The following is a 288,358-nucleotide window of genomic DNA, read 5'->3' as shown; positions in this document are numbered from 1 at the left end:
GGTCTGCTGGAGCCAATCCCAGCCAACGCAGGGCACAAGGCAGGAAACAAACTCTGAGCAGGGCGTGCACACACACACACCCACCAATCACCAATGCACCTAACCTGCATCTTTTTGGACTGTGGGAGGAAACCGGAGCACCCAGAGGAAACCCACGCAGACACGGGGAGAACATGCAAACTCCACGCAGGGAGGACCCGAGAAGCAAACCCAGGTCTGCTAACTGCGAAGCAGCAGCGCTACCCACTGCGCCACCATGCCACCCTATGTTGATGAAATCTCCTTAGAAATTTTGATTTATTAGTAACAGAACGCAGCATGTGCACTAAACCGACCAAACATTTACTGAAAGTGGAAATGTTCAACACGCCTTTAGCGGAATTTACTACCAGCTCATAAAAAACTGAGACCCCACTAAAGCAAGAATACCACTTGATGTAACCCACCGGCCACCTCAGAGCGGAGACTTAATGACAGCACTGAATGGCAGCAAAAGGCAGAGCAAGTAGCTATATGTGCGCACAGTACCAACGGGCATAATGGCACCTGGCACATTAAATCAAAAGCCAAAGTGGCTGGTAAAGGTGAATGAACTCAAAGAGATCAATCAAGCTTTACTGCACCTGCACAAAATCAAAAAGGGGTACCACTTTTTTTATGAGCCCTCCAACCCCCCCCCCCCCCCCCCCCCCAATGCACGTGGGAGGTACACCATGCTTGCATTTTCTAACTTGCCCAAAGTGACATTTTAACTTGGGTTAGAACTTTGGTGCGGTGAAGTGGGACAAATACTAGGAATGTTTTATTTGGTTTCCATGCATGCAAGAGTGGGTGACACAGCCAACCTTACAGGCCGCTATGACAACGTAAAGCTGTCAGGTAAATATGAAAGCAAACAGCATTGTCATTCACGGATTGAAAGCTGTTTTTATGAAGTGTGTGGCTATCTTTTTTTGTGCAGTAAGTGGACCCAAACAGGCCAGTTCTAGCGCCACATCTTTTAGATAATTGAAGGTAACTTTTTGCCAGTAGAACAGAAATTTGAGTGTGTATAAATGACTGGGTGAACATAAAACTTAATGCCAAAGTGTGTGACGACACTTGTTCTTTATTCTAAGAAATAAGTGCATGCAGCTTGGAGATGCTCAAACTCTGTAAATGTGACAATATTGACTCTATACATTTTTAAGGCAGTGCTAAAATTGAGCAGCAGCAGCTGAAAAATAGAGGGGGCTATGGGCAGAGGTTGTTTGGATTTTGGCATGGAAGTCAATTTCTACCTCCTAAAAAATAAAACTCTGGCCTTGAACTAGATAAATAGGACATAAAATGGAGACATGGACAGATAAAAAATAATTTAACATTCATCTTAACCTAATTGTAATAATAGTTTCAGCCTGTTACCCATAATCGTGGTAGTGGACATATACAGTATGTGCTTTTATCATCCATCTTCCAATCCCAATTATCCAGAACAGAGTCACTCACAAGGGAAGCTGGAGCCTGTGCCAGCAACCAGAGACTACCATAAGCTGTTGGCCTACTGATGCAGTTAAGAACTGAACTACTGGTAATTGTTGACGACACAGCCACAACTAAAACCCTAGCATTGTTTTATATAGTGCCTTTATTGACAGCTGAATACCTGTTCATCTTATTCTATTGAAATGAGGCTAATCATTCTGAGGAGTTGGATGAAGGAGAACATGCAAATTCTACACAGAATCCCCTGAAATTGAACCATGAAATTGCATTAAAATGGCAGTACTATCCACTGAGCCATCCCGCTGCTGCTGCAGTTACTCCCTAGCTAATTATAAATCTGCTTGTGATTGTCCTCTGTGCATCAATGAACAGCACAATTATTCAGCTAACAGACTCCCCTACTCAGCCCCACACGAATAGAACTGAAGTCCTAAAACGCATAACACTACACTTGGTAGGAAAACGTCAAGGATGGAATAAAAAGTGGCTGGACATCATTTTTAGCTTGTAGTAATCTGTTTAAAGTATACTGGTTATTTTTGTTCCAGAATGATCTGTAGGGATTAACTTCAATTTGCTTTGAGCTCAGCTCATTTAAATAAATAGAGAAAAAAAATAACAACGAAAGCATAAATTGTAGCCTTAGGGTGATTGATCTTATTGTCCATGTATGAAGAAGTCAAAGTTACACACTCAGGAGGGTTGATTTTCACTTTCAGAAGAATTTGATGATTTTGTCGAGATGAGATGATGCTCTTCACAGAGACAGCATCAGCACTAAAGCTGCTAGCACAAATCAGCTCATGTCCTCAACACCCGATTTCAGCATTGTTCTTCAGCACTGCAAGGCTGACGTGAACAGGACGGTGGCCTTATTGGACAAACTGACAATAATCTTGAAAAGGAAAGACTGGAAAGATTTGGACTTTTACTCTTTAGTTTTTGTTCTGCATATCTGCTATGGCAAGCCGTAAATATTTAAGGTTGTGGGAAGTGTACAAAGAGGAGACACCAGTCTCTGTGTTATGGTAAGCACTGTCTTTTGAGTTTGCCGTCTTCACTCTGGTGGGCACCCACATAGCATTATTTTATTTCCCTCTCACCACTGTCTGCTTCTGTCACTTTAACAGCTGCTTTATTTCACTGTTTCATTTGCTCCTAAACAGTCAACCCAGACTGATGCTTATTCGATAATGCTGATTGTTTTTGTAAGTCGCTTTGGATAAAAGTGTCTGCTAATTAAGAAGATGTGTGCGGTTTTTTGCACTTTCCTCATCTGTGAGGGACACAGTGGTTAGCACTGCTGCCTAACAGATCCAGCGTTCTGGGATCGATCGCTCCGCCTGGTTATTATCTGTCTGGAGATTTCAAGTTCTCCCTGTGTCTATCTGGATGTTCTTCCTAAATCCTAAAGTTATTCAGCATTCCAAATGTGCCCTGTTACCATGAGTTTGATAAGGTTATGTTCTTAAACCGAGGGAGTGCCTTGTTTTTAAAATGATTACAGCATGCAGGGATCTTAAACTGTTCTGACATTTGTTTTTTTTTCCCATTTGCTCCAGCCGTGCTCATTTAAGTATATTGTCATGGGGTTTGCCTTCCTCAGGTGGAGGTCATGGAGTGTAGTTTGTCTTGAAGACAAAGTGTTGCTGGTTCAAATTCTGCCTCTGTCTGTTATAACCTGAGCAAGTTGCTTTACCTGCCACTGCTATAAACTATAGAAGTGAGTATCTGTAGTCTAGCTCTGTGGTACACGGACTAAGGCATTGGACCTTCAAGCCTTCACTGCTCACCCTGAGCAGGACATGTAACTCAACTACAAACAAACTAAAGGAAACAATTATCCTGTATGCTAATTTTGTAAGTTGGTAAAGATAAAGGCTTCAACCAGATTCATTATAATAAATAGTAAAAGCGCTGTATCTGTAATGCATTTTGGGATGGTCCACACTTTAGAAAGGAAATACATAAAATAAAGCTTGTTTCTGGGATTAAAGAGTGCAAGGTGTCAGACCAAGGAAAGGACAATGTGAATATTTCATGGCTAGGTGAAATAATTAGGACCCCAGAATGGCATGCATATGGGTAACCTACAAAGGATACAACACAATTCACGGGCCTCAAGTTGACAGTTCAAAGAAGCAGACGATAATAAAGTGCAATCTAAAAGACCTAAAATGCACCATAAATAAAGCAGAGTCTACAAAGCACTGGCTGGGGAGTAACGTCAAATGAATGCCTACAGTGGAGGTGCAAGGAGGTTGAGGTGCTGACCATACGTAGGCTGGCACATAAAATGGAAAACTGGGAAAAAACTGATTATGACAACTAAGTTGAGTTGCTATAAACATTTTAACAATATGCTTAATTATACTGACGAGGGTCTACTACTTATTTAATATTTGCAAACAGTTGGATAAGCGGGATAAGAAGGTGGATGGATAACAGCTGACACCACGATTACAATGGTTGCCATGGGCATCCTTTATTCCATAGATCCGAGGAAGACCTGCCAGATGAGTAGCCTGAGTTCACTACTACAGATGCTAACAAGTGCTTGAACTTAGAAAGGGGGAGATCATTTGCATAACATGGATAAAACACATCATTCTGCAGTCCATTTTTACATCCTATACCTTGTATGGATAGGAAATACACCAAAAAATCTGGATTGCCAAAGGTTTTTGCAGTTTCCTACCCCTTGAAGGGCATTTATGTGTATTTTGGGACATTAAAGGTCAGTCCCCATTTTGGGCTTGTGCAGGCCAGAGCCTGCCTGTTTATTTTGTGGCCAGGCTGCCTGGGGTGAGGTCTGTCACTAGGTAGGTCAGTGAAGGTCCTGGCCTGGTCTGTAGGTCTTTTGCAGGACTATTGCCCTTTTTGATATTTTGTGTGTGGGGCCAACATAAAATCTCCAGATAATCTAACATGCACATCTTAGAAATGAAGGAAGGAAACAAGCTTGGGAACCTCACAAAGACACAATAAAAACATGCAAATCCCAAAGATGGTTGAACTGAGATTCTTGGGCACTAGTACTTAACCACAATGTCACCCTGTCCAGTATTATGAAAGAGAAACATTTCAGAGTCTGACTTCACTTGCTGCAGGTTTGACCAGGAGCAGAATGTCCGTCTGGAGGAGGAGCTGCAGCTCAGTCATCTGCGTCGGCTTGAAGAAGTCTTCTCTAGTTATGTACCTTTGGGGGACAAGGCCATGGATGAGAATGGGGGAAGAACAAACGGCAGAAAACCAGGACCACCACGCCAGCCTGGCTGCATGACGCTGGCAGAGTTCCAGGAAACCCTCACCAGCCTGGTGGGCTCAGAAAAGTGGGCTGACCAGATGGAGCTGCTTTTTAACAAGGTGGGCAAACCTGAGGTGAGGAGGTATCAGTGAGTGTTCAGACGAGCCTGTCTCTCAGCTTCCCTTTTCTTCATCCTTCACCCAGTGTGGTGTACATGCCTAAGATATTCAAAATTATCAACATAGCTCATCTGGCTGTGACAATTCCTTTAATTTCCAGGTGGACACTTCATGTGATGGCTATGTGGACTGGGATGAATTCTGCACTTACATGCTGATGCGGTACAAGGAGAAAGACTACGTGAATAACGGACAGGACACCACTTTTACATCACAGCCGCTGATTAAACACTGCCTGCACAACAAGGTACCAGATGGTTATTGGCCATTAGGCCTTTTAGGAACGTGGCTGGCATCTTTTTAGTTACCAACTGGCTAAACTAAAAACTCCTGCTCTATTTAGCATGGCCTACAGTGCCTTCCATCCTTGGCATTTCAGTATAGAGGTTTGCAGTTCATATGAACTTCACCATTTCTGCCTGTTTTAGTGAATGTCATGCAGTATACGCTTATTTAGCATGTCAGATGGGGTGAGCAGATCTTAACACTGCTGCGTCTAGAGATCTGTGTTTAAATCCTGGCTCAAACATTACCTGTGAGAAACTTGCATGTTCTCACTTTGCCTAGGTGGGGTTTTCCTCCCACATCTAAATGAATGCCTGATAGGTTAGTTTCTAATGTTTAAATTGCCCCCATTTTGATTGACTGCGGCTGTGTGTGTGTGTGTGTGTGTGTGTGTGTGTGTGTGTGTGTGTGTGTGTGTGTGGGTGTGTATGCTGTGAGAGAGACTGGGAGCAGGTCCAGGGTTAGTTTCTGCCTTGCAACCAGTGCTGCCAGGGTAGGCTCCTGCGCCCACAACTGTGGACTACATTGTGGCTCTGAAAATGAAAATGAAGTGGGACTGATCAGCAGGAAAATGTGCTTTATAAAATAATTTTTTATGAAATGTTTTAAAATATAATTAATTAAATATATATTCGGACATCACTCTTCTGTTACTGTCAAAATGCCTGCTGTTAAGCTAATGGCTGAGTCTAAATAAAGTTGTGTGGGCATGTGTGCAAATATGCCCAATGATAGAGTGGCACCCTCTACAGGCATAATGTGTAAAATATATGACAAAATAGATCCTAGTGTAACTTAATATAATCGAACTTGAGACTCATCAGGGCAGCATCTGGCACAAGGCAAGAATCAATCCTGGGCAGAATGCCCGTTTATCAGAAGGCTAACTTACAGACACTATTACAATTTAGAGGGTAATGGGGAGTAAAACTGGAGTACTCTGAGAAAACCCAAGAGAGAACATGCAGACTTCACAGAGACTGTGACTAGGCATAGGATTTGGGCCCAGAACTCTGCATTTATGAAGCACTGGTGCTCTGCCCCAAATGAATCACCAAGGCAATGCTTACTTTATATAGGACCCTTCACACAGCACAATGGCCTGTGCAAAGCCAATTGCAATACAAGATTTGTCAAACATGAAGTTAAAAAAGTAAATCTTTATCCATCCATCCATTATCCAACCTGCTATATCCTAACTACAGGGTCACGGGGGTCTGCTGGAGCCAATCCCAGCCAACACAGGGCGCAAGGCAGGAAACAAACCCCGGGCAGGGCCCCAGCCCACCGCAGGGCACACACACACACACACACACCAAGCACACACTAGGGACAATTTAGGATCACCAATGCACCTAACCTGCATGTGTTTGGACTGTGGGAGGAAACCGGAGTACCCGGAGGAAACCCACCCAGACACGGGGAGAACATGTAAACTCCACGCAGGGAGGACCCGGGAAGCAAACCCGGGTCTCCTAACTGCGAGGCAGCAGCACTACCCACCGCGCCACTATGCCGCCCAGTAAATCTTTATTTTAAAATTTATTTTGTAAGGTGATATGGAGGTATCAGAGGTTACTATTACTATTTCACAGTTGCAGGGCACTACATTCAGTGTCTGGCTTGCTCGCTGCTACATTTCCATTTTCCCTGTTCACATGTTGGTTCACTCTGAGAAGTTTACTTTCACGCCACATACCAAAGACGTGTGTGTGACACTTCTTGCCAAGAGGAAATTCAATCAGTGCCATCATTAGTTTACAGCAGGGGCATCAAATACAATTTTACTGAGGGCCAAAAATAACACTTTGTATACCCAATGCTGACGGTAAAATATCAACATACAACTACCGCCACTTTACCAGCGTTGTTCTTGGACACTGCAGCAGGTTATGAACTCTACAGGCAGCCACAGGACAGGAAATCAGTACTGAGAAATACTGTAGAATTACATTAGGGCATAAAGCAGACTGAGAATGGCAGCCTGAACACAATTCAAGAATCTTTATCTAAAGCAAAGTATATCTGTGTGTCACAATCGGTTGTAAATGCGCTGGAGATGTTTTAAGCCATTCAGAAATAGTCAAATTGTAGATTACACTGCAAAAAAATGCACACAAGAAAAGTAGACAAAAAAAAAACTTTAAATGGGAGTTGTTTTGCTTTTATCTAGCAAAATAACAATCTGCCAATAGAGTATGCAAAATTTACTTGACAAAATTTCTTAAAGCAAGCTAAATAATCATACATACAATTTTTTTGATAAGTCACTAATTCCTAAAATAAGGAAAAGAAGATGTAATATCATGATATAAATACTTTTCACTTGCTTAGATTTCATTTTTTGCAGTATAGCAGTCACATTTAACACCAGTGGAAATGCTAATTCAGTTTCTACCCACATAGAATAATCAAGCTGCCAAAAAGGACAAAAGAATCGTGTAGGGCAGTGGAAGCAGTTGGGTAAACTGCGGAAGGTGGCCTGCCCTGACACCTGTGCAGCTTTAAACAAGTGAGTGGAGTGACAGCAGCCAGGGTACTAAAGATCTGCTATTCATCTGCAGCCATTTCCCAATTTTTAACCCTAAGTGTTCTCTACAGGCTGCTATTTTCTGTGCAACCAAATTATCTAATAATATAATATGTTAGTTTGTAACAAATCTGCCCGCCACACCAAAACGGGTTGATCATTACCACTAACCTGTCCTATTTTAAGGCAGATGATAAAAAGGCTAGGCCAATATCGCACCATGCAGTGCACCACCGTACACACCTTTTTAAAATGTCCAGTTCAAACCTGATGACTGAGCATTTACACTACAAGAGAGAAAAAAAAATAGCTAGTGGTCAATACCTATAAATACTGAGAAATATATCACAGAAAAAACAGGAGGATAAAAGAACAATAACAATCCCTTTCATCCGACACCCCCCAACCCAAAAATAACCCTTATACATGCCGATACAAAAAATATATATACAGCAAGAATATCCCTCCCCCACAGTTCCCCTTCCGAAGCTCACATGTAAGTCCAAAGGTCCAGCCCCTGTTGGCAGCAGGTGAAAGGAAGACAATAACTAGATATCGACACCAAGCGGTGAAAGTCTTAACTGTAAAAAGCTATACAGCCCTTCTGTGCCATGATAAAGAACAACAAAGTCTTCGTGAAGCTTACCCGAGTCTGTGGGACATAGCGGAACACCCAATTCACAAATCAAAATAGAATCACAGACTTCCACCTAGCAGTCAGGTCTTTAGAAGCTCCAGGACCTCTTCTCATGGCCCAGGCAGATGCTGATCTGCTTCATTCGATTGTCCCCGTCTTCTTCTTGTCTGTTCTCTCTCCTTTTAAAATGGCGCACTTTATGCAAATTGCTCCCAGAAAACAAAAAAGGGAACCCGATGTCCCACCTTCTGGGGCACTGCTGTCAATCCCAGTCTGTAAGACAATCTACACAAAACCCGAAAGACAGCAGAAAAACACACGACTTTTGCTTATGTGGCAGCGCTACAAGTTTCCCCAGGTCCTGAAGACATTGGCATAAGCAACTCTGCCCACCACTAGAGTTGAGGTTCACCCTAAAACAGTACCATCAACCAGGTGTGGCGAAAACAGCAGATTCATTGTGGTGCCCGTCTGGCAGAATTTCATTCTGTTGTTTATCCTTAAGCATTCCTGTAGACTTTTCAAACAGCTTATACATAAATTATACATGGAAATAATCTACCTATGAAATGCACACTAAAGGGGTTCTTTGAGATAACTAATGGTCATCACAGTCCATATGTAACATGTTTTAAAAATGCCCCCTTCAATTTGACACTCCTGCTTTACTGTATCATGTTAAATATGAAAACTAATCAGTACAATAAATACAAAACAAAAAATGGAGAACTTTTTGGAGTATAATCTGGAGAACAGATTATACAAGGAGTTTGCGCCTTGATATATCCTATGATGGACTGGCATTCCGTCTAGGTGGATGGGGCAGAATATGAAGAAAAAAGTAACAGTGTGAGGAGAAGGGTAAGAGAACAGCAGTCTGTACAGCTAGATAGCACTCTGCCTGTTTAGTTATTTCCCTTTGCTTATTTTGTATGGTATGCACTTCATACTTATCCTTCTTTCTTGCTGTTTTCCAAAAATCCCAATGTTTTTGGTATTTGGGGTTGAGAAAAGGCTCAAGGGCGCCCTCTTTTGCCCACAACAAATAGATGCTACATACGTCACATAATTATTTCTCTCCACTTTGTAGCAAGAAGTGACAACACGGATGCTCGCAGTTCCCTCTCCTTCTCCACTTCGGTTTGTGAGTGTCAGTAAAGAAGGCATCCTCACCATTTGGGACTGCAACCTGCAAATTCAGAAGTCGTGTGATGTAAGCAGCTTCTCATTTTTGATTATTTTTTTTTATTTCATTCTGTGTTGCCCTCCTTAAATGCTCTTAAATCTTTTATGGCAGGTTTGCTCCAAGGCCGCTGATTCACAAACAGGCAGAAGAAGGTTTAAAACGTGGGCCACCGATGCTGTCTACATGGCCAACGTTCACAAAATTGCAGTGGCAACGACAAGCCGGGATATTCATTTCTTCGACATTTCCACCTCCAACTGTTTTGAAGAGTTCCACTTATTTGGTAGGAGTCGGAGCAGGCATTGCTTTCTGAACCTGGGGCGTCCAAGTCAATGGCTAGTTTATCTGAGGCTGTGGAGTGGACGCCAGCGTTCAAAATCAAAGGGAGGCAGGTTTTTGGGAAATGTTAACAGATACAAAATAATTTAAACTTTAAGTTTGGTCCAATGCTCCAGTTTCCAATGATGAATGGATACATAGAGTGCAAGGAGCTATACTGAGATATCAGGATAGTGGTAGCGATTTTTATGAACTTTCTGCCATACAGAATGTAAAACACAAAACTCTAGAAAGATAGAAAAAAAAGAGGAGGCAGTCTGTCATGGATAGTCCAGATCAATGGATACTTTAAATCACACACGGATAAACAGAATATATAGAGATACTGTATGTTAAGCTGTCGTAGCTGTGGTAGAAATGTTTATGAAATCATTGTTGCACAATGTATAAAACAAAATAGAGTGAGAAAGAAGGAGATCACCAATCATTTCGAGATCAATGGCTACTTAAACTGAAATACGGATTCACTGATATGCAGAATGCAAAGAGCTACATATAATACAATGCCATAGCAGTGGGAGAGGGCTTTGTGACTATGCAGTAAAGTAGGTTGGCGTTTGTCACAGACGGTCCAGGTCAATGGCTATTCTAACTGACACATAGACTTACAATGCAAAGAGCTATATTAAGATGTCACAATGGTGGTAGACTTTTATAAAGAGTTCACTGGTGTACAGTGTATTAAACATAAGAGACTGAGGAAGGAGGAGGCCATCCATCTTGGACAGTCCACATCAGTGGTTAATGTGACTGATATACAGGCATATTGATGCATAAAATGCAAGGTGCTATACTGAAATGTCATTAAAGTTGTAGAAAGTTTTGTCAATTTACTATTGTGTAGTGTTAAAACATAAGACATTGAGGAAGTACGAAGCCATCCATAATGAAGTGTCCAGATCAATGGCTACTTTTAAAACTCAAACTGATATACAGAATATAAGAAGCTACATTGAGATGTCATGACTATGTGAGAAATCTTTATGAATTAATTGCTGTACTGCGTATAATACAAAAGACACTGAGAAAATAGGAGGCTATCTGCCATGGAGAGTCCAGATCAATGGTACAAATCAATTGGACAGTGGGGGTTGAAAAACCTATTCAGAGATCCTTTTTGTGAATTTTCATTTAAGGTTAACAAAATGGTTGAAACTGGCAATTAAGTCCAGCGTTCTTCTTACCAGTGTGTACTGAGAATGCCAGCCTGGTCACCGTCTGTTTGGACTCAGCATGTTCTCCCAGTATCCAAATGGGTTTTCATGCCAAATTGCAAACGTATTTAATTTAGGCTAATTGGTTATTCCAAATTTGGGTCTGGGTCTGGATGTGTGCACAAGTGGGCACTGCGATGGATTGGCCTGCTGTCCTGGGTTAGCTCCTGCCTAGTTTCTTGTGTTTTTTACTTCTAAAGATGGGGCACTGGCAGCTGACATTTAGGCTGACCGTTTTCATTATATATAGCATCTTTTCACCTTGAACACTATTCAAGTCACTATGTTTACATTATTGCCATTTCTATAGTTAGAAGTGCCAGGTGACATGACTTAAGTCAATGATGGGGACCAAACTGGCAATTTAGGCTCTGATGTAGCCACTAGGAGGCAGGCTTCTTACAACACTCTTTATTTATATAGTGTTTTTCCATTTTTATAAAGCACAATTGTTCCCATTTAGCTAGGGCACCTGCACCTAGGGTGACTCCCTGAGCAGTCATTGCTGGAAACTGATCCTTGTTGTTTTTGTACAGCACCTTTCCATGCTGATCACTATCTTAAATCATATGAAAAGTAAAGTTGGGTTTATTTTCTTGTCTCTAGAATGTGAGCACCGGGAGGTAAGATGATTCATTTCATGTCACCAGTTGGAGCTGAACTGACATGAATTTAGCCACTAGGGGGCCATATTTGGCAGATGTAGACTGCCATTCCACTTAAGCTCACCTTGCAGATTGAGAGAGAAAAACTGGAGCGCCTGAAGAAAATTCCATCGAGCACACAGAGAGCATGTAAACTGCAGGATTTAAACCCAGGACTCTGCAAACATTAAGCACTATGCCATCTGGTGTTGTCACACAGTATGCAATTAATTTTATTTTAATAGTACCTTTCTTTTGAGCACACCATTCCCAAAATTATTTACAGCTACAGTACAACTCCATCCATATTTGTTTGACTACAGCGTGGACAGGTAAAATGACTCCCAAAGAAGGATGAAGATGGATTTAATATAGCATCCTTCTGTGAACACTTTTCATGTCACTTTAAAATACAGTATTACTATTTCGACTTTTGCTGTCTGCCTGGGTGGCAAACTGACTTACTCAGAGCCATGTATGGAGTCAGTGGTGAGGGTTTAACTGGCAATCTCAGGATTTAAACTCCAGTGCCTAAATCATTAATCTGCAGTCAAAAAACTTTACTTTATATATTGCCTTTTTGGTAAGCATGAAATTAATTTACAAATACAGTACACCTGCCTCCATATTTCTTCAGGTGGAGCACTGGCAGGTAATGTGACTCACCCAGGCCCACGCAGAGAGTCAGTAGTGATCTTCATTTTTATTCAGCCACATTATGGGGGCAGAGCGCTTTTTTCTGATTTCCAGATCAATGACTTCATTCCTAAGATATTGCTGTAACTATAACAAATGTGCTTTAATATAGTGCCTTTGCAATGTGCACATCGCCCTAGAGTGATTGACAGGAACAGCACAGTAATTTCTGTATTTGTAACGGAAGATGTGAAGTGACTTGCTTGGTGTTACACAGTGATTCACTTGTGGGTATTGACTCATCACCTGAAGTACTGATGGATTACATTATCTATGACAAAGTTTACTTTATATAGTGCCTTTACATTGCATAAATTATTCCAAAGTGCTTTATGGGTGAGGCTCAATTATTTTAATATTTCTAAACTAAAAAAAATCTTGATTCAACAGTCCAAAGCCTTAGCCTGTATATGATTGCTTTTGTTTAATATTGTGCCTTAACATAGAGTGTTCCATTCTAAAGTCCTATACAAGTATTTTTATATTATTAACGTTGGAGAACTGGCAGCTGAAGTGACCCTTTGTGAGACAATGGAGAGAAAAGCCAAGCAAAATGACACCTTTTATTGGGTAACTAAAAAGATTACAATATGCAAGCTTTTGAGGCAACTCAGGCCCCTTCTTGCCTGAAGAAGGGGCCTGAGGCAAGAAGGGGCCTGAGTTGCCTCAAAAGCTTGCATATTGTAATCTTTTTAGTTAGCCAATAAAAGGTGTCATTTTGCTTGGCTTTTCTCTACATTCATAATGGCTAACACGGTACAACACCCTAGTACTACTGAGACAATGGAGGAAAACTGAACTGGCAATGAGCCACTAGAGGGCGACCTTGTTACAAAGGCTGACCAGTTAGACGCTAGGCGCTCTTTGGAACTTAAACCCCACCATGGAACCTCTTTTAAAGCTCAGCTCAGGAGTGCAATTTCAGGGACAGTATGTTTTGTTTTAGACTTGGAAGGTTAGTTGGAAAATTCAGACACAAAATATCAAATATGAGAGACTGCTCTTGATCCCAAAAGCCAGCGTGAAGTAGATGAAGTTTAAAAGTAGACATAAATAAGATCCAGTTCTTTAAAACACAACTGGGAAACAAAGCAAGGGTCACTCACTAATTGACATGGAGCTCGAAGGGATGGACCATTAAAGGTCTTGGTTGATGGTTTAGGAGGCCAGTTTTCTGATTTAGAGCTCATAAAAGGGGACTGTTAAGCTACCATATAATTCAGGGATTGGCCACAGGTAAATGTTATCTAATACAGTAATCCCTCCTCCATCGCGGGGGTTGCGTTCCAGAGCCACCCGCGAAATAAGAAAATCCGCGAAGTAGAAACCATATGTTTATATGGTTATTTTTATATTGTCATGCTTGGGTCACAGATTTGCGCAGAAACACAGGAGGTTGTAGAGAGACAGGAACGTTATTCAAACACTGCAAACAAACATTTGTCTCTTTTTCAAAAGTTTAAACTGTGCTCCATGACAAGACAGAGATCACAGTTCCGTCTCACAATTAAAAGAATGCAAACATATCTTCCTCTTCAAAGGAGTGTGTCAGGAGCAGATCATGTCACAGAGATAGAGAAAAGCAAACAAATCAATGTTTGGCTTTTAAGTATGTGAAGCACCGCGGCACAAAACTGTTGAAGGCGGCAGCTCACACCCCCTCCGTCAGGAGCAGACAGAGAGAGAGAGAGAGAGAGATAGAGAGATAGATAGAGAGATAGATAGATAGAGAGATAGATAGAGAGATAGATAGATAGATAGATAGATAGATAGATAGATAGATAGATAGGATAGATAGATAGATAGGATAGATAGGATAGATAGGATAGATAGGATAGATAGAGAGACAGAGTTTGTTTTTCAAGCAAAAATCAATACGTGCCCTTTGAGCTTTTAAGTATGCGAAGCACTGTGCAGCATGTCGTTTCAGGAAGCAGCTGCACAAAAGATAGCAACGTGAAGATAATCTTTCAGCATTTTTAGACGAGCGTCCATATCGTCTAGGTGTGCGAACAGCCCCCCTGCTCAATCCCCCTACGTCAGGATCAGAGAAAGTCAGCACGAGAGAGAGAGAGAAGAGTAAGCAATCTAGCTTCTCAGCCATCTGCCAATAGCGTCCCTTGTATGAAATCAACTGGGCAAACCAACTGAGGAAGCATGTACCAGAAATTAAAAGACCCATTGTCCGCAGAAATCCGCGAACCAGCAAAAAATCTGCGATATATATTTAAATATGCTTACATATAAAATCCGAGATGGAGTGAAGCCGCGAAAGGCGAAGCGCGATATAGCGAGGGATTACTGTAGTAGTTGGAGTTTGCTGCCAACTACTAAAATAATTTTGAAAGTCAGAAAATGTAAAATTTGGTAAGCTTGTCAAGGTTAACGGATCAGTTACATTGCGAATTTTGTTTATGCAGAATTCACCTAGCAAATTGATAACTTCCCCCAAATAAATTAGAATCATGGCATACCACTGTTACAGTTGAGATCATGCTTGAAACTGGATTGGGACCCCCTCTCTGCTCTTTGCTTGAATATTATTGTACTGCAGGACTCTAGATCTGAGTCTCCGATTGAAATGTTACTGTATCACTGCACTTGAAGTTTCATGGAGGAGTCATCTAGAAGAACCTTTTCTTAAGTGTATCATGGTGCCCAAAGTTTCATGGTGGAAGCCAGCTAGCCCCCTCCTCCCACTATTGAATCAAACATTATTATGCTATAGTTCCACCAGTAATTTGGTTCCACTTCAAGCACTCAGTTGAGGGTCATAGAGGCAGTATCCAGAGCAAAGATGGAGTGCCTGACCAACACAGGGTATACACAACTCATGACCACCATCATATGGGACTCACTCAGCAGCTAGAGCATCAAAGAAAAACACACAGAAATGGGGAGAACATGCAGTCTCCACACAAGCTTGAACTTGAAAACAGGACGCTCGATCAACAGGGCAACAGCACTAACGAGTGCATCGCCCATGATATAATGCAGTATAACACAACAAACTTCAGCCCTCCTAATCTATTTCAAGGCAGGTGTTATATTATTTTTTTTTTTGGTTTTAAGCAAGGTTCATGATTATTTAATAGTTTTGGCACTCAACGACTACAAAAATAGTATTTACATTTGTTTACGAGACATTTTGAGAAAACTGGAAAAAAATGCTGCCATTTCAGAACATTGGGGTGGGAGTTTCCATGATGATGTTGCTCAGAATGATCCAGGAAGTGCCGCAAATGTGGTGTCTCCGGAATGACCATATAAATGTTTGTGCAGACATTTCTGGATCACCCGAGTTTGTAAATCCTTGTTTTTGCATGCAAATCCTTTGGTGATATGCTTCCTGACTTTAGAACTTCGCTCGTGTTATTAGGTACCTCAAATTTTGGTTAGTGATTTAAACTTGTTGATGAATTGGCCCGACTTTTGGTTTTGATTTTGACTCATTCTCGGACTATGTTTCAGCACCTGGTGTTTATCATTAAGAAACCTCCTTGTCTTGTTCCGAGTTAGTACAGCAGGTGTGCCAGTCCATTGTTGGGCCCACTCACTCACGCACACACACCGTATCTGTAATCAGCAGTCAGTTTAACATGCATTTGCTTGGAGTGTGATAGGAAAACCAGAGCACATAGAGACATGAAAAGAACTTGCAAACCCCACACAGATTATGAGCACGAACTGAAATCATGAAGATCATAGACATTAGCAGATACGGAATCCTGTGCCATTTTCCTGGAAAAATATGAATATTGCTTTCCCTATTATTATATAAAATATTCTGGTTTGCCCTATAAAAGGGTTCAATATAATTAGTGCTGGGAGGTATACCGGTTCATATCGAAAACCATTCTTTATTTTTGTTATGATATGTATTTTTCTTATACTGCAATACCGGTTTAAATAGCCTAAACAACGTTCAGAACGTGGCGCAGCAGGAAACTGTTTAAGGGGGGACTTTTTTCACTGCTACACCGCTAAACACGCATGCAACGGAGTACATGCATTAATGGAGGTATTGAGCGGTGAAAATTGACAGAGAACATTCTGAAACTGTATCTGTAACAGACGATAAAGTTGAACATGATGACACACAACTACTTTTGGCGTAAAAAGGAGCCATGTCTGTTGTCTGGAGATTTTGGTTTTAATAGGTCGGATGTGGGCCAAACAACTATTTACTGCAAATGCTGTTGAGCTAAAGTTGTCGCTGGAGTTGGTAACACGAGCAATTTGCTGCACCACCTTAGCCGCAAACATGCTTTGGAGTACCATGAATGTATGGAACTAAGGTTGGCACCCTCCACGTCCTCAGGTAAAGCTGAAAATGCTAGAGGACACTCGAGTCAGACATCACTTGTAGACACATTTGCTAGAGGACTGCCTACGACAAAAAAAAGCAAGCGGAGGATCAAGATAACCAACGCCATTACAATCCATATAGCTAACGTGTCAGTGGACAGAGATTGTTAACATTAACAGAAAGTGTAGTTGGTTTACAAAAAATACTTACTCTTTATTCCTTTTCTAAGACATGTACAGTGCAATACAACTTTTGACAAGCACCTCTGAATATTTTACTAAGTCTAAATGCCTCTTTGGATGGTTGAAAATATGTTGTCAAAATTATAGTTTTAAGTTGTCTGCAAAATTTGTTCAATAAAATGGTTCTATATTTTGACTGCAACTGTTATGCAATGTGATTCCTTCTCTTCATTAGTGCCACCCCCTTGAAAACTGTCACTTTATGGGGCCTTGCAAACCTGTATTAATACTTATGTGCACATTAAATTGTTTTTTTGTACAATGTACAATTCTCATGACAGTGGAATAGGTTATTCTTAGCCAGTCTACTGCAGTAATTGCAGTGGAAAATGTGGTTAACATCCACTCATGCATGGGGAAAAAAATACCGTTGAATACCGTGAAACTGGTATAATTTTGAAAAATACCGTGATATAGAATTTGGGTCATACCGCCCAGCCCTAAATATAATAATTTTTTTCTAATAATGAGCAAAAACTAATTCTGTCCTATTTTTTCACAGCTCTTACTAATGTGCCAACCTGCTTGTTTTACTGGTGCAAGCCAAAGGTAAGCATCAAATTTAATATTCTTTTAAATATCAAAAACTTGGACCTGCTCCCTGTTTAAATAAATCCATCCACCAGACAGGAGGAAATTCAGACACATTCTGTCAGCAGCACACCTTTCTAGGCCAGTGGCTCTCAGGGTCAGTCCTGGGCCACTTTCATGCCAGTGAACATCTTCTTTTGGATGGTCTTCTACCCTAACAACAGAAAATTGGGTATATTAAATATTTACAGCAAACAGCAGGAATTTGTGTGTCTTAGACGGGTAAGAATTATTATTATTATTCTTGCTTTTTAGAATTCTTTGTTCTCTTTTAATGCCCCGAGTCTCTGGTTATTTATGCCATTACTTAGTTATAACCACACAAGGGGCTAACACTGAAGTAGCTGCTTCCCGTCATTTGTGCCACTCATCATTAATTGCCAGCATTCAGACACAAGAATGACAACAAACTCCACAGAGAAACGAATTAAAAATGTAAAATAAAATGTACTACTATACTTTCCCAAATACAGAATAAGAGAAACAAGAAAGGTCAGCTAATTAAACAATGAGGTCAATTTGATGTAAAAATTACTGACTGATTGCATTTTTGTTGATTTTATATGCATTTATATGGATTTTTATTTATGTCTGCCTTTTTACTTTTGGATTTTTAAACAGTGAGGAACTTTTCTTTTTTTGACCAGGCCCCAGAAAGTTGTTCCTTACTTCTATGGGGAGATGATGCTGGCAATGTGAACCTGATGTGGTTTCTGCGCCCACTTGTCGGCATGTTTGAAAAGCCCTTTACAGAAGAGGAAGGACCTCAGAAGGTCTTCATGCAGGTAAAGGCTGCCAGTATCGCCTTCTTTCCAGGCTCTCTCAAAACCCAGTACATTCCCAGTGTGTCAAAGTTGCTTCTGAACAGCACAGGTCTGGCTCAGTACGGCTCCAGCCTGTGCTGGATGAATGTTCCTTTGGCTCCACAGGGGAAATCCACAGATCCACACTGGTGCTACACCTCGTACCCTTGCACAGAAGATAATAAACCCACACAGCTCAGTGATTTGAGCCCGTGTCCAGGGAGAGCAGATCTTTTGTCCTACTAACTGTGTAACTGTCTTGTGTAAATTATTTGCATCTTTTTAATGTTTTTAGGCTTTGGAGATTTCCAGCTTAAATTTCTCTAAGTAGTTTGTGACACCTGGTATAAAACCAGGTTCGTGAGGACCTTCTCTTTGACCTTTATTATAATTATTATTTTTGAGAACACTACTCTATTGTCCTTCCTTGATTTTTAAATGATGCCATGTTGAATTTTGTAAAACTGTTATGCCCATCATGTAGAATATGTAAAAACAACAAAAACAAAAGGAATAGATGCTTTTAAAAAGATAATATATTGAATTTGGGAAGGACATTGACATTTGGCTTTGTTATAGAGGTATGAAAAGGAGGAAGGAAGGAAAGACGTTATAGGGAGCTGAATTTCCAAATATGTTGTCGTTACACTGTTATCAAGCATCAGCACTGTAATGCTGTCACAAGGAGGCAGAGTTGTTTAACGTTCGTGACCAGGGAAAGACGTCACCCTGCCATAGTTTGATACTGAGAACAGAGTCCTGCTTGTGTCTGAAAGCAAAATATTAACCACAAATTTTAACATTAACTAAAAAGTTGAGAAATAAAGCAAGAGGCCTAATATTAGAATACTGGAAGGCAGTCACACACTGATGAATAGCGTTCTGTTTAGAAATCCACAATATCAGATGACCAGGAATTATACGGCACGGACCTTTATGTCGACACACAACTGACATCACCTGCTACGCACCTCCTCCTAATCTACCATTGCAACACTACAGCAACACTGATAATTTGGTGATGTTCATAGTTTAAACAATAGGAATCCGAGAAAGACGACACCATAACAAGTTCACCCGTGTTGTTAAGATCTCAGTTATGTCTGCCTATTTTTTCTGTTTTCACACATTCCATTTTTGTCTTTTTTGCCATTTTTCTCTAGCCTCTTTCAATCAGTTATGTCTTTATTTGTAGATGTGAGTACTAATTGTCAATTTGGGTTTTTAATGTTCTGTGGAGCAAATGGAATTATAAAAGGACCAAAAGAAGAAATGTCAGTCAATTAATAAGCCGAGTTCATAGCCATATAATTTTAAGTTGATCTTTTGCCGAACCAAAAACAAAACTCTGATTCGTAGTTCAACTGACAGTCTTCACACCAGGAAACCAAAAACAAAACACATTCTCTTAATTCACTGTCTTTCTCCAATATCGGATAACTTGGCAATGCCCAGGGTTTACTTTTTATATCATTGTGACATCACAAGTCTTACATTACAATACTAAGTCCAAGTTGGCTTAAGGAAAACATGTGAATAGTTTAAGAACTACTTGAAAACAAAAACAAATCCAACAAATAACATTGGGAATGGATTCAGCAACCCCAAAAATCATCATAACTAAAATTTTAATTGCAGGAATTTCTCTAGAAAACCAGATAAACATTAGGAACAAAACATAATCATAGCAGTAAAATGCTGTGGTCAACTGAGCCAAGCTAAACCTGCTACATTACATCCTGGCTTAGGGTGGTCTTTTTTCATTCACTATTATTGTTCTTTGTGTATTTTTTGTGGATTATGTTTCTAAAAATGTTTTGTCCTCCTCCTTGTTTCTTCTTTAAGTATCTGGTGAGGATGCAAGGAGTAGAGTTGGCGAAGGTGGATGAGTTTAAATACTTGGGATCAACAGTACAGAGTAATGGGGATTGTGGAAGAGAGGTGACGAAGAGAGTGCAGGCAGGGTGGAATGGGTGGAGATGAGTGTCAGGAGTGATTTGTGACAGATGGATATCAGCAAGAGTGAAAGGGAAGGTCTACAGGACGGTAGTGAGACCAGCTATGTTATATGAGCTGGAGACGGTGGCACTGACCAGAAAGCAGGAGACAGAGCTGGAGGTGGTAAAGTTAAAGATGCTAAGATTTGCATTGGGTGTAACAAGGATGGATAGGATTAGAAATGAGTACATTAGAGGGTCAGCTCAAGTGGGACGGTTGGGAGACAAAGTCAGAGAGGCGAGACTGCATTGGTTTGGACATGTGCAGAGGAGAGATGCTGGGTATACTGGGAGAAGGGTGCTAAGGATAGAGCTGCCAGGGAAGAGGAAAAGAGGAAGGTCTAAGAGGAGGCTTATGGATGTGGTGAGAGAGGACATGCAGGTGATGGGTGTGACAGAGCAAGATGGAGAGGACAGAAAGATATGGAAAAAGATGATCCGCTGTGGCAACCCCTAATGGCCTAATTTTTAGGCCATTTTTGGACCATATATTGTGCAGGAACTTACACCCTTATGGTGAAGAGTAAACCAAGATGTGTCTTCAGCAAAACTGATCAGGACTTGAAGTTATATATGCTACATCAACTGACCACAAGGGGTCACTCCTTAATGGGATCACAAAAATGGGTATCGGTAATGTAGGCATGTGAAGTGTTGTTTTATGATATTTAGATGGTAACTTTGCTGATAATGAATATAATATTTTTGCTATTTGATTCTTAAGTGTGCTCCTAGCTCTCCAGTTACCACTCATAGAAGGTTAATGTTTCAAACATAGGCATGTGGGGTATCCTTTTAGATTATTTCAAGGTCACTGATTATGAATATGATGTTATTTTTGATTTTTGTTCTTCTACGGACTTCTATCAGAGGGTGAAAATTACAAATTTCTATAAAAATCAAGAATACTTGGCCTTTAAACATTTAAACTGAAGCAGACATTTTAATATTTCAAATATATGAAACAACTATTCTTGTGTATTACGTACTTCTACCTCATGAAGTAAATCATGACATTTTTTATGAACACCCCAAATGAGGGAGGCTAATACTAATTCAGACTTACTTTTATATTTCCATTTGGTTGATATTTATCGCAGTCCTTGTCCTTTGTGCACTGAGCCAGAGAGTGTCATGAAATGGTTATATTTTTATTTTTTTCTACACTTCTTACGTTTAGCCACAATGTTTGCACCCTCTAGGGGTTTTGACACACATGTATTTTAAAATTTTCTTAATTAAAAACATGTTTCAGATGGTGACAATTACTTTGAATTGTTTTCATGGCTGATGCCATCTACCGATGGTTTAGCAGAGAGTCAAAGTTGGTGTCACTTCCCAATTTAAGACTTTGCATGAAACCTTGACTGTGTGTGATTGTTCATTAAAATACGCACTTTAAAAAGACTTCTAGTTCTGTTTTTCTTGATTATGATTTCTGTTTATGACTTTGGTTTGGTAATAGTACTTTTGTTCTTCTGGTTTTGACCGTTTTTGTTTTCTGACATTGTATCGTCTTCTGGTCACTGCTTTTTGTGTTAGTTCTTTTACTTAGAGCAGCAAGGGGGAGCAGGCCAGCCCGATATAAGATGGGGTTTTACAAGCCATTAGTGCTGTGGTATTAGTTTCTTCTTCCTGTTTTTTGGTGGCGGTCTATTTTGGATTTTGTATTACAGGTACTTTTTTGGTGGCTCTGTTAGAATGATATGTTTTTGGCATTATGGACAGGTTTTACTACCTCGAGGTCTGCCTTTTAGGAATAATCTGTTTTGCTTCCTTTTAGCTTTTGCTTTGTTCTTGTTTTTTGGATATGTTGCACAATAAATTCTTTAAATACATAAAATAATTATTTTTAATAATGAGGACAATGGGTTTTCCATGGCCTCCCATTTTCTTTCTAAGATTTTGACCATTACATTGGGCCAGGGTAGGCTAAAAGCCTGCTTAATGATTTTGGGAAAGAGCGGAACAGATGGAAGATGAAGGGAGATACTTGGAGGGAAGACCTAAGTGGAGAACTTTAATGTTACATGCTGTGCTCCTTGGATCCTTCAGTCTGGCAACAATCATTTTTTGAATCCTGGGATGTTGCTTTGCCAATTTTTACTGCTTCTATGGTGCCTTCTCCTTTGTGTGACAGATTAGGACTATGTGTGTATCCCTTTGCTTACTGTGTGTAGCCTGGAATTGAGTTTAGAGCTCTAGTATATAAAATATGTGGGAGTTGGCATTCATTATTGATCATGGAGGTGATATATATGAGAAGCCACCAGACGGTCTCTAAATCTTTCTGCCCTTGTATCATTCTAACTGACCAGGTGGTCAGCTTTTCCATATGCCATGTAGGCTTTGGTCAAACAGATGCTATTCCCAGCTAAAGTGCCAAGCCACAAACTGCATTTCCTCTTCCTGTGGCCAAGATTATTACTTGTGTGGCGGGGGCTGTTTTGAACTTGATGATCTCTGCCTCTCAAAATTTTTAGAATGTGTTCAAAATAGGCAGTCACTAGCCCCCCCACCCGTAACCCCCCCACTGCATGCTGCCCATTGTTCACTGAACTGAAAACGTTATTCTTCATGCGGTTTGCAACAAAGCCAGCAGCATAACATGGCTGGCTAGCTCTGGTGGTTTGAAAACAACTTCCAGCAGCAGAGGAAGTGGAATTTAAGTCATTTTGCAACAGCCATATTTAACTCACCACTTTCTAAACAAACCATGACCAGGCTCAAAAAGCCCACGGGTGCTGCTTTTCCCAGACATTTCAAGCTGTATGAATATTTTTTAGACATCTACAAAACAATGCAGCTCATCAAATATGGTGACTTTTTGTGTCTACTGACTACTAAACAAAAGTAATCAAAGGCCACTTCCAAAAGTGGCTCCCAGTTAACCTGCCAGACCTAAGCTGAAATCTAACATGAGTGTCCCCTCTAAAGCCAATTTCGCATTACACAACTCGGATTGGATGTCAAACTTGGCGACTGCCCTTGAGGATCTCCTCGTTGACGCATGTCAATTTACGTGACTAGGAATTGCTGGACATGTCAAGTCACATGACTGAGTGACGACTTTCCAGTACAATTTCACATTTTCCAAACAATTACGAGCTCGGAGGCAGTGCTGAGTATACAAGTATAGCGGGTTCAGCTACATTTTAGGCTGCCGCTGTATTTTTTTTCTTTAGTCCATTCTACCATGGTACATAAAATTTGAGCCATCAGACTGACGAGTCAGTTCTCATAACTGCATTATATGCATTGTACTTATGGTTGACGGCTCACTTCACCCCATTAACTAATGACAAAATCAAACCTGTTTGTTGCCGTGAGTTGCGGACTAGCTGGACTGAGTCGCTGGGGATGTCACACTATGTCACAGGAACCATTTGTGACTGCTCCATTACTCATTAGGCTTATATAAATGAAGGTCAAAACTGAAAATTGCTGGAAAAATTGTGTAATGTGACTTGACCTTAAGAAGGCGATCCCCCTTTATGCTACACTCTTTGATTTGAGTGTGCTTTATTGATTACACTGGAGTGGCTTACAGAGCAACGTGAGAAAAGCACAGAAATGACATTAGGACACCGTGACTCGTCTATTCACTCAGTGCCCTTCTAAGGCCATCGAGAGTGTCCTTCCATGAAAAGACGGTATATGGTCATTACACCAGGCCAGCAGCCATCATCATAAAACAAAAAGTGTCCAAAAATCCTTGATGGGAGTGCTTAATCAGAAACTTGAAATTCTTAAGAAATCCAAATTTTTAATATCCTTTTGCAAAGGTGGTTTTCTTTTATTTCTGAAATAAATTATTTGGAACCTTTTGTGCTTAAATAACATGGCACCCTACACACTGTCAATTGGTACATGCAACAATAACAGTGCAATGGGAAATCATCTTAGAGTATAGTGGCCTTAACAAAAAGGCAGCAATAAATAATGTTAAACTAAACAGGAAAAAAAAGAAATATACCTAATAAGCAAAATTAAAATAAATGATTAAAAATGGGAAATGTACTCAAAAACAACAACAAAAAAATCATAATCAATGAAATTAAAAGGGGGAGGGTTTAAGTTAGCATTGTTAATCATTTAGGTTTTATGTGTATAATCTGTGTTTTGCGGGTGGTCCCACAAGAGTCAGGGTCACCTGCTCATCCCTGTCAAATAACTGCCTTCAGACCTATAAAGGCTAATGAAAACCTACAGTCCTTTGCAGTTCATTGAATGCAATCATGGTGTTCACAAGCTCGTGTGTCTTTGTTATTACTTCTGATTTATTGTTGGATTTCAACTATTTTTGCTGTGTTTTTTTCTACTGTTCTTTTGATTTGTATATTGGGACAGCTTCCTTTATGATTGACTATCTGATGCAACTCCTTCTCTGTCTTTAGTGTTCTTTGGAATTTTACTGTTTTCAGTGCATTTTCCATGTGCTTCAGAATGGTAAAGTTCACTTGCATTCATCATCTCCAGGACTGACAACATACAATCCTCATCAGGCTCTACCTGGGATGCTATTGCATAATGGTGTGGTGAATGTTGCTGCAGTGTTCAGTATGTTTGTTCATATGTTCGTTCTTTGTTTCTTCATCTCTCTCATTATCACTTTGTATCTCCTTTGTTAGCTGAGGTGCTCTCAGTGCTCTGGCTTTAGTGGAACACACTAAATGTACCGTCTTCTTTGAATATCTTTATAATGAGAAATGTATTTTCCTTGTAGGAGATCAAAGAACACCATCGCCTGGTATCACATCAGTGTCTCACTGGGATTCATCCACAGCCTATCTCCAAAATTATGTATGTGCCCGATGGGGACCTTGTGATAACCTCCTCTGGCAGCCCCTCAATGGCTGTTCACATCATGGACATTCAGAGGAAGAAGAAGACATACACATGGAAGATCAGCAAGGTGTGTGATCTGAGGGGAAAACAAGTGCATGTTGGAGGGCTGCTGAAGAATTAAAGAGTTCATTAAGATGACTGCAACCAAGTAGTACCTCCTACTTCTATCCATCCATTATCTAGCCTCTCTAATCCATCTAGGTTGCAAGGGTCTGGTGTCTGTCCAGTGAGAGGCAGAAACCAATTGCGACTGGAATGTCAGTCCACTGCAGGGCACACTCACGCACACACCCACACAGACTTGCATTTGGTCAGTTTGGTGTTGCTGTAGGAAATGCGAAGATCACATTCAAGTATGGTTGCACTGTTTTGGACTGCTTTTTTCTGTTAATATTTTCATTGTTTTGTTGAGGGTTATTGCCTTCACATGCCCAAAACTGGGGCTAAGGCTTCTAAATATTAAAAAGTGTCCCAAATAGCTCTTAAAAGATGAGTCGGTAAAGCATGAAACCATTGGTTAGCACATTCCTTAATTGTTAGAAGCAGAAACCCAACAAGGACAACAGAATGACTGAACCTTCAACTTCAATACTATCCTCCTTTGGCTCAGCATAGAAGAGGTGGAGCACATAACACAGGAAGCTAATATAATATGAATAAAAAAAGCAATTGCTAAATAGCACAACATAACTAAATTTCATAATATTGAATAAATACAACAAAGACAAAAAGAACAAACTAGGATTCATAATATAAAATACAGAGCTATATTAAAAAAACAACAAAGTGATTAAATAAACAAACAGTAAATTTAAGCCAGAACAGCAACATTAGCTGAAACAAAATGGTAACAAAGACACTCTGTTGTCAATCATGAAGTCCTTGGCATTGTAACATGTAACATCATTATTTGAACCATTAATAAGTTAGCAGATAAATTTGATTCCTTTTTTCATCTCTCAACATATTGCTCAGTATTAATAAAATCCAGGGCCGGCTCTACCATACAGACAAACTAAGTAGTCGCCTAGGCCAGCCAGGCTTGTTGGGGGTGACCTTTTTTCAACTATCATAGACGTATCCAGTGGTAACAGGAGGACGGTAATGACATTCATGTATGACTCGCGGGGAACTCCAAGGGAGAGCCAAGCCACTCTTCAATCTGACACCAATGCATGACTCATGTGAAACTCCAAGGGGAACCCAAACCACCCCTTTCCCCAACTCTTCCATGAAATAATATGATTTAGGGATTTGGGCGTAATATGCAAAAAAGCTGAAGGCAGCAGTGGTGGATTCTAAAAGACTTTTAGATGTAGCATACATTTGCTCTGTCATTTCTGACTTTGACTCTGGTTAAACGTTTTTGGTTTTGACAAAAAAATTCTTTGTCTGCCTCTGGGATTGTGACCTTTGCTTGTTTTTTGGCTGCACCACTACCTATCCTTACAAGTAGTTTACATTTTCAGATCATTTGCTCCTGTTCCTGCCTTCTGCCAATACATGATATTTGTTATTATTCTGCTGCATTTCACAAGATCAAGGCCCAGGTTTACCCAAACACTAGGCTGCAGGGTTCCAAATACAGCCTAGTAGCAAAAATCAGTCTTGCCCTCGAGCTTAAACAACAGTCTTCTCTGCCTGCATGGCTAAATAGCACCACACTGGGGGCAGTTCCTGAATGGGTCTTGAGGTGGTCATTAGTCCAGGGTTGGTTCCCTTTTTGCACCAATGCTGCCAGCATAAAATAGTCTCTAATCACTGCACTGGAGAGTAGCATTGTGTTACATGTTCATTAGCATATGCAAGTAAGAATTTCACTAGATTCTGCACACATTGAACAAACATTGACCCTATAAACCTATAAGTTCCATCCCCTGTGATCCAGTGTTTGGGGGCTGGGCTTGAGTTAGGACTAAAGGGTTAAAGTCCCCAGAAGTGACGCAATGCTGACATCTTGAACCTTTGTGCCAGCTACACTCGTTTAGCTGCATAAGAAAATTATTTTTGCTCCTCAAGCACCATGAGTCATACTTTTGGATGTAAACACCACTGAACATTTAATTCAAACAAATGCATTTTGAAAGAATTTAATTATGGGTTGGGTGGAACAAGCGATTTGATACAGCCAAAAAGTCAGAATCAGTTATCTTGAATGACTTTATAAGACTTTTATGTAGGCAAACTGAAGTCAGGTTAATGCAGCTTTACATAAGAGTCTGGAAACAGATGTAGAGAAGCAAGTTGGAATAAAAATAGGCAGAATAAAAATAAGGAAAATAAATATGCAGGAATGCTTGGCAAATAACTTAGGCAGGAAAACCGTCTAAAAATAACCTATACAGTATAGATCAACCTTCAGATTACTAGCGGTGAGATATTCAAATTAAATTCCTAATGTTCTACCCATCCATTATGATATCTGTTAAATCCACTTCAGGGTCATGGGGGGCAAGACTTTCCCTAGCAGCACTGGGCACAAGGCAGGAACCAAATCAAGATGGCATACCAGTTGTAATATATCATCTATATGCTTTTATCAAGAGTTGCTGCCTCACAGTCCTAGAGAGCTGCGTTTGACTCATCGCTGTCTCTGCATGGAGCTGTCTTGTTATACAGTTAGGTCCATAAATATTTGGACAGAGACAACTTTTTCTAATTTTGGTTCTGTACATTACCACAATGAATTTTAAATGAAACAACTCAGATGCAGTTGAAGTGCAGACTTTCAGCTTTAATTCAGTGGGGTGAACAAAACCATTGCATAAAAATGTGAGGCAACTAAAGCATTTTTTGAACACAATCCCTTCATTTCAGGGGCTCAAAAGTAATTGGACAAATCAAATAACTGGAAATAAAATGTTCATTTCTAATACTTGGTTGAAAACCCTTTGCTGGCAATGACAGCCTGAAGTCTTGAACTCCTGGACATCACCAGATGTTGGGTTTCCTCCTTTTTAATGCTCTGCCAGGCCTTTACTGCAGCGGCTTTCAATTGCTGTTTGTTTGTGGGCCTTTCTGTCTGAAGTTTAGTCTTCAACAAGTGAAATGCCTGCTCAATTGGGTTAAGATCAGGTGACTAACTTGGCCATTCAAGAATTTTCCACTTCTTTGCTTTAATAAACTCCTGGGTTGCTTTGGCTGTATGTTTTGGGTCATTGTCCACCTGTATCAAACGCCGCCCAATCAATTTGACTGTATTTAGCTGGATTTGAGCAGACAGTATGTCTCTGAACACCTCAGAATTAATTCGGCTGCTTCTGTCCTGTGTCACATCATCAATAAACACTAGTGTCCCAGTGCCACTGGCAGCCATGCACACCCAAGCCATCACACTGCCTCCATCGTGTTTTGCAGATGATGTGGTTTGCTTTGGATAATGAGCTGTTCCACGCCTCCTCCATACTTTTTTCTTGCCATCATTCTGGTAGAGGTTGATCTTGGTTTCATCTGTCCAAACAATGTTTTTCCAGAACTGTGCTGGCTTTTTTAGATGTTCTTTAGCAAAGTCCAATCTAGCCTTTCAATTCTTGAGGCTTATGAGTGGCTTGCACCTTGCAGTGCACCCTCTGTATTTACTTTCATGCAGTCTTCTCTTTATGGTAGACTTGGATATCGATACGCCTACCCCCTGGAGAGTGTTGGCCATTTGGTTGGCTGTTGTGAAGGGGTTTCTCTTCACCATGGAAATGATTCTGCGATCATCCACCACTGTTGTCTTCCGTGGATGTCCGGGTCTTTTTGTGTTGCTGAGTTCACCAGTGCTTGCTTTCTTTCTCAGGATGTACCAAACTGTAGATTTTGCCCCTCGTAATATTGTAGCAATTTCTCAGATGGGTTTTTTCTGTTTTCGCAGCTTAAGGATGGCTTCTTTCATCTGCATGGACAGCTCCTTTGACCGCATGTTGTCTGTTCACAGCAAAATCTTCCACATGCAAGCACCACACCTCAAATCAACTCCAAGCCTTTTATCTGCTTAATTGATAAGTACATAACGACGGACTTGCACACACCTGCCCATGAAATAACCTTTGAGTCAATTGTCCAATTACCTTTGAGCCCCTGAAATGAAGGGATTGTGTTCAAAAAATGCTTTAGTTGCCTCACATTTTTATGCAATCGTTTTGTTCACCCCACTGAATTAAAGCTGAAAGTCTGCACTTCAACTGCATCTGAGTGGTTTTATTTAAAATTCATTGTAGTAATGTACAGAACCAAAATTAGAAAAAAGTTGTCTCTGTCCAAATATTTATGGACCTAACTGTATGTAAGCAGTTCCATTGATTTCCGATAGTCACTGAGGGGCATATTTTGGACTTGTTTCTGGGTTTTCCAGACTCTGAAACCTCTGGGGCTTTAAACCCCATGTCATCTCAATGGGCTGTCATAGGTTCTGTAGACGCAAGACATAGTAATGGTGACACAGGTCCCTCCCTTTTATCTTGAATCAGGTATTTACTTATATTTTACTCTTTTATTAGTTCAATAGATAGTTCTTTTTGTTGTCCCAAGGGGAACTTTAGCTTTTTTGCAAGCTCAGGTTATAAATACCATATTATAACAAACAACAACAACCTCCCTCAAACACACACAAGAATTGCAAAAGAACAAAAACGAAAATAGTTCTGACTTGGCTAAAGATAAAAGAGTATGTCACAATGAGACATTATAAAGGCAAATTACCAAAGGAATGAGGAAGCCCCAGCAGCATTTCTTGACACACTTTTACTTAATAGTTTATTTGGTACAAGTCTTCAGTGCTAGTTTGTCAGAGAGCAGATGTGTTGCATAATGGCAAGCAACAAAAATATTGCATTTTATCATATATACTGATCAGCCACAACATTAAAAATCACCATTTTAGTGAAAAACATTGATTATCTCATTACAACTACACCTGTCAAAGGGTGGCATATATTAGGCAGAAAGTGAACTGTCAGTTATTGAAAATGATGTGCTGGAGGCAGGAAAAATAGACAAGTTAAGGATATCAACAACTTTGACAACCACAACTTATGATGGCTAGACTACCGGTGAGAGCATTTCCAAAACTGCAGGTCTTTATGGGGTGCTGGGATGCAGTGGTTAGTGCCAACCTAAAGTGATCCAAGGACAACTGGTGAACCAGCAGCAAGGTATTGAGAGCCCAAGGCTCACTGATGTGTGTGGGGAGTGAAGGCTAGCTTGTCTGGTCCAAACCCACAGAACAGTCCACTGCAGTACACACTGCTGAAAAATGTAATGCTGGCCATGAAAGAAAAATGTCAGAACACAAGAACACACAGTGCATCGAAAACTACTGGGTATGCGGCTGTGTAACCACAGAATGGTCACAGTTCTCCCTGTCCACTGCTAAAAGTGCCTGCAATGGGCACATGAGTATCAGAACTGGATCATGGAGCAATGGAAGAAGGTGGCCTAGTCTGATGAATTGCATATTCTTTTAAATCATATGGACGGCTGGGTGAGTAAGCGTTGTTTTCTTGGGGAAGAGATGCCAGCAGGATGCATTATGGGCAATGTTCTGCTGGAAAATCTTGTGTCCTGGCATTCATGTGGATGTTACTTTGACACATACCACCTACCTAAAGATTATTGCACACCATGTACACCCTTTCATGGCAGTGGTATTGTCCGATGACAGTGGCCTCTTTCTGCAGGATAATACGCCCTGTCGCACTGCAAACAATTATTCAGGAATGGGTTTAGTGGCATGATAAAGAATTCGAGTTGTGGACTTGGTTTTCACATCTTCCAACTGAGTATCTGTGGTACGTACAAGACAAAAAAAGTCTGATCCAAGGAGGAGCCACCAGGCAACTTCCAGGATTTAAATTATTTGGTACTAACATTTTGGTCCCAGATTCCACAGAACACCTACAGAGGTCTTATGGAGTCCATGCCTTAATAGGTCAGAACTATTTTGGCCACGCCGGGGGACCTACACGATATAAGGCAGGCAGTTTTAATGTTGTGGCTGATCGGAGTATGTTTATTTTGATTGAATCATCCTGTAGTGTGTGCATACATTGACAATGAGCTGGTATGTTTTATCCTCTAGGGTGTCACATGCTTCGACTTCAGCAAACCGCTGAACTTGCTGGTGACTGGAGGCATGGATCATATGGTTCGCTTATGGAATCAGTATGTGACAAGTGGGCCAGTGGCCATTCTTCAAGGCCACTGCGTTACCCTACTGGATGTGGCAATTTATGAGCCTTTGAGCCAGATATTCAGCTATTCAAAAGATGCGGTAAGTAGTTTGTATATGGGACACAGTCTTGTAAGTTAAATCTGTCTTGGAGATCCTGATGGTGATGGCTAAGGTGTTCTCAGTTGTGGAACATCATTCAGATGAGCCTTTGTCTGTTTCAGAATGTATTGCATGCAACTGTAATATATATATTAGGCCTGGGAAAGTAAACATGTTAATTTTTATGATTAATGTGTCCTGTTTAATGCATGTTTCTTCATTTCATACTACTGTAAGAGGATTGAATCAACGTAATATCACATAAGTGCTGAATAAGTTATCTTTGACTAGCACTAAAACCAAAATAAGTCTCTAGTATAGGCATCACTAAATGGTGGACCCGGACCAAGTGAGAATGAATGATAACATTCATGCAATATTTGTGCATGTCTATTCATGTGACTCGACGGAGAGCGAATCAATGTGATTGTTATGCTGCATGAGTAAAATATGAAGATGCTGCAGAAATAAATAAGAGAAATGAAAGAGCAACAGGGAGCATGGCTTGTTCCAAAAAAAGGAAAGTATATGCAGAAAACAAAGCTTTCAAAGATGAATGTAGGTAGGTAGGTAGGTAGGTAGGTAGATAGGTAGATAGGTAGATAGGTAGATAGATAGATAGATAGATAGATAGATAGATAGATAGATAGATAGATAGATAGATAGATAGATAGATAGATAGATACTTTATTAATCCCGATGGGAAATTCACATTCTTCAGCAGCAGCATACTGATACAATAAATAATATTAAATTAAAGAATGATAATAATACAGGTGAAAAAAACAGACAATAACTATGTATAATGTTAAATATTAACGTTTACCCCCCCTGGTGGAATTAAAGAGTCGCATAGTTTGGGGGAGGAACGATCTCCTCAATCTGTCTGTGGAGCAGGACAGTGACAGCAGTCTGTCGCTGAAGCTGCTTTTCTGTCTGGAGATGACATTATTTAGTGGATGCAGTGGATTCTCCATTATTGATAGGAGCCTGCTGAGCGCCCTTCGCTCTGCCACAGATGTTAAACTGTCCAGCTCCATGCCAACAATAGAGCCTGCCTTCCTCAACAGTTTGTCCAGGCGTGAGGCGTCTTTCCTCTTAATGCTGCCTCCCCAGCACACCACTGCGTAGAAGAGGGCGCTCGCCACAACTGTTTGATAGAACATCTGCAGCATCTTATTGCAGATGTTGAAGGAAGCCAGCCTTCTAAGGAAGTATAACCGGCTTTGTCCTTTCTTGCACAGCGCATCAGTATTGGCAGTCCAGTCTAATTTATCATCCAGCTGCACTCCCAGATATTTATAGGTCTGCACCATCTGCACACAGTCACCTTTGATGATCACTGGGTCTATGAGGGGTCTGGGCCTCCTAAAATCCACCACCACCTCCTTGGTTTTGCTGGTGTTCAGGTGTAGGTGGTTTGAGTCGGACCATTTAACAAAGTCATTGATTAGGTCCCTATACTCCTCCTCCAGCCCATTCCTGATACAGCCCACGATAGCAGTGTCATCAGCGAACTTTTGCACATGGCAGGACTCCGAGTTGTATTGGAAGTCCGATGTATATAGGCTGAACAGGACCGGAGAAAGTACAGTCCCTTGTGGCGCTCCTGTGTTGCTGACCACAATGTCAGACGTGCAGTTCCCAAGACGCACATACTGAGGTCTGTCTTTAAGATAGTCCACGATCCATGCCACTAGGTATGAATCTAATCCCATCTCTGTCAGCTTGTCCCTAAGGAGCAGAGGTTGGATTGTGTTGAAGGCGCTAGAGAAGTCTAGAAACATAATTCTTACAGCACCACTGCCTCTGTCCAAGTGAGAGAGGGATCGGTGTAGCATATAGATGATGGCATCTTCCGCTCCCACCTTCTCCTGATATGCAAACTGCAGAGGGTCAAGGGCGTGTTGAACCTGTGGCCTAAGATACATGTATGAACCAATGTATGTTCATTCTTCCTGGAGGTAGTTCAAAACCAGTTTGTATCATGTGTTCTGAAACCATGACTTTAGGATAAAATAGCAATGTGAAGCGCCACTATGACAGAACACATGGATCGCTTGTGCAAACATATCCACCGCAGTCCAAAGTGAGGACACAGAGTCCTCTCACATTCATTTACATTCCAGCTGTGTGCAAATGAGTGTTCAATTAAAGTAGCGTGGATTTACGGGCAACAAAAAAAAAATTTCTGATGAGGCCGTTGTAATGGAGTACACTTTTTAGTTTTATTCACATGGAATTATTTGTTTTAGATGTTATGTTAAAGATAGTTATTTATATTCTATCCAAATATAAGGCCTACTAAATTCAAAGGGTTCCACATCTTTAGCAGCGCATTCAAAGTCAGCTGTCATTTCGATCATTTTTTTTTACTTTGACACGTCTGTGTCTTGTATGCTATGCTATATGCTATAATATGCTGCATAATATGCTGTATGCTATTTGAGGATTAATACATTAGCCTCATTTTCTTATTGTCTTCTTTTCAATTTGCCTTTAAGGAAGGTATTCATATTCAATTTGTACTTGCTCAATTAGTATTTTGGTAAAAGTTTAGATTTAAGGTCATCGTTTAAGTTTAAATTATGCCATTATTTTTATAAAATTCCTTTGTGTTGAGTTTGCATTATATTTGTGATTCAGTGTGAATTTATTTCATGATTTATTTATTAATTTTATATGTTTTAATGTGGGTGGCACGGTGGTGCAGTGGGTAGCGCTGCGGCCTCACAGTAAGGAGACCTGGGTTCGCTTCCCGGGTCCTCCCTGCATGGAGTTTGCATGTTCTCCCCGTGTCTGCATGGGTTTCCTCCGGGTGCTCCGGTTTTCTCCCACAGTCCAAAGACATGCAGGTTAGGTGTATTGGTGATTCTAAATTGTCCCTAGTGTGTGCCCTACGGTAGGCTGGCACCCTGCCCGGGGATTTGTTCCTGCCTTGTGCTCTGTGTTGGCTGGGATTGGCTCCAGCAGACCCCCCCATGACCCTGTGTTAGGATATAGCAGGTTGGATAATGGATGGATGGACGGATGGATGTTTTAATGTTAGATGTGATTATTAGCATACATTTATGCAATTAATTAATGATTTTTTTCAGATATCCAGCCCTAATATATATATATATATATATATATATATATATATATATATATATATATATATATACAGTACTGTGCAAAAGTTTTAGGCAGGTGTGAAAAAATGCTGTAAACAAAAAATGCTTTCAGAAATATAAATAAATGATTGTTTATTGTTATCAGTTTACAAAATGTAAAGTGAGCGAACAAAAGAAAAATCTAAATCAAATCAATATTTGGTGTTACTACCTTTTGCCTTCAAACCAGCATCAATTCTTATAGGTCCACTTGCACAAAGTCAGGGATTTTGTAGGATTCTAGTCAGGTGTCTGATCAACCAATTCTACCAAACAGGTGCTAATGATCATCAATGTCGCACGTAGGTTGAAATACAGTCATTAACTGAAATGGAAACAGCTGTGTAGGAAGCTTAAAACTGGGTGATGAACAGCCAAACTCTGCTTCCAAGGTGAGGTTGTGGAAGACAGGTTCATGTCACGGCAAGATTCAGCACAGCAACAAGACACAAGGTAGTTCTACTGCATCAGCAAGGTCTCTCCTAGACAAAGATTTCAAAGCAGACTGGGGTTTCAAGATGTGCTGTTCAAGCTCTTTTGAAGAAGCACAAAGAAACGGGCAACGTTGAGGATCGTAGACTCAGTGGTCAGCCAAGGAAACTTAGTGCAGCAGATGAAAGACACGTCAAACTTATTACCCTTTGAAATCAGAAGATGTCCAGCAGTGCCATCAGCTCAGAACTGGCAGAAACCAGTGGGACCCAGGTACACCCATCTACTGTCCGGAGAAGTCTGGCCAGAAGTGGTCTTCATGGAAGAGTTGCAGCCAAAAAGCCATACCTCCGACGTGGAAACAAGGCCAAGCGACTCAAGTATGCACGAAAACATAGGAACTGGGGTGTACAAAAATGGCAGCAGATGCTCTGGACTGATGAGTCAAAATTTGAAATATTTGGCTATAGCAGAAGGCAGTTTGTTTGTCGAAGGGCTGGAGAGTAGTACAATAATGAGTGCTTGCAGGCAACAGTGAAGCATGGTGGAGGTTCCTTGAACGTTTGGGGCTGCATTTCTGCAGATGGAGTTGGAGATTTGGTCAGGATTAATGGTGTTCTCAATGCTGAGAAATACAGGCAGATACTTATCCATCATGCAATACCATCAGGGAGGCGTATGATTGGCCCCAAATTTATTCTGCAGCAGGACAACGACCCCAAACATACAGCTAAAGTCATTAAGAACTATCTTCAGCGTAAAGAAGAACAAGAAGTTCTGGAAGTGATGGTATGGCCCCCACAGAGCCCTGATCTCAACATCATCAAGTGTGTCTGGGATTACATGAAGAGACAGAAGGATGTGAGGAAGCCGACATCCACAGAAGATCTGGGGTTAGTTCTCCAAGATGTTTGGAACAACCTACCAGCCGAGTTCCTTCAAAAACTGTGTGCAAGTGTACCTAGAAGAATTGATGCTGTTTTGAAGGCAAAGGGTGGTCACACCAAATATTGATTTGATTTAGATTTCTCTTTTGTTCATTCACTGCATTTTGTTGATTGATGAAAATAAATGATTAACACTTCCATTGTTGAAAGCATTCTTTGTTTACAGCATTTTTTCACACCTGCCTAAAACTTTTGCACAGTACTGTATATATATATATATATATCACATACAGACAGAGAGAGAAAGACAAGAGCCCATGCTGTCTGTATGCCAGTATAAGCAAATGACAACTGCCAAATAGCTGTAGAAACGGAGGCCTTCAAAGTAAAGCTTACAGTGTAGAAAAGAAGATGACTTGGGGAGTTGGCAGGAGGTGCATTCAGTTCCTCCAGGCATCACACAGTCCTAGAATTGGATTTTGGGTGGCCTGTCAAGCACACTACAGCCAAGCAGGATAGCACATAATATACAGCACAACCTCCTAAAAGTAAAAATGCATAGCAATACTGTAATGCGAGACTTAAAACTATGAAGTCCTAAGAATATGAAGGGTCATACACATATATTCATAGATGGTTGGATGTGAAAATCATTATTTTTTTATGTGAAAAATTTCCTGACAGGTACTAAAGGTTTGGAGCATAACATCCCAGCGGTGCTTGAAGACACTAGTGCTGAAGTTCCCGAGTGTGCTGGCAGGTCACATTCTTGAACATGGAGAGTTCCCTTTCCTGCTGGTAAAGTCAACCCCCAGTGCCCTACTGGTCTCCTGTGGTGACTACATTGGCCTGTTGCAGCTGCAGAAGGCTGACTCAGAGGACAGAGTGCCGGCCACTCACAATGGCAGAGTCTCAGCAGCAGCATACAATTTTTTCTTCCATCAGGTGTGTGCCCTCCAAAAAGTCACATTTATGCACTTTCATGAACAGCTGCAATGTTGGGCAGTCTCAGATCAGTTTGAATGGCCCTAAAACTTACTATTTGTTTGATTTTGTCTGCTGACTGTTGTCATGCACTTTTCCATAAATATTTCAATATTGGGTGGGAAATTATCTATCAATAAATCTATCTATCTAGAACACACCCTCAACAACTTGTGATTCTCCATAGCAAGGGGATCCACAAAATGGTGGTGCCTGAGAGATACAAAATGTCATTGTAATAAAACACAAATAAATTTTAAACTTTGTCAAAGAGAGTTACATGTCAGATTCAGAATCCTTGAGTCTCAAAACCCTACAAAAAACATGTACCTTTCAAGGAATTTACACAACACATTTTTAAAATTCACAGATTATAACACACTAGAGATATCTCAAGTAAAGCACGCTGTATACATTTTTAAAATTTAAAAAACTCTCAAAAGAGAAAAACATGCTTTGTGACCTCAGTTACTAAATCACTTATTTCTTCAAACTCACCTTAAGGAAGGCACACTTCCAATAGCTGATCCTGATGGTGAAACATATCCTCATTGAAATGACAGCAGAGTCACACACAGCTGAGAGCTCGCCGCCATGTCAGTGGCTTCTGTGCATGCAGGCAGACTACAGCCAACTACACATTTTAACTCTCCATCGGCAGGTCTTTCAAAAATGTAATGTTTAAGAAATGTGAACTAAAATTAGTGATAAACCCTTCACAAACAACAACTAACAACAGCACATCAGTTGATGTAATGTTGACATTACTTCAATTGGGCTCTGCAGTCTTTGAAAGCTACTGTGACATCACAAGCCTATTAAGGTACAATTTTAAGTAGCTGATACTGTAAAGTGCTATAAAATATGTTTTATGTATGTAACTATTACATGTAATTACATTCTATTCTCTCAATTATTTTTAATATAACTTATTGTTGGGTGGAGTGCTGGCTCTAAGGCTAGGGATCTGCACTGGCAATAGGAAGGTTGCTGGTTCGAATCCCATAAACACCAAAAGAGACTCCACTCCATTGGGCCCTTGAGCAAGGCTCTTAACCTGCAATTGCTCCATCCTGGGTGTGACATTAATCTACATCCAGTCCTGCATAAAGGCCCTCCAACCTGCAGGGAAAATCTGGGGATTGTTGGCCGAATTGGCACTCCAGGCACCATAAAAAACCTCCCACTGGTTCCATTCCATGGCTGCACTCGGGTGCTAATCTGGGATTCTGAGTTGGTTTGCCATGTGGTGGGTGCGGCAATGCACTGTATCAGCACGTGATCCTAACCTTATTGTTAACATGTTTTTCTTAATTTTTTAAATGTCTTTGATGAACTAAATGCTCCAACTTTCGAAGCAGTTAACTAAATGCCAACGTTTACACCAGGAGTACACATTCTGTTTTAATATCCTATTATTAACATACACATAAAGACAGAGAAAGCAGGTATACGCAGGTAGAGGTCTCAAATGTTTCACTGTCGTTATAAAACACCCACATTTTACCACTGAGTTCAACTGTAATAGAATCTTATGGCATTGCAGAATGAGTTTCTAATTATAACAGAGGCTGAAAACATGTAAAAAAAAGTGAAACAGCAGTGTAAATAAAACAAAAGTAGTTATTAAGTGTAGGAAGACAGGAACTCAGCAGCTGAGCTTTACTCTTGAGGGCAGTAGACTGCGGTCCACTCGGAAAACGGAGGCTGTGGTTTTATTTTCCCCCGCATAGCCTGAATACATATTTGCAATCAGAGATGGTGAGAAAAGAACAAATCTTCCTGACCGGAGCAGAGCGCATGCTGGGTAGAGAGGGCCTTCATTTGCAGTCTATTAAAGACATCCTTACAAAGAGGAGAAAAGGAGTGGAACATGAGAGCGGAGGAGTGACATTCAAAGGTGTGCATGGGTGTCGGGTTTGTGTCTGTGTGTTTATGCGATTGTTGGGTGTGTGCCTCTACTTGTATGTCAGGTGTGTATTAATATATGCACCCAGGAGGCTCTGTGTATGTGTGCGAGAGTGTGTGTATGTATATATCTATCTGTTGTGGCCATAAGCAGCTGTCCTTGGAGACCCTGAACTGACAGAACACAAAGCTGACCAAATATTAAAGATAAGGAAGGGGTTTATTATAACAAAAAAAAATTATATGGGTGAAGGACTTTGAAAGTAAAGAAGAAAAAGAAGTGAAAATGTAAGAATAAGCCTTTCATATTGCCTCTGTCTACTCCTTCCACTTTTCTTTTTTCTCATGCAAGCTGAACTCTAGTCCACTATCCTTCTGATTTCAGTCTTGTCAGGGAGACATGGATCTAAATGTGAAGTGAGGAAAGAGCTGACACAAGGCCCCAATTGTAACCTCGGCCCTGGATCGCAATCTACCATTAAAAGGTTCAGGTAACCCCACAGTCTAGCTTGTACACGGGCTAACCGGAGCTGTAGCCCACATCCCCTCAGCCTTTTGTGGCCCCAACATCAGTATAATCAGTATAATGGTAACAGTTATTAAGAAATGGCCAGCAGGCACAGAAGCTTCTGGCTCTAGCCATAGTGAAACATAAAGAGGCGATGAATTTTTGTGACACCCCTTCTGAATATGTGTGTGGTGTCACAAGAGGGTTGAGCAACTTTCAAAGCTACCATTTATTGGATTTCTAGGGCACAAGGCAGAAGTACAGATGATCCCGTCCTGTCTGTTTATAAGTGGAGGTATGTTAGACGTAACTGTGATGAAGCCCAACACAAGTGCACAGAAGTGGATTCAGCAGCACACACTAAAACCCAATTCTTGATGTCAGTTATGAGGAGCAGCTGGCTCTCTTTGCATTTTGTGTGCATCAAGGTATAAATCAAAAGTATGAAGTTGAAATGTGCTGGTCAACAACACCTTTATGTGAAATGTTTTAGGGAGAGCAGATCATGAGTAAAAAACATTTCAGCTTATTTCTCAGGTGTCTGCATTTTGTTGCAGTAATTATGAGAAATCCTTCTGTAAAATAAAACCATTCTTTAATGCAATAATAGGGAGATTCAGCAGAAACTATTTGCGACCCAATTTTTCCCATGTGTCTTCGGGACCCACCAAGGCGATTGGCATGCCCCTTAATGAATTGTGCACAATCATCAGATCAGGGGATGAAACAAGCGCAATCATTGGAGTGGTGACCCACTCATGACCCACTGTGCTAGGCTGTTGATGATGGCCTACTGTCACTGTCAATGACCCTTTTGGCAGAGTACCTGCCACCTGAGCATGTTACAGCCCGATTCCTGTCCTGCACTATAGCAGTAAGAGGGCAGTGACAGTCCTTGCTGGACTCCCCTGTCAATCTGTACATGAGGTTTTGTATGTTGAGTGCATGTCACGATAATCACATATATGTGCATTTGTGTCAGAGTAGGCACATAGCCTGTGTGTGTAAATTGTCTACACGCTAGTGTGTGTGTTGGGTTTGTGTCCCTGAGTGTTTTGTGTCATGCTTGTGTATGCTAAAAGAAGCATGTGTCGGAAGAAGAATATGTGTGCCTGCATATGTGTGTTTCAGATTTGTGTCATCGTGCGAAAACGTCTGTGCACAGGTGTATGTCTATAAGTGTGTATATGTTTTCCAGGTGCTTGTTGTTGTCATTACTTTTGACTCTGTACACACTCACATACATATCTATATTTGTATACGTTTCTTAGCCAAATTTTCCAGTGTATGCATATATGCTTATCAAGGGTGTGTCTCTACACACACGCATTAGGTGTGTGACATTGCAAAGCATACTGCATGTTTGTGAGTAATCTGAAGGCAAGTGTGAGGGTCAGTCTCACTACATTTGCTCTTTGTCACAGGTTGTTACCACTTGTGAAGATTCATCTCTGGCTGTCTGGGATGTCGAGACGGGGGCAAAGTTTCTCCAGCTAAACAATGTCCATGGCAAGGAGGAAATAACATGTGTGAGCTTTGACGTTTCCCAAAGACACCTTATAACAGGGGCCTGGAATGGCACAATCAAGGTGAGAATTGTACTGTCATTGTTGTATTAGCTATCTTTGGGTTTTCCAGATCAGATGAAGGAGGACAATGGCTGAGCACCTCTGACATGGGAGCTCTGTCATAAGGGGACAGTGAATATGGACCCTTAAAAGGTTAAATGGAGAAATTCTACATTAGTTCGGTGTGCTGAATGTGCTAGTGTGTCACAAGAACTGTGCAATTAGAGGTCAAGATCTGGATGTTTCCTCCAAGGTGCATCAATAAAATCCAAATGAAGTATTCAGGACTAAATGCATTACAATAGTGAGGAAAACAGAACAAAGTAACAGGGTAGTGAATGCAAAAATATCAGCCGAGTCATTTGACTCAGTAGTCACTAAGTTGCTTTGTCATGTCACCCCGTTACATCTTAAATATATAAGCAAATCAACCAGTCAATCTTTCTTTGGTTTACAGAGTGTTTTTCACAAAGGGCACTTTAAAACATTTATTCAACCACATGGCCGTGCAATTCATTTTGGGCTGACGCTTCCATTTTATCCCAAGTTGTTAAGGAGGTCTTTGTTTTGACAAAGGTTGATTGTCATTAATGTTAATTTTGTGAATCATAGATTCAGCTTTGTCTATTTTTAGTCATCAAATATGTCACTTGCTTTATTGTGTAGTCCTTGACATCATGTGGTCTTGATGACGTTGGCAACAGTGTCATTGCTAGGCATGTGTTTTTGTGGCACTGTTATGTTTGACGTCACTATATATAATTTGTGAATTTCCCCTTGGGATTAATAAAGTATCTATCCATCTATCTATCTATTATAGTATCCCTATTTAAGATTGCAGTCTGGTACTCTTTGACTATTAGAGGAAATTCTCAGAAATCTCAAAACTTTGTTCAAAATAATTATATAGGGAAACCCAATGATATCCTTTTATGTGACCTGTAGCCTAGTACAGGGCAATGAATGCTTCTAGCACTCTAATCGAATATTGACCTTTCAGATCTGGAACATACAAAATGGCCACAGTTTGCACAAGCTGCAACCACTGGGTGAAGCAGAGGTAACAGGGCTCATCAGTTTTCAAGAGCATCGTTTGTTGGCCATAGGCTGGAACAAAAAGCTGGCACTATACAATATGGCCAACCCTGAGGTGAGTGAGTGTGACTGAAGCTTAAGAGGCTGGTTGACTTGGGGGTTGGCGAGGATGGCATCCTAGGCTTTCACCTGTGAAAACACGTGGCTCCTACTTTGAATTTAGATCTCCAGCAGTTTGACTGCAACTTTCAATCAGTTGGCAGAGGTATCTTAAAGCAGGTAGAGCAGTAGAGCAAAGTGGCCGACCAGAATGTTTCTTTGTGTTTGCTCTCATCCTTCAAGGTTGTGTAACAGCTAAATTACTAAAAATAACTTATTTTGCAGTCTTGACACATATTACAAGTAAACAGCTTCAAGCAGGGGATTCTGAAGTTCCCAGAAGTTTAGAAAATTGATTCCTGACCCAACTACCCATCCATCATCTTCTTTGCTCATTTTGGTGTCAGTTGCAGTCCAATTAGTCACAGTCCCTCCACAACCAATGACAGCAAACAATAGCACATCAGTTGATGCCAGTGTGGCATCACATGAGTTGGGACTGTGCTGTCTGTGAAAGCTGTTTGAGCCACCACAAGCCTATTAGGGCCATATTTATAACTTCATGACAGAATAAAGTGCTGTTAAAAAGTGAGTGTTTCATATAGTCTACTATCACATGTAGTTGCATTCTATTATCACTGTTATTTAATACTGCGGTGGGTTGGCACCCTGCCCGGGATTGCTTTCTGCCTTGTGCCCTGTGTTGGCTGGGATTGGCTCAAGCAGACCCCCGTGACCCTGTGTTCGGATTCAGCGGGTTGGAAAATGGATGGATGGATGGATGTTATTTAATATGACTCACTGATGCAAAAATATTTAATAAACAAAAATGTGATATCTGACTCTATGATGAAATAACATTAAATGCTCTAACATTCAAATCAGTTAACTAAGTCATCATAAGCACCCGAATGTTACACCATGAGGACACTTTCTAGCTATTTTTCACTTTTTTGTAATTTCTGGCCTTTGTATTTTTTGGCCTTTTGCAAACCCCTGCCATTTTTGCACTTTATAATAAATGTTTTTTTGTTATTTGTCCATTTGTAATTTCTAGCCGCATACCATTTTGGACTTTTGTAACTATTTTAGAATTCATTTAGAATTATAGTCATACTTGAGACATTGTATCCCTCCCAGTAACTATGGCAGAGATATTAAAGGCAAAAAAATAATGGTACAATAGAAAGGATAGATTTAACTTGCTCTTAAAGCTGTATTTGCTCCTACAACCAACAACTGAGGAAGTCTTTAGAACAGTGCAACTGTGGGATCTTTGACAATCACATGTCCAACTTCAGAGAAGCTGGAGGCATTGTCCTAGGTATGGACAGAAGATGTCTTCCATCCGTCCACAGGAAAATCTTCACTAAGTGACCCGAGTTGTATGCTATTTTATACCCTTAGAACAGTTTCTTTGTTCAAATTTAATCAATCAAATGAGAACACGTGCTGACCTTTCATCAATTTCCATTAAGGCATTATCTGTTAGTTTTTATGAACTCCTTACAGAGGATGCCTGCTTTATCTGTTAGCTTTTATGAACTCCTTACAGACAATGCCTGCTGACCAATCAGTACATCAGTATTAGCTTTCTCCATTAACCTTTATTAACTATTTAGAGTATATTTTCAGTTGACAACCTTACTTAAGCCTCCATTTACAATCTCCAGGTTACTGCCTTTGGCCATAATTAGTAAGTTATTATGTAATATGTAACCAGTCATATGTAAGCTAAACCTGTTTGCATTAAAATCAATTAGGCTCACAGAAAACAGGGACATCTGGTTACTTTAACCTTTGGGCACACTTAAGTTTCTTGAAAGTAAAGGTACTCCTGCTTGTGGTCTAGCAAGCATATTGCTAAAATATAATTACGTATGTGAAAAATCATGCTCAATGATCATAAAAACACATTCATTTTAAGTTAATTTTATGTATATGACCACCCATCTCATCCCAGATTGTCTTTAAGTCACTTGTAAGTTTTGGGATGGTGACTAGATTCCCTGTAGCACTTTGCTCAATGCAGGAACAAACCCAGTCCAATACAGGGCTCACTCACATGGGGTCAGTTTACAAGTGCCAATAAACTTAACTTGGGCATCTTTGGGAAATGGAAGGAAAACCCCACCAAGGCAGAGACAGAATTTCCGCCTGGTTTGTCTTATTGTGCACTACAGTGTCTACGTGTGGAGCCCAGGTCAGAGTGACACAGGGTATTAGTGGAGCTGACTAAATCTACAACCCAGGGCTTTACAGTCTAATCTCACAGCCACTAAAAAACCACGCTACCTGACAAATCCTAACTTAATATAGTACCTTTTATAGTAATAACGTCACATTCGCAAATCTGCCCAATGGTTCTCTTTTACAGTAATTTATTACCACATTATTTTCCACATCCAGTACTCTTGTTCACATAAATCTTTAATTTGTGCTCAGATAGCTGAAGTGATTTATTGAGGAGCTACAGATGGTGTCTGCTGGAAAGGTGCTATATAAAGTGTACACGGGACATCATTCCAAACACATAATGGTGGTTTATTTCATGTCCAGGGTGCTCCTCACTAATGAAGTGGCCCAATGACAAATGTGCGACTGGCAGCTCTCTCTTATAGCATTCATAAATTACTTGTCTAAAATCCAATCAATGCTAATAATATTGGTTCCCTTTACAGGATGTGCACATCATGGCAGACATTTCTTGGCTCGATGGTCAGCTTCACAAGGAGGACATCCTGGCAGTAGACTATTGCCCTTCATTAGGTCTTGTAGCAACAGGCAGCTTTGATGGGGAGATTATTGTGTGGAACTTGGAGAGACAGAGAGTGGTCTTTTACCTGAGAAAGAGTCCCAGCAGAAGGTGGGTGATATATGTGATATGTCAAAAGCGAGAAATCATGCCAGTTCAGACTTTCCTGTTTAACGTCCTCACATGGGCAGGCTGACTGCATTCCTGACAGCTTATCTAGCAACAAGGAATTCCGCCTGAAGTGAATAGGTGGGCTTCTGACATCTGAACTGCAATTGATGGGTTTCGTATTATATAGTGACAGACATGGCCCTGGCAAAGCCACCAAAGGTCACAGCAAAAAGTAATTCAAGGCATCACCCTGCTTTGACAGCATTTCCTTACCTCTTTGAGCTATAAAGAATACCCCTTGCTAAAATGAGAAAGTGGGCTCATATTAAAGAGTGTCGGGATCTCATTTTTTGCCTTGTGACATTATGAAAAAAAAAAAAATGCATTGTAGGAATGTTGGGTGTGAACTGTGGGAATCGCTTGAATAATTAGAACTCACCATGTCCTTCTCTCTTAATCCACATTATACTGTACTGGATATGCTGGTCCTTCATACCATTAGGTGACAGACATTATTTCTTCAAACTGTTCTTGATAAACAAATATTTCTCCTGAAGCATAATCTGAAAATCTATACTTCCATTTTTGTAAAGAAATCTATAGGTAAATATTGTGATTATATTTTGCCCTCAAGTTTAACTATGTAAAGCACTTGATGAGTTTCTTCATGAGAAATTCAAAATCAATTGCAGTGATTCAGAATGTCTAAACTTTTAAACAAGATTATAAATTACTCCATATAATCATATAGTGATAATAACTGGATAGGGCTGCACCTAGGACACTTGCTGGAATGTTTGTTTACAGCTAAGCAGTGATTTAAGATGGCATTTACTGATATTTCAGTGAGTCAATTGGCCAGATTGTACTTTAATTAAACATCAGTCTGCCTGCTAGCTAGTCAAACAACTAATCAACCAATCAGAATTCATAAGGAAGCTGTCAATCAGCCAGTCAGTGATTTAATTAAATATCAGTCTGCCAGCCAGCCAGCCAGCCAATCAAACAGATAATCAACCAATTAGAATTCAGAAGGCAGCTGCCAATCACCCAGGTAGTGATTTATTTAAATATCAGTCTGCCAGCCAACCAAACAACTAATCATCCAATTAGAATTCAGGAGGCTGTAAATCAATCACTCAGATTTGACGCATCATTCAGTCACGCAATCATTTATCAAATAATCAGTCTGTAGTTTAGATTGTCTTTTGACAATCAAATAATCAATCAGTCCATCAATCAAAGAATGAGCCTCTTAATCAATTCATTAATCAGTAACAATTGTATTTGAAAGTGTAAATTAGATTTTGTTGTTTTTTTATACTTGTATGACTAGCAACTAGTGAATCTACCTTGGGCCCCCAAGTGCACACGCTGTGCTCAGTTCATTTTATGCATTTTAAATGGGCTCAGCCTTTCTGTGCTTCCTACTCACTGGCCTGGTTTGATGACTGCTGATGAAGCAATGCAGGTCTGCTCCAGTTTCTTCATTCTGACCTCGCTGCCGCCACTCTGAGTCTTTACGTCTAATTGAGGGATGCAATGGCCTTTGGTTATAACAGTGTTTAGTCGTGTGAGGACTGCTTACAGTGCACTTCTGTAGACAAAAACACACTAATGCCTATAATCAAAATGCAAGAGCAGTTCAGCTTGATTGGGCTTCTAATTGCATGTTTGTTATCTGAGCATTCTGCTGGAGCTGTCTCTTCTTGACATTTTGTTACAAAAGGTGAGCTTTAATTTCACCACTGTTATCTCTCAAAATAGTGTTGGACAAGTCATACAATACCCGAGCAGTCAATTTATTTTTATGTATGTAGTACTTTTCACAAATAGCAATTCACTGACACAGTGCTTAAGTGTTGTTGCCTTACACCCATTATGGACCTGGGTTTGATTGCTGGCCTAGCCCCTGCCTATGCAGACTTTGCACCTGTGGCTGTGTGGGTTTGCACTGGTTATTCCAGACATGTGCATGTAGTTTAATTGAAGACTTGGCTATGTGTGGGTGCAAGTGTGGTTGTGGGCAGTTGTCCCTTTCAGGGTTGGCTTGCTTTTCAAACATTGCTCCTGGCATGGTTTTCTGGCAACCCATAACCTGTTCAGAGTTTGTGTCATCACAAGGCTCTTACTCTACTAGCTTGAAAATCAAGGGATGGGGATATTGTGTATGTAGCCTCACTCTAAGGCAATATCATTGATACATTACAAACCTTACGTTCACTGAGCCATCTTTGTGTTCGTGGATAAGAAAGAAAGAAAGAAAGAAAGAAAGAAAGAAAGAAAGAAAGAAAGAAAGAAAGAAAGAAAGAAAGAAAGAAAGAAAGGATTTGACCTGAAGAGAGAAAGTCAATTAATATCCATTCACCTTTGTGCATAAATTAAAGTGGCAAATTTATTGGATTCCTCATTGATTGAGAAAACTAATAGCATGCGGGGTTACATGGTGCTCATGCGGTGTTTAGTATAAACCAAGGGAGGTTTTTATAAGCTATAAGGCAAATAGATGATGCTTCATCTAAAATATTACATGTAGTTGTGGTATCTGTATTGTAAAAAGATACAAAAACACTAGCAAAGGTCCGGAGAAGAGGAACTGGACTGAATTCTGGATTGTGAGCTATAAGTAAAATTGTTTGCTTAGACTGATAGATTCAACTGCTTCCAGAGGACTAAATAGATACAGTAGATAGACCTGAAAGGCACTATATAATAGATATAGCAGATAACTAGATATGAAAGATAATGTACAATAGATGCAGTAACAAAAAGTTATTTCCAGGATTTTCTTCACTCACAAAATACTAGATGTGTGATTTACATTAGTAAGGAGGGAATCAAATCATAGCAAGTTTTTCAGTTGCCAAAACCGCTCATACACATTAGCTGTAGCCTCTTTTTATGTATGGTGTACAAACTATTGTTGGAATTTACTGGTTGTTCAGGATATATGATAAATTTATTTTCAGATTTTTTAGGTCAGGTAAATCAAACCAGAGGGTGGTGACATGTTGCACGTTGATTAGTACATGCAAGTAAGAACTGCACCCAACTCTAATCACCCTATCTACTCTCTATATAAAAAATCCTAATCCTAAAAGTGCAACAATTTTCTGCAACGATTTTATGTCACGCTTTAAATCGGGCTTATTTTAAAACCTACATATATACAGTATGTTTGGTATCACTCTTTTTATAATTTATCAAACTTTAATGTGATATTGTTAGATTTTGAGATTCTTATTCTGTTTTTAAATTATAAACTAAAAAATATCAAGAACTCATATCCCGCGAGACGAGACTTTGTGCAGAAAGATTTAACCATGCCCAGGGCCGAAAACAAAAGACAAAAGAGTAGGACAGTTGCTGTAGAGGCTTTTAAATGTTCGAAGCACCGTGCAAGATGCAGATCACGCAGCACAGCAGCAGTAGCAATCCAGCAGCTGATCGAGCAAAGAGGAGGGTAAAAAAAAAAAAAAAATCTGTATTTGTTTCCCATTGTATCACCGTTTAAGAGGGGGTTTCAGAGGAGTGTCTGCGTCTTCTTGCGGCAGAGACGCAAAGTGGCTGGCGTGTAGCAGGGGGGAACCACCTTGTAATCCTATAAGGCACCTAGCTCTATCCTCAGAACCTCTTAATCGAGTTGGAGTTACAAGGCAGAGGGGGCTACAGAAAATAATAACCACACACTGACAAAAGCATATTACTCCGTCAAGAAATACGGGGGCAAACTGAACCTGGAGAAAAAAACCCATGCAGACTCAGGGAGAACATCCAGACTCCACACAGTGAGTGACTGGATCAAGATTTAATCCCGTGGGTCTGAAGGTGTTAGAGAGCTTGTTGAACCTCTGCACCATCCTGATACCAACAAACTGTGTAAAGATAAACTTTCACTCCCAATTGTTGACTAATTGGCCTAAGTCCATTCTGCAGTGCCAAAATGCTGACTCTGGCAACATGCTGTGTACCAGCACATTTATTATCAAGTGATTATGCCAAAATTCAAATTTAGGACATATTTTTAACAAATCCTTTTTTTAGCAATTTTAAATTTTAACACAGGATATAAGGCAGCTTCACATAGCTGTGTCCCATTGCCATAAAAGGGGAGCACCCTCCTGGCAGCTCTCCATTCCCCAGAAAAAGCCACAAAGTGGAGGACATCCAAACAGAGAATGTTTATTCTCTTTTGAATATTTAAGGGCAGGTCACATACAAGTGTCGCTCGAAGTGCAGGCAGCCAAACATAGAAATGAAGCCCATTTGTCCTCACAGGCCTGCTTTCAGAAGTCATTGCCCTGTCTGTTGAGTTACCCACACTGAAGCCCTCTTTTCACATTTACCGACTCTGTTCAACTTTTTCCTCACACTCTACTTCCCACCAGTTTTATAGCATTTCATGGTGGTGTCATCTAGTAGCGACAGAAACAAATAAGGTGATGAAGATCTTGAAAATAACAGCAAATAAAATTGTGGTTAGGGGACAGGCAGGTTTCAAAGAAACCAGAAGATAGAAAAAGGCATGACTGACAAAACAGAAATGAGATTCAAAAACTTAGGTCTTTTTACAAAGATTTCGTACCCTAACTGTAGCACATGTGAACACCAATAGAAGCCCAAGGCCAAGCCATATGACCAGGAAACAAGAGAAATAGAATTACCAAAGAGGAGGGGCTTCATGATCAAAGATAGGCAAAAGGTCAAAAAAGAAAAGAAAAAACAAAATGTCAGGGCCAAAGCTCAGAAGACCAAATTTACTCAAAATTTAATTTCAAAAGTTGTAAAGTTACCTAGAATCTGTCCTCCCTAAGTAGCACTATTTTGTTTTTTATTTCATGTTTTATCAAATGTTCAGATAAAGTAACTCAGCATGCCACCATCTTACATAGGCAGGGAAGAATGATTCACTATGTCAAATGGCTCTCCAAATCGCTTGACTGGCAATGGGCATAGCAACAGTACATGACATGGCCACTGCTGTGCAAAACGTCAAAAAATGTAAAAGCTGCAGTCACAAAGCAATTTCACCAGCAAGACATTAAAAAAAATAAACAAATATTCAAAGAATGGAATACATACATTTCTTAGTTACATTTACAAAGATTCATAATAGTAACTATTAAAAAACTCTTTATCCAAACTAACTATTTTCAGGACAGATTTGAGATGAAAATAAGAATTGTCCAAATTTGGATACCTTCATTAATGCTTTACCATCATTTATAATGATCATTCAATCATGTCACCCATCACAAAACTAGTGATCACGTTGGTGGCAACACACATACTCGTTATAAGCAACATGAGCACAAAATTGTGGTGCCAAGCTAAGGATCTGTTCCAAAATGTTTGTGTATTCAGCACCTCAACTCTGTTCAGTTTGGTTCATTATCGCTGACCCCTGTCAAGTCAGCATACAACCTTGGGGTGGTGATCGATGTACAGCTGTCCTTCAAAGACAGTTGCTACAGGTTCTCGGTCCTGCAGATTCACTCTATACAATATCTGCATAGATCTGACCGAGTATGTAGCACAACTTCTCATTCAGGCTTTGGTCTTATAATGTATGGACTATTGCAACTCTCCTGGCAGGAGTACCGGCATGTGTCACCAAGCCACTACAGATGACTCAAAATGCAGAGGCGTGTCTGGTGTTCAAGTACAGAATCCAGTGAAATTCTTATTTGCTTGTGTTAATCAACACGTTTCCACATTTGGCATCATCATTAGTGAGTATAACCACTTTACACAGAAATTTTTGTTATCCTTAACTGAAAGATCTCAGAACATATTTTTCATTTGCAGACAAACAGAACAATAAACAATATAATTATAACCAGTGTGTGAAATTCTCCATGGTAATTAGGAGATCCCATTAACATGTCATTGTTGGATGAATGACGTTTCGTGGCATCTTCCATTGTGAAAGGCACTGAGCTAAAATAATTTGATTTGAAAGGAATTTCCTTACCCATAAAGCGAAGATCTATTTTTAAACACCCTTCTGCTGTTTCATCCTAGCTGTGTGGTAGCTAACATTTTGGCATGGTAGTCACTGTGCCTTCTTGCTGATATAAAAAGAATTGTGAATTAATTGGCATTACATTAATAATAAGAAGCAGCTGTGGGATGAAGGAAAATAATTAATTTAAAGGAATGCCTTTCGGTCCATTGGCCTAATAATTTGCTTTCATTTGTTTTACAGGCCTACCACCGCCCGCTCAGCAAAAAAAGGACAATCTGCTTGCAGATCAAGATGCAGCTCCAAGGCCAACAGCACACATTCTGGACACAATGAGTAAGTAAGGCTCGTCTGGTTGGGTCAGACTAAATCCTAAGTGTTAATAATAGCCACCGTTCTACTTTAGTCAAACTGAGATCAGCCTTGTAATAATTGTGGTAATCATTTAATCAATCAATCACATAAAGTAACAGTGCAGTACTTCTATTCATTCAGGGCACCTCTAGGCGAGCCCACATCCTGGACAGCATGCCAACACATTGCTCTCTTCCCCTTAGTTTATGCATTGCACCAGATTGCTCTAGATGCAGCCATTTTTGGAACATATTTTGCAAAGCCTGTACTTTTTATAGTGTCTTTCATTCCTCACCACTTCAGACTTGCTACTCAATTGGCAGTTGGGGAATTTGCGTTGCTGGACTTTGTGAACTTTCCTGACAGCCACAGATTTTGAAGTCTTGTGTGTTGGGAGCTCACATTCCTTGATTCAATAGGGAGAGCTTTTCCCCCCCAAGTCTATGAGCAGAATCAATCACTCCATCAGTCAATCAATCACAGGAGTTAATAGGCCTTGAGTTTTTGTTAAGTTCAATGTTAAAATATTTTCAAAATAATAGTGGTACTAAAGTGGGTAATCTATGCATATTATCCACTCATGCAAAGTGCCACAAGACAAGCTCACGTCCTGGGCAGGATGCCACCATATTGCTATATTCCCTTTGGTTTGTCAGCTGTGACGGTGTTACAATGAGCCGTTAATCTGAATGTCAAAAAGGCTAAAGAAATGATCTTTGACTTTGAGGGGCAGAAATCTGAAAGTTCACACATCACTGTTCTAGGCAGAAGTAGTGACTGAACATAAATACTTAGGAACTATCCTAGATAATAATCTTAACTGGAATAGTTATATAAAAATATACACTCTAAATGCAATTAGTGCATATTTCTCCTCTGTAAACTCTAGACTATTTAAATTGGATATGGACCTCATGTTGTCCTTTATTGCAGTATGATCCAGTCTGTCATCACTTTCAGCTGCATTGCCTCGTAATATTAAAAATGCTCCAGCAGATTACCTAACATGCAGCTAAAGCTCTTGGGGATGATGTAGATGATTTGGTAAGTGTGTGTCTTAGGGAAGCGTTAAAACAACTGATGACAGACACCCATTACATGCACAACTTAACCTCAGCAAATCAGCGAGGACGGTCTCCCACAAATTGTTCTTGAAGTCCCTTTCTTGTCAGTGCCATGTAGTTTTGTAATAAGGAATATAGGAGATGATAAAATTCTAGGACTGAAGAGTTTTTCATATGCATCATGTAAGTGTTTTGGGGAAAAACATACTATCAAACTGCTAGAAGCACTTGACAAAAAATTTGTTTTAAAATGATGTAAATACATTTGATATTTTGATCTGTCATTGGATGCAACTGAGAAGGCAAATGTAATGTTTTTGCGTGTAAACATGAGTAAATGAAAACCTTTCTTCCTCAGCTCTCCAGCTCCTGTAGATAAGCTCCTCTTTCTCCAGCACCGTGCCACCAGTAAGACCTGGATCAGCAAATCCATTCTTGTCAGCTCTGAGGCTGGTGAACTTCACTGGTGGAGCTTGTCAGGATCAAGACACAGCAACAGTAAGGCTGTACAATTAAGCCTAATTCACAGACAGCAGTAAACCAGATAACACACTTCACTGCATATTGGGCATTTCTATACTGAATTGCCAGTTTCTTAGGCTCACCTGTCTAGCAGCCTCCTTTGGCTTTCAGAACAGCATAAATTCATCTGACCGTGAGCTCTCCATGATGTTGTTGTATTGAAAAGTTGCTGCGAAAAACTCTCCCCACCTCATCCCAAAGATGCATGACACACTTAAGATCCAGGAAGAAGGGAAAGCAAACTCGGACACGTCTAGCATCAACTGTCCTGTCCTGTTCAAAGTCACCTAAGGTCACTTCTTTTGCGCCCGTTACAAAACTCAATTAAATCTGAATCATGGAATGTAGGATGTGTACCTAATAAACTGGCAACTCTGTGTATATAGTGCCTTTAAAAGCTTGCACCATCACATGGCACTTCACAATGTAAATATGTTGAAAACATTAAACATCAATGCTCAATTGATTCTGTTTTTTGGGTTTGTTTTGTGTCTCCCAATTATTTTAGGCTACTTCTATGCACCAGCAGAGCCTGAGGAGTCGGTCCTCACTCTCTCGACTGATGAGCTGAACAGATATCTTGTATCAGGGGATACAGCCGGCACAATAAGAGTGTGGAATATTACAGATTATGGACTCCAGATAATCGACCAGGTGAGAGTCATGATGTTGCAGCAGGTACCATGGTTACTTTGCTGCCCCTGGACCAGAGGTTGATTCCTAGATGCTGTGACTTCCATGTGGGATCTGAACGTTCTACCCAAGAACAGCTGTAAGCTTAACTACTGCTCCTTAAATTGGTGTGGGTGATTTGTTTTGGACTGGCACCTAGCACTGCTATGTCTTTTTTGTAATTCAGAGGCCAAAAATGTGCAGAGTACTCCAAGTGAGGCCTCACTAGTGCATTATTAACTTAAGCATAACCTCTCTCGTCTTGTATTCTATACATTGTGCTATATAACCCACCCTTTCTGTTAGCCGTTTCAATGGCTTCTGAACACTGTCCTAATGTTGATACTTCATAAAAACTGCCGGTGTATATGTTTTCAGCTGCAAAGCCCAGTCCTGGACTAAAGATGTACTCTTGCACAATGTACATATTGTTTGGTCTCCATTAGGTTTCATCAAGTACATGATACGGTATACTTTATAATTATTGGGTAAACCTTCAGAAACTCTGTGAATCTTTATTTCCCATGTAGTTCTGAGGAGAGAAGACTCCCTTATCCTATGAGACCTGAAATCCTTCCTTTCCAGGCTCCACTTCCTCATAAGAGGTTTCATTTCCTTAACCAATCAGGGCAGCACATCCTCTTCAATCCAGGCTCCATTTCCCCATGTTTTCCCAGCACATTACTTGGTCACTTATTCCATGCGTCTCTGGTTCTCCATTTGAAAAAAAACATTCTAGCGTTTCTGTGAATCTAGTTCAGTTTATCCTGAACTAGTTACAAGTGCTACTGAAAATGAATTCATGGGTGGATACCAGAATACATACTACCAGTAATGTTAACTCTGGTTTTTATGTTGCCATCATCAACAGAAATCTTCTCTGGACCCCCCACTGCTGTTCAGCTGGAAGGCTCATTTGGGCACCATCGTCAGTGCACAGCACTTCTCCCTTCATTCACAGTCTTTTATTATGAGTGCATCAGCTGACCAAACAGCAAGAATCTGGACTTTGGGTGGCAAGTTTGTGGGGACCTTTGGACAGGAGAAGAGGTGGAATCTCGAAAACCCTTCAACGTACCAACACCCCCGGTAACTAGTGATAAAAGCTGTATTTGGGCAGCAACGCATGGTGCACTAAAAAGAATGGTTTACAGGTTTCTCCCTTTCTGTATGGTCACTCAGACAGGAATGTTGCCTATTAAAGTTGTGTGTGTGACTTTAGATGGCTAAGCAATCTATTCCTTTAGCCACACATCTTGGGAACTTGGGAAAGGATTAACCAACAGTCTGGGTTGTTCTTCCTCTTGCTCCATTGCCAGCTTTTTTCTTGTTATCAGAGAGGCACTCATTCCCAAAATATAGTGCTTCCTGATGAATCTCCTGGCATACGCAGGGAAATTCTGTAGTTACTGTCTCCCAGCTAATGATGTATTCAAATCCTTCAACTGCTTACTCTGCTCACCTTAGATTCTCTGACCTCAGGTTAACTGAAAACAGAGAACTTATCTGGGGAATTGGGCATCCTGGTATCTATTCAGTGGAGTTCATTCTCTACGCTTATGGCTTCAATTCTGCTTGCCTTTGCTTTGGTGAAGATGCTAGAATTGTTGAAGCGAACACCCAAAAGTCCATTTGTACATCATCTTTCTGAACCGCCTCTTTAATTTCTCCATATAGAGTATAGCAGTAAATATAATATATATAATTCCCAGCTTTGAGCTTCTGACAGATTTAACAGTTTTTTGGTATGATGCCTGTGTGTCCGTCATTCCATTAGTAACTCAAGAAATTCTAATGTCTGGTGCATTTGGAGGTGTCACAGAGCACAGCTTACTTTGAGACACTGAACTAAGGGCATTCAGAATCTTGTGATGTTTACAGAACCATCTTACTGAAGCCGCAGACAACTTTCCAGCAGATTTATTTATAAAGAGCTGCTGAAGGGCCATAAACCCGTTAAATTAAAACAGCTGAAGTTCAGTGATGCTGGCAGCCATGGCCTGTCTGTCTGTTGCTAGTGGCCACTTGTCTAGAAATGCATTGCGCTTGGGGCCAAATAGGATCAGCAGATTCCAAAGGCGGTCCCTAACCGTTTGAGGACGCTTGATCCACAGCACCTTCTTTTGTACTTTTGGCTGCCCTTTGACTTTCTGGTTTAATCCCAACGTTCCCGGGAGGCATCCATCTCGGTTTTCTTTAATTACATGCTGGAGCCCATCCTAGCAGCATGAGGCACATTGATGGAACTAAATTTAAGCAGGATACCTGTCTGGCATAGGTGGCACACTCTTGCACTCATCCACACTGAGCCAAATTTTGAGCTACTTATTAATGGGATGTGGAGGAAGACTGATGTACCCGGAGGTAACACAAGCAAACATGGGGTGAAAACAAACAGGGGCGAGGTTGGTAATGGAACTCAGGTCTCTAGATATGTGCTCACTAGGCAATCCATTATGAAACATGATTAGTCAGGTTTAGGGTCATAGAAGCTAGACACTGTTTCAGAAACAAGGCATGAGCCAACCCTGAACAGGCCACCAGCCCTGAGAGTTGGTATTTTCAAATTGTACAGCAAGGGATTTATGAACCTTAACTCAAAGCAAAGAAATACAAATGGTGACCAAACCTTTTCACTATTTCTGTTGTGCTTAGGAACCCTTGGGGACAGGTGAACAAAGTGGAAACAAAGCAGAATGGGGCCCCAGTGCAAACAGACCTGGGTACTGAAGAATCACCAGCCCAAAGCAGCAAGGACAAAAGCCATAGGTATGACGCTGCCAGCTTAGGTCAAGAATTCACGATTAAAGGTAAGAGAGCATCTCCAACTGAATAAGTGTGTCATCCCGGGCAGCAGAAACCAAAAAAGGTGCACGACTAAAAACAGTGTCCGAGTCCAGATTGACACAGTTGGCGACGTGGCAGCATAAACACCCCCCGCCCCCTAATCACAATGTTGTGGCGTCTCCTAAAGAAAATATCACTAAGGGTACACAGTCAGCCAGCGCCCTCAGCATTGTTAGCTCTTACAATAGATGAAATCCAAGAAGGCGCATGACTGCTAGTTCCTTATTGACAGCAGGTGTAACTTTTCACTCTTCCGTATGAACTTGAATAAATGGGAATAGAATTGCAAGTCCTGAATACATTTAGATTTGATTCATCTGTCAGGTGTGCATGGCAGATGGTAAGGTAGGTTGGACTCACAACTCTTGAACCTCAGGAGTGTTGATTCAGCATGATCCCCAAACCCCCTTTTAGGATGAATTCCTCCCACAGACTCAAAGTCATGCCATCACATTGGCATCTAAAAATTTTAGATTTGAAATGGATTAGCATCCTTTTTAGGTGTGTTTCTGCTCTGTGCTCTTAACTGCTGGGGCAGTCTCAGATTATGTTATTGGAGAGATGGTTCTGATCCTTTTGCCACATTCCTATCAGTAAATAGCATCTCAGGATTATAATTAGCAGTAGGACAGCAGTAGTGGACAGTACTGTTGCCTCAAGCTTCCAGTTCAGATTTGATCTTAATCACTTCTTACACTATATGGAGTGTGCACATCTTTCCAGTACCCATGAGGGTGTTCTCTGGGTACTCTGGTCTTCTTCCCACATCTAAAGATGTATGTTACTGTCAAGTAGTGAGTGCATAAGCATGTGTGAGTGGACCCTGCTATCAACTGGCACCCAGTATAGGTCTTGAAATTTGTTTGCCAGATGGGGAGGCTCACCCATCAGAGCTCCTATCTAGTACCACAAATAAGCACATAAACCACCAACCCCATTTCCAGTTTCTCTCACTCTTTTTCCTGGATGCTTCACTGCCAAACTCAAACTGCTGGCACATTGTCACGAAGTGGCTTTCAAATTTCACTCTGGTTATGTCCCGGACAATCCCTGGAATCATTTCAGAGGTCAGAAATGCACTTTGAAAACCTTAGGGTCTTCTCTCCAGAGTTCACTCTGGTGGCCTGCTTCTCTGAATCTCAATATATGGTTTAATACCAGGCACTCTTGGTAGTTCCCTGACTGCCTGTCCTCCATAATATAGACCAGTGGCATGTGTATTGCCTCCAGGATACTGCCACCAATCAGACTGGAGGAAATGTTGTATCCTATTGGTCACTCCCCATGACATTACCTTTCAAAATAACCACTTAATGAGGGCACTGGATGTGAATATATCACAATGCTCCTTTTCTTTTGGTATGACTAATCCTTTTCAAGGCATTGCCACCAAGAGCACCTTGAGATGCCCTGAGGTATCTTCTGCTTGTGATTTGTTTAGCTGCCTGGCACCCTGTTACATTGAATGTCTTTGCAGAACTGCCACCAGGTTGGTTTTGGAATCCGCAGTCCTTTAATGATGAAAGCCAGTTCACAAAATGTCTTTCATTTCTTTATTTATGATGGTAGAAGCTGTATTTGGAACTATATAAATGATAAACTAATTGTAAATATGCTTTAAGATTGCTTGTTTTAAAATGAATGATATAAAATGAAACCTAATTTTAACTCACGGTGATAAGGAGGCGCAGAAGTGATGCTGCTATCTCTCTGTTCTGTGAACTTGTGTTCAGTTCTTAACACTGTTTGATTCATGGTTGTAAGTTCTCTCTGAGAAGTGTTTTTCTCCCACAACAACAAAACAATCATATCAGTTAATGTGGCAACTCTAAATGAACACTTATACCCTGTGTTGGCCTAGTTTCTCATATAGGATTCATCTCTACCTTGTGGCTGACCCTGTTGGGATAGGCCATGACTACCTGTGTGACTTAGTTCAGGTACAGTAGGTGCTATGAGGTGTTATCAGCTCACTGCTACTCACTAGTCACAAATTCATGACCTTAGGTTTACAAAGAAGTACTTGCATCCCCCCCCCCCCCCCCCCCCCCCCAAACCAAAAGAGAACTCCTTTCACTGTATCGATGGTACAGCTTCTCAGCTGCAAGCAGGGCACTTCCATGTGTGCAACATCAAGGTGAGCTTTCTCTCTTCACCCCATGAAATGTTTTTGTCTTTCTTTTTTTAATATATGTGAACATATCAAGATTTGATCTTTATTTAAACTGTATCTTTAGCTAAATGTCATTAATTGTAAAAAATAAATAAATAAATAAATTAAAATTTGACTTGGCAATCGTTCATTCCATGAAAAATGAACAGATAAGCCATTTTCCTCTGCGGAAAATTAAGTACACCCTTGCCTCTAATAGCTAGTATTTTCCCCTCAAGTAGGATTTCCTACAACTGCCTAGTTGTCTCTGAGATGAGCAGGGAGAAAGTGTTTCCCACTACCCCATACAGAATTCTTGCAGCTGTGCGACATTTCAAGGATGTCCTGCATGCAAAGCCCATGTCAAATCCAGCCACAGTATCTCGATGAGATTTAAATTCAGGCTTTGACTTTGCCATTCTAGAAGCCTCTATTTCCTTCTGTTCAGTTTACTGGTAAATTTAGGGTCATTATCATGTTGCAAAGTCTTCTGACAGATGGTCTCACATTATCAGGTACAATGAAGAATCCTTAGTAGATTATGTGGTGGTAAGCTGTCTAGGCCCTAATATAGCCAAGTAACTCCAAAATAAAGCCACCATGCTTTACAGCCTTTATCGGGTTCCTCTAGTCAAATGGTGTCTTTCGTTTTTGCCATCCATGTCATCTTGTGCTATGGCCAAATACTATAACTGTCTGACTTTTCTGACCAGAGTACACTATTGTTTTGACGTTCTTTCTGGACTACAAAGATTTCTTCTTGGCACATCTCCCATGTACATTTAATTTGTGCAGCCTCTTTTTAATTTTACATCAACAGTAGCAAGAGCCACCTGTAGACCCCATAATGAAATTCTGGGGAACAAAGACTTCTTTCAGCACCCTGCATTCTGATCTCAGGCTGAACCTGCTGGGTTGGATGGGGCTGGATAAGTTGTTTGAAATGTTCTCCACTTGAAGATGATCTCACAGACAATTGAATTGTTCATTTCCAATTGCTTGGAGAACTTTTTAAATCCCTTCCCAGACTCATAGTCATCTATAACCTTCTTTCTGAAGGCCTCAGGGTGCTCTTGGCACTGTAATAACACACACTTCAACAACAAACAATAAACCAAATTACGGTAAATATCTCAGGTTTATATGACAGAGGTTCAGAAAAATCCTCTCTAATTATATTGTAATCTTTTGCTCCTGATACTAATTTGAATTATTTGAGGTAATAATAAAAGTAGGGGTGCACTTAATCTTTCCACATATCAAATTTGTATTAATGTTTTATATTATGTAATGGACTACAAAATGTAAATGTAGCATGATGTACATTATATTTAGTCATCTTTATCTATAGATACTATTTAAATGAAGATGGATGAAATGGATGGTTAGATTTTCACATTTGTATGCCCAAGACTGATGCCCCATCCTGATTTGATTCCTGCCTTATTGTCCAGTGCTGCATTTAGACTCCTGTCTACCATAACAATATAATTGGATACAGGTTCTTAAAATAGATGAGTATATTAAATGAACTGATAGATACCACCTACAATGTGTTCAGTTGGAAATGAGCTATATAACCATCCATTGTCTATACCTGTGTTATCTAATTCACAGTTGCAGGGACCAGAGCGTATTTATCATGCTGTTGTAGAGTGGCAACATGTTGTATGTTTAAGAGATATTCATCTAACCATTTCACTACACTCTGCACACATATTAATAGCAGCTTGACGTTCAGGACAGGTACCAGGTCTTGCTTGGAAATCTATATAAAAGTAAATTGATTTCATGACACTCTTTAGCATTGTCCTGGTACTTAACCCTTAGCGTTAGAGTCTTAGTCTTAGTGTACTAAATGGTTTATTTTTGCAGACACTTCTTCCAAAAGATGATTGGATATAATTAAAAATGAGCAAGCAAATCATAAATATGTGAGAAACAGTAGGCATCTAGGAAGATGCTGTGTGATTCATAAAGCATAATATTCTGGTTTACGTTTGTTGGGAAGCCCCTCCCGTTCTCCCACATCCATAATTGCACAAAGCTTCCTTTTGTTTTGCAACTTTGGCGTCTCCCTCACCGAGTTCTTACCATGAGGATGAAGGCTTACCATGCAATGCTTTCAGGCTCAGACATGCTATTTCAGTAAGCCGAGGTCCACTCACGCACCTTTGTTGGTAGGAGCTTGTGAAAATTTGTTTTATTACTTTTCCTTTTCCCTCCACTTTCTTTAATACACTTTCAAAATTTTTGGACAGCTCCCATTTGTTTTCCAGAGCTAAGGGATGCAAGCTGTTATGTGTCAACATCCAGATCATTGTCGGAGCACGGCTGCAAGGCAATACCCAGTCAAACCCTTCCCAGTGTGAGCATTCATCAATGTAAGGTGAGCATAAGGTGGTTAGGAGCTGTTTGAAGTATTGTGAGGGGCAGAGGGGATCGGAAACCTTTTTATTTTAAGAAACCCTTAACAATTGTAAAGTATTGGCAATGCTACTGAGTCACAGATGACCAACAATCAAGGCATCCTGTTTATGGATGTACAGGAAGGCTTTGATGGTTCACATTAGCTGAAAACTTTACTGAGTTCTTTGAGGGTTGCACTTATACTCCTTCAAGAGCTGGAATTAAGCAGCAGCCTGACACAGCAATCATGAGCTCTTAGTCATGGACAGCTGCTACTGCTCCTGGACTGCATTCTGGAGATATTACCGTCAGCCTTATATTGTGCTAACGGCTACTCCAAGAAAGAACATGACTGTGTTTCAGATCACTTAGTAGGGCCTTATGCACAGAGACAACTAGAAAACGTGTTGCTCCATGTGAAGGGTGCCCTGCTGAACCTTTGCAGTCTGCAAACCACTTCTCCATTAGGCCAACTGATACAATAAATATCTAGTTTGCCATAGAGAGAAGCATGTTCATTGAAGACAGCTGCTATATACATTAAAGGCACACAAGTTAAAACACCAGGGATAAGCGAAGCAGGGACTTTCCAGAAGCATAACAGCTGGAATTTTCCAGTAAGCTGACTTACTCTTTAACATACTTAGGAGGGGTTATGACTACTTGAGAAACCAATGTGGCCGCCTGTCTACTCACGACCAATAGACAGATAATAAACAAGTGTTTAGTCAGATTTGTGTGTGGTTTCTAGAAAATGTATTCTACTTTGCTTGGTGGACTTTCAAAACAAAGAATTATTGCAGTAGGCATTTCCTATAAAACTCAAAGCTCTTCTATGGATTGAGAAGCCATTCCTTATAATTGTGGCTTTAGGAAAGTGCTTTCTCTGAGAAACAAGACACAGATAGATGTAAGAGATTCCACTTTAACATCACACTGTTCCATGGGATTCCTTCATTTTTTTTTTATTTTTTTTTTTTAATTTTTTGAAATGAAAGCCAGGATTAATAATCATATCCTTTCTTTGCTGCTATACTTTCTATGTCTTAAAAGCCGCCGCTCTTAAATAACACTTTCACAAGGGTTGTATGTAGTTTTCTGGATATCTATATGATTATCAATTCCTTTATCCCTCTATTAGACCCACTTATTCCAGTTTAGGGTTGCTGGAGCATTTTTATGCAAGGCATAGTTCACGATAAGTAGTGGCACCAGTTTGAATATGCTAAGCTACTGAAAACAAAGCCATGTCGTAAGACATGTGCTTACTGATACATTTTAGCATTAATTTATCAGGCCGAAAACAAGGCTCTCCCTTTGACCTGTTATTGTCCTGCAGAGCTCTTTTGATGCATTGTTTGAAGAAGACCCGATGAAGAAAATATGTAATCGCCAGGCAAGACGGAGTATGTTTGGGAGAATTAATGCTCAGAAACTTTGCCGATTTGGAGGAGTGTGTACCCCTTTTCAAGTTCTGGCAACTCCGGTGAGTAAAGACTGAAGAATGTTTTTGTAACATTGCCACACTGGTGAAGAGAGCAAGTGGCTGATTATGCTGAAAAGACAGTAATAGCAGTAGGGTGAAAAGTGATACAGTGGAACCTCGGTTTGCGAGTAACTTGGTTTACGAGTGTTTTGCAAGACGAGCAAAAATTTTTAATAAATTTTCACTTGATAAACGAGCGAGGTCTTGCAGTACGAGTAGTTTGTCTGCTGAGCGTCATGTGATCAAAACTGAGCTGATGGTTCTTCTCTCTCTCTCTCTCACTGCGGGATTGTGGGCAATCATCTCCTATTCTTAGTCTGAGTCGGCGTGCCTCACTCATATAGTCAACATCCGTATGAGCATATAGTGTTTACTACAGCATTAGCATTGTGACTGTGTGCGCGCGCGTGTGTATGTGTGCTCGCGCTTGTGTGTGCTGTGACGTGCGAGTCCCCGTCTTGCACCCTAAAACACGAAGCTGAGTCTCAGTACTTTAGCAACACAAGCTTTATTCAGCTTGAAACAGCAACAGCGCGGTTATTTATAAACAGACACAGCAGTCAGGCAGGGCACTACACATTTATAATGTTCCTTGTATCACCCATTGACGGCAGGCGCTTATAACATGTCCATGATCTTTTCGGATTCACTTTTACGGAGAACTGCTACAGCGCTGGGAGACTGCGATTGCTTTGGGACGCGTGTCATCCCGTTGGGTGCAATCCCATAAGAGTTTAGAAACTCACTCACACCAGCCATGATTCTTTTCAAAGGTAAAGTGCAAGTTAATTTGTTTTATGTATTTTTACTTTATATTTTCTATTAATCATTTTTATATGAATAGTTTTGGGTTGTGGAACAAATCATCTGAGTTTCCATTATTTCTTATGGGGAAATTCACTTTGATATACGAGTGCTTTGGACTACGAGCACGTTTCCGGAACGAATTATGCTCGCAAACCGAGGTTCCATTGTATTTGTAATGAATGAGAACTGCACCTTTGGACTTTGAGAAACTAATTGGATACTCTAACTTGGCCCTTCTGAGTAAAAGAGGGTATGTTTATGGGTGCTCCCTGGGAAGAACCAGCATCCTTCCAAATGGACTCTAAGCTCGTAAACCTGAACTAGATTAGACTGGAAATCCATACTAATGAAATGTAATGCATTACACTAAAGAACGAACGCAGAAAACTTAACACTTGTGTCTTTCTGGGTGAAGTTCACATCAGAAGGTAGTATGGCACAAGGTTGATGGCTGAATGCCCACCACTGGATTTCTCAAGTCACTCCACTAATCAGTGCTCACATTAAACACAACTTCCCACATACAGTTTGAAGGTCATTTTGGATTGAAGTATAACAAATTAAAACATAATAGTCAAAGATTAGGTTGTCAGGAGCATGGCGGCTGCTGCACTCTGAATATGAAGAACTCTGTCTTTTGTCTGTCAGCCCTCACTCACCACGACGTAATATATAATAAAAGACGTATTTTGTTTTTTTGGCCAACTTGTCATCATTGTGTCTAACTTCACACCGCCTGATTCATTAACCATGAGTTACATCCCCAAACTGTGAATTAGCCTTTCCTCCTGGCATTTTGTGGGTTTCAAAGGCTTCATGCAGGATAACCACACACAGCAAAGCTAGTCTAGAAGCAATACCTGCTTATTGAACAAAGGCACAGCAAGCATGTCAGACCTTGTTTCTGAAAGAATCAGTCCTCATCAGTTAATGACCAGTCTCTGCACAGATAAGGGATTTGGAAAGGGGCATTTACTTACTGTCTATCAAATCCTTTAAATATGGAGGCACTTCAGCACCTGGTCTACTGTCTTCTGTGTTTCCCCTCCTGTTAATTTTTAGTTGCTTACTCTCTATGTTACCTTTCAATGTCTCGTATCTCTGTAATAAGCAGATTCAGAAAATTAATCAATAGATGGACGGTATAGTGAACAAATGAGACCATGATCAATTAAACAATCAGCCCTTATTTATTAAAGCATGTTTAACAGTCGGCCATATCAAAAAGTAAAAGCTGTACCTTATTTGGTAGCACTGAGCATAAAGTAAGAGCTAACCCTGGATGGGACACCAGTAACATCACAGGGTACACACCACACTCACTGTACAGGCCTAATATTGAGATGCCAGTTAATAGAACCTGTACTTCTCTGGACGGTAAAATGGAAAGAAGAGCACCTGGACAGGACCCACAAAGGCAAGGAGAGGCTGCGATGAAAACCTGGGATTAGTGCACGTTTTGAACTTCTAACACCAGCTCCTCATTTTTAGGCCTGTATAGGCTACAGCCTGTGGGTAGTAGTTGGGTACTGGCTGATTTGGGGTGAGAATCTTTTGGCAGGTCAGTGTAGGCCCTATCCTACTTTATTGTCTTCTGCAGGTCTCACACATCTGTTTCTCCATGTTTGTGAATCCCACACAAAACACAAATCATTCAGAACAGTTTTTACAGTTTTCATACTTTAATTAATCGAGTTACATGCCTTCATGCTATATACTAACTTCTTATACATTATAGTTAAAATCTATGCATCCATATTTAAACCCACTTATCCAGTTCAGTGTCTGGGGAGCGAGTGTCTAAAACAGAAGCAATCCCTAACCAAAATGCCAGTATCACAGAGAACACTTCCATACATGCTCATAATTCACACACAGAGGCCATGCTACAGATCCCAATTCTCTTAATCTGCATGTCTTTAGAATATGGGAGAAAATACAGAGAACTTGAAGAAAAAGAAAACACACAGATACGGTGAGAATGTGCAGACACACTAGTGGAAGAATATGTGTAACTTTAGCCCATTATTCATAAGTCTGGTCATAGTGTAAATCTTTGTGAGCAAGACTGTTCACATTCTGTAACTTTCCTCTTTTATTAATAACATTATTTACTGTCAATCTCAAGACACAACCTGTAGGGTTCTTAAAAAACTCAATTTTTACAGCTGTGGGGCATTCCCGGGTCCTCCCTGCGTGGAGTTTGCATGTTCTCCCCGTGTCTGCGTGGGTTTCCTCCGGGCGCTCCGGTTTCCTCCCACAGTCCAAAGACATGCAGGTTAGGTGGATTGGCGATTCTAAATTGGCCCTAGTGTGTGCTTGGTGTGTGGGTGTGTTTGTGTGTGTCCTGCGGTGGGTTGGCACCCTGCCCAGGATTGTTTCCTGCCTTGTACCCTGTGTTGGCTGGGATTGGCTCCGGCAGACCCCCGTGACCCTGTGTTCGGATTCAGCGGGTTGGAAAATGGATGGATGGATGGATAATTAAAGGTATGAAAGTGTAATACTGATGTTTTGCCTGAGGGCTATACATGCAGAACCTGTCATGGGCTAATGTGGCTTGAACTATAAAAAACACCCGTAACAATCATAAATTGAAATTCACTCATTCAGGGTTTGAATCAAGGTTTGCATAATTAAAATATAAATTACAAAAATTTAAGTGCTTAACAAACTGGTTGATAATTTTGCACCTCTCTCTGTGTTCCAGGATATGGAGGAATTTATCCTGCCCAATGACCTACCCGGAAGCAATTGGATGTCAAGCCATGAATTCAAACAACTTCTAGAACCCCATACTCCAGAAGCCCAATCTTTGGAACGTGATGAGCAAAGTGAAATGAAAAGCTGGCATATAGCCTCAGGAAAGGACTGTTTCCTTCCACCCATTGGGCTGAAGACTGATCCTTAGCATTGAACTTTGGATCCTCACAACAGCTCTGGATTACCAAATCATATGGGTGTGTGCGTGACAGAAGTAAAAGACATGCAAAGGGTAAAAGTGAGTCTCCCTCTGAAAAAAGGAAAAGTGAACCAAGGCCCACAAGGCAATGCTAATAAAAGAAGCCATTATGACAGCATTCCTTTACTAGTTTGATTTGAGAGCTTGACCACAAAAGGGACTTCAGCTCAGATGCTCACGAACTGGCATGAAGGAGACAATTGCTTGTAAAAAAAATTAAAATTCAGTTACATTAATTAAAAGGGGGCTGCAAATGTCAAGAAGATGATGAAAATACAAAGTGATTTTGGACCACGGTGAGCCTTAAATAGCAATACAAATGGAAATACAAATCTTCTCTGCTAAGTAATTTGAAAAAAAAAATCCTAAACTCATCATCTGTTCTCTGTATAGCACATTTCAGAGCTTTCATGTGATACCAATATAAAATGAAACAACTCAATAAAATAATGTGAAAATTTCAACAAAATGATGGCAGAATTTGGTGTAGACTGCATGAATCCACAGATTCGTTTTGCCTTGTGTCAGCAGTATGGTTTAGCATAATTCATTAATTTATACTGTAACAGATTCAATAATAATAGATTTCTTGATTAATTGATCTTTAACCCAGTATGGAGCAGTATATTTAGGCTCGATACATTTGTGTGTTTTATATGTTGGAAGCAGATTAATAAATGAAACATTCGAAGTTATACTTTTAATTCCCCTTAGCACTCATTTCAATTTATTTTAGTGGGCTGAGGTTTAGTAAGGCTAAAGCCCTCCTTAGGAGCAGAGACTAGATGAGGCTGAATGAATGCATGTTAACAAAAAGGCTCAACACTTTGCACAATCACCTGCTTTGAACTTTTAGCTTGCTTCATTTCTTGTTTATTTTTTAATGTTTGTTTAATAGCAGAGTGCTCTATGGACTCTGGTGTTTGCTGGGTTTGTGAGGTGGGGGATTTCACTTTTGATCCTTTGTAAACTGAGGGAATTCAGGCAGTAGCTTTATCAGACTGATTGTCTCCTTTGGTATAGTTTGATAAATATTCTAACCCTTGGACATGCTTGCTGATGGCTCATTTTCTGCAGTCTGTTTGAAGAACACGTGACTTGTCATCAAAAGACTAACCCATTTGAATTTTCCCAATAAAAACATTGGTGTTATTGTTTGAAAAATGAACCAAAACTTAGCAACACCACATGACAAACTAAGTGATCAAGTTTAATCAATCAACTAAACCTTATTTTATACAGCAACTTTAACTGGGTGCATTAGATACAAAAAAATAAGGAATTACAATCAATTTATTTTATTTATATGCTCTCCTTTCTTGTAAGCATCACCACTTAGCCCAGCCAACAAGGAGATCTCAATCAGTCACACACTCATTATTTTATAGAGAAATCTTCAAAGCGCCTTTAAACATCAGGCAAATAAGACCATCAAATCCAGTTAGCAATCAGTCAGTCTTTTCTCTTTCATTATGCATTCGGCTTGATCCCATGCTTTTCTCTGCATGTTCTCCCTGTGTTCTTGTACAATTTCTTCCACATGCTCAATATTCTGCTCCTGCTATCCATAGTTTACAAAGTTTGATTTACAGCTAAACAAGGTGACAAGAATGGAAGGGTCAAGTGCTGATGTAAAATGAAAAAAACTGTACTTAAATGCCTTGAACCAACATTGTGCAAAATAAATGTTTTCTGTGGTTCAGTGGAGGCTCAGAATTACGATTGTGCTGTTGCAGAAGGCACTGCAATGCTATGACACTCTAGCTTTCCTCCCATATATTTAGAAAAATACTGGTTAGTTTGATTTGCCCTGTGTGAATGAGCCATCCAGGGCCGGCTCCACCTAGGACTTTCGGGATAGGCTCTGGCCCCTTGTGACCTCATATTCAGTTACATGGATTTGAAAATGTGATGTTACAAATGTTTGGACAATTAATATTGTTTAAGTCAACTTTCATAGCCTCACAGCTCTATAATGAACAAAGCTGGTTGGTTGGAAAATGAATGGACCTTACAGAGTGAGCACCAACCCAAAGCAAAAAACAGATTGTGACCAATCAATCAATCTATATAGGTAGCACCACTGTGAAGCAGGGGCTAAAGCTTATTCAGCAGCATTGAGCATAAAGCAGAAATCAATTACCAGGACACCATGGCACATATCCATATTCCATACATACTCATACATTTTCACAGGATTCATCACATCCCGGTCATTGCCTCTTCCAGCTTTTGCCATCGGGCAAGAGATACAGAGCAATAAAAACCGGGACAAACTGCCTTAAAACAGCTTTTATCCAAAAGCAATCATGGCCCTGAACTCAGAATAAAACTGCGCCATATCATTCTCCCAATGTGCAATATAGACCTTAAGTCAACCAGTGCAATTTGTATATATAACAAGTGCAATTTGTATATTTTATAAAGTACTTGTATTACTATTCAGTTTGTTATTATTTTCTCTCTTCTTGTCTTTTTAACTCTTATGCCTCACACTGAGTCGACTGCACCTTCAGTTTCGTTGTTCCTTTGTTAAAGTGACAATGACAATAAAGATCTATTTATCTACAGTATACTGGGCCGTATTAGAGATTAGATAGTTAGTTTGACTGGGAAACTGAACCACCAAGAAAAAAAACACACAGGTATTGAGGCAACATGTACTTGCCAGATAGGGATAGTGACCAGGCCTGGATTGAAATCCAGTCACCTGGAGCTGTAAGGCAGCAATTCTGACCATTGTACCACCAAATCACAATAAATAAAACACTTTTATATGGTGCCTTTCATGAGAAGAATTCAAGTAAGAAGACTGTGGAAGATTGTGGGTTCGCTTCCCAGGTCCTCCCTGTGTGGAGAGTGCTTTGAGTAGTGAGAAAAGCGCTACATAAATGTAATGAATTATTATTATTATTATTAAAATGAAAACATTCTAAAATCTGCTTAATCAAATTCAAGGTCAGAGCTAATCATGTAAATGTATAAGATGAAATACAGTGATGCTGGTTAGAGTCTGGAGTAAATAATGTACTGCACGCACCCATTAAATCAAGGACTGCTGCTCAGTGAATGTCTCAGTGTGACATTTTGTACCAGATGTCCTGTTTGAAGGGTCATGACCCCCCCAGTTGGATCACACAACTTTGTACTAAAAGGTCACATTCACCGCAGTCAGCCTTTAGTAAATAATTCTGCTGATAAGCAAGTTACTGAGGGGCTAAAGGAGAGGACTCCAAAAAAAAAAAAAAAAAAAACGGAGTCTGATTCCATTCCCCTTCCCTTGCTATCCTTTGTTTTTGCAGTTAGGCCTATGGGAATGAAAAAATCTCTTTCACAAAAGTGACACCTGATCTAACTAAATGGCAATTCACAAACATATGACCTATAAAAACTGTTCACAATATTACTTTCAAGATGTGTGAGTGCCACGCTGGCAGTGATTAGTGTTCACACCTTTTGAATTCAGGTCCAGTGCCTATCTGTGTGAATTTTGCATGTTCCCCCACATCTTATATTCATGTTGGTTTGGTTAATTGACTCTAAATGTATACGAGTAGGGTGACTGGCACCCACCTAGGGTTTGTTCCAGGATAGGTTCTGGCTACCATCACACTAAACTACATTAAACAGAACTCATAAAAATTAATGGATAATTTATGTAGTTCGTGAAGCCAGTCTTGGAGAGGGCGCACATGAACTTTATGTAAAGACACTAGTTGTTTCCTGCTTTGAGTCCCTTGCTGCACACACAAATTTTAGCAAAATCCTACACAGTAAGCCATAGATGAAACTGGAGCTAAAATAGGAAAGGAGTAATTTAGTACAGATTTGTAAAATGAAATTAAAGAGGGGCAAGCAGAAACTGCTGCCAGGCAAATGTAAAAAATTTACAAGGTGGCTGGGTGCCAGAGGGCAGAGTTTTGGGGTTGTGATTTCATTATTTAATGGTGTTAGCAGCATGGCACCATGCCAGGGGAGCTTTAGGGCCAATGTTTGGCAGAGTTCCAGCCCAAGGGGGTAAGAAAGTGTAAGGGATTATTATCCTGCTCAGTTTTGATGGATAAGAGAACAAAATTAAGGGCGGTTGTTTTGAGGATTAATGCTTATTACAAGCACAACTGCAAAGCAAATGCGCAGATCCAAATCACCTTTCACTGCTAATGCTATCATAAAGATAAAAAGAACATTATACTAATCCTTGCATCTGTTTTCCAAACCCACTTTTTTTATCCTAGCTGTCTGGAGCTAGGGCAAACTCTAGTATCATCAGGTGGAAGAGTCCAACAATGAACAGGACACAGGTCCATCACAGAAATATACAAATGTCATACTGATGGCAAACAAATACAGGCAGTAGCACTGGCCATCATCTTGCTGCCACAGAGCAAAGCCAGTTTTTATTTTATTCAAACAGAACTCAAAAAGGACGGCATTTCAGTTCAGTGGTTAACACTGCTGCATCATAAATCCAGTGTTCTGTTCAATTCCACACCTGGTTACCCTGGGCGTGTATTGTAATGTTTCCAGTGGTCTACGTGGATTTTTCTCCTCGTGTTAGGTTAATGATTCTTAGTTGACCCATTGTGTATATGTGCATGAGTGTGCCCCAGTGCATGAGCTGGCAACCAGTCCAGTGTTGTCATACTATCCCTGTGACCTTGAATGGGATTAAGAAGGATTCATAATTTCAGTATAACTTTGTTACATTGGCTGACATCTAAGCAGTAGCACATTCAATCAATCTTCTTGAATATAGTACTTTCATACATACCAACTCGAGCCATTTTACACAGTAAGCAAGCATTTTTAAAAGCCCTCTTCTGAGTGCAGCCACCAGCTAGTGCTCACTATCTCACATGGTATTTTTTGACTGATAGACTTCAGAGAGTCTTTCAGCTGTGTGTATTTGGGTGGAGGCCAGGGAGTCCTTCATATGATGGGCAGGCCAGGGTATGAATATGCAAAGGGTAGTCTTTGACTTGCTGGTATGGTATCAGTATGGCTTGGCACAGAAATTCCCATTAGGCACTTCTACTTGATATCCACTGATGAAAGAGAGCTCCAGCTCATTTCTAAAGTTTTTCTCCCCCTTGTAGGACGCTTACATGACATCACAGTGTTTTAAGTTGAGTTAAGTGATATCTTAGATGAACGGGTGCCGAGACTTTTTTCTTGGGATTTATGTTTCACGCATAATTACCCACATAAGGATTGCCACCTGAATGTGCGAAATTGCCACTTCTGAAGTTGTACAATGCTAAATATACAAACAGCCTGCAAGGTCACTATATTTAACCTTCTTGAGGCCCACCCACATGGTGGTAAATAAGACTTCTAATTGTAAGTTATAAAGTGAAGCAGCCAGGATAACAAGCACATCATTTCACTGTACATCCAGGGTGGAGTTTTTCTCACTATGGCCCTCAAAACGTGATGAAAAAATGATTCTGTAATTGGTATCATTGGCAAAGTAAAACATGCAACTCTTTCTCCTTTTCCTCCAGAAATGCCCACTGCCCCTATAAACTTGTAAAGTATCATAGCCCAGGTCATACGATATGTTGCCTTGGCATCACTCCTGCTAGTGGTCAGGCTCCTGCAAATCCAGTCAAGGTCATTCATGAAAGGCTAACTAACACATAAATGTGCTTTTTCAAGGATCTGTGGGTTACAGATTCAAGGCTGTGGTCTAATACCATCTGTTTGTGGAAGATGCTGATGGATCTTTTTTCTTGCCCAAAAACTAGCTACACTCTGCTCTAAGAGAGAACACACAGAGCTGCACTAGATTCATGGGGGTGTCCAGAGATTGACTGCTTACTGGCCATCAAACAGTGGATTTAACACATTTTTAAAATGTAATGCCCAAGGAGTTTATTCAGGCAACATAAGGGGCAAAAGGAATCATGAGCAGAATGCCAGTTCATACACATACTGCACACATTTACAACAACCTAAGAGGCAAAATGTTGGAGTATCAGAGGAATAGGATATCTTAAAAACCCAGGGAAGTTGAGGGTGATGTGCGAATGTCACAATGGAGGAAATCGGATGAGTAATTAAACCAGGTGCCTTAAGTCATAAGGCACCGCAGAGCCACAGAATTGTAAAACCTTGTAAAATCAAGATAAGAACAGAAGAAGACACAAAGATAGCTGTGGGTCCATTTTTGCCAAAATGAGGAGTCCCTGTGTCTGCACTACACAGGCTATGGAAGTTTTACAATGTACACTATCTGAAACGTCAAAGGGAACACTTGAGCTCTTTACTATTGTGTACTTATTGTTGATACTGCTTACTGATTTTAAATGATTCTGCTCATTACGCTAAAAGCAGGTTACAGTTGTTTTACCTATTTCCTGTTATGAACATTGATGTGTTGAAAATTATGGGCGTAGCACTGATCACCGAGAAGATCCAAGAGGTAGGACTACAATGGTATGGCCACATCATTGGCAGCGAAGGCTCAATGGTGGTGAAAACTGCCAACAACCTTATCCTACTGGGGAAGAACACCTGTGGTCGGCCAAAGAAGCGGTGGCTTGACAAACTCAAGGAAGACATTGAACATTAAAACCGAGGATGCATTGGACCAAAACAAGTGGAAAGTGACATGCAAGATCCTGCAACAATGTGGGACAAATACTGGAGAAGAAGTACTAAAACAAGTTATTGGGGACCTTAAGACCCCAAATCCACAGTGTAATGGTATACAACCTAATTGATCTGATAAAGAATTTATGTAGTCCCTTAAGGGTTGACTGATAAACCTAAGGCATTATTAGAGCTTTGAAAATATCCATCCATCTTTCTAAACTTCTTATCTAGTTCAGAGTCCCAGCAGCATTAACTTAATCACTGGGAAGAAACTAGGGTGTGAAATGCAGGCGGGGACTGAGGCCACTGATTAACTTTTTAGACTGTATATCTGAAAACCAAAGTTGTGGGAGAGTCCCTGAAAATAAATTTTAAAAACATGTTGTGGTGCTATTCACAGGCTGGGTAGGTGAGACAGCTGACTGCAAGCGCTTCACAGGCTGGGTGAGGTTTAACTAGCAGCAGCCGGGAATGAAAATTTGTACTTTGACAAGTCTGGGGAGATTTCGAGAAAGAAAGTGGGGACTTTCAAGGAAAAACATAAACAGGGGTCCCATGAGCACTGTCTTAATGATGCTGAAGAGTGTGATGGTGTGTAACAGAAACTGATTGAGACTGCCGACAGCAACAATATTCATGTTGCAGAGAAACACCGCAATACCATCAAAATGACTGGTTTGTGTCTTCCATGCTCTTAACTAAACTGGAGCTGCAGTGTGGTCTTTGGAGAGGTGGTACCTAGAAAATTACAATGCAATTATCTTAACCTGCATGAAGTGGACATTTTAGCAATGCACGCACAACATCTAAGTTTGTACATGTCATGAAAAGTGTGTGGAGGTCAGAAGTATGAGGTGATACAGGCTTTTATTAGTAGATCTATGTGAGATGTGAATTATTAACTTATATATGTCCTAATTGATAGTGCTCTCCTTAGACATAGAAATAACTGCATATTCCTCGGTGCCAGTGTATGATTTTAGTATTCAGCCAACACTGGAGAACAACTGCGATCCCCATTAATTCCAATGAGGTACTCTGCATAATGGAACAAACCCTGGCTGTGTTGCCAGTCAGTTGCAGAGCACACTCTCTTACAGGCACACATTCAGTTCATTTATGATTTCTAATTAACCTAAACTTGGGATCTGGAAGAAATGCTTAAACAGGCTTGGAGAAAACATGAATAGTCTAAGCAGAGGGGCGAGTATTCTAACTTTAATAATATCAATTCATATCAAGCCTGACAGTTCAGAATCAACAGTGGACCTCCTCTAAATGTTGCACTAATGATTAATGACAACACAAGGAGTCAATGAGGTCACAGAAGGCAACCACCACAATTTGGAGCCATCCATTTACTGGACTGCAATTAATTCAAATTTGTATTGGACAATTTACAAGAGTTCAACATCATTTTATAAAGAATTATTCTGATTGACGTGCATTACAATGAACACCTGGAAAGACCACCTGATGCCTGAGTTGGTGGGATTAGGGTGGGCATTGTCTTCAATGGTGATTATATAGGAATACACCAATATAGGATAAGAAGAAAAAAAGGGTTACTTTTGCCCTAAATTATAATTGCTTTTACAAAAAAAACCCACAAAATTTCATCCAGCCATCCATCCATTTTGTAACTGGCTTATTCAGTTCAAAGTCACAGGGCCAACAATGAGTGTGCCTCTAATTTTTCTGTCATCACTTTGAACAAGGGCAGCATTCAGATGTGTTCCATTATTAACAGAAGAGCTCCAAACTCAGAAAATCAAGAAGACCCTGTGACCCCAGCATCCAAATCATAACAGTCACCTTCAGTTGGTAGGGGCTGTCATTTCTAAATTAAAAGCGAGTTAAGCTCCCAGCTTTTCGAGGCACTTTGTTTTAAAAGTACAGTTTCAGATTTCACAGATAGCCATCTAGAAATATCTTAAAAAAAGAAACTACTTGTCTCCTATTGATATGCTATTGGGCTTTTAGACATACATTTAAGATTTTTTTTTGTCTTCTAAAAAAGATCCTTCTGCAAAAAAAAAAAAATTCTCAGACCGCAAGATGAACTATAATTTCTAGCTCCAGCGTATGCTCATGGCCCTTTTTATTCTTCTAGTGTTTGGGAATTTTTAGAAAAAAATGAGAGAAAGCATTTCCTGCAATGAAAGGTAAAAATACTGTATAATGAAATATCACTTAAGCAAACGAGCTATGGATTAAGCCTCAGTATTGTCTTCTTGTGTACACTGCAAAGTGAAGGATGCTATATAGAATAATGGTTGATGGGTTTGGCTTTAAAAGCTCCCAAGTGGCACTTTTGTGTTATTATTTGTTCTTTGGGAATTCCTGTGATCTGTATAAGGACAATATTATTCCTTCATGTTGTATTAGAAGACTCAAGGAGGTTGGCATCAGGAGCAGTTAAAGTTTCTGCTCCACACCACTGCCCTTTCGGAGAGGAGGCAACTGGCCAACTTAGGTGAACCAAGAAAATGGCCACTTAAACTGACAGACAGAAAGAGAAAGAGGGGGATGATGTTGGGACTTTTTTATCAATCCATCTGCCCACTCATCCATCCATCTATATTCTAACCTGCTTATCCAGTTCAGGGTCATATGGAGCTGGAGTCTTTATCAGCAGCATCAGGGCATGATACAGAAACCAGGTTAAACAGGAAATTTAAGTCAGTTAAAGAGCATTGGGGCAAAGTTACAAACTTTTTTAAACATATGATTTATGTTTATGAGAATGTATGTGAATTTCCCCTTGGGATTAATAATCTATCTATCTTTATGAGACTAGCAGGAGAAACTTGGTAAAGAAAGGCAGACAAGAGGTCTTATCTGGTTTGTCCCGTTTCTCTGTCCCTTCTGCTCAGCAGCACAGGCGTACTTCATGTGGCTGCCTGCCTGTGGTTTCCTTTACTATAGCGCAGCAAGTCTTTTCCAGATTTTTGTTGTTATTCCTTTGACGAGTCTCTCTCTGATGTCACCATTGGGAAGGGGGGTGGGTGGGGGAGGAGGGTGCTGCCTCGACATGGAAAAGGGAAGGTGCAGTTGGAATGCTGCCGAGGAGAAGTTAAACAGAGCTGCTTCTGCCTGTCAGGGCACACAAGCTGGATGGCAGCACAGGAGTCCTGACACGAGGGATAGCGGTGAGGATCCAGCTGGCACTCTCAAGCATGTGGATGAGACGGGACCGGCTGCTGGTGACTGGTGTCCTAGCTGCCATCTTCACTGCTGACCTGTACTTCAACATCATGCCCAAAGTTCAGGAGATGTACTTCCGAGACGCGTGCGCCTGTCCCAACTCCAGTGCTGCTGGCACATTCCTGAGCCACCGTCCTCCTCCTCCTTCTACTCCACTGGCTCCCTGGCAGCCCTCCTCAGTGGGCTCCCGCATCTCAAATCTGAACCAAAGTACAGGCAGTCCAGCAGAGAATGGATCCAAACTGGAGCATCTTTTTGCTCATCCTCTGTACAACATTGGCACCCCGCAGCTGAGCCCAGAGGAATTCCTTCTACAGAAAGAGGACGCTGAGAGCTACTACAAGAAAAAGCTGTCAAGGTGGAACAGGTAAGGATAAGTTAGGGGCATGCAGGTCAGATGGGACTCTGACTTCTTCTCCACCCTTCTAATTGGCCTTTCTTTTATAGGCAATGCAGGCCTCAGCTAAAAAAAGTAAATGCACAGACATGGTTGAATTATATTAAAATAAAAAAGAAATGAAGTTCATTTGGAAAAATGTTATAAATCAACCTCTGAATACCTAGAGGGAATTTAATATGTAAGTGCGTGGGAATGGAGAGTACCGGCATTGCCAAGCTAAAGGAAAAGTTGGCGGCTTTGCTTAGTGCGGCCTGATCACTAGCCAGTGGTACCTAAGGGGATTCTGCAATGAGGAATAGCGTCCTTCATGAAAATTAAATATGCCCAGGGCAAATACAAGAAATGCAGACAAGAGAGTCACATTTGTCTCCGTTTAGAATTTGACTGCGGGTGATATTAATTACTTACTTACTTTAATGGGCTTAGCAGTACAAACGCTTTCCTCCCACATTGCAAAGTCGTGCGTATTATGTTATTTGGCAAATCTTAATTGGCACTGTGCTGTGCCATGGACCAACATCCCATTAAAGACTGGCACTTGCTTTGGGTGTGATGCTTTGGGGGCGGGGATAGGCTCTGCCCCCTCTAAACTGGATTAAGCATCCCATGTTAGGAAATGGATAGACGGTTGGATGGATAAATAGATACACAAAATCCTTTAATTCATATTTTGCCATTCAATTTCTGTTGAACAAAGCTCGATTTTGTGAAGTTTAAAAACATAAAAGCTAGATGCAACATTAAGCTGGATGAGATTGTCAGACGATGGGTGGATGGATGAGTGGAAAGAAAAATGGATATAAGTATGGTATACAAATCAAACATCAATGTAAGCCAACAACTTGGCATGCGACAATAACAAAAAGCAGGGCCAGAAAGTACACAAAGTACAATTAAAACAACTGGGGAGAAGAGTCAGGCAGACTACTCGATAGGGTTATTAAACCCTTTCATTCAGTTTTGTCCTATGTTCTGTCTACTTCCCGCACATTAACCTGTCTATTTTCTGAAACCTGTTGCTTTTGCTTCAGGATCATAGGGAGTCGTCCCACCAAAAAAAAACTAGAGCCATCCTTGAATGGAATGCCAATGCATTGCAGGGTCACTGCGGCACATACCTACACTTCAATGCCTGCAGGCAGCTCTCAGCCAGGTTATACATTGTAGGAATGTGCCAGTTACAGTACTGGCCCTGTAATGTAAATTAGGATGCTGTTTGCTATAGAAAGCTAATTTATTATAAAAAAAAAAAAAAAAAAAAAAAGCAAGCTTTCACTATAAAACACAATTTTGCTGGTTCAGCTCCCCAACTGACTCCCCCTGTGATTCAACTCCTGTCACAGGAAAATGGAAATGTCTGTATTGCAATTAGATTCGTATTCAGTATTAAAAGGTGCTATATAAAATAAAGTATGGTGGTGGCTGGTCCGCCCCATCATTAACACCCAGGCGTAAACACAAACAAGTCACTGTCAGCGCACATGCTGAAGAATGGAAACTTTTGTACTAAAGATTAGGAATTGGTCAATTGATTTGTCTTTAAGCATTTGTTAAATAAATAACTGTAATGGATATCTACAAGAAGGGGTAAGGCTGTCGGTCCTTTCTGTAGAACATGCTTTTTAAATCATAGAGTAGATTCCAGATCCAGATTCACAAGGATTTACCATACTGTACAAAACATTTTAAAGTAGGGATAATTAAAAGAAGACACCACATTACCTGGAAAGTAAATACTATTTCAACACGCAAGGCTTAGTTACTGATCTACCAACCTAATTAATCTTGGGAGTTGTAAACGAAAAAATCACAGAATATCCCTTAAACCCTAAAAATATGTTTAATTCCTTTGCAGCTCTCATTGGGTCTTCATCAACAGTCAGCCAAGCTTTGCTTGCATTTTGCACATACAGAAGAATAACAGCACCCCCTAGCAGACAACACCTGTCATAGCAGAAAGGAGTGCTTTCTGAAAGTAGAAAGGCAGCTTTTGCATTTCAGAGTTGGCATCTAAAACAGTGGCTTAAATATCTGCCTCTCCTATATAGACTTATCTGTATCTGTGAACCAATCTTAAGTGAAATGCCAGTCTTCTCCAGGTTTATGGGCAGTTACATTATAGTGAACATATCGTAATATTCTCAAACCCACTTAATCCAAAATTTGCTTAACCTCTGCACTCACGGGTCTCATTCTCTTGGTCACTTTAGAGATCTCAGGATTGTAGGTGAAGATAAGGATTAAACTGATCAGCAAATAGACAGTCAATCCAAACACGTCCACTTCAACAAAATTGTACTTTGTAACAGTACACAAAACAACACATATTAATATTGAAACTAGTCGTAATAGTATTTCTTGCCGTCCACGAAATGAAATCTTATACTGGACAGGTGCACAGTGCCAAAGAAAGATGAGAAAAATGGATAAATAATATGTACACTTACATGCTTTTATGTATACATATAACTTGTATGCTTGAATGCTTGTTGTATATATACTTTAATACTCATGTAACTCCATATTGAAGTAAATAACATATTTAAATGCAAAATACTTCCTTACATACAATACTTTGAGTTAAAAATCTATTTTCATTGGGAATTACTTGTCTTTCTGTATGAAGAACCTTTACATTAATTTTTGCTCTCATGGTTGCACAAGACCAAGTAACATATGTTCTGGCATGTGCAAAAACAATAAATTCCAAAATTATCTAAAGATTACCAACCAATGTAGATAGAGGAAATGGCACGTGTGCCTACATGTCAAATTATATTATGAAAATGAATGCAGCAATAAGGTAATTTAACACTCATACTGTATCCGCTTCAGCATCAACATCTGTATTCTGTACGTGGGTTGTCCAAACAGTGATACAAGGATGTTAAGAAAATATATGGAAAGGCTTATAAAACAAGTAAATACAGAGAGTAACATCACTATGTGGTGATAAGTACAAATCATGCTGTGAATGAGGATGGCAGTTTTGAAGACAACAGGAAACCCATGGGTCTTGGAAATTAAAGGAACGTCACAAAGAATTACTGGCTTAAGGTTCTTGAGTACTCACTGGGTGCTCCTCAAAAAAAATGTTCTGAGGCTTTGACTAACTGGGTAGAGGTGTAAGGTTTATAGGCTGTGTAGTGGGCTATGTGCTTTAAAGACTCCCTAGAGAGATTTTGTTTAATGAGATGACAAGAAATAAAAAATTACTTTCCACCATGAATATACTTTACTTTTCAATACCATTATCTACTCATTTTAAAATTTAATGACAAAGGAAATGACAGTCTTTCTCAGTAGTGATGAAGTCCACTTAAACAACAAAAAAAAAAGTGACCGAAAACTTGTCACCCACAAAGTACGTCATTCTTGTTTCTGAAGACAGGGATTGTATCACCTCCTTCTGCTGGGACACAAGTTAAAATCTGAAATCCTTAAAGAAAAAGACCCATAGGCAAGAAACATGAACCTGCTTGATATGTTCTTTATATGAATAAAAGTACTGAATTCACTGCAATGACAAATGAAATGGGAGGCCTCACAATTCATAGGAACATAATCTGTTTGGCATTTAAATATGAATGCCTTCCAGTGACATTTTAAAGTATTGTCACCCTTATGATGAGAAGTGATGTAATGAGATGTAATGAGTATATTACCCTCAGATGGACATGCCCCTGCTGGCCAGACATTTAATTAAAATGTTGTCATTGTCAGTTGTGTCTTAGTTTTAAATAAATGTATTCATGACATTTTGTTTCTCCTTTACAAATCTGTTGGACGTTTAAGCTTAATCCCAAAGGTGCTGTGTAAAAAAATCAGGAGCTAACCCCAGGATGGGATGAAAGTCATAAACAGGGCAAGCTTGCATCTATAATGCATCTATCAGCCATCTATTGCCATGTAATATAAAGAGCTTTTTAAGAAAAGTCATGTTACTTAGCAATAATTGTTTAACAGATAATCTATAGATACTCCCTGTTGTATAACATTACGTTTATTTATTAAGACAGGAAAGCCTTTCTAAAGTCTTATTACATAGCAGGACGTCATTAACAGATCATTTGTAGGCAGTGTCTGTTTTAAAGTAATAAAGTGCTCTATACACATTATTAACATAATAAAAAGTCTTCTTAAGATCTTATTATAGAATATAGTTGTACTGTAACTAGTGACTAATGAATATTTTATAGGTAGCTGTTATTCATAGCGTCATTTGTGTTTTTTAAAGTCTTATTAAGACCAAACAAAGTGTTTATTAAGGTTTTATTACATAGCAGTAATTTACTAACAGATGCACTATTGGTAGCTCCTATTCTAATGCCATTGGTGTTTTATAACTATTAAGACCAAAGAAAGCCTTTGTTAAGATCTTGTTACATAGCAGTAACTAACTAATATAAGCACCTAGTCAGCCTCTCTACTAAAGCGATACCAGTGTTTACTGTCCTATTTAGAGTTAAGTGGGTCCTGTTCAGGGCTGCCTTGTGCCTTGTGCCTCTGGTATAGACTCCAGTGCTTCACAACACTCTATTAGATTAATAGGTGGGGAGAACATTATGCTATGTTATATCATGATTAAGCAGCAACATGTTGGAAGCTTTTAAAACTATGAAAGGAATTAGTACAGTGGATTAGGGTTGTTACTTTAAAATTAGTTCAATAAAAATCATGGGGAAACAGATTGTCAAAAGCTTGTCAAGGTCAAATTTCACACAAATTTTAGAATGTTTTTCTTCACACAGAGAACTGCAGACACATGGAACAAACTACCATGTAGTAGGTTAGAGAACAGGATTTTAGGGGCCTTCAAATCTCAACTTCATGTTCTTTTGGAGAAATCAGGTGCACAGGATTGAGAAGCTTTGTTGGGCTGAATGACTTGTTCTTATTAAAAAAGTGTTCTGATATCTAGTGAATTCAAAAAGTATTCAGAGAACTTTCTACACATTTTACTGTGTTGCAGATTTAATTTCAAATGGAAAAATCTGCCATGTCTCCACATTAATCTACAATCAATAAAGTAAAATCAACAAAATAAAAAGCATGTTTTCAGAAAGGTTTGCAAATTTATTAAAACTCAAACCTAAAATCTCTCACTCAAGTATGTATTCAGTCCTGTAACTCGTTTCCTGAAGAGGTGCCTTTGGCAGCAATTGCAGTTTCAAGTATTCTTGGTAAATCTCTACAAGCTTTGCACACCTGGATTTGGAAATTGCATCCCATTCTTTTTGGTAACATCCTCTCATGCTCCATTAGATTGGACAAGAAGTGTCTCTAAACGTCTCTCCACAAATGCTCTATAGGATTTAAGTCTGGGACAATCAAGGAAAATAAGAGACTTGTCTCAAAGCCACTCCAGCGTTGTCTTGGCTGTATGCTTTGGGTCATTTCTGTGCTAAAATATGAACCGTTGCCCCAGTCGGAAGTGGCATGCCCTCTGGAGCAGATTTTCTTCAAGTACTTTAGCTGCATTCATCTTTTCATCAATTCCGATAGGCCTCTCTGTCTCTGTCTCACCCTTTAGCATCCCCTTGCTTCACTGTAGGGATGGTATTAGGCAGGTGATAACCAGTGCCTGGTTTTGTCAAAATTTTTCTAAGTTCTACTAACAATAAGAGGCAGGAGACATAGATAAAGTCATGCACTTCAGCAGAAGATGTCAACCTGTAATTCTTTCACACTCTGACTCATACTGCTGTCTTGAATAACCACAAGCTGAGCATTCACACACTAACTGCCACTTTTTGTCTATAAACCCTTCTCACGCTTATGGTGACTCCCACTCTCAGTGGCTGAAATTCTATTTTTATGTTGGGGTCCCACAGGACTGGCTTCCATATCGATAATTGCCTCCTCCATGGAGAGTTAAGGAGTGGCTTTTCCTCCAGGCATTAGGGGGACAGATTTTCACTTTCACATGCACTATAAAGGTCTCGTCTTGTAAGATGGATATTTAGTGCCAACGCTAATTACACGGAAAGCCAGCGGTTTATAAGGTATCATTACTGAGTTAGTGGAGGGTAATTACTGTATCATACACAGATCTTTCCCTTGTTGCGTACTACTTTTTCATAAAGGCCTGTGAGCCACCTTCTCGGCTCTCAGTACAGAATGTTAATCGCCTTTGCATACAAAACAACTAAAGCCACAACTTAATTTAAAACAGGAGAGGAAATATTCCAGTATCTCCAGATGGACGTAAGTGGGTAGCATAAGGAAGTGAATAAACAGTAACCTTATTTTGCTCAAGACAGAACTTTGCGTTTCCAGGCTGGACCAAACAACAGCTTGAGATTTTAAATAAGTCGAGTTTTCCTTTTTCATTTAAGATCCCCTGATCTGTCCGCTACACTTGCAAGATCATAAGCATGTTTGTACTAGATAAATCCTTAACGCTGAAGAACATTGAGTCTCCACTTATTTATATTACCCCCCCACTGCTCTAGCAGAGAACAACTTGGGTTCTCCACCTGCCACCTGAGGCAGTTACTTTTGCTACACAGAAGCCTTCACTGCTTCTGTTTCTGCAGTGCATGGTAATTTGCAAATCTAATTTAATAATGATACAGGTCAGGAACATAACTCCCTTTCACTCCTTTTGACTGTCCTTGTGAACAAAAGGAGGAAGATGCTTCATTTTATACATTTAGCACATTACATGGAAAGCACTATGTTTCCATGTAGCACCAAATGGACTTACTGTGCTGAAAATTCATGTCAGCATATTGCAAAAAGAAGAAAAAACAATTCACACACAATGGCCTCTTCAGGTATATGAAGCGTCATACTGAAGTTTCAAAGCAGTATAAAAATGCCGAAAGTGCTGCGAAATACCTGTGCTCACCTTTAGGAGTCCCTTTCATTTCCTAAACTGGGGAAACTCACTAACTGGTGTGAAATACCCATGGAGAAAGGTTCTGATAGCTGGAGATTGTAAAAGTGTGGTTGAAAACACTTAAACAGCTGAACAAAAGGCAGTTTCACTGACAAATTATAACTTGGAGTTACTCCTCACTTCACTATTAAACTAAACAGTTTGAGTCTGAATTCCAGCTATTTCATAATGACTGCTTGTAGTCTTGGAGGTGACCATAGCTCAATGTTTCTAAATTATGTACACTTATAATCTACTAGAGGCCATTTTGGCTTCCTCAAACATGCTCATATACAGTCAAAGTAAAAAGTATGTGAACCCTTTGGGATTATCTGGTTTACTGCATGAATTGGTCATAAAAAGTGATCTGATCTTCATCTAAGTCACAGGTACTGATATACACAATGAGCTTAAGCCAATGACACACAAAAAAAGTCTACTCTTTCATGTCTTTATTTCACAAACGCATTCAACGTTCACAGTGGTAGTGGAAAAAGTAAGTGAACCTTGGGATTTAATAACTGGTTGACCCTCCTCTGGCAGCAATGACCTCAACCAGGCGCTTCCTGTAACTGCAGATCAGACCTGCACATCGTGCGGGTGGAATTTGAGCCCATTCTTCCCTGCAGAGCTGCCTTAACTCTTGCATATTCTTTGGTCGTCTTCTGTGTATGGCTCTCTTCAAGTCATTCCACAGCATCTCAATAGGATTGAGATCTGGGCTCTGACTGGGTCACTCCAAAAGGCAGAGTTTGTTCTTCTGAAGACATTGTGCTGTGGATTTGCTGCGATGTTTGGGGTCATTGTCCTGTTGCATCACCCAGCATCTTCTGAGCTTAAGCTGACAGACACCCTCACATTATCCTGGAGAATTTGTTGATAAACTTGTTAATTTATTTTCCGCTCAATGATGGCAAGCTGTCCAGGCGCTGATGCAGCAAAGCAGGCCCAAATCATGATGTTCCCTCCACCATACTTTACTGTAGGGATGATGTTTTGATGTTGATATGAAGTGGCCTTTTTACGCCAAATGAAGTTCTGCTTGTTCCTCCCAAATAGTTCAATTTTGGTTTCATCACTCCACAAAACATTTTCTCAGTACCGTTGTGGAGTGTCCAAGTGCTCTTTCACAAACTTCAGGCATTCAGCAATGTTCTTTTTTGATAGTAGTGGCTTCCTTCTTGGTGTCCTGCCATGGACTCCTTTCTTGTTCAAAGTTTTGCGCATAGTTGACTCATGAACAGAGATGTTTGCCAGTTCTAATGACTTCTTCAAGTCCTTTGCTGTCACTCTAGGGTTCTTCTTTACCTCATTGCTGACTTTGCATTGTGCTCTTGGGGGTCATCTTGGCAGGGCACCCACTTCTAGGCAGAGTAGCCACAATACCAAATTGTCTCCATTTATAGACAACTTGCCTAACAGCAGACTGATGAATAGCTAAAATCTTTGAGATGACTTTGTAACCCTTTCCAGCCTTATGTCGATTAGCAATTCTCGATCGTAGCTCTGCAGACAGCTCTTTTGTGCAAGGCATGATTCCCATCTGGATATGCTGCTTGTCAAAAGCTCAAACTCAGACTTTATAGTGTTTTTTATAAATCAAAGTAATTATGGGCCACACCTCTGAACTCGTTTCATTACATGAACTCCAGGTGTGCGAAATTCTGACTGCAATAAGCTTTTTAAAAAGTCATTAGTTTAGGGTTCACTTACTTTTTCCAACCTTTAGTTTCACAGTTTGAATGATTTATTCAATATGGTCAAAAATTCTCTGAAAATCTGTGTATCTTTAGTTATAGGAGACTGTGTTTGTTCATTATTGTGACTGACATGAAGATACAACCATGTTTTATATGGGAATTAGACATAAACATAGATCATTCCTAGGGGTTCACATACTTTTTACTTTGACTGTAAGCTCAGGTTTTCAGCTCTTTGGTTGGGGGAAAAGGCTAGCTGGAGCACCTGCAAGAGTAATGCACAAATTGTCTGACTTGGGGGTTCAAGGTAACCCCCATCAACCAGTACATAAAAGGCAAAATTCTCGTGTGTTTTTCTAAATGCTCTGAGATTCTGCTCACTGGTATGGCACTCTATAAAATTCGGATTGCTTGACTTGATACTTAAGTCAACGCTCTTCGCTTTGAGAAATATTCATGCCACTGAAAATGACAAGAGGATGGCCCAATAGCACCAGAGGTTGGATAGCTTCCTATATGCACTAAATATTTTGGTGTGATTTTTAATCTGTACTACATTCATTCACGTTTATTGATAAGACAAGCTGTTATGTTGACTGGCAACACTACTTACATACTTCTTTACAAACAGTATATTATCAATCCTGCTTACTCCAATTTCAAGATATTGGGCAATATCGGATGCACGTTTGAAATAGCACTGGGCAGGATGCCACTATGTCGCACAAATGCACATCCACACTGTGCCAGTTTAAGAACACTAACTCATCTAATCTGCACATCTTTTGAAATATGGAAGGAAAACTACGGTTCCTGAACAACAAACCACACAGATAAGAAGTACATACAGACGGTGACTGGGCAAGGGGATCTTACCCAGGATGTTAGATTCACAAGACAGCAGGAGAGAACTGAAGTCATTGAAACAAGTCACAATGGAGGTCTGGCAAAGTATTTTTGCATATGTGTGAGGCCACTTGGCAAGGACAGTTTCAAGCATGGATTAAAGACACGATGGCACAGTCAGCAGGACATAAGATTCAATAAAATAAAGGCTAGCATTTAGAGCTTTGCCAAGAACCATTACCCATTGGTGTTTATTGATAGAAACTAGGCCAACATCTTTGAGTTAATAATCTTGGTTTGAGCAAAGGCTTGTTCAGGACAGTGTGCAGCAGGCAATGATCATTTTACATTTGACACTATGAACTTCTCACAACCCAAAGAGCTGCTGGATTCTTTGCTAATTCACATTATTGATTGCCTGCCTGTAAGCATTATTGATGCTTGTTGGAGATTAAACATTTCAAAGTCCCTGGTAGTTGGTACAGGGTTAAAGCATTGTGTGTTCAAAGCCCTCCAGTGACTCCTAATTACATCAAGTAGTAAGTAGGTAAAAATATCTGTTTACGGCCCCTGATATGATTATGTCAATTATAAGAAGCCGCAGCCTCAGCAAAGCTTTGCTGAGGGCTGCCCGCATTAGAAAGAAGTTGGCAGTAATTGGCACATGCTTTGCTCTCTCTGCTGCCACGTATTCCTATTGGTATCCTGTTTTGTCTCTTATTTCTGTCTAAAATGTATAATGTTGCAAACCCAGACAATGTCCCATCATGTGATAACCTGCACAAGTGGGAGAACCTACTTATTTCAGAAAGACAGTGTTACAAGTAATTACATGACATAATGAATGTATTGTAACACTGAGTGCTATTACTGTAGTTAGGTCTCTGGAGAATCTAGTGGATTGCAGGAATAAAACTCTGTAGTCATGGGTGTGTCCAAGTATGCCAAAGCTGTATAAAAATGTCCCATGAATTACCCCAAGTACAGTGGAACCTCGGTTCATGAACGTCTCGGTACACGTACAAATCGGTTTACGACCAAAAAGTTCGCCACACTTTTGCCTTGGTTCACGCCCACACACTCGGTACACAAACAAGCCAGTTTCCCTTTTGGTTTGTTTCCGCACGTGTTGCATTGTTCTCGGTCAGACATGCGTGCTTGTACGTGCGTGCTTTCGCTGTGAACTCTTTGTGCTCTATTTCATTTCCCTTCCGGTTCGTACGCGTCGATTACTGTATTTAAGCACATGTTCAGCCTCTCCGTTCATTGTTCTCCGTCAGACGTGCGTGCTTTACCTGTGAACTCTTTATGCTCCCTGTGAACTCTTTATGCTCTACAGTATTTCGTGTGCTTTTGCAGTTAACCATGGCTTATAAGCAAGTGAAGAGTGGTGAGAAGAAAGTTTTGCAGAAAATTTAAATCGAAGTAAAGAAATTATTGAAAAGTATGAGCGTGGCATTCGTGTTACTGATCTTGTTGCCGAGTACAAGAAGTTAAAATCTATGATTTCGACTATTCTAAAGCAGAAAGAATCTGTTAAAGCAGCTGATGTTGCAAAAGGAGTTACAGCGTTAACCAGACAGAGGCTTCACGTGCTGGAAGAGGTGGAAAAACTGTTGCTAGTGTGGCTGAACGAGAAGCAACTTGCAGGGGATAGCGTAAGCGAGGCGATGTTATGCGAGAAACCCAGGAAGATTCATGGCAATTTGCTGCAAAACCATCCTTCTACGAGTGGCGAAAGTGAGGAATTTAAAGCCAGTAGAGGATGGTTTGAAAAGTTTCACAAGAGAAGTGGCATTCATAGTGTGGTAAGGCATGGAGAGGCTGCTAGTTCCAACGCTGAAGCTGCGAAAGAATTTGTGAAAAATTGCACAAAATTAGTGGAAGACGAAGGCTACATCCCACAACAAGTCTTCAACTGCGACAAGACCGGATTGTTCTCCACCCAGTTCTTCCTCACTTCATGCCAGAACTCGACTCATGCAAGGTTACTTTTCTTGGTGGTTTATGGTTAGTTTTTGTATTACGGATTTTTCAAATGTTCATTTTTCGGTTCGTAGCGTGAATTGTTGCAATGTTACTTTTCTCTTTTTTCAAATGTTCATTTTTTTCCCTGTGCTTAAAACTCATTAAAAAATTTACACAGCGATCAGGTTGTAAGGCAATTAGCGTGAACTCCTGCAATGTTACTTTCTTGGTTGCTTATGGTTGGCTTTTAAATAAACTTCGGATTTGTTCAAATGTTCCTTTTTTTCCCTGTGCTTAAAACTCAAAAAAAAAAAAAAAAAAGTTTACAGCGATCGGGTCATAAGGCTACAGTATAGTGCGAACTCTTGCAATGTTAGTGTTCTCTGTTGTTCAAGGTTCTCTCAGTGTTATTCAATGTTTTTACATTAATTTACTATTACGCTGTGCATTCTATGGTTTAATTAACTATATTTGTGCTTACAAACTTAAAAAAATATATATATTTACATACGGTTCGTATGGTCTGGAACGGATTAATTGTATTTACATACAATCCTATGGGGGAAATTGCTTCGGTTCACGACCAAATCGGTTTACGACCAGACTTTTGGAACGAATTATGGTCGTGAACCGAGGTTCCACTGTATAATAATTGTGTTTCATGCCAGGGTCTTGTCGAGTTCTCCAATGTTAAGCTTGATGCATGTGGAACAACCAGGGGTGGTAACACCATTTAATAAAAGGACCAAAAAGTTCACAAAGGATCAGAAGAGCAAGCCTAACCTGCCAATGATTCAGATACATTTACATCAGATAGACTTGGACCCTGTCCAGGATTGGTTCCTACTTTGATGGACTATGGCCCCTCAGGACCCTTAACTGATTTTGAGAATGTTACATATCTAATTCATTAAATTTTAAATGCAAGTACTATTGGACCATGGGGCACCCATACACAGGTTTCTTGTACAAAACTATAATATTCTGCTCTTTATCAGCTGTTATTACGAAGATGATGCTACAGTTGGTTGGTGTAAGCATAAGTTTCCATGCAATGTTACATGGCTTTTGCCATCCAAATATTAGAAAAGTACAATAGAACAATTGTGATGAGAACAGGCCATTTATTCTAACAACCTCATCCATCCTGTTTACTAAGATTTTCAAAAATAACATCAAGTTGAGACTTGAAGGTCCCTACAGTCCTACGTCCAACCACACTACTTGGTCACTAAGGAACTGCAGTTGTGGGGTCTGAGTGAGAGAGAGAGAGAGACAGAGAGAGAGTGGGGGGGGGGGGGGGGGGGGTCAGCTAATATCATCAGGAAGCTTTCCACTTGTAGTGCTCAGAGGAAGTCCTTCCAATATGCACGAGTGTAGGAGATCACCTATTAGCTCACACTCTAAAGAAGCTGCTTCTGAGGGCCTTTGTAATCCAGAGATCACAGGTTTGGGGCTGGCCAATGCCAGTTCCCATACTGCAAATGCCTGACCTAGAGAGAGTGTGGTGCAATACCCCAACAAAAGAGGGGCAGTCTTAAGTGTTTTTGTTTTCAGCTGCTTACATTTGCATATTTAAAGAATATAAATTTGCATATGGTTGATTGATTTGGGTGGTAGCAACCTCCCTAAAGGTGTAACTCGGGCCTCTATGCGCAAAACAGTATCAAGCACACCATATTACAAATGTGAAAGAAGAAAGTTAGAAGAAAAACAGTGTTCTGGCAGTAAATCAACCAAAACTTATTATTCCTGTACTTTAGCATGTTTGGCGAAACAAGAAGTAAATGCATTCACCAGCAGCAGCATCCTGACTGAACCTTTAGGCAATGTTTGTGTTTTGCACAACCTTCATTATCAAGTCAGAAGATGAGGGTAGTTATGGCTTTCCAGGTGACCTCATTCCCATTTTGGTATTGCACTGTTAATTTATCTTTTTTATCCACTCTTTAGTACTAGGGTGTTGTACCGTGTTAGCCATTATGAATGCAGAGAAAAGTCACGCAAAATGACACCTTTTATTGGCTAACTAAAAAGATTACAATATGCAAGCATTCGAGGCAACTCAGGCCCCTTCTTCAGGCAAGATGTAATCTTGTAATCTATCCACTCTTTAAAATTTACAATAATCTGAGTTAACTGTAAAAAAGCCAAAAAAAAACTTTAATTCTCCCAATTTTAAGAAACTGTGTTCAGACAGAAGTGAGGAGTGCACCAGATATGCAGCTCAGGGTCCAATCCTTTCACCTGAACTGGAGTGTCATTTTTAATTTCATTTTGCTGTTAAGGTGTAGGATCCTTCTGAGGTCCACATTACCATTGTAAACTTAAAAATAAATGGTTTCTTTACTCGATTTCAGCCAACTATACATTACTCAGAATTTTCTTCCAAAGATTTGCAAGCCTGCTGTCTGTATAGCATTATCACGTGGTAGCACTTGGTCTTCTAACAATGAAAATTACTAAAAGCAAAACTATAGACACAAGCATCAATACCAGAATCATATTTTTATAATAAGTAAATTGCTGAGAAGACTAGCATCTCATTTGATATTAACAGGTGCAGAAGCAAGCAAAATTTATTTCTATAGCACATTTTCATATAGAGGATGTAGCTCAAAGTGCTTTACAAGAGGTCAAAGAAATAGTTACAAGAAAATAAAAACAAAGTAAATAAGGTAAGCCGTTTCATATTCATGACAAGAGCAATGTCAAAGAAAAACCTACTTTAAAAATTGATTTTTTTAGTGATGTTTCAGCATTTATCTTAACAGTTTATAATTAAAAAGTTTTATGATTAAACCATTTCATGGAGAAACTATTTTTGAATATAACGTTTGTCCTTAACAAGTGCTTGATTATGCGGTGGGCTGGCACCCTGCCCGGGTTTTGTTTCCTGCCTTACGCCCTGTGTTGGCTGGGATTGGCTCCAGCAGACCCCCATGACCCTGTAGTTAGGATATAGCGGATTGGGTGATGGATGGATGGATGGAAGTGCTTGATTACTAGGCTTCATAGTTATATCTAGATTTTATACACTGTAGGGACAATCTATGAATCATTATTGCAACCAGAAAAGTTTGCCCACCACCGAGTCCGTATGGATAAAGTTTACTTATATTTTCCAAACTAAAACTTCCACTTGGCTGTCCTAAACACTATAAATGAGGATGACAGTGAAGCTTAGGGATATCATGCTCTGGATGTGCCTAAAAGACTAAACCCTGAAGATTTATGAGGATGGAGTGAAAAGGGCTCCCCGGAGTGAACCCTATCTTCTGTTCACTGTAAGTTAGAAACGACTGCAGAGCTCTCCAGTCTGTAGCTTGCATGAAAGGGATGTAAAATGTGTAATTTGCAGATTTTAGATTTTTTTTTGGTTGTATTAGTTTAAGTTGTTTCAGTAGCCTACTGCTACTCAACAGAGCAGTGCCTTAAAAACACACTGAGCCTAGTGACCTCCGTTATGAGGCGACATAAAGCAGTAAAGTCCATCTTTGGAGGTCCATTTTCATCTCGTGAAAGTGGATTACTTTTCACTCTTTACATTTAAAAGCTGATGTTGCCCCTGAGATAATCTGGCGTCCCAGCCTTACCCTTATCTCTCTCTGTTTTTTGTTTTTAAATACCAACAGGCACCAGAAATATTACAACACAGCCACCAATGTATCAGAAGCTACAAATATCTTATCCTTTGAACCCGAGTCCAGCTGGGTAAAATTTCATTTGGGAATCAACCGTTATGCTTTGTACTCGCGGGAAGATCCCCATATTCGCCAGCTGCTAAAGGACATGAACGATTTTGACATCATAAATTCAGGTAAGAAGCCCTTATGACGGGTGGGCTTATATAAGTGAAGAGGTGCTCACTTACACTCAAGTTCATGTAAATGGAAGACCTGCCATTCCAAGTACTACTTTTGCTGCTTCATGTGTCTGCTTGATAAACTTTAGTTTAATGTATTTGTAAAACACATTTAAAACAACCAATGCTGATCAAAGTGAGTGCTGTACATTAGAATAAATAAGGTAAGAATAACTACATTCTGAGAAAGTGGGCGATGTCAACAGTCTGTCAGGGTTAGAATAGGAAGGAAGAGATACTGGGGGGGGGGGGGGGGGGGGAGCATTGCTACTTTGTCTCTTGGTAAGCAACCATTAAAGAAAATGAAGTATAATTTCACATTTTATAGAATTTCAAATGTTGTTGGCAAAGACATTTTCATGGGTGCCCTCATCATCTATTAAATCATACAGTACATCCTCAAATTATACAAAAAGAAAACAGCTGACCACTCTGCCATTATGCCTCTTTTCCATCTTATGGGGTGATTTAAGACAAAACAGTCCAAGTGTACAAGCGGTATGGTCTGTTAGGAAAGGAACTGAACTGTAAACCATGTCTGTCAGTTCTGCCTTAACCAGTGACTCACTGGGTGTTCCTAAATTAGACATGCAATCTATCTGTCTTCCAAATATAAAAAAATTATCTAAAAATAAAATTGTAGCATATTTCTAAACTAACAAAGCATCATGAGATGGAATTTTCTACAGAGAGGCATTATACATAATAAAGGCCTGATGCCGATGCCATTGGACTGTTAACCAAAAAGATGCTTGTCCAGTTCCCATTAGTGTCCCACTGAATGAGTTACTTAAACTACCCATGCAACTATTATAAAACAATTAATCCAAAGTTCTGTACTTCTAAAACACAACAGAACAGAAATCATGTAAGAAAGACCTGATATAGGATAAAAGTACAGTATGTTTGTAGTTAAGGCATTGGATTGTAGATGTAAAGGCTCCCAGCTCAGACTCAAGCACATATACAGTCTTTGGTGCACAGACAGGTTACCAAATTGAGATGATCCATAGTTCTGAATGTCTACAGTACCTTGGGATGACAATAAAAGCAGAAAGGCTCTATTTAAAATAGATGTTGTTAAAGTGTGAGGAATCCTGATGCAATACAACTTTTTTGTCCCCTACAGATTACACTCAAGACGAGAAAATTCTCAAAGGGTTGTGTGACTGCAGTCAAGGTAATGAGATAAATTTGGATGTATAGGTTCATAGATTTCACATCTAACATGTCAGCTCCATATAGGTAGTGTTGTAGATTTAAACTCAGGACAATGCTTCCCTAAGGCAGAAGTGCTACCACTGTACTGCCAATACAAAGGCGGACTGAAATATCAAGTGAAGACCATTTAAATATTCTAACATCATGAATAAATGGCCTGATGTGAGTACTGTACAGCGAAATTAATAGTATAGACAGCAGCAGTGACAATTATCAATTGTGAGTGTGGTTGAGCATAAAACACCAAATTATTAAGAGGTCATTATTGTCAAGTATACAGAGTGGAAGTCTCACTTGCATGTGCTAATCAACATGCAATACGTCGCCACTCTCCTGCACAATGATTAGGGAGCAGAAATACCTTAACTCGAAACTTCTGTCTTCCTTACCTGAAAAATCTCAGAAACTACTTATCATCTATATCACTTTTTGCAAAAGTGTGAAACATACACTGTATTTCCAGTTATAATAGAATCATTGGAACTTTTATGATTCTGTAGTAACATGCTCAAAACGTCTTATAACACTGAATGCTGTGATAGTACCTGTAACAGTAGCAGGGCATCTGCGCATAATAATAAATGTGGAGAAGCCTAAAGATGGTTCTCCATGGCCACCCTATTTACAAAAAGATACAAGCAAACTAGCAAATGAATTTTCCTGTAATACAAGAAACTGATTTTAAAAGTAAAACATTTTCTGAAACCTCTTCAGGGACTTAGGCATCATATCTGTTTAAGGAAACACTGGGTGTGAGGTATGGGATGATTCTAGACAGAGTGTCATTCCATTCTAGGACACACACACTCACATTCACTCAAACCAGGCCCATTTAATGCCTTTTAGGCTAATATGTTAACATACGGAATAAAGTGAAAAAAGCATATAGTTAAAAAAAAAAATAAAATGTCCTTCAGTATTTGTGCTACAAAAAAACATCTTCGTCGAAAAAAATCTACTGGAACCATTATACACAAAATCAATATAATTTTTCTAAATTTTCTGCTTGTTATTGTGTAAAGTTCCATTTCAGTTCACTGATTTCTCCATGGGTTACGTATAAGACCTCTCATCTTGATAAACTGACATCATTTTGAAAGTGGTCAGTCAGATTGTGCTCAGGAATGGCTTCTGTTGAAAACTCTAACCCAAAATGTTGACCCAATTCATCTCAATAACTTCCCTATATTTATACCTATTGTATACGTGGGGAACGTAAAACAACAAACAAACCCAAGCAGACATGAGGAGAACAAGAAAACTCCACACAAGGAGAACCCGGGATATGAACTCTGGACTTCATGCTACGAGGCAGCAGTGCTACCACTGCACCACCACTCCACACGTAGCTAATTATATGACTTCTATAAACCAATGAGCTTCACCAGTGATGATTTAGGTGTGTCATATTAAAGGGTGTGAATACTTAGTGCATGTGATCATTCATTCAGTGTTCCACATTTGCAATCAATTCAGATCATTTTACAGAGGTCAGTCCCCACAGTACCACCAAAGAGTCAATCCCCAATCAGATCATTTTACAGAGGTCAGTCCCCACAGTACCACCAAAGAGTCAATCCCCAACAATCAATGTCAAATTCACTGTGATTCGATGCTACACATAAAATAAATGCTGGAACTGGTTTCCTTGGGTATCAAAACCATTGAACATGTGCATAAAAGGTTAACAATGACACCAATCATAACAGGTGGGATTCACTTAAGCCCCCCAGATCCTCTGCAAAGGGTAAGAGGGCCTTCCTGGAATACCTTTTTCTTACCCCAGGTTGTCCATCCAGCTTCAAGATTCACTCAGTTCTTATTCCCACTGACAAAAACATGGCTAAGACTGTCTTTTCCAGAGGTTACATGATCAGACTTATCTTCTTATATGAGGCCCTCCAGTGGTTGCTTTGATAATAACAGACACAGAAGACAAATTATATGAACAATTGACCACACTGATTTTCTGTCTGGTTTTCATTTTATTGCACTGCTCCTGCTGGATGGGTTTGGCATAGTCATTAATTTGTTTATAGTGCTACCTCTCAACTCTATGAATCTGGATTGAAGTCGCAGGCCAGGTCATGGTCTGTGTAGAGTTTGCACATTCTCCACGTTTCCACATTTATTTTTGACCTGTAATGGACTGGCATCCAGCAGTGATTACTCCTGATGATCTCCAGAAAGGCTGCTTGCAACCCTGAATCTGTTTAAGTTAGTACAGGAATTGTGTAAATGGGTGGATCTTACTGCACCTGACTTTTTGGCTTAGAGTGTGTGGATATTGTATAATTTCCTTTAGTAACCATAGGTGCTTGACAATGGGTGGACATGGATTTATTTTTTTAAATGTTGCCTGCCTATCCTAGACAGCATTTCCTCTTTGACTCCTTGGTAGAATTCAGTGACTGCAGCAATTCCGGGTTCAGTGGTTTTGGACAACATGAACATATCCTGTGGTTCTTGAAAGAGACCAGTATGTTAGCTTTAGGATTAAAAGTTGCCAAGTGCGGCTAAAAGGACCTCCCAAAAAGATTTTGCATGGCCAGCTTTTAACTCTTAACCAGACTCTACCATCATACCACCTCCAGAGGAATAAAAATCAATGCATGTGTTTTATCACTCAGTTCCACACGTCGCCTTCAATTGCCAAGTATAAATTTTGTATTTAATCACTGCCTTTAGGTGTGTATCAGACGCCAGGGCTAGAGGGAGGGTCCCAAGTTTAACTCAGATGTCCTTAAAAAAAAAAAAAAAAAAAAAACTGCCCCTTTATTACACACTTACTGACTGAAAAGCCATATTCCATTTGCAATGATCATAAGACACCCAATCTAAAAAATCCCCTCTCATTTTTCACATCAGAATCTTAGGTGTCTCACCTTTTAGTAAAATTTTGAAAATACAACACACTGTCTATTTATGTTAAACTCTTTTTAGGCATAGAAGATAACATTTTCAGTGGACAAAACAACAGTTTAGTTCATTGGTATTTTTATTAGGTCACAGAAATCCATATGCCAAGAATAAAACAGAAATCCATTTTCAAACCTGCTTTGTCCACTTGTGGTGCCAGAGCTAATTTCAAACCAGTCCAATATATGTGATAGTGAACCCTGCAAGGGACTGGCATATTTCTAGTCCAGGGTTATATGCTACCATGCAAACAGTGCTGCTAGGATAAACTCTGCACAGTTCTGTGGGTTTGAGAAGATTATGTTAGGTTAGTGAATGTTAGGTTAGTGAATGCAGTTGCATTCACTCATGTTAATAATAATAATAATAATAATAATTCTTTCCATTTATATAGCGCTTTTCTCACTACTCAAAGCGCTCATCAATTGCAGGTTAAGGGCCTTGCTCAAGGGCCCAACAGAGCAGAGTCCCTATTGGCATTTACGGGATTCGAACCAGGAACCTTCCGATTGCCAGTGCATATTCCTAGCCTCAGAGCCACCACTACCAGTAAGGGCTCCAGTGACACAGATATGAAAAGATTTGTACTTTACCTGTAAAACATTTTGGACGATAGTCTTTGGAAAGGAACCCACTAAAGAGTTCTTGTGTGATCCTGGGGTAGTCATTTCAGTTGTCAGTACTCCCATTGCTGACATATGGAAACAATGTAATGTTACCTGTAAATCTCCACAAGAAGGTGGTCACTGAGTAAAAATACAAAATAAAATAAATAATATGCAAGAGCCCTAGCCCCATAGTGACTATTTAAGCCAAATTGTCCCCAGTATGTGTGCTTGGTGTGTGGGTGTGTGTGTCCTGAGGTGGGTTGGCACCCTGCCCAGGGATTTGTTCCTGCCTTGCGTCCTGTGTTGGCTGGGATTGGCTCCAGCAGACCCCCCGTGACCCTGTGTTAGGATATAGCGGTTTGGAGAATGACTGACTGACTGACTGACATGACTACTGATGCTCTAGAAACAATCTCACTTTACCTATAAAGTATAGTTTGGATCGTGAACTCTTTCGAAAGGTGTAATATAAAACTGGGAACATTGATCACCAACACACATAAAATATCTGCCCCCACTGTAAAAATACTGTGTATTACACCACAGCTGTAAATCACTATGGGATAGTGTTCACCTTGGAAAAGGGCTTTTTAAAATAAATATCATGCAAGAAGCAAGCCCCCCCCCACCCCCCAGTATTTTTTAATGCACATTACATTGCTGATGGGTCACAGCATAGTACCTTTGCATTGTGTGACTCACTTTGCTTGACAGGGCTCCCATTATACAAACATGGAGATAAATTGTACTTAACCAGAAGTAGGCTTTGGGTAGTGCTCCCTATAGAAAGATGCTATATGAAACAAATATTATGCAAAACGTTTTCATAGTTTACTGCAACTACAAATTCTGGCCAGACTGCAAGTGCACTCTGTGGAACAGACTAGCTCACTCTCCCAGCAATGACTTCACAATGGAGACAATATGGAGACAAACTGAATTTTATCTGTAAAGCTGCCTGGGATGGTGACCATTTTGGCATGATGCTGTATAAAAGTGGATGAATTGACTTCTTATGTGAACCCCAGTAATTCACTTCACCAGCCACTGCTCTGTTGTAAAAATATGCAAAGACCTGTACTTACATTTATCATTCATAAGTTGCTTTAGAAAAAACACCAGCTGTATTTATTGAAGTCGCATAATGCATAGGTGCTGTATGAGGGCTGTTAAAATCTGGCAGCATGTATGTATGTAACGTGCATATCATATGCTTTTCTCCAGTTGTGAAACCCAGTGGACATCATCTGAAGCTTTCCCTGAAGCTAAAGGATTTTGGGAAGGTCATGTTCAAACCCATGAGGTAAGGGGCAACTACTATAGATTTACTCCCACATCCCAAACATTTTAGGTTGATGGGCAACTTGAAATTGGACTCTGTTTGTGTGTGTGTGTGTGTGTGCGCGCGAGTGCTCTTGTGATGAACCATGCATTGTTGGTTCCCACCTTGCGGCCAATGCTACCAGGATACGCACTTGGCTCCCTATAATCCAAAAATTGAAGCAGATTAGAAAAAAGATATTTCTGTACAATTTTGATTTTTTTTTCATCCTTTTGGCAATTGCTGACATTTTACACTGACTGCATGGACAAGCATTATTATTAGCAGGGATTGAACTCTGCCAACAGGCTGGAAGGAGCTTGAAAACTCATTCTGAAAGCAACTCACTCATGAAGTTCACATCCTTCAATCAATCCCACCAAACATGCCCATGCATTTATTTTCAGCACCTTTCTGAAATATTTGTTAACTCAGTAGCTTCCATCAATTTGAATAAGTATGATGATGCTGCCTACTACTTTATCTGAGCTTTCTTTTCTACACTTGTCTGTAATTTGCCAACGTCTGTGATAATTTTGTCTCGATGCATCTGGGTGGGGTTGCTCTGCCTGGTTAATATCCTCATTAAGGCTTTGCTTGATGGTCTAGCTTTCGCAATTTACCACAACAGCCCTGTTATAAGCTTTACTATAAATGTCACCACCCTACATGAATTAGGCATTCCAGTGTCCCATTTTCCCAATCTGGTTGGTGTTTTTTTAAAGCTCCTTCCCCACTTCAATACTTCTTTCTCCTAAAATGTAATTTACTATAACAACTTGCAGCTCCTTGAATGGAGCTAACTACATATGCAACATAAGGAGTTTTGAGGTAAGGGTGTTATATTTACTAGAAGAGTGGTGACGCTGGTCAGCACACACAAGTAAGAACTTCACTGTACTCTTTGCATATGACAGTAATGACCCTACAAACCTATAAATATTTTGGTGTTATTGTGCTTTATGCTTGACCATGATCCTGGCTAAAATTGCACAATATGAATTGCTCTGTACTCAGCTGAGGCCATTTAATCTTGATGGCTGCCTATTTAATAGGACTTCACTTGTTAGTTCCTTCTGCAGTTGTGGTTCAGTTCTTAGCATTGCTGCTCTACGAGATGCATGGTCATGGTCTGTGTGGGAAGACACACCCATGAGCATTTCAATTTTTAGGGAGATTATAACTAAATGTCTGAACATATTCGGTGATTTTGAATAATCTGTCCTTACACCATTCAAATAGTGGGCTTAAACATTTTGCTCTTTTAGTGAATGCTACTCACCATAAAAAAAAAAGGCTGAAAGGCTGCAGCTACTTCAATGTCAGACCCACTGACATGCGCATTAGTATATAATCAACTAACCAGAACATCTCAAAAAGCAGAATGAAAATTATGAAAAAAAATCTTAAAGCCCTAAGTAAAAAAAACAGTAAGTAATCCACATATAACATGCATAAATGCTTTATACATTCAAAATTAAAATGACCAAATTTAGTTTTGTAATTTCTACATTGGTCCCAAAACTGGGAAATAACTGTTATTGGGAAATAAAAGATTGCATTATTAAGGTAGGAGTCCAGTTAAGAACAAAACCTGAAGACACATGTGATCTCCAGGACTGAGTTTGAGAACCACTAGATTACACATATTTTTTTTATGGGTAAAAATCCAAATCTCTCTATTATAAAAAAAATCTTGGGAGGGAGACTAGGGAGATGAGATGTGATCTTCTTGGAAGACAATCTGACGTCCCGCGAGACACACTTTAAAGTCACTCAAGACAAGGCAGTGAGACAACATTTAAAACAAGTTCATGGACATCTAACCTAGCAGTTGTTGGAATGCTTTTGGCAGACACACTTCATGTGCTCCCAGCTCTTAAAACAACGACAAGCAACAAGCAGAACATGCAGCTCGCCAGCAGATGAACTGACCACTTCTCCTTAGCGTGCGTTGAGGGCCCCCCCCCCCCCTTCACAATGTGAGCGGCAGAGACACGAAATGGCAAAAGGACAGCTGCTGTACAGGCTTTTAAATGATCGACATGCAGTACAACAAACAGAACATGCAGCAGCAGCAAGACAACATAATCCAACGGTATCTGCTTAGCATGCGTTCAGCCGCCCCCCCCCTTCACAACGTGACCAGCGTTATACATCCTGCGAGAAAGAGATTAAACCATGCCTGGGGATGGAAATAAAGGACAAATATTGTTTTACAAAAGTAAAAATGAAAACAATGCATATGTAACAATTCTCATGAAAATAACAATCTCTTTAAATTGTATATCAGGTAAAACAAACCCGGGGGGTGGGCGAGCAAAGTGAGCAGGGGGCAGAGCCCCCTAGTATTTATAAAAAAAAAAAAAAAAAAAAAAAAAAAAAGAGAGAGAGAGAAAATCCATCCATCCATTTTCCAACCCGCTGAATCCGAACACAGGGTCACGGGGGTCTGCTGGAGCCAATCCCGGCCAACATAGGGCACAAGGCAGGAACCAATCCCGGGCAGGGTGCCAACCCACCGCAGGACACACACACACACACACACCAAGCACACACTAAGGCCAATTTAGAATCGTCAATCCACCTAACCTGCATGTCTTTGGACTGTGGGAGGAAACCGGAACACCCGGAGGAAACCCACACAGACACGGGGAGAACATGCAAACTCCATGCAGGAAGGACCTGGGAAGCAAACCCAGGTCCCCAGGTCTCCCAACTGCGAGGCAGCAGCGCTACCCACTGCGCCACCGTGCCACCCGGAACTGTGAAAATATAAAATGGAATTTCTAACAAAATGAAACAAATTTCATAAGCCCTATGAACCCCAATGTCACCTTAGCAATTGTTAGGAACTATCAAAACACTGTGGCTTTCTATATGGCACCTTTGATGCTGGTCATCTCTACTGTATATAAGGTACACTTACTGTAAAAACAGAGTGGGGAATCATCTGTCCATTCATCTATTGGTTCAATTTTTTTAACCTGCTTATCCATTTAAGGATGATGGAGAGATGGTTCCTATACTGGCTGCACTGGGCACAGAGTGGAGCCCAACACCTGTCCTTCATAGTTAACACTTAATTAAATGTCTCCGGTCAACCCAAAGGATGCCAATTTAGTGCTGCAGATTCACACACACACATCTTTGAATGTGAGGAAAGCAGGAGTACCCTGTAAAGAACTGACATGAGCTGAGGCAGCAGACACTCTAAAGGATGAAATACGAATGCCCTACAAAGCAGGATATGAAACTATTGCTAACTCCTTTTGTTAATGTTGCACTTCTGTACATGACATGACAAGAGTTTCTCCATTTTTTAAACAATTTGTTTCCTTTACATTCGCAGACAAGAGAGAGATGAGGAAACGCCAGAGGATTTCTTCTACTTTGTAGATTTCCAAAGGCACAATGCTGAAATTTCTGCTTTCCATCTAGACCGGTAAGGAGATGCACAATTCTCAAAATGTCAAAAAACAATTTTAAACCTGATGAGTTTGCATGAAAGCCAGCTGCTTCACAAGTGCTTGCTGTTCCAGAAGTATATACCATCTGACAGCTTAGGCGTTCAATGGACAGTTTGAGACCACTTGGTCTGTCTGCTCCACTGGTGGAGTTGAGTTGGCATGTAGATAGATAGTATGAGCGCAATTATTTTAATGCTCCATGGTGTCAAGGATGCAGGATGTCACCTGCTGTCAAGGCATCTGTCAGAAAAAAGAAGGGGAAAATGGGACGAACTTCCTACACAAAAATTTCTTATCTTTTCTCATTATGCAGGATTCTAGATTTCCGGAGGGTGCCCCCGGTGGTGGGGAGGTTTATTAACATCACCAAAGAAGTTTTGGAAACCACTCGGAATGAGGATCTGAAGAGTGTATTTTTCACATCACCAGGTAAAGAAACCAAAGTGATGAGAGGAGTCTCATGTTTCTGAAGGTGTATCAGATAAAAGGAAACATTGGTTTGTAAGGAGCAACATGATTGTGTTGACCTTCAGGGAAGCGTGTTGCTCCTCAGACACAGCTTTGCCACAGACATCAGTTTAATTATGACTGATGTGGGGCAGCATGGTGGCCCAGAGTTTAATCCTACTGCTTCACAGCTCCAGGGACCTGGGTTCAGTTTCTTGCCTAGTGTGAAGTTTGCAAATATTTTCCATGTCCATGTATGTCATCTCTAGGAACAGTGGATTCCTCCCACAATCCATGTTAAACTGACTGGTGACTTTAGACTTTGGACCTTGTTGCATTTCCCTGCTCAGTACCAATTTGTAGATATTCCCATTCGGGCCATACCCAAGTATGTTTACTCTCACTTCTGTGATTTCCTCCCACATTGTAAGTTAAGCTGCATGTTGAATGTAAACTGGCCTGCTGTGAATGAGTTTCTCTGCCATGGAGTGGTGTCCCTGCCAGAGCCAGTTCTTGCACAGCACCTAATTTTGATAGCATAGTCTTCTGGCTCCATGTGACCCTGCAAGGTTCATAAAATAAATGGATGAAAACATTGCACACAAAAGTGGCCTATTAGTTGAATCTTATTTAGCTGCCTCACAGTGTCAGGAGCCTAAGTTTATTTCCAAAACTTGGTACTGTCTCTGAAGTTAACACTGTCAAACTATGTTTTTGTTGGGCACTCTTCTTTCTTCCTATTAGACAAGACATTCATCCCAGGATAGTAGGCAATTTTTAAATTAGCCCACGGTGAGTGGGAAGTGTGCCTCCTGTTTACAGCTGGTTCTTGCCTGGTGACTAATATTGTTGGACAATATTAATTAATACTTAATGCAGCCAAGCTTTGCAAAAAACACAATTTAACAAAATGGACAAATTTACTAGCGCGATGTGGCATGATGGTGAATTGTGTCACAGGGCCCAATTCTTGGGTAATTTCAGGACTTCAGTCCCTTGTTTTTCCCTATCGCCTTTTGGTAAATACATCGTTCTACCACAATTAAAAACAGCTCAGATAGTGACATGGATTGCATCAGTAGTTACAGATATTTGTCCATGTTCTGCAATGAATGGAACCAAAACACTTGTAGTTTTCTCTGGTCCCTTTTGATCCTAAACATTACAGTTTAAGGCACTTGCCACTAGGAGGCCACACTGTACAAGATAAACAGACCTGCTCAATTAACACTGCGAAGCAGGTTCAGCCATTTAAGTGTTGCTCCAGGCAATGGACTGACAAATATAATTTGATGGAACCCCCTTGGAAGGCTTTATTTTATTCAGATTATGCTGAACATCTACAGGCAGAAGGGTACCAAAATGGTGTTTAAAAAAAAAAAAAAAAAAAAAAATAAAACAGTGATCATTAAACACAAGTCTCCAGCTGAGGGAAATTTATTATCACGAGACTGCAAACAAGCCTTCTTAAACATATTTTAACTTAAACTTAAATTCAATTTAACTTAAAATCACATTGTCAAGCTCAAGTTTGAGGGACTGGGGCCTTTTCTAGCAGCATCTGCCAAAAGACAGGAACCAGCCCTACACAGGGAGCTAGTTCTGCTCACATTGTTGCCAATTAACCTAACACACATCTCTATGATGTGCAAGGATGCCAGGGAACATGCAAACACCAGCCGGGCAAACACCGGGAGCAGCATTTGAACCCAGGATGCTGGATCAGTGAGGCAGCAGCAGTAAACACAATACAGCCATGCCTCCTGGTCAGATTTTGTAAAATTTTAATTGCAATGTATTCTCTTGTTGTCTCATTTGTATTCCCACTCCTGACAGCAAACAACATGTGTTTCTTTGCAAAGTGCCTGTATGTGTGCAAGACCGAATATGCAGTGTGTGGTAACCCAGACATAGTTGAGGGGTCGCTGTCTGCCTATCTGCCAGGACTCACCATGGCACCTCGCTTCTCCATCCCTAACCCGTGGATCAGATCCTACACCTTTACTGGGAAACAAGAGTAAGCCCTTCTCAATTTTTTTTTTATTATATTCATTAAAAGGTGCTATACAATGGCAGACTTTGCACTCTGACTTCCAAATGTCATGCAAAAAGGCAATGTGTCCTCGGGGATTAATAAAAGTATATAAAAAAAATATTTGAGCTAAACCATGCAGGCCTAAGACTATGAGCACATATGACATAATTCATTACTAACTTTCCCCCATTAAATATACCATTCACTACTCAGGGTACAAGAACTTGGGTTTCCACTCAGGGTCCATAAACTTGCAGGCTTTTTGATGAAGACAAGTTGTACGGGACATCTAGGGGATGACCGGCAATTTGAAAAAGTGGCAACTCTACCGATGAACGGATGTGTACCTAGGTAGATATTACGAACTCTCCGTCTCCCTTAGAACCTTCTCACGGCTCTGTGCACTTCTGCAGAAATCAGTCACAGAGCTAACAATGCTTCTTCTACACGGAGTAGGATAATTACCAAATGACTCAGCATTACCCCTTACACCCCAAACACACAATATTTGTCTCAAATGCAGAGTTAAAAAAGTGTTTACAAGTGCTCCCAATGGATATTCACTTAGTACTGTGACTTGCCAGAAGGCGCAATGACCAGGTGTCTGACATCTGAAGAAGATGTCTGAACATTATTTTCATATAAGTAAAACATACAGTATGCACACGTCCTAACTGTGTTTCCAGATATCTCAAAATAGTTAACTGTGTAGGATAGGTAGGCCAAATTGATATTTGTAATGCATGTAAAATACTGTTCAAATATTCAACTGTTAAAAAGTCCATTTTTTCATTGCCATCACTCATCATTGTCTCTGCAGGTGGGAGGTAAACCCATTCTACTGTGACACAGTCAAGCAGCTCTACCCATACAATTCTGGAAACAGGCTGCTGAATATCATAGACATGGCAATATTCGACTTTTTAATTGGTAAGTGGAAATCGCTTCTGTTTAAGATTAATTTCTTTAACATTTTCCGCTAATGCAGTTCAGCATTTTTAATACAGTTTTTGGAAGAAACACAACATTTATGTTGACTTGCTATTCAGTCTGCATAAAAAACAATTCATGATAGGCCGTAGTTTTATTGTGAAAATAGACAGCAATCTAAATAAATTTAAAGTGTTATCATCTATCCGTCCATTTTCTTAACCTGCTTATCCAGGGTGGGGTTGTAAGGAAGCTGGCAACTATCCCAGCAATCATCAGCAGTAACATCACCAGGACAGGCCGCCAGCCTATCACAGGGTGAACACACACACACACACACACACACACAGGACAATTTAACAGCATCACCAGTTCACCTAACCTGCATGTTTTTCGACTACTGAAACTATAGCACCCAAAAGTGTATCCTATTGCTTCAAACACTAATTTGACTGCAAAAATGCCAAATTTGACTGAGCATTTTTTTTTTTTTTTATTCTGTATTATTGAGGGTGGCACGGTGGCACAGTGGGTAGCACTGCTGCCTCTCAGTTAGGAGACCTGGGTTCGTTTGCCGCGTCCTTCCTGCGTGGAGTTTGCATGTTCTCCCCGTGTCTGCGTGGGTTTCCTCCCACAGTCCAAAGACATGCAGGTTAGGTGTATTGGCGATTCTAAATTGTCTCGTGTGTGTGTGTGTGTGTGTGCCCTGCGGTGGGCTGGCGCCCTGCCCGGGGTTTGTTTCCTGCCTTGCGCCCTGTTTTGGCTGGGATTGGCTCCAGCAGACCCCCGTGACCCTGTAGTTAGGATATAGCAGGTTGGATAATGGATGGTTGGATGGATGTATTATTGATTTAGGTGAATGGCCAGTGTTACATCACAACTCCAGAAATTAAGGTAGATTGTTTTTTTTTAAACATCAACAAAAGAAGAAAAACAAAAAATGATTGTACAAGCAGCAGTAAATATCAAAGGTTAAATTAAAACAAAACATTGGTCAAGAGTAGATGCTGTTGTGTTTTAGGCATGAAAATTCCGGTAGGGTCACAGAATTTTCCCTTCTGTGTGCAATTATATTTTGATAAAGTCTGAGTGTTATCTTGCAAAACATTTAACTGAATACTGTAATGAGAAAATCTGGTGTATGTTAACATTCTTTTTCTTCTTTCGGCTGCTCCCATTTGGGGTTGCCACAGCAGATCATCTTCTTCCATATCTTTCTGTCCTCGTCATCTTGCTCGGTTACCCCCATCACCTGCATGTCCTCTCTCACCACATCCATAAACCTTCTCTTAGGCCTTCCTCTTTTCCTCTTCTCTAGCAGCTCTATCCTTAGCACCCTTCTCCCAATATACTCAGCATCTCTCCTCTGCACATGTCCAAACCAACGCAAAACCAATCTCGCCTCTCTGACTTTGTTTCCCAACCGTCTCACTTGAGCTGATCCTCTAATGTCCTCATTTCTAATCCTGTCCATCCTCGTCACACCCATTGCAAATCTTAGCATCTTTAACTCTGCCACCTCCAGCTCTGACTGTATGTTAACATTATTTTTATTAAATTTGCGCATAAATTTATACAGTCCACACATACCGGTAATAGCGTTTGACGTAACCGGCCCCGCGTGGGGTTGGTCAGCCCTAGGCCCTGCACACCCCTAAGGCTGCCTCTGGCTGATAGGGAATGTCCTCTTACTGTAAATTTTCTTTATTAATATCAATTGTGTAGACTATGCTATGCTTGTCAACCTCTTGCAGTATACAATTTATACTTTATTCATGTATTTTTCCATAAAACAATATTTTAATATGCAGAAAATTCAATTCTGGGTATTAAATAGGTTAGGTATGGGAGTCTTGGGGGCATGGAACGGATTAATTCTATTTTCATTATTTCTTATGGGATAAATTACCCCGGTCCAAGACCAACTCAGTCCACAACCAGTTTTCCAGGATGAATGAAATTCGTGCTGCGGGGTTTTACTGTAGTTTAGATTCTTCTTCTCCCATTGACTTCAATTGATTTCACCTGAACACTTCTGGACTTTCACCAGATCTGAAGCAAAGTAAATTCATTGGTGTTGGCTCAACACTACTTACGCTTTGCTAGCATGTGCTGCATGGCCTTGATTCGGACCACCAGCACAACAATTTAAAAAAAAAAAAACACACACAACACAGTAGCAGCCGGTCCTCATTTTAATAAGGGGAATGACCATCAAGACCCAACGCTAAACCGGACAGTTCAGTTCAGGCCGCACAGGCGCACACACACCTAAGGGCACTGCAAGCACAAAGACAACTTCACGTGCTGCAAGAAGTCTTTTCTAGATAAATGATCAGATTAAGCATATGAAAGCTGGGAAAGTTGTGTAACAAGACAAAGCTGAAGTCTGTTATAAATGTTTTAATAATAAGTTAAATTGTATGCCTTATTTTGCACAACATCTGGTTAGGCTGTGGCTCAACAACCCCTAATGCCGAAACGTTACAGTGCATCTTATAAAACAAGTAAAATATACAACAAACGTTTGAACAATTTAAATAAGATCCAATTGCTTTCATATTTTTACATTCTAAAAGTCTACAGAAACCCATTTACATCCATTTTTAAATATTTTCTTAGATAGATAGATACTTTATTAATCCCATACCAGCTAATTGCATTTTGCCAGACCAGGAGTTCCTACATCTAAAGTAATTCACATCAAATTTGCAACGTCTTAAACTGGCATTTCTTGTCTGCAAGTTAACACAGCACACAATTCATAACGGTGACGGTTGAATTAAAATAAATATTTCTTTTAAAGTTGGAAGAGCCTACTACTTTACACACTGAGAAAGTGGGCCTCATGAGATACTAAGCTGATGCCGGTTTATCAGTAAATTAAAAAATGACCACTACATAAACAGGCAATGCTTAATGCCATGAAACATCAAACAATTGACAAGAATTGTAGAGAAATAAGGACTTACATATTTGTACGAATGTCCACAACGAACTGAAACCAAACACATTCGCAGTGGGGTTTGCAGGTGACAGCTGATCAGCGACGTCACGCGTCAGAGTCCCGCTCACTCAGCGCGGGCTGCTTCTCCCGCCCACCCCATAATCCTCTGCGGGAAGACTGCTTACGCTCATCGGCGCTAAACCCCCCCATTGAAAAAAATGAGCCTACTTTATTGAATTAAGTGAAGTGAATCTATTTCAGAAATTGGAATTTCTCTACTACAAACCAGATTCGGTAATAAACGCCACTTTGGGGAACAAACAAACTTTTTAACGTTTATTTTATGGCATAGGTATTTTTTGACGCTCAGAGCATTATTTGAAGTATATGTTGAACCAGAAAATGGTAGTCTTCCCCATTCTTAAGCCGATGTCACATTACGCGACTTTCTGTCGTGGGTTATGTCAGATTTGCCGATCGCAGCCGCTGCACCGTGTCACATTACACGGTCGCTTATCGCAGCCCATGTCACATTCACTGACTGAGTTCCGATCTTCCAAAGGACTCGTGCTCGCCACGCCCATTTTTCTGACAGCCAATAGCATGCGGCCTGACAAAAGGTCGTTTTTCGAAATGTTAACAGCTGCGGCGAGTTCAGCAGTAGTTACTGACTTGACTTATTTTTCCATTCTATTATTATATATAAAAAACAATCCATCAGACAGCCGAGCTCCTTTTCTATCTGTGAAGTTCAAAGGAAGCGTCTTCCTTATTTATCGTCCCAATAATTTACATATTGCACTTCCGGATGAACATTCATTGGTTCATTTACTTGTCAAACACTCCAGTATAAAGCCCGCCCATCCAACCAACGTGAAATCCCAATCTGAGAAATCGCAGATATTGTAAATCGCCTTGGATAAAGGCGTCAGACAAATAACAAGTAAGAATAAATAGGTTAGATAGACAGTAAATTATAGGTGCGGCCAAGATATGGTCTTTTACTGCACAAAGACCTATACATTTTAAAATATGAAAAGAGTAAAACACAGATTGAAAACGCATTTGCATGTTTTTAATCCGAAAGACGTTTTTAGATGAGGTATTTCAGATTTTTAGTGAACGTGCTTTAAAGACATAGCAGGACCCAAATGTACAGCTCAAACGGACTGAGTAAAGCTTAGTAAAAAACTGATGGATGAACAAACCGTCTTACAAATATATTATATTATGTGTGTTTCGCGTGAATAAAGAGGCTCTCTCTCTATCTAGCATTTCATCTATTAACCAATCTTTTATATAGTGCCTATCTATCTATCTATCTATCTATCTATCTATCTATCTATCTATCTATCATGGCTATTTATGGAGCCCGTTACGGATCCAAGTATAACCGTCACATGGATAGTTCTTTTGAGAACCAAAACCAGTTCCATTATGACGTGGCTCTGAAATAACGCGTTGGCGCCTTTATTTTTAAGAGAGCAGATAATTTTAAAGTATCTGAAATGCATTTCGAGATATCTTAAAATGAAAATAAGTTATATTGATTACGGTGGCAATTCTACATCAAATCTTTTTCAGATATAGCGTCTTGAGTTGCATATCAGATATCTCAGAATGCACACAAAGTACTTTCAAGGTATGCATTTCAAATATCTCGAAGTAACCTGCGTTATCATTTGACGATAACTTGAAATGCTTTGGAAATATCTAACAATACATAGTAAAAGCGTCTGGGTTAAAGTGAACACGTTAAGTGTGTGTGTATGGGAAGAGTTAAATTAAATCTGGCGAATTTTACAGCCTATATATAATGTATCTTTCTTTGAATGCGACGCGTGGTCGGATATCTATAATTCATTTTAAGATGTCTTATAGTGCATATTGAGGGCATCTCGAAATGCTGATTCGGATCGACGTACACGTGCTGCCCTCTGCTGGTGACTTGATAGTGCAGCGTTTAGACAGGCTCTGCGCTCAAAGCGCGCAAGCTCTTTCAGTAAGACTCCTTTTACTTTCATTAGGGAACATGGATCGCCACCACTACGAGATCTTTAAAAAGTTTGGAGACGACGGCTTTCTAATCCACTTTGACAACGCCCGAGGGTAAGCAGCTTCTTGTCTCTGCCACACAATAGACCGCTGCCTGCATGTGCGTGACTTCTTGTAAAATTTGTGTTTCAGATTCGGAAAGCACTCCCAAGACGAAATTTCCATCTTGGCGCCTTTGTCCCAGTGTTGTATGTAAGTATGAATAAGGAAGAGTATAGTATAGTATGGAGGGCGCTTGGGGGACGAGAGAAAGAGAGAAAGAGAGAGAAAGAGAGAGGGGGAGGGGAGAGAGAGCGAGCTTGGACGGATTTATTATTATTATTATTATTATTATTATTATTATTATTATTATTATTATTATTATTCGATGTAAAGGTGATTGTGGCCACTTTTTTCCTTCTGGGTGATGCTGCATTTCGCCTACTGCCCTACCTTATGAAGGAATCCCCAAGCGGACGGGTTACCCCACAGGAACTATATTTTGAATTGTTAACCTTGTATGACATGTAACACTTGTAAGACCCCTTTAATACAAATTGGGTAAAGCCATTTTTTTGCCTTCTCGGCACTATCTCCTGAACATTTCCCCTGTGCAATGATCACCTTAATTTTCCTACCTTGCAGAGTCAAGCGATCCACGTTGCTTCGTCTTAGGCTGCTGTCTCTGCCCCAGTTCAGGCTGAGCGATGTGATGCGAGAGTCACTTCTGGACGACCCTCTCCAGCCTGTCTTAACGGAGCCCCACCTTCAAGCGCTGGACCGCCGCCTCCTGCGCATCCTTAAAATGGTGCAGAAATGCGTCAAGAAGTATGGGGAGGCCCACGTGGTCGCAGAAGACATAATTGAAACGCAGAAGTCCACCAATACGACCAAAAGATAGCGCTCCAGCGGGCATAATGGCAAGAGCGAGCAAATCTTACGTGCAAAACGAATCTACCATAATTCCTACGGAAAGGCAAAAACTGATTGTGCCAACTATAAAGAAGGAGCGAGATTAAGATCCATTTATTCTTTTCCTGAATCCTTTTCCAAGCATACCAGGACCATTCCCAAGCAGTGTCAGAAGACCCCCCTCAAGCAGGGCACGCTCTGCCACACAAGGGGTCACTCAGAGTGACCTGAGGTCCTGGAGGAAACCCTCACAAAAAGTCTGGAAGGAATTCAGGGTCAGCTGATTTGCTGTCATGCAGCTCGCGCTGCTTTTTATTCAATCTTTTTTTTCTCAATTTTACGCCCCACTGTGCAGCTAAAAATTCTTTACTCAAAAAAAAAGTATTGAAACAAGACAGTGACATTGGCAACTGCAGCCTACAGAATATTCCTTTACCTTAAGAAGTTGGGGAAAAAAGAATGGAGATTGAGGGCTGATGCCTGCTACACTGGTGTTTGCAGTGGGATTGCCATTCACCACAAATGGACCAGATTAACGTTCCTTTAATTCAGCTGACTAGAAAATATATTTTCAACACCAGGATACAATTGAATGGTTTGTGGCAACTGCCAGCTGAAGACTGTTATACTGGTGTCAGAAGTCACCATCAAAGGCTCAGTGTGAGCTTGCCACTATATACATGGCCAACAGAATAAACAGCCTAATGGGCCAGAGGAATGATTCTTAAACTCAGCAGGCTATAATTTTCGAATACTATAGGATAAAGGTAAACTGCTTGTTATAAGCGGCATCTTTTCACTTTGGCGACTGCACTGGCATTTGTTAGAAAAGGCTCAGCATATCTATGGTCATCTGAGCTGGCAGCTTCAGCTCATTGATTTGTTTGCTTAGATGACGTTGTGTGATTTATTGTGGTTACATTGGTGGCAGAAGTGGGATACCCTTTCATCACAGGAGTCTCGCAGTGATACAGCCGCCATCTTCAAAAACGGAGAATGCATTTTGAGTCAGAGGAGTGGTCTTTAGTTCAGAAACACAGTCATTCATTTTTAGAACTGATAATGTTTCATAGTGACCCTGCTTACACTGAAACAGAAACCGTTTACACCAGTGACGTGCGGTGAGCTTCACGGCTGGTGACTCCTTCAGAGTCAGATTTACAAATATATGAACCCAAAAGAGTAGCTTCTTCACTATTCAATTGGCAGCATGCACACTGACTACGGGTTATGTTTCATATCTCATCAGCATTCTTTACACACTCATATATAAGGTTCATAATTAATAAGAAAGAACATTACATTTACAGCAGCGAGAGCGCTCGGAGAGAGCGCATTTGCTTCTCGCCCTCCATGTGCTCTAAATTTGCAGTTGCAATTCCACAATTCACACTCATTCAATACAAATGAAAGTATGGTGTGGTGTACAAAAAAAAACGGATTTCAATTTTGAACTTAATTGAAATGTTTCTCCAGCCATCCATCCATTATCCAACCCGCTATATCCTAACTACAGGGTCACGGGGGTCTGCTGGAGCCAATCCCAGCCAGCACAGGGCGCAAGGCAGGAAACAAACCCCGGGCAGGGTGCCAGCCCACCACAGGGCACACACACACCAAGCGCACACACACATTAGGGACAATTTAGGATCGCCAATGCACCTAACCTGCATGTCTGTGGACTGTGGGAGGAAACCCACGCAGACACGGGAAGAACATGCAAACTCCACGCAGGGAGGATGCGGGAAGCGACACTCGGGTCTCCTAACTGCGAGGCAGCAGCGCTTGAAATGTTTAGTTGTTTTTAAAAGCTTTTAATTCTGATACTTTAATCAATTTTAATACAGACTTTTCAACAAAAGGATAACAAGAAAGAATATTTTATTTAAGGTCAAAATTTCGTTTTTAAATATTGGATTGGTTTTTTTTTTCCTAGTCTGATCCCATTATTTATAAAAGTGAAAAACATTTATGGTCTTATCGTTATTTGTAAATGAAGTCAATGCACCAATCCTTCTCCACGAAAATCACTTTCTTGTAAAAGTCCTCCTTATTTTCCTTTCGCTTTAAAAGTCTTTTTGGCAGTCATTTGGAACAAAAAATAAAAATAAATGGACCGGACCGCTGCAGTGCACTTGACTTTCTAATTTATCGGCGCCCAGAGCCTCTGCGTAGAAGAGCAGCAGAAACGAGCCCCTGTTGGACTCACATGCGCCCCCTTCAGGGCTCCACGGTACTGTCGGCCTCACCTTGTGGCTTTTCACGGCGGTTTTATGTCCGATCAGCAAGACTAAATATGTCACACACATTCATTAAAGATATAAGCCAGACTGTGGAAAGTCAGGGTGTATAATAAACGTGTCTGCAAACATTATATTGGCGACATACAGAGAGACAGCAACAGGCAGCGCCAATCAACCCCCTCAGTGTGTGAGGGAGCGCGCTGTCCGAGGTGAGGGGAGGCTCGTTGCTGCCGCACCTCCCGTTTCTCCCCTGTATTTGAACAGAAAATGCGTAAATTCCGCGATTTTGACTAAAAAAAATGATAAAAATTATTGGAATCATACAGAAAACAAATTTCTAGCACAGGCCAATGGACACGTTTATTTTATGTTATCATTATTAGCTTTTTTTACTTTTCATGATGACTGCCTCCCCTGACCGCACGTCCGTGGTTTACATAGCTTGGGCAGGGGCAATTGTTTCACTAGGATCAGTATGATCTGCCCACAAGAGGACCAGAAGTGCAAAGACACCATTGCTCATAGTCAAAAAGAAGTGCCAGACCAGAGGGGTACTCCTTTACCGTCGCCGGTAAATAATTTGATACCCTGGATTGAGATCGCGGGTGGATGGGCATCATCTCTACCAACTGTGGGTGGCACCCTTTCTTCAGTGATGGCATCTTCTTGAGCTACAGTAGCTTGTAAAAGAGCTCGATGTGAGCGGGCTCTCAGTGACGTGATGAGGTCACCACGCCCACCATCCACAGTAAAAGAAGCCCCCTGAAATCCGTCGACAGTGTTTTGAGTGAAAAAAAACAGGCCTGTCCAGCGCTAAACATGAGTGACACCACACAGTCTGTGAAGAAAAGGCTCTGCGAAGCCGCTTTTACTCGGCCATCTCCTCGATTGCTCGCTGTAAATAAATGGATTGTCGCAATGCAGAATGTTCTCCTGCTGTTAATTTATTTTGTGATTTTGCTGTATTGGAAGAAAATAAAATGGAAGTCTTCACTCACTGACCAGCGTGTTTTTTTTTTTGGTTTTATGCGTTCTTTCATTAATTTCCCAAAATTCTGCTTCACTTGTCTATGACCCCTCGTGTCCAATGCAGAACAACCAGGCACAGAAGCAAAGCCTGTCCATGGCTGGAGCGACTCACTCTCACGTGTTGTGGCAGTGTGTGCTGTTAATGGCACCATATAAAGAAAACCTTCATCAGCCAGTATGGCGTATAGTGAGAAGGCTGTGATAGACTGACACCCTGGCTTGGGCTGGCTCCGGCATTGAGCCAAGTGCTGTCAGGGATAGGCTGTGCCCCCTGCAGTACTGAGCCGAATTAACTGTTACTGAATATACATGTGTTGGGCAGGACTAAGTGCATAAATGTTCCTTATGATGGACTGGTCTTTGGTCCTTTGTTGCCAGATGGTACTGAAACAAGGCGCCATGAAGTGGATTAAGTGGGATGGAGAATGTTAAGTACTGGGAGTGAGTAAGTGTGCCAATACAAAAAAACTGGCATCCCATCCTGAATGGAGTCACACCATGAGCCTGATGGTGCCGTTGTAAGCCTTACATCAATAAAAACATAATGACACGCAAATAGAAATAGTTACATATATCATGAAGAGCTGAAAAAGCTGGAGAAAAGTCCATGTGTACTTGGAAAGAACATGCAGACTCCACACAGGTGGTGCTTGCCCTTCAGATGTCGGAGACGAAACAAAAATCCTGAAGAACATCTCATGGGGACACGGGACGAATGTGCAAACTACATGCCGTCATCGACTGTCACCATGCACAATATCTACAATTTCACCTTTGTTTTCTGCAGGGTAAAAAGAGATTTGGCACTCTCTAAAATAAATGGTGTAGTGTCCAAAAATGTCAAAATTCATGTCAACTTAAGGAGCCCACTTCTAGTGATTACTAAAACAGTAGAGCAGGCAGGGCGAAGGAAACACAGTTTGAGTGAAAGGTGGTATATAATAAGATAGATAGATAGATAGATAGATAGATAGATAGATAGATAGATAGATAGATAGATAGATAGATAGATAGATAGATAGATAGATAGATAGATAGAAAGGCGCTATATAATAGATAGATAGATAGATAGATAGATAGATAGATAGATAGATAGATAGATAGATAGATAGATAGATAGATAGATAGATAGACACACATACACACACATATGGTCTGAACACACACCAGAATGATTAAAAATGAACAGATATTAAGATTTTAAATTTAAGAGAGGCCCACTGAATTAACAGACTAATTAAAGGGTCAGGTTCATTTATTGGATGCGCTCTGGACCCCCAGGAGGTAGAAGAGGAGGATTGTGAACAATGCCTCACACCCTCTCTCTGACACACCAACACTGAGGACTTCAAGCCAACAAATCATTCAGCAGAAGTGTGTCAAGTAACACGACTCGGGGTCCTTGGCACGGACAGCAATACGCCTGTATAGCGCCTCACTGCAACTGGGGCTGCAAGAGCAGAGTTTTCTTTCTTTTTAGGCTGTCTGGTGTGTGTTCAGAGCAGAATGTGCACGTACTGTAGATATTTATTTATCTATCTATAATGTATTTCATTATTTAAAGAGCATCTGTAAAAGGTTCCCCCTGGAACAAATACATTTCCATCTTTCTATCCTTATGATTGCATTTCAAGGACCCCGTTTTTTTGTTATGACACGTCATCTACTGTTTGCATATACAGACGCTATTTTATTACCTTTTCGTTTTCACTATATTTATTGTAGTGTTATAGGGTTAGTATATTTTAAGGTTTTATAGGATTATTTGCATAAATAAAAACTGCCATTTACAATTCACACAAGCCATGAAATATGCTTTCATTTTTTTCAATTATGGCTATAGCCTAAGATAAATACTTTTACATACAAATTTTGGCAGAGTTTTGAATTAATTATAATTATTTTATATGAGATATATTTAAAAGGAAACATCCTTAATTTGAACGTTTTTAGCCTACGTGATATTTTGATAACTTTTTAATTGATATTTTAACCGTTGTTTTGTTTTGAATTACACTAAACTATTATTATTGTTATTTAAATAAAAAACTCGTTTCATGCATTAGACACCCAAGTTTTTCAAGCAATGTCGATTAAAGTCTCTTCTGGGCGCCCTCCAGGATTAGGGGCTCTGAGTATTAAGCTTCATTAGTTTCCTAGCAGACCAGCCCCCTGCTCCAGAACTGAACCTGGAATCAGGGGTCGTGGAGCGGGAGCGCTTATTACTTGAACAACGTGATGGCAGAGGCTTCCCAGCTTTATTTTCACTTTTCACATTCCAGCAAGACGTTAAGGCAATCCGGCCTTTGTTACTATAGTGGAGGTCTGGAGAGCTGCAGCACTGAATGGGGGGTCGGGGGGCTTAGTTTTAATATTTAGAGTTTAATCCTCGCCACGTCTCATGCTGTGAACGGCGACCATGGGGTGCATATCACATACAGAAAAAAGGGAGGTGAACTGGAAGAAGGCCCTAAAGAAAAGCGGCCGTTTGAGGACCAGAGCTGGGCCAGGCCCTGGGCCGAACGGACCTCTTTTGTCTGCTCGTGCTTTGCGGGGCTCTAAGTTCTAATATGGGGGCGGATGGGGAGGTGACTCGTGGGCTTTAAATAGTTGAATAATTTTAAATTGGAGACGCATTTTTTGAACGCAAGAAGGTCAGCTGTAAACACGCTATTGAGGAGTATTTGGCTCGTGGATGTTAATAAGCGACTTAATAAGATCCCCAAAAAGTAAAATGTTGGCAGAAATGTGAAGAAGGTCTCAAAAAAACACATCAGTTCATCACCGATTGCTTAGTAATCACCTTTCTGAAAAGAGCGTCTGTTAATTCAAAAGGCTGAGTAAAATCATTGTAATGGCGATTTCTGATTAATTCAGTTCTTCACGCCACCTGAATGTAAGACGGTTAGCGCGCAGATATGTAAGATGTTATATGTGCAGTGTATCCCATGCTTGGTGCTTTTGATCTCCGTAGATATCTGTTTCCAGGACGACGCTTAATATTATTATTAGTATTTAGTTCAGTTAGTTCAGATAGAGAAAATATACAGTAGATGATCCTAATTTTTGATAGGCGCCCCTATAACGGAAACTGTGTGTCAAGAAAAAAGACGGGCGTATGGATTTTGAAGAATTAGAAAACGACTGGCCACCCGTCTGGGATTTGTTCCTCTCTTCATTTGCTATATGGGCTCCTACCTTAAATAACCATGAAAAGAAAAAGCGAGTGGGTGGATATTAAAAAAAGGTGGATCGCTATGGTCCTGCGTTGAGATGCGACTTCAGAGAGCATTATCGCTGGATGTATCGAACCTGGAACCAGGAGCGTTGGGCAGGAGCAATCAAAAGAATCAGGTAAGAAACGTGTTATTAATAATAATAATAATACGCGTAGTAACAATAAAAATAATAATACGCGTAATAATAATAATAATTAAATTAATACGCTTAGTAACAATAAAAATAATAATACGCGTAATAATAATAATAATAATAATACATTTTATTCATATAGCGCCTTGCTATGATAAAAATAACCACCCAGAGTCGAGTAGTTTTGCAGCTTGTTCTTTTGGCCCCCGATGTAGTTCATCCAGCGGTGTACATTTGTGCACTATGGCGCGGGTTTGTGGGGGTTTTTTTGGGGGGGGGTTATACTTTCTCTAAGAAGCCATAGCGACGTGCTGTTTAGGCCGTATTGACAAATGCATCAAACGAGGCTGATTATGGACTCACGATGCAACGCACATCCTTTGTAGAACCTGCGCCCCTGAATGCGGTTTAAAATGCATTGACAGATACATAAATCCCGATTAAACATTTACTGCTGAATTACCAGTGGAAAGACAGATGGGAATTCCGGTGTCAGGCGGAGAAAGGACTGGCGCGTTATTTATGGGAAGTGCACGGACGAGTTAAACTCGGAGAGAGGCAGGAAGAGTCCTTCTTTATGGAAATGCTCGACTAGTTAATAATTTCATTAAACTTAAACTGTATACCCGCGTTAAATTGAACAGAAATCATAACAATCCACCGTTGTGAAGAGCACTAATTAAAAAGTTATTAGAGACACGCCCAGACATTCCTTGGAAAATTAGAAATACGCAGATTAAAAGTGTCCATTTAGAGGATGTAAGACATTGTGTGAAACAGCCGCCCAGCACACACATTCTGAAGCAAGTGGGAAACACGACAACGGCTCAGGAAACAGAAGTGATGGATGTGCTGCCTGGTGGGAAGTCTAAAAATATAAAAAGGGCGGATTTCAACGGTGTACGGAGACAGAGAGGAGCTGCCGTGGCAGGTGAAGAAGGCACCACCAGGTAGGCACTGCCGACCGCCTGTTCGTGGAAACCGTCAGCTTTACGAGCGACTGACGTCCGTCCTTAGTGCTGTCTGTCCGCAGGGTCTCCTGGTCCGAAGCGGGTCAATGACCTGCCCCTCGTTCTTTCAAATCGATAGCCAAGTGCACGCTTGGTTAAACTGCTTTTACTTGTCCAGAACATCTCCAGCAACTTTCTTAAATCGTAATATTTGCTGTCAATTACCTATAATGGGTGTGCGGCAGAAATTCTTTTGGAGTCGCAAGCGGCGCCCTTTAAAAATAATAGATAAAGAGAATTGAAAGGCACTATATAATAGATAGATAGATGTGAAAGGCACTATATAATAAATAGATAGATGGATAGAGTTGAAAGGCACTATATTATATATAGATAGATTTGAAAGGCACTATATAATATATAGATAGATGTGAAACGCGCTATATAATAGATAGATAGATAGATAGATAGATAGATAGATAGATAGATAGATAGATAGATAGATAGATAGATAGATAGATAGATAGATTTGAAAGGCACTAAGATAGATAGATAGATAGATAGATAGACAGATAGATAGATAGATAGATAGATAGATAGATAGATAGATAGATAGATAGATAGATAGATAGATAGATAGATAGATAGATAGATAGATAGGCACTATATAACAGATTGATCAATGCATATTTATATGCTAAATAAACGAATCGTCTTCACACTTACACACTTTATAAATAAATAAATTATAATTATATATATATATATATATATATATATATATATATATATATATATATATATATATATATATTGGACGATTTCTCCATCCATCAGTCTTTTTAATCAACTTTATTCAGTTTGAGCTGTACTTTTGGTTGCTGCTATTTCTCACTAAAAATCTCAAGTACCTAATTTAAAAACGTCTTTCAGATGAAAAACATGCAAGTGCATTTTAAATTTTTGTTTTTACCGTATTCGTAAGTCCGCATAAAGTAAATGACATATCGTTGACTGTAACTTAGCCGTACCATAAAATAATGTACTGTTTATTACGAACATGTCTATTATTACCTGATATTTGGCTGACGCCTTTAGGTGACTTAATATTTCATTTGAGTTACGATCGCATTACATTTCTTTATCCAATCTGAATACAGGCAGGTGAAGTGATTTGCTCATGGTCACTCACATATGGTCAGTAGCGGTATTTAAAGCCATAACTTTAGGTTTGAGCGGTACGGTGGCGCAGTGGTAGAGCAGCTGCCTCGCAGTAAGGAGACCAGGGTTTACGTTGGCCCCGACTGTGTGGAGTTTGCATGTTCTCCTCGTGTTTCTGTGTGTTTCCACGGGGAGCTCCAGGTTCCTCCCACTGTCCAAAGACATGCAAGTTATGTGTATTGGCGATGCTAAATTGGGCCGTGTGTGTGTGTGGCGTCATGTCCAGGGTTTGTTTCTGCCTTGCGCTCTGTGCTCGCTGACACGTCTCCAGCCAAGCGGGAACCCAGGTCTAAGAATGACTTGACAACTACAGTAGGGTTTGAAGTCCACATATATAGTGCCATACCTATCAATTTATCATCATGATTTTAATACGTTGCAGATTGTTTATTGAATTATACGTTTATATTTAACTACATTTAAAAGGTTTACAGGAATATGAAAGGTCAAGAGCGCTGTGTAAATGTACAAACAGAACTGAATACAATCCCTTCATCAGATACTTTCAAGGTATTAATACAATGGGCAGTCATTTCTAAGCGATGAATGACCGATGCTGCCACCCCCCCCCCCCCCCCCCCTTTGTAATTGTCCCCAAATTAATGAGTCCTAAGCCAGACTGCAGTTCCTTTTTTGACAGTCGTCCGGGCGCAGGTTGATTCGACGTTGCCAAAAATTGTTCTTTCAAGGAATTCGAAAGCAAACAGACGGGCTTGAGCTGCCCGCTCCTCCGCCGCTTCACGACGGGACATCCCAGGCCCGGTCTTAGGTATTATGGGGCCCTAGGCGAAAGGGGGGTCCAGGGGCCCCCTAAGGGGGGCTCCGCCCCCCTGGAAGCTCTGCGAAATACGTGAAAATTAGACCAAGGAGACGTTTTCTTGTAACGTTACGAGGTCATCACCCTGCGTCCCTTTTTCGCCCGGAGTAGTTACTGGGCACCACATGGCGGTATGTAGCTAAGCCCAGCTTAGTTTTTTTGTATTTTTTCTTTTTTTAGTTTTTTTGTCCTTTTTTATTTTTTGGGATATTTGAAACTTTTGGAATGCATTGCGAGGGGAGGGGCGGGCCGGGGGCCTGGCCGCCGTCGATCCGGGGCCCTAGGTGGTCGCCTACTTCGCCTATGCCTAAGGCCGGGCCTGGACATCCGAAGATAAAGGGGCCGGCGTTCGATGTGAGGTGAATTGCTGAGCAGGTGTAAGGGGGACAGGTATACGGGAGAGAAATATACAAGCTCCTCTGTGCAGAGATTCGGATCGACCACCTTTCCAAATTTTCGATGTTGTTTTCCAATTGAGTCTTTTATTGGAAGCGTATAGCGCGCCAGCTTGTGTCGTCATCAGTGATCGTGGGATTCCGGCTCGGCTGTTGTAGCATTTTGGCTTTCATTGTTAATAATAACAATAACAAAAACAACTACAACAACAACAACAATAATAATAATAATAATACATTTTATTTAAAAGCGCCTTTCCATGTACCCAAGGACACTGTACAACAATACATACCATCAGACAGTCCAATATACAAACATAATTAACAAGAACAACAATAAGCGATATTAAAAAGATTTTTTAAGGTTGCACGAATGATGGAATCGGGGGTCGTTTTCAAGAGACGCTCTCACCTTGCGGCGCCGTGCTCTGGAGAAGCTGGAATGTCCACTCCGTAGCAGCGGGGAGTCCGTTGTTGTTCATCTGTCTATCACCCTGCAAGTCAGTTCAGTTTTGGTGTCTGTCACTCTTTCATTCCGTTGCTCCGATTTCTTTCACTTTCAGCCTCGAAGTCTGTCTGTCCATCGCTCTTCCCGTCGTGCCAGTCCGAGTTTGTGCTGCTGTGCCCCCCCATCGCTCTGCCCGTCACCTTTTTTCGTCTGTAATTCTGTCCGCGTCCATCCATCTCTCACGCAATTTGCCTTTCAGTCAGTCAGTCCGTCCGTCGGTCTTTCGGTGTATCAGTTAGCCGCTCTGTCTGTCTGCCTTATTTGGGTGGCTGAGCAGGGGCGTGGCTACGAGTGGGCGGGCCACCTTCTCACACACATAAGAATAACATGTTAGCTTAATTGACATTTATTTGCCCCCTCTGCATATCCAAATGCCCACCTGGGAGTTACATGGTATAACACCATTGCTGCCCTGTCTTTTTGCTCACCAGTCTGTCTGTCTGTAATGCTGCAGTCTCTCCTTCTGTCTTTTATCAAGCTGGTCTTTTCCTCCCTCACTTCATTTCTCTGCCAGTTTGTCTGTTTTTCTGGACAATTGTATCCCACTCGTTTGATGTTTGCATGTCAGTCTTAGTCCATCAGTATCTCAGCCTGTTGTACTAACATTTTCTTTTCCTTCTTTTCAGCCTTTATAGGACCATTAAAATATTCAGTGATGGGAGGCTTCACTTCAGGGTTCGCCATTGGATACTGGATTGCCTCTTGCAAGTTGCATTTGTACAAAATGTCCCACCCTCTGTGAAGACACTTCATTTTAGAGTTTGTTAACTCATGAACCACACTAAAGATGGTGGTGTCACTGTTTTGTTTTTTCTTGATTGATCCTTCTTCTTGCAAACCACGCATTAGAAACCAGGTGGACCTCACCCCACCATTAGGATGTTCTGGCTATTCCTCCTGGGTTTGTCATCACGTGGCCATGTTGCTGATGGTTGTTGCTATTAACTGTAGTCAGGGCCATCCACCTGAAACTGATCCACCCAAACTCATGGATCAGGTCGCACACTTGAAATATTTAAACGAAAGTATTCTCCAGACTCTGACAGAGTTTGATGAGCAGAGAGAGTCAGAGATCCAGCAGAACTCAGGACAGAAGGGCAGCTGGAAACATGAAATCACTGGTCATCGCAAGAAGCTGCTTGAAGAAGCCGGGCCCACTGCCATCTCACCTTGGCAGCCCCATTTTGTGCATCGAAGACCCCGTGAGACAATGAGCCTCATGGAGAAGCTCTGGCAGAAGAGCAAGCCATTTGCATCTTGGAGAGACCAGAGACCAGATGGTGCCCATTCTCCACATGTGCCATGTCCTCATGGCTGCATCTGCAATAGCACTGCTGTCAACTGCTCAGGGGTGGACCTCCGTGAAGTGCCCCCAGCCTCCAGCTGCCCCAGCTCCATCCTGCTGCTGTAAGTCTCTCGGGGGTTTCTTCCCCAATTTTGTAATGTTTTGTTCTGGCAGTTACTACAAGGAATATCACCTTTTTTCTTGATAGCTTCATTCATTTTTGCACCTTCTCTCTTTAGTCTGTGTATCCTGTAGGGATAACTGTCAAAAAAAGATACTTCTAGGAACCATTCAGTCAAGTCCAGTCATTTTTTTATATAGCACATTTAAAAACAGCAGGAGTTGACCCAAAGTGCTTTCCAGTTAAAAAGAATTAAGTAACAATTACTACATACATAGTAAAAATGTATAAATAAAATCACATAGTAGAATAAAATAAATAAAACAGCCTGAAAACATACATACAAAAATTAAGAAAATTAAAATTAAAATTAAAATGAAACTAAATGTAATGGAAATGGGCAGCACAGTGGCGCAGTGGTAGCGCTGCTGCCTCACAGTTAGGAGACCTGGGTTCTCTTCCCGGGTCCTCACTGCATGGAGTTTGCATGTTCTCCCCATGTCTGCGTGGGTTTCCTCCCACAGTCCAGAGATATGCAGGTTAGGTGCATTGACGATCCTAAATTGTCTCTAGTGTGTGCTTTGTGTGTGCTTGGTGTGTGTGTGTGCCCTACGGTGGGCTGGTGCCAGGATTTGTTCCTGCCTTGCGCCCTGTGCTGGCTGCGATTGGCTCCAGCAGACCCCCGTGACCCTGTGTTAGGATATACTGTAGCGGGTTGGACAGTGACTTACAGACTGACTAAATGTAATACAATGAACAACAGATTAAGAAAAAGAGGGTACTAAAATGAGATTAAAAGTAACATATTAGTGGACTAACAAAGACCCTTGGAAAACCTCAAACTGAAATGAAATGAAAGCAAGAGTAAAAAGGTGTGTCTTTAATTTAAATTTAAACTCGTCAGTCGTATGGCAGGACTTAATGTTGAGCAGAAGACCATTCCAAAGTCTGGGGGCAGCTACAGAGAAAGCCCACTCGGTCACATGAATGAGGAGCTGTTGTGAGAATCACCTAAGTGAAGACGAAAATAGCAGACCTGAACTGTTACTCAGGGGCCATTCCATTAAGTGCATTAAAAACAAATAGCAAAAGTTTAAATTTAACTCTATATTTCACCGGCAACCAGTGCAAGTGAGCCAGAACAGGAGTGACATGCTGTCTTTTCTTTGTTCCACTTAAAAAGTCTAGCAGCTGCATTCTGAATCAAATGGAAATCTAGAAAGTGTGGAACGGGACAGCCCCCATATACAGGGAATTACAGCAGTCCAGCCGAGAGGTGATACAAGCTTGGTAACAATTTCCAGGTCCTTATGAGATAAAATCGACTTTAACTGAGCTATAGTTCTAAGATGATAAAAGCTGTCCTTTACAACACGGAGCGGAGTGGTGGCTCTGATAATAGATAGATAGATAGATAGATAGATAGTGTGATAAGCTGCCCGGACACAGACAGCACACAAACCTTGTCCACTCCTCACCCGACTCCAGTCCCACAAGCACTTAATATATCACACACAATACTTCTTCTCTCCACCTTGGCACCACCACTCCTCCCAGGCAACCTCGTCCTCTTTCTCCAGATTCTGGCTCCTGAGTGGTGGATGCTGGCCCTTTTTATAGCCCACCCGGAAGTGCTCCAAGTGCTTGATCACCTGCGGCTAATTGTACTTCCGGGTGGGGCTGCAGAGATGTCCAGGTGGGTTCCTGGCTCCATGCAGCCCCCCCTGGTGGCCACCCCAGCTCCCCACAGGGTTGTGGAGAACTCCATCTCCCAGGAAACCCTGCAGGAAACTGAGGCACCATCATCAGCCAGGGAGGCTGCCACCAAGTGTCTCGGGGGAGTTAGTGAGATGTCCATAGCTGCTCCCCCGGAACATATACAGAAGGGGCATCCCGGCTGTGCACAGAACCCAGCCGCCTGTCACAATAGATAGATAGATAGATAGATAGATAGATAGATAGATAGATAGATAGATAGATAGATAGATAGATAGAAGGAAAATTTTTTATATTAACATAAAAATAACAAATTAACATAAAGAGCCATAAAAAGTAATTAAAAGCTTCTAAAACATTAGATTAAGCATAAATTAGAATGTTAAGAAAATAAGATAGGTCAAGTAAATAGTTAAGTAAAAAATCAATAATTTTACATTATTTTTAAGCTTACAGCAGAATTGCTAGTGTGGGAAAGAACAGAAAAAAGAACAAAAATGACGTGTAGAAACCAGCTTAGAACAGGATAAGAAGATTGAGAACACCTGTGTCCAAGGATAGGAAGCTAAAGGAACGATACCACAGAGAAAAGGTGGCTCTGGTAGGCACGTAAAGAAACCAGCTGGATTGATGAATCAGCAGAAACGCATCAAAAAGCTTTTGCTGTAAGCAAGGTCACACTGATCTAATGTATGAAAGAAACATTAGTAAATTCAGACATTAGCAATAAATATAGAAGAATATATTAGAAATTAACTTCAGCATAGAAATGAAGGCAAACCAAGCATGCCAAGCAGATGATTAAATAAAGGCACATGCCATAGTTCACTTTAAATTAAAGCTTAAGCTTCAGGCCACCATTATAAAAAAGTTTGGAAGGCTTAGGGAAGGAAATGACATAAGAAAAGCCCAAAGATGGCAAGAGGAAGCCATCTGCCCAGCCTTAGACCAATGAAAAATGAGCAAAACAGAAACTGGAGAGAAACAACTGACAGTAAAAACAGGTGCAGAATGAGCTAATTGAGCAAGGACAAAGTGATAAATGATATAAAAGTTTTGGGTTTTGAACTGTTCGGGGCTCAGCACAATTTGTCCGTATTGGGTTGAGTTCGTGTTATTATTATGGTTATTTTATTGCAATAAAACTATAGACTCTGTATGCCTATCCTGAGTCTCCTAATGGCCTTTATTTCAGGTAAAAAGCCTTCTGGTGACAAATTTTTCGCCACGACAATAAATAAATAGATAGACAGATGCCAGGAAGTGATTCTACTTTGTTGTCCCCTTGACCTGCAATTGCTCTGTACTGGGTATGATGTTAATCTGCATCCAGCCCTGCAATTAGGCCCTCCAACCAGCAAGGAAAACGTGGGGGTTGGTGGTGGGACTGGCACTCCAGCCACCATAAAAAAACCTTCACATTTTTCCATTCCATCTGAACTAGTGTGGTGCTGAGATGTCACCCGTTGCGTGGCTGCACTCGGGTCCTACTCTGGGATGCTGAGGTTGTTTGACATGTGTTGGTTGTGGCAACATGCTGTATCAGTTGTAAATGGAACGCTATATAGCGCCCGACCCGGCACAGACTCCTTCCAGAGGCACGTGTAAAATGGCACAAGACTTTTATTTTCTTCACCTCTGGGGCACTTCTTCCCTGTGAACCCCACAGGCAATACACAGTCCCATAAGCACTTAAAGATAAGCACTAAACACACAAAAGCACTCTCTTCTCAAACCACCACTCCTCCCTGGCAACCTCGTCCTCTTCCTCCCGATTCTGGCACCTGACTGGTGGATGCTGGCCCTTTTTACAACCCACCCAGAAGTGCTCCAGGTGCTTGATCACCTGTTGCAAATTGCACTTCCAGGTGGGGCAGTAGAGGTGTCCAGGCTGGCTCTGGGATCCATGCAGCACCCCCTGGCGGCCACCCCAGATCCCCACAGGGTTGTGGAGAACTCCATCTCCCATGGAGCCCTGCGGGAAAGTGAGGCACCATCATCACCCAGGGTGGCTGCCACCAAGTGTCCCGGGGGAGGTACTCAGGAGTTCATGGCTGCTCCCCCGGAACATATGCAGCAGGGGCATCCCGGCCAGGTATGGGACCTGGCCGCCCGTCACACAGTGCATGAAGCCATGTTGTTACCTCCTCAGGGTCTTTCAGATTCCTCCTCTACGGTATCCTGACAATCACGTCCTTGTGTGATGGAGTGAGCAGCACAGCTCCTGGACCAGACGTTGGTCTTGTCACGTCCGGACTACTGCAGCTCTCTTCTGGCACATGTCACCAAGCCACTGCAGATGATTCTAAATGCAGGGGCATGTCTGGGGTTCAACCAGCCGAGGTGGGCACATGTCCCTCCTTTTTTCAGACATTGGCTCCCTGTAGCAGCACATGTTATGTTCAGATCTTTGATGCTTGCCTACAGAGTAGTTAATGGCTCAGCGCTGGTATGGACAGAGACGCTTGTGAAGTCCTCCGCTCCCTCTCGACCACTCAGGTCTGCTGATGAGTGGTGTCTGGTGATGCCACCTCTCTGTGTCATCAAATCTCAGTCCTGTGTAGCTCTTGCCTGGTGGAATGAGGTGCCTGCCCATCTCAATTTTGAATTTTGACTCCGTCAATGCGGTAAAGAAGCGTCTGAAGCCTCTCGATTTCAGTCTAACCAAGGAAGTGTAACTCAGAGCTCTTCACTTGTCATGATCAATCCTGTACCCTTGCCCTGTCCCATCACACTATATTTTTAAATCAATTAAATAGAATATTGATTAAAAAAAAAAAATCTATCAACTTCTATCCAAAATGTGACCCTCTCTGAGTGTGTCCAGACTTTTAACCTTCCAGGGGTGGACAGAATCTCAGGGCCTTCAAGTTCTGTTAAAACGTCCGAGGAAAACGAACGGAGGCACATCAAGAAAGATTTACAAAACACGATACAACTGGCACCAGTAGACACCCAGCACTGCCGAGTCTTTATCGGGCACATGACCTCGGAATCTGGAGCTCCATGAGACACCTGCAGCTGGGAGCCGAGAGCTGGAATGTGAGATACCACGTACGGGAGGAGGCCGGCGGGAATGTCGGAAGACGTCCAAGTCAGAAGCCGTCCAGCCCGAGCGCCCCTTCAGTGAACCGAGTCAGACAAATATTCAGGCTTTCTGCTTTATTTTTTATTTTTTGTGTGTTTTCCAAGACAGAGGTCGGTGCCAAGATCTTCTCGTTCAGATAGAGTGTTTTATTATGAAAGATGCACAAATGTTTATTCATTTTCACAAATCCTTTCTCTTACTCAGTTCACCAAAAAGTCACAACGTAAGAGAATTTGTTATCCTTCAGACACCTCACGTCGAACAAATTGGCACAATGGATTTGAAAGATCCATTTAAGTATTCATTATTAATGTTAGTTTAGGTTGGAGGGTTAGATGTTAGTCCTGCTGCCTCACAGGATCCTGGGTCTCATCACCTTCGCTGTGTCTCCATGGATTTGATTCTGCATCTTCCCAAATTCCAAAGACTTGTGTGTTGGCCCAGCATGAGCGACCATCTGAGTGTGCCATGTGAGGGGCTGACCGATAGTCAGGAGCTCAGTCCAGGGTTGGTTATTGGTCAGCATACCTGTAGACCTTGAAATGAACCAACATGATTCAAAAATACATTGGATTAATGCATTGAAAGTCAGTTAGGGTCCCTTGCTCTGTGCTCCTGCTGGCACTGACTGCTGGAAGTTTACCAGCAATCCAGTGGTTCACCATTTACAATGTGGGGCACATCATCAGTTCCAGTCTGCTGCCCCTTTGCATGATAACCACCTTCTTCAGTCTCCTTATACCTATGCCATATTTGATGTGTGGAAGTCCATGGGATTTAGAGATCCTTATATTGGCAGATAGATAGATAGATAGATAGATAGATAGATAGATAGATAGATAGATAGATAGATAGATAGATAGATAGATAGATAGATAGATTTTAATTTCAGCATAGTCGGCAGGATTAGATAGATAGATAGATAGATAGATAGATAGATAGATAGATAGATAGATAGATAGATAGATAGATAGATAGATAGATAGATAGATAGATAGATAGATAGATAGATAGATAAAATTGATTTAAAAATCAGCCATCGCTTATCACCAGTGCAGACGTCTGGCTACATAACAATCAGTGCGTGAAGTGAACTTGTGGCTGCTCCTGCATTTAAGGCACTCTGTCAGTCACCAGATGGATTTTGGCAGACCATCAAATCACAACGCCACCCCCGTCAATACGACATTCCTGCTTTCAGATGTGGATTTTCAGAAATAATCTCCGGTGTTGCTTGGCAGACCCTCTTGCTGTAAAGCGTTGGAAGAGGACGGCCTCCCCTCACCTGGTTTTTATATCTGTCGGGCTGCCGTGGTTGTGTTTACTCAGTGAAGATAATCGGTGCACCCGTGGACAACACCAAAGTGCTATGGATTAGTGTGCCCCGCTCCTGGCACTTTAATTGCTTCCGTTTCTTGCCCGTATGGTGTCAGTCAGAGGGGGTGAATCCCACTGGTCTGGTCTCACGCATGTGTCTGAAACAAGACCACCTGCTGCACTGGATGATGGGGGGCTCACACATCCATACAGTTAAGTTGTTATATCTAAGCCGGGGTCCTTCCCCTGGCCGAGGTCCAAGTTCATGTCTTGTGTTTCTTTTGTTTGTTCTGGTTTCTTTAATCTATGTTGATGATGTGCATCGTTCTTTACTTTTGATTTGGTCCACGTGTGTAAGCTGCCTTGTGTTTTGTGAGTCAGACGATTGTAAATGCAGCGGCATGTCTGGTGTTCAGTCAGCTGAGGTGGGCACATGTCACTCCACTTTTGAGACCACTACATTGGCCCCCTGTAGCAGCACATGTTAAGTTCACATACTTGATGTCTTGCCTATAGAGTAGTCAGTGGCTCAGCACCTACAATATATGCATATATATGTTGTGGTGGGTGGCTGGAATTCTTGCCTGGCCAAGACGCCCAGTGTGTGGAAGGACCGGAGTAGAGAATATTTTTGTGATAGTTTCTGCCTCTGGCTGACAGAGGGCAGCCCCCTGGTTTCCAGCAGGGCCACGGGTCATGAGCATGGAAGCTCAACCCTAGTGGAACCCATGGCCACTGCCGGGGGGCACATGGACCTTTCCGGGGCCTTAAGGGTGGCCGGAAGAAGCTCATTAGGCACCTGGAGTCCTTCTGGGAGCCCTATAAAAAGGGGCCAGTCCCACCATTCGAAGGCCAGAGTCACTCCCCAATTGTAAATAAACAGGAGTTCTGTGTCTTCACAATGTATATATAGAGTAAGAAAAGCACAAAAGACAGAGAGAGGTTTGAGGGTCCCACCCCGTATATTGTAAACACTGTTGAGCAAGTCTTAAAGGACTGTGTCCAAAGTGGGACTGACTAGGAAAGGTAAGTGTCTGGTTTTATAGGTGGAGAGGAGGAAGAGGAGGGTCCAACAGGGAACAGGAGGAAGTGAGGTCAGTAAGAGGGCGTGGTCTGGAACCTAATTGAAGTAAAGGTGGTCTTTCCTTCTAGTGATCTGCAGAGGAGGGAGAAGAGACATTTGTGCACTTCGTCAACCCTGAGCCAGCGTAATTACCCTCATTTTAGCGCACTGACTGCCTCCCATGCACACGTGCGTGACATTATATATATATATATATATATATATATATATATATATATATATATATATATATATATGGAGATGCTTGTGAGGTCCTAAGCTCCTTCTTGACCACTCAAGATGGCCATTCACCTCTAGGAACTGCCCTCCGCCCTATGAATCCGGAATGCCTCCCACACTTCCTGGCAGTTTATTTCAAATGCGCTTATCAGGAGTGAGTTCTCGTGGCTTTTGTGAATTTAATGTGCTTAGTGAATTACAGGATTTTTGACACTTGGCTCTGTAATTTCGAATGTTCTTGTGATTTCGAATTGGGGATTTTTGTTCTACTGGATCGTCTAATTGCTTTGGGCAAATCCTACTGACTTTGTGCTCCCTGGAGCATCATTGCTACCGAAGAGCATTTTTTTGTGAAGACTAAATCTCATTTTTTAAAGATTCCACATGACCCTTTATCTGTGTAGCCGGGGTTTTTGATAGGACTTTCCCCCTCTAGTGGACATTTTTGGAAGTACTTTTGTGACTTAGGCGTTTCGGGACTCCTAGTTCATGACATAATCGTCATAGATGACTTGCCAGAGAGTGTTCAGAAAGCCATTAACAGAATGCCAGGTTATATAGCGCCTTGACGTGTGGAGTGCGAGTCCATGGAGATTCTGCTCAAGCTTTATAACGCAGTGGTGAGGCCTCATCTGGAGTACTGTGGGCAGTTTTGGTCGCCAGACTACAAAAAGGACATAGCAGCGCCAGGCCTGTCTTTAGTCTTCCTGGTTCTGACATTTTCCACACATTTCTCCCCTTCCTTATTTCTTACTCTTTGAGGATCTGCCATTTTTGCCTTTGTGACAGTACAGAGATGTTGTGATGTGACATAATATGCCATTAGGTATCACTCTGTAACACGGCATGATGTGATGTGACATAACATAGCATGCCATGATGGGATGTCATTTATTGTGACATAACATGATATGACATGACGTGATGTGATGTCACGTAATGTGACACAACAGCATTCTCAGCCCCCGTTAATCCCATTCAGAATTACGCGGGTCAGAGCCAATCGTGAATCATCTTTTTCTACATCAACTCGTGTGTTGGCACTTCCAGGTAACAAGCCCAGAATTCACCCTGTCCTCCGCTAATTAATCTATTCACTCCTAAGACTGGCATCTGTGAAATGTTGGCCCACCCAGACTCTGCCATTCTTTCCCCAGCATCTGGGCAAAGTCAGAGTTTTAACAAATGCCTTTTGACCTCTTGGCTGCGCCGGTTACCTTTCAAAGACTTGTATTAACATAGCATTCCAGCTTTGCAGAACATTCAATAAGCTTTTACCCCCCCTTTGTTGTCCTAATACCCTGGCATGTCAAAATGAAAGAAACTGCACCATTACCTTGTGGGAAAAGTTTGTTTCTTTTATCTCCGTCTTATTAGAAACACCAAGTTAATGATTTGCCAGTGTGGAGGAGGAAGGCGCCGCCAGGAATCTGTCTCCATATTCATTAAGAGTGGAGTCCTGCACAATACTGAGCACAGAATAGCAATAGTGCGTCTGCGAGGGAGAGGATCAAGGGGCTCACGAGAGACTGGAAACTAGGAGACTGCCTATTTAAATCCCACTCCTGTAAACCAGTTCCCATCAAGCGTCACCCTGCGGGAGATGGCGGGAGGACAGAACTCCCAGCTCCAGTCTCGCCCTCTTGGTTCGCCTGTGAGGTTCATCCACCTCCCTTCGGGCCTTCCCACCTTCCATTTCAGAGACACCGCCTACCTGGTGGCATTCTTTTGTGCTTACATCGGCGGTTCCTTCCCTGCTGATGCCCCCCCACTGTTGGTGCTCTCTACTATAAATTGGTCTCATTTCGTTTTTTATGTTCGGACTTAATGACGTCTCGGCAGGGAGACTCGCCGTTTCCCAGGGGATGCGTGTGGGATCTGATGGGTCTTGTATTCCTCTTTCGCCTCTTGCGGTGCTTCCTTTTGTCATCTTGCTTTGTGTTTTCAAGCACCTGGTGAGTGTCCCACTTCTGAATGGAGCTATAGGAAGTAAAGATCGCTTTAAGACCCTCTGGGCAGATCACCTGCCTGTATGCTAGCTGTCTGAATGTTTGCTGTATGGTCAAAGGTATGTGGACAACCCTCCAGATGTTTCATTGTTAGCAGGGCACCTGGCCATGCAGTCTCCATTGGCAGTAGAACAGGTTCAGTGACTTTCAAACGTGGCATTGTCACAGGATGCCACCTTTGCCGCAAGTCACTATGTGGAATGTCTGCCCTGCTAGATCTGACCCAGTCAACCCCAAGTGCTATGATTGTAAAGGAGAAGCATCGAGGAGCAACGACAGCTCAGCTACAAATTGGTAGTCTAAGCAAACTGTCACAGAGCGTGGACACCCGAGTGTGTAAAACAGGCCTCTCCTCTGTGGCGTCACTCACAATGGAGTTCCAAACTGCCTCTGGAAGCAAAATCAGCACAAGAACTGTGAGCTTCATGAAATGGGTTTCCATGGCTGAGGAGCTGCACACAAGCCTAAGATCACTATGGGCAATGCCAGGCGTCGACTGGAGTGGCGCAAAGCAGGCCGCCACTGGAGTGATGAATCACGCTTTACCATCTGGTGGTCTGATTGGACCCATCTGAGTCTGGCACACTGCACAGTCCCTGCTGTAAAGCTGGGTGGAGGAGCGATAATGGCAGGGTTTGGGCTCGGCCCCTTGGTTTCAGTTAAGGGTGCCATTAATGCTACAGCAGACAAAGACATTTTAGACAACTTTGTGGCCATAGGTAGATGAATGTCCTTTTGTGTTCCACCATGCCCCTGCCCCTGTGGTCCATAAAGACATGGAAGAACTCGAGTGGCCTGCACAGAGCCCTGAGTACTGAACACCTTTGGGAGGAACTGGCACGCCAATTGGCAGCCATCAGAAGTACCTGACTTCACAAATGCTCTTCTGAGTGAATGGGCACACAGTGGGGAACCAACAAGTGGAGGCTATTATGGGGGGGAGAGGGGTCACCTCCATATTAACGCCCGTGGTTTTGGAATGGGATGTTCAACAAGCTCATATGGGTGTGATGGTCACAAACCTGAGTGCTCACCAAGCGTAATATTCACAAACAGAAAAAGATTTGGAGGTAGCCAGCCCGTGTACAGACAGAAGTGACAAACAGGATGAAACTGGTCTATGACTCTGGTGGAACAGAGGAAGAGGAGGAGCCGGGGAAGCTGGAACAGGAACTGCCGTAGCAGGAAGGTGGGTTCTGGGTGCCCGAAGTGACATCATCACGGGGTGGTGGAAGTGACGTCATCAGAGTGTGCTGGGAGTGACGTCACCGGTGGGTGGGTCTGTAAACCGTCTCCCATATGGCAGTAGTTAATCCTTTCATTTAGGTTTATATTTCATTGGCTGGTCGTGATATATTTGATTTCAGTTTGACATATATTTGCTTTTTTTATATATATGTTTTTCTTTATTTATAGCGTTTCCTTCCTTTTTTGTTTCTTTCAGTGTTTACATGAGAATTTCACAATTTCTTATTCCCGGCTAGTACAGTTATGTGCAGCATGTATAATAGTCCTGACTCAACAGGAAAACAGATAACGCGTTTCTCGAGTTAAAACGGGAGAGCCGTGCAAAAGGCAACACAAATGAAAACAAATTTACCGAAGTGACCGAAAACCCAAACGAGTGGCAAACGTCAAAATTCAAGCCAGACACGAAAATCGATCACAACGAGGATTCAGTAACGGTTTAGAAGGCTTACGGCCCAGTGCAGATGCTGATGAACTCCAGGTCACGACCCAGGAGACCACGCCCATAGAAACACAGGACGTGACCCTAACAACGGTACGCAAAATGGCTTCCATAACAGGAAAAGGCTATAAGACCTCAAAATTCCACCCTGATCATGACAATATTTTCCTTGTGTTGATTGCCATCTCTCTGTCTAGAAAATCCAGCGTCTGTCTGTCTGTCCGCTTTTCGCGAGAGAACTACTTCATGGATTTAGATCGGGTTTTTTTTCTATAATTTGCTAGAACATTCCAGTTGATTTTGCAACTTCTCTCATTGCGTTACGTGTCATAGTTCACTTGCAGTACCGATTTATTTGTGCGAATCTGAGAGGCACAGTGGGCCGCGGGGAGGGAGGCGGGACCCTCCTCACTCACGCGCCAACCTCGGGGTGTATCTTACATCTGCTTAGCTAGCGAATGGGAGAACTACTTAACAGATTTAGATCAAGCTTTTTTCTAGAATTTGCTTGAACATTCCAGGTGATTTTGCGACTTCTCTCATTGCGTTAAGTATTATAGTTCACTTGCAGTACTGATTTATTTGTGCGAATCCGAGAGTGACGCAGCAGGCCGAGGGGGGCGGGACCCTCCTCACTCACATGGCAACCTCAGGGGGGTATCTTACCTCTGCTTAGCTAGCAAATGAGAGAACTACTTAACAGATTTTTTCTAGAATTTGCTTGAACATTCCTGTTGATTTTGCGTCTTCTATCATCGCGCTAAGAATCATAGTTTGCTTGTAGGAGTGATATATTCACACTAATCCGAGAGAGTGGCGACGGGCCAAGGGGCGAGGGAAGCGTGACATCGGGAGTGGGGAGTCGGTCTACCTCTGTGTTTTGGAGCACACCTGACCTCCGCTTAGCTAGCAATACCTTTTTGTTTATTGATTATTAATGTTTTGTCCTGTTTCATTACTACAGGGCCAAAGCCGCGGGAGATGGCTAGTTATTAATATTATACACTGCTGTGTGAGACGGTAACTACACTCTTATGTATTTTTCACGTATAGTTACAAAGACATCTATTTTTCTAAATCTGTAAGTATTACTGTTTGCTATACATAACAGTGTTTTCTACTAGACTAGACAAAGAGCCCGTTTCAACAACGTAAGATGAAACGGGCACGAGTGGAATAGTATAATATATAATAAGTGTAATTGCGTAATTAGGCCTCAAGCTGTAGTCGAAATCGCCTTTCAGGCCTCTAGAGTTTTAATCGAAGTTGCCTTTCTCTTTGAATTTTCGCGGCCGTAAATCCGCCGCCTGCCGTGATGTTGGTCTCGTAAGATTTGTCGGGCAGCTGTGCAGAAGGCGACTGTGCATTCGGCTTCGGACGGACGTGAGTGAGTGAGTGAGTGAGTGAGGAGACTGGCGAATTATGTACTAAGATATGAGTTTATTTTATAGTCTTCTAACTGCTGTGCCCGGGTGTACAAATGACAGGAAATTTGGGGTGCCCACCAGGTCGTCCCTTTTAATAAGTAAGCAAAAATAAAACCAATAGCAACGTTCCTAAGGGCGGCAGCTCCCCTGTCTCTGGGATGCAAATCACCAAAGAAAGACTTGGGTTGGGATCAGTTTGCTTGGGAGCTCACACTTGCCAAAATGACCCCGGGGTCTTTATAAGTGGGCTACTGGGCAGGGGCAGAGTCAGGTGCCCTCAACTGGGCAGAGAAGGTGAAGACCATGTTAGCGATTGCGCCCTCACCCCTTTGTTCTGGCGGGTTATTACATACTTCAAAAGAGCCATCTGACGTGACGCTGCATACTGGTTACTGGCTGCTGCTGGTCAGTATCCCATTACTCTTAAGATCCCCCCCCCCTTATTTTTACTAATAATATAAACAACTTTAACTATTACAGTATATATTGGCCTCCTGCTCTTCTGTATTCCTTCATTGATTGACTGGCAGCCAGGATTCCTTTCCTCCTTAATGACTTGAAAAACTTACTGGCAGTTCCATTTTGGACCACTAGAGGGAGCCATTTGCAAAGAGAACTAGAAGTCCAAGCGCTCTCCCCGGTGAAATAGGCTGGCTTGGTTCTTGTAAGGGAATTCTTTATTAGAAGAAAGTACAGAAGGGATTGAGTTGTAATTTTTTGATGAACTGGACTGAATTTATCTCAAAAACTTGCAATTGTGTGAATGGAGATGAACTACAGAATTAGGGAAAGCAAACAGAAATGACCCAGGACTCTCAAAACGTTCAGGGTCACACGAACAGCATTAGTCCATCACACGACGCATCTAAATATCAAACCCAGTGGGCCGATTTACAAACTTTTAGGATGTAAAAGCAAAGCCAGAGTTCGTAAATAAGGCATGGGGAGCTCCACACAGACAGACAGCAAGATTTGAACCATGAATGGCACAGCCACAAGGCCACAGGGCTAACCCGTAACACAAACGATTCAAGTGCCAATAGCTCTGGAATGGAATGGCACCTGGCTTTTGCCCAGTGCTGCCACCGTGTGGCCCTGAACTGCAATAACCGAGTGCGTAAGTACAAGCTGGACAAGAGCGGGCCAACAAAGCTCGCCAGTCCGATCCGCTTAATTCTTCTACAATAACATCAAGTCGAGTTCTGAAAGTCCCTAAAGTCCACCTGAGTTAGGGTATGAACTTTCCAGCCACAGACTTATTTATCTTCTCACTTTTGTACCTTTTCTTTTCTGATGCCCTGTGTTAACCAGCTGGCACCATTTTCGAGTCAACAAGTGGGCCAAATCTCTGCGTCTCCCCCAAAGAAAAAGCAACACAAAAGCCGTCCATGTTTTGCGAGCCAAGCCCATCGTCACCGCCGCCATGGAAGAGGCATGTGGAGCCCCTCAAAGGCGGCCAGAGTGTTTTATTACTTTATAGGTGGTAGGGTGTTACCGTGACGACCGCCATCCCTTTTACTTTGTCAGCTGTTTATTTGTCATTTGCCAACACTTTGGGCTCAGATGACATTTAAAGATCCCAGAGGATCATGGGTAGGCTCATTGAATGCTAGTTAAACTTTAAAGTTTAATGACCCGGCTGTCCCTTCTGATGTTGGCTTTACTGAACAATAAGGAATAAAAAAGAAGAAATGAAAGGGGGGCCTGTCAGGGCCATAACGTCAGCAGTTTTCTTTCAAGAGATGATTAAAAGTTGGAGTTTCAGGAAAGATATTGAATAAAAATGGCTCCAGTGATGGGAAAAAAAGCTGCCCAGGCCGTCCACCCAGAATGTCACGCCACCCTGGGGGGCTAAACTTGTAATCTTCTCGGGTTGTTCTTTTCTACTCTTGGGCTTGGTAATGGTGTTTGCTCTGAAAGGCTCAGAAGTGAAGCTTGTTGTGACCATCTTGCAGCTGAGGGTCTCTTCACTTATAGGCCAGAAAACATGAAAAGAAACCTGCAATGGTTCAGACCAGTCGGGAGCAGCAGGGAGCCACGAGTTAAACATGAGGACTGTCACTAGGGGTGGGACTGGTGACAGCATTACATGTGGGGTGACACCCAAATGACTGTCTATACAAATTTAATGTGCAGCAATTTGGGCTGAAATTACCAAGGGGGACCCAAGGCCCGATTAAACGATCATACAGGCTGAAGTCACCAAGGGAGACCACCACACAGCCGAGACCCGATTAAATGATTGTCTTGTCATAGACATCAAAAAAGGTTTGGGGCAGCCACCCGTATATTATGCCCTGGCTGCAAATGGGTAAAGTTGTGATGTTCACAAATCAGAGTCCAAAACAGAACTGATTGAGAGGTGTAAAGATAGCGGCTTTAAAGGACAAGACCAGAAGTGATGTCGTCGGAACCGGAAGTGACATCCTCACTGGCACAGGAACCGGAAGTGACGTCATCACTGGCACAGGAACCGGAAGTGACGTCATCACTGGCACCGAGCGTAACATCATCGGAACTGGAAGTGTTGTTATCATTGGCACCAGAAATGGAAAGTGACATCATCGCTGGCGACCCCCCCAAACACAAATCACCCCCCACCCAACAACACCCCCCCCCCCTTCCAGAATGGAGTTGACGTCATTGGGGACCGGAAGTGATGTCGTTGTGGGTGCTGGAACCTTTAGCTGCCTCCCATGCGCACGTGTGTGACAGTCTGTATGCTGAAACCAAAAAAAGAACCCACCACACACCAAGGCCTGAGATAACGATTGTGTGTCCACAGGCTGAAAGCAACGAGGGAGCCCACCACTCATTTGAGGCCTGATTAAATGATTGTGTGTCTGCGGGCCGAAATCACCAATGTTCAATCAAACTATTGGGTATTCACGGACTGAAACAAGATAGCCCCCCACACACCCAAGGCCCGATTAAACGATTGTGTGTCTGAGGGCTGAAAAGAAATGAAACGAGCGAGGGTCCACACACCAGTATCTTTACCCCCGGAAAAGATGCACTTCTTTCAAATAAGGAGAATGTTATTACGTGTACCAGACACATGCAATGACCAAAATGACAGCATAAATATGGAAGGAAAGAGGACGTCGATTGTCCACTGCTGCAGATTTTGTACACGTCCCTCATGTGACTTCTTTTGAAATGGCCCATAAACAGGACAATAGAAGTGAGTTTCTTTGCACGCTTTTCTTTAATTTTTTTCTGTTGCTTGTACATGAGAGGGTAGAATGTGGCCATTCATCCTGATCATCTTCTCGACTTGCCTCACCTTTAGGTTGTACACTGCAAGCCTGTTCAACACAACGGTGTACATCTGCCCAGTGTATGTGAATGCTTTCTGATTGTCGATGATCCAGGAGTAGACGACTGAAGAGCCACCGGAAACGTGAGCTGCAAACGTCTAATGAAGAAGGATGGATCTCAGACATGTGGACCACATTAGAAGATAGATAGATAGATAGATAGATAGATAGATAGATAGATAGATAGATAGATAGATAGATAGATAGATAGATAGATAGATAGATAGATAGATAGATAGATAGATAGATAGATAGATAGATAGATAGATAGATAGATAGATAGATAGATACTTTATTAATCCCAAGGGGAAATTCACATACTCCAGCAGCAGCATACTGATAAAAAAGAATATTAATTAAAGAGTGATAACAATGCAGGTATACAGACAGACAATAACTTTATATAATGTTACCGTTTACCCCCCCTGGTGGAATTGAAAAGTCGCATAGTGTGGGGGAGGAACGATCTCCTCAGTCTGTCAGTGGAGCAGGACGGTGACAGCAGTCTGTCGCTGAAGCTGCTCCTCTGTCTGGAGATGATCCTGTTCAGTGGATGCAGTGGATTCTCTATGATTGACAGGAGTCTGCTCAGCGCCCGTCGCTCTGCCACGGATGTCAAACTGTCCAGCTCCGTGCCAACAATAGAGCCTGCCTTCCTCACCAGTTTGTCCAGGCGTGAGGCGTCCTTCTTCTTAATGCTGCCTCCCCAGCACACCACCGTGTAGAAGAGGGCACTCAACACAACCGTCTGATTGCAGATGTTGAAGGATGCCAGCCTTTTAAGGAAGTATAGTCGGCTCTGTCCTTTCTTGCACAGAGCATCAGTATTGGCAGTGCAATCCAGTTTATCATCCAGCTGCACTCCCAGGTATTTATAGGTCTGCACCATCTGCACACAGTCACCTCTGATGATCACGGGGTCCATGAGGGGTCTGGGCCTCCTAAAATCCACCACCAGCTCCTTGGTTTTGCTGGTGTTCAGGTGTAGGTGGTTTGAGTCGCACCATTTAACAAAGTCCTTGATGAGGTTCCTATACTCCTCTTCCTGTCCACTCCTGATGCAGCCCACAATAGCAGTGTCGTCAGCGAACTTTTGCAAGTGGCAGGACTCCGAGTTATATTGGAGGTCCGATGTATATAGGCTGAACAGGACAGTACAGTACAGTCCTGTTCCCTGCGGCGCTCCTGTGCTGCTGACCACAATGTCAGACCTGCAGTTCCCGAGACGCACATACTGAGGTCTGTCTGTAAGATAGTCCACAATCCATGCCACCTTCTGTGTCAATCTCTGATGACCAATTGACGCCACCATCCTTATCGCTCAATTCTCATTCTACACCTGCCTTGACAACTTTTCGTTTGCCATTGTGTCTTTGGTTGGAAGCTCCGCCCCACTCATGAATATTAATGAGTTACTGTAGACGGGCAAAACACATAGAAATGTTCATGATTTTTCTCAGAGTGATGTTATTTCATCCACTAGATGGCAACAGAATACTGTCCAGAGAGTTATTCAGGCTTAAAAATATAAAGCAGATCATTACACGTCACCCCAAGTCGGACTTGTGTGTGGATAACCGTAATTGTGTAGAATTCCGAGCCCACATCACATTCTGGGGTAAGGATGTTAATAATTAGAATTACCTCAGCTTCATTAAAGAGCCAAGTGTCCACACGTTGCCCTGTTTATTTTTAGCTCTCATTAAAGAGCTCCGTTCATCAGGTCACCCAGGGGCCTGTGGAGGTCTTAATCCAGCCTTGGTTGATAAAAACCCTGGTGGCCCCATACGGTGGATTCAGAAAGTCGTCAGACCCTTTCACTTTTTTACACTTTGTGTCACACGTGTGTGCCTAGGAGGCCACTTCCAAACTTGTCGACTTGTAATTCCACCCCTAACCACAGGTTGGCGTTGCCTTATAATGTTTCCCCTCTCCTTGAGGGCATATGAGATCACTTCTGGTGCCGGGGATCCTGGACCCGTCCCTTCTTCTTACCGCCTTCACACACCACTGCCATCTTTCTCCAGTCTGATCGGAGAGTCGCACCTGGAAAAACATCACATTCGTGACACCTTAAGTCACATTTATTCTTCTGGCTTCATAATATATACGAGGTTGGTCACAGGGTCCCCCCAACTCTTTATCTGTTGCTTCTGTGCTTAATTTACATTTGTTACATTCACCCCTTGTGCTAAAATATTCAAGTTTTTTCCCTAATCAAACAACACTCAGTACCGCAGAATGACAAAATGGAAACAGGAGGTTAAAAAACTAAAATGTCCCATTGACACGGGCATGCAGACCCTTTGCTTTGGCTCGAGTGCCAAAGTGTTGATCACCATTGAGATGTTTGGAGCCCACCTGTGGTCAGGTGGTCCAACATCTCCTCAACACTGGCACCCAGGGCACTCTTTTGTAATGAACAATCGTTTTCTGTGTAGGCTGGCACGGCTATTAAAAATCCACTTTCACGGGATCATCTGGGCATTGTCTGGTAGGAAAGTGTGAAGCATGGCATCTGCAATGGCACACACTTACCCTGCCCTGCTGTCTTCTCCATTTTCAGAGACCTCTCCAGGAATCGAATTACAGATCTGAAGGCTGAACAGCTGGAGGCTTTCAAGAACCTCACGATGCTGTGAGTACTGGGAATCACTTTTCCAGCTCGAGTTGTGTCATCCCTTTGTGTCCTAAAGAACAAATCGGAGCAGGTCTGGTCTCCAAAGTCTTAATGTTTTCATGGAGTTCCTCCACACTGCCGCTCTCCTCCCCATTTCCTGAGTTGAAAGACAGCATTCTTTGTGCAACCATTTTATTGTGATAGGGTCTCAGGGGGACTCCATTCTCATTAGTAGACCTGAATAGAGGGTCCCAAATCTCTGCTACGGCCCTTCTGTTTTTACACTCACCAGCCTGCAATCTTCCACTTGACTGCCACTATGGGCACCACCAGGGTTGTCTGCTGCTGTGGCTGAATACATCCCCTCTTTCTCTAATATCTAAGACCCCCGGTGACAAGATAGAGCACCAAAACACACGCGAGCGAAAGTTTACTGAGTACACCCCAATCAATCACACTAAAATATTAAGCAATTACAATTACAAGCCTGTCCACTTAATATACAGTCACATGAAAAAGTTTGGGAGCCCCTCTTAATTCTTTGGATTTTTGTTTCTCATTGGCTGAACTTCCTTTTAATAGATGACATGCCTTATGGAGACAGTAGTATTTCAGCAGTGACATTAAGTTTATTGGATTAACAGAAAATATGCAATATGCATCATAACAAAATTAGACAGGTGCATAAATGTGGGCACCCCAACAGAGATATGACATCAATACTTAGTTGAGCCTCCTTTTGCTCCTTTGAGCCTCTAGACGCTGTCCTCCTATAGCCTTTGACGAGTGTCTGGATTCTGGATGGAGGTATTTCTGACCATTCTTCATACAAAATCTCTCCAGTTCAGTTCAATTTGATGGACAGCCTGCTTCAAATCATCCCATAGATTTTCGATGATATTCAAGTCAGGGGACTGTGACGGCCATTCCAGAACATTGTACTTCTCCCTCTGCATCAATGCATTTGTAGATTTCAAACTGTGTTTTGGGTCATTGTCTTGTTGGAATATCCAACCCCTGCGTAACTTCAACTTTGTGACTGATGCTTGAACATTATCCTGAAGAATTTGTTGATATTGGGTTGAATTCATCTGACCCTCGACTTTAACAAGGGCCCCAGTCCCTGAACTAGCCACACAGCCCCACTGCATGATGGAACCTCCACCAAATTTGACAGTAGGTAGCAGGTGTTTTTCTTGGAATGCCGTGTTCTTCTTCTGCCATGCAAAGGGCTTTTTGTTCTGACCAAATAACTCAATTTGTGTCTCATCAGTCCAAAGCACTTTGTTCCAAAATGAATCTGGCTTGTCTAAATGAGCATTGGCATACAACAAGCGACTCTGTTTGTGATGTGAGTGCAGAAAGGGCTTCTTTCTCATCACCCTGCCATACAGATGTTCTTTGTGCAAATTGCACTGAACTGTAGAACGATGTACAGATACACCATCTGCAGCAAGATGTTCTTGCAGGTCTTTGGAGGTGATCTGTGGGTTGTCTGTCACCATTCTCACAATCCTGCACATATGCCGCTCCTGTATTTTTCTTGGCCTGCCAGACCTGTTGGGTTTAACAGCAACTGTGCCTGTGGCCTTCCATTCTCTGATTCCATTCCTTACAGTTGAAACTGACAGTTTAAACCTCTGAGATTACTTTTTGTAGCCTTCCCCTAAACCAGCGTTTCTCAACCTTTAAGTATTCGTGACCCGAGTTTTCATAACAGTTTTAATTGCACCCCCTAACGTTTTTTTGAAACCCTAATAAAATTTATTCCTATATTTTTTGCTGCCCGATACACCGCTACAAGTTTAAAATTTCCCTATGAATAGCGTAATTACGCCACATATGGCAACATTCGTGCCCCCTTTTTTGTTACTTACCCCACAGTTTGAGAACCGCTGCCCTAAACCAGGAGACTGAACAATCTTTGTTTTCAGATCTTTGGAGAGTTGCTTTGAGGATCCCATGCTGTCACTCTTCAGAGGAGAGTCAAAAGGAAGGAAGCACAACTTGTAATTGACCACCTTAAATACCTTTATATCTCATGATTGGACACACCGGTCTATGAAGGCTTAACGAGTTAATCCCACTAATTTGGTGTTGCAAGTAATCAGGACTGAGCAGTGACAGGCATTCAAATCAGCACAATGACAAGGGGACCAAATTTTTGCACAGCTTGTTTTTCACATTTAATTTAATTTCATACAACTAAATACTGCGTCACTAAAAATCTTTGTTCAGAAAACACCGCAGTACTCAGATGTTCTTAGGAAATGAAAGACAGACCACTGTTATCTTTTTTGTTGAAAGTAGAGTACATTATTATGCAGGCTGAGAGGGGTTCCCAAACTTTTTCACATGACTGTATTTGATACAAGTAGAGTGAAGCCAATTCATTCAAAAAAACAGAAATGCATTAAACAATTGTAAAGGGTTCCTAATTAGAAACAGTGGATTAACGTTCTGAATGTGCCAAAGGCAGAAGCAAAGCAAAAGGAGTGTGGCGGATCAGAGGAGTACAACCTGGAAGGACAGCAGATCTTCTTGCTAGGAGCTGAGGTATCCAATGTGCTCAGATGACCAGGTGGGTGTCCGTAGTTAGCTGATTGGTCTCCTGTGCTCTCAAGATGGAATCGATGCTCTAAGAGAGAGAGACACCGGGCTCCTGTGAAGCTCTGAATTTATGCTGGTCCAGTAGTGCACCTCTTCGAAAAATGGGATGTCAGCGTAGACACCAACACTTCTCTCATGTTCAGGCCTCGTGTCCTTTGACCGGCGTGGCTTACTGTATGTCCTTGTGTCTGCAATCAACTCAGCGTTTCACTCGGTGCTGTTTTGTGTCTTTGCAGACTTGTAGTACTGTAGGACCCCAGCTAATAATTCTGGAAGGGGTGTGAGCCCTGCAAAATGCAAGGAACTTGAATCGTCTGCCCAGACATGAAGTCACCCCTTGTGAGCTGTTCCTGAACTATTATGTGCAGGCTACCCAGGACCAAAAACAAAAAATTCGGAAGTGAGCATCAGTAGGTTTTGCGCCCTCGGAACCAAGTTACCCGAACTCTTCTCTAACATTTCAGTAATTATTTACCGCTCTGATCTTTCTGATCATAAAATGGTTAATTATGATAGCAATTGATGAGAAGAATTCCTAATTAATCGTAGAATGACGGTATCTGAGGGTTCCTCTAGAGCGTCTCTTTCTCTTGGCTCAAACACTAATCAGCACATCGTCATTTCATAACAGGCTTCAGTTTCGAGTTTGGTATTTTTTTCCATCCTGCCGTTTCAGCTCTAGACCATCCTCGAGAAACTGTTGACACACACACAGACACACACCCATCATCGAGATATCGATGTTTCTGGTATCAGGGGACCCTAAAATGCAGGGATCCATCAAAAAATGGACAATTTTTGACATATCTGAAGCTTTTGCCCCCCCCCACCATAGACAATAGGTTGTGGTGGGGAAGGGCATAAAGCAAAAAATTGGGGAGTCAATGCCCAAAATATATAAAAATGTCTGCCAAACGGAGAGAGAAAAACCGTAAAACTCTGGCCGGTAGAGGCACGTCTCACTACAAATCTTTTTCATTGAAATATATTAAAAAAAAAAGAACAAAAATAGCAAATGGCAAAAATAAGGCAAAATTGATTTTCTTAGAAAAGTAATCAAAGGTGAACAATTCCCAATCCACAGCCCAATGACACTAATCCAACAAAAGGAGCCGAAGGATCCAGCAACCGTAATAAACCAAAAACCCCCATTACAGAGTCAATGATCCCCTGCTGGCTTCCTCTTTCTGACTGTAATGTAAAGCCAGAGGGAGGACCCAGCAGCAGTGATGTCATGGTGGCCCCGCCTCCTGGGGCTCCACCCACACAGTACAAGGAATGGCAGCACATCTAAAATGAGAGCAAAAATGAATAAACACAACAGAAATAATACAAAAACATAAAGAATAATTTTTGAAAATGAACCAAAAAGAACAATAAAATAGAAAATATGCCTAAACCAGGGAAAAAACTTTTAGTAGAAGAGTGTCACACATGGGCACCTGGGGATCACCTTCATGGCTCCCAACAGAAGGGGTTGGGCCTTCCCTGGGCACTGTGGGCGGGTCATTGACCCTTCTCAGGATAAAAGAGACAGTACCTATAGTGACAGCGCCCCTTCTCGTCTGGGAGTGGTACTGCACACCTCGCAGGGAGGAGCCATGAAGGTGATCCTCAGACACCCATGCATGACAACAGGATCTGTTCTCTTGTGGAAACATTTTCTACATCATTTTCTAACTGTACCACTCTAAACATAAATGTCTTAATTTCGTGTAAAAACATGGAAGCTAAAACACCCATCGAGCAGGTGTTCAAAATCCATCCCTGTATCAAGCGCCATCTGGAGGATTTCCTGTGGAACTGCAGGAAAAGAAAAGGAAGCAGGAAGTGACAAACTTGGTCCTTCTGTATTGTGTATCGCACCTTTAATGGTGAGCAGTTCAATGGTTTTGTTAGGCGAATACAGACAACAGGGCAGAGTCCAGCCATGGCAGTGCCCTGAAAGGCAGTGGAGGAGGGCAACTGGATTCACAGTCATTCTGTATAGAAAAAAATAAAAGTAAATGTCCACAAATGAGAGAAGGATGAATAATAACATGGCTCTTATTTCTTTCACTCCAGTGACGTAAGCCACAATGAGATCTCCACCATTAAAGAAGGAATCTTTGGAAAACTGCCAAATCTACAATTGCTGTAAGGTTTACTTTTATACCCTGGCTGATGCCAACTGTCTTGCCAATAGTAACGGTTAGCGTGAGATGGCATCTTCTTGCTTCAGCTGGTTGAACATGTCTCTCAGGTGTCCCCTGACATCCAGCCACTGCAAGGATGACTGCATAGCACTGGCGTCCCTTGTACTGTGCCACTGACACATGTGCCAACTCCTCGTGCTCTCTTCAGCCTCCTGACTTTGCTGTACTGGGATGAGCCGAGCTGGGTGACAGGGACCAAGGTTCAAATGCCTGGCATGGACAGCGCTTAGGCCTGTGGGTCACCAGCACTCCCCATGCCCGCTTTCAATGCCTGTTTATAACCCACTGCCACACGCCCATCTTCATTGTCTGCTGATGGCTTGCCCCTCCGTTACTGTGCCACTCTTCAGGACTTCCTTACCTGACCCACTGTGCCCACCTTTAGTGCCTCCCAGATAAACTTGTCACCGTTGCTAGCTTGTGATACCTGACTTGTGCTCGTCTCCATTGCTTGTCTGAGTTTAGTGGGCTAAAGGGGCACCTTTCCTTTGGAGCCCACCAGATTACTTTTTGTCTCTCAGTGCCCTCTGTGACTGATATCTGGGTCTGTGCATAACTATACCAGACTTTCTTCTTCTTTAGACCCCACATTCTCCGTGCTTGTCCCACATGCCCAATATAATTGCCCGTTTATCGCTTCTCTCTCAGTGTCTGCCCACCAACCCACCGTAATTTTTTCTTATTATCTGCAGATGACTGTTTTACCACCTGTGTGCCCAGTTCCATTACCTGCTAATAACGGTCTCACCCCAATCTTCATACACTACTTTTGTGCCCCAAACTTCCTCCATGCCTGCCCTACACATTCATCTTTACTGCCCATTTATGGCTTGCCCTTCATTAACTGCCCACCAACCCACATTGTCTTTTTATCTTCTCTGCTTATGGCTGTCTTGCCATTCATCTGCCCAATTTCAAGGCCAGTTTCTAACTGCCTCACCCCGCCATCGACGGGCTTGCTTGCCCCAAGTGCCCATCTTCATTGCCCATTTATATCATGAGTGCCGCCTTGTGCCATTCTTCAGTCCCTGCTTCGTCTGCACTAACTGCTTACCTTTCTCTACCTAGCTGCTCATCTTTAGTGTCTATCTACAATTGTCTGACAGATCAGCTTGTGACATGCAATTGCAGCTCGCTAGTGACATCTGGCTTGTGCCCGCCGCTATCTAAAGTCCAAACTTATTTGGGCAGATTTGGTAGCTTTTTATGTCTTGTGTCACAGTGGCAGATGTCCCTGTGAGTCCCTCAGTTGCGTCATAGAAATATCTTTGACAACAGCGCCCCCTGGAGGTGCTAGGCAGGTGAACGCATGTCCGGTGCTCATTATCATGTCTTTACTCGCAGGAGACTGGGGGCCAACAGCTACAGCTGTGACTGCTCCATGTCCTGGCTGACGAAGTGGATTGAAGAGCACGGCACAGTGGTGAAGGACAAAGAGAAAATGATGTGCGTCTCCGGGATACCAGTCGCTGTCCTCGACGTCCCTGCTGTCCCCTGCGGTCAGTCCCATCCACTCTCTGCTTCTTCTGTATATGAAATACGCGGCGGTGGAGCTTCCTCATCCTTGTCTGCATTTCTGTTGTCTGAGCCTCTTAAAACATTCAGAGTTTTATGAAAGTGAAGATTGTCTTGATAGGGTTCTGTCTACCCTGAAACAGGTGGCATCATCTCCACACACTGGGCACAACTCAGTGGCATATCCAGCCTTCCAGACCCATTTTTTTTTCATTTGCTCCTTAATGGCAGACTTGGGCATAAGATGGGGAACTAATGAGGCTTTGTCGAATCGCCTGGAAAACCACCTGAAGCAAACATATCAACTTTTTTGTGATTTTTGAGAGTTTTCACGGAACTCATGTGTATCCATTACCGTTTTTTTTGTTTCTCAATCTCTAAATGCGTATTAAGGTGGTTAATGGAAATCGGCATGTGTCACCCTCATCTAGCCCCGCCCAATCTGCTGCAACACTCTCACTTAGCTCTGCCCAATCTGCTGCAACACTTTCAATTAGCTCCGCCCAGTCTGTTGCAACACTCTCATTTAGCCCCGCCCAGCCTGCTGCAACACTCTCACTTAGCCACGCCCAGTCTGCTGCAGCACTGTTACTTAGCCATGCCCAGTCTGCTGCAACAATCTCACTTAGCTCCTCCCAGTCTGCTGCAACACTCTCACTTAGCCACGCCCAGGCTGCACCAACACTCTCACTTAGCCACGCCCAGGCTGCTGAAATACTCTTGCTTAGCCACGCCCAGTCTGTTGCAACACTCTCATTTATCCCCACCCAGTCTGCTGCAACAATCTCACTTAGCTCCTCCCAGTCTGCTGCAACACTCTCACTTAGCCACGCCCAGTCTGCTGCAACACTCTCACTTAGCCAAATCCAGTCTGCTGCAACACTCTCACTTAGCTCCGCAAAGTCTGCTGCAACACTCTATCTTTAGCTCCTCCCAGTCTGCAACAACATTCTCACTTACTTCCGCCCAGTCTGCTGCAACACTCTTACTTAGCCACGCCCAGTCTGCTGCAACACTCTCCTTTAGACCCGCCCAGTCTGCTGCAACACTCTTACTTAGCCACGCCCAGCATGCTGCAACACTCTCACTTAGCCACGCCCAGTCTGCTGCAACACTCTCACTTTAGCTCCTCCCAGTCTGCTGCAACACTCTCACTTTAGCTCCGCCCAGTCTGCTGCAACACTCTCATTTAACCCCGCCCAGTCTGCTGCAACACTCTCATTTAGCCCCGCCCAGTCTGTCCTATAAAGATCTCTCCACATGCTGCTGCAGTCTTTCCTCGCACACCTACTGTACCGTAGCAGTTATTTATAATGGTATAATTTTTTTTCTGAGACCCCCCCACCCCACAATTTTGATTTTCAGGTTTTCAGGGGGTCCCTTGTATTTTGCTCCTTGGTTAGCACTGCTAGGTTTGAATCCCCACGCCCGTGTGGGTACTCATCCCCCCAGACTCGCAGGTTAGGTTATGTGGTGACTCAGGAGTGGGTGTGTGGGTGAGTGGGCGCCTGTCCAGGGTTGGACCCTGTTGTGCGCTCAATGCTGCCAAGACCCTGATTTGGATGAGGTGGGTTTGTGGATGTCATATTTATTCTGCATTTAGGTCTGCATTCACAGATGTGAAAATGTTAAAATGTAAAAGAATATTGTGTGGCTCACACATTGTATCTTTACAGCCACTGGGTTGCAGAGGTCCTAGCAGGTGAATAGGTGGAAGCTGGTGAAAGGAGCTATATCGACGTAACACTTGTTTGTCTTGTGCAGCGGACAGCTTTGTCTCCTGTGTATCACGACGGCCTCAGATCGCCGATGCTGTGCTGCTCTTCTCGCACCTGGAGCCTCGGGTTCACACCAGGCGCTCCTGTAATGCCGTGTGCTATCAGCGCAGCCACTCACACTTCCTGCTGCACTCCGGTGACTTCTGCTTGTGCGGATCGCTTCCCCTCCAGGCCTCACGGTGGGCTGAAGCGGGCCTCTGCTGGGAGGTCTGCTCCAACGCTGACCGGGTGGAGGTGTGCGGACGAAGAGTGCTTCACAACGCTTTGCCGGTTCAGGTGAGTCCTGGGAGTCAAAGGGTTAAAAATGGGCCACCCTAAAGTGACAGTTTGAGCACACTTACACTCTCACGTTCCTCGTGTCCCATAAGGCCCACGTCAGTCATCTAGTCGCGTACTCAGAACGTGCAAAACAAAAACTTTTCATTTGCCATAGTTACTTCTGGAATTATCGACACGCGCATAAATACGAAAGCGAAAGGCGTATGGGGTTGGCATTTTTGACTTGAGGACAGGACTCTCCTCCGCATTGATGTCAACGAATGTGTCTGGTTTCCTTTTCATCTGTCCTCAGGTGACCCTCAATGTGTCCATCCTCAAACACTACAGCCTCTACCAGCTGGTGATGGCGAGCGCCGACACAGACATCCAAGACACAGTGTACCAGTGGGACTTCGGAGACGGCTCTGTGCCATACAACACCAGTGCCCGGCAGGTCTTCCACAAGTATGGCCTGCCTGGCACCTACACTGTTACCGTCTTGGCTTTTACCCACTTGAGCCTGCTGTCTGAGAGCCGTGACGTCACAGTGTCCATGCCAGTGGGGCAGCTCGGGCTGCAGTGCCCGCGGCTTATTGCCGAAGGTCAAACCGTGGAGATTTCGCTGCATGTCCAGAAAGGCACGGAGCTTTCGGCAGAGGTGGACATCAAAGACAGAGATGGGCAGAAGGTCCTAGGTGAGTCGATTCTTTTACTAACACCAGGGCTTTATGATGCATGATTTTTAAATGTGAACTGTTAAGTAGCTTCAGAGTGGCCACCAGGAATGCTGTTTTCCGATTAGTTCTTTTATCCATTTTCTTCTGGCCTCGATTTCAGGTTTCTGGCAAAAAACATCTACACACGGTAATGCAAAGCGCCTTCAAGAATTCATCTTTTGTTATGATTAAGATAGAGCGGTATCTCCAAAAATGTATTTCATGATATAATTAAAAATGATAATGATTTCAGTATATATCATGATATAATATAAAATGCATATGTCTTGGTTATATGCAATTGGGTATGGGATTCGTAAAAAACAATGTTAATGTTTGTGACGTGCCATCTGTTGGAATGATAAATGCAATGCATATGTCTTGGTTATTTGTATGTCATTTGGTAAGGGATTCACTCAAAGCTGTGTTAATAGTTTTGATGTGCCATCAGTTGGAATGACAAAAACAATGCATTTTATTGCTACAAGTGCTTGTGATATGCCATCTGTTGGAATAACAAATGCAATGCATTTTAGTACTACATATTGTTGTGATGTTCCATCTGTTGGAATGAAAAAAGCAATGCATATGTCTCAGTTATATGCCATTTAGCATGGGATTCATAAAAGCAATATTGATGTTTGTAATGCGCTGTCTGTAGCAATGACCAATGCCATGCCTATGTCTCTGTTATATGACATCTGGTGTGAGCCAACTGTGGGAATGACAAATACAATGCATATATGCCATTTGGTATTGGCTTTGTAAAAGCAGTGTTAATGCTTGTGATGTGCTCTCTGTTGGAATGACAAATGCAATGCATTTTAATACTACAGAGATTTGTGATACACCATCTGCTGGAATGAAAAATGCAATGCATTTTAATACTACAGATATTTGTGATGCACCACCTGTTGGAATGACAAATGCAATTCATTTTAATACTACAGATATCTGTGATGCACCACCTGTTGGAATGACAAAGGAAATGCATTTTAATACTACAGATATATGTGATGTGCCATCTGTTGGAATGACAAATGCAATGCATTTTAATACTACAGATATTTGTGATGCGCCACCTGTTGGAATGACAAAGGAAATGCATTTTAATACTACAAACATATGTGATGTGCCATCTGTTGGAATGAAAAATGCAATGCATTTTAATACTACAAATATTTGTGATGCACCACCTGTTGGAATGACAAATGCAATTCATTTTAATACTACAAATATCTGTGATGCACCACCTGTTGGAATGACAAAGGAAATGCATTTTAATACTACAGATATCTGTGATGCACCACCTGTTGAAATGACAAAGGAAATGCATTTTAATACTACAGATATATGTGATGTGCCATCTGTTGGAATGACAAATGCAATGCATTTTAATACTACAGATATTTGTGATGCGCCACCTGTTGGAATGACAAAGGAAATGCATTTTAATACTACAGACATATGTGATGTGCCATCTGTTGGAATGAAAAATGCAATGCATTTTAATACTACAAATATTTGTGATGCACCACCTGTTGGAATGACAAATGCAATTCATTTTAATACTACAAATATCTGTGATGCACCACCTGTTGGAATGACAAAGGAAATGCATTTTAATACTACAGATATATGTGATGTGCCATCTGTTGGAATGACAAATGCAATGCATTTTAATACTACAGATATATGTGATGTGCCATCTGTTGGAATGACAAATGCAATACTCTTTATTACTACAAATGTTTCTGATATGCCATCTATTGGAATGATAGAGACATAGCCATAGAATCTTATCCTTTTACAAAGGTGGCTATGTTAGCCAAAGTACAAGTGTTTGGGACTTTGTGAGCACATGACTGGAATTTTTATATAGTGCCTTTCACCTCTTTGCACTTTGTATGTATTCAGCATGTTGGGCGTGTTACTCTCTCTGGGTGACAAGTGAGTAAAAGTTGATATGATAGCCGTTTGCTTTGATATAGCGCCGTTCACCTCAATCCCAAGGTACTTTGTAATTACAGAAATATATTAAAGGGTGTCCTAGTATTTTTGAGAATTTGAGCAGAGGACAGTTATGTTAATTACATGGAGGGATATGTGAATTAACTGAACTGGCCTCTTTATGATTTTATATAGTGCCTTTCAGCTCCATCCCATGATTCTTTTAAACTACAAAATCTTAGCAGATGTTTTTTTATGAATTGTGTAAATATGAGCACCTGGAGATTACATGGCAGTTTGCTTCGTCTAGGGTTGTTTGGCGCCTTGCACCCGTGCTGCCCCCATAGGCTGTGGTCCATACAAAGCGGCTACAGGCAGTGGAGTGATTGAACTGGCAGTATATAGTGCCTTTGAGGTCCAGTCCAAGGTGGGTGTTTTTCCAGCACAGGTTGAGTTGTTTGCGTCTTGAGTTCAGTGCGTCACACGTGGCGCTGACCTTGTGGATTAACGTCTCATTCCGCCTCGCTGACGTGGAGCCCCGCGTCCTGAATATTTAAATGTAATCAGCCCGCCACCTGCCACCAGGAGAGCCGCCCTGCATTTCATGCCCGGTGTTGCTTAGCAATGTCCGTACAGGACGGGAGAGAAACTCGAGTCGCTTTCTTTCTAAACAGAAATCTCCATGGCAACTCATCCCGGGATAAAATCCATCCCATTCTCTGCTCAGCTTGAACGATTTTTTTTTTCCCACTCAATTAGTGTACACTCGGCAACAAAGAAGAAGAAAATAAAATAAAAAAACAGAAGTAAACTTCTGATCAGCGGCCCTCGTCTTCTTGAGATGATGTCCATTGGACCTCCTTTCAGTTACCTTCTCTAAGCACCGAGAAGAGCAAAGAATGCTGGCAAGATGTTGGTACTGAGTGGGGCTATGGGGGGCTGGCACACCAAAACCAGCGAGGGTCCGGATGGGAATCGAGCTCCGCCCCCTTTTCAATCGCATGGAGTGTGGAGTGCAAGGCAGGATTGGAGCCATCGCTGCGTGTGTGGACCGCAGTCTGCAGCTTTATCTACTAGGGGCCGCACAGGCAACGTCATGAGTTTGTATTCCATATAGCGCCTTTCAAGTGAACAAACAGCTGCAATCCATGGAAACCCCGGCGGGCTGAGGGACTCATTCCGGGTCACATATTGAGTGAATACCACACCATACCATAGCAGAATACTACAGGAATATACCAGAAACAACGTTAGGGGCTTCATTTGTAAATTCATTTAACTAAATTAACTACATGTGGCTAAAAACAAAATCAAGTTTCAGTTTAGTTGGCAATGACACACTCCAGACCACCAAGCCAGTGGGCACGATGGTTCATCTTAAAATTAATCCATCCATTCATATTCCTAATCCTGAGCAAGGTGATGGGAAGCTGGAGCCCATCCCAGAAAGCATGGGGGGCAAGGTAGGAGTAATACCTGGAGTGGGTGCCAGTCCATAGGATGAACACACACACACCAGATGAACCCCCCATATCCCTATCCCCCCCACATTTCCATCTCCCCTCACTACCTATCACCCCCATATCCACCCTCACCCCCTAACCCCCACACCCCTATCCCCATGCCCCTATCCCCCCCTCACCCTATACCCCCCACACCTCTTTCCCCCCACACCCCTATCCCTCCTTCACCCCCTACACCCCACACTCCTATCTCCCCTCACACCCTATCACCCCCCCCACACCCCATACCCCCCTTCACCCTCTCACACCGCCCTCACTCCACACACACACAAGGGCCAGTTTAGCGGAGCTGACATTAAACCTACAGCCATGTGTCCTGCAGTTCACAGCGTTAGCCGCTAGAGGGCGCACACTGGCAGAACTAAAGACACTTCAAGTTAATTGAATCGCCCCGCCGGCCGGCCGGCCGTCCATCCACACGCCGAGATGACGAGAACACGGCGCTCTCTGAGACGCTCATTCTTGTTTCTCACCAAAGATTCTGGACATTCTTTTTGAAAGAGCAAGTCTCATGGGAACTAATAGGGATCTTTGCAACTTCATTTTTTTTAAGTAAATTGACCCCTGAGTCGGTGAAATTAACCCCCCTTGTTGGGAAGCCCTGCCTTAGGGAATCTTTATGATTTTGCCTATCATATTGAGCTGTACTGTATATAGTGCCTTTCCATCGTGAACACCGTTAACTCCCAAAGAAAGTTCAAACAACCACCTCACCTACTGTATACAGGGGCTGGCTGGCTAACTAAAAAGGGGAGGGTCACGCAGGGAGACGGTGGTGGGCACTGAACGCATAATTTAAAGGTGACATGAGAGAGCCAGAGGAGGAATCAGTAAAACGAGGAGTCATGGAGGAGATGAGCAGCCTTATCATTTGAAGCCAAATTCAGTGTGGCACTCAGTCGTGCCAACATCCACATGTGCCCACTCACTCGATTGCTTCCTCATCGGGGCCCAGGATACTTTTAAATTAACTTAATAGGGCAGGACTCGGTCTTGGGTCCCAGGGGACCCAGACTCCATGCTGGAATGGGGGTCTGAGCCGGCAATGCTTCATGCAGTGCCATTGTGCTGTCAACTGTGTGGGGAGACAAACAGGATAGGTGCCTAAAGGAAGTGAGTCCACCAATCATGATTTTATATAGCGCCTTACACAGAGCACACCACCACAAAGCACTTTATGGTGTCCATTTTGCAAATTTGTTAATGAGTCTCTGCTCAAGTCTGTGCCTCTATGTGTGCTAATCTCCTTGAGCCTGGGCAAGGCGCTATATAAATCAAAGGTATCATTATCATTATTTAGTAATCTGTAAAATGTATACTTAGTTTTTACCCAAAAACGCTGTGAAGGGTGCCATACAAAGAAAAACCGAACATGCATTGTATTGAACTGATGACGGGGGAAACTGAAAACCAAACACGGACCCAGGGAGAACACGCCAAGTTCATGTAAAGCGGGCATCAGCTGTGGCAGGCAGCACTGTGGGGTCACCACAGGTGAAGCACAAACTCCACTCTCTGCATCCAGCTGGAAGGGATAAAGTGGGAAGCTAGAAATGAGGAAATCTCGGAATTGTGTTGGAAGGGTAAGAACACCTAAAAGAGAAAATGACTTCTATGAGAAGCGAAGGAGACTGAGGAATTGCCAAAATGGCACGAAGAGACAAAGATATACAGTTTAGTGTGAAAAATGAATAAGGAAAAAGGGAGATGGGAGAAGAGAGGAGCCGTAAAAAGGCAAATTCCAGGAAAGGATGAAAGGGAGGAGGAGGAGGAGGAGGAGGAGGTCGAGCAGGGCAGCAGCATTGTCCAAGCCTTGGCCTCATTATCCGAGAGCCCTGCCATCCCCCTGGTGATCTTTTGTCCGAGGCCGGTCCTCCGAGAGGGTGCTGGGGGGGGGGGGGGGTGTGTGGGGGGGGGGGGGGGCTGGGCTTCTACTCATGTCACTCTGCGGGGACAAACAAAGGCGCCTCACTGGAGTTCACTCAAAGACAGGCGGGTGAGCATCGCAGCCAAGGAGATGCACTCTGCTTGGGAGACCACGAGTGGGCCACTGGAATCAGAGAAGACAAATGCAATTTAAACCCGGGAAACGGAGTGGGGGGGCAAACAGACTAGAAGACCAACCTGAATTCTGGAAGAATCGAACTTTCAGAGGCTCAGCCGACCGCTAATCCATGCGGGGATTTAGGAACTCCAGCGGGCCGAGGAAGAGACCGAGTTTGGCCGAGGACATCTGTGGAGTGAAAGCCAACTGATACTGGCCGGACGTCCGGTGACCATGACAACCTGGTGGCACTTGTGGCTTCTGGGCTTGCTGAGTCAAGTGCCGGGCACCACATGGGGTAAGGAGGACAAGCCGGGAACTCGGGGAGTGTTAAAGTGGGGGGGTGGGCAGGCGGGGGGGCACACCGTGGAAGGTCACGCCAGTAAAAGTCCAATCTGGCAATGAAGTTGGAAAGTATCTGATAATAATAATAACAATAATAATAATAATAAATGTTATTTATATAGCGCCTTTCCCATGCTGATAGGAAGTGGACATCTTCATTGACGTTCCCCACTTAATTTCCAGCGTGTTGATGTTGTTTCCCAACTCTTATTATGACTTAGCTGACACGTTCATCCAACATGTGACACGCCATTGGCGTGTGAGGTGGCGTCCTCGTGGTCACTCAGTGTCAGTGGCAGGATTTGAACCCACAGCCCCAGGGTCCAAAGTCGTATTTGTGTCCCGTGTTGTTTGGTGCTTCGCGTGGGATATGAACTCGTATCCAGTGTCCTCTCACGTGCTCTTCTTCTGTGCCGTAAATTTGTTTTGTTCCTGGTGAACTATTTGTGAAGGCGCTATATAAAAGATGCATTATTATTTAAATATGAAACGTGAAAGTAAATGTAGGATCGCTCCCTGAGGCTACCTGAGGTCGTTTCCCAGCCGCTGAAGTGCAGCGTGAAGCAGTGACCTGCGGTGACATCTTCAGGGTCTGTCACATTAGGAGATTCTTCACATGTTGCCTGCATTTCCATAATCTCCGCCAGTTAGTGTGACAAACCCGACAACTGAGACCGATTGGCTGAGACAAACTCGTTAGTCGGGTTTGGGGGGGCGGGCTCTGTGACGGCGAGAGCTGAGAACCAATGAGCTTTCGGCCGGAAGTAGGACGCATTGACGAGCGGGCGTGTTGAGCCTCACGAATTGAAAAGCAGCTCGTCTGCCTGACGTCTCGTGTTTTATGTACTGAAACAGAAAGCGGGAAAGGCGGAGACATCGCGCCACAGCTATTAACCCTTCGTACCGCACCAGCTCTAGGGTGCATGGGGGTCTGCGGACCTCACAAACTGAAGAGAAGCTCTTCATCCTGATTTATTCTACACAACATAACAAAGTGGATAAAGAAAGAAATCAACAGCAGCGACTGCTGATGAACTGGCCGCAGCTGTTAACCCTTTGTGAGGCGCCGCTCCGCCAGGCCGCACGCCATTGGCTGTCAGAATAAGGGGCGGGGCGAGCACGAGTGCCCTTGAAGATTGGCGCTCAGTCGGTGAATGTGACTTGGGCTGTGATACTCAGTCGTGTAATATGACATGGTGCAACCACAGCCACCGACAGAAAGTCACATAATGTGACCTCGGCTTTAGTGACCGTACCCCAGAAAGGCTTTAGGAAGGAGCTAATCTAAAGCATTGGCCCTGGCAGATACAGCGCCTTGTAAATCCGTGCTCCGTGTTGAGTGATAGTTACTAACAATATGTCGCCGTTCTGCTTTACCCTTTTAGAAATCATCTTGTGAGGAACACTAGAATGGAAAATCGACTTGGGCCGTTTCCTAATGTGTAGCCATTGTGACTTGCTAGTGATATGCTGGTACCTCGGACCGCATGCTCTGAGACGATGTACCCAGGGTTCAACTTGAGGGTCGACGTCAGACACCCTCGCCCAGGAGACCCAGCCAGGGCTGATGAGAGCCCACCCCCTTGAACCAACGCCATCTAGTGGCTCTTTCTGCGACTGTAGCGATGCCAGGCAGTGCGTATGCTTTTGCTTGTAAAGCCCCCACACCCTACTTCAGACAGGCTGGCACTGGGCACGCCAGCCCTGTCTCTAGCTGGCAGTACTGGCACTTAGCAAGCTTCCTCTCGTTCCCGGCATCCTGTCACGTCCACCATAACCAGCTCTTCGGAGACCTCTGGCAGGACGAGTGTGTCGGGTCACCGTGTCACTGTTGCCATTTGAGTCGCGTGCCTTCAGATGCCAGTCTTGCGCAGAAGTGAGTGGGCCTGCCGATGTTCTGTGCCTTCCGGGTGTTTGATGGCTGAGGAGACGCTGCTGTCGCCCGCTGCTTTAATCACCTGGACGTGTCTCCAGGGGTCTTTGGACAACCTGGACCAGAGGTAGTAAGATGGTGTCTCACTCCTGACCCAAAGGTGTAGGAGGACATCACAGACAGTCTGCACCAAGAACTTCAGGTACTGCGAATGGTCAGGCCATGAGATCTCTCACCTCATCCAGGCCCCCCCACTGTCTCAATCCTACCATCCTGCTGGTATACTCTTCTCCTCCTTTACAAGGTGGCTCCTTTCCGTGACCTGGACCTTCTCATTTCGAGGCTTGGGGAGGCTACCTAGTCCTCACAGTTGCCACCGCTGCCACTAATGCCCAATACCACTTTCTGTCCGTCCAAACTGCAATGCCTGGTCTGGTAATAATCCTTATCTTGGGTCCTACTATGGTGCCAATGTTCTTATTTGGTTCCTCAGATTAAAAACTTGAAGACCCCCTCTGGCACAGGTGATGGCAGCGCACAATCGCATTGGAAGCCCGTGTTTTGACTGACTCAATGTTGGGTGTATTTGGGTAGCCATTTTGTTTTCTAAATCTAGTAGTGCGATAATGAATGTGCCCAGGCAAATATCCGTCCATTTACTAAACCCATCGTATCCCGTGCAGGGTCACGGGGGCAGCAGCAAGTCGGAAAATCCTTAAACTGTACTTGAGGACAGTAACAAAGTCCTTCAGCTTCATTTACTACACAACACTGGTGGAGAGCCAGGATGACTGGGACTGGGGTGGGGAGGGGGGGCACTGCCTTTCGAGTAGGCCTCTAAAACGGGAGGGGAGGGGGCGTGGCCTTAAACGCTGCATCCGTCGCCAAGGGAGATGGCCACAGGGCCCCCAGTAATCTGTGTGGGCGGGCAGCGGCCCTTCTAAACGTGCCAAGCAAGCCTGAGAGCGGTGCCAAGTCGGACCAGTCAGGACCCGCTTTCCATTCATTTGGTGCTGCGGGTAAAGAACACCAAAGAGCAACTCAGGCTGTCGTTCCTTTGAAATAAATTTGGCAACAAAGGGGCACGGGGACAGGGTTGGAAACTTGAGGGCAGAATTTGAGGAGCTGTTAGACATTCTTCTTTTTCTTTACGCATGGAATAAATGAGCGAGTTGTGCGGTGGAGAGCAGGACCCTCAAAGCTCGACGATCGAGGTGAATGGGCTGGATCAGTTTGTTGGGCCGAGTGGCTTTGAATGCCCGCAAGCAAGGATGCCAAGCCTTGAGGGACATCTTTTTTATGTTCACTCTTTACTTGTGTCCCACCTTCCACATCCTACTGTGGTTCGACGTTCCAACCTTCCAGGGTCTTCTACTTTAGCTGACGCCGCCTCACTGTACATCATGTAGCTTAGCTGGCACCTTCTTCAGAAACCACACAAATGGTAAGCAGAGCCGCCCTTCTGGTCCTGAGCTGGGAACCCATGAGATGGTGTGCCAGCCCTGACCTGCACAAACCAAGCAGTGTGAGGTGGTCCCACTGCAGGGTCCACGTATGCCCCTTCAGCATTAACTCATTTTTATTGATCCTTTAAATCCCTCATGAGTCCTAGAGACCTTTAAAGGTGCAGTATAGCCGACTACGTACTCGGAGAATGGGTGCCCAGGCAGCAGGGCTGGCACCGCCATTAATGTGGGTGCAGATCTTGAGGGGAGGGGCAGCTGCATGGGTTACCTACTGAACAGTCGGTTGGCACATTCTTAAGCTTGGCCTAGGACGCAAATTAACCTAGCACTGGCACTGCCAGGCGGTGTGTTACCTCTCAATGAAAGTACACTTTATATAGCGCCTTTCCATAGTTCACACCTTTCGAAGGCAAATAAAGAACAGAAACATACACAGAGAAATGGAGAGGTACAGTGAGTCTGGACGATGGATGGACAAATGGATATGAAAAAAAACTGGATGGTTCACAAGCTTCATTTATGATTGGCTGATCAGTGCGACACTGACCTTTAACCTTTGAAGTTGGAATTAATCAAACATTTTTTTTTTCTTTTCTCCTTCCTTCTTTGTCTTGTAGCTGCTGATCTGGCCTGCCCCACCGGGGGGCGTGTGCACTTGACTAACCTGCGCTGCTATTGGCTGAGCCCAACACAGGACAGCTGGTCAGATGCCAGGCATATATGCCAAGGTACCCCAGGGGCAGACCTACTGATAGTGGGTAACGCCAACATCCAGAGCTTCATCCTCCAGAACTTTCTAGAGTAAGTGGGCAATTTTCTATTATGACGCAAACACTCGTGATCACCTCAGTCAGCTTTTGAGGGGTCTGTAGAATGGGGTTGGAGCAGGTCATGTGCAATGGTGAACTGGAGCGAGCGGGGGGTGTGCATTGCGATTAGGCTGAGAGGAATGTTGGGGGTTCTAACATGGGACACAATTCATTAGTCCAGCAAGTGTAATAAACCCTGGGGGGGGGGGAGGCCCCCATACGATATCAGGCACCATGTAAAAATACACAAGAGATTGAAGTCTGTATAGGGACCCCCCAGGGACCCCCCCTCCCTCGGGACCCCCCCCTCCCTTCATGTTTTGGGACAAATGGAGCATTTTTGTTCAGTTCCTGAACGCAAGGCATAATACGGGACACGATGAATAAACACACGTGACTGTGAGGTCCGCGTGTGATGGACGCAGCTCCTAGCGAGTTAGCTCAGCTCAAAATCCCACCCAAATCCTGCCAGAGTTAGAACTCGTTTCCTAAATTAGGAAAATGGATGAAGGGCACTCCCTCTTACTTCGAGTTTGCATCACTCTTGAGAATTCTGAGCCGCTCTGCACTGTTTTCCTACACTGGCATGCTCGATAAATATGGCAGCCCACAGTATCTGAGACGCGAGTCATGTAACATCACGGAACGTCCACTGTGCCTTCTCATGTCAGTTCATTAACTTGACAGTCGTCAGACAAGCCGCATCCTAACCATGGAGTAAGCGGGCGCACCGCCTAACATCGACAACCTCCTCAACGGAGTGGAACTCTGGAGGTCCGCACCAAGACTCTGATGGGCGCTTCGTGGGCATTACGTGAGCTCTGTGGCTCTGAACCGGCAGTCTTGGAGTTTCAAGTTCACTTTGTCTACCACTAGGGGGCCTCACTACCTAATATTGTCCTGCGTTGCCCTCCACACATTGTGCTTTCCTTGGTTCACCATTTAGCGGCTTTTATTATTTGGGTCCCATTAAAATTTTAGAAGAGCAGTGGAGTGGGGTGGGGGGTTGGGGTTTAGAAGGCTGCTAACTTTGGATCAACACGTTCATAGGGGGCGCCACCGAGACGCATATCCCAGACACAACCGACACGTACACAGTCACGGGTTTTATTCCTCTAAGTACCTTATATATAATGCAGTACATACATGGATGGGGAATCCTTCCATTTTTCTTCTCTCTCCCTATTCCTCTTCCTGTCACAAGTGTCGTCCTCTGCCTCCTGACTCTGACCCTCCGAGGCAACACAGAGTGGCTCCCTTTAAACTGAATCCTCCGAGTACTTCCGGTGTCCACCCAAAGTCCGATAGAAGCAGCAGTTTCTATAATGCAGGGATGGTTCCTCCCTGCAGCTCCCCCTAGTGCCACCCATTGGACACAACAGGACTACAACTCCCAGCATGCCTGAGGGAGCAGCGACACAAGAATGCTGCCCTCTAGTGTATCGGGAAAGTAAAAGCTCCTAGAAGGCTAACCCCCCCCCGGTCCCTTCATCATTTTGGCCTCCCTCCCCAGCAAAGGATCAGTTCTTGACCTGGTTGGGATGCCAATCCATCGATGTCCATCCACTCCGGCCTACGCTTTCCCTCTGACGACACTTAAAAAAAATAATTCAAGGTGCGGCCAAAAACAAAATAATTGAAAGGTGCAAAATTTACCAAAGCCTCCAAGGCTGAAGGTCAATGTGCTGATTGTGCATTCCGCAGGGCTGGCAGCGTGTGGATCGGGCTGAGCGAAGACAGTCAGGACGTCCTGCGTTGGGTGGATGGCAGCCGTCCCGACTCCTTCATCAACTGGGGACCCGCTGCGGATGCCAGACACGGCTGCATACTCATGGACATGAGCTCTGGTGGCCTCTGGACAGGTGACGACTGCGGGCAGGAGAACTTCTTCATCTGCGAGAAATCTGTGCAAGGTGAGATAAGTGGGGTGGGAGGTCATAGAGACCACACAGGGGCGGTGGGCACTGGGCTCAGCTCATTGTTTTACGCAGCATGTGCCTCAGTGTTTAGTTCACATCTGCGTTACAGGCAGCTACCATGAAAGTTGTGGAAGTGGTGGTGGCTTCATTCTTTACATTTAGTTATTCGTTTAGTCCAATTGGCATGGAACTCAAAGCAATGATGCCTGTCTGCGCAGCTGTGCCAGGCTGGAAGGTTTAGACTTCACAGAACTTGAAACAGATGCCCGAATGCTAAGTGGATGGCTCAATCAGTCAGTCAGTCGGATGACAGCAGTACTGGGGACCTCCTGGCCCATGAGCTGCCTGTACAGAGATGCCCGTCTTTGTACTCCGTGTGTCTCCCACATCCCATAAAACATACAGGTTGTGGTATTAGATGACTCAGACTGGGGGCATCAGTGTGCCCTGTGATGGAACTGACTTATCGTGTGCCCTCATTCTATTTGGGTGACCTCAAAAGGGGCTGGCTAACTTGAGGGGATGGATGGATCGATCAATATATTTAATAAAGAGGCTGGCAGTGGAGGGTGGCACAGTAGATTGCACCCAGTTATTACTTGTGTGGACTTTGCATCTTCACCTTGTTGGTATTTCCTAAAGACCTGCAGGTCAGGTTAGTTGGCGATTCCCAAGGCGGCACCGGTGTGTGTGTGTGTGTGAGCCCTGCTCAGGCTTGTCTCCTCTCTTGTGCCCAGGGCTGCCTAGTTGCCCCCAAAACCCTGAAATGAGGATGTTATATTATGAACCCACTTATCCTGAGTAAGGCTGTGGGAATGGCTGGTGTCTATCTTGGCAAGCACCGGGCACAAGTCAGGAACAATCCCTGGGCAGGTCACACCAAGTCACCTAACCTGCCCGTCTTTGGATTTGAATCTTATTTGCTTTACCTCCATTAAACGGAAATGGATGCCATCTAGTGGTGTTCTCCACTCATTACAACATTCATTCAGCCCATTCTTTAAAAGGGAGGACTGCAGCACACTGGGAGAAGACAAGTGAAGTCAAGTGGCGTGAAGTCGAGTGGCTCCATTGTCATACCATCCATACACTGCATGGCAGCACACAGTTGGAATTAAGGATGGTATGTGAGATGTGGGGTAGGCCTACAGATAAAGGAGCAGACCAGCCACCCGGAATTAATGATTGTCACTGACTGTGTGTTTCTCCTGTTTGGATCATCTCTGATGACCTCCTACAACCCTGAATAGAATTAAGCAGCAGTAATAATTAAAATATTAATAATAATTTAATATATCCCTGTATAGGATGAACAAGTGGTATTATTAGTAAGGTGATGAGGATCAGCACCCCCAAGTCTGAGGTCCTGGTTCTCAGCTGGAAAAGGCTGCAGTGCCCTCTTCAGGTTGGGGGATGAGGTGGTTCCTCAAGCGGAGGAGTTTAAGCATCTCAAGATGTTGCTCACTAGTGAGTGAAGAATGGAGTGGAAGAATCTCCAGGTGGACCACAGTGGTGGTCGCTATACCAGTCAGCGGTGGTGAAGAGAGTTCTCGATGTACTGGTCAATTTACGTTTCTGTCCTCAGTTATGGCCATAAGCTGTCAGTAGCGAGTGAAGGAACTGAATCGTGGATACAAGCCGGAGAAAGGAGCTTCCTTTGCAGGGTGTCTGGGCTCAGCCTTAGAGGTGGGGAGACATCCAGGTGGAACCCCTGCTCCTCCACATCTTATTATCAACATCATCCAATAGTATAAGGCGGCCATCATGGGGCACAGGACCAGTTTAGAGTCACCAGTGAATATGATGTGTTCACCCACCCATAGATGGTGACAAGACAGAAGCCAAGTGCCATGCTGCCACCTTCTGGTATGTTAGGCCTTACATATACCAAAGCGACGTTGCAAATGGTTTTGAGGAGGAGGCTTTGGAGAGTTAACATGCCATTTCATGCGGGACGTGGGCGTCGCCTGGGGGGGCTCCTTGAGTATCTGTGCTCATTTGTGTCCCTTTATGTTGCCTGAGCAGGGCTGCTTCTTCCCAACGTGGAGACCTTCCTCACCGGTGTCCCCATCATGACTGGAAGTTACCCTCAGAGCAACATTTCTCTCGCCTCAAGTCCATTGAACCCATCATCAGGAACGTTCCAGGTAATTGCAGCTTCTGGGGGGCTTCAGAGTGATGAAGCCTTCATGTCGGAGGGAATTCTGAGCTGGGCTTGGTTGTTTCCGTGGTTATTCAGACACGAGATGGCCTTCAATGACTGTTTGAACACTGAAGTCAGCCATGACAGTGACAACAGCAGGTTGATGCGGTGGGCTCCAACTTAAACCAAAGTGCCAATCGTTTTGTTTTGGTTTTTTTTTCTGTCCAGTTGATGGTGTTTCCTGGCCTCTGGTTCAGTCACACCGGGCAGGTTGTGTCCATCGAGTTTGTGGCCGAGCCACTGAAGCAAAGGACTGACACCCGTTTTCAGGTCCTGCGTCCCTACTGCAGCCCAAGCCAGCACCTCGTCCCACCAGGTGACTTTCTCTGCTCTTGGACTTGGTCACAGCTGAAGTCTTCATAGTCCACTTGCCCACTGGCCACTCTGCTAAAAATAAATGTTAAGAACTGAAAAGAACTTGGCGGGGGCAGCGGAAGTGGGGGGCAGCCATTTACAAAGATGCAGATACTTTGTCATTTCAGTTTTCATTTTGACCCCTACGTTCAGGTTCTCATGTTCTCATATCCTTCACTTTTTGAATTGGGGGGTGGTGGGGTGCGGGTAGTCCTCTTCCTTATGACTCTTTGGCAAACTCAGCGCTGTTGTTTCCCACCAGGGTGTGAATTTCTGCAGAACCCGTTTGCTTGCTGCTCTTCTGTGCCCCTCTGCAACACCACGGGCGGCTGTCCCAGCGGGCAGCAGTGGTGTCACCTGCGTGAAAGCTGCCTGCCAGTGTCGAGCCCCTGCAGTTCTTATGCCTTTGAGAACGTCTCTTCAAATGTGCCACCCATGATCAAGCCACCACGCCACATCGGTCTGCAGCCATTCTACTTTCTGGTGAAAGATCTTACAGTCCAAGTGCCCCCCAGCTCGGAGCCCACCCACTATAATGTGAATATGGCTTCTCTTTTTGGGTCCATGTTGCTCTGCTGCTGTGGCACAAATACAGTATGTCATTCCTGGTCTCCTGTTTTTGCAGATCCATCTGGCCGAGGAGGAGATCCACGTGTATCCCGATGACATTGTAGCTATTCAGCACACCTCAGCTGATGGCCCACCCATGAGATGTCAAAAGAGCCAGGACTCACCCTGGAGGCAAAGCTACATGACGCTCTCTGGGTCATCCTGGTGGGAGAATGGGCTCACGGTGATCCCAGCCCAGCCATCTTGGGTGGATGAGGTCATCTGCGACCTGAGGGTCCTGTACTCCGAGAGACCCCGCAGCTTCACCCTCAGTCCTACAGCGAGCACAGGTCTGTCAGCTTCAAGCTCTTATGCCATATCTGTGACAGTCGGCAATGCGGTGAGCAGCGCCACCTCGGGTTGCACAATGGAAGTGCGCACAAGCATCTCTGGGCTTCAGATGATCTACCCTCGGCCCGTCGGGGGGAAGATCCACCTCACTGTCAACCAGTCCGCTCTGATAGTCATCAAAATCCTGTCGGGGGCCAATGCCACGAGTACCTGGTCATACCCGGTGCAGAGGGCTGGCGTACAGTTCCAGCCGTCCTGCCCACCCAGCATCCTGAACCTCGCGCCGGGCTGTAAGCGGGACACCACTGACACCTGGTTCTCTTTCGCTTGGGTCAGTCTGCTGGCATCGTCCTCGCACGTGCTCCACATTTCAGTTTCCAATGAGGTCAGCTCCCAGAACCTTTCAGTGACACTTGAGTCCCACGAGGAGATCGCTGGGCTTGAGGTGTCCCCTTCTGGAATGCAGCGGCTGTTGGTGGATGTGCCACAGGTAAGGAGGCTTCGGTGGGCGGTCAGGTTTGGCAGCGATGAGGCCTGGACGACACCAGAGCAGCCACAAAATCCAGAACATGCTTCTTTCAGAGCAAAGGGTGTAGAATGGAGGGGCTAAGGAGCTTTGGGAATGTAAGGGGGTGAGCCACCCACCCTTGTGTCACATCGTTCAAGTTTTCACCCTTTTCTTCTCCAAATGAATGACTTCTGTGGTGGGCTTTGTGTTTGAGATCCTTCTACCTGGTGGATTGGTGTCTAGCTTCTATTATAGAGTGTCTATCTATCTATCTATCTATCTATCTATCTATCTATCTATCTATCTATCTATCTATCTATCTATCTATCTATCTATCTATCTATCTATCTATCTATCTATCTATCTATCTATCCAATCCTGCCGACTATGCTAAAATTAAAATCTATCTATCTATCTATCTATCTATCTATCTATCTATCTATCTATCTATCTATCTATCTATCTATCTATCTATCTATCTAATCCTGCTGACTATGCTAAAATTAGAATCTATCTATCTATCTATCTATCTATCTATCTATCTATCTATCTATCTATCTATCTATCTATCTATCTATCTATCTTCTAATGTGGTCCACATGTCTGAGATCCATCCTTCTTCTTTAGACGTTCGCAGCTCACGTTTCCGGTGGCTCTTCAGTCGTCTACTCCTGGATCATCGACAATCAGACCGCATTCACATACACTGGGCAGATGTACACCGTTGTGTTTAACAGGCCTGCAGTGTACAACCTAAAGGTGAGGCAAGTCGAGAAGATGATCAGGATGAACAAGTCTAGTGAACCCCTAAAAGTTTTAACATGGTCTATCTGATGTCTCCTTCTGGCAGGTTCTGGCTGAGAATCCGGTGAGCTCCATGTTCCTGGAGGTGCGGCTGGAGGCTGATTTCATGAATCCACTAGCAGACCCACAGTTTGTCTCCCTGGCAGAGGTCATGGAAGCAAACGTCCCCCAGGAGATGTCCTTCCAAGTCAAAGTTGACATGTCCATTGGTATCACTGTGAGGTGTGTGTCTGTTATCGGTACTTTGGTCTTCTTCTCCTCCTGACTTGAATCAAAGGCTAAGTAGCTGTCTGAGTCAATGAGGCACAGTGGGGCATCTGTACCTTCACTTTGGGGGGCGACTGCATATATAAATATATTTGTGTGTGTGTGTGTGTGTAAATATATAATAAAAATAAATTTTAAAGAAGAATAAGACAGTCCCACCTTTGAATTGAGCCAAGGTGACATAAAATGTGCACTGACCCTGCTGCTGAAGAAAATTCGATGGAAAGATGGGATTTGGCCATGATGTGTTTTTTCTTTTCTTTTCAACAGGTGGGATTTTGGTGATGGAAACCCACCAGAAGACCACTCCATAATGGCACCATACGAGCCGTCTCTGCTGCAGCCTGATCCCAATGTTGAGCAGGTTTATGTGTTGGACTTGGCAAACCACACGTACACTCAGCCCGGTAAGCCTCTGATTCTGAGGTTCAGGATGTTTTTCTAGGACTGTTTATATCCGGACCATCTACTTTGTTTCTGATATTTTCTTGTATTTGGTATTGCTGTACTTTAACAAATACCACGTTGCTTTTATATTTTCTGTACATTGTCTATCATCTAACCCAGTGTTTTCCAACCTCGGTCCCGTGGCCCCCCTGTGGCTGCAGGTTTTTGTTCCAACCAGCTTCTGTTTTTAATTGAACTCCTGGGCTCATTAAGTGATATTATGTTTCCCAAGTTTTGTGTTTTGGGGACAATATAGAAATTAGAAAACTAAGTTTGGTAAAAAAAAAAAAATATATATATATATCTATATCTATCTATCTATCTATATATATATTAAAATGCACCAAGCAGTTATATGGGAATAATGTATTTTTTTTCATTTTAACAATATTTTCATCTTGATTTTCATTCTACTTTTCCAGGTGTTCTAATTGTTTAATTAATCCATTATTTACTTATTAGTGGCTCTGATGCTAAAGTACTTGCAGCCTTTGATTATTTCGTGTTGTTTTCCTGGGTGTCTGCTCTGCTCATTTTAAATTGTCATTAATAAGATACAATGAAGGGGAAAACTGCACAGAGAAAGGGCAAAATAAAATGAAATCAACAAAAGAGAGTTAAGCATTTAAATCGATAGCAAAAGCAGAAATATTTCTAAATGTCTTATAAATGTAAAAATCATGCTGCTGTGCTTTTCTGAATGTAGAATAAAAGAAAAAATAATACCAGCTTTTTAAATGAGCTCAGTGCTATCAGGTGTTGTCACTGATTAGGAATCTGCTTGGAACAAAAAGCTACAGCCACAGGGGTGCCACAGGACCAAGGTTGGGAAACACTGGACTAGAGTGATGGAAATAATAAAAGGGCGCCACATGTTGGAAGATTGCTGCTTTCTTGCCCACTGGGTTAATCAAGGCTGTTGAGGTCGACCCTCAATAATTTGGTAGAAGTAAGACGTAGTGTGGTTAGGAAGTGACGTTAAACCAAAAGATTTGCACTTTAATGTGTGTGTCACAGCAACACCCGTGTGTTTTTTTAGAGCTGGTGATAGTGAGTCCTTAATGCGGAATATAGCAGGGTGACTGGTAACTGGCGCTACCCGAGTCTTTGTGTGGCTAGGATTACTCTGTGTGTGTGTGTGTGTGTGTGTGTGTGTGTGTGTGTGTGTGTGTGTGTGTGTGTTGATCTTCAAGGACAGGAGCAGACAAACCCAATAAATGTTCCTGGTAAGTCTCAAAACCGTCACGATAATGCAGTGGTGCTCACTCACTGACTGGTGTTGCAAAACCTTCTTTTGCGAAATGTTTCCCACAGTGACGTCTTTCTTTTTTTCGCCCTTTTAGGTGACTACACTGTGCAGGTGGAAGTCTTCAATTCTTACAACAAGACAGGAAGGAGTGCCCCGGTTCAAGTGCGCACACCGTTGACCGCACTCAATCTTTCAGTGACGCCGTTTTATCCTCAGCTCAACCAGAGTGTAACATTGCAGGCGTTGCCTACCCCCTCCACCTATGGGGTCCAGTACAGTTGGAATTTTGGTGATGGGTCACCATTGGCTGTCGGACCAGAGTCCGCTGTGCAGCATATCTTCCACAGTCACGGACTGTATAACATAACCTTGATGGCTACCAATGCTCTCAATGAAGTGACTACATGGCAGCTTGTAGAAGCAGAAGAACCGATCACAGGCCTCTGGGTGACTTACGATGGGCCCACCGAACTGGGATTGCCTACCGTGCTAAATGGATCTGTTTCTACTGGCACCGGCGTAACGTGGACATTTGATTTGGGAAATGGCCAAGTCTATGCCAGGCTGTCTGAAAATTCCTTTTCTTTTATCTATGAAGAGGTGGGGAACTACACAGCAAACGTCACCGTTAGAAATCAAGTCAGTGAAGCGTTTCAGGCCATCACCGTAGAGGTGTACGAGCTGAGGATCCTGGGGGTTCTTCCTTCTGGCTGTGTTGTAACCAATCAAGCTGTCCTTTTCGAGGCTGTAATTTCCAGGATGAAAGCCGACTTGAGGTTCATCTGGAGTTTCGGTGACGGAAGTTTGCCAAGTGAAGCGGAGGGCAGCTCCAGCACCACCCACACGTATTACAAACCAGGGAGCTACCTCATGCAGGTGACCGTGTTCAGACTGGCAATGTCGGCATCGGTGGAGACCAGTGTCTGTGTGGAAGATGCGATTGCATTTTTAAACCTGAGACCATCCAACCCAGCAGTGGCAACCGGTGAAGAAATTTGTTTCACCGTCGAAATCATCCCAAAACCCGACGATGAGCATCATTATGAGTTCCTGTGGGATTTCAGCATGAACCAAGATTCACCGCTGAGCGGCCTAGATAACTACTGCTATGTCTTCCACCAGGATGGAACCCACCACGTCACAGTAACCGCGAAAAATAATGTGAGCTCTAGCATCGCTAAGGGCGTAGTACTTGCTCAGTCACCAGTGGGAGAAGTTCTTCTCAACGTGGACAATGAAGGAACCGGAGCTGTAGCTGTCAACAAGACCCACCTTTACATGGCTGACACTGTTTCAGGCAGTGATGTCACCTTTCAATGGAAATTTGGTGATGGATCTCCTGTGCAGCAAGGCCAAAACCTCTCTTACGCTTACAAGTCTATCGGACAGTTTGTCATCCTCGTAACTGCCTGGAATGCAATTAGCAAGAAGGAGGCCACTCTCAAAATGTCCGTCGTGGTTCCTATCAAGGAGGTGATTCTAAGCACAAGCCATAGCCTTGTAGAAGTGGGCCAGCCAATCACAATCATGGCGAAAGTGGACAGCCAGGCCAATTTGAGTTTCTTTTGGCAAGTGGACCCGTCGGACTCTACCGTGGAAGGTCCCTCTACTCTCAAGCATGTGTTCCAGCTCCCTGGGGTCTACAACATAACGGTGTGGGCCAAGAATACGGTCAGCAAAGCGCAGGCCACGGTCACTGTGGAGGTGTTTGAGAGAATCAGTGGATTGGAGATCCTCAGCTCGGATCTGATTGAGGGAAGGTTTATCACCGTGGACAATGAAGTTCTGTTGAAGGCTCAGATTTCCTGTGGCTCCAAGGTCACATTTGAATGGACAATTACTCACGGCGGAAACAACACGCTCCGAAGTCAAGGGGACTTCTACCGACATGTTGCCGATAAAGCAGAAGATGTCCTTGTGAAGCTGAAAGCCCAAAACCCTTTGCACAGCGTGATTAAGATCATCGAGTTGAGGGCAGTCGAGCTGGTGGCTGGGGTGAAGGTTTCAACTGTGCTAGACAGCGTGGAAATGGGGGTGCCTGTGGACATCTCCGTCAGCGTTGCTTCCGGGACTGACCTTCAGTACACCTGGTATGTCGAAGATGACCAACCTCCGGTCACGACTAACATCTCCTACCTTACCCATGCTTACAGGTCCACAGGTTTGGTACTCATCAACGTGACCGTTAGCAATGTGCTAGGCTTCAGTGTTGGCTCAACGGAGCTCCATGTGCAAGAAGCCGTCTCCGGCCTGGATTTTCAGATTCCTGGTTCCTTGTATCCATTTTATGTTGAAACTAACACCTCCATCAAGCTCCATGGATATGCAGCCAAGGGGACTGACTTGCGCTGGGAGTGGTTTGTATATGGAGACGGTCCTCCAGTTTGTCTCCTGGGACAGGAAGCAAACTTTTCTTTCCAGGAAGCATCCACATACCAGGTCTCTCTAAACGTATCAAATGACGTGAGCTGGGAGGAAGTTTCACACAACGTGGTTGCACAGGATGCTATCTATGGGTTGACCGTATCCGCCAATCAGTCTGTGGTGTGTGCTGGGGAGCCCGTTCTTTTTACTTTGAACACCCTTCGCGGAACTGACATTCGCTACTCTTTGCAATTCCCGTCATTTACCATCGCTTTAGAGCGCTCCGAGAACACCTTCGAAACGTCAGCCTTATCTCCAGGGTATCACATGGTGGTAGCCAAAGCTGAAAACAATGTGAGCGTTCAACAGGAGCAGACCGAGCTTAAAGTGGTGGAGAAGATCTCAGGCCTTCAGATCGCCAACTGCTGCTCTCAGGTGCTCGAAGCGAATAAAGAGGTCCTCTTCCATGCCCAGGTGACCAACGGCTCCCACCTGAGCTATCAGTGGTGTTTTCAGATGTTGGGATACCCCGATTTTAAAGCTGTGGGACAAAACGTCGTCTACGCTGCTCCAAACGACGGCACCTTAGTAGTCACTGTGGTGGCCACGAATGACTTCTGCTCTATGTCTTTGAACAAGTCCATGAAGGTCCAGTCGCTGGTTCTGCAGGCGGAGCTGTACACGGACATGACTGACACTTTCACCGACCAAGCTGTCACATTCTGGGTCCTCCCAAGGAGAGACGGTGACCTTTATTACCAGTGGAATTTCGGTGATTCTGGAAAGGTTGTCATCAGCCAGAATGATACCGCCACTTACTCATATCGAGCACCGGGCACGTTCCAAGTCAAAGTTAAGGTCTTCAACAACATCAGCTCTTTTATTGTCACAAGGGCCATCAACGTGCAAAGGCTGCAGTGTGGCGTTCCCAAAGTTCAGCTCATCCAGAAGCAGACAACCATCCTCAAGTCCCGGTCCAACTACTTTGAAGCCAGTCTTGATCTGCAGGGCTGCACCGCCTACAGGGCCACTTATCTCTGGGAGGCCTTTCAAAACCCCGACTGCCAGAATAATCAGATCTCGCTGGGCGGTGTCGACGTTAGTACCCCGTTGTTCATCCTTCCTAAGCTGAGCCTGGATTTAGGTGCCTACTGCTTGAAGTTCACGGCCACACTCCAGGGCACCCCACTGCAGAGCCAGGACAGCCTGAATATCACTGTGGTGCAGAGCCCCCTGGTGGCGCTGATTAAAGGGGGCTCTCAGAGAGTCTGGTCAGTCAAGCAAGACCTCCTTTTGGATGGCACAGACTCGTACGACCCTGATGTGAGAGCCGGAGAAGACCTCAGTCTCGTTTATCACTGGGAATGTGTCATTCAGGAAAGACAGCAGGACAATCCAAAGGTACTCAGCGGAATTTTAGAAGCCTATAGATAAGCTGGCCACAAGCACATTTTTTATTGATAATTGTTGACTTCTCTGAATTCCTAATAGGATGTAGGGAAGGATTATTAAGAGTTAATCCAATCGATGAACCAGCCAGTCAAAATGAGGATTGTGAGGAGGTGCCTGCTGCACACTAGCACGCCTTGGTGTCGATGAGTCAGACAGATGCATCTTCTTTCCAAAATTGTCCCTGTAAAGTGTCTGGGAAAGCAGAACGGGGTACACAAACAAAAAGGATGGGTCACCCCTCTTAACAAAAACACAAATAGGGGGCTTTGGTGCCTGTAAGTAAGAAATCAGGATGGCTTCAGTCAGCCTTCACGTGTGTAGAACATTAGCTAAAAAAGTCCTTCTTGAATGCCCGGTCAATATGTGACGCCACCTTCCAGAGATGGCTCCGTTTTATAACACCTGAGCTGGCAGTGGGCGATGTGGGCGTCCTCCTTGAGTGGCTACTGAGTGGATACTGTTAGTGTCCTAGAGTGGAACTGCCTACCTCTTCAGATCCCGAAAGGTGGTCACCAGGCACCCATATTCATTTCACATGTGATTTCACAAAAGTCACTAAAAATGAGGTTTTTAAATTTTGTAGGGTGGATAGCCAGGACTATCGTTAATAAGGGTCATTCAACAACCCAAACCAGTGTCTCCATCCTCAGCCGCCCCTCACGCACTCTCGTCCGCCTCGTGCACTGCCTGTCTGCACATTCACACCTGCGCCACTTATTTGGGGTCACAGGTACCAGCATCTACACGCACTTTCCTCAACTCCATAAGCTGATCCAAGCCAATGGGTTTTAGTGGCAGAGAAGACCATGCGAGCCCACTAGATGCACCCAGCGTTCCATAAATTGTTCCCGTGCTTTTTTGCAAATGGAGGAAAAGGTCGTGGATGAGATATAAAATACTGCCTATGATAGATAGATAGATAGATAGATACTTTATTAATCCCAAGGGGAAATTCCCATACTCCAGCAGCACCTTACTGATACAAAAAACAATATTAAATTAAAGATTGATAATAATGCAGGTAAAAAACAGACAATAACTTTGTATAATGTTAATGTTTACCCCCTGGTGGAACTGAAGAGTCGCATAGTTTGGGGGAGGAATGATCTTCTCAGTCTGTCAGTGGAGCAGGACGGTGACAGCAGTCTGTCGCTGAAGCTGCTCCTCTGTCTGGAGATGATCCTGTTCAGTGGATGCAGTGGATTCTCCATGATTGACAGGAGTCTGCTCAGCGCCCATCACTCTGCCACAGATGTTAAACTGTCCAGCTCCGTGCCTACAATAGAGCCTGCCTTCCTCACCAGTTTGTCCAGGCGTGAGGTGTCTCTCTTCTTAATGCTGCCTCCCCAGCACACCACCGCGTAGAAGAGGGCGCTCGCCACAACTGTCTGATAGAACATCTGCAGCATCTTATTGCAGATATTGAGGGACGCCAGCCTTCTAAGGAAGTATAACCGGCTCTGTCCTTTCTTGCACAGAGCATCAGTATTGGCACTCCAGTCCAATTTATCATCCAGCTGCACTCCCAGGTATTTATAGGTCTGCACCATCTGCATACAGTCACCTCTGATGATCACGGGGTCCATGAGGGGTCTGGGCCTCCTAAAATCCACCACCAGCTCCTTGGTTTTGCTGGTGTTCAGTTGTAGGTGGTTTGAGTCGCACCATTTAACAAAGTCCTTGATGAGGTTTCTATACTCCTCCTCCTGCCCACTCCTGATGCAGCCCACGATAGCAGTGTCATCAGCGAACTTTTGCATGTGGTAGGACTCCAAGTTGTATTGGAAGTCCGATGTATATAGGCTGAACAGGACCGGAGAAAGTACAGTCCCTTGTGGCGCTCCTGTGTTGCTGACCATAATGTCAGATGTGCAGTTCCCAAGATGCACATACTGAGGTCTGTCTTTAAGATAGTCCACGATCCATGCCACCAGGTATGAATCTACTCCCATCTCTGTCAGCTTGTCCCTAAGGAGCAGAGGTTGGATTGTGTTGAAGGTGCTAGAGAAGTCCAGAAACATAATTCTTACAGCACCACTGCCTCTGTCCACGTGAGAGAGGGATCAATGTAGCATATAGATGATGGCATCCTCCGCTCCCACCTTCTCCTGATATGCAAACGCAGAGGGTCGAGGGCGTGGCACACATTTCACTGGGGTTTTATGGCGGCTGGACCAAAAGGGGCGGGGTTAAATGCCCTCACTGGGCAGCATCTATGGAGAAAGGAGATGTCAGTGTTAGTGGCAGCACCCCCTCATGTCTTGGCAGGTCATTATATACCTTGACTGAGCCTGCGAGGAGGTCCTCTGATGCACATGTGTGTCCATATAGACATACATATATAAAATGACTGTTTCTCTTCCTAACACCTTCATCCTACAGTTGCTTGTTGAGGTCTAAGTTGCTCCCATCTCCTCTCTCTCTCCACTCCAACAGATGGCGCCTTTCTCTCCCTGCTTGTCCTTCAGCCTGACTAACACCAGTTTGCTCCTCATCCCGAGTGCGTTGCTCGTCCACCAGGCCGCCTATGTGTTCACCTTGACCATCTTCAAGCCCAGGAAACAAGCTGCCTCCAGCTCTCAGACGGTGGGTCTCTTGTCTTCTTGATTTAAGTGGCTCTTCAGTGCAGGCGTCTGCTGTTTTTTTTTACATTTCGTTTGTTTCAATCTGTTGCACATTAGGACAACTTTGATCAATGGAGTGTAGTGAAATTCTTTTAAATTTTATTTAGGAGCTGGTAATCCACACTGTTACTACATTACCTGTGACTCCTGTTGTTCTTCAGTTGTATAGTGCCTGGCTGTTTCCTGACTCTCCTGCTAATTTTAAATTGCTCATCACAGCAAGGGGGCAGCCCAGCAGCTCGGCCCCCAGCTGTCATCCATCTCGAGTTTGAATGTTCTGCCCGGGTCTCTGTAGCTTTTCTTCCCACACGACTAAAGACGGGCACCTTATGCTGATTGGTGGTCCCAGTTCGGTTGAGATTATGGATGTGTCTGTGAGATGACCCTGTGATGGACCCGACTCCTGCCGTGTGCTCTGTGCTTTGTGCTGCTGCTGTGGGCTCCTCAGACCCAAGCCCCACCCACCCCGGCCCCCCAAACCTAAACTGAATCAAGTGGGTTTGAGAACCATTCTGGCTAACTGGTGTTCACCCCAGGAGACCGCTGCTGCTCTCTTGTCGTTCGTTGTGCCATACAAATACGTGCCGCCGCTTGCTTCTTGGATTTTTACTTCGCTTCCCCGGATTCTCCAACATTTTTTGAATGTTTTGCAGGTGACAACGTTGGCTGGCAAAGTTCTACCGGTGACCATAGAGTGTCACTCCTGCAATGTCCTGTCCAGTTACAGCGTGAGTCAGAGCATCCAAGTTACCCTTTCAGGAAAGTGCATTGATTGCAGCAACACGTCCCTGGTAAGTGTGAAGCAAAAACGTTCAGGTGAATGACGCCCGCCGGGTAGAGCTGCTCCCTCGTGGCTCCGGTGGCCTGGAGTTTGCATGCTCTCCCCGTGTCTATGTGGGGTTTTCTCTTTCTTCTGCGGTTTTTCTACTGCATCCTCACGGTTTTAGGCTGATTAACAGTTTTATGTTAGAAGATTACAGAAACGAAGTATTAAGACCAAAGGTTTATGGTAATCCTCCTCCCTCTGAAGGACAATTCAGAATCATTTTTATGATTTGATATGATTTTGGGCCTGTGTAGGCTAAGGCCTGTCTTTTGAGTGAGGGGGTCAGGCTGCCTGGGGTGAAGCCTGTTCTACTTTACTACACTTTCGTGGTGAACTTCATAACTATGTGTGGATTACCACAATCTGAGCAATTTAAGAATTTTTTTTTGATACTGTCTGCTGATTGGTCGAGAATTGTTTTCTCCACCCTTCACACTTTAAACTTCAGATTAAAAAATCGTTGTCATCCGTGACTACAAATACGACATTATAAAGACAGCATTACTGACAGGACCGTGTTGCCTTGATGTCTTTCAGTACCAGTGGAAGGTCGAGAGCTCAGACAGTGAGCTGCTGGTGTTGGACAACAGCACCACAACCACGGGGCCTTTTGTCCCTGACCTGGTGATCCTGCAGGGCGTGCTTCGCGATGGCGTGAACTACACGTTCACGTTGACTGTCCAGGACCGTGTCTATGACCAGAGAGGTTTTGCCAGCATCACTCTCGTTTCCAATTACCCACCCAATGGAGGAACCTGCACTCTGGAGCCAGACAGCATCATCTACCTCCTGGAGACGCCGGTCACATACCTCTGCACGGGTAAAAAGACACCCATGGGGGGGGGGGGGGGGGGTCTGGGGTGGTTTTGTTCTCACCTGTAGATCGGATTGTTGCGCACTTTCTAACAAGTTTACCTAAGGTGACTTATGAGATGAATGTTCGTTGCAGATGTTTGTTTCCTTTTTTACTGCCTATATAATGTTAGCATCAGCAGGTTAATCGACTTGCGCTGTGTCACACAACAAAGCCGACAAGGAAACTGAAGCAGTAATCTTAAGGGTTAAACTCCCATATAAATCAGCCGGTGCTTACCGACTACGCCATGCTGATATCATGTTGGAGGCTGTAGACTCTTGACACATGGTCTCTCTCTCCCATTACAGGATGGACCGATGAAGATGACCCTCTCGCACAGCTGATTTTTACCCTGGTAGCTGAGATCTGCCAGGAAGATCCCTGGGCTTGCCAGACCTTCATGCTGTACCGTGGAACGAATCCGACCTTCACAACTCTGGTACCGCTGGGATCTGCGGCTGACGAGTCCACCATCAACATAGTGATTCATGTGGAGGACTACCTGGGGTCCAGAACCGTCGCCCTCAATAGGTCTGTTATTTTCTCACGGTGTCTCAGTCCTGGTCTTGGAGAGCCACCTCGATTAGCAGAGCTCTTTGTCAGTATATGCTGTGTCAGCGTGAATTTCTGTTTCATTGCTTTCGATTTGTCATGACCTTATGCTCTTTTCATTGGTTTCATTCGCAATTCTGTATGCTACATTTTTGAATTTTATTTCTTCTGATGGTGCTCTCATGTGCCTTGAGTGCACCACAGCTTGTCCCAGTTGCCAGGGTAACCTTTCCCATTACATCTTACGCCACCTGCTGGTATTTGCAGTGGTGAAAATTAAAGGCCGCCCACTTGGCAGTGTCTTTATATGAGCGTTTGATAAAAATGAAACCTTTGCTACAAAAACATTTCTTGCTTTCTATATTGACCTCTTGGGTCCCTTTCGTTTTGTCCTTCACACCTCGCTTTCCATCTTGTTTGTTGACTTCATTGTTTTGGCACTTCTCAGTCTCCCGGTTGTGACCCATTTCACTGTTTTCACTCGCCCTTCAAAAATGTTGTCCGTTTCCCAACAGTAAATTGTAATTGTGTGCCGTCTCTCTAAATGTTTTGTATTACCTTCTTCTATGTGGGTGGAGCCCCAGGAGGCGTGGCCTCTCTGACATCACCCACTCCTGAGTCATCCCTTTGGGTATTCAGGTGAGCTGAGAAGGTTCAGGTGCAGGAGATCATTTGTTTATTGTGGAGTTAAGTGAGCGTTGTGCTTTTTGTGTCGGATTTTCGGGATTTCTCGATGCGCTGTACTCTTTACACATGAGCCAGGGAAGGAACCCTGACTTCACCATAACAAGAAGAACACTTTGGTCTACGTGGACCCCCAAGAAAGTCTGGCTAAATTCTCTGTCTAAGGGACACAAAGAAAGTTTCAAGTGCTCACCAGCCTTCCTCTTACAGGACCCTGACTGTGTCGCTACCCCTGCTACTGTCTGGCTTTCAGGACTTGACCGACTGGTTGAATAACAAGAGCCAATCAGAATTATGGGGTGTGGTCCAGCAAGGGAACCCCCAGGAAGTCATCCCATACTCAATTGCTCTCATTAGTGCTCTCAATAAGGTAAGGAGACCCTTTGATGGTTCTGAACGTCCTTCATTAGGAATGTGACACCCTGCCTCTAGTGTTGTGTTTGTGCTCGCTTGTGCTTTTATATATAAAATGACATATTTGTGACAGTGGTATTGTGGGCAGTTTGCCCTTTGTTTATCCATTCTTAGTTAAATATTCATTGTCACTCCTGCGTCTTTAGCAATATTTGGGGTTTGGCCACATTACAGTTTTGGTATAAATATAACTATTCTATCTATCTGACTATATAGTGCCTTTCACATCTATCTATCTATCTATCTATCTATCTATCTATCTATCTATCTATCTATCTATCTATCTATCTATCTATCTATCTATCTATCTATCTATCTATCTATCTATGTATGTACTTATTTTTCAGAAAACCAGCATGACCAAAGATGACCTTGGGAAACGGATTTCTATCCGCAGTAACATCACCAAAGCTCTCACCTCACTGAACATCTCCACGGAGCAGGACGTCACCCAGCTCAGCGCTGCTCTCGCTCAATGTGTGGTGAGATTTTTTTTTTTTTGTTTTATCACATGCATGTCTTCAATATTCTTTGTTTTATTCAGTGGGCATGGCTTGGGTTTTTGTGTTCTGAGGAAACACATCAAATCAGCCTACCAAAAAAAGCATCCCCTCAAAATGTCTTTGCTTTTTCTTTTTTGCTATTCGAAGTAGGTTTTTCCCAGTGAGTTTGTATGTGATGAATGTCAGCGGAAGACCTTAGAAGTAACAAAAAAAATGATCTCAATTCTTGGGGACAATATGAAAGTTGGAGGTGTCACTCCGACTAGTACTGGAACAAGCATTCTTCAGATACTGGGTACAAAGTTAAATTTCATCTATCTATCTATCTATCTATCTATCTATCTATCTATCTATCTATCTATCTATCTATCTATCTATCTATCTATCTATCTATCTATCTAAATCACTTTCATTAACTTGTCATTTTGTCATTTAGGTAGTGATAAATCAAACTCTGAGATTTACACCTTTTGCACAGTGGCTCATTATTTCAAATGGTTATTGGCACCAGGGGAGGGTGGAGTGCTGGCTCTGAGGCTAAGGATCTGTGCTGGCATCCAGAAGGTTGCTGGTTCAAATCCCCGTCACTGCCAAAAGAGATCCTACTCTGCTGGGCCCTTGAGCAAGACCCTTAACCTGTAATTGCTCCAGAGGCGCTGTACAATGGCTGACCCTGTGCTCTGACCTCAAGGGGTATGCGAAAACTACCAAATTCCTAATATAAGAAACTGTTTAAGGCAGTGTTTCTCAACCTTTAAGTATTTGCGACCCGATTTTTCATAACAGTTTTAATCACGCCCCCCTAACGTTTTTTTGAAACCCTAATAAAATTTATTCCTATATTTTAGTTTATTTAAAATTTTAAATAGCAAATAGCGAAATTACGCCACATATGGCAACATTCGCGCCCCACAGTTTGAGAACCGCTGGTATAAGGCTAAATAAAGAACAAAAAAAATTATCCAACAATGTGGTTTACAGTTGGCCAGTGAAGTACTACCCCTAAATTCCAGCAGATGGTGCTATTGTGCAAAAATTACCTCAAGCAGTGATCGTCACTCAGCTCTCTTAAGTGTATTGTTCTTCAGATTTTGGGTTTACTTATCTTTTGTTTTCTTTTTTTTTGTGCTGATCCTTTTAAGGCAAAAGTCTTTTTACCATGGAGTGATTTTTTAAAAATTCATTTCTTGTGTAAGACTTTCAAATCCTGTTTCCAATGAGAAGTGAAGTAAAATGGCACCTTTTATTGGTTAACTGAACTGATTACAAAACGCAAGCTTTTGAAGCAAAACGTAGTGTAATCTTTTCAGGTAGCCATTTTGCATTATTTCTCATTGCATCTGTAATGGGTAACATGGTAGATCACCCTACTACTACAAATTCTGTTTTGAAAAACCTGTTTTGCTGTTTAGTGACAAGAGTTTTCTCCCATTTTGAACCTACGCTTGCCCCGTCTCCCTATAAACTAAAGAAGAGGTAACTGAATTGGTGAGTCACTGCTAAGGCCAGCCAATCACAGATCACTGCAGTTAGCTTATGCAAATGTGCTGTTGCCTTTACCTTTAAACTTGCTTTGTAATCTCCTTTGTATTTGAAGCAGGTACTAAGTAAATAACAGTAATCATAACAAAAATTAGGGGTGGCACGGTGGCGCAGTGGGTAGCGCTGCTGCCTCGCAGTTGGAAGATCTGGGGACCTGGGTTCGCTTCCCGGGTCCTCCCTGCGTGGAGTTTGCATGTTCTCCCCGTGTCTGCATGGGTTTCCTTCGGGCGCTCCGGTTTCCTCCCACGGTCCAAAGACATGCAGGTTAGGTGGATTGGTGATTCTAAATTGGCCCTAGTGTGTGCTTGGTGTGTGGGTGTGTTTGTGTGTGTCCTGCGGTGGGTTGGCACCCTGCCCGGGATTGGTTCCTGCCTTGTGTCCTGTGTTGGCTGATTGGCTCCAGCAGACCCCCGTGACCCTGTAGTTAGGAATATAGCGGGTTGGAAAATGGATGGATGGATAACAAAAATTAGACGTGAAAGAAGGTGTAAAGCCTGAGATGTGCTCATGGCTTCCAAGTCTTTTCATGCTGATGACTCCGACTGAAGCCTTTCTCTTTGATTTCCAGGTGGCTCCATGGCTGCGGTCAACTTCAGCTCCAGCAATCAGTCATCCAGTAGTATTTCTGAGCACACCATCACGGCCTACATGTTGACAGGAACGCTCATGAAGACCTTAATGCGCTCCCGAGTGTGCGGAGAAGGAGCCCTCAGCATCCAGGTCCCTAAAATGAAGGTGACGGGCCAGCAGACGTCTCCAGCCAACATCCTCTGCACCAAGCATTTCAGCTCTTGTCATTTCTACATCCCCCAGGGGCTCAGCCACCACTTACAGAATGCTGGAGCGCTGCAGATCCTCATGACTATGGACATTAACTTGTTTTCGTCCAGCAACAACCACAGCATTTCTACAAGCCTGGCTGCGATGGAGTTTGCCACTCTTGATGGTCAGAGCCTCCCCATCGCCAATCTTTCCAGTGAAGACGCCATTCAGGTGAAGCTCAGCAGACAAAGTCCACTTGAGAACAGAAGCACAACCATGGAGATCCCACCTCGGCGGTCTGTCAACTTCACAATAGGAGCTGTGAACAGTGATCCCCATGCCGGCCTGTACATATCCTTTAACTTCACCCTTCAAGGTACGAGGCCACGTTTCATAAGCTAGAGGTCCATGGAATGGTGACATCGGCTTACTAGCATGCATGTCCAGTTCTTTACCACATCTTGATGGTCCTGAGTGGTAAAGTTTGGGGGCTTCAGTGTTAATCCTCATTCAGCACACATTTCTTCAGATAGAAAGTGGAAATCCTGGGCTGGGTGGGCTGCATTCAAATGTCGGTTTGTGGGGGCTTGGGGTGGCTTTGGGGAGCGGATGTCCATTTAGCCACCATCAAGTGAAAATGCTAGACCTCCACTGAACGACCTCTGGGACTTGTGAAGGCACACCAGGGATGACTTGGGGGTGTCAGCATTAAAGGGGGTGGAAGGCTTACTGTCTGTGATTCATTGTTTAATATTTGTAAATATTTTAGACCACTTTGCATTTTGACATGAAGGAGTCTTCCTCTGGTGCTCAGTGTCAAAAAAGCCAAGTTCAGTCCATTGGGATGCAATGTTGTAGGACAAGAGCATGGGAAAACCTCCAAGGGGTTTGACACCGTCTAGGGGATTGAACATTTTTATAGGAACGTGAGTGAGATACCCCATCTCAGGATGGAGTGGGACTCCCCGTCCTGCATGTGTACGGAGTCCTGAATCAAGGGGACATCCATCTCAACAGCTGGCCACCACAAGTTTGTTTTAAGCTACAGTAGATGATGTAAGCCTCAGCTTGCTAAACCTCTGCCCTCTGTGGCTTTTCTCGACAGCCTCGTCCAAGGAGAGCAACGGGTCTCTGGCCATCTTCATCGATGATAGTCCTGGAGCCTGCAAATCCCAGAACGTCTTCGTGGTGGAGATTTCGGTTTCATCTCGAATGCCCGTGGAGCACACCGTCTTCTTCTCGCCTCTGTGAGTGATGGCCGCTTTGCAATTCGTTCATGTCTTGTGATGGCTATGGGGCACCACAGAGTCCCAAACCCTAAACACGAAGACACAAAACAGTCCTGGGTTCAAGTAAAGGGGTGTTTATTACAAAATACCTTGTATAGCAAACAGGGGGTCTCATCTCTTCTCCTTCTCTCCCTCTGACACACTGCTACTCCTCCAGCTGAGTGTTGCCCATCTCCACTCCCAGCTCCGACTCATCAAGCTATGGGAGTTTGGTTCCTTTCATGCTGGACCCAGGAGCCCTTCCGGTGACGTGATGTGGCCACTTGCGGGGCCATAAGAAAGTGCCCTCTACTACCCTGGGCTGCACGTCTGGACTCCTAACTCCCATGCAGCCCTGCGGGTGTCCAAACTGGGACTCTATGGGTGGGACGCCTCCACCTGTTATAGTGGGGGATGAACTGCTCCCTGTCTTCCTCTCAGTTCCTGTAACCTTCAGGCATCCCAATCAGGGCTGGAATCATAAGGTGTCTCGGCTGGGTATTGCCCCCATTTAGTCCATCCTTCCATTATGATATCCCGGCCGGGTAAGGATTCCACCTCCGTCCTGGGAGGGACAACCATCCGTCCTCTGGGGCATCTACAGTCTTTATAATTACTGACGTCCACTGTCTCATTGACCAAACTGCAGGGCACCAGAGGAGTCGAATCGGACAGACACCCAAGGCCACTCTCCTTACATTTATTCCCCTTCATCTGCCCTGAACGAGTCCCCGTGTTCCTGTTGAAGAATTCATTTGAAATCACCCACTGTGCTAACTCCCACCTATCCTGTCCCGTCTTAATCTCCATTTGGTTAAGCCCCTTCAGTCTCTCCTCTCTGCTCAGACCCTCATTGTTCTTATCTGATCCTGATCACAAATTCTTCCCATACAGGACCAATGATACGACAAAGGTGTACTACGTGAACGTGAGCAGCCATCTTATGGAGGCACATGTCCAGGCCTCTGTGTGCGTCTTCACCTCTCTCTGCCACTTCTTTGACTTGACGGAGAAGCGTTGGAGCAGCACCGGGCTTCAGCCCATGGCGGCCGCCAGCCCCTCCAAGGCCCACTGCCTCACCCAGCACCTCACCCTCTTCGGGGCCAGCCTCTTTGTCTTTCCGGATGCGGTTATCTTCCTTCCACCGGTAAGTTAAGAGCAAATTTATGTTGTGGGGAAGTCCAGGAGAGTTTCTTCTCCACAATGTCCACTTACACTAGAACCATGAAATCCCAATAAGTTTAAAATGTACTCACAAAAAGTGTCCATTAGAGGGGGATATCACTGGCAAACCCCGGCCTATAATCAGGACAAGTACCGAATCTTTATAAAACACAGAGTTTATTTTCACCATTGAAGCTCTGTGAAGAGCAAAGAAGCAAAGGAATTACCCAAAAACAGAGGTGGGCAAAGTCGTTCCAACCCAGTTGCTTAATTATTAATTTAATTAAACCAAATAGTGCATGATAAATACGCACAGGTGTAAATGGAAACAAGCTAAATTGAGGACTGCTGATTTCTTTTGTCATTTGAATCTTATAGCTAACTAGCAAAATACCCGCGCTTCGCAGCGGAGAAGTAGTGTGTTAAAGAGGTTATGAAAAAAAAAAAAAGGAAACATTTTAAAAATAACGTAACATGATTGTCAATGTAATTGTGTTGTCATTGTTATGAGTGTTGCTGTCTTTTATATATATAATATACACACACAGACACACATAAACATATATATACATATACATATATATATATACATATACACATATCTACATATACATACGTATATACACATCCACATAAACATATATATACATATACAAATTTACATATCTACATATATATATATATATATATATATATATATATATATATATATAGACATACATATATACATACATACATTCACATATATATATATATATATATATATATATATATATATATATATATATATACTGTATATAAACATATGTACTTATTGGCTCCTGTATTTAGGATATAGCAGGTTGGATAATGGACGGATGGACATCTGTATGCATAGCCGTATTTGCCCGTTTTCGTTTTTTTTCTTTGTTCAGTAATATTTCAGTAAACCCGGAGCTTGTCAGTTCAAATCCTGGTACTGACACCACTGTGTGACCCTGAGGAAGTCACTTCACCTGCCTGTGCTGCAAAAAACAAAAGTAATGTAACAAATTGTACCTCAGATGTTGTAAGTTGGTGGAATAAAGGCATAAGTAAAATACATAAATATGTATTATACACATAGGAACTATTCATTTATTTTCAGTTAAGTCATCTGCAGCAAACTTTTATAAATGAGGGTTTCTGATTTTTGTTTCTTCTTCATTGAGGTTTTCTCTTGGAGAGCTTTTTTCATTTCATTGAAAATTAAAGCAGCAGCTGCCAAAATATGTAGCTTTCTTATTAATTTTTCAACATTGTGTAAAAAATGTATAAAGTAACATAAAAGGTTTAAATATGGTTATCCTTTTACACTAAAATATTACTAAAGAGGTACAAAAAAAGTAAAATGGATATGTTCTTTTTCTTTAAGGAGATTAAATATTACTGAAGAAAGAAAAAAAAAAATTAAACAGCCAAATGGAGCTATGCATACGAACTTAAAAGGTTTAAATAAAACAGAAATATATATTTTATTTTTACTTGCTTAACTTGTGGAGGGTGTATCCTGTAGCAAAGCCCTAACTTTTTTCGTGAAAGCCCGTTTCAGTAAATAAGTCTTAAAAAAAGGTGTAAAGATATTGACAATAAGCTACGCAAACCCAGGAAGACATGGAATCGTTTAAATCAAGTATCATTACATCTTCCTTTCTTAAAGAGAAGTAAGGCAGTACTTATAAGCTTACATATTTATATATAGACATACATATATATATACATATATATCTGAAGCCGTGCAAGCACACTCTTGAGAATGCAACGTATAGTTGTACAGAAGAAAAGCAATCTTGCCTCAAATGAATGGCAACCTTTTGTAGGTCTATGAACTTAATTTAAACTTTAGGTTTACACGGTGCTTTCTTTCCGAAGTACCTGCACTCATGAATATGTCTGTATGTGTCAGTCAGTCAAATCCACGCGCTTCGTAACCGGCGAAGTACCGCTTTTAAATTTTTATTAAGAAGAAAATAAAACGTTTTTAAATTGAGGGAAAATATACTAATAACAGTTTGTTAAGGATCAGTTTTTTTGTGAAGCTGCCTTCACTCGAGTGATCACTTCGACCTGACTTGGTGGCCAACTATAAGCGTTACCTCGTAGGTAACCACCCATACAATCAGATTGTGAATCAGACTACGAATGCCGTGAATGTAATTACACACTCACTGCACTTGCTTACGGTAATCGAACCTCAGACGTCAGCGCTAGAGGGGCTTAGCAGCGGTGAAGTATTGCTTTTAAATTTTAATTAAGAACAAAAGAAAACCTCAGAGGTTCGATTCCCGATAGGGAGTGAAGTGAGTGCCCGGTTACCTACCAGGTAACGCTTATGGTTGGACAGCAAGTGACATAACATCAGCCACGGTGCCTTCAGTTGTGAGAAGCAGATCATAGAATGATTGAAAATAGTTTTGCATTTACCTTTTTAGTAAAAGGCGAGCTTTTAAGCCTGAGAAATCACCCCGTAAATGCACACGTTTAATTGCACATGTGTTAATATGTATGGTTACACAGTATTAAAAGACAGTGAAGAACGTGATTTACCTTTGTTCCCGCGTTTGATAAAAGGCGAGCTTTTAAGCCTGAGAAATCACCCCATAAATGCACACGTTTAATTGCACGTGTTAATATGTATGCTTGCACAATATTAAAAGACACTCAAAAATTAACGTCATTTACCATCAGCCACAGTGCCTTCAGTTGTGAGAAGCAGATCATAGAATGATTGAAAATAGTTTTGCATTTACCTTTTTAGTAAAAGGCGAGCTTTTAAGCCTGAGAAATCACCCCGTAAATGCACACGTTTAACTGCACATGTTAATATGTATGCTTACACAGTATTAAAAGACAGTCAAAAATTAACGTCATTTACCTTCGTTCCCGCGTTTGACTCGTGCTGTAAATCTCTTCCTTGTTTTTAGTTCACGTGATTACGTAGGAGGCGTGATGACGCGATACGTGACTCCGCCTCCTCCATTAGAGTATATGGACAAAAAATATGTTCCAGTTATGACCATTACGCGTAGAATTTCGAAATGAAACCTGCCTAACTTTTGTAAGTAAGCTGTAAGGAATGAGCCTGCCAAATTTCAGCCTTCCACCTACACGGGAAGTTCGAGAATTAGTGATGAGTCAGTCAGTCAGTCAGTCAGTCAGTGAGTCAGTGAGGGCTTTGCCTTTTATTAATATGTATAGATAAGGAGCAATTAAAAACCGAGAATACAGCTGTTTAAGCCTAAAATAAGCAATAAAGGTTCAAAATCCTAAAGAGTGACAAAATAAAAATGAGGCAGAAGTGCTACTTGAGCAATAAGGGCTTCTTATTAAGCAATTGGGTTGGAACAAAAACCTGCAGCCACTGCGGCCCTCCAGGAAAGACTTTGCCCACCCCTGCCCAAAAACGTTAAGGCAATCAAATACAAACAAACCCCAACCGAGTATTCCACAAACGGAGTTGAACAGAAAGCCTGAGGCATAAGCACAGCCTCACTCAGGAACTGTGGGAGACCCTCCAGGTTCAGAGGGCAGTGACTGGCAGGTGGCACCACCCACAAAACACATGGAACCGAACCGAAAAATCAAAGAGGAACGAAAGAAACGAAACGCGAATCTGAACCCCCAGCCGGGAGAGGAACCCGGGCTGAGGCATAACGGGAACATCAGCAAGGATGTTCGTCCGTCCATTACTAATCCATCATCAGTCCATTCATCCATGAAACCGGCCATCGATTGCTCATGAACTCATCCACTCAATAAACGATTAAGCAAACGCGTGAATCCTATTGACCCATCGTTATATTTGTCCAAACAATCAAACAGCAAGAATCCATGAACGAATGGATGGACCAGACAGGCAAACAGACAGACAGACAGCGAGGCAGCCACCTTGTCATTCACTCCCTCATTTGACAAACGAACTAAAGGAGCAATGAAGGAGTCCATGGATGATCATTCACGCCTTTTATCCGTTGTATGTTGAAGTCAGGGTTCCTCCCCGACTTCCGTTTCAGTTTTCTTTTTTTGTTCACGTTTGATACCTTAGCTTCTATTGTTATGCATTTTAGTACTTGTCTTGTATAGTTTTGTTTTACTATGTTCATTATAATTTGTGGGGGGATCCCCAAGAGGCGGGGCTACGCTCACCTTTTGGCTGGCGAACCGCCACACCCCCATCCCCATGTCAAAGCCTTTAAATTCAGGTTGGAACAGCAACTCCCTTCAGTTCACCTGAGTGGTAAGGTGCCACATGAGAGGGTGGGCATCAAATTAAAAGAAGTGGCAGCTCAGGGTGTGGTGGGGGCAGAATTGGCTCAGACACAGGAGGCAGAGGGTGATGGTGCGAGGAGCCTCATCAGAACTGGCTGATGTTAAGAGTGGTGACCAGCAGGGGCAGTGCTGGGGCTGCTGCTATTTTTAATATCTATAAATAATTTAGATAGGAATATAAGTAACAAGATGGTTAAGTTTGCAGATGATACCAAAATAGGTGGATTAGCAGATAATTTGGAATCCGTTATATCATTACAGAAGGACTTGGATAGCAGACAGGCTTGGGCAGATTTGTGGCAGATGAAATTTAATGTCAGTAAATGTAAAGAATTACACATAGGAAGTAAAAATGTTAGATTTGAAAACACAAAGGGGGGTCGGAAAATCAAGAGTCCACCTTATGAGAAGGATTTAGGAGTCATAGTGGACTCTAAGCTGTCGACTTCCAGACAGCGTTCAGAAGCCATTAACAGAATGTCAGGTTATATAGCGCCTTGATGTGTGGAGTACAAGTCACAGGAGGTTCTGCTCAACCTTTATAATGCACTGGTGAGGCTTCATCTTGAGTACTGTGTGCAGTTTTGGTCTCCAGGCTACTAAAAGGACATAACAGCACAAGAGAAGGTCCAGAGAAGAGCGACTAGGCTGATTATAGGGCTACAGGGGTTGAGTTATGAGGAAAAATTAAAAGAGCTGAGCCTTTACAGTTTAAGCAAAAGAAGATTAAGAGGTGACCTGATTGAAGTGTTTAAAATGATGAAGGGAATCAGTCAAGTGGATTGAGACTGTTATTTGAAAATGAGTTCATCAAGAACACGGGGACACAGTTGGAAACTTGTTAAGGGGAAATTTCACACAAACATTAGGAAGTTTTTCTTTACACAAAGAACGATGGACACTTGGAATAAGCGACCAAGTAGTGTGGTAGACAGTAAGACGTTAGAGACTTTCAAAACTCGACTTGAAATAAGTGGACAGGACTGGTGAGCTTTGTGGGGCTGAATGGCCTGTTCTCGTCTCGAGTGTTCTAATGTACTTCTAATATTCTTTATTGGTAGGATTTCGGGTTTTTTTTGGGGGATTTTTTTACTGGTTTTTGTAGATCATTTTATTCGGTTTATTGGACTCTTCCCTTGGAGTGCATTTCTGTGACTTGTTCACCTGAGGACTGATTTTTGTTTTTTGCTCTTTGCAGCACTTTTCATGAATTTTTTTGTTTCTTCTGCTTGGATTTTCTTAACAAGCCAGAGGTTTGTGGTTATCATCTCCCTTTGAAAGCAGTGTGTATTATCGTAGTATTTCCCTCTACTTACCCTTTACCTGTTTTCTCAAGGGTAAATGTTCTCACCAAGTTTGTTATCGGGTTGGTCTACTGTTGCACTTTAAAATGAACACACACATAGATAAACACACACACAGACCCTGACCACAACAGTGCTCCATGAATGACACACACACACTGATTAACCCTTAGCACTTTAAACCACACATAAGCGTGTCACTCAGCACTTCAAGAGACTTGCTTATTATCGGCACGAACAACATAGGATGTTTTAGTGATCTCAGACCTAAATATTACTCTTGGTCTACAAGAATACATTTAAACATACAAAGACTCAGCACACTTGACTATAGGCCATTTATCAGCCAAGAATACCTTCTTTTTATCGTACTGTCCCTTCTATTGAGTGGTGCCCTCACTCTCAGCCTTATAAACCTCGCAGCGCAGATATAATGGCAAAAATCTGGCTACACCAGGTGCTCAAAGAAATCTAACTTATTAATTCAATCACTCTAGACATTAAGACAAAGCATAGAAAGTTAAAAGCAGCATGGTATTTATTACAAGAATAATAATACCACTGGAACAAAGAATAATAGAAAATAAGTACTGATAGAAAAGTCTGAATATATATAGTCTTTAGGAATAGCTTACGAAAAAGTTGAAATGACAAGGTGGATGTTCATGGACAATGGATGTTCATGATGCCTTTCTGACGACCAATGTCGTCTTCGTCTGTTCCTCTTCTTCTCCTCTTTCTCTTTGCTTCTTCTCCTTCCTCCTCTCCTTCTCTCCTCTTCCAAAACCAAGGCATATTTATTATAAAGTTCCATGCCATGGTTTCACAGCACATGAATGTTCCATGCACCTGATTGGCTGGCTGTCAATGTGATTGATGAATTTTGCTCAAACTCTTTCCCAGATAATAAAGTTCTTTGATATTGCCTCAGTCTTCCTTTTCCCAGGCTGTAAACGACATTCTTATCCCAAATGTCCATCCATAAAGTAATCAATAGCCTGGGGTGTCAGCACAGCATCCTTTCCCAGGTTATAAAGTAATTGAACCACCAGAAATGTCTTCCTTTCAATGTAGGAAACAGCTGTTTGAAAGTGAGGTGTAAGAAAACCTCCTTTGATCTGTCTTAGTTCATCTGTTGTCTTGTCTCGAGCAAAATATAATGGAAACCAAAATGTACAGATTTTATACACCATAACACAGTGCTACCGGGGAGTAAAAACTTTATCTCCCAGCAGTCCCCTGCAGTGGCTCTGAATGGACGCCTGCCAATGGTGCAGGGGTCTGCTGGGGACAAGAAGGCCAGCGTGAGTTTTAAAAGGAGGCCGATTCTACAGAGAAGGAGGAAGCTGCGTTGTGTCTGGAGTTACCCGTCTCTATTGTCTTCCCGTTCATGGCCTGTGCATTATTGTTCTTGTCCTGGATGATCTCCTGTTCATGTGTATGGACTGAATTGGATAGTCTGTCGACCTTCGGAGATCCCATCACTCTTCACCATCAGGATATACAGTACCGGTAGGACTGTTCTTTACGTGTACTTACAGTGAGCTGATCTCTGGATTATCACGTCTCCATCATTTCACTACATTGGTTGCCATTTCCTAGGACTTTGTTGTGGACTTCATTATGTGGGGTTTCTGTTAGTTGTTTGTTGTTTCTGAGTTCATGTTTATTGTGTGTTCGCTGGAAAGGGAACTGGGGTGAGCTCGTTTTAGTCTGTGTAATTTCCTTTAGTTATTGCTCGATACATTCGTCAATTTCTGTCGTAATGCCGTTTGCTTCTTTGTCTCTGTGAGGGAGTGTGCGTGAGTCGGGTCAAGGCTGGATGCGTCCCTGGGATCCCCACCAATGTTCCCTCTAAGCTGAGCGTGTGAGCGATCGCTCACATGAATTCAGAGCGTCGCTCATACTTCCCGCACGATCACTCATTCCGATGGTGTCACTCGTACTTATCGCACGATCGCTCACTCCGAGATGCTCATAAATTTTTGGCTTAAACAAAATGTCACTCATAAACAATGTTTTTTGCTCACTATATGCTACTCTTTAGAGGGAACATTGAGCCCCACCTCAAAAAAAATAAATATATCGCCGTCAACAGGCGGCATGAATCTGACCGGGGTTTTTCAGATCACTACGTCACTATCACATTACGTCTCCTGATTCCGTCCAGTTCTGTCATTACCCACACTGTCCTGCTGAAGCAGAATCGTTGTTGATTTTGGGGACCAGAAGATGAAACGAGAACAAAATGGAGTACGCACTGAGGTCAAAAACCAAAAGGACAAAAACCGATCACTAAGCCAGAAACGTGAGACAAGTGTCACAAGACATCATGAAGGTTTGGGGCAGCCACCCATATATTGTTCCACGGCTGCAAAAAATGAGTTAATTTGAACTGAGACGTTCACAGATTCAAGTCCAAACCAGAACTGATGTTATTTAGGTAAGATGGCGGCTTTAAAGGCCAGTAAAGGAAATTACATCATCGGGGGGCAGAACCCAGAAGTGATGTCATCGGGAGCGGAAGTGACATCATCGTCGGCGCCGGTACCCTACGGGATTTCCCGTGGATGGTCCGCAAGAGATTGAGAGAGACAGTCAGCGCACCCCGCCACCCCCTGGTGTGGCGTGGAATTGCTATCATTTAGGCCCTTCAGCTGTCTCCCAAAAATCGCACGCGTGTGACACAAGGAAACTAACACGAAACTGAGAAGGAAAATACAGAGAAGCGCACGTTGAGTCTTTACAGTTTATACTGAAAAGCCGTACTGCTCGTACATGAACTTTTTGAAGGATGACATCACAACAAGCATGCTACTGGGGACTTGTCTCGGCAACGGACAATGCAAAATTCACCAAATGACGCCGCCCCGTTAATAATTAAAATGGCAAGACGCCTAAAAAAAATATCGAGAACCAAGAAAGGACAAAATAAATTCTTCAGCCTCATAGACCTCAGGGTGGACGCCAAGAATTTCCAGAGGTTCCTCAGGAAACTGTAAGATGAATGAATAAAGGACACCAAGGATGATACACAGGAGTCACTTCAGCAGTAAGCCTGAGCTGACAGTAGAACCCCCTGCGTAGCTGGTTAGCCCTTGCGGCTCATCGACACGCCGGAGATCTTCACGTGTTTCACGGCTGCCGGCTACACTGCTGTCAGATCCTTACATCAATGTTCAGTTGAGGACCACAACTCCAGAAACTAAGATGGCTGATGTGCTCACAAAAGAATGTGTGGCCAAAATGGAAACGTTCATCTTGTTCTGTATGAACCCCCTTTATTTGAGGACCAGCAATCCATGTGCTTCCTAGTTAATCATTGGTCCATCAAACCAGCCCAGTCTGTCCCATCCACCTCTTTGCCCATTGAGTTTTCTTGTGTAGCTGTATTTATTTTTCATATTTGCTAACCGTCTCACTCTGTAGTGCCACGTAACCTGTCCACTTGTCACCGACTGCAGGCTGACGTCCCGGCGAGAAACAATGTGGTGGCGATTACCTGTGCCATCATCTGGACAATCTACCTTGCCGTGCTGCTGATTGCCCACAAGCTGGATGACATCGACATCACTCACGTTGGAGTCGTACCTCTGTGTGGACAGCCTGGACGGTACCGTTACCAGGTGATGGTCAAGACCGGGTGGACAAAAGGTTCAGGTGAGTCTCACGCCTCTTGTCGTAAGCGTAGGCTGAGTAGTTGGGGGGTTTGGGAGTAGGTGGCTTAAATGACTTGCCAATGGCTACACCACTTAATGGCATTTGTGTTGGGTTGTATTATTAATGTTATTAATTTTGGACAGCAGGTGGCACTGTAGGAAATGATATATAAAGAACTGGGCAAGGAATGGGAGGAGAGTTCTAAGAGCAAGAGTTATGAGATGGAGATTTAACCGTATTTGGAAATTACAACCTGGAGATTACAGATATGACATGGCCATAAAATTTGGACAGTAGGCTTTGTGCCTAAGTAACCAAATTTCCCGAACCATTCTGGAATATTTAGGCCCCTGCTGCATCCCAACAAGGCTGAGTCAACAAACTCCAACTGCCCTGGGAGAATCCACGGTGCCATAGAAACCCAGAGGGGCTGCCACCTAGCAATCTGTGCGCACTCTCTCTCCCCCAGGGCATCTGCTATGAAAGTGTCCCAGACGGGTAAGGGCCCCACAGCTGCCAATTGCACAGTGTCCTGGCCCATTATGGATAATAGAAGGCTCAGGGGTGCAGGGACGCCAGAAGCTGTCACAGAGTTCTAACCTGGTCTCTCTTGGAGCAAATGGACACCGGAAGAGATACTATGGTTAGGGTTGGAAGTGACCCCAGGATGGGATTTAAAGGTGCTGCCCCCTGGCAGCTCAACCCGGATAGGACATCCCTGCAATTGAAGGATGGGGGAAGGCAGCTTTTCAAGGACACTGACTGGACTGCAGCGGTGCCCCGGATTCCTGCAGGGCACTATGGGGCACGTAGTGTAATACCACAGCTCTGCCTGGCACTGTGGGTGCCACCAGGGGACGCTGCAAGAGGACCAGAGGAGTTGTATTTCATCCATAGCCTGGAGGTACTCCCAAGTCACGGGGATGGAAGCCCCAAAGTACTTCCGGGCTGAAGAAAACTCAAGCCCTCCATTTGACCCGGAAGTGTTGGCAAGTCACACGGGGAGAAGAGTGGAAGCACTTCCGGGTCAAGGACTATATGCACCCAGCAAGCGAGCCGGAGACGGGAGGAGGTGGACAAAGCTTGCTGGGAGGTGTGGAGGAAAGAGAATTGAATTTATGATTGAGAATTGTGATTGACTTGTGTTTATTGTGGCTGTGGTGCTTGGTGGCACTGAAAAGGAGGAAAAAAGAATGAAAATACCTCTGAGTGCTTTTACCCCGTGTCCTAAGTGTCTGTCTGTTGGCTTTAAAGGGGCAACAGTGCCACCTAGCGTCCACACCGGGAACTTATTGAGGTCGTAAGTGGGAAAGTGAAGGACATGAATCTGACAGGTGGGAGAAAGAGGGACCCTATAAAAGAGAAGAGAGATGGAGTGTATGTGGAGATTGGGACAAAATATGGACAACAAGTGGACAAGCCCCCAAGCCCCCAAACCTAATGCGGCTGCAGGTGTTTGCTGTCTTCCTTCATTATTTCATACTTTGATCGCAGTTCTTCTCCATATGATTTCTGTGATTGTGTAACTGGACGTGTTTACCATGAGTTCAGTCAAGACCCCTTCTTGGGTGGGTGATGGCCTTCAGTGTCCTGTGGTGATTCCTCTGGTGTTTACCCTTCATCACAGATTCCTGAGTGTGTCGGGAGCTCCTAAACGTCTGTCCATTGCTTTTCCACGTTTCTCCCAAGGAGGGCCTCAGCGAACCGGGACACTGGAATAGCGGAGAAGTTCTAAGTAAGGACTGAGCGTTTTGTCTTTAACTTCTGACAGGCACGTCTGCCCATGTTGGCATAAGCCTCTACGGCCTAAACAAGAGTGGCTCGCGGCATCTGGACAAAGAAGGAGCCTTTCAGAGGAACAGCCTTGACGTCTTCCAGATAGAGACGGACGCCAACCTGGGAGAGATCTGGAAAATACGCGTCTGGCATGACAACACAGGTGAGTGCTATTCAGCTGGCTGGCAGCGCCACCCAGGCTGGCATTGCAACTCGGGCTGGCTGGTTAGCCTTTTAAAGACCCCAAGTAGTTTACATATTTTGGGTTCCCACTTAATCCCAATTTAAATGTGTTTTAATCTGATATTTTTGTTGTTTTTTTCAATATTAGCGATTTTGTGTTCAGTTTTTTATGTTTTATCTATTGGTGAATATACTGTTTATGACTTATGTTGTGTCCAGACTTTCATTTTTATTACTTTTATTATATTGTAGCCTTCAAATTCATTTTATCCTTCATCCCCAGAATGACAAAATGAAATTTTAGAAATTTTTGCAAATTTATTACAAAAAGAAAAAAACACATTCAGTCCCGTCGTTGTGTCTCAGGTGCATCCCACTCTACAGATCATCACTGAGATGTTTGGAGTGGTCAGTTAGGAAGGGCACCCACATGTCTATAGGAGGACCCCCAGTTGAAAGTGATATTAATATTCAGAAACCCCCAAAAAGAAGAAAAAAAACAATAATAGGCTGAAACTACCAAAGCTGCATAATTAGATGGCCCCACCTCCTTAGGCGCCACATACAGGAGACAGGGCAGATCACAAAGAACATTGTGTAGATGTCACGTCTCAGCCAGGGCACTGTATACTATATACTAGATAGATAGATAGATAGATATGAAAAGCACTGTATACTATATACTAGATAGTTAGATAGACAGATATGAAAGGCACTATATGATAGATAGATAGATGTGAAAGGCACTATAGATAGATAGATAGATGTGAAAGGCACTATATAATAGATAGATAGATAGATAGGTAGATGTGAAAGGCACTATATAATAGATAGATAGATAGATAGATGAGAAAGGCACTATAGATAGATAGATAGATATGAAAGGCACTATATACTATATACTAGATAGATAGATAGATATGAAAGGCACTATATACTAGATAGATAGATATGAAAGGCACTATATACTATATACTAGATAGATAGATAGATAGATAGATATGAAAGGCACTATATACTAGATAGGTAGATATGAAAGGCACTATATACTATATACTAGATAGAATGATGGATATGAAAGGCACTATATAATAGATAGATAGATAGATAGATAGATAGATATGAAAATCACTAAATGATAGAAAGATAGATGTGAAAGGCACTATAGATGGATAGATATGGAAGGCACTATATACTAGATAGATAGATAGATAGATAGATAGATAGATAGATAGATAGAATGGGCAGCTGGAAGCTCAGGTGGCACACAATTAAGTCTCCAATATAATCTGCAGAGATGGTGGAGGGGTGGAGAGGATCAAAATGATTATGATGCTGACTGCTTGACCCTCTCAGCTGGGCTCAGGCCCCACTTGCATTGTCATGACTCCCAGGTCCCGCTGTCATCGTGGTCTCGAGCGGACAGTGACCTCCCATATCTGGGGTCATCCATATTGAGAGCCCATATTGAGAATACGCACTCAAGCACAGGTGTCACAGGTTTCCAGTGAGGGGTCATTTACATGTTTGGTGTGCCAACAAGGGGGACCTCGGGCCTGTGTGCCATTCATTTCTTAACTCTTGTGCTTTCATCTCCAGGGATGGACCCCTCCTGGTATCTGCAGTACGTCATTGTGTGGGACAGACAGACAGACAACATGTACTTCTTTCTGGTAGACGACTGGCTCTCTGTGGAGAATGAGAAGAATGAAGGCCTGGTGGAAAAGGAAGTTCTGGCTGCTTGTAAGACGTGCCTTGCATTTCTTGGACTGGCACCATGAGGGTAGTACTTTGTAGCCAGGGTGGTATGTGGACGAAATTTTGAAGGAAAAGGCCCACCTGCCCATTGCTGACAAAGCTGTCAGCTGCCATAGGCTCTGGAGGCTCACCCTGTGGCAGATGGAGACACATTATGAAAATCTGTTCAGAAAGCAGGGTGGCATCAATGCCAACTGTGAAGGTCAAGCACTGCATAATGAGAGGAGATTTTCCTTTATTTTCATTGCAGTGTATGTACAGGCTGGCACAGTGCTGCAGGGTCCTGGGCACTGTCTTCATGTAGTGCCTGCCTCTGTGTTTAATCCTCCCACATGCCTAAGACTTCCATGTCCTACTAGTTGGTGACACTAAATTTGCCTTGCATGAGTGTGTGTGGGTGGGTGTGTAGACTAGCATACTAGTCAAGATAAGCACCCAGTGCTGCTAAGGCAAGCTCCACCTCACACAACTCTGAAATGGATTAAGCAGGTCTGAAAATTGATGGATAGATGGATGGATGGACAGACAGGTCAATGAGTACAAACCAAAATTTTCTCCATTACTGTTAACTGAAGGGCGCTATATAAAGTAAAGACGTGTTTCTCTGCTTTTTTGTCCCCTCTCACAATGGCACCAGGTCCTCAAGAACTATGCATGTTCAACAGGATTTTCTGTGCCCAGCTGGTACGGGGCATCTCGGATCGCCACATTTGGGTGTCAGTGTGGGATCGGCCCCCGAGAAGTCGCTTCACACGGGTTCAGAGGGTGACGTGCTGCAACGTCTTGCTGTTCCTCTACCTTGGAGCTGGCGCCGTGTGGTATGGAGCTGTGGGCGAGAAAGGAACAAGGTTGGTAAATCCCAGCAGCTTTGGCATGGAAGGTGTTCGGGTGAAGGGCAACCCAATCTGGACAGCTGGCATGTGTGGCCTGGTGCTGGCAGTTTGGAATCCCTCAGGGCAAAGGTCACAAGGCAGGGAAGTTTGTCACTACTGGGCAGTGGGCAAGTGACGGGGTGGGAGACGCAGTGAGAGTGGTGACTACTGGTAAATTTCACCAAGTCCTCTCGTTTCCCCTTCTGTGTCCATAGAGATCCTGTCTCAGCCCGGGTGCTGGTGAATGCCGAGTCCATTGCTGTGGGAATGACGGTCGCCATACTCGCTCTTCCAGTTTACCTGTTTCTGTGTTTCCTGTTCAGGAGGACACGGAGCAAGGTAGCACATCTTGTATCGGGCCATAACAGAACAGGGTGGGTCTGGGGTGGGGGGGCTTGAGGCACTGAGAATTTGAGGCAAGTCTGGATACTCAAGGTGAAGTGATGAAGCTGAGGACAACAGCCTGGTCAACGGCCAAGTCTGTGAGGCCACTGTAGTGGTGGTAAAGGGGTCTACTGACCACTCAAAGTCAACGTGGAATTAAAAGACAAGAGTGGGACTTTCATTGATGGACCATCGACTGCCCTTCCATTTGAACCTCTAGACCCATCTATCCAATACTGACTGGGACCCCCTCTGATTCCAGAGCAGACCACATTCACCAACGGTACTTTGAACATTTCATAAGAGATGTTTGTCCGTGATGACTCGAGTCAACTTTAGGAGGTACAAAACTGAATTGCGGAGGGTGGGTGGTGTTGAGTCCTGAGTTTGGTGGTCAGCTGAGATGCAATCGACTAATGGGTCTTATTATCCTGACGTTCCAGGACGCCATTAAGAACTGGGGATACAGTATGGCATCATATGTGGAGCGGCTAGAGGTGATCAGGTCTCCAACATCACGACTGGAGTGACATCCTCTGCTCTGTGGTCATTCAGACTGTCCATTTTTGTTTGCTTGTTGTCCTTTAGGAGCAGGCAGGAACCACAGACACTTCCAGCTAAATATTAAAGATGTCACTGAAGACGTCAGCTATGGGCTTTTAGAAAAAGCCATGAAAGTCCAACTGGACTACCTTGCGGACATTCAGTCACATCAAAGTCCTTGTCCTGTCATGTATGGAGACAGGGAAGGATTCTGGGAGGTTTTGCAGCTGTGCGCCTTTCATTAGATTGAGGTCTGTGCAGGCCATTGGAGTGAAATGGCATCACCACTGCGCTCGTGGAGCCAACCTGAGATGATGGATGGAAAAGGGATAACGGTGGCATGGTGGGATAACGATGGCATGAAAACCCACCATGAACGGACTATTGTCTGCTGTTTTGCATTCCGCCATCAATTGCCATCTACTTCTTGTTTTCTCATCTCCTTGATCTCCTCAGGTGACGGTTGAGGATTCTGAGCTTTCGCCAGCGGAGCCCCAGACAGTGGAGATGGAGGTGTACCTGGAGCACTCAGAACTGGGCAGCTCATCCTTCTTGTCTCTTCCTGGAGGACTTGACTCCATCATGGATGGTAGCTCGGATACACTGGTAAGTATGGTGGGGGAATGGGATTAACAAATGGGAGAAATTCGACACCACGGTGGTCCTTCATGATTTCCTGTGTCAAGGTCCTTTACTTTTCCCAGTCTTTGCTCCTCCATGAAATGTCATCCTCCACTCTTGTCTCTTCCCTTAGAAAATTAGAACATTCCCTGTTCTTCCCTTCCCTAGTCAGAGGTGACACTTTGTGCCACTTGTAGCCTACAGATTCAATATCTATTAAAAGCCTAAGTTAATGGCACAATTCTTGCATTGTGCAAAGTCTACTTGGAGGTCCAGTGAGTGCTGCAATATCTTCTGAATACCGAAATCTTATTGTGCTACCATGGATGGATAAACCATTAGCTCTGGAGAGTGTGGCCATTTACAATGTGCACGTCATGGAGACGCAACCTGCAGACAAAAGCCACACTGCCTCGTACTTCTGACCAGCGGCACACAGAGCAGCCGCCTTTCCTGAGACATCCCACCCTGACACTCACAGGCTACTACAGCTCCTCTCCCTCTGAACGCCGATCAGAGCTTCCTGTCCTCTTGCTGGGCATTGAAGACGTCTTGGTAGCAGCGCCACAGGATCATCCCAATGACGAGACCCTTATGTGAACAGCAATAAGCGGCATCTCTGCGCCCTACGAGTCCAACGAGACCCAATAACTCCATATTTACAGGCCACATGGAATAAGAAAACAACAACAACAGAAAAAATGAACAGGAAACCAGATGTGGCCAACGTCACTCTGTCCCCAAGCCGACCACAGCAATCGCCACCACACTCTTCATCATCTCTCAAGTGAAACCCAACACAGGCAAACACTGACACCTGCATGGGGCGCTAAAGTTACGAAAACCTTCTTACTTGAGTCTTCCTGATGTAACAGATGGGCTGCCATTCATTGCCAGGTGGGCCGCTGCCACTCATCATTTAGTGCCCATCAGTCACCAACCCAGTAATGGGCACTTAATGGTTTATAACACTGAAACATGCTTTAAAAGTTTATTTTCAGGGACCCCCCTATAATTTTGATTTTTTAGGATTTAACAGGGTCCATTGAGGTTAATCCACGGGACACTAATATTTCATACCTTTATCTATCTATCTATCTATCTATCTATCTATCTATCTATCTATCTATCTATCTATCTATCTTATCCTGCCTACTATGCTAAATTTAAAATCTATCTTCTGTCTAGCTTCTATTATAGAGTGTCTTTCATATCTATCTATCTATCTATCTATCTATCTATCTATCTATCTATCTATCTATCTATCTATCTATCTATCTATCTATCTATCTATCTATCTATCTTATCCTGCCTACTATGCTAAATTTAAAATCTATCTTCTGTCTAGCTTCTATTATAGAGTGTCTTTCATATCTATCTATCAATCTATCTGTCTATCTATCTATCTATCTATCTATCTATCTATCTATCTATCTATCTATCTATCTATTATGTAGCACCTTTCTATCTATCTATCTATCTATCTATCTATCTATCTATCTATCTATCTATCTATCTATCTATCTATCTATCTATCTATCTATCATATAGTGTGTTTCATATAATTACATGATTACAATATTTATAACTATATAATTTTATGTTTGCTGTATTTTTGCTTTATTAACGTTGAAGGTTTTCACTCGTAGCAGATTTGCATATTATAGCTAACTAATCAAATTCTTGGAATTCTTAATGTTTTATGTTCTTCACTTTCTAGTGCTCATACTTGCGTGTGTCCAGATGACTTGTCTGTTGTCTGTTGATGTCAGTATGGCGGTGATTCTAAGACGATACGCAGTACGGCGCCTCTTCTGTCTGTCTGATTGCATTTTTGCTCTCTTTTAGGCGTCGTTGGGCAGTAAGAAGCTGGAATCCGGCCTTGGGAACGCAGCCAAGCAGGACAATGAAAGGTTGGTTTTAACTTCTAACTGCTGCTGATCCTCATTTCTTCTTCTTCACACACACACACACACACTTTTGCCTCACTAAATTCTCTGTGCAGGACCAACAGCTGTGACCTGCAGTTCTTATTGTGCGACATGTTTATCTAACCAGGTGTGGTGCTGTGTGTCGTGCGTCTGTGGCAAAACAGAAAAAACGGGTACAACTTTAGGTGCAGGCATGCGAGTTAAAGGAAGACGTGCAACCATCGAGCACTAAGGTGGGGAAGAGGCAAATGAAGTGTGCACAGTGTGACCAGATGCACAGACCACAGGACACCAGGGAGAGTGTTGGGGTACCAGCCGGGTGACCCCTTTTAATTGACACAAACATTGGCACAACATGAAAGTCGGCACTTGTCAGCCTTGTCTTTTGAAAGGGTTCCAGCGCTGGCCTCGTTGAGGGTACAGTCAGAAGGAGACGCCACCTTCCCAGAGACCGCCCACTTTTATGCTATTTGGAGTGGAAGGGGCGGAGCCAGAGTCAGATATTTTGGGCGGGGCTATGCGTCTTCCTTGGTGCTATTCTAGGAAATGAGAAGGTACGGTTTGAGACGGCGCCCCCTCTTGGCCAGGAAGGTGAGCTGCAGGTGCACACGTGTGATTTCATGCATTTAGGGAGATCAGCGTAGCCGTCCCTCATTAGCAGCTCAGGATGGCTGTGAGCCCAGCACCTACACTACTGGATAAAACACAAGAATTAGGAAGAGAGTAAAACGGGGAGGTGTGGCACGTGAGGGGCCATTCGGATTGAACCTGCTATTAGTGAGGGGGGGGGCAGCTTGGAGAAAGGGAGACGGTGGGCTCGAGATGACTTCCTATAGTGTCCAACAAAAGTGGCAAGGGGGGGATGGCGGGCACGTGTGGACTCAGTGGTGAGGGTCCACGTGAGAGTTCAGCGGTGTCTCGTGTCTGCCGACGGACTGAGAGAGAGGGAGACGGGTGGTCCGGTGATGTTTTATCCTTTTTATTGCATTAACCCGCTTCACTGTGTTTAACAATTGATTTATTGAAGACCTTCCTAAACGACTGCACTTTGAGCCTTTTTGTCATAACAAACACACGCACTTTATTTGCATCTTCATCTTGTTGTTGTGCCCTCACTCACCATAGTCCATCCTCAGTTATGAACTACAAGAAGCGTTGGCGCCCATGGCAGTGGGCTTCACCCTGGGTATACTCATGGCGTCCTTTTAGAATTGTGCCGCTCTCAAAGTAGACAGTAGAGTCGTGATGGACGCACCCAGTGGTGCCTGATGTGGGCTTCTTTTTGAAAGCAGTGTGAGGGGCAAAATGTTGATTTGGTGGTGTGCGGTTTTTTAGAACATTTCTACAGGTTATCTGCACTGTCAGACCCCCCCCCCCCCCGAAAGGACATAGGGGACATCCTTACCCCTTCACTCGTCAACATTCTCAAACCTGGAAGGCTTCAAACCCTCCAAACCTTTCCTGTTTCTCTCCATCCTTAATAAGTCAGAGGTCGGTTTGTGACTCCATTTTGACATTCACTTCCCATTCTTTCATTTTGTTTTTCTGTTTTTAAATATTTTCTCGTGACCCCCTGGGAAGGGCCGGGCTGCGTTTTCCTGTCCTCCATTGTCCTCGTGATCCTGTCCAGCGTTCTCATGGCTTCTCTCACCCTCTCTCTCTCCCTCGCAGCTTCGCCAAGCGCTGGCCGTCCTGCGACAGCATCTTTGACATCCCGGACCTTCTCTCCGGAGAGCCCGCTGCCAGTCGGAGCCACATGCTCAAGAGGAAGAAAGCCCTCCTGAAGCTGGGCATCGAGTCGCCGAGCGGCTCTGACGATGACCCCCTGTCCTTTTCTTTGTCCGGGTCTGACGACACTCCGAGCTTCAGGCAGTGCCACCTCACCGTCTCGGGTAAGGCCACGGTTAATAGGGCATTGGGCAGTATCTCGGGGAACTTCTTTTAAAAGTGACCAGAAAAAAAACACCTAAATACGTCACATTCTCACTTATTATTAAACGTTTTTCTTCTTTTGTATGAAAAACTGAATGTTTTACTGGCCAGCGTTTTTGTTATTAAACCCAAAGCGGTTCGTGATGATATTTTGCTGAGTGCAAGCCAAAAAAATAATGACATCTTCATATGCTGAAAGAAGGAAAAATAGTGTTGTTTTTGTTTTTAACATTGTCTTGTGCCCGTGGTATGAGCTGGCACTCCATCAGGTAAACCAGCAGCTTCAGTGCCAGCTGTGGAGATGCCGACACAAACAGCCAGCCGGTCAAACATTAAACCTGTGACGTGGAGCGAGTGACATAAAACAGCAGTAGTGCATCAACACCTGGCATCAGACGGGCACTGCAACTGCCTGGCATGACAATACAAAGTAAGCCAATCTTAATGATTGTGCCTTTGTGGTAAGGTCTTCCCCGTGTCCCACAGGCAGTACACAGTCCCAAAAGCACCAGCCACAGCAAAGCACACACTACTCTTCGCACCACCACTCCTCCCGACTCAGACCCCTTTAACAGCTCACCCAGAAGGGCTTCAGGTGCTTGACCTCCAGGTGTGGCTGAACTACAGACCAGCTGGGCCCAGGAACCCCTGCATCCCATCCTTGGAGCCCTGCGGGTATCTGAGGCACCACAATCACCCAGGGGGGCTGCCACCAAGTGGTCCGGGGGAGGTACTGTGCAGCCCATGCTTGCTCCCCTGACACATACACAGAAGGGGCATCCCAGAAATTAGAAACACGTCCTTATTCCGTGGCTTGAGGTTTTGATGTATTTACTGTGTAACACCCCCCAATATAAAACATGACATGTCTGGTTTTGTGTGTTTTTGACTTTTTTACAGATGAAGACCTGATGAGGGCCATTGCAGCCGAGGAGATGACGGACAGAGAATCGTCTGGCCACGTGACCTCTGACAGTGGGAGATTCTCTCCGCGCCTCGACACAGACTTCTCGGATGTGTAAGACCCGGTGGGCTTTTTTTCCACTTCTTTGCAGATCCTCTGGGTTTGTCTCCTGGGGCCCAGCTGTCTTTGAGAGCTCCTCTTCTTAGCCGGATGTCCTTGTCGCCAGGACACTTAAGAGACTCATTAATCTTAGGTGATCGATAAAAAGCTCTGAAAAGTACGGATTGAGCCCACGCAACAGCTCCGAAAGCCATGAAAAGAAGCAAGAGCCAAAAAACTGCCATCTTATGTTGCAGATGTCCTCATCTGCTTGTCCCAACAAGAAGGACAATTGGGATGGCTTGGCTTTGTGTGCCACCAGGTGCCCCCTGCTCTCCCCGTCTGTGTTGAGTAAAGATGAGTACAGGCAGGAGGACGCGTCAGTCAGTCCTGCAGTCCTGTGTGAATTTCCCATTGGGATTAATAAAGTATCTATCTATCTAGGAGGTGACATCACATTAAGATTAATGTGACACATTAAGACATTAATGTCCTCACAGGTGGCGCAGTGGTAGTGCTGCTGCTTTGCAGTAAGGAGACTGTGGAAGATTGTGGGTTCGCTTCCCGGTTCTTCCCTGTGTGGATAGCGCTTTGAGTACTGAGAAAAGCACTATATATCCATCCATCCATCCATCCATTTTCCAACCCACTGAATCCAAACACAGGGTCACGGGGGTCTGCTGGAGCCAATCCCAGCCAACACAGGGCACAAGGCAGGAACCAATCCAGGGCAGGGTGCCAACCCACCGCAAGTGCTATATAAATGTAATGAATTATTATTAAGACACAAATCAGCAAAGCAGTAAATGTCACAAAGAGGAGATCGTGTGGCCCCCTTTACTACATTCCAAAGTCAGATTTCAGTCCCCCACTCATAAGATGCGCTCTAAAACCACTGGTCAACCGGACTTGGCAGAACAGAGATACTTCTTAACCGGAGGCCCGTGGAACCCTAGGGCTGGATTTCCACATTTCTACACCTGAGGCCAAAGAACATAATTCTGCACCACTCAAAAAAAGTTGATTTATAATCCATTCATCCATTATCCAGCCTGCTATATCCTAACTACAGGGTCACGGGGGTCTGCTGGAGCCAATCCCAGTCAACACAGGGCACAAGGCAGGAAGCAAACCCCGGGTAGGGCGCTGAGTTATAATTTTCAACTTAATATGTAATAGTTTATTTTTGAAACATATAAGCACTTAACACAATCTTTATAGTCTTTGAACCACATTATATTTTTAATTCAGAACTACGCTGCTTATGAAATTACATAATATTCTTCTTCTTCTTCTTCTTTTGGCTGCTCCCGTTAGGGGTCGCCACAGCGGATCAACTTCTTCCATATCTTTCTGTCCTCGTCATTTTGTTCTGTTACCCCCATCACCTGCATGTCCTCTCTCACCACATCCATAAACCTTCTCTTAGGCCAGTGGTTCTCAATCTGTGGGGTGGGCCCCCCTAGAGGGGCGCAAAGTAACAAAAAGTGGGGCCCGAAAATGTGAAAAAAAGAAAACAAGAATCAAAAATATGAAAAATACATCTATTGAAACCAAAACAAATAAACTTAAACTACATTCTGATACTAGAAAAATAAATATAGAGTTAGATAAATGTCGATAAAAGTTAAGTAGGTATAATAAAATATGCATCTATGATATATCATTAATTAAAAAAGAACAAATTGGTATTAGTGGGCTCCTTTCAAAAAAATATTGGGGGGGGGGCGTGATTAAAAATGTTATGAAAACTCGGGTCTCAAATACTTAAAGGTTGAGAAACGCTGTCTTAGGCTTTCCTCTTCTCCTCTTACCTGGCAGCTCTATCCTTAGCACCCTTCTCCCAATATACCCTTCATATCTCCTCTGCACATGTCCAAACCAACGGCATCTCGCCTCTCTGACTTTGTCTCCCAACCGTCCAACTTGAGCTGACCCTCTAATGTCCTCATTTCTCATCCTGTCCATCCTCGTCACCCCCAATGCAAATCTTAGTATCTTTAACTCTGCCACCTCCAGCTCTGTCTCCTGTGCCACCGTCTCCAACCCATATAACATAGCTGGTCTCACTGCCGCCCTGTAGACCAGTGGTTCCCAAACTGTGGTACGTGGAGTCTTTTCAGGTGGTACGCATCGCGGTCCCTGAAATTGAATTTATCTGTGCAAAACCCTTTATGACAAGCCTGTTGTGAGCAAAAACCAATGAAACTGTTTAAATACAATAATACGTGAATTCCCAGATTTAGTGTGGTGTGAAATTTCGTCATCTAAATAAATAAAGCCTATTATTCGAATCAGTATTTAGTTCATTTAATGCTACCATTATTCCGTTTCGTGGAAGTCAACTTCTACTTCTTCACTGTTTCAGCTTTTGGTCACTAGATGAAAGCACAACGCCGACACTATTTAGTCTTCGGTAACTCTGCCTCACAGAAACCGCTCGCGTTTGTTGTTATACGTGCACTGCCGCTGTATCGCCGCATCGTAGTCACTAGATCTAAGCACAAAGCCGATACCATTTCGTCTTCGGTAACTGCGTCACATACAGGCCGAAGGCAGGATTTAGTTTTGGGGCGGAATGTATCAATTTATGTTAATGCACAAATTTTTTCATTAATTTTATGCATAATTTCTTCCAATTCTTTAACTGTTATTCAGATTTCGGGTTGGTTGTAGTCAGTGTCGTGAATTTGCTGTATATTACCTAATTAAGAATTAATTATTCATTGCAGTACTTGCTTTTTAATTTTTTTGTTAAAAATTTGGGTGGTACGCAACGCAGCTCACTTAACCTCAGGTGGTACTTGACATCCAAAAGTTTGGGAACCCCTGCTGTAGACCTTCCCTTTCACTCTTGCTGATACCCGTCTGTCACAAATCACTCCTGACACTCTTCTCCACCCACTCCACCCTGCCTGCACTCTCTTCTTCACTTCTCTTCCACAATCCCCATTACTCTGTACTGTTGATCCCAAGTATTTAAACTCACCCACCTTCACCAACTCTACTCCCTCCATCCTCACCATTCCTCTCACCTCCCTCTCATTTACACACATGTATTCTGTTGTGGTGGTCCTACTGACCTTTATTCCTCTCCTCTCTAGAGCAGATCTCCACCTCTCCAGGGTCTTCTCAACCTGCTCCCTACTCTCACTACAGATCACAATGTCATCAGCAAACATCATAGTCCACGGGGACTCCTGTCTAATCTCATCTGTCAACCTGTCCATCACCATTGCAAATTAGAAAGGGCTCAGAGCTGATCCCTGATGTAATCCCCCCCTTCGTCACTCCTACTGCAGACCTCACCACTGTCACACTACCCTCGTACATATCCTATACAGCTCTTATGTACTTCTCTGCCACTCCCGACTTCCTCATACAATATCACAGCTCCTCTCAGTCACCCTGTCATTTGCTTTCTCCATGTCCACAAAGACGCAATGCAACTCCTTCTGGCCTTCTCTCTACTTTTCCATCAGCACCCTCAGAGTCTTTCTTGGCATAACATTAACACCCTACAAAAAAACTTTCCATCAAATTTCTTCAAGTCGTCTTAAATACCTACTAGAATTTCTTCCGTCGCGCTTTTGTCCATGAAAAGGCTTCGATTGTTACACTGAAGTCGACAGATCTTGTTCAGTGCTCCGGGCATTCAGCTTATTTGGCTGCATCGTAGATCTTAAATGATCCTCGATTCTTTTAAGAGAAGAAAAAGTTTCAGCTGAGGAACTCGTCAGTGGCCTGCAGACAAACATTCTTAATAAAACGTCAACGTTTGGATAAACTGCTTGTAGTCCTTTTTCTCATAACCACTTCGACGATTACGTCTTTGGTGAGTTCAAATTATTCACCCAGATGGCGTATTCGATACGAAAAGCAGCGAATAAAATTGGCATAAAATGCAAAAGATTTACATCGATTCTCATCTGACATTATAGAATTTTATTGAAATCTTACATTACGCCACATTAACTGCATAAACAAGCCATAAGTTGTGTATGTTTCATGTTTTGTGATAAAAATCTCAGCCCCCCTTATAATTTGGCGAACACCCTGTCAACTTTTTCTGCTTACGGCCCTGAGTAAACTAAACAGTATATAAAAGTAGCAACGATATATTTTTCGTACCTACTATCAGTAGACGTGTAGAAGTCAAGCGATATGAGTATAACAAATCACTATTGTAACGCCAAATCTGGATTTTAACACGTGGTGTACGCTGAGTGTGTGAGAGAGAAACCGCAAATGCTTTTTGCCGGTGACTGAGCAAGACAGCACAAGCTGTAGAGATGGGCAACAAAAATGTACCGTTCAATTTATTTAATATATACGGATGTAAATTTAAAAACATCATTTTATATGGCCTTTTCAAAATAATACTGAAAAATATGTAAATATTTGGTTGTTATTTCTTCTGTATATACAGTACAACGACTGCTGTACCCTATAGGCCATAGCCTAGGTTGGCCTTATGGGAAATCTAACCCTGCGTGGACCCCTATGGCTGTGGCATAGCAAAAGGGCCTACGAGCTTGGGGGGCCCATTCAGGGTCGCCTGGATTTCTTTTTTTTTTACTTTAAACAACTTAAATCCTGGGTTCACTTCCCGGTCCTCCCTGTGTGGAGTTTGCATGTTCTCCCCGTGTCTGCGTGGGTTTCCTCCGGGCGCTCCGGTTTCCTCCCACAGTCCAAAGACATGCAGGTTAGGTGGATTGGCGATTCTAAATTGGCCCTACTGTGTGCTTGGTGTGTGGGTGTGTTTGTGTGTGTCCTGCGGTGGGTTGGCACCCTGCCCGGGTTTGGTTCCTGCCTTGTGCCCTGTGTTGGCTGGGATTGGCTCCAGCAGACCCCCGTGACCCTGTGTTCAGATTCAGCGGGTTGGAAGATGGATGGATGGATGGAACTTAAATCCCTTGCGTTAATAATTCACAGTTTCAGTGACCTGTTTGCACCATCGCCCAGGCAAGTCCAATCCAATCCATGATGATATTACATATTTGGCAGGCCTACAGTTTACACGACTTTAGACTTCGGGAGTTCGGAGGCACAACACGTCCCAGTCCGCCTTACAGAGAAGTGCACATTCCCAATTTGGTGCCATAGCGGATGTGAACAGAAGAAGTTTTGAAGGACGTCACGTGAATAGTGTAAATATACATTATTATAAAACATTGTTACTTTTGTGTGCTGCCAAGCAGGATCCCAAGCTGTCTCATCGTATGGTGGGTGTACCAGCGCTCGCTCCCCAGCCTGACCTGACCTGTCAGCCCACCTACATTTCATGTCAGGTGCTCACCGGACTGATGGTTCAAACTCAACTTCTACACCTTGAGCTCAAGTTGGGCCCACCTTCATCATGACCCTAGCGGCCTACACAGCACTCAGCAGCCTCTTCCATCCTCCCTCGGCTCCTTACTACTGCTCTGCTGACGTCTGTGTTCAACACTGGCTCTTCTTGTTTTTGTTTTTTACACGTTCAGGTTGGAGAGTTCCTGCAGTGGATGGTCGGACCTGAGTGACGAGAGGAAGATGTACAAAAGGCATCGGAGCAAATCGCCCTCCTACATCTCCGGATTCTCCTCCGCCGCTAGTTTCCGTTCCAGTCCTGAGCTGAACCCTCACCCCACCTCGTCCTTCTCGTCTCGCATAGGTCTGTCCAACTTCGATTGCACTCTTACTTCTGGCCAATATTTATTTAGGTAACCCCCCCACATTGCATGGTTTAATCTAGTGATTTGGAATTGTTATTTTCCATAGGTGTACCCCGCAGGCCCCCAGCATTTCTGTTACCCAACTGGGTCCTGGTTGCTGCCTACCTGCTGGCGCTGGGGGTGATGGTTGGCGGCACCTCGGTCACTGTGCTGTATGGGCTCACTTTCAACAGCTCTGTGGTCCTCCTGTGGATGATCTCCTCTTTCAGCGCATTTCTCACGTCTGCTCTCTTGGTGGAACCAATTAAGGTACCCGTCTAAGTGCCCCCGTGTCTGTCAGGGAGCCTTGAGGTGAAGGAACAACTAATGAGTTTGGAACAGAGAGGGAGAGAATGCTGTTAGGAAGAAGGGCAGATTCATTCAGGAAAGGCAAAGAGGAGGAGATATCCTCTTCAAGATGAAGCAGCACTAGGATTGGTTTCTCGGCCACCAACATCTGGCACAGAGTAGCTCCTTGAGGTGGCTGACTTACAGTCCCAAATCATTTGTGGTGGTCCCCATGTCACACGTTTATTATTAGTGGATGCTTAAGGCTGCTAATCTTCTAGTAATTTGTCTGTTCGTCCAATCAGTTTATGGTGTCTGGCCGTTGTGCTGAGACAACACACTGTTGTGATCTGGAGAGTTCCGAAAAACACAGGTACCAAAATACCATCAAAAAACCCCGACCTGAAACCCAAAGGGCCAAGAGAAGTCCCTGTTAATTTAAAAGGTTTATTTTTAGCAAAAGAGCTGTGTGAGCTCCGAAGAAAACAACGGAGATGCCTGAAAATTCAAGTCCCGACACACAATCCAAAAATGTGGTCGAAAAAACAGAGTGGAGGTTCAAAAATTAGCAAAAGCAAAAAAAAAGCACAATAAGACTCCACTGCAAATGTGATCGATGAACCGCCAGGAACTGTGGGACTATGGAGGGCCGTCCCTGGTGGTGATTGGCAGGTGAGGAGCCACCCACAAAACACAAGGGACATTACCTAAGCCACACCCCTTCCCCAACACACATACAAGGTCCATCCATCCATCCATTGTCCACCGCTTATCCGAAGTCGGGTCGCGGGGACCACCCATATCACATTGCACCCGACCCCTATGGCCTCTCTTGCAGGTGGTGGTCTCACAAGGGAGCACATACAAAGTGAGTCCCAAAAATAACCAGATTGGTAAAAAAATAAAAAAATATATATATATATATATCTACAGTGCATCCAGAAAGTATTCACAGCGCATCACTTTTTCCACATTTTGTTATGTTACAGCCTTTTTCCTCAGAATTCTACACACAACACCCCATAATGACAACATGAAAAAAGTTTACTTGAGGTTTTTGCAAATTTATTAAAAATAAAAAAACTGAGAAATCCTATGTCCATAATTTTCCTTGTCATGGTCTGAGAGTCCTTCAGGTGCCTTGTGGCAAACTCCAGGCAGGCTGCCATGTGCCTTTTACTAAGGAGTGGCTTCCGTCTGGCCACTCTACCATTCAGGCCTGATTGGTGGATTGCTGCAGAGATGGTTGTCCTTCTGGAAGGTTCTCCTCTCTCCACAGAGGATCTCTGGAGCTCTGACAGAGTGACCATCGGGTTCTTGGTCACCTCCCTGACTAAGGCCCTTCTCCCCTGATCGCTCAGTTTAGATGGCCGGCCAGCTCTAGGAAGAGTCCTGGTGGTTTCGATCTTCTTCCACTTACGGATGATGGAGGCCACTCTGCTCATTGGGACCTTCAAAGCAGCAGAAATTTTTCTGTAACCTTCCCCAGATTTGTGCCTCGAGACAATAAGGCTGTAACATAACAAAATGTGGAAAAAGTGATGCGCTGTGAATACTTTCTGGATGCACTGTATATATTTATTGATGAATTCCAGAATTCTATATACATTGCAACCTTCTACAGAGCCCGCCACAATTATTGGCAATTATTTCTTTCTTTCTTGTTTTTCAGGTCGTTTTGGAAGCCCTCTTCCTGGCGCTCGTTCTGAAACCTGTGGACCCTGATGACGGAGACACCCTGGTGGAGGAGCCACTCATAAAGAAAGCGTTTGAGAGGATCGGAAAAGTGAGGGCCCCTTATGGATACGCCTTGCTGCACGCCAAGGAGGAGGCCCGCAAAGTCCAAGCTCTGCACACACTTATGAAGGTGAGGTGTCCCGTCTGAGGGATTTTGGGGGCACAGACAGTGCTAAGGACAAGATGGCTGGTGGAACAAATTGTTAGGCTTGGATACCTGAGGGGTGACGGTGAATTAGTGGGCGTACTGACTCTGAGAAAGAGAGAATGGATGGGAAAAAGAGAGGACCATCAAAAATAAAAAGAGTACCAAAGAGCGTTATCCAAAAGTCAGGCCGGTCTTTCATCAGGTTTTAAACACAAACAAAAAAGTCGAAAAATATTTAGCAATGTAGTACATTTTTTCCAAGAATTCTTGTTGTAAAATGACACAAAGAACACAGATAATGAGTTGGGGTACCACCTTGGTAACCTTGGCGCAGGCGTCTTTGTGTAAATAATTAGTGGCGGAGATGTCTTTACAGACACGAGTGCGGACAGAACTGAAGGAGGTAGCTGGTGTGCCGCTCTATGAATGAAAATGGCAGGAAGGGGGGGGTCCAGGAGGAGGGACCCCGGAGATGACATCAGTGATGAAAGGGCCGTCAATCACCCGGGCAGCACAGGGAGAAAGAGAGAAAGGATCAGAAAACAGCGCCAACCCCTGGCTCGGCGGGTAACTATGTTCACTAGACCCCTTAAGTTGCCTCCAGTGCAGACTTGTGTGACAGTATGTGAGAACTCACTCACCGTGAATCCGCTTCTGTCAATCTCAGATGAGCAGGACACTTAAAAAGGCCACCCTGACGTCACCCATGCATGTACGTCGACGCCCCCCCGTCCCCCCCTCGTCCCCCAAGAATAACAACGTTTGCAGTAAACATGAAGGCTGATCCAAACAAGTTCATATTTTAGTAGTAAAAGACCAGTCAAGGAGGAGGTGAAGAGTAAAGGGGAGCTGGACAATGTTTGAAGCTTATTGACGTTTATCGAGGTGTGAAGAAGTGGGTCCAAGCTGTTACTTCAAAATAAATTCTGTAACGGTACGTGGATACACCGTGGGAAAATGTCTTTAGTCACTCATTTCAATGTGCAGTGAGAAGGTGGATGTTGTGCAGCCTCGTCGGTGCACCTACTGGTGTCGTGAAGTTGTTGATTTGGGTGTTTTGAGGACTGAAATCCGCATCTCTGGTGGCTCTTCGTGATCAGCTCTCTTATCAGTAGTCCTTTTGACGGAGTGTGACACACCATTTGCAGTTCTTGCAGTTCATATTTTCATGAAAATCGCTGCCACTTCTTTCAATCTTACATCAGCTCCCTCACTATCGTCATTAACGGTGAACAACAGAGAGCCCACACGGCACCTGCGACGACATATCATTCACATTTACCACTCGTCCATTAATGCCGTGAAATGCCAAGGTATAATCTGATGCTACAAAAAAGGTTTTTCCCTTGCGTCAAGTTATGTTCATTTTTAAAATGTGCGATGTGCTCTCGGGCGCAGTGGGTAGCGCTGCTGCCTCACAGTTCGGAGACCCAGGTTTGCTTCCCGGGTCCTCCGTGCGTGGAGTTTGCATGTTCTCCTCGTGTCTGCGTGGGTTTCCTCCCACAGTCCAAAGACATGCAGGTTAGGTGGATTGGCGATCCTAAATTGTGCCCTAGTGTGTGCTTGGTGTGTGTGTGTGCCCTGCGGTGGGCTGGCACCCTGCCCGGGGTTTGTTTCCTGCCTTGCTCCCTGTGTTGTCTGGGATTGGCTCCAGCAGACCCCCGTGACCCTGTAGTTAGGATATAGCGGGTTGGATAATGGATGGATGGATGTGCTCTCTGCACAGACATTCAGATGTCTAATGGGGTCTTTTTAGCAGACGATTCATCTTAAACTGAAGCTTGCTGTCTGTCAACCCAGGTTAACGAGAGCACCGCTGATCTGTGCAGCTCAAAATCCCCGCCTCTACTTTGAGCCCCGCCTTCATGAGGATTTGGATTGGTTTAGAAATGTGTCACTCAATGAGCCGTCTAGTTGTTCCCACCCACTTTTCAGCACAATTCACTCCTGGTTGTCTGTAGGCGCCCTGGATCGATTATACGTCGGGTGACCACCAAGGAGTGTGGTGGAGAGCAGGACTTCAGGGGCTGACCTTCAAATCTTGACTTGATGTTATTTTTGGATAATGGAGGTGAATGAGATGGACGAGCTTGTTAGCCTGAATGGCCCGTTCTGTTTTGTAATGTTCTAAAGGTTTCTAAGTCAAAAACGGTGTCACGCTAAAATGTAAAAATAGTCCAACTCCATCAAAATGATTGTGATAATTGAATTCTACACATTTCAATATTCGTTAACAATAAATGAACAAAACATGTTGTGTAAAAGGCTGGAAAAATTCCAAACAAAATAAAATCAAAACAGTGAGGAGACAGGAGGGGGCGCTAGTGAGTCACAACTAACACAGGATACACGACTGAGTCATGGAAGGACGGCCATTGAAGACCAGAAGATGTTAACTTCCTAAGCATTCACTCTGCTTAAGGGGTGTTAATGAATTTGCGAAAGTGGAGTTGTGTACCAGGGTTCAGCCGCCTGATACCCTCAGGACAACTTGCCAGAAGGTGACTAACTGAACGGGGACTCTTTCCTGACCCCTGTGTCTGATGCTTGACCTTTTCTCTCCCAACAGAAGTGTGTCATTCACCTGCTCTTTTTGTTGGTGGTCCTACTTGTGAACTACCAGGGCGGCACACACGACAGCAGTGGGAGACAGCTGCACGCCACAGTCCGACGGACCCTCGTCTCATCCGAACACGAAGACGTCGGCTTCGCCACAGTCAGGAGGTATGGAGATTTTCATGTGTGGAAACCATCGGCTTCTTCTTCTGATTGCATTTCTCCTGTAGCTGAGATTTGGGATGTGGTGGTGTGGTGGGAGATGATTCAAAAAAATAAAAGCAAATGCTTTTCAGAAGTTGCCAGTTCACCTGGCGTGCACATCTTTAGGGATGTGGGGAGGAAAACACACTCAGACATCAGGTCCGGTTATTGAAGATCCCCTAAAGTCTACCACACTACCTGATCGAGTGTCCATGGTCCTCTATGTGAAGGAAAATTTCCTAATGTTGTGCTAAATTTCCAACTGTGTCCCCGTGTTCTTGATGAACAAGTCACCGTCTCGATCCACCGGACTAAGTCCCTTCATAGTTTTAAACACTTCAGTCAGGTCTCTTCTTCATCTCCTTTAAAGGCTCAGCTCTTTTAATCTTCCCTCCTAACTCGTCCCCTGTAGCCCCTGAATCAGCCTAGTCGCTCTTCTCTGGACCTTCTCTTGTGCTGCTGTGTCCTTTTTGTAGCCTGGAGACCCAAACTGCACCCAGGACTCCAGATGAGGCCTCACCAGTGTGTTATAAAGCTTAGGCACAACCTCCTGTGACTTGTACTCCACACAGCAGGGCGCTATATAACCTGACAAGCCTTTTTCATGGCTTCTGAACACTGTCTGGCAGTTGATATTGTTGAGTCCACTATGACTTCTAAATCTTCATAATTTTGATTTTCCGACCTCCCATTGTGTATTCAAACCACACATTTTTACTTCCTATGCATAATATTTTACATTTATAGACTTTACATTTCATCTGCCACAAATCTGCCCAACCCTGTCTTGCTGTCCCAGTCCCTCTGTATTGATATAATGGATTGAAGATTATCTGCTAATCCACCTATCATGGCATCTTCTGCAAACTTAACCAGCTTGTTATTTATATTCCTATCCAAATCCTTTACATATATTAAAAACAGCAGCGGCCCCAGCACTGACCCCTGCTGGACACCTCTCTTAATGTCACTACGTCTACGCGTGGAAGTGTGTGTGTCTGTCCGGCCCGGAAGTGAGAGGTGGAGTCGGGGTAAGAGCTCCGCCTCCGAGGAAACAGGAAACTCGCTTAGCCGCTAATAACACGAGTGAGGCCACAGCACGTCAGCAAAACGAAACCTCCAAAGAAAGACAAAGTCGCTTAGCCGCTAACATCGGCATGACGGTATCCCTTTTACTTTTCCACAAGAGAGGCGAGCACATCAGCATAACAAATCCACTTAGCAGAGAGATGCCCAGAGTAGTTCCTTTCAATTAATTAGAGTAGAGCCGATGTGAAAGGCGCTATATATTGGTCTGAGAAGAGCACAGCCCACATGGCAGCTATGCGTATCTGGCAAGACTCACTGACACTTGAGGATATAAAATGAGGAGAGAACATGGAGAAGCCAGAATCCCACCATCTTACTGGAGCGGTTTATATACAGCAGCTGTCATCATCCGCCACTGAAGACTGAATGACGACTGTACGTTCCATTGGCTTCACTCCGGCCTGGAAATCTTATATATATAAACGTCTACACGTGAAAGTGTGTTTGTGTGTCTGTCTCTCCGGCATGGAAGTGCGAGGCTACAGCATGAAGCTGAAAGAAAACGAGTCCGTCTCCAAAGTGAAACCGCCGGGGAAAGACAAACTCGCTTAGCCGCTAATAGACAAGCAGGGTGAGCACATCGGCAAAACGAAACCTCTGAGGAGAGAGAAAATCGCTTACCCGCTGATAGACAAAGGAGGGAGAGCACATCGGCAAAAACGAAACTGCCGAGGAAAGAAAACCTCGCTTACAACGAAATCTCTGAGGAAAGACAAACTCGCTTAGCCGGTAATAGACAAGCGAGGTGAGCACATCGGCAAAACAAAACCTCCGAGGAGAGAGAAAATCGCTTACCCGCTGATAGACAAAGGAGGGAGAGCACATCGGCAAAAACGAAACTGCCGAGGAAAGAAAACCTCGCTTACAACGAAATCTCTGAGGAAAGACAAACTCGCTTAGCCGGTAATAGACAAGCGAGGTGAGCACATCGGCAAAACAAAACCTCCGAGGAGAGAGAAAATCGCTTACCCGCTGATAGACAAAGGAGGGAGAGCACATCGGCAAAAACGAAACTGCCAAGGAGAGAAAACCTCGCTTACAACGAAATCTCTGAGGAAAGACAAACTCGCTTAGCCGCTAATAGACAAGCGAGGTGAGCACATCGGCAAAACGAAACCTCCGAGGAGAGAGAAAATCGCTTACCTGCTGATAGACAAAGGGGGGCGAGAACACATCAGCAAAAACGAAACCGCCGACTCTGCATTTCAATTGTGTTTCTGACAATTTCAGTAGATTCTAGGACCCCGGGCTTTTTACAGCAGGGGCTTACACAGCTCGTTTCATATAAGGTTCCTCACACCATTACCTGTGTCTGAGCCAGTTCCGCACCCACCTACCCACTTCTCGCTTCTTTTAATCTGATGCCCAACCTCTCACATGGCCCCTTCTCAAAATCTTTCTCAAAGTCCTTGCCATGTGTTGCTCCATCTTTAATAATTCCTTCCATTAATGTACCTGTTATGAACATTAAGCTTAATGGTCTACAGTTGTCTGGATTTGCCCCATCACCTTTTTTTCCCCAGTGCTCAGTGACTTTATATCCTTAAGAACTCAAGGATGAATATGACCTGGCCCTGGTGATTTGTTTGATGTCAGCCTATTTAATCTGAGCAGCACTTCTCCCTCTACAATTTCCAAATCACTCGGTACATGGGGGACATGGGGAGAGCATTGAAATTAAAAACAGACGGTGACAGGCGTGGGATTTGAACCCGGGATACCGGATCTGTGAGGCAGCTTGATTACAAGTTTCCAGACAGGCAGTGTATCAGACTTGAATGTATGAATTGCTGGTTCGTTTGAAATGGTGCATCTTCTACCCTACAGCACTGCCGACGTCTGGAGGTGGATGGACGCCCTGCTAATACCCCATCTTTACAAGAACCCCGCTTTCAGCCTGCTCGGGGTGCCACGGCTCCGACAGCAGTGCTTTCAGAATGGTAGGTGGCCCATCTGTTAGTGGACAAGAGGACCGTTTGAGAGATGGGAATTTCATAACAAGGTGGACATCAGCAGCCCCTTTTCTTCAGGCCTCTTGGCCTGGTGTGTAAAGACTTGATGGCCGTCTGGCAAGGTGGACCCTGAGAATGGTGGTCCTAGTTTGCTGTGTGGACTGGGAAGTTATGTTAGGAAGAACGTTCTGCGTGAGTTTGTGTTTCCCAGCTTGCTTTTCATGTACTTTCCTGATCATTTCATTACTGCAAATTCAACCTGAAAACAACGAGATAAGGGCATTCTTTTCGTTTTGGTCATTATAAAAATTAATATATAAGGAGCTCTTTATTAATGATGGGATGTTTGGCCAAGACTTTTAATCTCTTTTATACAATGACTAGCTGAAATACCCGTCGCGTTGCCCGGGAGGAAAATAAAGTATTTTTTTTAATTGTTTGAGAAAAATATAATAAAAGAAAAACACAACTTAAAAAATAAAAATAAATTAACAAACAATGAAGACGCACTCATGTGCTTGTCTTGTGGTCTTGTATGTATGTTATCACCCACGTGACGCTCGGAACTGGCCAACTCTATTTAACTTCAAAAGCGACAGGCGGGCACAGTGGGACGCAAACATGAAGAATGCTGGCAGTCACCTCCAGTTCACCCTCTGGTGGTCACTCGGAGTGTCAACTGGATGAACACATGCATACAAGACCGCAAGATCACCCCCACCCTACCCAGAAGGGGGCGAGTTAGGAATGATTTCACTCTACAGTATTTTTAGTCGACCAATGAGAAACATGTGTGCCAAGTGTCATGAAAATCATCCCAGCCGTTTAGAAGTGATGCTGGAACATACATACATACGTACATACTGTACATACATACATACTGTACATACACACATGCATACTGTACATACTGTACACATACATACATGCATACTGTACATACATACATACATACACACACACAAACACACATACATACATACATACTGTACATACACACATACATACTGTACATACACACACAAACATACTGTACATACTGTACATACATACATACACACATAAATACACACACACATACATACATACTGTACATACATACATACACACATACTGTACATACACACATACATACTGTACGTACATACATACTGTACATACACACATACATACTGTACATACTGTACACATACATACATACATACTGTACATACACACATACATACTGTACATACTGTACACATACATACATACATACTGTACATACATACATACACACATACATACATAAATACACACACACATACACACATACATACATACTGTACATACATACATACATACTGTACATAAACACACACATACATACATACATACTGTACATACACACATACATACTGTACATCCTGTACACATACATACATACATACTGTACATACATACATACACACATACATACATACATACATAAATACACACACACACACACATACATACATACTGTACATACATACATACATACTGTTCATACTGTACATACATACATACATACATACTGTACATAAACACACACATACATACATACATACATACATACATACATACATACTGTACATACACACATGTACTGTACATACTGTTCATACATACTGTACATACACACATGCATACATATATACACACATACATACTGTACATACACACATACATACTGTACATAAACACACACATACATACATACTGTACATAAACACACGCATACATACATACTGTACATACATACATACATACATACTGTACATACATACACACATACATACATACATTGACTTTTATATATATAGATAGCTGTACCTGTGGCTGTGCCCTCATAGTAATGAAACAGGACAAACTTTAAAAATCAATAGACTTTGGCACTGATCCTGTTCAGCTCTGACGGGACAGCGTTCCCCGCTTGGGGAGAGAAGCACATGGCCGTGATATCTCTGGCAATCAGCAGCTACCCTCTAAAACACATGGAGCTCTGATCTCTCTCTCAAAAACGTCAAACGTTACTCCTTAACAATCTGTAGATGATAATGTCTGCTGAACAAACAGGTATCGCTAGCTAAGCGGAGGCGAGGTGCACTCCAACACATGGCGAGAGGTAGACAAACTCGAACAGAGGCTGGCGAGTGAATGAGGAAGGCCCCGCCCCCCTACTCTCGGCCCACAGCCACTCTGTTGGATTTGCATAAATCCATCAAACTCTGGTACTTAGTGCAATGAGAGAAGTCGCAAAATCAACTGGAAACTATACAAAACAACCCGATCTAAATCCATTAAGTAATTCTCTCGTGAAAAGCGGACAAACATACAGACAGAATGCACTTGGACCACAAAATTTTTAAAATCGTTTCTTAGCAAGCACCTATGGGCGGGAGATTTCGTGATGAGTGAGTCAGTGGTATTTGGCTTTTATATATGTATAGATATGGATTGTACCATTTATCTGTGTGTTGATTGGTGTAGACTGACTTGTTTCTTAACTGTGTTTTGGAAATGAACCCAATATTCTTCAGTCTGCAAGGAGACCCTCCATCAGGTCCAATGTTACAATAAAGGATGTCCGTTTTCTAGTCATTGCCATGGTTATTTTGAAGGAGATGGTAGACTTAGCAGTAGCCAAGTATGGTGAGATGTCTACATGCATGTGTGCCCAACGTGCAGTATGTAGTAGTAGTAGCAGTAATAGTATTATGATCACCTGTAGGAAGTTCAGTCAAGCTAAATAACGGAGAAACGGGTTGTTTTTTAAGCCCCCCTGAATGTCCATTTGATGACCTGTATATAAGAACGTCTCTACCCAGAACTTCAAACATTACACGTTGACACCTTTTCATCTTCTTAATGGCAGGATGTTACTTTGTGGGAGGCGAACAAAGTCACGGAAGGAATAAAACATTTAGCAGCATGGACATGCACAATGGAACAAGTGAGAGACCACCGCGCTCATCACCAGGATCTGCAGGGTAAGTCAGCCCCGGCACACTCATGGGCGGAGCGTTTGATGGCTGCTGCCTACCTGAATGTCACGGTCCAGGTGGCGCTCTTCCAGAGACCCCAAGCGCCAAATGCACTGTTGCGGGGACAAACGTTCTTGTGATTTTGATGACAGCAGTGCCCCCCCCCCTTGCTGTGTCCCCTAAGAGCCATCGGCCCAGTTAGCAGGGATAAACACCATCGGTGTGTCCTCTAGACCCCTGTAAACACTTGCACAGACACGCCGTCAGGGCCTCGGTCCTGAATTACTGCATATGTGCTAGGGGTGGGCAATATGACCTAAAGTCCACATCATAGAAGAGGCCGGTATCGTTTATTTGCATAAATGTATCAGATTGAAACTTATTATTTTAACAAATAACAAATGTATTACTAATTAACATAATGATTAATGCAATTAACATAGACACGCCTCTTATCCACCTGCTATTGAAGCAGATTCATCAGCAAACTTCTACCTCTGTTGAGCCAATCAACCAATGAAAATCCAACTTCACTCCCCCCTTCCCCTCACACTTATCTGCTCGCTGCCACCGCTGCTGCCAACTGCAGACCTCCACTCTCTGCTCAGTTGGCTAGCCAATCAGATTGCACCCGCCCCATGATGTTTAGTGGCCTTTGCGTTGCACGTCAGTCATGTTGCTCAGCACGTCCTGTTATTTGTGTCTTTCCCGACACGCCCGTTTTCCTCGCGCATCGTTATTGTAAAACCTCCATCCATTTTGGGTAAGGTTATGGTTGGGGTTTAGTCATCTTACTCAGGAGCAGACGTGTCATGGAGTTCTTTGGGCCACAGCCAGACTCTTCTTGGAGTTTTGTGTGTACAAATCATGTGACATAAACACGCAATCTGATTGGCTGTTCAGCAAAGCTCACCACAAGTCAAGTCAAGTCAAGTTGGGGAGCATGCACTGGTACAGTGCGTTGCTGCACCCACTATACGGCGTGCACACTGTTCTGTTTGGCATTGGCATTGCTTGGCTCCATCCTCATCCTCATATTATCCCAGCTATCTCATCTTTGTTGAAGGAAATCCTTAAGGTTGATTTAGGTGGTAGGTGAGATCATTTACCTTATTTTTGATAAACCATCTCTTTCTTTCTTTGCCCTCTTTAGATTCTGGTACTGGGGGCAATTTGGAGTTTACAACGATGGAGGGGAGTCTGTGGAGCTGGGAGAGAGCGACAAGGAAACTGAAGAAATTCTGATCCGCCTACAGAGAGCATCATGGATAAACAGCAGGTGAGCGGTGGTAATGTAGGCCGGTCTCAACTAGTGATGAGCCAAATGACTCATGGGAAGTTGAATTTCCAGGCAAAGACCTGGAGCGTACATTCCTTGGGCCTCTCAAGTATGACATCTTACCCCATTTTGGATTTAATCCATTCGTTACTTAAATTTAGCTTCAACTGTGAGGCCAGGGGTTTTGGCGGTTTCCCTCCCCTTTTGCATGTAGAACCATGACAGTGCTATCTGGATGATCTCCAGCCCACGCTCACTAGTGACAGCTTTGGTTCTCTAGGAAGGTTTCAAGTTGTCCCCAAGCCCTCAGCCCCTCTAGTGACACCTGTAAAGTGTCACTCTCTCCAATGGTCACAAAGCCAGAGGAAAACTTTAGGCTGTAATGGAGAACTCCATCCATCCATCCATCCATCCATTCGTTATCCAACCCGCTATATACAAACACAGGGTCACGAACTCCATCCATAAATGATATTTTTTATATGCTACTGACCCCTCATGACGGCTGAGAAAAATGTGTAACCTTGTCTTCATGCAGAGTTTCCTCTGCCCTGCTCCGAAGATCCACAAGATGCCATTCTTGCCACTCAGGGTTGGGAGATTAGGTGATCACAGCCAGGGGGTACATAGCTGGCCATTCCACCTGGACCACAATGGTCCCGCTCTTCATTTGGAACTACAGTGCATCCAGAAAGTATTCACAACGCATCACTTTTTCCACATTTTGTTATGTTACAGCCTTATTCCAAAATGGATTAAATTCATTTTTTTCCCTCAGAATTCTACACACAACACCCCATAATGACAACGTGAAAAAAGTTTACTTGAGGTTTTTGCAAATTTATTAAAAATAAAAAAATTGAGAAAGCACATGTCCATAAGTATTCACAGCCTTTGCCATGAAGCTTGAAACTGAGCTCAGGTGCATCCTGATCATCCTTGAGATGTTTCTGCAGCTTCATTGGAGTCCACCTGTGGTAAATTCAGTTGACTGGACATGATTTGGAAAGGCACACACCTGTCTATATAAGGTCCCACAGTTGACAGTTCATGTCAGAGCACAAAACAAGCATGAAGTCAAAGGAATTGTCTGTAGACCTCCGAGACAGGATTGTCTCGAGGCACAAATCTGGGGAAGGTTACAGAAAAATTTCTGCTGCTTTGAAGGTCCCAATGAACACAGTGGCCTCCATCATCCGTAAGTGGAAGAAGTTCGAAACCACCAGGACTCTTCCTAGAGCTGGCCGGCCATTTAAACTGAGCGATTGGGGGAGAAGGGCCTTAGTCAGGGAGGTGACCAAGAACCCAATGATCACTCTGTCAGAGCTCCAGAGGTCCTCAGTAGAGAGAGGAGAACCTTCCAGAAGGACAACCATCTCTGCAGCAATCCACCAATCAGGCCTGTATGGTAGAGTGGCCAGACGGAAGCCACTCCTTAGTAAAAGGCACATGGCAGCCCGCCTGAAGTTTGCCAAAAGGCACCTGAAGGACTCTCAGACCATGAGAAAGAAAATTCTCTGGTCTGATGAGACAAAGATTGAACTCTTTGGTGTGAATGCCAGGCGTCACGTTTGGAGGAAACCAGGCACCGCTCATCACCAGGCCAATACCATCCCTACAGTGAAGCATGGTGGTGGCAGCATCATGCTGTGGGGATGGGAGACTAGTCAGGATAAAGGGAAAGATGACTGCAGCAATGTACAGAGACATCCTGGATGAAAACCTGCTCCAGAGCGCTCTTGACCTCAGACAGGGGCGACGATTCATCTTTCAGCAGGACAACGACCCTAAGCACACAGCCAAGATATCAAAGGAGTGGCTTCAGGACAACTCTGTGAATGTCCTTGAGTGGCCCAGCCAGAGCCCAGACTTGAATCTGATTGAACATCTCTGGAGAGATCTTAAAATGGCTGTGCACCGACGCTTCCCATCCGACCTGATGGAGCTTGAGAGATGCTGCAAAGAGGAATGGGCCAAACTGGCCAAGGATAGGTGTGCCAAGCTTGTGGCATCATATTCAACAAGACTTGAGGCTGGAATTGCTGCCAAAGGGGCATCGACAAAGTATTGAGCAAAGGCTGTGAATACTTATGGACATGGGATTTCTCAGTTTTTTTATTTTTCATAAATTTGCAAAAACCTCAAGTAAACTTTTTTCACGTTGTCATTATGGGGTGTTGTGTGTAGAATTCTGAGGAAAAAAATGAATTTAATCCATTTTGGAATAAGGCTGTAACATAACAAAATGTGGAAAAAGTGATGCGCTGTGAATACTTTCCGGATGCACTGTATATGCTGCTCTCTATTGGCTGAGAGCAATTTTGCCATATTAGCAGGAATTTGCAGCCTAGAGGGAAGAAAACCAATCCTAGAAAAGCATAAAGAGGGGATATGGAATTAGCTGGGGAAAAAAACGTGAAAGTGGGAGTCAAAAATCAAAAGGTCAAAGTGATGAGAGACACAGGAAGGGTAAAACGTGGGGCGCAAGTGGAAAATGCAGAATGCCAGCTTAGCTATCAGTGACTGACAGGCGCACTGGGAGCCGGGATGTGATGTAAAGCTGATCCCCGGCAACATAAAACGCTGAAAGCCGACATGAGAAAAGTCCACGGCGTGGAAAACTCTTGCCCAGGACGGCTATGGTCTGATGGCCTAATCCGAAGCGACTGATGAATCACATGTGCGCAAGGAAATTGCTTCTACTGTGGATTCTGAAAGTCTGCCAACCCTTCACTTTATTCCCAGTTTGTGATGTTGGCAGCCTTGGGCTCAGATCGTTGGAATTCATTTTTTTCCCCTCATTGTGGTGTGAAATTTTGTATATAAGTTGATAAAAATTTTGTACGTCTTTAATTGTAACATAGACAAAGCAATGTAATTTCAGTGCTACACCATTGATAAGAACAGCAATGGTTTGATTGTTTAAGACCCTGAAACCACTTTGGCAAGTGACTGATTCTCTGCAGGACCCTCTCAGTCAACCCTCACAGGAAAGCCAGACCACCTAGCTGGCAAGCATCAGCTCAACAAAAGGTTTTAGGGGCAGGTGTGAAGGGTACTGTGTGCCCCCACTGGTCTGAAGTATGGCTGTTATGATTGGTTGGCATCAGAGGCCATTCTGTAGCCCGACGCCCTATTGGTGTAAGAATTTGGATAGAGAATGTATATAGTCAGTTGCTTTACCCCTCGCTCCCTCACACCATCATGATGAAGCAGCAACTCACACGCCATGAACTAACCACACTGAGAAGCACAACTCGGCAGCCATATTGAGATGGGCCTGTCCATAAAATGATACCTTAACTAGGGACACTTTAAATAACTAACAAGTGTGTGTGTGTGTGTGTGTGTGTGTGCCGCCTGAAACCCCACATCAACATTTATCAGGTTGTACAGTTGCGAATGCTGTAGCTGGACATCGGTGGATGGCTACTGTGTAGATGTGGGCTCTGGCTGGACCACTCAAGGACATTCACAGAGTTGTCCCTAAGCCACTCCTGTGTTGTTTGTTCTTTGTCCTGTTGGAAGTTGAACCGTCGGTCCAGTCGGTGGTCCTGACCACTCTGTAGCAGGTCCTCATTAAGGATGTCTCTGTACTTTGTTCTCTTCGGCTTTCTCCTCAACCCTGACTAGTTTCCCAGTCTCCACCACGCCACACTGTTGGATGACGAGCAGTGTGTGGATTCCTCCAGACATGACTCTTAGAACTGAGGCCAAACAGTTCAGTCTTGGTTTCATCAAACGAGAGATTCTTGCTTCTCAGGGTCTGAGGGTCGGCTTCCATGTGTCTTTTACAGCGGATAGGCTTCTATCTGGCCACTCTGCTGTAAAGCCCAGAGCAGTGGAGTGCTGCAGTGATGGTTGCCCTTCTGGTGTGGGGTAAAAAATAAGCAGCAGACAGAACAAGATTTGGTGGTTGGCCACCCCGTATACTGAAAAATCAGCAAATTAAAAGAAGCAGAGTTCACAAATGAACTGACTCACAGGTGGATAAGAGGAAGAGGTGGAGTCAGGAGCAGGAACTGATGGGGCAGGAAGATGGATTCTGGGTACTGGAAATTACGTCATCGAGGTGGGGGGGTGGACCGGTGGTGATGTCATCGGGAGGCAGGGTCTTCAGCACAAGAGGTGAGAGGATCAGGTGAGAGCTGACGAGTGACACTATTGGAGCCTGTAAACTGTCCCCCGTGTGCACGTGTGTGACGGGAGGTTTCAATCCAGAGTGACCATCAGGCTCTTGGTTACCTCTCTTAAAATGGCGCTTTGTTTTGGGTTTTTTTCCATGATTGCTGTGTTTGGCTGGGTGTCCAGCTCTATTAAGAGTCACGGTTGGTCCAAACATCTTCTGTTTAAGAATTATGGAGGCCAGTGTGCTCTTGGCGACCTTCAGTACTGCAGAAATGTTTCTGTAGCCTTTCCGGGTCTGGGCCTCCACACGGTCCTGACTCTGAGCTCAGTTCCTTTGACGTCATTGCTTGGTGTTTGCTCAACGGTGGGATCTTCTATAGACAGCTGTGTGCCTTTTAACTAATCAGACCCGACAACTGAACTGACCGCAGGTGGACTCCAAACCAGGTGTCAGAACATCTCCATGATGATGAATGGAACGTCAAGGGTGACAGCACATGGTCTGAATACCGGCGTCAATGGCATATTTTAGGTTTTAAATTTAAATAAATGTGCAACATTTCTAAAATGCAACTTTTCCTCTTGAAGAGGGAAACAAATGATCTTAAAATGATTTGAGCAAAAAGCTGCTGGCATAGCAAAATGTGAAGTGGTCTGAATCCGCTTTATGTTTTATTTTTTTCCTTACTCATTCCAAGCCTGTGCTGAAGGCTGAGCTAACCATTTTATTTCTTACTAGACAAAGAGCCCGTTTCGACAACGTAAGATGAAACGGGCTTGAGTGGAATAGTATAATATATAATAAGTATAAGCACCACAAACCTGATATAGGTGTATTGAATGAATGCGTAATTAGGCCTCGAGCTGTAGTCGAAATCGCCTTTCAGGCCTCTAGAGCTTTAATCGAAGTCGCCTTTGTCTTTGAATTTTCGCGGCCGTAATTCCACCATCTGCCGCAATGTCGGTCTCGTAAGGTTTTTCGGGCAACTGTGCAGAAGGCGACGTGCGCAGAAGGCGACTGCACATTCAGCTTCAGACGGACGTGAGTAAGTGAGTGAGTGAGTGAGTGAGTGAGTGAGTGAGGAGACTGGCAAATTATGTATTAAGATAGTTTTCCTCCTTGGCCACTAGGGGGCGATACTCGCATTAGTAATGGAGGGTCCTGCTTGCTGCACATTTTGGGATTCTCCTGCAGATTGGAATAAAAGTATATTCTTAAACATGATGATTTGCATATATTCAAAGAGAATCATGAGCGTATATGAAAATAAGCATTATATCCTAGTGCCCGTTGGTATAGCCAGGGTTAAATCACAAAAAGGCTTGTGCCTGTTGTGAAAGACCAGCCTTGGGACAGAGGGACACGGACTCAAAACATGCACCGTTTGTTTGCAGACCACACATCACCATCACAGTGTACAAATCGCCACACTCTACTCAGTCCGTTTCCTTCCTTCAGCCGCCACCACTCCTCTCTCGTAAGCTCCGTCCTCTTCCACCCGACTCTCGAATGGAGTGAGGCGGCCCCTTTTATCACGCCCCGAATGTGCTCCAGGTGCTCTGTAATGATCTTCCAGCAGCACTTCCTAGTGTGGTCGGAAGTGCTGCCCTGGCACCCGGAAGCACTCCGGGAGTACACATTTCCTGGTTCAGCAGCACTTCCTGGGCTCTAGGACCGTCCAGGCACCCCCTGGTGGTGGCCACGGAGCTCTGTCTCCGTGGCCCTGATGGAATCCAGGGGGGCTGCCCTCTTGCACCCAGGGAAAGATAGTGCCCTTCTCCCGGTCCGTCCTTCTTCCAGGTATCCCGGTGGGGCAGGATCCCTGGTCGTCTGCCACACTGTATATTTTTTATTTTTCTTAGCAACCTGGAAGCCAGCAATATTTCACAAGTCAACGTCAGGTATATGGAGAGAGGCTGACAAGCAAGCCCCCCTTATTTTCCCAGGTGGCGGACGTGAGCTGAGGACTAGAGATAATGGTGGCAGGAATTGGACGGGGTTCAAGATGGGGAGACGGCCTGCCAGGTGGGCATCATGGATAAGACAGAGTGCTACTCTCATTAGGCTGGGGAAATATTAGTGGAACTAATCAGAGGCAGGACCAGGACAACGGGGTTTAGGGGGTCCAATAGGAGTGTCAAATGAGCTGAGTGAGGTCAACTTTTCGTAAAGATTATAATACATGTAAGGTAGCCCGGCTGCTTTTTGCTCGAGTCATCTGATTTGAGTCTGCACGTACATTGCACAATAAAGTTTCTGATTCTGCTGCCTGTCTGTCCTGAGACTCCGAGTGTCTTCTTTGGGCCAAGGGTGCCCCATCTCCGCTTTGACAAGTGGAGGTCTCTCTCTTGGTCACTGCCTGCTGCTCTTGTCTTGAAGAAGTGTGTCACTGTGAGACATTCCTCTTGTTAAGTGCGGTTCCCTTTTTTTATTTTCTGACTGTCACATTAGGTGTGGTGCAGATTCACCCTGACTTGTGTCCACTTTCACGCAGGACCAAAGTGCTCTTCGTGGAGTTCTCACAATACCATCAGGACACCGGCCAGCTTGTGACTGTGACCATGACGTTGGAGTGGCCTGAGTTCGGTCCACCGGCCTCATCGGACAGCATCCAGCTCCTGCATATTTACCAGTCTGGCTCTGTGCTAGACCTCCTCTACGCATCTATGGTATGTAGGATGGCATTCAAAGAAAACAACTCGGGACATTAAATGAAGGCATTATATGCTGCAAAATGGGAAAGTCAATTATCCATAACTGTTTATCATTTTTGCCCGTTAACGATGTGTCATTTTCTAAACCGCTGTCACACACGTGCGCTTTGGGGACCACTTAAAGGCTCTGGGGATGGTAATTCCCTGCCGATCCACAGGGTGGTGCTGTTTTCTGATGCCTCTTTCTTCCTCCTCCTACAGACCAGATGATTGACAGCCTCACCACCTCTGACGCCAATTCCGATGTCCATCCACCTGGACCCGCCTCTTCCTGCCTGGCCTGCATAATCATAGCGACAGCCTGGAACTCACTCATCTTGTGAGTCTTCGGAATCCTGCCGACTACACCACTGTGAAAGAGGACAAAGACCGGATGAAGAGTTGGGGCGCCCCCACGTCCTCGCTAATTGTAAAGACAAAATTAAATCCTGCTTCTCAGCAAAAGAGAACACCTCTGAAGACACGAGTCTGAAATTAGACTCTCCAAGATGGCAACACAAATACAGGCCAGGCAGGAAGAAACGGTCAGTTCCAGGTGGACAATCACCAGAAGTAACGTCAGAGGCTTTGCAAACCATACACCATGATGGTGTTAGATGTGTAGTTTCAGGCGGCACATAAACTTGTAGTTCCACTCGACTTCATCTTATCGAAGTGTTATTCTCCGTTATAGCTGGTGAGCAAAGCTTATCATGTATTTTACAAAAGAGCACTGTCTAGTGCTGCCGCCGTCCTAACGCAGAGATGATGCTACTCGTGATTTGATTCTAGTTTTCGGCGACAACGATGATTTCACTTCTAGTGGGGATATCCTCCTCCACCATCACGTGGTTCATTTCAATGCCAAACCCTTTTCCAGGTCTCCTGTCTTCTACTTACAGGTGATGCTTTTGGTCTTCGGTGTGTGCTTTCTGACATCTGAAATCTGGGCTGTCTACTGCGAAAGAGGATGGTGCTTCCAACAGGGCAGGCGGTATCTGCAGGTCCTCATCATCCTGCTGTCCCTTGGCGTCGCTGGCTTCTACTTTGCCTACATTTCCTTCCTCAAGACTCAGCTGCAGTGTCACAGAAGCAAGCCGAATGGCTTTACCGACTTCCGCAGAGTGGCCCTGCTCTTTGACGTCGCCTCCAGTCTCTCCGCCATCCTGCTCACCATTCTAACCCTAAAGGTACGGACAAGTATAACGATTCGTGAAATTTGAAGGATGCCGTGAAGTGAGAAGACTATTTGCTGTTCTTGCCTGTTAACAATCATTTGAGCGAAGGGCTTTTGTGTAGGTGGCTGGCAAATAAGTGGACACCCTGAGGGTTTGGGCAACTTTCTGGCATTAAAATAGAGAGTGACGCTGTCATCTGTTGGTCTCAGGGTGGCTGATTAAAAAAGTTTGTCCCTTTGTCCGCTCCTTGGGTCATCAGACTGTCCTCATACAGTCTGGCCAGCCATTTAAAGAGTAGCAGGTGGGTGTGTTTGAGACGGAGCTTAATGATCCTTCTCCTCAGGGGGGGAGTGGCTTCCTCTTTATTGGGAAGGGAGTAGAGTGACCAATTAGACTTCCAGTGGAGGCTCCGCCCCTTTGTGAATTCTAGCTACACCTCATAAGAAGTCACGGGTACATTGTTCACACTGGCTAACGGACACTTGTTTAAAATGTAACGAGAAAACAAAGTCTGGGACGAGTTTGGAAGATACGGTCAATTCTCATTATCTGTGAGGGTTACGTTTTTGAAAATTAATGAGGATACCGCGAATGCTGAAGAATTGAGCCGATGAGAAAAATGAGGTGAGGTTCTGGCAAGACACCAGCTTGTTGGGGGTGTCAGCTGGGGGAGACCACAGGGCTGTCTTTACAGCATCATAGGCCCCCAAACAAGGTAGTGTGATAGCAAAACAGAAACATCATGGGCCCCTATGCTCCTGGGACCCCCAGCCAGTACCCACACATTAAGAAGGCCCTGGGTTTAGTCGTAGAACCCGCCCTTCTCTCTCACCCCTTGAGGCTTAGTAATGATCTTCCACAGGATCACCTGTGGACCCTTAATTACAATTTTTACTTCGTCTACAGGTGCTGGTCATAAAATTAGAATATCATGACAAAGTTGATTTATTTCAGTAATTCCATTCAAAAAGTGAAACTTGTATATTAGATTCATTCATTACACACAGACTGATGTATTTCAAATGTTTATTTCTTTTAATGTTGATGATTATAACTGACAACTAATGAAAGTCCCAAATTCAGTATCTCGGAAAATTAGAATATTGTGAAAAGGTTCAATATTGAAGACACCTGGTGCCACACTCTAATCAGCTCATTAACTCAAAAGCCTTTAAATGGTCTCTCAGTCTAGTTCTGTAGGCTACACAATCATGGGGAAGACTGCTGACTTGACAGTTGTCCAAAAGACGACCACTGACACCTTGCACAAGGAGGGCAAGACACAAAAGGTCATTGCTAAAGAGGCTGGCTGTTCACAGAGCTCTGTGTCCAAGCACATTAATAGAGAGGCGAAGGGAAGGACAAGATGTGGTAGAAAAAAGTGTCCAAGCAATAGGGATAACCGCACCCTGGAGAGGACTGGGAAACAAAACCCATTCAAAAATGTGGGGGAGATTCACAAAGAGTGGACTGCAGCTGGAGTCAGTGCTTCAAGAACCACCAGGCACAGATGTATGCAAGACATGGGTTTCAGCTGTCGCATTCCTTGTGTCAAGCCAATCTTGAACAAGAGACAGCGTTAGAAGTGTCTCGCTTTTGGACTGCTGCGGAGTGGTCCAAAGTTATGTTCTCTGATGAAAGTAAATTTTGCATTTCCTTTGGAAATCAAGGTCCCAGAGTCTGGAGGAAGAGAGGAGAGGCACAGAATCCACGTTGCGTGAGGTCCAGTGTAAAGTTTCCACAGTCAGTGATGGTTTGGGGTGCCATGTCATCTGCTGGTGTTGGTCCATTGTGTTTTCTGAGGTCCAAGGTCAACACAGCCGTCTACCAGGAAGTTTTAGAGCACTTCATGCTTCCTGCTGCCGACGAACTTTATGGAGATGCAGATTTCATTTTCCAATAGGACCTGGCACCTGCACACAGTGCCAAAGCTACCAGTACCTGGTTTAAGGACCATGGTATCCCTGTTCTTGATTGGCCAGCAAACTCGCCTGACCTTAACCCTATAGAAAATCTATGGGGTATTGTGAAGAGGAAGATGCAATACTCCAGACCCAACAATTCAGAAGAGCTGAAGGCCACTATCAGAGCAACATGGGCTCTCATAACACCTGGGCAGTGCCACAGACTGATCGACTCCATGCCACGCCGCATTGCTGCAGTAATCCAGGCCAAAGGAGCCCCAACTAAATATTGAGTGCTGTACATGCTCATACTTTTCATGTTCATACCTTTCAGTTGGCCAACATTTCTAAAAATCCTTTTTTTGCATTGGTCTTAATTGATATTCTAATTTTCCGAGATATTGAATTTGGGACTTTCATTAGTTGTCAGTTATAATCATCAACATTAAAAGAAATAAACATTTGAAATAACATCAGTCTGTGTGTAATGAAGGAATCTAATATACAAGTTTCACTTTTTGAATGAAATTACTGAAATAAATCAACTTTGTCATGATATTCTAATTTTATGACCAGCACCTGTATAGTCAAGTTCTAACGTCTCCTAGGTGGTCTGGTAGAAGCCACGAGCGACAGCAGCAGAGGCAGATCTGAGGACCTCACTAAACCATCCAATCGATAATAGTGATGGCTGGCAGGGACTTAATCAGTGTAAGGTTATGACCCACGGGGAATAATTGCAAGCCCCAGTCCCCATCATGAATAACGTTCAATGACTTACCCACACCTCTCGGTGCTGGGTGGGCACTCGGTGATCTATTCGGTGAAGCATACATGCAGCCGCAGAGATCTCAGGGCTTCACAGACATGGTACTGGTCAATCTCACGTCTCGTAAAACAGCTGCAAGTAAACCACTGGTATCATGAACGGATAAGTGAGTCTGCAGGAATGGAAGTGCGGGTAGCAATGATTTTTGGAATTTTCTTCCATTTTTGACCATTTAAGAGCTATAGTCCACCCATTGGTATGAAGATACTTCTCATGGTAGAAGAATCACAAGGTACCTTCTCACCATGTTTCTGACTGCGACCCTGCTCTGTCTCTCTGTTTTGCTACAGATTGCTCACCAGCTGAGGTTCGTGAGGAAGTGGTCAGTGTTCGGCAAGGCCGTCCAACAGGCCTGGTGGGAGCTCTTCATGGCGAGCGTCCAGCTGCTCTTTCTTCTTGGAGTGTTTGCACAGAGCGGCTATCTGGTAGGAGCCCAGCTGATGACACGAGTCTGCTTTGGTCTGTTTGAATTGCCTCTTTCCAGGGACCAGAAAAAGTGTTAGCCAAACTCCGAAAATGCCCAAAACACACCAAGCAAAAAAAAACTGGAATTGCGTGTGAAGCAGATGATGGGGGCATTCGTACTTCATTTACCTTTTTTGTGTGACGCTTATACACTCATGTGCAGAAGGGACACAGTGACGTAGTTTCTGTTTCAACACAGTGTGGCTAGGAACATATCATGGAAATGTGAGAGTGAAAGGCCTGAAGTTCACTTTACCACCCATCAAATGTCACTTCTGAGCCTTGGTCATCTTCACATTGCAGCCCAATTCGGATTTTTTCAAACAAACATGAAGTCCGACCTTTCCAGATCAGATCTAACAACCTTAAAAAACAGTTTGTGTTTCCGTCCAGTTGCTGTGTCTCTGTCATTCCAACAGATGGCGCATCACACACATTGAAACATTATACAATACAATACAATACAGTTTATTTTTGTATAGCCCAAAATCACACAGGAAGTGCCGCAATGGGCTTTAACAGGCCCTGCCTCTTGACAGCCCCCCAGCCTTGACTCTCTAAGAAGACAAGGAAAAACTCCCAAAAAAAACCTAGTAGGGAAAAATGGAAGAAACCTTGGGAAAGGCAGTTCAAAGAGAGACCCCTTTCCAGGTAGATTGGGCGTGCAGTGGGTGTCAAAAGAAGGGGGTCAATACAATACAATACAGTACAGTACACAGAACAATTTCTCAATATAGTAAGAAATAAAAAAAAATATATATAAATTTTAGAAGTACAGAGTAGAACATTAGAACAATCCAGACAAGAACTGGCCATTCAGCCCAATAAAAATCGCTAGTCCTACCCACTTAATTCTTCTAAAATAACATCAAGTCGTGTTTTGAAGGTCTCTAAAGCCTTACCGTCTACCACACTCCTCGGTCACTTACTCCATGTGTCTGTAGTTCTCTGTGTAAAGAAAAATGTCCTAAAGTTTGTGCGAAATTTACCCTTAACTAGTCTACGGCTGTGCCCCCGTGTTCTTGATGAACACATTTTAATATCACCATCTCAATCCACTGGACTAATTCCCTTCGTAATTTTAAACACTTCAGGCATGACTCCTCTTAATCTTCTTTTGCTTAAAGCATCTGTAGCAATAAAATGCACTGCGTGTGTCATTCCAACAGATGGTGCATCACAAACATTTGTAGTAAAGAAACACATTGCATTTGCCATTGCAACAGGTATTTGTATCAATTTGCATTACAAAATAAATTCCAATAGACGGTGCAATGCAACTGTTAACGCTGACATCTACATGATTACTTAGATTTCTGCACATCTAGTATATACAGTATGTAAAACGCTAAGGTCTGTCTGCCTGTAACACAGTTACTTGTAGATTATCTTAATGTTGGTCTTAATCAAAAGCTTACAACATGCTATGTTCCGGAAATTCAAAAAATTTCAGGTAGTGGCAACCTCAGCAAAGTGACCTGTGGTCATGGGTTTATAATGGCAAAGTGCTCACAAAACCAAGTGACATGGCAGAAGGAAAAAGAAGAAACGTGATATCTGCTGAGTATCAAGCAAATCGCAGAGGCTACTTATATGACAAGGACACCATACTAGAAAGAAGAAGAATAAGAGCAGCCACATCTGCTGAGCTTCTAATGTGAGATACAGAAAGCAGGAACGACAAAAACGGAGAAATTGCTTATTGTTGCTTACGGTATATCCAGCCTTTTGTTGGGTCACTATAGGCAGAAGTTTAATAATGTGCTCTGTGCAAATCTATCTTATAAATCTAAATAAAAAGGCTGACACACAAAGCCAGATTAAGCACAGGGGCTCACACAGAACTGCCAGGCAAACAGTATGACAGAAGATTGTTTGGGCCAAATGGACAGCGTGCAGTCAGTTCGTGAGATATTTCTATCTGTTAAGCCAGCATGGAATTGTATCCTCGTTTAAGTATCGTTGCCTTCTTTGGAATTGCATGCTCGCCTAAGGGGGGTCCCTGCACGTGGAGAAAATGGTATAAAGGCTTAGCACCTTTGAAGCCAACAAACGAATGGAAGACATCACCATTTGTTCCTGAAAATGCCTTCCACTGAACCGACGACACCGACAGACTCCATGCCTCGGACCCCCACTCCAGAACCGGGTCTTGTCACCGGCATCAATCGTCTTTTTATCATCTGCATTGTAAGTCGACATGAAATTATTTCTGCTATGTGACTTCGTATCGCTAGTGAGGGCTATCGTCTTTTATGGTATATCTATATAGATTTGGGTCAAGTAACACGCCGCATTTACAAAAGAACTCATTCCCAGGGAGCAAGCACCTCCTGCTGGACACAGTCACACAACCCCCTCCAACAAAAAGACTTGGCGCTGAACCACATTGACAAGCGAGAAGTAATCCTGAATATGGAGCAGTTGTACAGCCGACAAACACGGTGGCTCTTAGGCGTACAAGACAAAGTCCAGGATACAGAAGTTAGGAATCGAGGAAGAAGAGAGAAATGCACGGCGACCTTCGAGAAGATCTTCAATTAGCGTTGCCTTTACATCCTTACAGCGATGTTTCTTTGAAGACCACTACTTAGCAAAGTTATATTGGTGATGTGATCAGCGTCACGCTGGACCTTTACAAATTCAAAACAAAGAATGTGCGGCCAAAATAGAGAAGTTCCACTTGTTGTAGATGAGGCACCAGAAGTGAACTGAAAGGAGTAACCATTTAGGAAAAAACGTAAGAAGTATCCACAGCTCCTTATCTTTAACTTGGTTTTTATTTGCCTTTTATCTTAGGTCCTTCGGTCCGTGGGTTTCCCTTGTGTGTTACTAAATCTGAAGTGAGACCCAAGTCTGAACGCTTCAATCGGATTTGCCACTAAATGCGCCTTTCCCAACTCATTTGATTTCACGGTTTCTGCATTCGTCGTCGTATCTCTCCCCCTTTGCCACAGATGTAGTACTCCATGCGTCCACTTGGGGGCAGCACATACACAACTTTGTATCGTGGGCTCAGCGTTGAGTGTATGGCTAAGAATCGACAGGTTAACCGATCTCTATGTATCTTCTCTTTTAGCTCTTCTCCACCACACTGGAAGAATTTCAGACATTCGGCCATACGTACCTGTGGCTTGTGTCCGTGTTACGAGGGAGAACTCAGCTGGGCACAATGATTCACAAACACCCGCTGTTTGGACCATCGTACATCTTGAGCTATGTGGTCTGCGTCATTTGGGTGTTCGGTCGACTCTTTGGGGCCGTCGTGATCTGCTGTTACAAGATGGTGCAGACGGAACTGTATAGGCCTGCCTTGGAGCCCCAGGACTATGAGATGGTCGAGTTCTTCATCAAGAGGTTCAAACTCTGGATGGGAATTAGCAAGACCAAAGAGGTACCGTACTCTAGATGGCTTGATAGCAAGCAAATTGAACCATTTAACACTTGGTGATTTCAGCTAGCTAGATGTGACACGTGTATTGAATTTAACAATCAGAGAGCACTTCTCCCATGGCGCTCCAATCACACAAATGAACCAGGCCATGACTTAGACTTAGACTTAGGTCCTCCTGTGGCCTACAGCACATTGGGCAGCAAGTGATCTCCAGTTGTCTCTGTCGTTGGCAATGATTTTGGCCTCTTCAAGACTGACATCAAGTTCAGCAAGATCTTCTTGAAGGGTTCGACGCCAAAACTCCTCTGTTTTCCACTTGGTGGTATCCATTACATACAGTCATATGAAAAAGTTTGGGAACCCCTCTCAGCCTGTATAATAATTGACTCTCCTTTCAACAAAAAAGATAACAGTGGTATGTCTTTCATTTCTTAGAAACATCTGAGTACTGCTGTGTTTTCTGAACAAAGATATTTAGTTGTATGAAATGAAATCAAATGTGAAAAACTGGCTGTGCACAAATGTGGGTCCCCTTGTCATTTTGCTGATTTGAATGCCTGTCACTGCTCAATGCTGATTACTTGCAGCACCAAATTGGTGTGATGAGCTTGTTACACCTTGAACTTCATAGACAGGTGTGTCCAATCATGAGATATAAAGGTATTTAAGGGGGTCAGTTGCAAGTTATGCTTCCTTCCCTTTGACTCTCCTCTGAAGAGTGACAGCATGGGATCCTCAAAGCAACTCTCCAAAGATCTGAAAACAAAGGTTGTTGAGTCTCCTGGTTTAGGGGAAGGCTACACAAAGCTATCTCAGAGGTTTAAACTGTCAGGTTCAACTGTAAGGAACGGAATCAGGAAATGGAAGGCCACAGGCACAGTTGCTGTTAAACCCAGCAGGTCTGGCAGGCCAAGACAAATACAGGAGCGGCATATGCACAGGATTGTGAGAATGGTGACAGACAACCCACAGATCACCTCCAAAGACCTGCAAGAACATCTTGTTGCAGATGGTGTATCTGTACGTCGTTCTACAATTCAGCGCAATTTGTACAAAGAACATCTGTATGGCTGGGTGATGAGAAAGAAGCCCTTTCTGCACTCACGCCACAAACAGAGTCGCTTGTTGTATGCCAATGCTCATTTAGACAAGCCAGATTCATTTTGGAACAAAGTGCTTTGGACTGATGAGACAAAAATTGAGTTATTCGATCAGAACAAAAATCGCTTTGCATGGTGGAAGAACACCGCATTCCAAGAAAAACACCTGCTACCTACTGTCAAATTTGGTGGAGGTTCCATCATGCAGTGGGGCTGTGTGGCTAGTTCAGGGACTGGGGCCCTTGTTAAAGTCGATGGTTGGATTAATTCAACTCAATATCAACAAATTCTTCAGGAAAATGTTCAAGCATCAGTTACACAGGGGTTGGAAATTCCAACAAGACAATGACCCAGAAACACAGTTCGAAATCTACAAAGGCATTCATGCAGAAAGAGAAGTACAATGTTCTGGAATGGCCGTCACAATCACCTGACTTGAATATCGTCGACAATCTATGGGATGATTTGAAGCAGGCTGTCCATCAAATTGAACTGAACTGGAGAGATTTTGTATGAAGAATGGTCAGAAATACCTCCATCCAGAATCCAGACACTCGTCAAAGGCTATAGGAGGACAGCGTCTAGAGGCTCAAAGGAGCAAAAGGAGGCTCAACTAAGTATTGATGTCATATCTCTGTTGGGGTGCCCACATTTATGCACCTGTCTAATTTTGTTATGATGCAAATTGCATATTTTCTGTTAATCCAATCAACTTTATGTCACTGCTGAAATACTACTGTTTCCATAAGGCATGTCATATATTAAAAGGAAGTTCAGCCAATGAGAAACAAAAATCCAAAGAATTAAGAGGGGTTCCCAAACTTTTTCATATGACTGTAGCAATGCTGGCATGTCGGTCTTCTGGCAACTGTAATACGTGGCCTGCAAGCCGCATTCAACGATTTGTCATGCTTAAAACAGTAATCCCTGAGGGATGGAGACGGAGAGGGGGCGGAGCATCTCTCTCGTACTGAAGCCCTTTTCAAGGTCCTTTGACCCGGGGGTTCGATTTCCTGTCCTGTGTGACATAAACATAGATTTCATAAAGTTTTCGAGGTGAAGGCCTCTTTTCGCACGCTGGGCCCGGTCAGTCCTAGTGCTTCACTGAGAATGAGCTATGTCATTGTCCAACCCGCTACATCCTAACACAGGGTCACAGGGGTCTGCTGGAGCCAATCCCAGTCAGCACAGGGCACAAAGCAGGAACAAACCCCAGGCAGGGACAATTTAGGATCACCAATGCACCTAACCTGCATGTCTTTGGACTGTGGGAGGAAACCCACACAGACACGGGGAGAACATGCAAACTCCACGCAGGGAGGACCCGGGAAGCGAACCCAGACCTCCTAACTGCGAGGCAGCAGTGCTACCACTGCGCCACCCTAATGTAAATGTGTTCATATTAAAATTATTTTTGAAACAGGGCTCTCCTAGAGAGCAACACTCTTTGGATTGGGTGCCCCCCCGGATATGGAGGCCCAGGGCCATTGCCCCCTTGCCACCCAATCACCAACCATGCTCCCCTGACGTAAGGGTCTGAATACTTACAGGGATGAGAGGTTTCAGTTTTTTGATTTTTTAAATCATTTTGCAAACCTTTCTGAAAACACGTTGTCCACTTATGGGCCACTGATGGACACAAATGGCAAAATGTATTCATTTACAATAAAGAATGTGTAAAGAAAAGTGAAGGGGTCTCAATCTGTTCTGAGTCCACCGTGTTCGCTCTGCCGACTCTAATGTGTCTGCATGTCGTGTCTTTTCAGTTTCGCCACAAAGTGAAGTTTGAAGGAATCGAGTCTCTCCCTTCAAGATCATCCCAGAATTCCAAAACATCTCCAACTCTGACCGACACCTCAGAGGAGCCCCGCACAGGTTCGGCCATTTCTTCGGGTTCGGAGGATTCCATCCTCATGGAGAGCAGCCAGTCGGCGGCCTATGATGTGCAGGTCTACCTGGAGCGTCTCCTCCCTACCGTCAACAGCCTGCTGACGCAGTTTGACCGTGTCAATAAGGTCACCGACGACCTCCTAGAGATCGAGAGCGATCTGCAGAGGGTTCAGCGTATGGCCACGGAAAAAAGAAGGAAGAGACGGGGCTGGCAACGGATGAGGAATGAGGAAAGGCCACCTTCCGTCTCCATTCCCTCACCGTCACCTTCCCCGGCAACGTTTTCAAGCAGAGCTCCCGTTCCGTTTCCCCGTAGCCATACCACATTTCCCGAGTCCCCTCTTCTCCATCCTCTCCCTCTTCAACAGCAAACGGGTGGCTTTTTGGGAATCGAGAGCTGCAGGGATGCTCTCGTGCCACCGTCACCGTCGTCAGCTGCGGCAGAGAGCAGACTAGGCCGAGCTCCGCGCAGAAGAGCCTGGTATTCTGGCCCTCCGCTCTCAGCAGATTTTAGCCAGAGGACTCTTCCGACTGTCGTGAGCAAAAATGGGGACCGGCCAAAGAGTGAAGAAGGCAAGGGGAGACGCAACGTGGACCACGCGCCGGTGAAGCGGAGAGCCTGGCATAATGAAGGCTCTTAAAAGAGCTTTAGTCTTTGCAAGCAGAGATCCGTCGGCCTACCGAAAGCAAAATGAAGTCCGTCAACCTATGACAGAGGCCAAAGCGGAGAGTTTAGATTATGGCCAACTGTAGCCGATTCATAGGAGTAAACAGAACTGAAAAGTGCGGCACCTACTGTAAACCACTTGACGGAATTTGATTTTTCTTTTGTCTCCTCTTTGTGTAAAACTTGCACGGATGAAAACAAATGTTCCTGAAAACAATTATTTCGGAAGGTGAAGGATTTAGGAATCTGTGGCCGACAACTGACGTCAAGGCATCGTTTTTAGTCCACAAATCAGACCCGTCACCCATGACCGGCGTTTCGAAGGTCTACTAGTGGGGACAGAGGAAGTGGCATGAAAGTCCTTCAAGGATGTTGTGGAAAACTTCAGAGCAGCAAACTGAAGTACATCTAACATGCGTCAAGTATACGGTGACCAGTAGGGGGTGTTGCAGCACCACCACACAAATCCCGGTACAATCAAAGGTTTATTGTTACAAACCCCTTACAGAAAAGGCTTCTTTAATAAACACAGTGCAGTTCTTCTCCTTCTTGTCTCTTCTCCTCTCTCCTCCCAGGTGAACTTTGTCCTTCATCCGCGCAATTCCAACTCGCTTCTTGTATGTTGGACCCGGGGGTAGTTCCAGTGCTGGGGCATGGCCCGATGGACACACTTCAGGGTCAAACGGATGTCCAACAAAGTAGGGATGATGGATCCCTGCAGTACCCACCTGGTGGCATCAACGGAACCCAACAAGGCTGCCCTAAGGGACTATGACACACGAGTAACGTCGCTCAGGGAGGCAGCTACATGGCGTGTCGGGGGAGCAAGTGGTCCAGCCAGGTTGTTTTCCCACTGGCCTCCCATCCAGGCCAGGAATCGCCCAGTCCATCCCACTTATGATACAAAACCATGAAGTGCAACAAAAGAGGTCAACGTAATCGAGCAAACATCAGCCTGGGGGACAAGGTGACCAAATTGAAGATCTCAAAACAAAACAGAATGGAGTTGCAATTCCTTGGTTACAACACCAAACAGCTCCTATCAGTTAGACCAGTGATCTCCAACTCCAGTCCTGGACAGCCGCAGTGGCTGCATGTTTTCATTCTAACCCTTTTCTTAATAGGTGACCAGTTTTTGTTGCTAATTAACTCCTTTTCCATTCTGCCTTGGGAAAGGCAATTCAAAGAGAGACCCCTTTCCAGGTAGGTTGGGCATGCAGTGGGTGTCAAAAAGAAGGTCAATACAATAAAATACACAGAACAGAACACAAGTAATCCTCAATACAATACAATAGTGCAATAGAAATATTACAAGTTCACAGCAGAATTCAACGGTAGATGATATCCCATAATACGATTTGGATTTGTTTAGAGTCCTGGAGACCTCGGACATCAAGCTGCCTCCCCCTATTGGCCATTCTACAGCTGAGTCAGTGCTAGCCCGGCCAATCCAATGAAAGGACCCCTCTACCCGATGATTCCTGCAATCCTCCATCAGAGATGACTTTACCTTAGGCAGGCAGAACAACTTGGCAGGTGGGCCGTGGCACCAAGTGCCACATTTGAGTACCGAGAACAGAAGCAGAGTAGGTGAGGGCTAGTAACAAATTCTAACTATCAAATTCCTTATGTTTTAGTGCTAATGACTTAACAACAGAGATGCAGTCTGTACAGTTACTCAGCAGCTCTAGTCAGGGTGTGCTAAACTGAAGTGGTGAGTCTTCAGCCAGGATCTGAAAGCTAAGACCGAAGGGGCATCTCTTATAGTAGCAGGCAGACCAGTCCACAGTTTAGGGGTGACCCCTGTAACTAAACGCTCGAGCTTCCACTGTTATTTTATTAATCCTTGGAATCATAAGCAGACCAGCATCTTGAGATCTTAATGTGCGCTCTGGTTTGCAAGTCATGATAAGTTCAGACAAGTAAGCCGGACCTCGGCCATTTAAGGCTTTAAATGATAAAAGGAGAATTTTGAAATCTGCCCTAAACTTAACCGGGAGCCAGTGTAAGGATTTAAGGACTGGAGTTATGTGTTTGTATTTTTGGATTACCTGCAAGCTGTATAAAGAACAGTGTGAACATCCAGTGAACACCTCATTGCAGCAGTCAATCCTACTAGAAATAATTTTCGTAATCTTCTTAGTAACCTCGAGGCTTGAAGTGTTGCCGCTGTAATGTGTGAAGTTTATTTCAAAGCCTCCAGAATAAGCTGACAGGGTGAAACTGGCCAGGAAGATGGAGAGAAACCTGTGAAAGGAGGAGCCCGGCAGGCTATTTTAAAATGCTGATGTATGCTAAACCAATATATGGCTAGAGTGACCGAGGGCCACCGTCTACAGAAGCCATTAGTGATGTGAACAGCTGCCATATTGGTCTGAGAAGAACGCAGCCCAGATGCCAGTTCTCCATACCTGGCAAGGTTTATAAAAACTCGAGTATATAAAATGAGGAGGAAGCCATCCCGAAGCTCCATGCCACCACACACTCTGCCGGGTGGTCGTATAATTGTCAGCGTTCCCCACTGAAGAAAAGGATGACGATTGTATTGTTCCAAAGGCTTCACTCCGGCCTGCTTATGTGAGTATTGTCACAAAAAGAGTCCAGACAGTCAAAAAAGGTTTGGGGCAGCCACCCGTATATTATAACCCTGTCTGCAAAAGGCTGAAAAATGATTGAGTAGTTTAAAAGACTCCAAAGAGTCCAAAACAGAACTGAATACGTGGAGGGAAGATGGCGGTTTTAAGGGCTGGTGGAGGAAATTATGTCATCTATGCCGGAACCCGGAAGTGACGTCATCGGAGGCACCGGAAGTGACATCATCAGGGGGTGCCGGAACCTGGCGGGACTTCCCGGGAATGGTCTGCAAGGAACTGAGAGAGACAGTCAGCACACTCCACCACCCCCTGGTCTGATGTAGTATTACAATAACTCCAGCCCTTTAGCTGCCTCCTGATCGCACGTGTGTGACAGTATAAATGCTATTTTTCTGGAGGTGTGGAAGTTTTCTTTTAAAACCAGTTACAGTCGTATGAAAAAGTTTGGGAACCCCTCTTAATACTTTGGATTTTTGTTTCTCATTGGCTGAACTTGCTTTTAATATATGACATGCCTTATGGACACAGCAGAATTTCAGCAGGGACATTAAGTTTATTGGATTAACAGAAAATATGCAATATGCATCATAACAAAATTAGACATGTGCATAAATTTGGGCACCCCAACAGAGATATGTCATCAATACTTAGTTGAGCCTCCTTTTGCACATATAACAGCCTCTAGACGCTGTCCTCCTATAGCCTTTGACGAGTGTCTGGATTCTGGATGGAGGTATTGTTGACCATTCTTCATACAAAATCTTTCCAGTTCAGTTCAATTTGATGGACAGCCTGCTTCAAATCATCCCATAAATTTTTGATGATATTCAAGTCAGGGGACTGTGACGGCCATTCCAGAACATTCCACTTCTCCCTCTGTATCAATGCCTTTGTAGATTTCGAACTGTGTTTTTGGGTCATTGTCTTGTTGGAATATCCAACCCCTGTGTAACTGATGCTTGAACATTATCCTGAAGAATTTGTTGATATTGGGTTGAATTCATCCAACCATCGACTTTAACAAGGGCCCCAGTCCCTAAACTAGCCACACAGCCCCACAGCATGATGGAACCTCCACCAAATTTGACAGTAGGTAGCAGGTGTTTTTCTTGGAATGCGGTGTTCTTTGTCTGCCATGCAAAGCGCTTTTTGTTCTGACCAAATAACTCAATTTGTGTCTCATCAGTCCAAAGCACTTTGTTCCAGAATGAATCTGGCTTGTCTAAATGAGCATTGGCATACAACAAGCGACTCTGTTTGTGGCATGAGTGCAGAAAGGGCTTCTTTCTCATCACCCTGCCATACAGATGTTCTTTGTGCAAATTGCGCTGAATTGTAGAACGATGTCCAGATACACCATCTGCAGCAAGATGTTCTTGCAGGTCTTTGGAGGTGATCTGTGGGTTGTCTGTCACCATTCTCACAATCCTGCCCATATGCCGCTCCTGTATTTGTCTTGGCCTGCCAGTCCTGCTGGGTTTAACAGCAACTGTGCCTGTGGTCTTCCATTTCCTGATTCCATTCCTTACAGTTGAAACTGACAGTTTAAACCTCTGAGATAGCTTTGTGTAGCCTTCCCCTAAACCAGGAGACTCAACAATCTTTGTTTTCAGATCTTTGGAGAGTTGCTGTGAGGATCTCATGCTGTCACTCTTCAGAGGAGAGTCAAAGGGAAGCACAAGTTACAATTGACCACCTTAAATCCCTTTATATCTCATGATTGGACACCCCTGTCTATGAAGTTCAAGGCGTAACGAGCTCATCCCACCAATTTGGTGTTGCAAGTAATCAGCATTGAGCAGTGACAGGCATTCAAATCAGCACAATGACAAGGGGACCCACATTTGTGCACAGCCAGTTTTTCACATTTGATTTCATTTCATACAACTAAATTTCTTTGTTCAGAAAACACAGCAGTACTCAGATGTTCCCAGGAAATGAAAGACATACCACTGTTATCTTTTTTGTTGAAAGGAGAGTACATTATTATGCAGGCCTAGAGGGGTTCCCAAACTTTTTCATATGACTGTAAGTACGTCGATCTCTTTTTGTACCGTATTGCTGTCGTCTGATTATTTCCACTGTGGTTATTAAAGTGACGTGTGTGGCTCAGGTCTACCCTGCGAGTCAGCGCCCCCTGGTGGAGACACTTGGCCTGAATGATGTCCTGTCTTCTCTTGTCTTGTTATGTTGGGTTATGTCAGTTGATTTGGTTTGTGGACGCTTTGATGTGACGTTTGAGGTGTGCAGCTCCCCCTGCAGGACCGAATTGGCGTCCCCCTTTGTGTTCGCACGCGGGACGGGGGAATGGAATGGTCTTTATAAGCATGGCCGTGGGCGCAATAGGGGGGAGTTTTTTGTTCTGATCTCAGATGGGGTGTGCGAGGTGCACCAGACGTACAGGGTGGGGGGGTTATGGCTTGAGGGTCCTATGAACCAAACGCGGCTCCTGAGATTTTTTTTCTTTAAGGGGTCCTGTTTTTCTTGTTTTTGCCTCCTTTAAGGCTGCTAATACCCTTTTACGGAACTGAATCAACATCAGGGTAACTTACTTGTTTTTGTTCATTCTCATAATAAGAATTGTTTTACAGTAACTCTGGACTACGTTTTCTTTTGTTGCTCTTCAGTGTACACGTTCCCCCCGTAAATTCATAAAGAACTGAGATTATAGACTCTCATTACAGACCCTTGGTCCTGGTTGGTCCCAAACTACTAGCAGGCCATCTGCATTAGTAGACGCCTTGTGACGATATGGTGACATGGTCACCCGACGCATTCCGTGCCCCCCCAGATTAAATAAGAGAAACAGAAATGAGCGTGTGGCGCCCTCTGCTGGAGAACTGGGCCTTGCTTGCATCAGTGGTGAGTGACGGACTGCTGGTTCTCGATCCCCAGCCCAGCATCACGTGGGTGACTTGGTGGGAGCTGACGCTAGCGACTTGAATTTGTGTTTCTTTGGCATCTCGTATGACTCCCATGAGCTACATAACCGGGGTCCGCAGCTAAACCTGAGCATGAAAATGGGCCACAGAAATCAATGCTGGTGTTGTTCAGCGTAGAAAAGGAAGGCACTGTCTTTGTGAAAGTTAAGGGCCACTCTCAGACGTTACAAGAGAAGTTCTGAATGGTATTTGAAACCTGCTGGTCACCTCTGTCACAGTAAGACCACCCCTGAACGTAGACGCTGCCCCCCCCCCCCCAACCCAACCCCATCCTATCATCTCAGTCACATTTCAAATCAGGGAGGCAAACCCCAGTTCTCCAGGAGAGGGCGCCACGCATTCATTTCTGTTTCTCTTTTTGGCACAGAATGCATCGGGTAGCGACAGCTCTAAACGGGCACAGACTGACGGTCCCACACTCTAACGGCGTGACGGCGAAGCGACTGTGGTGGCTTAAATTAAATGTGACCCTGTTGTGTTAAAGGAGAGAAAAGAAAATCGGAAGAACAAACTGTAATAAGCGCGACACAATGGGGGACTCACTCATTTAGTTGCAAAGAGAAAGAAATAATAATGGGAAAAAAGATTTTTTTTTCTCCTTTTTTTTGATATCTTTTGCTTCCTGAATTAATGATCATCCCACGTCCTTCTGCACATCTGACAGGTTTTAATGAGCAATCTGTTCGGTACATTTGTGGAGTTTTTTTTTTTTTTTATTAAATTTACAGGACTTGAGTAAACCTGGCAGAGGTTTTAGCAGCGGCGCCCGCCTGCCCGCCAGATCTGCATAATCATAACCGTGTCCGGCCGCTGACATTCCCGATTGAAGGAGATAGTGAAGGCACCTTGGAAATGGAAAAGTGAGATGCCTTGAAGACTGGCTTCTTAACGTGGCAAAGATTGGTCCTGGCAGTTGCCCGTTGATGCCAGGCATTCATTTTACTGAAATACATCCTGGTCTCTCTTTCAGTTTCACTGTTTTGCATGCTGGACTTTTCCTTTGGGTTGGCAAGTTGCTGTTAAAAGATTTCAGTCGTTCGTTAAGTACGGGCATCTCCATGGCTGAGCCTTTAGGGGGCAGGCATTGTATCCAGCAGGGGGCGCTTACTCCCTGGTACAGTGGAACCTCGGGTCGCAACTGTAATTCGTTCCAAAACTCTGGTCGCAACCTGATTTGGTCGTGACCCGAAGTAATTTCCCCTATAGGGTTGTATGTAAATACAATTAATCCTTTCCAGACCATACGAACTGTATGTACTGTAAATATATATTTTTTAAGATTTTTAAGCACAAAAATAGTTAATTATACCATAGAATGCACAGCGTAATAAACTAAATGTAAAAACATTGAATAACAGAGAAAACCTTGAACAGAGAAAACTAGCATTGTAAGAGTTCACGCTAATAGCCTTAGGAACCGCTCGCTGTAAACACTTTTTTTTAATGAGTTTTAAGCACAGGGAAAAAAAAATGAACATTTGAAAAATCCATAATTTATATAAAAACAAACCATAAACAACCAAGAAAACTAACCTTGCATGAGTCGATTTCTGGCGTGAAGGAAGTGAGGAGGAAGCTGCGTGGAGAGGAGATTACAGTTTTGAGGTAAAGTCTGTGACGATGCGGGTCCGCTGCTTGCTCCCATCTCGCTTCCGGGAGCCCTTAAACCCGTCACCGCCGGTAATGTTACCGATGGGCATGACAGTGAGGCACTACAATCGAGCAAGGGGATGGGGCAAAAAGTGCCAAGTGCTTTTACGAAAATCAACAAAACAACAATCAAAAACAACGTCCAAATTAAATAAAGCGCAGTGCTTTCAGAATCCATCCATCCATCCATCCATTGTCTCCCGCTTATCCGAGGTCGGGTCGCGGGGGCAGCAGCTTGAGCAGAGATGCCCAGACTTCCCTCTCCCCGGCCACTTCTTCTAGCTCTTCCGGGAGAATCCCGAGGCATTCCCAGGCCACTCGAGAGACATAGTCCCTCCAGCGTGTCCTGGGTCTTCCCCGGGGCCTCCTCCTGGTTAGACGTGCCTGGAACACCTCACCAGGGAGGCGTCCAGGAGGCATCCTGATCAGATGCCCGAGCCACCTCATCTGACTCCTCTCGATGCGGAGGAGCGGCGGCTCTACCCTGAGCCCCTCCCGGATGACTGAGCTTCTCAACCTGTCTTTAAAGAAGAGCCCAGACACCCTGCGGAGGAAACTCATTTCAGCCGCTTGTATTCGCGATCTCGTTCTTTTGGTCACTACCCATAGCTCATGACCATAGGTGAGGGTAGGAACATAGATCGACTGGTAAATTGAGAGCTTTGCCTTACGGCTCAGCTCCTTTTTCACCACGACAGACCGATGCAGAGCCCACATCACTGCGGACGCCGCACCGATCCGCCTGTCGATCTCACACTTCATTCTTCCCCTCACTCGTGAGCAAGATCCTGAGATACTTGAACTCCTCCACTTGGGGCAGGATCTCACTCCCAACCCTGAGAGGGCACTCCACCCTTTTCCGGCTGAGGACCATGGTCTCAGATGTGGAGGTGCTGATTCCCATCCCAGCCGCTTTCAGAATCCTTCAATAAATAAATGATCACATGAAAACAGAATTGAAGTGGAGGTTAAATTCCAATAGAAGAAAAAGCCTTCATTAAATACAATGAGGTTAAAACAAAGCTTTAAAAACAAGCCCGGTGCATTCTTTAACTGCCTTCTCGGCCTTACGCGGTGTGACAGATAGGGGGTGCTCTCGCTCCCTTGAACCCTCTGATCAGACGCCAGACACCAGATAAAAGTCCAACAATTGTTTTTATTTGGACAATAATGTGCACAAAGTACCCTCCACTCCACTACTCTCATAACTCAACACAATACTCAATACAATTAATCCCAATCCTCCACTCCCAGATGCATTGCCACCCTTCCTCCCAACTCAGCTCAACCCTGGGATCTCCTACAGTCCTTTATATAGTTCATGACCCCAGAAGTACTTCTGAGCCCTCAGTCCATGTGATTATTCAGCACTTCTGGGTCAGATGAAGATTCCTCTTCTTCATCCCGGAAGTACGTCATTCCCTCTGTCGCCGTGACTAAGATGTACTTCCGGCTTATAGGTAAAACCGAAGTCTCTGGGCCTTCCTGCAGTGTCCCCTGGAGGCCCCCATGGTATCCAGCAGGGCTGTGATGAAAAACTCCACTGTCCATGATGCCCTGGTGGAACTCAGGGAACCTCTATGTTGCAAGCAGGGCTCCACCTTGTGGCCTGGGGGTATTGGCCGGAATGAAAGGCCATCCTTCTTCTGGTCACTCCAGCTCCTTGATCGCTCAGCTGGAGCGACCGCTTCCTTCTGCCCCACCGAGTGTCGGCCAAAACACCCCTGCTTGGGCTCACTGCCCAGCTGCCGGCCTGCAAGCATGCACGCCCTCGCTCGCTCGCTCCAATAGAAAAAAGTCGTCATTAAATACAACGAGGTTAAAACAAGGTTGGAAGCAGTCTCTTTAAAAACAAGCCCGGTGCATTCTTTGCTGTAGCAATCAACCACCACGTCCCCTCGCTAAGCTGCAAGCGCAGCGATTATTTATTTAAATTTGGCCTCTTGACGTGAGCTGTGGACCCGCTATGCCACAAAGTCCCTCTGCGCGGTGCACGTCTAACCGAGAACAATGTACTGTACAGGGAGAGACTGAACATGGCGCGTACGAACTGGAAGGGAAACGAAATAGAGCACAAAGAGTTCACAACGAATGCACAGGGAAAGACTGAACACGTGCGGAATTCATCGGCGTGTACGAACCGGAAGAGAAACTGGCTTATTCGTCACCCGAGTGTGCATGGTCGTGAACAGATGCAAAAGTTTGCCAAAATTTTGGTCGTAACCCGATTTGTACGTGTTCCAAGACGTTCGTGACCCGAGGTTCCATTGTATTGTGTTGTTTATTGATGCAGGACAACCATGGCGAAAATAATCAGACAAAAAAAAAGAGATTAATGTGCACATTGGGGGCAGGCTAGGGGCTTGACTACATGTGTCGTTATGCCAGATCAGGGGCTGGCAGTGCCCGCTAACACTTTTTTATCTCATTCTTCTACAGTTCCTCAGCAGGAAAACCTACTTAATGTCACTTCAAGGTGCTCTGCGGGTGCCTGACGTCACTTCCGGGTGCTGCCTCTTCCTGTCTCCCCCCTTTAAAGCCGCCATACCCTCTCTGTGGTTTCACTTCAGGGTGGACTCGGTCTCTTAAGGCCACTCATCTCCTTGTTTTATTTTTTTGTATTTTTTGTTCAAGTATACAGGGTGGCTACCCCAAACCTTTTTCTTGGTCTTGTCTTGTCATTACAACGTATTTAACTTGCTTCAAAATGTAGCTTGTAGCCCCCCCCAAAATACAATGCATAATTATTTATATCTTCACTTTCTTTGTAAAAGCCCGGGCTCCTAGAAACTATTGAAACTATTGAGTCAGTGGTTTCGTTTTGCCAATGTGCTCGCCCCAGTGGTCCATCAGGGGCTAAGCGAGGTTCTCTCTCCTCGGAGGTTTCATTTTGCCGATGTGCTCGCCTCGCTTGTGTATCAGTGGCTAAGCCCCAGGGGTTTCACTTTGGCGACAGACTCACTTTCTTTCAACTTCATGCTGTAGCCTCGCACTTCGTTCTTCTTCCGACTTGTTAACTTGGGGCCGCCTTGCCGGCTGTTTGAGCTTCGTTGCTGTAGCCTCGCACTTTCATGCTGGACAGACAGACAGACAGACACTTCCACGTGTAGACGTTTATATATACAGTGCATCCGGAAAGTATTCCCAGCGCCTCACTTTTTCCACATTTTGTTATGTTATAGCCTTATTCCAAAATGGATTAAAATCATTTTTTCCCTCAGAATTCTACACACAACACCCCATAATGACAACATGAAAAAAGTTTACTTGAGATTTTTGCAAATTTATTAAAAATAAAAAAACTGAGAAAGCACATGTACATAAGTATTCACAGCCTTTGCCATGAAGCTCAAAATTGAGCTCAGGTGCATCCTGTTTCCCCTGATCATCCTTGAGATGTTTCTGCAGCTTCATTGGAGTCCACCTGTGGTAAATTCAGTTGATTGGACAGGATTTGGAAAGGCACACACCTGTCTATAGAAGGTCTCACAGTTGACAGTTCATGTCAGAGCACAAACCAAGCATGAAGTCAAAGGAATTGTCTGTAGACCTCCGAGACAGGATTGTCTAGAGGCACAAATCTGGGGAAGGTTACAGAAACATTTCTGCTGCTTTGAAGGTCCCAATGAGCACAGTGGCCTCCATCATCCGTAAGTAGAAGAAGTTCAAAACCAGCAGGACTCTTCCTAGAGCTGGCCAGCCATCTAAACTGAGCGATCGGGGGAGAAGGGCCTTAGTCAGGGAGGTGACCAAGAACCCGATGGTCACTCTGTCAGAGCTCCAGAGGTCCTCTGTGGAGAGAGGAGAACCTTCCAGAAGGACAACCATCTCTGCAGCAATCCACCAATCAGGCCTGTATGGTAGAGTGGCCAGACGGAAGCCACTCCTTAGTAAAAGGCACATGGCAGCCCGCCTGGAGTTTGCCAAAAGGCACCTGAAGGACTCTCAGACCATGAGAAAGAAAATTCTCTGGTCTGATGAGACAAAGATTGAACTCTTTGGTGTGAATGCCAGGCATCACGTTTGGAGGAAACCAGGCACCGCTCATCACCAGGCCAATACCATCCCTACAGTGAAGCATGGTGGTGGCAGCATCATGCTGTGGGGATGTTTTTCAGTGGCAGGGACTGGGAGACTAGTCAGGATATAGAGAAAGATGACTGCAGCAATGTACAGAGACATCCTGGATGAAAACCTGCTCCAGAGCGCTCTTGACCTCAGACTGGGACGACGGTTCATCTTTCAGCAGGACAACGACCCTAAACACACAACCAAGATATCAAAGGAGTGGCTTCAGGACAACTCTGTGAATGTCCTTGAGTGGCCCAGCCTGAGCCCAGACTTGAATCCGATTGAACATCTCTGGAGAGATCTTAAAATGGCTGTGCACCGACGCTTCCCATCCAACCTGATGGAGCTTGAGAGGTGCTGCAAAGAGGAATGGGCGAAACTGGCCAAGGATAGGTGTGCCAAGCTTGTGGCATCATATTCAACAAGACTTGAGGCTGGAATTGCTGCCAAAGGTGCATCGACAAAGTATTGAGCAAAGGCTGTGAATACTTATGGACATGGGATTTCTCAGTTTTTTTATTTTTAATAAATTTGCAAAAACCTCAAGTAAACTTTTTTCATGTTGTCATTATGGGGTGTTGTTTGTAGAATTCTGAGGAAAAAAATGAATCCATTTTGGAATAAGGCTGTAACATAACAAAATGTGGAAAAAGTGATGCGCTGTGAATTCTTTCCGGATGTACTGTATAAGAGATCCAGGCCAGCGGAGTGAGGCCAACAGAGCGTACAGTCGTCATTCAGTCTTCAGTGGCGGATGATGACAGCTGCTGTATATGAGCCCAGTCCAGTAAAGTGGTGGGATTTCATTTTCTCCATGTTCTCTCTTCATTTTATATCCTCGAGTGTCAGTGAGACTTGCCAGATACGCATAGCTGCCATCTGGGCTGCGCTCTTCTCAGACCAATATATAGCGCCTTTCACACCGGCTCTTTTCTAATCACTCGAAGCCTGTGCCTCAAAGTAAAGGGTCAGGTCTGCTTCAGTTAAACAAACTCCCTGCCCAGAGAAAGCTGGAAATAGCAGACAGGGCCAAATAGAGCAACTAGCCTACCTGGGCCGCCTTCCAGTGGTCATCTCCTCTCCCTGCCAGCTTATTCGTGTGGTTTGAGCTCCAGAATAATGTGTTTGAAAGTAAACCTCACAGATCCCAGTGGCACACTTCAAACCCGTGCTAAAAAATGATCAGCAGACAGAAACAGGTTTGGGGACGGCCACCCCATATGTTGAAAAGTCATCAAAAGTTCAAAGAAACACGCGGCGTTCACAACAGAACTGACTAGTGGGTTACAGACTGGCCAGAACAGGAACTGATGTGGTGGTAAGATGGATTCTGGGTCCTGGAAATGACATCATCAGATGTGGTCGGAAGTGATGGGGGAGGCTGAGGATCAGGTGAGAGCGCAGACCCCTGGTCTGGCTGACGAGTGATGCCTGTGGACAGTCCCCCCATGTGCGCGTGTGTGACAAGGCACAAGGTGTGAAATGAGCAGGGTCCGCGATGTCACATCACATGGATTCAGAAAGTATTCAGACCCCTTTCACTTTCTGCACACTTTGTTGTGTTGCAGATTTAATTTTCTTGGGTACTTCCACCATTTTTTCCTCATCACTCGACACTTGATTAGCCACAATGACCAAATGACAACAGCAAGGTGGGAGACTGCATTAAAAATCAAAACCTGCTGTGGCCCTCCAAATTGTGATCCGAAATCTCCTGTTCCCTTCAGTGCTCCTTGAGATGGTCCTAGAACTGGATTGAACTCCACCTGTGGCACCCTGAACTGACTACACACCATCGAGAAAGGCACACGTGGACCTGCGTGTATCAGGTGCCACAATTCACACGGCGTGTCAAAACAAAAACCAAGCCATGGTGTCCAAGGACCTCTCAGTAGACCTCAACGATCAAACAGTGGTGAGGCACAGACCAGAGCAAGGAGATCAAGCCATGTGTGAAGCTTTGAGTGTCCCCAGGAGCTCAGTGGCCTCAAGAATTGGGAAATGGAAGACGTTTGGAACCACCAGGACTCTTCCTGAAGTTGGCTGCACCTGCGCACACCTAAGAAAACGTATGACAAAAAGACTGAGGGGGTCAAAGGAGCAACCTGGAAACAGTGCTGCCAGGCACAAATGCAATCCACCTTAATAAAAGGAAAAGTGTCTGTGTGTCTGCATGGAATGCAATGTCCAAAAAATGGTGTATCACAAACACTTTTAGTAATAAAATGCATTGTGTTTGTCATTCCAGCAGATGGTGCATAATAAACCTTAATACTGCTTTATCAAATCCCAAACCCAATGGCATATAGCAGAGACATATGCATTTCATTTGCCATTCCAACAGATGGCACATCACAAACACTAACACTTTTTTAATGAATCCCATACTAAATGACATATAGCAAAGATGTATACATTGCATTTGTCATTCCAACAGATGGGGCATCACAAACATTTACACAGTTTTAGCAAATCTCATACTAAATAGTATATAGCAGAGACATATGCATTTCATTTGCCATTCCAACAGATGGCGCATCACAAACACTAACACTGTTTTAATGAATCCCATACTAAATGGCATATAACAGAGACATATGCATTTAATTTGCCCTTCCAACAGATGGCACATCACAAACATTAACACTGTTTTGACAAATCCCATACTAAATGGCATATATCAAAGATGTATGCATTGCATTTCTCATTCCAACAGATGGTGCATCACAAACGTTCACACTATTTTAGCAAATCACATACTAAATGGCATATAGCAGAGACCTATGCATTACATGGTGCACTGCAAACGTTAACGCTGAGGTCTCCGTTGGTATCACAGCTGGTTTCACATATTCCAGAAAAGAAATATTTTTCAATGTAAAAACTGCATCGATCATACTGTGAAAGACTGAAAAGTCCGAACGCTACGACTTAAGTTGATTTTGCTGTAAACATTTTAACAACCAGTTAAAGAAATGAGATGAGTTTACCGCTTCTTTGATTTTTTGCAGAACAGCGCCATCTGCTGGGTGACAGGGAGCAGAGCCCCACTTGCCCTGAAAAGTGAAACCCCGCTGGCTTTCAGGATCATTGAATTGAATGATTTTGAATTATTGGCCTCATTGTGATTGCTGTTCAAATGCGTAATAATACTTGTGCCAGCTGGACTTATCATCAGTGACGGGACTGACGTGGGATTTGAACCCTGGGCGCAGTGCCATCAAGCCTGCCGGCCAGGGGGTCTTCACTCCTCCAGTTATAGCGGAACGCTGCCAGACGGCTCCTTCACAACAAAAAAACAAAATGGCGGCGGGCACATCCGCTTCAATAAAAGCATCAGGTTGCTTCGGACTGTCGGGGTTACTTCCTGGTGGGCCTGCGCTGCCCCTGCTGTTTTAGTCGGCCCCGTCCATCTTCCCAACCCGTTCACCGGTCTGATGCCCTCTGCAGATGCCCTGTTCACTTGTTCTTCTTCATGACAGAACGCAGTGACGTGAGTTAACAGGTAAACGAGCGTATCGGCACCTGCAAAGATCAGCTGAGGAGAAGCTTTCGAGGTTTTCACCAAGCCGGCACTTCTGCGTCAGCGGTTTTGTGTGTGTGTTTTTTTAGTGATAGATCTCTTTACCGGTTTTTCTTTTCTTTATACTTAGTGTAACAGACGTCAGGAAATGAAACACTCCCAGATGCAGCATGCTAGCTTGTATGCCACATCTCTCGAGACCCCCAGTGACAGCGTAAGTGATCGCCCAGCTGTAGGCACACCTGGCTCACTTCATACGCAGGCAACGTGATCCGCCGGAGAGCAAACTGGGGCAATAAGATAAATCCTGGGAAACAGAGACACCGAAAGAAATGGGATTCCAGATTTAAGTGGGATTATTGAGCTCAGCAGAATTCATGTCAGGCGAGTTGCCTCAGAAAACATACGGATCAGCATGGCAGAGGCGGGGGGTGTCGAATGGATCTTCTGTGCTTGAACCAGGTGCCACGGGTGGGACTGGCACAGACAGACCCCCAAATGCAGTGCGGTGGCAGGCGACGATGGGTCACGTTATGTTATGTGACATCGTGTGACATCACGCCATCCTATGTTATGTTATGTCCTGTCACAATATCACAATGTCATGTCACATCATGTTATGGCATTCTCTGTCCCATCATGTCCTGTTATAATACAGTATATTATGTCACGTTATGCGATGTTATGTCCCATCATGTTCTGTTAAATCCTGTTAAGTTATGTTTTGTTATCATGTCACACCACATTATGTTATGTTATGTCATTTTGCATCATGTTGTTATGTTACACCATGTCACCCTATGTTTTATTATGTTATGTCTCATCATATTATGTTATGTTATGTCCTCTTACAATATATCAGGTAATGTCACATCATGTTATGGCATTCTCTGTGATAATATGTCACATCATGTCCTCTTACGTTGTGTCACATGTTATGCCACCTTATGTTATGTTATGTCCCATCATGTTCTGTTACATCCGGTTGTGTTATATTGTGTTTCATTATGTCACATCATAGTATGTTATGTTATTTTATGTCATGTCATATCCTATGTTATATTATGTTACATCCTATCACAAAATATCAGGCAAGGTCACATCATGTCATGTTATGTTGTGTCACATGTTATGCCCCATTATGTTCTGTTACATCCTAGTATGTTATGCTGTGTTGCATCATGTCATCCTATGTTATGTTATGTCCTGTCACAATATATCAGGTCATGTCACATCATATTATGGCATTCTCTGTTACATTAATGTCACATCATGTCATGTTATGTCACATTATATTCTGTTACATCCTGTTATATAATGTTTCATTATGTCACATCACTGTATGGTATGTTATGTTATGTCATGTCACATCTTATTGTTATGTTGCATCATGTCACCCTTTGTTATTTTGTGTTACGTTATGTCACAACATATCGGGTCATGTCACATCATATTATGGCATTCTCTGTTACATTAATGTCACATCATGTCATGTTATGTCACATTATATTCTGTTACATCCTGTTATATCATGTTTCATTATGTCACATCACTGTATGGTACGTTATGTTATGTCATGTCACATCTTATTGTTATGTTGCATCATGTCATCCTTTGTTATTTTTTGTTACGTTATGTCACAATATATCGGGTCATGTCACATCATGTTATGGCATTCTCTGTTACATTAATGTCACATCATGTCCTATTATGTTGTGTCACATGTTATGTCCCATTATGTTCCTTTACATCCTGTTATGTTATGTTGTGTTACATCATGCCACATCACGCTATGCTATGTTATGTTATATCATGTCACACCCTGTTATGATGCATTATGTCCTGTCACATTTTATCCAATGATGCCTCGTCACTGCTCGGAAGCATGAGGAAAGCCTTTGGACGTTTTGCATGTTTTCCCTGTGCCCGTGTGCATTTTATTCATTTTCCTCTCACGTTCCAAAGCCTTGCAGGTGACTCTACATTCACTTTGTATGAGTGAGTGTCACTGTGAGAGAGCACAGGTGCCTTGGCATGGTGCCTAGTACAGTACAGGATTGTGCCCAATTTCTAAACTGGTAGGCTTCAGGTGTTTGCAGCCCTCTACTCAAGATACCATTAAAACCCACCCATCCACTCTCACCTTCATCAGCACGGAGACACCTGAAGTTCCAGGCTGGCAAATGAAGAGTCAGGATCTCTAAATAAGACATTGGTTTGAGCCTACCTAGAATAGCGTCTGAACCGATTTAGCTGCTCATCAGTTGGCTGTATCTCATGATTGGTTTGACAGCTGGTTAGAGAATGAAGAATTAAGCTTTCCCAACTATAAAGGTGAGGTTAATTAAAATTAAGGTACAAGAAGTAAGTTTATTGAACGACAGTCTCTGGAATGAAAACCTGCAGCCGCTTTGAATTTGACAGCCCAGCTCAGAAGTTTAGTTGCGCTGTGCGTCCACTAGAGGGCGTCTGGACACACTTTTCTTTTCTTTTCTTTTCTTTTGTTCTTTTTTTTCTTCTCTTTTCTGCCGCAGCTTCTGGCCAATTTAACTGTGATGAGTCAATTCACGTGTCACATTTATAATGCATACGCAAACAATACAAAGAAAAGATTCGATGTTTTTTAGACTGTTTATTGTGACGAAATGAATGAATAAATCGAGACAGAGCATAATGTCCCGCCTATTCATTATGGGCCAGGCATGAATCAAATAAATCCATCAGGACAGTTGGTGTTTACTTCTGTCTTGCCAGGTTTCTTGTGTTTTTTTTTTTATTTTCTGGTTTTGTAAATCTTTGAAGGCCGATCAGACTGTGAGGCCGACACCTGGAACGGATGAGTATGGAGCAGCGGGCACGGTGGGCAGACAGTAAGGGCAAGGCAGGGGGGTAAGGATGTTGGCAGGGCACTCGGAGATGAGAAGGCAATCAGTCACTCAGTCAGTCCTCGTCCAAACCTGCTTATTACAAGAAGTGGTTTATAGAGGTTGTGAAATAAAAAGTTCCCAAGCACAAAAAATCGCCAAATACTCTAAAGGGGGAAACAACTGGCAGACCCTGGCAAACAGTAAAAAAGGCCACGTGGAATGTTTAACCATAAAAAACAATTATACGCGTATTTGCAAAAATGCTCAGAGGCACAGCATAAGCACCAAAGAGCACAGAAAGCACAGTCAGGAATGCTGAAAAAAGGCAAACAAGTTCCAATCACAAGTCAAAAATATGAAGAGAAGACAAAGCCTTTGGTCAAAAATCCACAAAATCAAAAAAGGCAAAGCGCCATAAACGCAGGAGAACTCAGCTAATGCTAAACGAGCCGTGCAGTCGGTCCTGGTTTGGTCGGTCAGCCAAGTGTCCTGACGGAGAGGGTGACAGTAAATTGTGAGGGCCGGAGATACGCGACGCGCAGTCAGAAAGCAAGCCCTGCAGGTCCTCACCGAAAGTCCAAGCCGGCTTTCAAACAAACTGGAAACGTAAATAAAAAATGTTGCAGGAGCTCGAAAAACGACGGGTCGTCAAAAGGTTCCGAAAACCCATGAGAACTCGGATACTTTCGGAGATGTTTGGAGCGCGCCGCTGACTTTGCCATGTGAGAGAACGCCATGACAAAGGGAGACGCCAAACATCGGAAACAGAGATGGTGTCGCGACATAACGGGGAAAAGAAATCCTAAACCTTCTCAAATGACACCAAAAACAAAACGCAGGGAGAAAATCGTCACCATGGCATCCGAGTTCTTTCCAGGCAGACCCTGAGGCTGTCGGTTCAAATCCCGCTACTGACTCAGTGTGACCATAGCAAGTCATTCAGCTGCCTGCGCTCCAACTGGAAAGCCAACAGAAATGTCACCAATTGTGTCATAAATGTTTTAAGTCGCATTGGATAAAGCCAAATAAGGAAATGTAAATGTCTATTCATAGACTTGATAAAGCCATCAAGGACATTCCACGAAATAAACATAACCAGGGTATACGGATCATAACTGACAAACAGATAAACGTAAAGAGGGGACATTATAGGTAGATCGGAGCCCCTCTGTAACACCCCCCACGACAAAACAACATAGTGTTGCCGTTAGTGGCCAATAGTTGGTAGCGTGGCCGGGTGCAGCATGACAGGTCGCAAAGCGCAACAGTATTTGGGACGCTGTTTAATAAGGGAAAGTCCAACACAACCGTGCCTCTTCAATAAGCTGACCGCTCGGGCAAAATAAACAACAAGATGAATAAAAAAGTAAAATAAATTCAGCTTTTCGCCTGGAAATCAGGGTCAGTCACTGGCCGGCCGTCCGGTGGGTCGCTCTGTTTGCAGTTGACGCCTCTTTTCAGGCAGCCGCGCTGATGTTCCCGCGAACCCGAAGGGGCGGGGCTAAATGCCCTCACTGGGCGGTTCCTCGCTGTTGCGGAAAGAGACAGAGAAGAGAAGGAGCGCCCGCGTCTCACCCTGGCGGGTTATCACATACTGCACCTCGGGCGAGACCGTGAGGAGATCCTCTGACTCGCGTGCGTGACAGTAGCCATTAACGATTACTAAGTCATATCAAGACCCCAGGAATCCTTTCGTCGGTCTTGTTATAAATAATTCGTTGCATTTATATAGCGCTTTTCTCACTACTCAGAGCGATTAGCAATTGCAGGTTAAGGGCCTTGCTCATGGGCCCAACAGAGCAGATTCCCTTTTGGCATTTTACGGGATTCAAACCGGCAACCTCCCGATTGCCAGTGCAGCTCCCTAGCCTCAGAGTTAATCGTGGGAGTGTCAGCGACCCCAATAATAAAGCGCCTTTCTAACCCTTAGTTATCTCTTTCTTAGAAGTGACTAACAGATGCATTATGGGTAAGTTATTATCGCCTTTTTTATGTACAGTAGCATTAAGTGCCTGATATTGCAGCCCCCTGTTCTAAGGTGTTGCCCGTCATTTTGCCCACCTTCTGTTTCTGTCCATCATTCAGGATTCCCTTGTATCTGTCAGCCTGACACCCTGGTCTGCCATACAGGAGACCAGCCCCAATCCCCAAATCCTCAAGTTCCCCTCATCCCCTGCTGTCTCCCCTTCTCTCTCTCTTTCCCCCTTCGAAGTTTCTCTAAACTTCTCTAAAGTCCCTCAAATTCCACGGGGTCTCAAAGACTGAATTTCATGTACAGTTTGTCTTCCTTCTGAAGAAACAAGTGTAAGAAATCATTTTCATTTCTTTTGATCTTTCTCACAAATGTTAACAAAGATCGCGTAAGATGCCTGCCAGATCAAACGCTGCCTCCAAACAGGCAATTACCCCCGATACACATCAGCTTTCCTTGGATTATTTTTCCAAGAAGTGACAATTCTTCTTGAGGCCCTGGAGATTAGTCGGACATGTGACGTTCGCCAGGATCCGTTACTTTTTAAGTTTTGAAGAGCTCATCGGACATACTGGGGGCTTTGGGTTTGGGGGTGCCCGTCCCTGGTCTGGACTCTCTAAAGTGCGGGGTAACGCAGCCGGATGGTACATTTTGTTCCGAAGATAAATGAAGCCACCGTCCTTAATTAGGCACTCCTTTAATGTGGCCTAAAAGCTTCTGGCTAATTATTCACATGGCCACAGATGTTCCTCAGCTTATAATGAATAATTTATCAACCCGCATTGCTTTATTCGCTCCTTTTTCGTCTTTTTCTTGACATCAAAGATGGATTATTGATTTGGTTTGCTTAAGATCAGCATGGTGGTCAGTGCCACCACCCCAAAGACCCAGAAGTCCTATCTCAATGGAGCTGCCATGTTCTCCCCGGGTTCATGGGGTGGTGTTTCCTCCTCATTTTGTTACCGTATCCTAAAGATATGCAGCTCAGATAGAGCAGTGTCAGTGATGGTGCTGGACTGGCACCTGCCATATACAACATGCCAGCCCAAAACACCCACACAATTCCGAATGACGAGGTCTGTCCGGAAAAAGTCCAGCCCTTGTTAATATAGCGAGAACGGTTTGTGCGGCACTGACGTAACCTGACAACCAAGGCGAGTGGACTGCAGTATGCATGCATGAACTTCACCGGACTAGTCAGTGGGGGGCGCTAGACGCCGTCGAGTGAGCACTTGTACCGTCGCATTCACAATGACTGAGAGAGAAGAGCAACGGATCTGCACCCGATTTTACGTTAAGTTTGAACATTTGTCCACGGAAATGATTCAGGTGATTCAGAAGGCTTCTGGGGACGACCAACGAGTTTGCACATTCGTAGGTGGAGGTGTGCTCTGGCTCTAACTTCTCTCTCTCATTCTTTCCTAGGGCATTGAAGCGGAAGCAGACAATGGCCGACAGTGAGATGAACCGCGTCGTCGAAGAATTCCAGGCTCTCAACATCCAGATCCAGAAACTCCTGTCCAGACGGAGGTACCTGAGGGGTTTGAAGGCTCGTCTGCTGGAAAAATCATCCCAACATTTGAAATTGATGCAGCACATTGAGGTTCAGTAACATCAACTCCACGCTGTGCCGCTCACCTCCAGGGCCAAGTGTGCTTTACCCCCACGCCTCATCGTCGGAGCGACGACATCAACGATGAAGACCTTGGCTTGTTTCAGCTATGCAGGCGGGGGTTTAATGCTAGAACACCTCCATCGGCACAGGCAAGCATCTCCAACCAGAACCAGTTCGACTCTCTCCGCGGCCCCAAGTTTTCCTTCAACCCCGGGTGATGTATTTGTGATTGGAGATTCAATCGTATGAAACCTAAGCATCTCATGCCCTAATCAGAAATCTTTTGTCTCTTGTTTTCCCGGTCCTCATGTCTGAGATGTTACGAGACGTGCGCCGACAGTCTTCGAGAGGCACAAGAACAGGCCAGTGGGATCCATTGTAATACACGCTGGGGGAAACGACGTGAGATACCGACAGTCGGAGATTCTCAAGGCGGACTTCACAGCACTGATCAAAGCCACAAAGGAGAGGACCCCGGCTGCCAGAATCACCATCTCAGGTCCCCTACCTCTCGTTAGAAGATGGAACGAGTATTACTGGGATTAAACATCTGGCTGAAAGGCTTCTGCGAGAGTCACAACATCGGGTTCATAGACAACCGAGACCTCTTCTGGGAGAGGCCGCGTTTCTTCAAGCGGGATGGTCTGCACCCAAATAATGTAGATTCGGCGCCCGGGTCCTCTCCGAAAACATCGCTAAGGTAATTCATCTCTCTTGACTCTTTGCTTCTACTCCTAATCCTGTCCGTAATGCTTTGCTAGGACATGATAATTCTTTAACAAAATCTTCCTCAAAAGTGCACTGCATTACTACTCTAATAACTAACCTCAGTGCATGTAAAAAATCTAGGCAGTGCGGCATAAATACAAATAATTTAATTACAATTCCACCTCTAGATGAACAATGTATTAACTCTATAAAAACAGATTATAGATTAAATAAAAAATACGCACAGAGCGGCGCTAATAAAAATAACTTAATTTCTATCTCGAATACCCATCACGCACATACAATTCAGCTCTGCTCTTCCGAAACATTAAATATGGCTTTCTTAAATGTTAGGGCATTAACCAATAAGACGTTTCCTATCAACGATCTTATTAGTGATAGGAAAATTGATTTTATTGCATTAAGTGAAACGTGGCTTAGCTCTGATGGCGCGAATATTTTAATCGAATCTGCGCCTGCGAATTACAGCTTTGCTCATGCGGATCGCCAAGGTAAGAAAGGCGACGGTTTAGCAAACATTTACTCGAGCCAGTTAAAGTGTAAAGATGTCCGTTTTGGTAAATTCAAGTCCTTTGAGCATCTTGCTGTTGTTATTCATGAAGTTTCTCAGTTTCTCGTTTTATCCGTGTATAGACCTCCTAAATGCAGTGCGTCTTTCTTTGAGGAATTCTCAGACTTGGTATCAATTATAATGGCGAACTATGACACGTTCCTAATAGTCGGTGACTTTAACTTTCATATCGATAATCAGTGTGACCTGAAAGTAAAAGAATTTATGAACCTCCTGGACGCTTTTGATTTGAGACAGCATGTTAGTCAGCCAACACACAAAGCAGGGCATACGTTAGACTTAGTGATTACTGAAGGACTAAACGTTGATGTGAAGCAGATCTTCAAGTGAGGGTCTGCTTCTAATTCTAAGGGCTAAACTCAAAAGAAGTGCTGCTGTTCTGCACCTAAAATCTGGAATAGCTGACCGCCAGGCTAACATGGCTGCTAAAGACCCTGTACTTCAACATGGCTTTCTCATAGCTTCATTTTAGTGTAACCCTGATATTCTGTATATGTATTGAATTATCATTTTTCCATACTCACCCCTACTTTCTCTGCTGCTCTTTTTCCAGTTCTGGTGATCTGCGCCACCACCGTCTGTTCAGGGCCATGCAGTCCCTCCATTGATGGATTGAAGGCCAGAGGTCCACATGGCCAACGTCACTTAATTCTTCCATATGAAGCCTGGAAACCATGAGGACTGATTGAGATCACTGACGTCAGGTAGAATGCCCAGTGGGGGCTCGGTGGCCTCATGGCCTTGGAACCCCTGCAGATTTAGTTTTTTCCTCCGGACCAGTGGACATTACTTTATTCTTTGTTACTTAGTATTGCCTAATCTTATTTATATATTTTTCTTTCTTCATCCTGTAAAGCACTTTGAGTACACCATTTGTATGAAAATGTGCTCTAGAAATAAATGTTGTTGTCGTTGAAAGGGAAGTGATTTCAGGCTGTTGGTGAGATTCAGGAAAACACGACGAGGCAGCTGATGGCGATTCCAACAACAGAGTGTTCCGAATGGTGGAAGAGACGCTGTGTGTCCCAAGGTGCCTACTTTGACGGGTGCTGAGGCGTCATTGTCCTATGTAATATCTTCTTCTTCTTCAGTAAATGTATCTATTTTTCGTATTACATGACCTGATACTTTCCGGACAGACCTTGGATACCAAGCAGTTCCGAGAGCTGAGCTGCAGGTCTAACAAGGAGGGAGGTGGCCGAGAGCCCAATGGTCACTCGAACAAAGCTTCAAAAGTTATCCGCTGAGACGGGAGAACGCCATCAATCAGGCGTTTCTGGTGGAGTGGCTAACTCCCACTTTACAGGACTCTAAGAGAACAAAGAAAAAAGATTCTCTGGTCTGATGAGATAAAATCTGAGAGCTATGTGCCCAAAACTCTATGCACCATGTCTGGAGAAGACCGGGCACCGCTCATCACCTGCCTCATGCCAGCTCTATGGTGAAGCACAATGGTGCTGGCAGCATCACACCACAAGGACAGGGAGACAGGTCAGAATCGAGGGAAGGGTGAATGCGGCCAAAATACAGAGAGGACCTTAAAGAAGATCCCCTTTCCGACGTGACAATGAGCTGAAGCACACAGTCAAGATAACGCTGGAGGGGCTTTGGGGACAAGTCTCTGAGTGGCCTTGAGTGGCCCTGACTTAACCCCACAGGACATGTGTGGAGAGAGAGACTTGAAGATGGCACTCGACAGACACTTCCCACTGGGGCTTGAGAAGGATGTGCCAGGAAGGATGGGAAAAACCACCAAATTCCAGGTGTGCAAAGCTTGTAGAGACTCACCAAGAAGACTCAAAGCTGGAACGGCTGCCAAAGTGCTGGATGACACTTTGGATTTATATTTATAAGCTAAATGCTTTAAAGAGAGGGAGAAAGAAGGAGCAGGCGCTGATTGTATCGTATTGCCGCACCCACCACACGATGAACCACCCAGATTGGCACCCGAGTGCAGAGGGTGACACCACAGCAGCACACTCATCAGTGTGAGGTTTTTTAACGGTGGCTGGAGTGCCAGTCCTGCCACTGACCCCCGAGTTTTTCCTGCAAGTTGGAGGACCTGCCTGCAGGGCCGAATGCAGGTTAACGTCCTACCCAGGAAGACGCTATATAAAATAACACAGTGGAGCGGTCAGGGCCTTTTAGCTACAAGAAAGTGACCTCATGTCAGGCAGTACAGCGGCACAGCGAATGGTGCTGCGGCCTGACAGATCCAGCATCCTACATGCAGATCCCCTGCTTGGTGGTCTGTGGTGGGTTTCCACTTTCTCCCTGTGTCTATGTTGGTCTTTCTCCCACATTTTTCAAGACATACAAGTTAGATTAACAGTTTGAGATTGTGCCTTCATACCAGCTGGCACTGTTTCCGGCCTTGTGCCCTGTGCTGGTTTTCACTTGTTTGGTCAATCAGTCACTCTTACATGACCCAGGCTGAGCGAGTGTGGTTGTGTTGGTGTGTGTCCAAGAATGGCTCCTTTCAATGGCGTTAACCCTGAGTGCCTCTCTAGTAAAAACAGTTATTCCCGAGTGTCTCTCTCTCTCTGGGAAAGCTGTGATTATCCGCAGCACTAACATTCAGGACAGAATTCTGCTGCCCTCTAGTGGATAAAATAACATCCTGCTGCAAAAAGAGCAAGAATATTTCCCTGTGCTTTACCACTCTATGGTAACTCATCAATATTCATGAGTAGGGGCGGAGCCTTTGGCTAAAACATAATGGCGTGTGAATGAGAAGCTGTAAAGCCAGTTAACTTGAATGAAGCGATAGTGACGACAATGGGAATTGGTCATCGAATGCTGAAATGGATGGTGAAACTGATGCATGTGGCACTGTGCCACCTGCCTGGTGACTTTGGTCATGTGAGGCTTCAGCGTAGCAAAAAAAGGCAATAGGACTGCAATCAAGTAGAAGGAAAAACAAAGATGTTAGCCATGGCACTTTCAGAATACAACAACTGTCAAAGTTTGTGTGGGGAGAATGTGGAAATCATTGAGCCCCCAGTAACACAAGGGGCAACATCGACCATGCAGATAGGGCCCTGACATTTCACCTTCCCATGTGCAAGCTGCAGAAAATGAAACTCTCCTCCACTGTCCCAATTGTGACGTCGGGCTGCGCGTTGGTGACCGTTTCAAAACATGTCACATGAAGGACGTACACTAAACCTGCATCAGAGCAACACTGGACACCGGACACATCTCCCCTGCCGTATATCGGCTGATGTTTCCATGTTTCACAAAATAATATCCTTGTCTTGCTGACAAAAAATTAAGATAACCCCAAGGAGGTTATTAATCTTCTTGATTATGCAACTTGTAATGTATCAGTTGGTGCCAGCGCCCCCCAGTGGCCAGTGAAACACACACTCCATCACTTGTTGCCAAGGGTGCGCGTCAGACTTGATAAAATCTCAGAGACGCTGTGTCGGCTGTTCAGCAGAGTCAGGTTAAGTGGCACGGCCGTCAATTCCCGTGATCCCAATGTGACCTTTACGCACTTTTACTTATTTATTCCTTTATTTCATTCCGACATCCAGCGGCCGCTCGGCCAGATCTTTCCTGCGATTTTCATCCCTGTCATAACTCAGTGTATCCTGCAGGCAGCTTTCAGAAATGGATTGAAAGCTACGCCCACGCACTGGAGGCGCTGGGCTTGCCAATCTGATCCATGCCTGCCCGCTCTTGGACTCTTATCAGACCTGGAGGCAGGCCGAGATCATTTAACCCTGGCAGTGCCAATCTGCCTGCCTGGCTGGAGCTGCCACAATAAAAAAACTATCAGGAGTTGGCTGCAAATGCCCTGTTGGTGCCAGCCAATTCGTTGCCCTCGTTAAACCCCTGGTACTAAATTCACCTCACATGATGACCTGTGATGCTTACTTCAAAGGAGTAACAGCAAGATGAGACTGAGAAGCCAGCTGCTTGTGCCTCTCATGGAGAAATGTAATCCACTCATCTATCCGGCCATCCATCCATCACCGTAAATTGCTTAACAATAATTGTCAGCTCTTGGAAAGCTGGAGGTCTGCACAGAACCCACCCTGGATGTGATGCCAGCCCATGAGAAAATAACACACACCCACCATGACACTCTATGTGAGACCCTCAAACTGTAAAAATACAGACTAGGATTAATGGCCAGTGGCGGACAGCAGAGGGCAACACTGAGCTGTTCTTGAACCCAGAATACATGTCAAGGGAGCCAAAGATAAAAAAAGGGGTGTCTTTACTAATAAAATAAAGGAAACAAAGAAGGGGTAATAAAATAAAACAAAATAAATAAACACCCACATCTACAAGTCACTTAGCCCCTTCTGTCTGGTGGGACAGGTGGCACACTCGCCCTTCTATAACTGTCACAAATGAGTCCTGCCTTTCTGTATCTCAAACTTGACATTTCTTCTTCTGCTCACAGTCCTCACGCTTACCTACCATTTGAACCTTTGTCCTGCTCCCTTCCCAATACAATCACATGTATGTATATATGAATGTCTATCTATTGTATAGCGCCTTTCATGACTCACTCTTCACCCTGTTCTCTCTCCTCACCTACCACTTGAACCTTTGTCCTGCTCTCTTCTCAAATACAATATGTTGGTATGTATTTATGCATGAAATCAGTTATATAGTGCCTTTCACACCTCAGATTGTTGAATGAAATCTTGGAAAATGAGAGGATGCCTGAGGAGTGGAGAGGATGTGTGCTGGTGCAGATTTTTAAGAATAAGGGGGATGTGCAGGACTGCAGTAACTACAGGGGGATAAAATTGATGAGCCACAGCATGAAGTTATGGGAAAGAGTAGTGGAAGCTCAGTTAAGAAGTGAGGTGATGATTAGTGAGCAGTAGTATGGTTTCATGCCAAGAAAGAGCACCACAGATGCAATGTTTGCTCTGATGGTGTTGATGGAGAAGTTTAGAGAAGACCAGAAGGAGTTGCATTGTGTCTTTGTGGACCTGGAGAAAGCAAATGACAGAGTGAGGAGAGAGGAGCTGTGGTATTGTATGAGGAAGTCGGGAATGGCAGAGAAGTACATAAGAGCTGTACAGGATATGTACGAGGGAAGTATGACAGTGGTGAGGTCTGCAGTAGGAGTGACGAAGGGGGGATTACATCAGGGATCGGCTCTGAGCCCTTTCTTATTTGCAATGGTGATGGACAGGTTGACAAACGAGATTAGACAGGAGTCCCAGTGGACTATGATGTTTGCTGATAACATTGTGATCTGTAGCGAGAGCAGGGAGCAGGTTGAGGATACCCTGGAGAGGTGGAGATATGCTCTAGAGAGGAGAGGAATGAAGGTCAGTAGGAACAAGACAGAATACATGTGTGTAAATGAGAGGGAGGTCAGTAGAATGGTGAGGATGCAGGGAGTAGAGTTGGCAAAGGTGGATGAGTTTAAATACTTGGGATCAACAGTACAGAGTAACAGGGATTGTGGAAGAGAAGTGAAGAAGAGAGTGCAGGCAGGGTGCAATGGGTGGAGAAGAGTGTCAGGAGTGATTTGTGACAGACGGGTATCAGCAGGAGTGAAAGGAAAGGTCTACAGGACGGTAGGGAGACCAGCTTTGTTATATGGGTTGGAGATGGTGGCACAGGAGACCGAGCTGGAGGTGGCAGAGTTAAAGATGCTAAGATTTGCATTGGGTGTGACGAGGATAGACAGGATTAGAAATGAGGACATTAGAGGGTCAGCTCAAGTTGGACAGTTGGGAGACAAAGTCAGAGAGGCGAGATGGCGTTGGTTTGGACATGTGCAGAGGAGAGATGAGGGGTATATTGGGAGAAGGATGCTAAGGATAAAGCTGCCAGGTAAGAGGAGAAGAGGACGGCCTAAGAGAAGGTTTATGGATGTGGTGAGAGAGGACATGCAGGTGATGGGTGTAACAGAACAAGATGACGAGGATAGAAAGATATGGAAGAAGATGATCCGCTGTGGCGACCACTAATGGGAGCAGCCGAAAGAAGAAGAAGAAGTGCCTTTCACATCTCACTCTTCTTTCTGCTGTCTCTCCTCACTCTAACCTACCATTTGATCTCCTCTCAGATACAATGAAATATACTGCCTTTCACATCTATCTATCTATCTATCTATCTATCTATCTATCTATCTATCTATCTATCTATCTATCTATCTATCTATCTATCTATCTATCTATCTATCTATCTATCTATTACACGAGCTGCACAGAATGAAGCCCACCACAGGTCCCATGTTGATCACTGTGCTCATCATCAGCACCAACTGGACTTCTGCTGACTCCATGAATGCAGTTACAGTGCCAATGAGAAGTGACATCCTGTGCCAGTGACGATGGCCACACTTGATTAAATGGAGATGCGCTGAAGTTTCCTTTTTTACTTTCTGTTCTTTTCTTTTTTTAATGCTGGCTAGTTTCATTTAACCTTTGTGCTTCCCAATTAGCAGAAGGCAACACTTGAGTTCCAAAAGGAAATTGAAGGTGTGGAAATTCAATAAGAGATGCTGCTGACTCACAGTGCAGCAGAAACGCCTGAGGAAAAGGGAGCCTTCATTATTTGAGTACAAATTAGCGAACATTTCAAGCCGCCATGCCATGCCATGCCAGCCAGCCAGCCTGTCCGCGGGGCTCCTTAGAACAGCAGGGAGGACGTCAGACGCTGTTGTCACGTTGAACTCCAGTCAGCAAATCAGCTTAACACCCCGAGGTCAAGAGAAAAACCTTCATCTACAAAAAAAAAAAAATGGGAACTTGCAGTGCTTTAGCCATTGAAACAGAGAATTCACGCGCTGTTAAGTCAATTGGGGGTCTTCAGGGCGGCTTCTGGAGTCGTTCAGAGAAATGCTGAATCACGCTGACAGTTAGATGTGCATGTTCTCATTTCTCAGGAACTGTTAAATAATTTATATTAATTTAATGTTGAAAAATTGTCATGGGCATTTAGTTCTGATTGTTACGGAGGTAGTGCTCAACAAGGAGTTCACATTGTGGGTCCTCCATGATTGCATGTTCTCCCTGTGCCCACAGGGATTTCCTCCCACAGTGCGGGTCAGGTAAATTGGTGTGTGTGTGTGTGTGTGGTCACCCTGTGATGAGCTGGTGCCCTGTCCAGGGACTGTTCCTGCCTCGTGCCCTGTGCTCGATGGGATCAGCTCCATCTTCCCCACAACCGTCCTCGGTATAAAGCAGGTTTAGAAAATGGATGGACGGCTGTTCTAATACTGGCACGCCCTTCAGGGCGACTTCACGTGCAGCACCCCCCTCGCCCCTACACTTGCGCTGCAGCTTAATGTCTTTCTCAGTTGTTCCCCAAGCAAACTGCCACAAAGCAAGCTGAACTCCTCGGGCCTTCAGCGTGTGAGAGTGGTGGACTGAAAACAAGTCCGGAGTGGGAGCTCTGACTTGACGGCACTGAATCATCACACAGATATCGAAGGATGGAGAACGGAAAGGCGACATTTCACCGAGGTAAGTCATCCGAGATGGTCCTGAAGGTCGGCATAGTGATGGCACTATGTAAGCCGGGCAGTGGCCCACTTTGATCTTCCTCCGAACCTCCTATCTCTAAGTGTCCTTTTATCAGACGGAAGTGTGAATCGAGCTTCACCACCGTCACTTCTGAACGATGACGCCCGCTATCTCACACCTCAAGTGAGTGTCCGCCTGATGTCATCTGACATCCCTGGTCACTCGGGCAAAGCTGACATCCCCTTTGAGGAATGACAAACGATGACAAGTCTCTCTGAAATGAATTGTGTGGCCGACACACCCACACACGGGCGTCTTCTGCTCGCTCAGCCGCTTGGTACAATTGGCTGGGTGGCAGGGTCATGTACACCTAATCCATGTTTGGGCTTGGTGGACCAAATGGGAAAGCTTGGGTTGCTGCTGGAAGAGATGTTGGTGAGGGGGCGCTTATCCTGTGGTCAGTGCGTGGCTCTCAATTGCCCAGTGCAGTGACGGGGACACTGTGCTGTACATATGGAGATCCTGACTCTCTGGGGTCATAAAAGATCCCTGGGTGTCCTTTGTAAAGAGCAGGGCATATCCTGATGTCCCACCACATCTAATCATCCCCAGTCTCTGACCCCTTCACCACCTAACAGGTAATGCGTGGTGAGCCGCCATCACATCATCCAGCTGCACATTGGTGGTGGCTGAAGTGGCTCCCCACTCACTATGTTTGAGTAGGTCAGAAAAGCGACATACAAGTGTAATTAACTATTATTATTTTTATTACCCGTTTGGTAATTTTGTGAACGTCTTTGCCAACTGGAATTCAGTACCACACAAGACTTCAAGAAAAGCTTCATATGTGGAAAAAAAGCAGTCAGTACAAGACACTGGGATCAAAAATCACAGCTGGGGTTACCAGATACACAATAGAGCCAATAGAATATGGACCCCCCCCCCCCAAAAAGAGAGTACAGGATACAACGACGACCTCAGAAAGGCAGAAACAAAAAAAAATGTAACACAGCATACTGGTTACTGCTGACCTTTACTGCAATTCCAACCTTCATACAAAGATCAGCTACTTATAAAAATTTACTACGGACTGAAAATCGGTAAAATTCTAAGTGCAGTGACACGACGGCAGTTGAAGAGTTCAACTTAAACTGAAGATTTTCCTATAACTGTGCCTTTCTTTATCTTAGTCTCCATGGTAGATGATCTATTTAGTTCACTTGCTGAATGACACTGGCAGTAACTAACGGTGGCAAGGATGAAGCTAAGGGGGTCTGGGACATGGAACCCCTACCCCCCTCCCAACCAAATTCAAAAGCCAAAAAAAAAAAATTCAAAGGGGTCGCTCACTTTCAAGGGGAGCTGTCAAAGAACTCGACCCCCTGTCCACAAATTTCAGATTTTAGAAAACGGCTTACCAGCTTAGGCTCGCCCTCACAATTGTTTCCAGCCCACACCAGACCCCCCCCCCCCCCCCCCCTTTACCAAATGTGACAAATTTTGCCTTCACAGCTGAACTGTGGGCTGTGCTTTCTTATAGAAAAAACAACAAAGAAGCAATGTGTTATTTTTTTATTGAATATCATTTGTTCCATAATGAAATAAACAAAATGGCAAATATGAAATTATCACATAACTAAATATATATATACTATATATTGTGATGGATGGCCAGCATCTCAACCCAGCCAGCACGCCAAAAGAGTGGAAGGATGGGGGAAGACAGCTACTTTGGGACACTGCCTCCCCCAGGACACTAGATGGCCATTTCTCCTGCAGCACAACGGTGCCCCGTATTCCAACAGGGCACCATGGGATTTGGAGTTCGATGGGGGATTTTTGCTTCCCGTATAGCCCGGAAGTATTCCCAAGTCACAGAGACGGAAGCCCTGAAGTACTTCCGTGCTGAAGAAAACTCAAGCCCTCCATTTGACCCGGAAGTGCTGGTAAGTCACGTGGGAGGAACAGTGGAAGCACTTCCAGGTCAAGGACTATATGAAGGACTGCTGTGAACCCAGCAAGTTGGGAGGACAGATTTATATATATATATATATATATATATACACATACATACATACATACAGTATATATATTCATAGCATCCGTAGTCCAAATCTCAGTCTGATTGTATGGATGGTTACCTACCAGGTAACGCGTGTGGTTGGTCTGCCAGTCTACAAACATCCACCATGGGCCCTCAGACTACGGATGCTATGAATGTAATTACTCCGATCTCCAGGCTGTCAAATAAACGAACCACACCCCGTTGCGCAGTGTAAACAGGCTTCGCTTCTGACATCTGAGGTTCGATCCCCGAGAGGGGTGCAGTGAGTGTGTATGCCTGATGAGCCCAAATAAGGGCGAAACACGTGTTGCATACTCATTGCATTATTTGACAGTAAACTATGTAATATAGATAGATAGATAGATAGAGAGAGAATTGTGTACTTGTTATTAAAATTATTATTACTACTTGCCTGTGTATGGTGGTTGGGGTGCTTAGAGGCACTATTACAGAAAAGGAACAAATTAAAACACCTTTTTGTGCTTTTATCTGGTGTCCTGGACGTTTGGCTGTTGGGTTAGAGGAGCGACAGCGCCCTTTAGTGTCACAGTATATATAACGTGCAGTGAATACACTTCACTTGAGCATTCATAGTTTTCATCCTCTTTCTCTGTACGTTTATCATTTGTGTGCTCAGAGGTTGATGTGCTTGCTGCTTCCTGAGCAGATCTTCTGTTCTCCACCCTAGCAGCCCACGTCTTCTCTTCTTTCGTCGGCATCTTTTGCAATTACTTATTATGTTTTCTTTATTTTTTAAGCTGGCACTTAAGTCTTCAATCAGCCTGAAGAATAATTTAAGATATGAACAGGTAGCTGCGGTGGGTTGGCACCCTGCCCAGGATTGTTTCCTGCCTTGTGCCCTGTGTTGGCTGGGATTGGCTCCAGCAGACCCCCGTGACCCTGTGTTCGGATTCAGCGGGATGGATAATGGATGGATGGATGAACAGGTAGGGGAAGTGACGGCGAAGGTGGTAGGGATGAGAACGGCGTCCGTGCGTATGCACTGCATGGCCCTGCTGGCAGTTGCCGAGAGTTGATTCTACAATAAAATAAAAATAAAAAGAGGAATAACCTTGGAGGTCACTCGTCATCCCGAAAGCGGATAGTAGACGTCACGTAGTATATGTGTACCAAATTTCAGGTCAATCGTTCAAACGGTTTGCGATCTACAGGTGATTTAAAATCCTGGACAGACAAACGAACAGCCACGGTAGCGTATTATACAAGAAGATATGTTATAGCGACACTTTAAAGGAACCACCAGGACACCACAGTGCACTTTACTTTAATTATGCAGTGCTCTCCCTAATAGGGTTTCCTTCTCGTCAGCCCGATCTTTAGGTCCCGGACACACCACCACGGTCACCTGCGATCTCACCCACTGCTCTGGCGAGCCTGTATTTCTCGCACCTCCCCGATCCGACTTCACTATTCTCTTCAATCGCCCGAGCTCCTCCACTACGCATGCTTCTCGCTCTCCCAGGCTCCTCCCCCTGTGCGTTTTGCCGCTCATTTTGTCCCGCCTCTGACAGACTGCACTTCAAATGCTTTTTTCCCGCTCGTGCTGTGGGTGTATGGGGTACAGAAGCAGTGTTACAGTATAATGCAGTCGGCCCTTAGGTTTGTCATCAATAATTAAACAGATATTAATCTGCAAGTAGTACCCAGGAAAGAAATGGATGCGTTTTTTTTAAATATTAACAGTTACTTCCTGTAACGGCGCCGTTCATTGTAAACAGCAAAATCGTCATTCCCGCAATACTGTGCGGTTGAATTAAAGGCAGGACTTTCAACCAATGAATGAAGGGGAAGAGGCAGGTCTGCGTGTTAAACACACGAGCATTTCCTGTTTACTATAAATGGCGCCTTTCCAGGACGTAACTGTTAATAACGCTTTAACAAAAAATGCGCACATTTTGACCGTACGAATGGATATTGGAGACATGGATATTTCAACACGAGTTACCTGAGATTTCTTTTTTTCACCCCCCATGGACGTTTTTCACATCGTTTGCCGTCGTCCAATATTTGTCACAGCTGGGCGCCGTCGAGATTGAATATTCAAGATGTACTTAACGAGAGATTGAAAACTTTTCTTGACTGTCTTACAAACTACATGGTAAGTGACGTTTAAAAAATTATATTGCTTTTGGGTGAAGTGTGCCTTTAACGAGTCAACCGTAAAGTTATAACAAGAAAAAAGAACCGGAAATCTTGCAGCTGGTGCGAAGACTCCGTGTTACTGTTGCTTTACGGTATAGAAATTACTCGTCGTTTTAAATTTTACTTTTTTTTGGAGTTTATATACTCATATATACCGACAGTCTTGTCTAAAATTTGTTAAATAATCGGCTGTGTGTTTTTAAGGTTTGTGGTCAACAATACTGTATTAGGACGTGAGGTGGAGGGGCAAAACGTTATATATAAAATATTTTACATGTAAAACGGAGTCATTAAATTGTGACAGAATGTATGATTAAATAAAATTCACTTCTTTGTTATGAAATGCAGTGTCATTTTATTTTGTTTCAATGATGTACTTACTCTGGGGGTCTTTTCTACCCACCGCTTTTAACGCAATTCAGTGTTTCCACCCGATGTTCTCGTTAAGTTGATTTTATTTATTTATCGATCGATTGACTGGCTGTATTATCTGCACTCAGAGTCTGTGCTTTTGTTTTTTATGTTTCTGCTGCTGGATGCATTTGGATTCCCCATTGGGATTGATGACGTTTAATCTAATCCAATCTTACTTTACATTTAATTATTGTAGGTTTTATTTTTATTTGTTTAATCTTTAGACTTTTCCGAGTCGATCGCAAAAGATTAACCGATAGGAACGGGTTCAGCCGGGTGGCCTTTTTGTCCATTGAGAAGTGACGAAGCCTTCAAGAACAGGGACATTATAGCGCTGGCATTAAAACGGCCATTGATAAATTTCCAAATGATCGTATTTTTAAACGCCATGATACTTAATTTGAGAAAATGGAACAATGAGTGTGTATTTCATAACAATTAGACGACTTTTATTTAATGATGCCCGCTCAACATATAGTGAACCCTTTAGATATTGTAACGGCGGTAGCGGCTCCCAGTGACGAGCACAAATGCTGTCCCATCCAAGCGGTATCCGGGTGACCGTTATACAAATGTAGGAGCCATCAAAAAGCCCCCTATGTACACTATAAAAGGGGGAATGGTGGGGGGCATCTGCAGAGCCGTCCGCCTTTCGGTCTACTGACGGCTGGGTGAGCAACGAGGCAACCGAAACCGCCAGGAAAAAGAGCGCGTATCTATTTGAGCCACGCGCGCCTGCATTATATTTTAACATAGTTTTTTCATAATTGCCATTTGAATTATTTCAATTTGGCACAAAGGGTGTTCTCCATGTTTTATTTTAAAAAGTAAAAACAACATTGCTGTCGTTGTGCTAAGCCCACTTTACATCACGTTCCGCATTTTAGGGTTGAAGCGGCAGAGCAGAATACAAGCCCACGCCATTCAAAGCCCCAGCCAGCCCCTCCTGCAGGACTCGGCCGTGCGGTTTGGGGTCTTTCTAACCAGATCGGGCAGATCGCGCACGCGCTAAACGTCCCTCCGTGGAACAAGTGGTGTAGCGGGGCTGGGCGGTCCAATTGCAGGTTAAAGTCGGTAGAAGAGAACGAAACATGAAAGAAAGCAAGCGAATGTCTCAAAAGTGTGTTTAACTGAGAAAGAATGGAACGAACCATATGGTATAGAAGCATACAAGTGTTGTTTGCTTTCGGTTTTCTATACATGATGGTTTCATTGTTTTGTCAACAACTGTAGCATTAAGAATTCTACTCTATTGTAATTTCTAACGGTGATTTGCTTTTACTTGCACACTTTTTATAGCTGCACCGGCCACGTGTCATTGTCATTACCTGATTAATTTGATCATGCCCATGATATACCAGCTCATTGCCAGGCACAAACACCCCAATAATAGCAGTACATGACAGCAAACTACTTGATTCCCATTTTGCTACTCCTTGCAATTTGTGTTACCTGTGCCAGCTTCGCACGTTCACTCTGAATATTCAAGGGAATGTTTTCCATGGCTGTGACTGATAATATTTGAAGTCCATCTTATTTTCTAAACCTTGTTACACAGACACATGCTGTATAATTGCTGCCCAGTTATGTACTTTCCATATCTGTAAAAATTTAAATGAGCTTTTTTGAGTGATAGTTAGCACTGGTGCTGTAACTTTGTATTTGGTAGTATAGTAAGTTACATAAAATGAGATGGCTTAGACTCTTGGGTCTCCAACTCCATTCCTGGAGAGCTACTGTGGCTGCAAGTTTTCATTCTAACTCTCTTTTCTTAATGAATGACCAGTTTTTAGATAGATAGCTACTTTATTAATCCCAAGGGGAAATTCACATACTCCAGCTGCAGCATACTGATGCAAAAAAAAAACAATATTAAAAAGTAATAAAAATGTAGGTAAAAACAGACAACAACTTTGAATAATGTTAACGTTTACCCAAGGTGGAATTGAAGAGTCGCATAGTTTGGGGGAGGAACGATCTCCTCAGTCTGTCAGTGGAGCAGGACGGTGACAGCAGTCTGTCACTGAAGCTGCTCCTCTGTCTGGAGATGACACTGTTTAGTGGATGCAGTGGATTCTCCGTAATTGATAGGAGCCTGCTGAGCGCCCGTTGCTCTGCCACGGATGTCAAACTGTCCAGCTCTGTGCCTACAATAGAGCCTGCCTTCCTCACCAGTTTGTCCAGGCTTGAGGCGTCCTTCTTCTTTATGCTGCCTCCCCAGCACACCACCACGTAGAAGAGGGCGCTCGCCACAACCGTCTGATAGAACATCTGCAGCATCTTATTGCAGATGTTGAAGGACGCCAGCCTTCTAAAGAAGAATAGCCGGCTCTGTCCTCTCTTGCACAGAGAATCAGTATTGGCAGTCCAGACCAATTTATCATCCAGCTGCACTCTCAGGTATTTATAGGTCTGTACCCTCTGTACACAGTCACCTCTGATGATCACGGGGTCCATGAGGGGCCTGGGCCTCCTAAAATCCACCACCAGCTCCTTGGTTTTGCTGGTGTTCAGGTGTAGCTGGTTTGAGTCGCACCATTTAACAAAGTCCTTGACGAGGTTCCTATACTCCTCCTGCCCACTCCTGATGCAGCCCACGATAGCAGCGTCTAGCAGCGAACTTTTGCACGTGGCAGGACTCCGAGTTGTGTTGGAAGTCCGATGTATATAGGCTGAACAGGACCGGAGAAAGTACAGTCCCCTGCGGCGCTCCTCTTGTGCTGACCACAATGTCAGACCTGCAGTTCCTGAGACACACATACTGAGGTCTGTTTGTAAGATAGTCCACGATCCATGCCACCAGGTATGAATCTACTCCCATCTCTGTCAGCTTGTTCCTAAGGAGCAGAGGTTGGATTGTGTTGAAGGCACTAGAGAAGTCTAGAAACATAATTCTTACAGCACCACTGCCTCTGTCTAAGTGGGAGAGTGATCGGTGTAGCATATAGATGATGGCATCCTCCGCACCCACCTTCTCCTGGTATGCAAACTGCAGAGGGTCGAGGGTGTGGCGGACCTGTGGCCTCAGGTGGTGAAGCAGCAGCCGCTCCATTTTTGCTGCTAATTAACTATTTCCCTGTATTTTAAGCACCTAAATATACATTTGATGTGAAGTGAGCCAACAGATGACCAACTAAGTTGGGGCCTCAAACTCCAACCAACTTCACTTCATTCAGTTTCTTAATTTTGAAGCCAATTCTCGTTGCTAATTAAACTGTTATTTAATTTCGTGGCGCTCATTCTGCCATGGCAGACATTTCCAAAACTGTTGATTTTCTTTTTTAAGAGTGCGGTTTATCAAAATGTTTTGTGGACCTGAGCAGATCAACATTACTGAACCCTTCACCTTTCTTTAATTTCAGTTATTGTGTGATGGGCGCAGGTTGTATGTGTTGGTACATTTTGTGTTTTAATATCGTTTGCTTGCTAATTAAGAAAAAAAAAAGAAATAATTAAAGGGCCTGAGTCTTAAGTTGTGAATCAATTAAAATTAAGACGAGTTAATTAGCAGCACTGCGGTGGGTTGGCACCCTGCCCGGGATTGGTTCCTGCCTTGTGCCCTGTGTTGGCTGGGATTGGCTCCAGCAGACCCCCGTGACCCTGTGTTCGGATTCAGCGGGTTGGAAAATGGATGGATGGATAATTAGCAGCAAAATCTGGTCACTAATTAAGAAAAGGGTTAGATTAAAAACCTGCAGCCACAGTAACTCTCCAGGACTGGAGATGGAGACCCCTGGCTTAGACAGTAAAAACAGTAACCATGTTCTGCCCAAGTATTTTAGGCTGCCCTTAATCAGTGTGGGTGTATTTTAATACTGTTTGTAAAGTATTTTAAGAAATGTTGTGTATGGGAAACATTGTTGAAGCGTGTGCGCCATGTCTGTAGTATTTAGTGACTTCTTTGCCAATGGCAGCACGACTTACACTGTGTTACTTTGTTGTTGCCGTCTGTTTACTTTTGTGGGTATTACTGGTTTGTACTATAAATGGAAGTTTATTTGTCCATAGAGGGAATCTGGCGTCTTACAGAAGCTCATTAAACAAATACATATTATAAGAAACAAAAACACACAATTACTAAAAAGAGAGACTTGGCTAAAGATAAAAAGAGCATTCGTTGTCGCAGTGAGGCGCTATGCTGGCATATTGCTGTTGGTATAAAGAAGCCCCCATCCCGTTTTCTTGACCCACTTCTGCCGGGTGATTCATTGTCTGAAAGTCCTCAGAGTTGCTGTGTCACAGAGAGGATGTGCAGAGTTGTTCATAATGGCACTTGGTTTTCTTCTAATTCTCTATGACCATCCTGAGGGGGTCCCATATCTGAGCCTACCCTTTTCATTAGCTTGTTGATTCGGTGGACCTCTCTTTTTCTCTCTCGAAGTGATGTTACCAGACCAGCATGCCGCAGTGCAGAAACTTGTCCTGTGGATCACAGAGCTTTAGCACATCTGAAGGATGTCAATTCGCACATTAAGGGAGTGCAGACTCCTCAGAAATAGAGTGGTTTGCTCTGTCCAGAGCTCCTCTGTGCTACCAATGCAGTCCGGCCTGTCATTGTGAGGTGGACCATCCAAATACTTGCAGCTTGGCATTCTGTGGGCATTTACTTTGATGTTATTAGAATGAATATGCCATCTAAAAATGTCAGTCACTGTCCAACCCACTAGATCCTAACACAGGGTCACGGGGGTTTGCTGGAACCAATCACAGCCAGCATAGGGTGCAAGGGAGGAACAAATCCCGGGCAGGGCATCAGCCCACCGCAGGGCACATGCACACCCACACATCAAGCACACACTAGGGATAATTTAGGATCACCAATACACCTAACCAGCATGTCTTTGTACTGTGGGAGGAATCCCATGCAGACACTGGGAGAACATGCAAACTCCATGCAGGGAGGACCCGGGAAGCGAACACAAGTCTCCTTACTGCGAGGCAGCAGCACTACCACTGCGCCACCCCATCTAAAAATGTGTTTTTGTTTTTTGTTTTCCTCACCCTGCGTTGATGGTATCGATGACTTCTCTCTCTCTCGCTGCTGTCATACCTGGGCTGGTTCCCCTTGCTTATTCTCTTCTGGGGCTTGTGACTCCCATACCACCCTTAGTGGGTAGCCCCCTTATGTCAGACTTCCCTTTCTGCCTTTGTGACTTTTATCTAGGCCTGTAAAGCCCCCCCCCCCCCCCCCCCCCAAAACACACACTTTGGGTGGGTACCTAACTTTGGTGCAGCAGATGATTATGATTTGAATGCGTTTCTTTTTTGTTTGTTTTCTTGCTGGAGCAGCTGGTGATGTCTGCCGAGCACAAAACAATGCCCACCACAGCCACAGGGTGGCGCTGTGAAGCAAAGGATGATGCCGTCCCAGTTTGTCTGAAGCTTGGCTGCCCCTTGGGGTGACCTTTAAAGTCCATTATTTGTATCTGTAGAATCTATTAATTTCTCCAAAAACATTGGTCTCCAGTGTTCTTTACCTATTTTATGAATACACGATAAATAATTAAATAAATCTGCTGTACCCTCTATTGATTCAAAACAGTTTTTTTTTCCTCCTTCTGCAAACCTCTTAAAATAAACTAGGAGCCTTTTTCAACATTTTATTTGGTCCTTGTCATTAGATGCTCCGCAGGCTTCTTTATTCTCTGATTAAATCAGCCTCGCTGTGTGATGCCGGTCGGTACATGTGAGGTAAAAGAGCTGCTGCAAAGCACCAAAGAAGAACATTCTTAATGCAGATGTGGGGGTCAGAACCTCTCACTGGGATGACTGGGATTCATAATTCATTTTTGCTTTGCGCCCTCCCGCACCACAACCTATCGTCTATTGGGGAAGTTAAAGCTTTAGATCCGGCAAAAATGTTGATCTCCAGTTTTCGACGGATCTCAACGTTTTAGGGTTCCCCCCCATACCGAACACGTCGATATCTTGATAATGGGTTTGTGTCCGTCTGTCTGGGTGTCACAGTTTCTCGAGGACGGTCTAGACCAGTGTTTCCCAACCTTGGTCCAGGGGGCACACTGAGGCTGCAGGTTTTTGTTCCAACCAGCTTCTGTTTTTAATTGGACTCCTGGGTTCATTAAGTGATGTGTTGTTTCCCAAGTTCTGTGTTTTGGGAACAATGTAGAAATTAGAAAACTAAGTTTAGTTAAATATTAAAATGTACCAAGCAGTTATATGGGAATAATGTATTTTTTTTCTTTTTAACAATATTTTCATTTTGATTTTAATTCTACTTTTCTAGGTGTTCTAATTGTTTAATTAATCCATTATTTACTAATTAGTGGGTCTGATGCTAAAGTACTTGCAGCCTTTGATTATTTTGTGTTGTTTGCCAGTGTGTCTGCTCTGCTCGTTTTTAATTGTCATTAATAAGACTCAACAAAGGGGAGAAACTGCACAGAGAAAGGGCAAAATAGAATGAAATTAACAAAAGACTTAAGCATTTAAATCAACAGCAAAAGCAGAAATGTCTTATAAATGTAAAAATCATGCTGCTGTGTTTTTCTGAATGTACAGGGTGTCCACAAAGTCTCTTTACAATTTCAAGATTTTATTAAAAAAACAAACGAATAGACAGATCTGTGGAAATTATTACAAAATGAGGAGTAGATATTGATGTTTGTTTTTTGCCTCATTTAATACACCTCTATATGGGCACCATTAGGTGGACGAAGCACATCAAGACGGTTGCTCGATTTCTTGCCATGTTCTTTGTAGCATAGCGTCATCAATGGCGGCAATGGCATCAGTGATCCTTTGCTTCAGGTCATTAATGTCCTGTATCTTTGTTCCATACACGATATCTTTAACATAACCCCACAGAAAGAAGTCCAGGGGAGTGATATCTGGTGAATGAGGTGGCCAGGGAATTGGGCCACCCTTTCCAATCCGATTTTGTTTCAATAAACCACATTGCGCCCCCTTCTTGAGGAGTAGCCTTTTTTTAGGGGTTTATTCAAAAGCCTCTTTCATCAATAGGGTACCTGAAATACGCAAATGCAGTGTGGTTATAAACTTTGATAACGACTGAGTACATGTGATGATGCGGGTTTGGCTCCATGTTCCCGTCCGCTGTTCGGGAGCCCTTGAACCCTACACCGTCGGTAATGTTACCGATGAGCTAGACAGTGAGGCAACAATAGCAAGGGGATGGTACACATGTGCAAAGGTGCTTTTATTTAAAATCCAACAATCAAAACAAAAGTGCGTTCAAATAAATAAGTGCAGTCAAACCAATAAATAATCCATTAAAAGACGATGAGGTTAAAATGTTGCTGGATTAAAATTAAAATTCAATTAAGAGCTCGGTGCTTCTTTTACACTAGCGTCTCGCCTGCTTCTCCCGTTTGGACCCTGCAGCAGGCGAGACGCTCTCTTGCAGCTGACCTTCTTTCTTTTCCAAACACAGTTCTGGAGGCCTCCTGATCCTGGCTTCGGTCACGCACTCATCCCAGGCCCGAGACTTGGAGTCCTTGAGAACCAGGACGCTCACGTCATGGACTTCTCCACCAAGCCTTCCGACTCCCGCTGCCATCCCGGCCTTATGCGGCCAGTCGCCCTTCACTGGTCACTCCCGCTACTCTATCACTCGGCGGGAGTGACCACTACTATGACTCCCAGGTGTCGGCCTAACACCCAGGCTTCCGTTCAGCTGCCTGCGAGCATTCACTCGCTCGCTCACCCGCACTGGCTGTCTCTCCTGCTCCTCGCTCTCCAGCAACCTCCATCTTTCTTTTCCTTCCTTTCTTGTTCTTTTTCCATCCTTATTTTTTTGTTCTAGCCGACTCGCGCTTCTGTATATGCCGAGAGGTCATAGCAGCTGCAGCACGTTAGCAGCCCCACGAACAATCACGGATGTGGGCAGTCTCTCACCTGTGCACTTAGGTGAGAAATGCCCACACCGCAGATCGCCCTGAGACCCGCTACAGCCGCAACCACCACACCCCCTCGCTAAGCCGCGAGCGCGGTGATTATTTATTTAAAACGGCCTTTGCTAAGAGAGCTGTGGACCCACAACACCACAGTGCATAGGACAAATTTGATTAACATATCTCATCAATTGCCTTTTTAGTAATTTTTTGAAATTGTAAAGAGACTTTGTGGACACCCTGTAGAATAAAAGAAAAATAATACCAGCTAATTAAATGAGAGATCAGTGCTATCAGGTGTTGTCACTGATTAGGAATCTGGTTGGAACAAAACTTGCAGTCACAGGGGGGGCCACAGGACCGAGGTTGGGGAAACGCTGGACTAGAGCTAAACGGAAAATACCAAACTCGAAACTGAAGCCTGTTATGAGATGACGATGTTCTGAATAGTGTTTGAACCGAGAGAAAGAGGCGCTCTAGAGGAACCCTCAAATACCGTCATTCTGCAATTAATTAGACATTCTTCTCGTCAATTGCTATCGTAATGACTGATTTTTATGGTCAGAAAGATCAGCATCAGAGCAGTAAATAGTTAAAGATAGAGAAGAGTTCGGGTAACGTGGTTCAGAGGGTGCAAAGCTGACTGACTTTGCACATCCGAATTTTTTTGCTAGTTTGTTTGGAGTCTATTTTGCAGTTACAGTATTTTAGTGAAATTATATCATTGTTGGGTCACTCAGTTCATTTCTGACATATTCTTTGTAAATTGTTGCTTTGAAATAGTTATGGATTTTTTTTTGTTTGTTTGTTTTTTTAACTGCACTCCCGGTTGCCGACAGTGTGGCCTCTTGAGGTCACGATGCCCGATGTCACGGACGCATTGAGTTAAAAGGCTGCTGATGACCAGCAATCCTAAGCTGAGTTTGTGTACAACTTGGAGAAACTTTTGAGTTTGTCTGCTGTGCACTTTAGTGTTCTTAAACTTTTTTTTTGCTTTGGCGTTGATTTGATTTGTGAGTTGATTTTCATGAAAGAGAGGACTGATTTGCAGTAACAGACTTTTGGCTGGTTTTCTCAATGTTTCTTTTCTCATCGCCTTCTCTTTTATTGGCAAACTGTTACCTAAACTCAGGTCTGACTGGTACATTAAAAAAGAATAAAGAACACCATTCGTAACACTCCGTTGGTATCCAGCACCTCTTTGTTGTCTTCTTTCTTTCTATTCTGGTGTTTTCCCATATCTGGGGTCACCATATCTCTTTTTCCATCATTTTCCTTATTATTCCCAATCTTGTGCACATCCATCTCTGCCATCTGGTTTTTGATCTCCCTTTCCTTCTTTCTCCCATAGACTTCATCACCAATACTCTCTTTGGCCCACCGTTGTCCTCACGTCTCCAAACACGTCCAGCCAACTGAAGTCTTCTGTCCACCATATACTATTGTATGACTTTCACCTTTAAGCTCACAATTTTCTACTCTATTCTTTTAATTCACCTCACACATCCATTGCAGCCTTTTCATTTCTTGAACTTCTATTCTTTCCTTCTTCTTGTTAGAACATTAGAACACTCTAGATGAGAACAGGCCATTCAGCCCAACAAAGATCGCCAGTCCTATCCACTTATTTCTTCCAAAAAAACATCAAGTTGAGTTTTGAAAGTCCCCAGCGGCTTACTGTCTACCACACTACTTGGTCGCTTATTCCAAGTGTCTATCGTTCTTTGTGTAAAGAAAAACTTACTAATGTTTGTGCGAAATTTACCCTTAACAAGTTTCCAACTGTGTCCCCATGTTCTTGATGAACTCATTTTAAAATAACAGTCTCGATCCACTGGACTAATTCCCTTCATAATTTTAAACACTTCAGTCAAGTCACCTCTTAATCTTCTTTTGCTTAAACTGTAAAGACTCAGCTCTTTTAATCTTTCCTCATAATTCAACCCCTGTAGCCCTATAATCAGCCTAGTCTTCTTGTTCTTGTTCTTCTTCTTTTATTCTTTTACTCTTCTTGGTTTTTAAGAAGCAAATGAACTAAATAAATATTTGCTCTGAGTATTTGTAAAAGAAGAAATAAGTGGAACGTCTCAGGCAGAAGTAAAACCCGTTCTGCCCAAAAATGGTAATTAACAGACTAAAAGTTCACCCAACTAACCGAATAAGAATGGCTTTGGTCAGCAAGGTAACTGAGAACCCAAGGGTCACTCTAAGAAGACTTCATAAGGCCACAACTGAGAGAGTACAACCTGTCGGGAGGGCCTCAATCTTAGCAGTGCTCCATCAATCAGGAGTTCATGGTAGAGGGATGAGACAGACGCTTCTGTAGAGTTAAAGACATATAACAGTTCAAAGGAATTGGAGAGAATGAGGGAAAAAGATTCTCTGGTCAGATTAAACAAAAATGGAACCCTTTGGGTAGAACACCAAGGGTTGTGTCTGGAGGAGACCAGGCACTGCTCATCATCTCTGTGGTGAAGCATGGTGGTGGTGGTGGCGGCGGCATCATGCTCTGGGTGTGCTATGGAGATGGGGAGACTGGTCAAAATGGAGCCAAATACAAAGAGGTCCTGCTTCAGAGTGCTCACCACCTTAGACTGGGGCAATGGTTTACTTTTCAGCATGACAACAAATTGAAGTGTACAGTAAAGACATAATTGGAGTGACTTTGTGACGAGCCTCTGAGTGTCCTTGAGTGGCCCACCCAAAGCCCAGACTTCAACCCCATAGAACATGCATGGAGAGACCTGAAGATGGCCCTTTATAGACACTTCCCGTCCAGTCTAACAAAGCTTGAGAGAATCTGCCAGAAAGAATCGGATAAATTGTCTAAATCCAGGGGTGCAAAGTATGTAGAAACTTACACAGGAAGATCCAAAGCTGGATTTGCTGCTAAAGGGACTTCTACCAAAAGTGCAGAATTAAGGGTCTGAATACTTAACACGAATGACACATTTGTTTTTGATTTTTAAATGAATTTTTCGGTGAACTTGTCTTCACTTTGTCATTATGGGTTACTGAGTGCAGACTGATGGGTAAAAATGGCAAATGTATCCATTTAAAATGGACTCTACAGCACAGTAAACTGTGCAGAAAGTGAAGTGGTCTGAGTACTTTTTGAATCTGCTGCACATGCGCATGATGTACACATACTTAGATATCCAAACACATACCTATCTATATAAAGTACATACAGGCTCCCCTTACAGGTGCCACCTCCCCATGTTTTGAGCACAAAAGGCCAAGCAGCGGGTGAGAGTTCTCGGAGTCCAGGGAGTCGGTGAAGAAGTGAAAGGTCAGGCTTTGACAACCACTCGCCGTAATGAGGCTGACAGCTGCCTTGCTGTGCTGACCTGCCCTTTGCTGAACCGACATCTTGTTAGATCAGACCAGATGATTCCATTTTGATGTAGAGAGCTGAGGGATGGCAGCTGCGCTTGGGCAAGGCCATTTTCTGCTCTGGTTTTGTTGGTTGTGAATTGCCCTTGAGACGAACAAGTCCTGTCGGTGTGTCATGTCTGCTGCTTTCTCCGTTGTCAACAGGGATGCCGACTTTAAGAAGCTCTTCATGTGATGCAGGAGACCAAAAAAAAACAAAAAACAAAAACAAAGGCCACTTGGTGACTACAAGATGTCCAGACTGGGCAGACCCTGAAGTTTAAGCTCGGGCAGCGTGACTTTACATTTTGGCAGCCGCATGAGATTCTAAAAACAGATGTGGGGTGTGAAGCAGTGAAGAAAGCTCTGCAGTGTCTTTTGACAGTCGATAAGGAGACCTTCAAGCACCCCATGGCTTCTCTGATTCTTTTCAGATCTCTTCAGATTTGACAGACACAATCTATTTTTACTCATCTAGTAAACTTTTGTACACGGTACTGGCAAAGCAAAAAGCCTCAATACTAAAATGGCTGTCAAAATGTATTACTTAAAACTATAAAAAAAAAAAAAAAAGAGTTTGGGTTGAGATTTTTGATTGGATGCACTTTGTTAATGTGTGACGATTGCACACGACTTGTGAATGAATTGTCAAATAAGGTTATTTCTGGACAATTGTTTGACATTTCATGTTTGTTTTTCTCTGACAGTTTTGTCTCACATTGCATCCACTCAATCTGCCCAGCTGTTGAATTTGGATGTGAATCTGGGTGTTTGTTATCTCTAGTTTAGGTGTCGCTTCTTTTTCTGTGTTTTTAAATGTTGTTTTGCAAGTATTGTTATTGATTGTTTTTGACATTGTGATCTGTAGCGGGAGCAGGTTGAGGAGACCCTGGAGAGGTGGAGATCTGCTCTAGAGAAGAGAGGAGTGAAGGTCAGTAGGAACAAGAGAGAATACATGTGTGTAAATGAGAGGCAGGTCAGAGGAATGGTGAGGATGAGGGGAGTAGAGTTGGCGAAGGTGGATGAGTTTAAATACTTGGGATCAACCGTACAGAGTAATGGGGATTGTGGAAGAGAGGTGAAGAAGAGAGTGCAGGCAGGGTGGAATGGGTGGAGAAGAGTGTCAGGAGTGATTTGTGACAGACGGGTATCAGCAAGAGTGTAAGGGAAGGTCTACAGGATGGTAGTGAGAGCAGCTATGTTATATGGGCTGGAGACGGTGGCACTGACCAGAAAGCAGGAGACAGAGCTGGAGGTAGCAGAGTTAAAGATGCTAAGATTTGCATTGGGTGTGACGAGGATGGACAGGATTAGAAATGAGGACATTAGAGGGTCAGCTCAAGTTGGGCAGTTGGGAGACAAAATCAGAGAGGCGAGATGGCGTTGGTTTGGACATGTGCAGAGGAGATATGAGGGGTATATTGGGAGAAGGATGCTAAGGATAGAGCTGCCAGGGAAGAGGACAAGAGGAAGGCCTAAGCGAAGGTTTATGGATGTGATGAGAGAGGACATGAAGGTGATGGACAAAGATATAGAACAAGATGATCTGCTATGGTAATGCCTAACTGGAGCAGCTGAAAGAAGTTATTGATTGTTTTTTGTCTTCATTTGTTATATTTATTATATATGTATGTGTGTATGTACATATGTGTGTATGTACATATGTATGTATGCGTATCCATCCATCCATTTTCCAACCCACTGAATCCAAACACAGGGTCACGGGGGTCTGCTGGTGCCAATCCCAGCCAACACAGGGCACAAGGCAGGAACCAATCCTGGGCAGGGTGCCAACCCACCGCAGGACACACACAAACACACCCAACAACAACAACATTTATTTATATAGCACATTTTCATACAAAAAGTAGCTCAAAGTGCTTTACATAATGAAGAAAAGAAGAATAAAAGACAAATAAGAAATTAAAATAAGACAACCTTAGTTAACATAAAAAGGAGTAAGGTCCGATGGCCAGGGTGGACAGAAAAAACAAAAAAAAACTCCAGAAGGCTGGAGAAAAAAATAAAATCTGTAGGGGTTCCAGGCCACGAGACCGCCCAGTCCCCTTTGGGCATTCTACCTAACATAAATGAAATAGTCCTCTTTGTAGTTAGGGTTCTCACGGAGTCACTTGATGCTGATGGTTATACAGACTTCTGGCTTTTAATCCATCCATCATTGTTGGAACATCATGGTGCTTTGGGTAGATGGTGGTGGCACAAGCCACCACCAATAGGACACCGGAAAAGGAAACAGAAGAGAGAGTAGGGGTTAGTACAAATTTTGAATGAATAGTTATTATAATGAATTGGATATACAGTGTGTCAGGATTAAATTACAGTGAAGTTATGAGAAGGCCATGTTAAAGTAATGTGTTTTCA

General features: G+C 43.5%; 3 protein-coding genes and 1 long non-coding RNA gene across 5 annotated transcripts in view; 3 read left to right on the top strand and 1 right to left on the bottom strand.

The window, feature by feature from the left end:
- LOC114665409 (WD repeat-containing protein on Y chromosome) overlaps nt 1–66,616 on the top strand; it is a 76,063-nt gene extending 9,447 nt beyond the window's left edge. Inside the window, exons 3-22 of the mRNA XM_028819962.2 lie at nt 4,596–4,851; nt 5,012–5,158; nt 9,454–9,576; nt 9,661–9,832; nt 17,496–17,542; nt 18,232–18,369; nt 25,111–25,299; nt 31,294–31,485; nt 36,644–36,904; nt 40,784–40,948; nt 41,928–42,077; nt 44,743–44,927; nt 51,136–51,228; nt 52,669–52,808; nt 53,341–53,486; nt 54,376–54,593; nt 56,160–56,314; nt 60,783–60,892; nt 62,252–62,398; nt 65,913–66,616. Of these exons, the coding sequence (XP_028675795.2) occupies nt 4,596–4,851; nt 5,012–5,158; nt 9,454–9,576; nt 9,661–9,832; nt 17,496–17,542; nt 18,232–18,369; nt 25,111–25,299; nt 31,294–31,485; nt 36,644–36,904; nt 40,784–40,948; nt 41,928–42,077; nt 44,743–44,927; nt 51,136–51,228; nt 52,669–52,808; nt 53,341–53,486; nt 54,376–54,593; nt 56,160–56,314; nt 60,783–60,892; nt 62,252–62,398; nt 65,913–66,113 (3,235 nt within the window). The 3' untranslated portion in view covers nt 66,114–66,616. The remainder of the gene's footprint in view (nt 1–4,595; nt 4,852–5,011; nt 5,159–9,453; nt 9,577–9,660; nt 9,833–17,495; nt 17,543–18,231; nt 18,370–25,110; nt 25,300–31,293; nt 31,486–36,643; nt 36,905–40,783; nt 40,949–41,927; nt 42,078–44,742; nt 44,928–51,135; nt 51,229–52,668; nt 52,809–53,340; nt 53,487–54,375; nt 54,594–56,159; nt 56,315–60,782; nt 60,893–62,251; nt 62,399–65,912) is intronic.
- Nucleotides 66,617–75,765: 9,149 nt separating this feature from the next.
- Nucleotides 75,766–113,718, top strand: fam20a (FAM20A golgi associated secretory pathway pseudokinase). Its single transcript, XM_028819963.2, has 11 exons — nt 75,766–76,335; nt 91,401–91,585; nt 92,760–92,810; nt 97,603–97,681; nt 101,052–101,144; nt 101,483–101,598; nt 103,453–103,633; nt 104,472–104,581; nt 109,556–109,637; nt 109,716–109,775; nt 110,208–113,718. Exons 1-11 carry the CDS (start codon nt 75,941–75,943, stop codon nt 110,461–110,463), a joined length of 1,608 nt encoding a protein of 535 aa, XP_028675796.1. The 5' UTR covers nt 75,766–75,940; the 3' UTR covers nt 110,464–113,718.
- Nucleotides 113,719–121,704: 7,986 nt separating this feature from the next.
- pkd1b (polycystic kidney disease 1b) lies at nt 121,705–240,646 on the top strand. Of its 2 annotated transcripts, XM_051936479.1 has the most exons (47): nt 121,705–122,416; nt 140,852–140,923; nt 145,580–145,651; nt 147,055–147,209; nt 148,990–149,279; nt 149,575–149,956; nt 159,796–159,979; nt 161,692–161,900; nt 163,932–164,053; nt 164,278–164,425; nt 164,726–165,000; nt 165,089–165,853; nt 166,499–166,630; nt 166,722–166,897; nt 167,213–167,349; nt 168,733–172,403; nt 174,891–175,040; nt 175,732–175,869; nt 176,442–176,724; nt 177,069–177,291; nt 178,207–178,366; nt 178,758–178,892; nt 179,064–179,208; nt 181,024–181,593; nt 182,323–182,464; nt 183,380–183,632; nt 192,705–192,900; nt 194,672–194,839; nt 196,459–196,602; nt 197,255–197,465; nt 197,705–197,828; nt 198,873–199,022; nt 200,886–200,950; nt 202,640–202,860; nt 203,801–203,918; nt 209,387–209,556; nt 209,664–209,866; nt 211,557–211,751; nt 214,339–214,493; nt 217,446–217,558; nt 220,467–220,581; nt 221,729–221,854; nt 228,478–228,652; nt 229,579–229,866; nt 232,878–233,012; nt 236,132–236,446; nt 239,313–240,646. In XM_051936479.1, exons 1-47 carry the CDS (start codon nt 121,797–121,799, stop codon nt 240,075–240,077), a joined length of 13,761 nt encoding a protein of 4,586 aa, XP_051792439.1. In that variant the 5' UTR covers nt 121,705–121,796; the 3' UTR covers nt 240,078–240,646. The 2 variants fall into 2 exon arrangements, with proteins under 2 accessions (XP_051792439.1, XP_051792440.1); XM_051936480.1 differs by lacking the exons at nt 121,705–122,416; nt 140,852–140,923; nt 145,580–145,651; ... (1 more) ...; nt 148,990–149,279; nt 149,575–149,956 and adding an exon at nt 155,717–155,792.
- LOC127530177 (uncharacterized) lies at nt 147,949–148,566 on the bottom strand. The gene is made up of 3 exons (XR_007936705.1): nt 148,381–148,566; nt 148,186–148,345; nt 147,949–148,118 (listed from the first exon to the last, which is right to left on the bottom strand). It is a non-coding gene; the product is annotated as an uncharacterized LOC127530177 (long non-coding RNA).
- Nucleotides 240,647–288,358: the final 47,712 nt, after the last annotated feature.

This window comes from Erpetoichthys calabaricus, chromosome 14 (assembly GCF_900747795.2).
Source record: "Erpetoichthys calabaricus chromosome 14, fErpCal1.3, whole genome shotgun sequence".
In the NCBI taxonomy this organism is placed as follows: domain Eukaryota; kingdom Metazoa; phylum Chordata; class Cladistia; order Polypteriformes; family Polypteridae; genus Erpetoichthys; species Erpetoichthys calabaricus.
The sequence above is the reverse complement of the archived record's forward strand: the minus strand, read 5'-3'. Positions and strand labels throughout refer to the sequence as shown.

Coding starts and splice junctions, on each gene's coding strand:
- fam20a (XM_028819963.2), top strand. CDS start 75,941: ATGTGGATGAGACGGGACCGGCTGCTGGTGACTGGTGTCCTAGCTGCC. Junction 101,599..103,452: donor TGTATTTTTCACATCACCAG/GTAAAGAAACCA, acceptor CACTCCTGACAG/CAAACAACATGTGTTTCTTT. Junction 103,634..104,471: donor ACCTTTACTGGGAAACAAGA/GTAAGCCCTTCT, acceptor TTGTCTCTGCAG/GTGGGAGGTAAACCCATTCT.
- pkd1b (XM_051936479.1), top strand. CDS start 121,797: ATGGTGGTGTCACTGTTTTGTTTTTTCTTGATTGATCCTTCTTCTTGC. Junction 164,054..164,277: donor CATCATCAGGAACGTTCCAG/GTAATTGCAGCT, acceptor TTTTCTGTCCAG/TTGATGGTGTTTCCTGGCCT. Junction 217,559..220,466: donor ACAGCAGTGCTTTCAGAATG/GTAGGTGGCCCA, acceptor TCTTAATGGCAG/GATGTTACTTTGTGGGAGGC.